The following is a 288,358-nucleotide window of genomic DNA, read 5'->3' as shown; positions in this document are numbered from 1 at the left end:
AATCCAAAGACAGTCTGCTCGGGTAATGTATGCAACGGTTGAATCACTATATTGTACACCTGAAATTATTTTAATACTGTATGTTAATTATACTGGAATCAAAATAAAAACTTAATTAAAAAAAAAAAACAAAGACTGCCTGCTGGCAGAATTCCTTCCTGCTTAGAGAAAGCCAGTCCTTGCTCTATTAAGGCCTTAACTGATTGGATGAGATTCACCCACATTATGGAGGACAATCTGCTTTACTCAAAGTCTCCCAATTTAAATGTTAATCTCATCCCAAAAGTACTTCCACAGAAACATCCAGAATAATGTTTGAGCAAATATTTGGGCACCATGGCCCAGCCAAGTTAAATTAACCATCACAAGTGGGAATTAAGAAAGCATGGTATTGGCACAAAGACAGACCAACAGGCCAATGGAAAATATCAGAAATTCCAGGAAAAAATCCCAAAAATATATAAACACTTGATAAATGAACAATGTGATACTGCAGAACATTAAAGAAAGGTTAGCTTTGCATCAAATGGTGCTAGAACAACTAGAAATCCATATGAAAAAAATAAACTTTGATCTTTACATCAGCCCATTCCCAAATATCAATACCAATTAGATAATAAATCTAAAAGAGAAAAGCAAAACAATAAATATTAAGAAGACAATCCAGGAGAATATCTTTCATGACTTCAAGGTAGAGAAAGATTTCTTAAACAGGACACAGTAGGCACTAGACATAGAAGAAAGGACTCGTAAATTTACCTATGTTAAAATAAGAACATTGTTTTATAAAAAGACATTATAATAGTGTGAAAAGCAAGCCACTGAGTGAAAGAAGGTGATTAATGTCAAAAAGTCTGTTACCAGCAAATGTAAAGAATTACCCCAAATCATATGGTATTTGTCTTTCCTGACTGACTTATTTCATTTAGCATTACACTCTCTAGCTCCATTCATGTTGCAAAAAAGAGAGTTAAACCAAGAAACAGACTCTTAACTATAGAGAACAAACAGATGGTTACCGGAGGGGAGGTTCATAGAGAGATGGGTGAAACAGGTAAAAGGGATTAAGGAGGGCACTTGTCATAATGAGCACTGGGTGATGTATGGAAGTCTTGACTCACTATATTGTACACCTGAAACTAATACAACATTGTATGTTAACTAACTGGAATTGAAATCGAAAACTTAATAAAATAAGTAAATATAAAAGGCAAAAAAAATTATCCCGAATCAATAAGAAAAAGGCAAAGGCCAAGTAGAAAAATAGGAATAAGACTAGAAGAGCAGGCAAAATAAGTGAAGGGAATTAAGAGGTACAAACTTCGGTTTGTAAAACAAACCAAAACCAAAACCAAACCCAAACAAACAAACCAAGAAAAAGAATCCCACGGGAGCTGAGATTGTGGTTACTGCTGAGGATGGGAGAGGGCCTCATTAAGAAGGGCCGCGCAGAGACTGACAGGGACTGGCAGAACTCTATTTCTTCCATTCATGCAATTACACAAGTGTTCACCACAGTTTGTTAAGCTGATATGTTTGTGTTTTACACAGTTTTCTCTATGATTACAAACTTTTTTTTGGAGATTTTATTTATTTATTAGAGACAGAGAGAGAGCACAAGCAGGAGGAGTGGCAGGCAGAGGGAGAGGGAGAAGCCGATTTCCCGCTGAGCTGGGAGCCCAATGTGGGACTCGATCCCAGGACCCTGGGATCATGACCTGAGTCAAAGGCAGATGCTTAACTGACTGAGCCACTCAGGTGCCCTATGTTTACAATCATTAACAACATAAAAGTTTATTTGTATTGCACCATAAAAAAAAAAAAAACACTCAATGGATGGGCTCAACAGCATATTATACACAACTGGAGAATTGGTACACCGGAAGAAAGATTTGAAAAAAATAAGTCAGAACACAGCACTGAGAACCAAAGACATGGCCTCTCAGAAAAGGGAAGTTAAGATAGAGATTAGAGGAGAAGGGACTAACTTACACATAATCAGCTTTCCAGGATGAGACAGTAGAGGAAAAGTTTAAGAAAGGATGTTCAAGCAGATAATGGCGTAGAGTTTTTCCAGAATTGATAAAAGGCACACATACTCAGATTCAGAAGCCCAATAAATCCCAAACAGAATAAATAAAAAGAAATCCAAACCCAGATATTTGATAGTAAAAGTGCAGATAGCTGGAAACAGAGAGGATTTTAAAACCAATGAAGAAGAAAATAGAGATTGGTTACCAAGGAACAACAGATCAACAGTGAACTTCGAGCAAAGGCAATCAGGAAGACTGGAATAACATGCTTCTTATGTTCGGAGCAAAATAACCATCAACGTGGAGTTGTATACCCAGTGCACTCATTTCCTAGGGCTGCTGTACAAATTAGCACAAACTGGGGGGCTGATTCTTTTCACAATTCTGGAGGTTCGAAGTCAAGGTGTCAACAGGGCCGTGTTCCCTCGAAAGCTCCAGGGATGAATCCGTCCTTGTCTTGTCCCAGTTTCTGGCACTTGCCAACCACCCTCAGAGTTCCTCGGCTGGTGGCTATGTCACTGCTTTGTCTGCCTCTGTCATTAAGGACTTCCCTGTGTCTATGTCCCTTTTCGCTCTTATAAGGACACTCTCGCTGCATTAGGACCCATACTAATCCAGTACGACCTCATCTTATCTTGATTACTTCTGCAAAGATCCCATTTCCAAATGAGGTCACATTCATAGGTACCAAGGATTAGGACTTGAACATATCTTTGGGGGGGGGGGGCACAGTTCAACTCACAGCACCTGATAAAACTATCTTCTAACACTGAGAGAGAAATTCAGAAATTTTCAGACCAAAAACTGAGAAAGTTTACCTTTACAGAAAGAAATTCTAAAGGAGGTATCTCCTACAGGAGTAGAATGGTTACAAATATAACAGTAGATATAAGAACAAATACTGAGGACATAAAATTTTTAAATATGTGGATAAATGAAATGTGGGATAGCCTCACAACAGATTATCTGGCAATTAAAAGGAATGAAGTACTAACACATCTACAGCATGGATAAACTTTGTAAACATGACATTAATTGAAAGAAGCCAGGCACGAAAGATCACACGTATGATTTCACTTCCATGAAATGTCCATAATAGGCAGTTAATGCTTGTCAGGAACTAGAAGGGAAGAATAAGGAGTGACTGCTAGTGGGAACGGGGTTTCTTTGGGGGATGATGAAAACATTGCACAATTCGATTACAGAGACGATTGCACAACTCTGTAAATATAGTAAAAGCTAAGGAAATAGGCATTTTAAATGAGTGAACTCTATAGTATATAAACTGTATCCTGATAAAGCTGTTTTTAAAAAAAGCAAAAGAGATAAAAAAAAAAATACTGCCAAACAACGGCATATAGAAGCTAGAGCTTCAGCCATCCCAAAAGCAAGATGGAGCAAAGGAAAGAAAACAAGTATGGCCATAAAAGAGATTTACTGAAAGGACCACAAAATGTCCTGGTACACTTCATTATCCAGAACTTTTCCAAGCTCTCACACAGTGAGAAAGGAAAATTGAGAAATGTAATTTATAACTGGGCAACCTATACCCCAAATTTCTCTGTTAGCAAAGAGAAGGGGTAAAGTGGATGTCGGGGAAGACGAACCGCAGTGTGTCCACATCTTCTTACCTTTGATGTGTTCTGGTGCCCTTACCTTTGAAGCCACCAACAGACAGCCATGAGAGGGAGATACCGCTAATCTGCTTTGACTGTACACTCATCTTGCCAGAGACAACTGAATCTGAGCTGTGTGAGAAAGTCCAGGGCCCACAGTTCACTTTCTGCTAAGGCTGTCACTCACAGCCATGTCTGTTTGAAACTTTCAACCTTGCATCACTGCAACTTGCAGGACACTTAGCCAATTTACAGTTCAGGCTATGAGCAAAGAATGTTCTCTCAGTACAGCACAGTCCCTCACGTCTGCCGGTAGACTGGCTACCTCCAGTCTGAGTTTATCCTTCTTCTTCCGCTCATTACTGAAAGCCTCACATGCCAACATCTCACTAGCGGTGCACAGACCTGCATCCTGAGGTTCTCAGGAGACAGTCAGCCCCGGTGTTCCCTCTGCTGCAGAACAGAGCAATCAGCTCTCCCACCTACAATGTCTGTGTGCCCAGTGCCAGAAGCCAGACTTCCTCCACTTTTAGATTCCATCTCTTATAGCACCCCACCTTCAGATTCAGTTAAGAATAGATTTGGAAGGTCATTTCAAAATATTTTGCCCTAGAAGATAACAACTTTACTTAAAAACAGAGCTTTAACTATACAAAGCAAAAGTTGGTGGAATTACGAGAAAAAAAGAACAGAGTCATAATCGTAATGGGAGGTTTTAACAGGCCTCTGCTGGAAAATAAGTCAAGCCAATACAGGAAGAGAAGGATATAGAATAATTAACAACGTAATAAATGATTTTGATTTAATGAATATAGTCACATAAATCCTTTTACTCAAAAATTACAGAATACATGTTCTTTTCAAAACCTGATCATTGAAAAGACCAATAAAATAGAAAAATCCCTGACAAGAATGATTAAGAAGGAAAAAAAGCAAGTGTAAAATAAGCAACACTGGGTTGGGAAAGAGGAAGGAACTTAATTACAAATATGATAGAAATAATGTTTAAATCCTAAGAAATTATGTACAACCTTACATCAAAAAAATTGAAATTTAGGTATAATGGGAAATTCTCCAGAAATAATATAAATCACCAAATGTGGCTCAAGAAGAAAATTAAAACCCTGAAAGGGATCTAGCACTCCCACTTCTGGGTATGTACCCAAAGGACACAAAAACAGGATATCGAAATGTTAAGTGCACCCCCCACCTTCATTGCAGCATTAGTCACCGTAGCCAAGATACGGAAACAACCAAATTGTCTGTGGATGAATGGATAAAGAAGATGTGGTATATATATATATGATGGAATATTGTACACAAGAAATTTTGTAAATGAGAAAGAAGGAAATCCTGCCATTTGCAACAACATGGATGGACTTTGAGGAAATTATACTAAATGACCTAAGTCTAAAAGAGATCTAATGCATAGCATAGTGAATATAGACAACCATATTTTATTATATCATCAAACTTGCTAAGAGAATAGATCTTAATTATTCCCAACACAGAAAAGAAATGATAATTATGTGCCATGATAGAGGTGTCAGTTATCACTATAATGGCATTCATTTTATATCAATGTACTAAATCAACATGTTGTATACCTTAGATTTATACAATGTCATATGTCAAATACACTTCAATAAAAAAAGCCTGAATGAGTTTCTCGCTATTAAAGACATTGAACTCATATTTAAAATTCAATCCACAAAATAAACTAAGTCCAGAAAGTTTTACTAGTGAGTTCCATTAGATTCATTTTATAGACTAGCAAAACCTCAAATATAAGACAGGAAAATAACAGTATAAAAAGAAAATTATAGCCAATTTACTCTTGAATATGCAGAGAAATATACAAAAAAAAAACCCACATCAATCCAGGAATAAATATTATAAACATTCAAATTCAGACATACATCCATGTGTGTGCCCATTCATGATAAAGGAGAAAAACAGAAAAATAATGTCAGCAAATGCAAAAAAATCATCTTAGAAAATTCGATGCTCTTTCATGATTTAAGAAAAAATTCCATAGTAAACTAGAAATAAAAACAAACTTCCTTAACATGGTAAAGTGCATTTCAAAAACCTATAGCAGCACCACAAACTACTCAAATAAACAAATCCTTGAAAACCAAAAAAAAAAAAAAAAAAAACAACCTATAGCAGCAAGTGTTGTCAATAGTGCAGCTGTAGGCTGTCCCTTCAAAGCCTGGAACAAGACAAAGGTGACTGGCTATTACATCTGTGGACTCAATGCTGTCATTTCTTCTATTTAACCTTGTCCTGGAGCTCCTGGCTGTCAAAATAACATAAGAAGAATAAATATAAGAATCCCAAAGGAAGTTTTTAAAAAAATCACAATTTGCCAATGATGATTTGCAGATGTCTCAAAGAGATTGACAGAACAAATATTGTAACAAATGAGAGTACTCAGCAGGTCGCCCAAGCTCTTCTACCCAAGAGCAGCAATCAATTAGAACATGAAATCCTACAAAGGACAGATTTTGCCTTAGCAACAAAATAGTCAGGTACCTGGGAATTAATGTAACAAAACATGTGTAAGGCCTTTACAGGTAAGAATTTCAAAAACTATCAAAAGAGAAAGGTTAAAATGAATGGAGAGAGAAAGCACATTCGTGTATGGGAAGACTCTCAAAAAGATGGCAGTTCTCTAAATCAGTCTATGAATTCACTGCAGTTTCAGCTAAAATTCCAAGGGATTATAGATATACAGTATAATGCCATTTATATAATTATCCTGTCTACATTTTTTCCCATGTTGCAAGTTTTGTGTCTCTGTCCTGTTTGTCTTTCCCTCCTCTGTTCTAACCAAAGGAGTTCTAGTACTTAGCCTTAGAATGATAGGATCTTACAAAATGCTGGTGGAAAAATCTTAATGAGATAAAAAGCAAACTTTGCCTCTTTCCCAATAGGTACAGAAAAGTATCATTAAATATCCTTACTCTTTCTTCTTTTTAACAAAGTATATACCTGTACTTCAGAAATTATCACTATGGCCTATGAAACTAATTTTGACCCCTAAGTATGGGATTATTTTAATTAAGGCAGAAAATGACCATTTCTACTTTCCTCTTCTCTTGCTTACATAGAATTTTTTTTAAAACAAAATCTTTAAGGTGCACCTGGGTGGCTCAGTTGGTTAAGCATCTGCTTTCAGTTCAGGTCATGATCCGGGGATCCTGGCATCGAGTCCCATGTCTGGCTCCCTGCTTCTCCCTCTTCCTCTGCCTCTCCCCCCGCTTGGGTTCTCTCTCTCTTTCTCTCTCAAATAACCAACAGTCTTTAAAAATAAAAAAATAAAATAAAATCTTTAAGTCCATGGAATTTCTCATCTACATAAAAAATGTAAATCTCATTTAAATTAGTGCTTGCATTTCTATAATGATTGGTGATGTTGAGCATCTTTTCATGTGCTTATTAGTCATTTGTATATCTTCCTTAGTGAAATGTTTATTCAAGTCCTTTGCTCTTTTTTTAATTGGTTTGCTTGGGGTTTTTTTGTTGTTGTTGTTGAGTTGTAGGAGTTCTCTATATATTCTGGATAGTAATCCCTTATTAGAAATGTGATTTACAATTATTTTCTGCCATTCTGTGGGTTGCCTTTTTATTTTATTGACAATGTTCTTTGATGCACAAAAGTTTTTAATTTTGATAGAGTCCAATTCATCTATTTTTTTGTTTCGTTCAGTTGCCTGTCCTCTAGTGTCATATCCAAGAAATCATTGCTAAATTCAATGTCATGAAGATTTTGTCCTATGTTTTCTCCTAAGACTTTTATAGCTTTGGCCCTTACATTTAGGTCTTTGATCCATTTTTAAGTTAATTTTTGTATATGGTATAAGATAAGGGACAAGCTTCATTCTTCAGCATGTGGACATCAAGTTTCCCCACCATCATTTGTTGACACCCTTGTCAAATCATATGCAAGTGTTTATTTCTGGGCTCTCTATTTTATTCCATTGGTCTATGTGTCTGTCTTTTATGCCAGTACCACACAGTTTTGATTATCGCTACTTTGTAATAGGTTTTGAAATCAAAAAGTGTGAGTACTCCAATTTTGTTCCTCTTTTTCAAGTTTGTTTTGGCTATTCATGGTACCTTGAGATTCCATTTGAATTTTAAGATGCATTTTTTTTAAATTTCTGCCAAAAGCATCATGGAGATTTTGATAAAGATCGTTTTGATTCTATATCTTGCTCTTTGGAAAGTATTGACACCTTAGCAATATTAAGTCTTCTAATCTATGAACATAGGATGTCTTTCCATTTATTTATGTCTTCTTTATTTTCTTTCAGCAATGTTTTATAATTTACATTGTACAAGTTTTTCACCTCCCTCTTAATTCCTGAGTATTTTATTCTTTTTGATGTTATTGTAAATGGAACTGTCTTAAATTCCTTTTAGAATTGTTCATTGTTGGTGTATAGGAATGCAACTGATTTTGCATGTTGATTTTGTATCCTCTTACTTTGTTGCATTTGTTTATTAGTTCTAATTGTTTTATATAAAATCTTTAGCATTTTCCACTATAAGATCATAAAATCTGGGAACAGAAATAATTTTACTTCTTCCTTTCCATGTCCTTTATTTTTTCTTCTTGCCTAATTGCTCTGGCTAGAACTTTCAGTAATAGTGGACATACTTGTCTTATTCCTGATCTTAGAGGAAAAGCTTCTATCTTCGCCCATTGAATATAATGTTAGCTAAGGGGTTTTCATATACGGGTTTTATTATGTTGAGACAGTTTCTTTCCATTCCTAGTTTTTTGAGTGTTTTATCATGAAAAAATATTGGATTTTGTCAAATGCTTTTTCTGCATCAATTAAGATGGTCATGTGTTTTTCTTTCCTCCATTCTGTTAATGTGGTATATTATACTGATCAAGTTAATCTGTTGAAACATCCTTGCATTACAGGCATAAATCCCATTTGATCATGGTGTATATTTCTTTCAATATGTGGCTAAATTCAATTTGTTAGTATTTTGTGAGGATTTTTGCATCAATGTTCATAAGGATATTGGTCTATAGTTTTCTTCATTCATTGTGTCTTTGTCAACTTTGTCATCAAAGAAATGCTGGCTTCAGAATAATTAGGAAGTGTTTTCTCCTTTACAATTTTTTGGGAAAGTTTGAGAAGGGTGGTATTAGTTCTTCATTAAATGTCTGGTAGAATTCACCAATAAAGCCATCAGATCCAAGCCTTTTCTCTGTTAGGAGGGTTTTGGTTACTGATATAATGTCCTTATGAGTTATAGGTCTACTCAGATGTTCTATTTCTTCATAATTCCATCTTGGTAGGTTCTGTGTTTCTAGGAATCTGTCCGTTTCACCTAGGTTATCCAATATTTTGACTTACCATTATTCATAGTACTCTCTTACAATCCTTGGCATTCATAATTCCAATTTCATTTCTGATTTTAGTAATTTAGTAATTTGAGTCTTTTTTTCCTTATTTAACCTTATAAGTTTATTTTCAAAGTGTGAATTTGCTTAAATTCCATTGCAACAGTGGGTGAGTGAATGTATCATATATTCCTTTCTTAATGTCCCAGTGCCCCCCACCCATCCTGTATGAACATTGGAAAAAAAGAATGATGCTCAGAAAAGAATAAGATCCCAAAAGCCAGTTTTTCTTAGAGACCCATTCAGAATATCCACACCAACCTCTGGAACTGAGACTATTCTCGGGCTTATATTTTTCTTTCTAGTTCTTTGAAAATTTGCCCACAATTCTGAGCCAGTTTCCACTGGGTAGAGGAAAAGCAAACACCTCTAATTCAGCACAGACTGGACAGCTGACCTGGGAAGAAAGTAACTTGCTTCCACAGGGCTCACTCTTCCCTCAGCATGGCCAGGGTCCTCTTCTTCTACCCTGGTGCATCCTCACACTGCAGTCTTCCTTTCTCTCCTCCAAGTACAAGTTACTCTGTCCCAGGCTGGGGCACTGCTTCAGGGACTGAATAATCCAATGAAGTTATCCAGGCTAAGACTCTAATGAGCCATAACAGCTTAATGGACTCTGTCTTCCATAAAACACTTGAATTTTAATTCAGTCTGAGCGCATTAAGCCAAAGGAGGAAATAATCAAGTTTCATTTGCCGTGGCAGTCTGGTGGAAGGAGAGGCTTGGGATGTGGGAAATACCTTCTTAGTAATGGCCATGATATTGAACAACACCTAAGAAACTGGAGGCACTGAAGAATCTTAGGGACATCAGTGGCCTGCAAGGGTCAGGGCTGGAAAGTGGGAGTAGAGAGGGATGATGGAGGCAAAGTCCAGGACAAATCACAAAATATTTCCAAAACTGCTTCATCTATCTGTTCACTCTCCCCTCAAGGATTTCAGAAGAGAGTCTCAACACCTATTATGCTCTTACATTGTCCCTACCTGGGAATCACTAATTCAGTTCTGACTTATGCGATGACCGACCTTCCTGGTTTGCCTGGGACTTTCTTAATTTTAGCACTGAAAGTCTTATTTCCCAGGAAACCGCTCAGTTCCAGGCAAACAGGGATGATTAGTCACCCTAGATCTGACAGACACCTTTGGGATGCCCATCAACACACCCCTGCCTTTCCAGAGGTCCACCTGTCTCCCTCACCCCTTCCCATCCTCATGGGTGGCACCCCAGTACAGGCTTTCGCACAGCTGATTGGACCAATTTTACCAAATATACAGGCCAACATAAACTGGGCCAGTCAAAGTCTGGTTCCCAGAAACTCTCATTGGAATTGAGAGAGAGCAACAACAATGGCAAGAAGTGGAAGAAGATTCATTAATACTATTTGAATATTTGCCGTGTGCCAGGTTCTGTTCTAAGTGTTCTGCATGTAGTAACTTACTTACTCCTCACACTGACCCTGTGAGTGAGTGCTACTGTTCTCATCATTTTGTTGGAAAAGTGAGGTAACATGCCCAAGTGATACAGTTAGTAAATGGCAGCCCTGAGTTTGAAATCCAGGCAGAGTGGTTCCAGAATTCTTTCACTCAAATATTTAATCTACCCAGCTTGACCCCTCTACTTGGTTTCCACGAGGGATATTCCTAGGAGAAGAGTCAAATTTGGGCTCAGCAGCCATGTTTTTCAATGTCTGAAGGAGCAGAGAAGGCCAATATATGTGAGGGAGGGAGACAGAGGGAAAAGGACCCTGTGCCCCAGGGGTAGGGTATCCCTAAAGCCTGACCACATCTAGACTCAGTTCCAGGCATTACCCAGGCTTGGGCACATTCCTGCCCCATGGCTCTGTGGAGCATCCCTGAACCCTTACATTTGTGGGGAAGCTGGTTGGACTTGGTTTCTGGTTCTGAAAACCAAGTAGTCCCAATCCAACAAGATTAAGAGTTGGTAAGGCATGGTAATTAAGAGCAGGCTAAAAATAAAACTAGCTGCACTTATATCCCAACTTCCCACTGCCTAGCTGAATGTCCCCGGACAAGTTTTATGACTGCTTGGAACTTCAGTTTGCCTTTACAGAGTGTAAAGCAGGAGCCCAATTCTACCTTTGCACTGATCCTTGAGAAGACTAAGTGAGATAAATTCTGCAGAAGAGATATTTGCCTCTTTATGAACCACATGGCAGGGCCTCCTTTCTCCCATCAGAAGTGGGAAGTTGTTTCTCTCTATCCTGGGCAGGAGATGGCAGGGAGAGACCAAGCCCTTCCTTGCAGCAGTCGCTGAGTGGGGGATTCACCTGGCGTTGGTCATGACCTCCGCCTGACATCCCTGAGGAGAGCATCCCTGGCAGCATGGGACCAGAGTTCTCTAATTTGAAGCCTGCAGGACTAGGAAAGCTGAATTTTTTGGCTCAAGTGGAAATGGAGGAAGGATTATGAGCTGGAGACAAAGCTGGGGCAAAGACCACCCCGTGCCCCTCCATACAACCCCAGTGAGCATTTTCCAGCCTGACTACAGGAACTTTCACTAGAAAGTTGTCTCTGGGATGCAGCAATAGGGTAGAGAAGACACACACACACACAATCTAGAGGCCAAGATGAAGGTAGAAGCCTTTAAAGTTAGATCCAACTTGGTTCTCAAAGTGTGTCCCTGGACCAGCAGCATCAATAGCTCCAGGAAATGTATTAGAAATACAAATTCTCAGGCTCCTACTCCAGACCTACTGGATTCAAAACCTGAGGGTGGGTATTCAGTACTCCCGTGTTCTAATAAGCCCTCCAGACAATTCTGATACAGGCTCAAGTCTGAAAAGCACTTATCCAAGGACAATGGCTTGTCAGAAAGGGGAAGAAACTCCCAGATCAAAGATTAAAACCAGATAAGATCTCTGACTGTGAGACCAGCCCAAAGCAAGTAGATGAGAGGCTGAGCCTGGCTGACCACAGCCTGTGACCCCTTATGCCCCATGCAATATCCAAACCAGCAGGAAGTGGGCAGCACTACAGCCTGCTGCTAGAGCGCCCCAGAGTCTGGATCCTGGACTTCACAGAAGTTAATGGCTACAGAGATGTGCAGAGGGCACTGCAGGGGTTGCTCAGGGGCTGGCCCTGGAACAGGAGCCTTACCATGCTTCTCCAGTCTTGTGTGCAATGTAGAGGCCCATGACAGCTGTGAGCACATTCCCATGCTCCCCTTCACCAACAGGTAGTTTTTGTTCTTAACAGCCATCCTGTTCTTACTCTACCATTGCACATCTGGTGTTCTGAGGCTGAATTCCAAGTCTTTCAGCCATAGGTGGCTGCACTAGAAGGCATTCCATTTAAAGCTAATTGGTTTAGTGGCCAGATACTAAATCCCGGCACAGAGTGCCTGTCTCAGCCTTGACTCCTTTGGGGGAGTTCCCCATGGGTATGTGAGTGTCTTTGAAGGCATAGGTGTGGGGGGTATTGGTAGCCAGGGAAATAGATCCAGTGGACACTGATATCTGCCTCCTCTGTATCCATCTTACCCTTCTTGATTAGGACACATTCAGATATCCACCATCCAGCCTCCCGTGATTCAAGGGAAGCTGACCTGCTCCCTAGTTCCAGGGGTAGAGTGCAAAGGTAATCCAACCACCCTCTTCAGTAAGCGACTTAGGAATATGGTTGGTCCTAGCCAAAGAGCCTCCATACCGCAAGGCATAGATGCATGGCCCAACCATAGGAGAAGGGCTGCTAGAGCTTTCTGAGCTAGTTTTCTTACCCTTAAGAAAGAGCCACTGTAATTCTTTCTCTCTTAGACCAAAAATGTCCCTCTCTCCTGATTAATCCCATCACCAAAGAAACATACTACTACTCCTCTCACCTTAAATTCTCTTGATTCCTTTTCCCTGCTAGTTATCCCCCATTTCTCTGCTCCCTTGGCAGCACAGCTCTTAGAATCACTCATACCAGCTATTGCTTCTCCCTTCCCTCTCACACCCACTCATTAGGGTTTCTCTCCCCACCACCCCACTCACACTGCCTTTGTTTTTTTTTTCTTTTTCATATAGGGATTCCGTGTGAGATTCTACATGTTTCTTTTCTTTCTTTTTTTTAATAATTTTTTATTGTTATGTTAATCACCATACCTTACATCATTAGTTTTTGATGTAGTGTTCCATGATTCATTGTTTGTGCATAACACCCAGTGCTCCACGCAGAATGTGCCCTCTTTAATACCCATCACCAGGCTAACCCATCCCCCCACCCCCTCCCCTCTAGAACCCACAGTTTGTTTTTCAGAGTCCATCGTCTCTAATGGTTCGTTTCCCCCTCCGACTTACTCCCCTTCGTTCTTCCCCTCCTATCTTCTTCTTCTTTTTTTTCTTAACATATATTGCATTATTTGTTTCAGAAGTACAGATCCGTGATTCATCAGTCTTGTACAATTCACAGTGCTCACCATAGCAGATACCCTCCCCAATGTCTATCACCCAGCCACCCAATCCCTCCCACCCCCCACCACTCCAGCAACCCTCAGTTTGTTTCCTGAGATTAAGAATTCCTCATATCAGTGAGGTCATATGATACACGTCTTTCTCTGATTGACTTATTTCACTCAGCATAACACCCTCCAGTTCTATCCACGTCGTTGCAAATGGCAAGATCTCGTTCCTTTTGATGGCTGCATAATATTCCATTGTCACACTGCCTTTGTTAATGTTATGACACCTGATGTGCTAAATCTGACCTCCGTCCCCCTCCTCCATGCCTGCTGGGTAGCACCAGACACAGCAGGTAAATCCCCTCTTTTCTACCTTCTCTTCACTGGCTTCCGGAACATTCTTCTTCCTCCTGAAAACTTCTCAACGAGGCCTAATTACCCTGTGGAGTCCCACATCCTGTCATCCCTTTCTCTTGCCTTCTTCTTATCACTTTCTAACACCCACATAATAGACTGACTTACCCCAGTTACTCCTATCTGCCTCCCCCTGCATGAGCTTCGTGGGCAAGCCATCTCCACCTGTTCTGTTCACTGATTTAACTGCAGCACCTAGAACAGTATCTTGCACACAGTAGGTACCCAATAAATATTTGTTGAATGAATGAGTGAATAAATGAATGAATGAATGAATCAGATGGTCTCTCTTCCTCTGGACACTGTGAGGTACATACACAAAGGCTGAAATGTGCTCCCAGCCTGACATTGGTTCCCACACAAAGAAGGCAGAGCCAAGAGAATGGCACAGGATGGATGTGGAGCTCAAGGATCTGAGCCTGATGCCTCAGCCTATCAGTCCCCTGTGCTGGGTAAGTTTCTTGACCAGACATTTTTGCTACTAACAGCTAATACACCTCTGTGACCGAGGGTTTAGATGGTTGTTTATGAAGACTTTAAGAAATCACCCCTCAGTGGTAAGAAGTTAAAGCAGTGATGGACAGCTCGTGGGGTGAGGGGAGTGGGCTGGTAGGGCTCAGATTTGCCCACCATATCAGTCTGCAGACCCCCAATTCATTACTCTTTCTGCTGACTAATCCCTTTGGCCACACTGCAAGTTCCATGTGGAATTTATTCTAATATCATCCCATGTAAACAATGGCTTCATTCGTTTTCATCCCAGTTAAAGTAAACTCCATGCTTGCAGTTCAAGAAGTATCAGCCATCAGAGGACGCAGCTCCCTCTTGAGCAAGGGCACAGGCAGGCGGGCAGGCACTTGGGGATATGGGCAAGTGTGTGAGGGTGCTATGAAAACATTAGGGTCTTCCTGAAAGCCTCACTGAGGCCTGTCTCCTCTTCATCCCACGTTACCTGCAGTGCTCTCTTCAGCATGCCTGTCCATCCTCAGCCTCTACAGTGCCTCTCCTCCACTCTGACAGAGGCCTCCTGGGCTTCCTCTGGCCCCCTGGCTCTCTCCCAACACATACCTTGCCGCAAGGTGGGTCTTCCCACGGTCACATGGCAACTGGTTTTTGGGAGGCTGCTCACTAACAGTTAAAGCACAACTCTGTGCTCAGAGACCTGACCCCCAGTTCTGGCTCCTTCATCTCCTCCTGGGTGACCCCAGATGAACCCAACACTTCTCTGAGTCTTGGTTTCTCTACTGTGAAAGGGGCATGAACCAAGATTTTGTCTGCAATCTATAAGCCCCTTGTCTGAGCAGGGCAGCCCCCAGAACCTGTTGAATTGTTCTGCTATCATTCCCTGCTCTGCAGCTTTCTGTGGCCTTCTACTGCTCCTGCTTCCAGTCTAAGCCCCTTCACCACCTTTGGGACACCCCTGATCTGGCCCTCCCTGCCACCCACATGTCCTCTACTTAATCCAGGCTGGAACCCTCCCAGAATGCTTATCCTACACTCTCTTCCTACCCAAACACCAACCATCTTTCCCCTTCCAGGGTTCTCCTCATGCTCTGCTTCCTCCAGGAAGCCCTCTCTGATAACCAGTTGAACCTGAGCTCTCCTTTCTCTTGGCCCCTGCACAGTTTTGGTCTATCTTCTCATATTTAGAACACTGTGTATGACAGAGTAACCTCTCCACTTACACTCCTCAGACTTTTGACCAGTCTCATGCTTGTAGCTTGCAGAAGTTTGCCAATAAGGCAGATCAGTGATGTAATCAAGTTATAGACCACATAACTGTGGCCTTGAGTAAGCTATTCAGCATCACTCAGTCTCAGGTTGGTTGTCAAGAGAAATGGGAATTAAAAAAATGTTCTTATGCCATGAGAGACTATGGACTCCGAAAAACAAACTGAGAGTTCTAGAGGGGAGGGAGGTGGGGGCTGGGTTAGCCTGGTGATGGGTATTAAAGCGGGCATGTCCTGTGTGGAGCACAGGGTGTTATGCACAAACAATGAATCATGGAACACTACATTAAAAACTAATGATGTAATGTATGGTGATTAACATAACAATAAAAAAATTTTTTAAAAGTGTTCTTATGTACAATGGAATATTACTCCACCATAAAAAAGAATGAGATCGTGCCATTTGCTACAACGTGGTTGGAACTAGAGGGTATTAGGCTAAGGGAAATAAGTCAAACAAAGACAAATACCATATGAGTTCACCTATATGTGGAATCTAAAAAACAAACAAACAAAAAAAATAAAAGCAGAAATAGACCCATAAATATAGGGAACAAACTGATGGTGGCCAGAAGAGAGGTGTGGGGAGGAGGGGTGTGGACAAAATGGATGAGGGGACATGGGAGGTACAGGCTTCCAGTTATGGAATGAATAAGTCACAGGGAATAAAGGTACAGCATAAGGAATATAGTCAACAATAATGTAATAGCATTCTATGGTGAAAGATGGCAGCCACACTTGTGGTGAGAATAGCATTGCCTATAGACTTGTCCAATCACTATGTTGTACACCTGAAACTAATGTAACATTGTGTGTCAACTATACTTCAATTTTTAAAAAAAGATGTGTTAATGGGGACACTATGAAGATTAAATGAGGGAACATATATAAGGCACCATAGTTTCTGGCACTTAATAGATGGAAACCAATATTTCTGTCACCATTGAAAGGGGCTTCTTTCCTCCCTTGCAAAAATCTACATTCCAAGTATTTTCCCTGGGCTTTACTAACCAGTTCTTTAGATAAGTTATAAAGTATTCCAATGTCTACAAAACTGCTTCCCTTTCTGAGAATTCTATGCAAGGATGTCAAAGAAGGGACATGAGTGCTCCTACCACCTCCATCCACCATGACATTCTCCTCTGCTGAGCCTAAGTCTTGCCTCAGAATCTTTCTTAGGAAAGTTATCAAAGCAGTCACCACTAACAAATCAGAATTGGCATATGTTGAACAATAAAGAATTTGACTGGTCTTTGCTCTTGGTTCCTGGGAGGTCACTTCTAAATCCTTGGGATTTCCTGAGTACCAGGAACATCTTGACTATTCATGGTGGGCCCTGATAGTTTATGCTGACTAGGCAACTCCTGGCGGCCCTGAGGTAGTTTCAGGATCGGGGTCAGCCACCGCAGAAAGACCAACCATGATCAGAGGGATGGGGCTTTGAGCTACATGATATCATGACCTTGAAGGTGTTGTGCTAAGCAAAATAAGTCAAAGAAAGAAAGACAAAAACTGTATGATTTCACTTATATGTGGAATCTAATGAAACAAACTAAACAATATGAAAACAAACTCATAGATACAGAGAACAGATTGACAGTTAACAGAAGGGAAAAGGATTAGAGGTGAGCAAAATGAGTGAAGGGGGTCAACTGTATGGTGATGGATGGTAACTAGACTTTTGGTGGTGATCACTTGGTAATGTATACAGATGTCAAATTATAATGTTGTACACTTGAAATTTATATAATGTTTTATACCAATTTTATTTCAATTTAAAAAAAAGAAAGGAAAAAAAGAGTAAGCAGGAGCTGTGTGTCTGTCCACCTTCACCAAAGTTCATTATGAATGCCTCTGGGGACCACCCCAACCAGTGGGAGACAAAAGCAGAAAATGTTCCAGCTCCTGATCTTCCAGTGAATAATCCTTGGAAGTGAACCCATTACATGCAGTGACAACCTCAAAATCCTATCTGATACTGGTTTTGTCTACTTCCCTGTCTCACTCTGCCCCATCTTCTATGTCCTGCTTCCCTTTGGGACCAGTTCCCAAATAAACTTACTGTACCCACGTACTTTCTCAGAGTCTGTTTGCAGAAGAACACAAACTACAGCTGAAGGCTGGTCTCTGCAGTGCTGTGCTCTGTAGTATTGTTGGAGAGGTCCAGAGCTCTCTGCCAGCCTTCAGGCTTCGAGAGTCTGGAGGGAAAGACAATGGTGGTGTGGCCTTCCCAGGGACAACAAAGGAATTCTGAGGACCTGTGGGTCTTTGAGTAGGTCACAAACACAGTGGGAGCTGCCTCAGTCCCTTCCAGCCTAATGCCAGGCTGGACAAGAGGACTCCACGGGAGCAGCCCAAGGAAGGGTACAGGGAGAGTAGACCCCAGTTAGACCCCAGGCAGGCTGCTCTGTCTTGAGCCCATTGGACACCACTCCTCACTAGACTTAATGACCTGGGGACCTTTGCCAGACCCATCTACAGGGCAGTCTCCAGCCCATGTCAGGGCTGTTTTCCTGTGTGTGTAGATCATAGTCTGTCCAAAAGTGCCTTCCAAGGTGTGAGGGGTGGACACCCACGCTGCTCAACATCAGCCAGGGTAATAGGGGTCTTTCCTGAGCCTTCCACCTGAGAGCATCCTATTTTATTTTTTTTTAAAGATTTTATTTATTTAATTGACAGAGAGAGAGAGAGAGACAGCGAGAGAGGGAACACAAGCAGGGGAAGTGGGAGAGGGAGAAGCAGGCCTCCCGCAGAGCAGGGAGCCCGATGCGGGGCCCGATCCCAGGACCCCGGGATCATGACCTGAGCCGAAGGCAGTCGCTTAACCAACTGAGCCACCCAGGCGCCCCGAGAGCATCCTATTTTAATTCAAAGAACCACCCTGCATGTACTGAGGTTCTGACTCACTCATTTACCTGAGAGGGCTCCAGAGGGAAAGACACCCTGGAGAAGAGTGCTGCGGGAGGAAGCACACCACCATCAGCTTCATTCTTGGGGCCTTCTCCAGGATTCACTGCCAGCCTCAGACCTGAAGAAAATGCCAACAGAGATTTTAGTGGTTAAGGGAGAGTGTGTGAGAGGACTGCTCTCTAGTCGCCCAAAAGAAGGTATGGAGTGGATGTCTCCCCAGACCCTGCCTCCCCAGCTACCCTGTGGGCTCCTGATAGACCAGTGGGTCACATCCTCTGACTTCAGAGCCCTTCAGGAAGCTTGGCACAGAGCAGGTGCTCCCAAAATGATGACAGCCGAACACCTCGAGACATTCACTCTCCTTTTTCACGAAATGAAATCCAAGTTTCTTCACATATGGTCTGCATCTCTCATCTTAGCCCTGAGTGAGCGCTGAGCACCACCCAGCCCACCCACCCCACCCCCCCAACACACACCCTCCAGAAGGATGCCCACCTTCAGCTCCCCCTTATCACTGTCCATCCTTAAAGGCCAGGCTTCTCTCGCTGCCGCCATCCCAGCAAGCACTTGTGTCTTGACCTTGTTCTTCCTCTGCCCTTGCAATGTGAAATAGATGGCTTATTCTGGGATCCAGGCCTTTTATAGAAACACATCCAATAGTAATGAGATGGGAGCCCTCATGGAATGTCAGCTCTAGCTCCTCCCTGTGGCAGATTTAATGCAAAAAAAAAAAAAACCCACAAAAATCATAATAGACAAAATTATCAAATTTCTCATTAGAAACAGGATCAATATTACTGAATTTTCTTCGTTAGATTCTAATATGATTTGGCACCAATCCTGTCTTTAAAATTTTGGCATTTGGGGGGCACCTGGGTGGCTCAGTCGGTTAAGCAACTGCCTTCAGCTCAGGTTGTGATCCCAGGGTCCTGGGATCAAGCCCCACCATCAGGCTTCCTGCTCAGCAGAGAGTCTGTTTCTCCCTCTCCCTCTGCCCCTCCCCCCAGCTTGTGCTCTCTCTCTCTCACTCTGTTTTCTTGCTCACTCTCTCTCAAATAGATAAAATCTTAAAAAAAAATTTGCCTTCATTTTCTTTTCTTAAATATAGCATTAAAATATTATATATCTTGATTACCGGGTTTTTTGGTGTCCTAAATTTTACAGCCATGGCAATGCCCTCATTCCCCTCACCCTAGTGCCAGCCTTGCTCCAAAGCAAGCTTTTCCCTATAACAGAAGGTGGCTCCAGATAAGCGTTTCCTGCTGAGTGGTATTCTGCAAATCAGCTGGAACCCAAAGTAATTAAGTCAGCCATGGGAGAACAGACAGGACCAGAGAGAAATGGAGAAGAGAGACCAAGACACAAAAGCAGAAAGAAGTAGAAAACACAAAAGATTAAAGAGAAGAGAAAGGACCAGGTCCAAGCCAGTGACTGTAGGATTTATGCAAATGACCTCTTCCGGCTGATGCAGGCTTCCTCCAGGGCTTGAAGATTTTCCCTTCAAAAAGCTAGTATTTGTAATTGGCAGACATAGCAGCAGGACTAAAGTGTGTAATTTAGTGGCTTCCAAAAACAAATCTACTTTTATCTTGAATTCTCTAAGAAGTTGATATAATTTCCACAGGGACCTAAAACACATATCAATTTACAAACGCATTTTTCACCCCACCCTTACATGGCAGCCCCTTAGCCCTTCACTGCTGGGTTATCTGTAAGAGCAAAAGCCATAGTGTAGAGAAAGATGGTCCTCCACACGCAGAGTGCCAGACATCCCACCTTGCACCTGTTGTCCCTCTGTAATTATGAATAGCACCCAAAAGGAGGCACATTGGCAGCTAAAAGGAGCCAGTTTCATTTAAAACCCACTGTTTTCACTAACAGCACGTGCCCTGTTTCCAAGTTGTAGGTTTGTGATAATCAATAGGACAGACTCTTCCAAAGTCTATGCTCCACAAGACTGGTACCAAATAACCTCCTTCTTGGCCAAGCCCATTTTCTTCAGTGGAACTAGAGTCAGAGCAGAGAATGGGACAAGAGCAGGCAGGAGAGGTGGGCAAGGGTCAGACATGGTGAGCCCTGATGGCCCTATTACTGAATGGGGTTTTTAATCCCAAGAGCAATGGACAGCTACTGAAGAACTATAAGCAAAGGGGTGATATCAGGAGATCCATATCCTTGGAGGATTGCAGGGAACTGAAATTGTCACCAGGTAGACCCCAAGGCCTGACATTTACTGCCCACCTGCTTGTACTCACCTCTGTCCCACATTTTCCCTTAAGCTCTGCTTTCCACCTTATCTCTTAACTCAGGCAAATGGAAAGCAAAACTGGCTCTGAGCAATAGTGATTGCCAAGACCTCCCTCCAGCTCAAACCATCCAGACAGTTTGAGTAACTCCTGACTCATGCCTGCACAGATCGACGATGGAGTGACCTCTAGAATGCCCCACAACTACCTTTACCTCATTATAATACTAAAATCTCTGCCCAAGGAGGAGCACAAGCCTTATTTACATAACATACTATGTGTGTATAGGCGTGTTTCCTTAACGTGCATGACAACCTTGTGCCCTCCTCCACAGATCATGACAGAAACCCCTTTTTAAATATTCATCCTGACCCTAAATAAAAGGAACTTATCCACCCTTGCCTAGGGAGTCATAGCTTTGGAAGTTATTCTTCATGAGCTCCTATTTGCTGCAAATTAACTTTCCTTTGTACAACAACTCACCTGGTCTAGTTTCTATCTATGACTCACCAAGAAGTGAGCTCACATTGGTTCTGTTACAAAATGGAGCAAAAGTATATGCAATCTGGAGTTAGAGGTGAGACTGATCAGACCTGGTTAGGATTGGCTCTGGGAGAGAAGAGGAGGAGAAGGAATGTCCAAATGACTCCCAGGTTCTGGGTGGAAGATGATACTTCTCATTGAAGGAGAAGCAGGTTTGGGGGCACCTCAAGCCAGGCATTTTGTCTTATGTGGTGGGCCAGATCCAAGATGTCTTTGAGAAATCTGTGGTAAGTGCCAGATGAGCAGCTGGATATTTCCATGTAAAGCTCAGAGGAGAGGGTTAAGCTAGAGATTAGAAGAAATGGAGAGCCATCTGCATATATACATGGTAAATTCACCATATAACAGCTCCCAGGCAGTGGGTTCACTTGAGGCCACAATCTCCAGTGGAGATTGGAGTGAGGCCATAATCAGTTCATTCCTTTGCCCAAAATACAGCAAGCCCGAGGTATTGTAGCCAATAAATTGCTTAGAAGTTAAAATATTTACTCACCAAAACAACCTTTTCAAACCCTCCATTCCCTTCTCTTTGCTCAGACCATTTATTCTTTCTGGGCTATGCTGACCACCATCTTGGCCACTCCCCTAACCATCCAGAGCCCTCCAGCCCCAGTTAATCTCCTTTTGTAAATTCCTTCAGTGGACTTCATTTCCAAAGTGCTCCTGGGAGATGCAGGAAGCTTTGGAGGCACTTCAGGCACTGGGGTGGGCAACTCCAGTTGATTACTCCTCACTACCTCCTGAGAGACCAGGGTTACCCCTGGATAACAGACAGGAAGTCAAGGAACCCTGCCCGTTGCACAGCCAGCAGGAGCAGAGCTCACACTGGAACCCAGCACCTCAGAAGAGATGGCACATGTGAGTCATGGGGGAAATGGCCTGGCATGGCCAGTGGCAATGACTAAAAAATGCCCAAATGTAGACTTTCAGCTTTGGCTTTGATTTCAAAAGAAATTTTTCCACTTTCATTTTCAAAGGGAATTTATTTTAGAATTCTTACTTGTAAAACTTGTGAGCACTTCATTCAGGTTACCAAAGATACTGGCACAAAAAAAAAAAAAGTCTGCTAAAGGTGTATCTGCTTAAAGCAGAAGCTGAAATTCATTGGAAATAATAGGGAGAAAATCTTATATTTAGAATTTACTTGAAAAATTAAACTAAAAATTATAAAAATAATATTATTTCACCATATCTTAAATAAAACCTGGTTTATAAGCATAGTGGCTCCTTACTTCTGTGGATTTTTTTTTACTTTATATTATAAAAAATTTCAAGCAAGAGAGGAAAGAGAATGGTAACAAAATTCCATATATCCATTACCTAGATTTAATACTTAATTTTATATATATTTAATATATTTTGGCTAAAGCACTTTAACAGGTATTGTGACATTTTGATGTGAGTTTTTTTTAAGATTTTATTTATTTATTTGACAAAGAGAGACACAGCAAGAGAGGGAACACAAGCAGAGGTAGTGGGAGAGGGAGAAGCAGGCTTCCTGCCAAGCAGGGAGCCTGATGCGGGGCTCGGTCCCAGGACCCTGGGATCATGACCTGAGCCGAAGGCAGATGCTTAGTGACTGAGACATCCAGGCACCCCTCAACGTGAATCTTTTTAAAATGACATTAACCTATATATACACAATGCCATCTTCACACCTTAGAAAATCAACAAATATTTCCTAATGTTATCTAATACCCAGACCACACTTAAATTTCCCCCAATAATCCCCCAAAACTGTCTTATGGTCGGTTTGTTCAAATATCCAGTCATATATACAATGGAATATTACACATCCATAAAAAGAATGAAATTTTGTCATTTGTGACAACATGGGTGGACCTAGAGAGTATTATGCTAAGTGAAGTAAGTCAGAATGAGAAAGAAATACCATATAATTTTGCTTATATATGGAACCAAAACAAACAAACAAGCAAAAACAAAAACAGAATCATAAATACAGAGAACAAAGTGGTGGTTGCCTGCCTGGGTGCAGGGGGGACAGTGATGGGTGAAATAGGTGAAGGGGATTAAGAGGCACAAACTTTCAGTTATAAAATAAATAAGTCAAAGAGTTGAAAAGTACAGCACACAGAATATAGTCGATAATATTGTAATACCATTGTGTGGTGACAGAAGGTGAGTACACTCATAGTGGTGAGCACTGCATAATGCAAAGAATTGTTGAATCACTATGTTGTACCTGAAACTAATAAAACATTGTGTGTCAACTATACTTCAATAATAAAAAAGAAAAGATCTAATCAAGAAGCACTCATTGTATGCAGCTGCTACAACTTCTACGTATCTTTTACTCTAAATATTGCATTGTCCAAAACAGTGGACACTGGCCACGTGTAACTATCTAAATTAATCAAAAATAAATAAATAATAATAATGAAGTGATATTGGGGGGAGGAGGCAAGATGGTGGAAGAGTAGGGGACATTGTTTCATCTTATCCCTTGAATTTAGCTGGATAACTATCAAACCATTCTGAATACCCACGAATTCAGCCTGAAATGTAAGAAAAAAATGTCTGGAACTCTACAAGTAGAAAAGTGACTGCTTTTGCAAGGTAAGAGGTGCAGAGACGTAACTCTAAGGGGAGATATCAGAAGATACATGGAATGAGGAGGAAGCCTCCATAAGCCAGCTACCAGAAAGTGATATAGCCCCAGAGGGCAAAATCAGAACTCTCAGAAATCTGATCCAGTGAGAGACATCCCTGTCTGGAAAGGGGCTCAGGGGATGAAAAGAGCAGAATTCTAGGTGGGTCAGTGTGGTCTCAGGATCCCAAGAGTCACAGAACTAACAGGGGTGCCTGAAGCAGTAGCGTGCCCAAGCCATGGAGTGGGGAAACTGGTTACAGTCAGCAAGCCCAGGAGGGGATTCTCAGCTCCAGTCACCATAAACCGAGAGCCCAGCAGATGGGGTGACCACTTTATGCCTGAGCACCCTGAAAAGGACTGGAACTCAAGGACCATCTGCCATCCCCCAGGAGGGGCGAAACAGGTGTGCCCACGACCAGGTAAGAGCTCTCAGGGCAGCAGCCCCAGACAGGACAATAGGGCGACACTCAGCAGTCCCCCAGGAATGGCAGAGCAGGTACATGCATGAGCCAGTGACTGATCTCAGCCCCAGAGCACTACAAAGGGCAGTAACACCAGACCCTTGGACTCCCCCCAAGAAGATTGCTGTGGGCACGAACCGCAGGAGTCTGTGGAATTTAGCAATGTGAAGACTGTTTGTCCCAGAGTGTTTACTGCAGAGGGGGAACTGCAATCTTTCGATCTTTCAGCTCTGGGGCTAGAGATCAGGGCATGGCCATTTTTATTCTGATCCTCCAGAGAGACACAGAAAGCCTTCCGAGAAAAAAAGCCACATAGAGGACCAGCTTACGCTGAGCCCAGCCTCCTGGCAAGGGGCCTTGCAACTCCACCCAGGCAAAGACACTTGAGAAGCAGCACAGCAGCCCCCTCCCCCAGAAGACCAACTAGAAGAACTGGTGAGCAACTAGTTTACAGATCCCAGAAGACTGTAAAACTCCAGCACCAGGGACAATAGTGTATAGAACTTGAGGTTTTGTCTCATGATTAGTTTATCTTTCAGTCTAAACTTTTCCATTTCTTTTTTTTTCTTTTTTCCTATTTCAACTAGTTTCTTATTTTATCAATTCTTTGTTTTGAAGCTCCTTTTTAACTTTTATTTTTTACATCTACATTTTATAAATATATCCTTCATTTTTGGCCTTTTTTCACTTCATTCAATTTTATTTTTGTACATACATATGTTTTGCTTTCTTTGCAATTTTGGGACTTAGTGTCTTCTAACACAAAGACTAAAATTCACTCAGCAACAAGTGGATCACCCTGCTTTGTCCACCCTGTGAAATTATTTTCTCTTCCCTCCCGTTTTTGTTTTGTTTTGTTTCGTTTTAGTTTGCTTTTCTATTTTGGTTTCTGACTGCTTTGGATTTGTCTAGGGTGTACTTTGCTTGGGTCGTGGTTGACATTTTTTATTCTTCTCACTCACTCACCCATTCTTCTCTGGGAAGAATGACTAGAAGGAGGAATTCATAACAAAAGAAAGAACCAAAAGTAATGTTCTCTACCACAGATCTAATCGATATGGATATAAGTAAGATGTCAGAGATGGAATTCAGGATAACAATTATAAAGTTAATAGCTGGACTTGAAAAAAGCATAAAAGACTCTAGAGAATTTCTTAGTGCAGAAATTAGATGTAATCAGGCCAAACTTAAAAATGCTATAACTGAGATGCAGTCTAAATTGGATGCTCTAACAGCTAGAGTGAGTGAGGCAAAAGAGAGAGTAGGCAACTTGGAGATGGCAGATGGAAAGGAAGGAAGTTGAGGAAAAGAGAGAAAAACAACTAATAACCCATGAAGAAAGACTTCGAGAAATTAATGATGCCATGAAATGTAACAATGTCAGAATTATTGGGGTGCCTGAGGGTGAAGAGAGAGAGGGGCCACAAAGTATATTTGAACAAATCATAGCTGAGAACTTCCCTAATCTGGGGAAAGAAACAAGCATTCGTGTCTAAGATGCCAAGAGGATCCTTCCCCAAATCAATAAAAATAGATCGACAGCCCAACATATAATAGTGAAGCTTGCAAATTTTAGAGAAAAAGAGAGAATTCTGAGAGTAGCATGACACAAGAGGCTCTTTACCTGCAGAGGGAGGAACATCAGACTAACCTCAGAACTATCCACAGAAACCTGGCAGGCCAGAAAGGGCTGGCATGATATATTCAGGGTACGAAATGAGAAGAACATGCAGCCAAGAATACTTTATCCAGCAAGGCTGTCATTCAGAATGGAAGAAGAGATAAAGAGCTTCCAGGACAGAAACTGAAAGAATATGTGACCACCAAGCCAGCCCTGCAAGAAATATTAAGGGGAATCCTGGAAGTGAAAAGAGACCCCAATAGTCACATAGATCAGAAAGTAACAGAGAATCTACAGCAACAGGGACTTTACACACAATACAATGGCACTAAATTCATATCTTTCAGTAGTTACTCTGAATTTAAATGGGCTGAATGCTTCAATCAAAAGACACAGGGCATCAGATTGAATAAAAAAGCAAGACCCATCCATATGCTGTCTACAAGAGACTCAATTTCGACCTAAAGTCACCTCCAGATTGAAAGTGAGGGGGTGAAAAACCATTTACCATGCTAATGAACCTCAAAAGAAAGCTAGGGTAACAATCCTCATCTCAGAAAAATTCGATTTTAAACCAAAGACTGTAGTAAGAAATGGAGGACACTATATCATAGTTAAAGGGTCTATCCAGCAAAAAGATCTAACAATTGTAAATATTTATGCCCCCAACATGGGAGCAGCCAAATATATAAACCAATTAATAACCAAAGTAAAGAAAGACATTGATAATAATACATTAATAGAATGGGACTTCAACACCCCACTCATAGCAATGGACAGTTCATCGAAGCAGATTATCAACAAAGAAACAAGGGCTTTGAATGACACACTGGACCAGTTGGACTTCACAGATATATACAGAACATTCCATATTAAAACAACAGAATACTCATTCTTCTTGAGTGCACATAGAACTTTCTTCAGAACAGATCACATACTGGGTCACAAATCAGGTCTCAACCAATACCAAAGACTAGGATTATTCCCTGCATATTTTCAGACCACAGTGCTTTGAAACTGGAACTCAATCACAAGAGGAAATTTGGAAGGAACTCAAACACTTGGAGGTTAAAGAGCATCCTGCTAAAGAATGAATGGATCAAACAGGAAATTATTAATGGAAACAAAAATTTATGGAAACTAATTAGAATGAAAACACAACTGTTTAAAACCTTTAGGATACAGCAAAGGCAGTCCTAAGAGAACAAGCCTCTCTCAAAAATTAGAAAAAAATCAAATACACAAGCTAACCTTACACCTAAAGGAACTGGAGAAAGAACAGCAAATAAAGCCTAAACCAAGCAGGAGAAGAGAAATAATAAAGATTAGAGCAGAAACCAATGAACTAGAAACCAGAAGAACAGTAGAACAGATAAAGAAAACTAGAAGCTGGTTCTTTGAAAGAATAAGATCGATAAACCTCTAGCAAGACTTAACCAAAAGAAAAGAGAAAGGACCCAAATTAATAAAATCATGAATGAAAAAGAAAAGACCACAACCAACACCAAGGAAACACAGACAAATTTAAGAACATATTATGAGCAGCTATATGCCAAAAAATTAGGCAGTCTGGAAGAAAAGGATGCATTCTTAGAAACTTAATAAACTACCAAAACTGAAATAGGAAGAAATAGAAAATCTGAACAGACCAATAACCAGCAAGGATCTTGAAGCAGTAATCAAAAACCTACCAAAAAACAAGTGTCCAAGGCCAGATGGCCTCCCAGGGGAATTCTACCAAACATTTAAAGAAGAAATAATACTTATTCTACTGAAGCTGTTTCAAAAAATAGAAATGGAAGGAAAACTTCCAAACTTGTTCTATGAGGACACCAGTACCCTGATCCCAAAACCAAAGACCCGATCAAAAAGGAGAATTACAGACCAATATCCCTGATGAATTTGGATGCCAAAATATTCACCAAGATACTAGCTAATAGGATCCAACAATACATTAGAAGGATTATTCACCATGGCCAAATGGGATTTATTCCTGGGATGCAAGGGTGGTTCAACATATGCAAATCAATTGATGTGATAGATCACATTAATAAAAGAAAAGACAAGAACCATATGATACTCTCAATTGATGAAGAAGCATTTGACAAAACACAACATCCTTTCCTGATTAAAACTTTTGAAAGTGTAAGAGGCGGAGCAAGATGGCAGAGGAGTAGGAGACCTGGATTTCGTCTGGTCTCAGGAATTCAGCCGAATAGGGATCAAACCATTCTGAACACCTACGAACTCAACAGAAGATCGAAGAAAAGAATAGCAACAACTCTCTGAACAGAAAAGTGACCACCTACTGGAAGGTAGGACGTGCAGAGAAGTGAATCCGAGGCGATATTTGGGAAGATAGACGGCGGGGGTGGGGGCCTCCGTTGGCCGCTTCTGGCGAGTGATAGAGCCGCGGAGCACAAAATCGGAACTTTTAGAAGTCGGCTCCACTGAGGGACGTCGCTCCAGTGGCTAAGCGGGGGGTGGAACCCTTGTAGGACAGTGTGGTCTCAGGACCCTTGGGGTCACAGAAAGACCGGGGGTGCCTGAGAGCGGCAGAACTCCCAGGTATCGGAGTGGGGAAGCCGGCTGCAGAGACGGAGCCAAGGCGCGGGCTCTCAGCTTGGGGTTGCCATAAACTGTGATCCGCGGCCCAGTTGGGCCACTGCTCCTCCAGCAGGGACCCAACAAGCGGCAGAGCTGGGGAGACTCCCCTTCCTCCCCCCCGGGAGGAGCGGCGCGGGAGCACACTACAGGGATCTGCTGGGTTTGGAGACTCCACACAGGGTCGGGTGCCAGAGATAACAATGCTCGGTCACAGGCCAGGTGAGCACGGAGTGCAGCCAGAGACCGGGGAGACGGGAGTGACTGCTTTTCTCTGGGGGTGCACTGAGGAGCGGGGTCCCAAGTTCTCAGATCCTCCGGGCGGAGATTGGGAGGCCACCATTTCACTCTGGTCATCCAAAACTGCACCGAGAGCTTGCAGGGAACAAAAGCTACTGAGAGCAAACCCGAGCAGATTGCTTAGCCCCAACCAACAAGGGCGGGGCAATTCCGCCTCCGGCAAAGACATTTGAGAACCACGGCAACAGGCCCCTCCCCCAGAAGATCAGCACAAACAGCCCCAAGCCAAGACCAAGTTTACCGATCAGGGAGAACGGGAGAACTCCAGCGCTAGGGGAATACTACACATAGAATTCATTGCTTTTTTTACCATGATTCATTAATTTTTCAAAGTTAATTTTTTAACTGTTTCTTTTTTATTTTTTCTTTTTCCCTTTTCAACCAACATCTTATCAATCCCTTTTTACAAAAACATTTTTTATTTTTCATTTTTAGAGTCATATTTTATCCCTTCATAATAGTTATCCTTATTTTTGGCATATATATATAAGTTGTCCTCTCTTTAAAATTTTAGATACAGTTTCTTCTAACAGATCAAAATATACCCTAATCACTAGTGTATGGCTCTGTTTTAGTCTCCTGCCTGATCACATTCTCTCCCTTTTTCTTTTTTCTTTTCTTTTTTTTAATCTTCTTCTTTCTTTTTTCAAACAACTTATCAATACCTTTTATAAAATCTTTTATAATTTTCATCTTTACAGTCATCTTCCATCCCTTCATTGTATCAACCCTTACTTTGTACATATATAAGTCTTTCTTCCTTTAAAATTTTAAGATGCACTTTCTTCTAACAGACCAAAATACGCCCCAAATCTAGTGTGTGGCAACGATCTATGCACTAGCCTGATCATATTTGATCATATTCTGTTTTTTTTTTGTTTTGATCTATTTTGTTTGTTTTTATCTTTTTCTTTTTCTTTTTTTCCTCTTTCTTTTTTCTTTCTTTCCCTTTCTTTTCCCCTGGTTTCAGGTCTTTTCTGATTTGTATGGAATATATTTGCTGGGGATGTTATTAACCTGTTAGCATTTTGTTCTCTCATTCATCTATTCTCCTCTGGACAAAATGACAAGACGAAAAAAATCACCTCAGCAAAAAGAACAAAAGGTAGTCCCATCTGCCAGGGACCTACTCAATATGGACATTAGTACAATGTCGGACCTAGAGTTCAGAATCATGACTTTAAAGATACTAGCTGGGCTTGAAAAAAGCGTGGAAGTTATTAGAGAAACCCTTTCTGGAGAAATAAAAGAACTAAAATCTAACCAAGTTGAAATCAAAAAGGCTATTAATGAGGTGCAATCAAAAATGGGGGCACTAACTGCTAGGATAAATGAGGCAGAAGAGAATCAGCGATATAGAAGACCAAATGATGGAAAATAAAGAGGCTGAGAAAAAGAGAGATAAACAACTACAGGATCACGAGGGCAGAATTCGAGAGATAAGCGATACGATAAGACGAAACAACATTAGAATAATTGGGAACCCAGAAGAAGAAGAAAGAGAGAGAGGGGCAGAAGGTATATTGGAGCAAATTATACCAAAGAACTTCCCTAACGTGGGCAAGGAAACAGGCATCAAAATCCAGGAGGCACAGAGAACCCCTCTCAAAATCAATAAAAATAGGTCAACACCCCAACATCTAATAGTAAAACTTGTGAGTCTCAGAGACAAAGAGAAAATCCTGAAGGCAGCTCGGGAGAAGAGATATGTAACCTACAATGGTAGAAATATTAGATTGGCAACAGACCTATCCACAGAGACGTGGCAGGCCAGAAAGGACTGGCATGATATCTGCAGAGCACTAAACGAGAAAAATATGCAGCCAAGAATACTATATCCAGCTAGGCTGTCATTGAAAATAGAAGGAGAGATAAAAAGCTTCCAGGACAAACAAAAACTAAAGGAATTTGCAAACACGAAACCAGCCCTACAAGAAATATTGAAAGGGGTCCTCTAAGCAAAGAGAGAGCCTAAAAGCAGCATAGATCAGAAAGGAACACAGACAATATATAGTAACAGTCACCTACAGGCAACACAATGGCACTAAAGTCATATCTTTCAAGAGTTACCCTGAATGTAAATGGGCTAAATGCCCCAGTGAAAAGACACAGGCTATCAGATTGGATTAAAAAACAAGACCCATTGATATGCTGTCTGCAAGAGACTCATTGTAGACCCAAAGACACCCCCACATTGAAAGTGAGGGGGTGGAAAACGATTTACCATGCTAATGGACACCAAAAGAAAGCTGGGGTGGCAATCCTTATATCAGACAAATTAGATTTTAAAACAAAGACTGTAATAAGAGTGGAAGAAGGGTAGTATATCCTACTTAAAGGATCTATCCAACAAGAAGATCTAACAATTGTAAATATCTATGCCCCTAACATGGGAGCAGCCAATTATATAAGGCAATTAATAACAAAAGCAAAGAAACACATTGACAACAATACAATAATAGTGGGGGACTTTAATACCCCCCCTGACTGAAATGGACAGATCATCTAAACAAAAGATCAACAAGGAAATAAAGACTTTAAATGAAACACTGGACTAAATGGACTACACAAACATGTTCAGAACATTCCATCCCAAAGCAACGGAATAACATTCTTCTCTAGTGCCCATGGAACATTCTCCAGAATTGATCACATCCTAGGTCACAAATCAGGTCTCACCAGTACCCAAAGACTGGGATCATTCCCTGCCTATTTTCAGACCACAATGCTTTGAAACTAGAACTCAATCACAAGAGGAAAGTTGGAAAGAACTCAAATACATGGAAGCGAAAGGGTATCCTACTAAAGAGTGAATGGGTCAACCAGGAAATTAAAGAAGAATTAAAAAAATTCATGGAAACCAATGAAAATGAAAACACAACTGTTCAAAATCTCTGGGATACAGCAAAGGCAGTCCTGAGAGGAAAGTCTATAGCAATACAAGCCTTTCTCAAGAAACAAGAAAGGTCTCAAATACACAACCTAACCCTACACCTAAAGGAGCTGGAGAAAAAACAGCAAATAAAGCCTAAACCCAGCAGGAGAAGAGAAATAATAAAGATCAGATCAGAAATCAATGAAATAGAAACCAAAAGAACAGAATTAACAAGATTGATAAACCCCTGGCCAGACTGATCAAAAAGAAAAGAGAAATGACCCAAATCAACAAAATCATGAATGAAAGAGGAGAGATCACAACCAACACCAAAGAAATAAAAACAATTATAAGAACATATTATGAGCAACTCTATGCCAGCAAATTAGATAACCTGGAAGAAATGGATGCATTCCTAGAGATATATCAACTACCAAAATTGAACCAGGAAGAAATAGAAAACCTGAACAGACCTATAACCACTAAGGAAATTGAAGCAGTCATCAAAAATCTCCCAAGAAACAAAAGCCCAGGGCCAGATGGCTTCCCAGGGGAATTCTACCAAACATTTCAAGAAGAATTAATACCTATTCTCCTGAAACTGTTCCAAAAAATAGAAATGGAAGGAAAACTTCCAAACTCATTTTATGAGGCCAGCATTACCTTGATCCCAAAACCAGACAAAGACCCCATCAAAAAGGAGAATTACAGACCAATATCCTTGATGAACATGGATGCAAAAATTCTCACCAAAATACTAGCCAATAGGATCCACCAGTACATTAAAAGGATTATTCACCACGAACAAGTGAGATTTATCCCTGAGCTGCAAGGTTGGTTCCACATCTGCAAATCAATCAACGTGATACAATATATTAATAAAAGAAAGAACAAGAATCATATGATCCTCTCAATAGATGCAGAAAAAGCATTTGACAAAGTCCAGCATCCTTTCTTGATCAAAACTCTTCAGAGTATAGGGATAGAGGGTACATACCTCAATATCATAAAAGCCACCTATGAAAAACCTACAGCGAATATCATTCTCAATGGGGAAAAGCTGAGAACTTTTCCCCTAAGGTCAGGAACGCGGCAGGGATGTCCACTCTCACCACTGCTATTCAACATAGTATTAGAAGTCCTAGCCACAACAATCAGACAACAAAAAGAAATCAAAGGCATCCAAATTGGCAAAGAGGAAGTCAAACTCTCACTCTTTGCATATGATATGAAACTGTATGTGGAAAACCCAAAAGAATCCACTCCAAAACTGCTAGAACTCATACAGGAATTCAGTCAAGTAGCAGGCTATAAAATCAATGCACAGAAATCAGTGGCATTCCTATACACCAACAACAAGACAGAAGAGAGACAAATCAAGGAGTCGATCCCATTTACAATTGCACCCAAAACCATAAGATACCAAGGAATAAATTTAACCAAAGAGCCAAAGGATCTGTACTCAGAAAACTAAAAAATACTCATGAAAGAAACTGAAGAAGACACAAAGAAATGGAAAAACGTTCCATGCTCATGGATTGGAAGAACAAACATTGTGAAGATGTCAGTGCTACCTAGAGCAATCTACACATTCAATGCAATCCCCATCAAAATACCATCCACTTTTTTCAAAGAGCTGGAACAAATAATCCTAAAATTTGTATGGAACCAGAAGAGACCCCGAATAGCCAGAGGAATATTGAAAAAGAAAAGCAAAGCTGGTGGCAACACAATTCCGGACTTCCAGCTCTATTACAAAGCTGTCATCATCAAGACAGTATGGTACTGGCACAAAAACAGACACATAGATCAATGGAACAGAATAGAGAGCCCAGAAATGGACCCTCAACTCTATGGTCAACTAATCTTTGAGAAAGCAGGAAAGAATGTCCAATGGAAAAAAGACAGTCTCTTCAACAAATGGTGTTGGGAAAATTGGACGGCCACATGCAGAAGAATGAAACTGGACCATTTCCTTACACCACACACAAAAATGGACTCCAAATGGTTGAAAGACCTAAACGTGAGACAGGAGTCCATCAAAATCCTAAAGGAGAACACAGGTAGCAACCTCTTTGACCTCAGCCGCAGCAACTTCTTCCTAGAAACATTGCCAAAGGCACGGGAAGCCAGGGCAAAAATGAACTATTGGGATTTCATCAAGATAAAAAGCTTTTGCACAGCAAAAGAAACAGTCCACAAAACCAAAAGACAACCGACAGAATGGGAGAAAATATTTGCAAATGACATATCAGATAAAGGGCTAGTATCCAAAATCTATAAAGAACTTATCAAACTCAACACCCAAAGATCAAATAATCCAATCAAGAAATGGGCAGAAGACATGAACAGACATTTTTCCAAAGAAGACATCCAAATGGCCAACAGACACATGAAAAAGTGCTCAACATCGCTCGGCATCAGGGAAATCCAAATCAAAACCTCAATGAGATACCACCTCACACCAGTCAGAATGGCTAAAATTAACAAGTCAGGAAACGACAGATGTTGGCGGGGATGTGAAGAAAGGGGAACCCTCCTATACTGTTGGTGGGAATGCAAGCTTGTGCAACCCCTCTGGAAAACAGTACGGTGGTTCCTCAAAAAGTTGAAAATAGAGCTACCATACGATCCAGCAATTGCACTACTGGGTATTTACCACAAAGATACAAATGTAGGGATCTGAAGGGGTACGTGCACCCCAATGTTTATAGCAGCAATGTCCACAATAGCCAAACTGTGGAAAGAGCCAAGATGTCCATCGATAGATGAATGGATAAAGAAGAAGTGGTATATATACACATTGGAATATTATGCAGCCATCAAAAGGAATGAGATCTTGCCATTTGCAACGACGTGGATGGAACTGGAGGTTGTTATGCTGAGTGAAATAAGTCAATCAGAGAAAGACATGTATCATATGACCTCACTGATATGAGGAATTCTTAATCTCAGGAAAGAAACTGAGTGTTGCTGGAATGGTGGTGGTGGGAGGGATGGGGTGACTGGGTGATAGACATTGGGGAGGGTATGTGCTATGGTGAGCGCTGTGAATTGTGCAAGACTGTTGAATCACAGATCTGTACTTCTGAAACAAATAATGCAACATATGTTAAGAAAAAAGAAAAAGAAGAAGATAGCAGGAGGGGAAGAATGAAGGGGAGTAAGGCAGAGAGGGAGACGAACCATGAGAGACGATGGACTCTGAAAAACAAACTGAGGGTTCTAGAGGGGAAGAGGGTGGGGAATGGGTTAGCCTGGTGATGGGTATTCAAGAGGGCACAATCTGCGTGGAGCACTGGGTGTTATGCACAAACAATGAATCATGGAACACTACAACAAAAACTAATGATGTGATATATGGTGATTAACATAACAATAAAAAATTTAAAAAAAACTAATGATATAATGTATGGTGATTAACATAACAATAAAAATTTTAAAAAAACTTTTGAAAGTGTAGGAATAGAGGGAACATACCTCAATATTACAAAATCCATCAGTGCAAAGCTCACAGCAAATATCATTCTCAATAGGGAAAAACTGAGAGCTTTTCCCCTAAGGTCAGGAACGGGACAGGGATGCCCATTCTCACCACTGTTGTTCAACATAGTACTAGAAGTCCTAGCATCAGCAATCAGATAACAAAAAGAAATAAAAGGCATTCAAATTGGCAAAGAAGTCAAACTCTCTCTCTCTCTTTGCAGATGACATGATACTTTATGTGGAAAATCCAAAAGATTCCAACCCAAAATTGCTAGAACTCATACAGGAATTCAGCAACATGGCAGGACACAAGATCAGTGCACAGAAATCAGTTGCATTTCTGTTCACTAACAATGTGACTGAAGAAAGAAATTAAGGAATCAATCCCACTTACAATTGCACCAAAAACCATAAGATACCTAGGAATAAACCTAACCCAAAGAGGCAAAGGATCTATACTCTAAAAACTACAGAACACTTATGAAAGAAATTGAGGAAGACACAAAGAGATGGAAAAACATTCCATGCTAATGGATTGGAAGAATAAATATTGCTAAAATATCTGTGCTACCCAGAGCAATCTACACATTCAGTGCAATCCCCATCAAAATACCATCGACATTTTTCACAGAGCTGGAACAAACAATCCTAAAATTTGTATGGAACCAGAAAAGACCCCGAATAGCCAGGGGACTGTTGAAAAAGAAAACCAAAGCTGGTGGCATCACAAAGCCTGACTTCAAGCTATATTACAAAGCTGTGATCCTCAAGACAGCATGGTACTGGCACAAAACAGACACATAGATCAATGGAACAGAATAGAGAACCCAGAAATGGACTCTCAACTCCATGGTCAATTAATATTCAACAAAGCAGGAAAAAATATCCAATGGAAAAAAAGATAGTCTCTTCAATAAATGGTGCTGGGAAAATTGGACAGCCACATGGAGAAGAGTGAAACTGGACAATTCTCTTACACCATACACAAAGATAAATTAAAAATGGATGAAAGACCTAAACGTGAGGCAGGAATCCATCAAAATCCTAAAGGAGAACATTGGCAGCAACGTCTTTGACCTCAGCCGCAGCAACTTCTTACAAGACACATTTCCAAAGGCAAGGAAAACAAAAGCAAAAATGAACTGCTGGGACTTCATTAAGATAAAAACCTTCTGCATAAGGAAGGAAACAGTCAACAGAACTAAAAGGCAACCTATGGAATGATAGAAGATATTTGCAAATGACATATCAGATAAAGGGCTAATATCAAAGATCTAAAAAGAACTTATCCAACTCAACACCCAAAAACCAAATAATCCAATCAAGAAATGGACAGAAGACATGAACAGACATTTCTCCAAAGAAGACATACAAATCGCCAACAGATGTATGAGAAAATGCTCCATATCACTTGGCATCAGGGAAATACTGATCAAAACCACAATGAGATACCACCTCACACCAGTCAGAATTGGCTAAAATTAACAAGTCAGGAAACAACAAATGTTGGGGAGGAGTGGAGAAAGGGGAACCTTCCTACACTATTGGTGGTAACGTGAGCTGGTACAGCCACTCTGAGAACCAGTATGGAGGTTCCTCAAGAAGTTAAAAATGAGCTACCCTATGGCCCAGCAATTGCACTACTAGGTGTTAACACCAAAGATACAAATGTAATGATCTGAAGGACCACCTGCACCCCAGTGTTCATAGCAGCAATATCCACAATAGCCAAACTGTGGAAAGAGCCTAGATGTCCATCAACAGATGAATGGATAAAGAAGATGTGGTTTATATATACAATGGCATATTACTCAGCCTTCGGAAAGGATGAATACCTGCCATTTACACTGATGTGAATGGAATTGGAGGGTATTATGTTAAGTGAAATAAGTCAATCAGAGAAAGACAATTATATGGTTTCACTCATATGTGGAATATAGGAAAAAGCACAGAGGATCATAGGGGAAGGGAGGGAAAATGGAATGGAAGTCATCAGAGAGGGAGACAAACCATGAGAGATACTTAACTATAGGAAACAAACTGAGGATTGCTGGAGGGGAGGTGGGGGAATAACTGGGTGATTGGCATTAAGGAGGGCACATGATGTGATGAGCACTGGTTGTTATACGCAACTGATGAATCATTGGACTCTACATCTGAAACTAATGATGTTCTATATGTTGGCTAATTGAATTTAAATTTTTAAAAATGAAGTGATATTAAAAATGCAGTTCCTCAGTCTCACTAACCACACTTCTAGTGCTTAACAATCACACCTATATGGTAGAACATTTCCATTATCACAGAAAATTCTACTCCACAGTGCTAATCTAGAACATTCCCCTTGCTTTGAGCACCCTCACTCTGTCTTCTTTTTATATTTAACATTGACCTGTTGAAGATATCTGGCCAGTTGTTATGTAGAATGCTCCACCTTCTGGACTCATCTGACTGCTTCTTCGTAGTGTCATTTAATTCATTCCTTTATCCTCTGCATTGCTTATAAACTCTAAGTTGGAGCTAAAGGTTTGATTAAATTTAATTATTAGAGCAAGAGAAAGCAGCAAGTGTTGTTTGGGGTGGAGAGGTGGTTTTTCCTTAAAATGCATGCTAGCGGAATTGTGGGATACTCGGGAGCTCTTGCCTTCACACTGAACTTGTCCAGTAAAATCATACACTACCCGGGCTTTATGGTTTTAATAGTCAAGTTGTTTATTTTTTTTAAAGATTTTTTAATTTATTCATTTGAGAAAGTGAGAGAGAGCACAAGCAGAGGGAGAGGCAGAGAAACAGGGAGAAGCAGACTCCCCACTGAGCTGGGAGCCTGACGTGGGACTTGATCCCAGGACCTTGAGATCATGACCTGAGCCAAAAGCAGATGCTTAACCATCTGAGCCACCCAGGTGCCTCTGTTCATTCTGTTGCACATAGTATTTTGACTGCTTTATAAAATTTTATACCTTCTACAAGATCCTAATTTGGCTCAGCGGTATGTTTGCCCTGTATCCATCCATCAGTGGAAGTCTGGGCAGTAAGAGACTCCACCACCAGGAGACAGGCTTCCCACAGCAGTGAGAGATGCTTGCATGAGGGCTAGGGTCACACACGATGAGCCCAGCAATAAGCGTTCTCATGTGATGGCAACTTAAAATGCCCTTTGCACCCTCAGATTTTTTTTTAAAATACCTCATTTAAGGAACTCTGGCAAACAAAAATAAAAAATTTTAAAATACTCATGTGTTTGGTTTCTTAAATTTCACATATGAGTGAAATCATATGGCATTTGTCTTTCTCTGACTTTTTTCACTTAGCATTATACTCTCTAGCTCCATCCATGTTGTTGCAAATGGCAAGATTTCATTCTTTTTTATGGCTGAGTAATATTCCACTCCACTCTTTACCCATTCATCAGTCAGTGGACATTTGGGCTCTATCCATAATTTGGCTATTGTAGATAATGCTGCTATAAACATCAGGGTGCATGTATCCCTTTGAATTAGTATTTTTATATTCTTTGGATAAATACCTAGTAGGGCAATTGCTGGATTGTAGGGTAGCAAAGAAACAAAACAAATTAGCATAGAAGAAAAAGAGAGAGAAGCAAACCATGAAAAAGACTCTTAACTGTAGAGAACAAACTGATGGTTACCAGAGGGGTGGTGGGTGGGGAGATGGGGGAAATAGATGATGGGGATTAAGTATGGCACTTGTTGTGATGAGCACCAGGTGTTTCTACATCTGAAACTAACATTACACTGTATGTTAACTAATTGGCATTTAAGTGAAAACTTAAAAAAATTTTAAGATAAACCATGGGAGGGATTTTTTTATTTGAATTCTTCACTCTAAAAATTTATTAAAATGACTTGAAAGGTAGAAATCATAAGAGAAAAGTCACATTAAGGCTTAAACCAGTGCAGGGGACTGACTGAATTGACTATGTTTCAGCCACACAAGGGAGTACTGAGCAGCTATAACTAGAAATGGGAAATATCTCTATGTACCGATAGGGAGAAGAAATAAGATGAAAGAAGTAAGCAAACAGAGCAGTGGTTATAATACAGTACCTTTTGTGTAAGAAAAGGGGGGAAGTAGACAGATACATAGAGAGATCATTTACTTATAGTATAATGAGAAACAATGGAAGGATAAACCAAAAACCAGTATTTTTAAATGGTTATCAAGGGAAAAAAAAAGAGTGAAGAGGATAGTAGCTATAAAGACAAGACTCCTGTGGATGTAATTTATTAAACACTTTTTATTTTGGACTGTAAATGTCTTACATAATTTTTTATAGTTTAGTCACAAAAGAAAAACAAACAATCCCTTAAAATCTGAAAGTACACCTAAATGAAGGAACCTAACTGCATATAAAGTATGTGGCATAACCACATAAAAAAAAGCAATTACTTGAAGTGGCTTTAAAACACGGCATTTTGACTACACATCCCAAGTAGGAGATATTCTAGGGATAATAAAAATGGAAATACATGATAAACTGCATTCAGTAGTCATGTGATTAGTATTGATATTTGTATTAAATGACTATGTTGCCATCATTAGGTACCATAATTTTCAGCATAAAAATGATACAGTATAAAATCAAGGAAGTTAACTAAAAATCCTCCAATCTTAAAAATCAATCAGGAATAGCATTATGAACTTATGTTGTGTTTTTCTCTTTAAAAATACATATGTCCTAGCTCTGTTCACTGAAAGGTCTAGAAGCAATGACCACAAAATAACAATGAGTAATACTTACAGCCAGGCTGGGCTCTCTAGATACCCTTTACCAGGGAAATGGCTAATTCCAGATGTAGGGTGAAAAATGTACAAAATGAGACTGAGTCATCTTGCACCAGAAAGCCAGGGAGCTATCAAAAACTGATGAAGTCATATTGAAGTGATACAGGATACACCGGCAGCATGTAGCAGCAGCTCAGTAATGAAGGAATTGATGAATTCATGGCTGCAAGACTCATCTGAGACAGGGGTGAAGACTGCAGGGTGGAGGTGAGACAAGGAGGAGTCCCAGCACCAGCAGGGTGGGCCTGGGTGGGCACAGCAGGGAGGGTTGGATGGAAACCCAGCCCTAACAGGCACAAGCTCTGAGCAAGGGACTGAACAAGAATGAGGATGCAAGAACCTTAGTATCTCAGGGGACCCCACCAACCCCAGACTCTAGGCAAGGAATAGCAGCAGGAACTGGAGAAACTATTTGAAAAAGAGAGCTCCCTCAACCCAGGAGGACCTGGGGTAAGTGGTGAAGGCCTGAGCACCAGACTCAACCTGCAGGAACACCAAGAGCAGGTTTGGTTCAAGACCTGCAGGACCTGGGCGCTTGGGTCACTCTGTTGGCCAAGCTTCTGCCTTCAGCTCAGGTCATGATCCCAGGGTCCTCAGATGGAGCCCTGCATGTGGCTCTGGGCTCAGTGGGAAGTCTGCTTCTTCATCTCCCTTTGCCCCTCCCACCCCGGGCTCTCTCCTTCTCAAATAAATAATTAAAATCTTAAAAAAAAAAAAAAGAAAGAAAGAACCACAGGACCAAATGCTTTTAAAAAGCAGGGGCCACCAGGGCAGCCAGGCCAGTTGGAGCCACTCCTGCACACACATTGTCTGAGTCCCTGTCTCTGCAGACCCATATTCCCCAGGGTCCCAAGTGTCTGCAGCACCCCTTCCTACCCCTCCTACCACCCCAGGGCCAGCTCCCCAGCAGCAGAGCCCACTGCCTCCAGCCCCAGCCTGGGCTCAGACCCTTCTGTTTGGGACCCATGCCAGACCCAGTGTCATTCCTTGACCTGGCAGGGCTCCTCCACCCAAGACCCCTTGAGGGATCCTCCTTGTCCCCCAGGACATCTGGATACTATGAGGAAGCTATAGTGGATGGAAGGACTCCCCCAGCAGGACGTTTTACTGAATTTCTGGAAGAGTCTTCTGCAGATGTCCCGGGAGCCCCAGGGCACCAGGTGCGCTCCCCTTGCGACCTATGCCCACAAGTGCCTGAGACTGTGGTTGGTGGTCTTTCCCGTTCTTTACTCTTCCAGAGCGTGAAAGCACCCGCCTTTATTCATCCAAACTGAGGGAGGGGCGCATTGCTTCTTTTTACTACGCAGCCATAAGTGGTTCTACTAGGCGTGTCCCGCCTCATCATCTGGGGTCTTTTGGGTCCTGCATGAGCATTTGTGTTGGCACCCAGGGCTAGCATGCAACTGCTGCTCCAGGGGTGCGGATATTTAGATGGAGGTGTTGCTGCAGAGCTCTCAGGAGAGCTTGACAGCCTCACTCTCCCATCCACCAGGTTTTCAGAGGGTGCATGACCCTCAGCCTCCTCACTGACACCTTTGTGGGACTTTTCAACTTTTGCTGATCTGCTGACTGTGCCCTCCTGGTGGTTTTAGCGTTCACGTCCATGAAGACAGAGAGGATGGCCAGTTCTCACGTATTGATCCTGCATTAAAAATCCTCATGTAGTGTGTGTTCATGGTTTTCTGCCCATCTTTCTTGATTTTTTGAATTGATTTTTATAGACTCATGGCACCTAAAGTGTTGTGAAAACTTTTTTCCATTTATGGGGTTTTTTTCATCAGTGGAATTTCTTGATTTCTTGATTTTTGTGTTATCTATTTCAGTGCTTTCAAATTATCTGTGGTGATAGATCAGTTGCTTTTTCTTTTTTTTTTTTCATTTCCTACAGTGGCAGACCAATAAAAAATAAAAGAGTTAATACAAATTTTAAAATGACATTCACAATCTAAGATAGATAGATGATAGATAGGTGATAGCTAGATAGATGATAGATAGATAGATGATAGACAGATAGATGATAGATAGATGATAGATAATAGAGTGGGTTTTTAAGTCAATACAATGAGACAGAATAGAATCATAAAAAATGGATGGCAGGAAAAGACTTTTATTAAAGAGAAAATAGAATTAAATTTTTAATTACAGATGAAGCCGATATAAAATATACTGTCAAAATTACATCAGTGTTTCTGAAAGCTGACTTCCAGTGTGTCTACTTGCCCAATCACAAACTAAAACCAGAGTTTACAAATGCCAGCAGTCTGAGATTTTCCACATACTACATTGAAAATAGCACAGATTATCTTATGTTTCCCCCCCTAGCATTAATGTTTCTTTCTTGTTTAAGAAATCTTTCAGGGGCGCCTCAGTCGGTTAAGTGTCTGCCTTCGGCTCAGGTCATGATCCCAGGGTCCTGGGATCCAGCCCCTCATCAAGCTCCTTGCTCAGCCTCCTTCTCCTTCTGCCTCTGCCCTTCCCCACTGCTCATGCTCACTCTCTCTACCTGAAAAATACATAAATAATCTTTAAAAAAAAAGAGAGAAATCTTTCACTATCTCAAGGTCATGAAGTTTTACTTTCTAAAATTTTTTATAGCTTTACCCTCCATATTTAGGTATTTAAGACATCTAGAAGAGATTATGTATTGTGCAAGGTAGAGATTCCATTTCATTTTTTTTCTCATGGATTTCCACTTGTCACTTTATTGAGTTTACAATTCATATTATCATAAATCAAAGGTCTATGAAAGTATGGGTCTGTATCTAAACTATATTTTGGGTCAATGGTCTATATTTCTTTTTTATTATTATGTTATGTTAATCATCATACATTACATCATTAGATTTTGATGTAGTGTTCCATGATTCATTATTTGCATATAACACCCAGTGCTCCATGCAGAACGTGCCCTCTTTAATACCCATCACCAGGCTAACCCATCCTTCCACCCTCCTCCCCTCCAGAACCGTCAGTTTGTTTTTCAGAGTCCATTGTCTCTTATGGTTCATCTCCCCCTCCAATTTCCCCCACTTCATTCTTCCCCTCCTGCTATCTTCCTCTTCTTCTTTTTTTTTTTTTAATGGTCTATATTTCTATTCTTGCACCAATAACATGCTGCCTCAATTACTATAGCTTTACAATAGGTCTTGGTATCTGGCAGCTGAAGTCCTCCTACCCTGTTCTTTTTAAATAGTGTCTTTGTTTGGCCTTTGCATTTCCACATATATTTTTAAGTGAATCTGACCAGTTCTCCCAAGAAGTTTATTGGAATTTTAATTACAATTGCATTAAATCTATAAATGCATTTGGAGAAAATGGCACATTTAATACTACTGACCGAGTCTTCCAATCCTGAACATAGTTTATCTCTTCATTCATTTAGGTCTTTTTTTTTTTTTTTAAGTAGGCTCCACACCCAGCGTGGAGCCCAATGTGGGACTTGAACTCATGACCCTGGGGAGATCAAGACCTGAGCTGAGATCAAGAGTCAGACACTTAACTGACAGAGCCAAATGTTATAATTTGAAAAGAAAAAAGAGATACAGGAGTCAATTTGAAAAGACTACACTGGCTTAAGATGGGACCATTTGAGCACCAAAAAGTGAAGCGATTGACATGGAATGAAACACAACAAATATACAAAAGTTCATGAGTTCATAAAACATTTTTAAAAACTCTTCAGTTGGGGAGCCTGGGTGGCTCAGTCCATTAAGCATCTGCCTTCAGCTCAGGTCATGATCCCAGAGTGCTGTGATTGAGCCCCACATCAGGCTCCCTGTTCAGCAGGGAGTCTACTTCTCCCTCTGCCTCTCCATTCCTGCCCCCGGCTTGTGCCGGGGTTGACACAACCTGTTGACCCCACTTGAACCTATGATCAATCTTATCATCATTAAAAAGACAACAAAAATTAGAGAAAGTCACTAATTATCAAAGGAATCAAATTAAAAGTGATGAAATATTATTTTTCAACTTTTTTCTAATCATTGCAGTGTGGTGACAAATACACACACATGCTGCTGGGTAGATTATAAATTGTGTAAACTTTCTGGCAGATAATTTGGCAACATGTATTAAAGACCCTTAAAAATGTGTTTCCTAGGCGGAGCAAGATGGTGGAGGAGTAGGAGACCTAGATTTCGTCTGGTCTCAGGAATTCAGCTGAATAGGGATCAAACCATTCTGAACACCTACGAACTCAACAGGAGATCGAACAGGAGAGGAGCAACAACTCTCTGAACAGAGAAGCGACCACTTACTGGAAGGTAGGGCTTGCGGAGAAGTGAATCCGAGGCGATATTCGGGAGGATAGACGGCGGGGGAGGGGCCTCCGCCGGCCGCTTCTGGCAAGTGATAGAACCGCGGAGCACAAAATCGGACCTTTTAGAAGTTGGCTCGGCGGAGGGAAGTCGCTGCAGTGGCTAAGCGGGGGGTGGAATCCTCCCGGGACAGTGTGGTCTCAGGACCCTTGGGGTCACAGAGAGACCGGGGTGCCTGAGTGCAGCAGAGCTCCCAGGTATCAGAGCAGGGAAGCCGGCTGCAGATACGGAGCAGAGTCGCGGGCTCTCAGCTCGGGGTTGCCATAAACTGTGATCTGCGGCCCAGTCGGGGCACGGCTCCCCCAGCAGGGACCCAACAAGCAGCAGATCCGGGGAGACTCCCCTTCCTTCCCGGGGAGGAGCGGTGCGGGAACGCACTGCAGGGATCTGCTGGGTTTGGAGACTCCGCGCGGGGTCGGGTGCCAGAGATAGCAACACTCGATCACAGGCCGGGTGAGCACGGAGTGCGGCCGGAGACCGGGGACACGGAAGTGACTGCTTTTCTCTGGGGGCACACTGAGGAGCGGGGCCCTGAGTTCTCAGCTCCTCCAAGTGGAGATTGGGAGGCCACCATTTCTGCCCTGGGCCTCCAAAGCTGTGCCGAGAGCTTGCAGGGAACAAAAGCTCCTGAGAGCAAACCGGAGCAGCTTCCTTAGCCCGGACCGACAAGGGCGGGGCAATTCCGCCTCCGGCAAAGACATTTGGAAACCACAGCAACAGGCCCCTCCCCCAGAAGATCAGCACAAACAGCCAGCAAGCCAAGACCAAGTTGATCGATCAAGGAGACTAGGAGAACTCCAGCACTAGGGGAATACTGCACATAGATTCATGGCTTTTTTTTTTTTTTTACCATGATTCATTATTTCATCAAAGTTAATTTTTGTTGACTGTTTTTTTTTATTTTTCTTTTTCCCTTTTTCAACCAACATCTTACAAATCCCTTTTTAAAAAAAAAAAAACATTTTTTATTTTTCATTTTTAGAGTCATATTTTATCCCTTCATAGTAGTTACCCTTATTTTTGGCATATATATATAAGTTGTTCTCTCTTTAAAATTTTGAGGTACAGTTTCTTCTAACAGATCAAAATATACCCTAAATCACTAGTGTATGGCTTTGTTCTAGTCTCCTGCCTGATCACATTCTCTCCCTTTTTCCTTTTTTTTTTTCTTAAATCTTCTTTCTTTTTTCAAACAACTTATCTTACCAAGTCCTTTTATAAAATCTTTTATAATTTTCATCTTTACAGTCATCTTCCATCCCTTCATTGTATCAACCCTTATTTTGTACATATATGTCTTTCTTCCTTTAAAATTTTAGGAGGCACTTTTTTCTAACAGACCAAAATACGCCCAAAATCTAGTGTGTGGCACTGATCTATGCACTAGCCTGATCATATTTGATCATATTCTGCCTTTTTTGTATTGTTTTGTTTTAGTTTTTATCTTTTTTTTCTTTTTTTTTTCTTTCTTTTTCTCTTTCTTTTTTCTTTCTTTCCCTTTCTTTTCCCCTAGTGTCAGGTCTTTTCTGATTTGTATACAGTATATTTGCTGGGGACGTTGTAAACCTGTTAGCATTTTGTTCTCTCATTCATCTATTCTCCTCTGGACAAAATGACAAGATGAAAGAAATCACCTCAGCAAAAAGAACAAGAGGTAGTACCGTCAGCCAGGGACCTACTCAATACGGATATTAGTACGATGTCGGACCTAGAGTTCAGAATCATGATTTTAAAGATACTAGCTGGGCTTGAAAAAAGCGTGGAAGTTATTAGAGAAACCCTTTCTGGAGAAATAAAAGAACTAAAATCTAACCAAATCGAAATCAAAAAGGCTATTGATGAGGTGCAATCAAAAATGGGGGCACTAAATGCTAGGATAAATGAGGCAGAAGAGAGAATCAGTGATATAGAAGACCAAATGATGGAAAATAAAGAGGCTGAGAAAAAGAGAGAGAAACAACTACAGGATCACGAGGGCAGAATTCGAGAGATAAGTGATATGATAAGACGAAACAACATTAGAATAACTGGGATCCCAGAAGAAGAGAGAGAGAGAGGGGCAGAAGGTATATTGGAGCAAATTATAGCAGAGAACTTCCCTAATGTGAGGAAGGAAACAGGCCTTAAAATCCAGGAGGCACAGAGAACCCCTCTCAAAATCAATAATAATAGGTCAACACCCCGACATCTAATAGTAAAACTTACGAGTCTCAGAGACAAAGAGAAAATCCTGAAAGCAGCTCGGGAGAAGAGATATGTAACCTACAATGGTAGAAACATTAGATTGGCAACAGACCTATCCACAGAGACCTGGCAGGCCAGAAAGGACTGGCAAGATATCTTCAGAGCACTAAACGAGAAAAATATGCAGCCAAGAATACTATATCCAGCTAGGCTATCATTGAAAATAGAAGGAGAGATAAAAAGCTTCCAGAACAAACAAAAACTAAAGGAATTTGCAAACACGAAACCAGCCCTCCAAGAAATATTGAGAGGGGTCCTCTAAGCAAAGAAAGAACCTAAAAGAAGCAAAGAGCAGAAACGAACACAGACAACAGACAGTTAACAGTCACCTTACAGGTAATACAATGACACTAAATTCATACCTTTCAATAGTTACCCTGAATGTAAATGGGCTAAATGCCCCAATCAAAAGACACAGGCTATCAGATTGGATTAAAAAACAAGACCCATCAATATGCTGTCTGCAAGAGACTCATTTTAGACCCAAAGACACCCCCAGATTGAAAGTGAGGGGGTGGAAAACCATTTACCATGCTAATGGACACCAAAAGAAAGCTGGGGTGGCAATCCTTATATCAGACAAACTAGATTTTAAAACAAAGACTGTAATAAGAGATGAGGAAGGACACTATATCCTACTTAAAGGGTCTATCCAACAAGAAGATCTAACAATTGTAAATATCTATGCCCCGAGCATGGGAGCAGCCAATTGTATAAGGCAATTAATAACAAAAGCAAAGAAACACATTGATAACAATACAATAATAGTGGGGGACTTTAACACCCCCCTGACTGAAATGGACAGATCATCTAAGCAAAAGATCAACAAGGAAATAAAGACTTTAAATGACACACTGGATCAAATGGACTTCACAGACATATTCAGAACATTCCATCCCAAAACAAAGGAATACACATTCTTCTCTAGTGCCCATGGAACATTCTCCAGAATTGATCACATCCTAGGTCACAAATCAGGTCTCAATCGGTACCAAAAGATTGGGATCATTCCCTGCATATTTTCAGACCACAATGCTTTGAAACTAGAACTCAACCACAAGAGGAAAGTCGGAAAGAACTCAAATACATGGAGGCTAAAGAGCATCCTACTAAAGAATGAATGGGTCAACCAAGAAATCAAAGAAGAATTAAAAAAATTCCTGGAAACCAATGAAAATGAAAACACAACTGTTCAAAATCTTTGGGATACAGCAAAGGCAGTCCTGAGAGGAAAGTATATAGCAATACAAGCCTTTCTCAAGAAACAAGAGAGGTCTCAAATACACAACCTAACCCTACACCTAAAGGAGCTGGAGAAAGAACAGCAAATAAAGCCTAAACCCAGCAGGAGAAGAGAAATCATAAAGATCAGAGCAGAAATCAATGAACTAGAAACCAAAAGAACAGTAGAACAGATCAACGAAACTAGGAGCTGGTTCTTTGAAAGAATTAACAAGATTGATAAACCCCTGGCCAGACTGATCAAAAAGAAAAGAGAAATGACCCAAATCAACAAAATCATGAATGAAAGAGGAGAGATCACAACCAACACCAAAGAAATACAAACAATTATAAGAACATATTATGAGCAACTCTATGCCAACAAATTAGATAACCTGGAAGAAATGGGTGCATTCCTAGAGATGTATCAACTACCAAAATTGAACCAGGAAGAAATAGAAAACCTGAACAGACCTATAACCACTAAGGAAATTGAAACAGTCATCAAAAATCTCCCAAGAAACAAAAGCCCAGGGCCAGATGGCTTCCCAGGGGAATTCTATCAGACATTTAAAGAAGAATTAATACCTGTTCTCCTGAAACTGTTCCAAAAAATAGAAATGGAAGGGAAACTTCCAAACTCATTCTATGAGGCCAGCATTACCTTGATCCCAAAACCAGACAAAGACCCCATCAAAAAGGAGAATTACAGACCAATATCCTTGATGAACATGGATGCAAAAATTCTCACCAAAATACTAGCCAATAGGATCCAACAGTACATTAAAAGGATTATTCACCAGGACCAAGTGGGATTTATTCCTGGGCTGCAAGGCTGGTTCAACATCCGCAAATCAATCAATGTGATACAATACATTAACAAAAGAAAGAACAAGAATCATATGATCCTCTCAATAGATGCAGAAAAAGCATTTGACAAAGTACAACATCCTTTCTTGATCAAAACTCTTCAGAGTATAGGGATAGAGGGTACATACCTCAATATCATAAAAGCCATCTATGAAAAACCTACAGCGAATATCATTCTCAATGGGGAAAGGCTGAGAGCTTTTCCCCTAAGGTCAGGAACGCGGCAGGGATGTCCACTCTCACCACTGCTATTCAACATAGTATTAGAAGTCCTAGCCACAGCAATCAGACAACAAAAAGAAATCAAAGGCATCCAAATCGGCAAAGAGGAAGTCAAACTCTCACTCTTTGCAGATGATATGATACTGTATGTGGAAAACCCAAAAGACTCCACCCCAAAACTGCTAGAACTCATACAGGAATTCAGTAAAGTAGCAGGATATAAAATCAATGCACAGAAATCAGTGGCATTCCTATACACCAACAACAAGACAGAAGAGAGACAAATCAAGGAGTCGATCCCATTTACAATTGCACCCAAAACCATTAGATACCTAGGAATAAATCTAACCAAAGAGGCAAAGGATCTGTACTCAGAAAACTATAAAATACTCATGAAAGAAATTGAAGAAGACACAAAGAAATGGAAAAACGTTCCATGCTCATGGATTGGGAGAATCAACATTGTGAAGATGTCAATGCTACCTAGAGCAATCTACACATCCAATGCAATCCCCATCAAAATACCATCCACTTTTTTCAAAGAAATGGAACAAATAATCCTAAAATTTGTATGGAACCAGAAGAGACCCAGAATAGCCAGAGGGATACTGAAAAAGAAAAGCAAAGCTGGCGGCATCACAATTCCGGACTTCCAGCTCTATTACAAAGCTGTCATCATCAAGACAGTATGGTACTGACACAAAAACAGACACATAGATCAATGGAACAGAATCGAGAGCCCAGAAATGGACCCTCAACTCTATGGTCAACTTATCTTTGACAAAGCAGGAAAGAATGTCCAATGGAAAAAAGACAGTCTCTTCAACAAATGGTGTTGGGAAAATTGGACAGCCACATGCAGAAGAATGAAACTGGACCATTTCCTTACACCACACACAAAAATAGACTCCAAATGGTTGAAAGACCTAAACGTGAGACAGGAGTCCATCAAAATCCTAAAGGAGAACACAGGTAGCAACCTTTTCGACCTTAGCCGCAGCAACTTCTTCCTAGAAACATCGCCAAAAGCACGGGAAGCCAGGGCAAAAATGAACTATTGGGATTTCATCAAGATAAAAAGCTTTTGCACAGCAAAAGAAACAGTCCACAAAACCAAAAGACAACAGACAGAATGGGAGAAAATATTTGCAAATGACATATCAGATAAAGGGCTAGTATCCAAAATCTATAAAGGACTTATCAAACTCAACACCCAAAGAACAAATAATCCAATCAAGAAATGGGCAGAAGCCATGAACAGACATTTCTCCAAAGAAGACATCCAAATGGCCAACAGGCACATGAAAAAGTGCTCAACATCGCTCAGCATCAGGGAAATCCAAATCAAAACCTCAATGAGATACCACCTCACACCCGTTAGAATGGCTAAAATTAACAAGTCAGGGAACGACAGATGTTGGCGGGGATGTGGAGAAAGGGGAACCCTCCTACACTGTTGGTGGGAATGCAAGCTGGTGCAACCCCTCTGGAAAACAGTATGGAGGTTCCTCAAACAGTTGAAATTAGAGCTACCGTTCGATCCAGCAATTGCACTACTGGGTATTTACCACAAAGACACAAATGTAGGGACCCGAAGGGGTACGTGTACCCCAATGTTTATAGCGGCAATGTCCACCATAGCCAAACTGTGGAAAGAGCCAAGATGCCCATCGACAGATGAATGGATAAAGAAGAAGTGGTATATATACACAATGGAATATTATGCAGCCATCAAAAGGAATGAGATCTTGCCATTTGCAACGACGTGGATGGAACTGGAGGGTGTTATGCTGAGTGAAATAAGTCAATCAGAGAAAGACATGTATCACATGACCTCACTGATATGAGGAATTCTTAATCTCAGGAAACAAACTGAGTGTTACTGGAGTGGTGGGGGGTGGGAGGGATGGGGTGGCTGGGTGATAGACATTGGGGAGGGTATGTGCTACGGTGAGCGCTGTGAATTGTGCAAGACTGTTGAATCACAGTTCTGTACTTCTGAAACAAATAACGCAACATATTTTAAGAAAAAAGAAAAAGAAGAAGATAACAGGAGAGGAAGAAAAGGGGAGTATGTCAGAGGGGGAGACGAACCATGAGAGATGATGGACTCTGAAAAACAAACTGAGGGTTCTAGAGGGGAGGGGGGTAGGGGGATGGGTTAGCCTGGTGATGGGTATTGAGGAGGGCACGTTCTGCATGGAGCACTGGGTGTTATGAACAAACAATGAATCATGGAACACTGCACCAAAAACTAATGATGTAATATATGGTGATTAACATAACAATAAAAAATAAAAAAATAAAAAAAAATGTGTTTCCTGGGCACCTCAGAGAAATGGCTGCTTCTATAACGGGGGCAGGAAATATTCAAGATGAGCCTGGAGCAAAGTGAAGAAGGGAAAAACAAAAAACCCACAATGATGGGGTTATGTCAAAGGGACACAAGAGTCAATTGAAAGAGATCCAAATGACCAAAGCTGGAACAATCTTAGCAACAAAATAAAGTAGCTTTGGATAGTAACCCAGAGTATAAAATCAATAGCCATGAGTCCATTCTGATATAAATGAACAATTGAATGCAAAAGTAATTAAATTAATGGGGCAAACAGACAAATCTCCCATGCATTCCAAATAACTTGTATTGTACTCCTCCCTCAAGGAGGTAGAGCATAATTCCCCATCTCTTTTTTCCTTAAGATTTTATTTACTCATTTGTTTGTTTGTTTGCTTATTTATTTATTTAAGAGAGAGAGAGCACACAAGATAAGGGGAGAGAAATAAGGGGAAGAGCAGAGGGGGAGAAGCAGAGGGAGAGGGGAAGAATCTCAAGGAGACTCCAAGCTGAGTGCAAAGCCCCTTGCACAGCTCCATCCCACAATCCTGAGATCATGACCTGAGCTGAAACCAAGAGTCTGTCACTTAACTGACTAGCCACCCAGGTGCCCCATAATTCCCCATCTCTTAAGCGCAGGTTTGTGCATAGTGACTTCCTTCCAGAGACCATGAAAAGAAGAGTGAAAAGAGAGTAACTTTACAGTGGAGAAACCTAACAAACACTACCTATAGACAGTTATCAGACATACAAAGGGTGTTTCAGATACACATGTAGCTGATATTCTCCATATTTCATTTTAATTGCAAAATAACAGATAGTATTAACCCATATTTGAAAGTAGAGATGTAGTGAAATACAGATAAATAGAGAAACCTCAAAGAATATGCACAAAATATTAACTGAAACTGTATTCCTTTGGAGCATTTTCTGATTTTTTTCTATAATGAGCAAGTTGAAATTTCCAGGAAGGAACTGGGTAGGCCAAAATGATCTAATGGGTCCACAACCCACATCCATTCTCATCAGTCAGCACGGGGACTTAATTGTCACTGTCTGTGTCATTTGGTTGTTCAAAACTTTTTAAATCACTTCTGTAAGAAAAATAGTATATTTATTTTTGAACTATTATAATGTTCAATTCTGTGTAAACTCTAATACATTCAAGATAAATGTTTATTTGTGAACAGTCTGTTCAACTTTCCAGAAAAACAGAGGGAATGGGGGACAATTGTACCTTCCTGCAGGAAGCCAGCAAGCCCATGTCCTTAGCTGATGTCCCCCTCCCCTCTCACCCCCTTTCTTTCCCCACACTCACCAGCCCTTACCTCTCTTTCCCAGGAAGAAAAGAAGTCAACTCAGAGAAGCCAGGGCATGAGCCAAGTGTGGACAATGCCCTGGAGTATAGCTCCTTCCCACCTGAAAAATTTGTGGAGCACCTGATGACTCCTAGCACTGGACTTGACCAACAGTTGTCATCTACCTGGCCTCTCCTCTGTGACAGGTACACTTCTGCATCCCTCTATCAGGAAACATACTGTAAAGGAAAAAAGATTACAGGGTATCCTTTCAATGGAATGCTGGCTAGTAGACCCTCCAGGAACTGTCTGATTCTATGAGGATGTGTGCCTTTCAGTTGTTTTTAGTGGGGCTGTTTGGCAAGCCTGTAGAGAGAGAAATTAACTTTTGGAGGGCTGATGGTGATGAAGATTTTTTTTGTCCATAGCAATGCAAGTGGATTGAATCCAGTGGAGAATATAATCTCTGTAAATCCAATTATCATTTGAACTAGGGCTCCCTTGTTCACTAGTAGTTAAATAAAATCTTCAATGTGTTTATATCTGTATGAGAGTCATAATATCAGCTCTTTGAAAATTATCCTGTAGTAGTTTCAGAGGTCCCATGAGATACCCAGTGGACTTACTGGACAGCCAAGTAAAACACATGCTGGAGAGGACATTTCCCAGGCTGCTGAGCTCTGACATAGCCCTTCTAGGACCCCAGAGTGAGTTCCGACCAGTAACAGAACTTTGGCTTTGCTCACCCTCTGCTTCTCTGGTTCTGTTTTAATCTTTACTGAATTTGTGTTTGTGTTTTTAGTTCTGGTCCTTGTATGACTGCTAAGTAATTCTCCATTCTTGGCAATGGTGGTTTAAAATTTGGTATTATGGTTTGACCATCTATCCCCTTTTTCATGAGAAACAACAGAAAATACAGCTTGTTAGTCTTTGTTTATTTGGGGCTCAAGTCCATTAAGAATTTAGTGCCCACTAGGGAGAATATCTCTTTGAGATCTAGGATTGGTCAAATTTTGTGTTTATTTTTGGCCTGTGGCTGAAACTGTGGAACTGAAGTCAAAATCTCTCAATGTATCTGTCCATCCCTGTGTCTATGAGCCTACTGTGAGAAAGGACTTGACCTCTTGGTGTATGAGTGTACAATACATTAGGATATTATGTCTCTTAAATCAAAAGATCCCTATTCTGATTAGTTTATAGAAAAAAAAAAAGCACTTATTAAATCTAATATTCCTAACCTGTAATACTTTCAAGTGTTAGGCTTTGAAAAAATAGCCATCATAAAAAAACTGCTAACTTAAAAAACGTTTTCTAAATCCACATACAGTAAATCACATTAGCTTAATAATTTTGGTTTTAAAGAAAGAGGTATGTCTTTTCTTCGATTCGTCATTGTCAAGTATAATGCAAGTACACATTTCTTTTGGTTTGCTTTATCATGAAGAAAATAGTTCATCTGAACTTCCCAAATAGTTTACTGATCAAAGATCAAAAAGCTAGCCTTACTCTTACATGGTACAATGAACACTGTAAATTGACGTTCTTCTAAATTGAATGGTTTTCAGACAAACTTACCATGTAGTGTATCTGACTGAGTAAATTTCCAATATCTTCAGATAACTTAAAACCCTAAACTAATGTTGAATGGAGCTAATTGATGAATAATCATGGGCTACCTAGGTAATTTCTAAGCTATGATACTAAAATATAATTACTAAGCATAACTTTGTTTATGTTATTTTGTTCTTATTTTTATATGCTACAGAAACACTATGTATTTAGTTCATGTTGATAAACCTATTCATATTTGCCACTTTAAGAGAAGGTAAAATGGATTCATGTGGCTGCAGAAATGTGTGCGTGTGTACTCAAACACATTGCTCATCTGCGTTCATGTTCATCTGCACACAGGCTGGCCAGAGATGGTTCTCAATTTTCCACCCACCTCCTGGATTTTTTCTAGATAAAAGAAGTTGGTTACTTTGGATAAAAGTTATCTTTAATATGGGTAGTTGATGCTATACACGAAGCAATAGTAACAAAGAAATACAACTGTGTATGTGCTTTTGTTCTGTGAGGCAGTAAAGAGCAGTTTCCTTCCCGAATGTAAAAGAGAACAGTGAAGGACAAAACTGAAAAAGTACATTTTATTTGTCCTGGTTTATAATACCTGAGTCTGAAATGAAACCATGAAATATGTTAAAGATTTGGCAAAACTCATTCATTGTTAATGGGTCTGCTGCCTTGGTTCGTGGATAAGGGCCTTTGTCTACCATGCGGAAGCAATTCTTCACTTGTGTGTAATCTGCCCCCATAGCGGATAGTTTGTGTCCTACCATAAAAATTGCTGTGCTTTATATTGACTTTATTACATCCCTGATTATCAAAAAACAAAATACACACAAAATCTCACTTGTGAAAGAGGTGCCAGTCTTCAAAATTATATCACCTTCTATGTTCACTTTACAATTTTCCTTTTTCTCTTTTTATTTATTTTTTAAAGTTTTTATTTTAATTCCAGTTAGTGAACATACAGTGTTATATAAGTTTCAGGTGTGCAATATAGTGATTCAACACTTGCATACATCACCCAGTGCTCATCACAGCAAATGCCCTCCTTAATCCCCATCACCTATTTCACCCATCCCCCACCCACCTCCCCACTGGTAACCATCGGAGTGTTTTCTTTCCTTTTTTTTTAAATATTTTATTTATTTATTTGAGAGAGAGAGAGAGAGAGCAGAAGTTGGGGGGAAGGGCAGAGGAAGAGAGAGAAGCAGGCTTCCTGCTGATCAGGGAGCCCAACACAGGGCTCTATTCCAGGATCCCAGGGTCACAACCTGAGCCCAAGGAAGATGCTTAACTGACTCAGCCACCCAGGTGCCCCCATCAGTGTGTTTTCTATAGTTAAGAGTCTGTTTCTTGGTTTGTCTCTCTCTCTCTCTCTTATTTTTTTCTGTCTGCTTGTTTGTTTTGTTTCTTAAATTCTACATATGAGTGAAATCATACAGTATTTGTCTTCCTCTGACTGACCTATTTTGCTTATTTTATAATCTAGCTCCATCCATGTCGTTGCAAATGGCAGCAATTTCATTCTTTTTTTATGGTTGAGTAATATTCTATCATATATATATACCATATCTTCTTTATCCATTCATCAGTCGACAGACACCTGGGCTGCTTCCATATTGTGGCTATTGTAAATAATGCTGCTATAAACGTAAGGGCGCATGTATCCCTTTGAATTAATGCACTTTTATTCTTTGGGTAAATACCCAGTAGTGCAATTGCTGGATCATAGGGTAGCTCTATTTTTAACTTTTTGAGGAAACTCCATACTGTTTTCCATAGTGGCTGCAACAGTTTGCATTCCCACCAACAGTGCGCAAGTGTTCCTTTTACTCCACATCCTTGCCAGTACTTACTATTTCTTGTGTTTTTTATTTTAGCCATTCTGACAGGTGTGAGGTAATATCTCGTTGTAGTTTTGATTTGTATTTCCCTGATGGCAAGTGATGCGGAGCATTTTTTCATGTGTCCTTTGGCCATCTCTATATCTTCTTTAGATAAATGTCTATTTATGTCTTCTGTCCATTTTTAAATGAATTATTTGTTTGGGGGTGTGTTGAGTTTGATAAATTCTTTATATATTTTGGATCCTAACCCTTTGTCAGATATGTCATTTGCAGATATCTTCTACCATTCCACAGGTTTTTTTAGTTCTGTTGACTGTTTCCTTCTTTATGAAGAAGCTTTTTATCTTGATGAAGTCCCAACAGTTCATTTTTGCTTTTGTTTTCCTTGCCTTTGGAGATGTGTCTTGCAAGAAGTTGCTGCGGTTAAGGTCAAAGAGGTTGCTGCCTGTGTTCTCCTCTAGGATTTTGTTGGATTCGTGCCTCACATTTAGGTCTTTCGTCCATTTTTTTTTTAAGATTTTATTTATTTATTTAATTGACACAGAGAGGGAGAGGGAGAGACAGCAAGAGAGGGAACACAAGCAGGGGGAGTGGGAGAGGGAGAAGCAGGCTTCCCGCTGAGCAGGGAGCCTGATGTGGGGCTCGATCCCAGGACCCTGGGATCATGACCTGAGCTGAAGGCAGACGCTTAACGACAGAACCACCCAGGTGCCCCTCTTTCATCCATTTTTAATTTATCTTTGTGTATGGTGTAAGAGAATGGTCCAGTTTCATTCTTCTGCATATGGCTGTCCAATTTTCCCAGCACCACTTACTGAAGAGACTGTCTTTTTTCCATTGGATATTTTTTCCTGCTTTGTTGAATATTAGTTGACCATAATTGTGGGTCCATGTCTGGGTTCTCTATTGTGCTCCATTGATCTCTGTGTCTGTTTTTGTGCCAATACCATACTGTTTTGATGACTACAGCTTTGTAATCTAACTTGAAGTCTGGAATCATGATGCCTCCAGCTTTGCTTTTCTTTTTTCAAGATTGCTTTGTCTGAATAGTCTGAAAGAGTCTTGTGGTTCCACACAAAATTTTAGGATTGTTCTAGTTCTCTGAAAAATGCTGTTGGCATTTTTTTTGGCAGCAAAGATTACTTTGGGTAGTATAGACATTGTAATAATATTCGTTCTTCCAATCCATGAGCATGGAATGTCGTTCCATTTCTTTGTGTTGTCTTCAGTTTCTTTCATCAGTGTTTTATAGTTTTCAGAGTACAAGTCTTTCACCTCTTTGGTTAGATTTATTCCTAAGTATCTTGTTGTTTTGGTGTGACTGTAAATGGGATTGTTCTCCTAATTTTTCTTTCTATTCCTTCATTATTGATGTATAGAAATGCAACAGATTTCTGCACATTGATTTGTATACTGCAACTTTACTGAATTCGTCTATCAGTTTTTTGGTGGAGTCTTTCAGGTTTTCTACAGATACTATCATGTCATTTTCAAATAATGAAAGTTTACTTCTTCCTTGCTGATTTGGATGCCTTCCATTTCTTTTTGTCATCTGACTGTTGTGGCTAGTACTTCTAATACTATGTTGAATAAAAGTGGTAAGAGTGGCATCCTCATCTTCTTCCTGTTCTTAGGGGAAAAGCTCTCAGTTTTTCCCCATTGAAGATGATGTTTGCTGTGGGTTTTTCATAGATGGTATTTGTCATATTGAGGTATGTTCCCTCCAGACCTACTTTATTGAGGGCTTTTATCATGAATGGGTATTGTACTTTGTCAAATGCTTTTTCTGCATCTATTGAGAGGATCATATAGTTTTACCCTTTCTTTTATTAATGTGATGTATCACATTGATTGATTTGTAAATATTGAACCAAGCTTGCAACCCTACAATTTCCTTTAGTACCAAATAGGTGAACAAGGATTGTTTCTGGAGACCCATGATATTTTCTTAATCAAGCACCCAAATATCCTCTGGCAACTCTTTTTTTTTTTTTTTTTTTTGACAGAGAGAGACACAGCGAGAAAGGGAACACAAGCAGGGGGAGTGGGAGAGGGAGAAGCAGGCTTCCCGCTGAGCAGGGAACCCGATGTGGGGCTCGATCCCAGCATCCTGGGATCATGACCTGAGCCGAAGGCAGATGCTTAACAACTGAGCCACCCAGGCGCCCAAGCTGACAACTCTTTTGATTTCTCTTAAGACCAGATCCTAAATACAGAAACAGTAAAAACAAAACTTTCAGCTATCTTCAGCTAAAACATTCTTTGGAACTTCCCAGAAAGCCCCTGGAAACTCACAAAGATTTGTTCCTTCACCTTATAAAACAAGGACGAGAGATGCTAAGTCATTATGTTTGTTTAATGGGTTCCATCTTCCTTCGTCAGAGCTGTATTGGGAGTGTTGTCACATCAGAAGAGGCCCTCAGCTTTCCCTAGGTTAAATTTGTCTCTGTAAATGTCATCGGTATGACTATTACAGATGCCGTAGGTTTTATGGGAACGCCCTGAAGGTTTGTCAGTGCCCTCACGCTGACATAGAGTATTTTACTCTCTTCCGTCTTTGTATTACTGGTTACTGTAAAAAATTAGCCACAGTTTTGTCACAGGTTGTTCTTAGTTAACTCTGTTTGCCTGGAAGCTCTGCTAATCAGCTGCAGGCCAGGCACTGTGTCCAGCACAGAAGGGCAGCCTCAGGTTCTCATGAAGAGACTGTACCAGCTGCTCCAACCACCAACACTTGAGTGAGTCACCTCTGGGGACAGATTGCTTAGCTGACCCTCGCCTGGACAAACTTCAGACCACACCAACAGACGGATCAGGATTTCTAGGACACTGTTCAGAGCAGAAGCTTTCTGAAAGCCAACAAGGAACGAGAATTAATTCAGATTGAACAAGGTCATTTTACTGTGATTATTTTTTGGAACGTTGTTGATGTTGCTTTAGTTATCTTTCATTTACAGATCTGTGAGGGAGGCCTTCCTCTTCCTTCTTAACCTACAGTTTAATAGACTTTGCTTTTGTCTATTGAAAAGAAACATTTTTTTTCCCAGAAATGACTAAAAGTCCTTGGATGCCTTTTCTCCCATGTACCTCCCTCCACAGAGGTGGCTATTCATCTGATTTTAATATATATTATCCCCATGCATTTTTGAACACTTTGTTATATATAGATATATATATAGATAGCCATTAGTAATGGATGGCATAGTTTTCAAGCTTTTAATCTTCATAAAATTGGAAGCATGTTGTAACTCTCCTCTGCAGTTTTCTCTTCTGGGAAGAAGGTGGTGAACATTGTTTTTGAGATTTGTCCATATTGATACATGTAGTTCTCACTCATTCATTTTTCCCATCATGTGAATATATTCTATCCATTTCTTGTTGGTGGACATTTAGGTTTTTGCCATTGTTTGTCTATACAAGTGGTGCTGCCCGAAACATTTTGTACAGATCTGATGATCTATTTACTGAGTAGAAGAATGTCCAGTGGAAAACTGGCACTGGTTTTAGCTGTTAAACAGCTCATAGCTGTGCATGAAAAGAAACATTTTTATCTGATTCCCACTGACCAGCCAGAATTCAGAAACTCTTACTTAGTTCTTTCAACTTTTCGTGGAAGTGTAGTTGTCATAGGTTCAATGAGAAACTGTCCTCCTTTTTACTGAAATATAATTGGACTGTGCATTTGGGATGCCATACCTGGGGATAATTCTCATTTAACCAGGTATGATGAGCCACTTTATGTACAGAATCAATGCCACCAAGCCCTCCCCAGAGAGCGTATCAGGTGCTGGTCTCACGGGTGGGAAATAAGGTGGCTTCCTGCAAGCCAGCAGCATTCCCCCATCTCAGGAACTTTGAAAAGAGAGGAAATCATCCAGTCACCTTTTATTGACAGCTTCTTGGGCTCCGTTTCCTAGCAAATAATAGAAATTTTTAAAAATCCAGGCTGAGGGCCCTTATGAAAACTTGCAGACCGATGCTAATTCCAAGGCCCTTGCTGTCACTCGATGCTGAATGAGTCCCTAGATTTGAAAGCAAACTCAAGGAGGCCTGTAAATTAACATTAATTTACTCACTGCACCTATGTAAATAATCAAGCCAAGCCTGATCAGACCCATTGGTTAGGGATCAAGAATAATTTCTGGAGATTATTATGACCCTGGGCAGGGGGTGGAGGCGGGGGGGGGTGGAGACTGTTCTTTAAAAAATGTGAAAGACTTTAAATAGGCAAAAGAATTACTGTGTGTCTCTTCGCTGGAAATCTGGACATGACTTAGTGGACCTTGGGGCTGTCTGATTCTATGGGGTGCATGCCTTTGACTCTCTAGGGCTGGGCTGTTTTGTAGCTGTGTAGAGACGGAGTGAGCTAATGTGGGCTGACAGAGATGCACATTAAGTATTGTCCAGGAGAAACTATAAATCTCTGTAAACCCAGTTCTCGTGTAAACTGCCTGTAGCAGCTCACTGGCTCCTCACTAATTAGTTAAATAAAATGTGTTGCATTTCTATTTGCATGAGACATATGTGGATATGTATGCATGGTTTTACTTTTTCTAAATATTCCGTAATACTTTGGGGGGCCTGGGAGGCTCAGTCAGTTAAGCATCTGACTTTGGCTCAGGTCATGATCTCAGAGTCCTGGGATTGAACCTCCAGTCCTGCTCCATGCTCAGCAGGGAGTCTGCTTCCCTCACCCACAGACCCTCCCCCTCCCCTGCTCATACTCACTTTCTCAATTTTTTTAAATAAATAAATAAATAAAATATTCTGTAATACTTCTTAATTCCCACAACCACTCTGTGAATTAAGTGTTGTCACCACAAACTGAAACCCAAGGCTGGGAAACAAACTGAGACCCAAGGCACCATTAAGGCTAGATGCCTTCAGTGCCAGAGCCCAGTTCTCAAGCACCCCCACGCCTGTTTGCAGGTGCCTGGATACAATTCAGACATCCATCTCGTCAGTGCCCTGCACTTTGTTCCCTCTGGAATCACCCTTTCCTCTGCTCCTGAGTGAAACAGCTCACTGTCCCTTCCCTACATATTTTGAAAATTTCAACTCCTGCCCCACTATCTCCTAGGGCTTCCTCTGGGCAGAGGGCTGGGGGAAGAGTGGTTTTTTTTGCCAAGCATGTCTGTCCTCTGCTCTCAGTGAGTGGCTGGCTCACTGCCACCTCCTCAGTCCCCTGTCTTCTTCCAGATTCCTCCATCTCTCCCCACCCTGCCCCTGATGGGGTCCTCACACCCACCTCCCTCACCCCCCACAGGCAGAGGCAAAATTACTTTACATGAAGAACAACTCACCTCTTTGGCTTCTGCTACCCAGGCTATGTAGGAGAGAGAGGGAGAATCATGTTTCAGAAGGAAACATGATCTTTAGGTTGTTGTTTTTTTTATCCCAACAAATGACCTTTTGACTCTGTTAGAGGAATTTTTTGTTTCCTGCTGGCCCGATCCTTTCCAACTTCAAACTATGGGCAACTTTTCTAATAGAAATTGTTTGCTTCCTATTACACAAAAATCGAATTCCCCGACAGAAGGTGATAATCTATCAGCATGGAATGCACCCAAACAACGTTGCCACCGGCCTGAAGATGCTTCCCAGAGAGGAAATTCTAGAATGTGCTGAGCAACTGCAATCTTTTGTTCAAAAAAGGACACATACACACAGCACACTATTTTGAAAGATTTTAAATGTAAATCTTGCCTATGGTCTCTCAAAAAAATTCTTGTGAACAAAATAGAGAAAGATTTTCAGCGCAAGGGGTGGGTGTCAAACTGGGGAAACCAACATTTCAAAAGAGAATATCTGAGCAAGCATGAGTCTATGTGGTGTGCCTCAGGGCTCTGCAGGAGGTGGCTCTGTAGAGTTCAGTGATTTTATTACAACTGATCATATCACTGGTCTCCTGTCCACCATTGGTCCACCACCCTGGGTCCTGGGCTTCACCAGAGTTAGGACACAGGCTGAGACGGAAGACAGCTGTAACAGATTCAGAGCCCACAGATCGCTGACAAGGCTCAGTCATTGGGTCAAATTAACCAGGCAAAATGCAACCAGAAATGCCAGTCTGCCTTTGAGTATTTAAAAACCACAGTCCCAAACAGGCAAAAATGAAACAGGTTGCCGGGTTGGGGTGATGGAATTGGTGCTCCTTTGCTCCAGTTTCTAGCAAACAATGCCGCTTGGCTTCTGCAATTAGCTGTGGTGGCCACAGGGCACCACAGGGTCCAAGCAGAGCATGGTGGAGCACCACACTCTGAGCATCCTGAGGCAGGACCCTGACCTGGATGGAGCCAGGGGACACAGAGGGCTCCTGCTGCAGGGGGGTCAGAGGAGGGAGCAGCTAAGCTCAGCCCACTACCTGAAGCACGACAAATGCCAGGACAGAGAGATGGACCAATGAGGGTGAGCTCAGAGGAGGTGGCCGACTCCTGGGGCTGGGCAATCAGGTCTAAAGGGGAGTGGGTGTCACTAGGAGAAGAGGGGGCCAGTCTCTGAGGGCACTTGGCCACAGCATGACAGAGAAAAGTGGGACAGCAGGAAAAGTCAGGGGGCTCAGCTATGCCACTGAGATAGTAGATTCAAGACAAGGAGTGGAGGAAAATGGGGTAGAGAGATGGTCAGGAGTCAGTTCCTAAAGGGTCTGGGTGAGGGAACGGGCTTGTGTGGGAAAACACAGGAGCTATGTGGTCAGGAATGAGTCTCTGAAAAATTCCTTCGGCAGCCCTGGTTCACTCCAGGGACGGACTGGGGGAGATGCCAGAGCGGCAGCGAGTGGCAGCGAGACCCACCAGAACACTGTGGCATGACTGCCGGAGGAGGTGACAGGACCTGAACCAGGAGGAAGGGGAGATGGGCAGGAAGACACTGATTCAGAACTCTTTGAGAGGCCAGTCAGAGAACTCAGTGGCAGACACGGGAACATGGAGCAATCGAGAACACTTCAAGTAACAAACCGTCGCCCCCCAGATGTGACGGGCTTATTTGTTTCACATGCCAAGACAGGAGATGGCAGGCAGGTTGGAATGAACACAGCTCTGGGATGCTATCCCTCCACCTTTCCATTCTGTCATCCTCAGTGAGTTGTTCTTTGCCCTTATGCATGTGGCCTCAGGCTCACAAGATAGCGGCTGTACCTACAGCTTTCCTTCTAGGCAGGGAAGAAGGCAAGAACCTTTCTGTTGAAAAGGCTTTGACTTTTTTTTTTTATGTTATGTTAATCACCATACATTACATCATTAGTTTTTGATGTAGTGTTCCATGATTCATGGTTTGTATATAACACCCAGTGCTCCATGCAGAGCATGCCCTCTGTAATATCCATCACCAGGCTAACCCATCCCCCCAACCCCCTCCCCTCTAGAACGCTCAGTTTGTTTCTCGAAGTCCATAGTCTCTCATGGTTCGTCTCCCCCTCCAATCTCCCCCCCTTCATTTTTCCCTTCCTACTATCTTCTTTTTTTTTTAACATATAATGTATTATTTGTTTCAGAGGTACAGGTCTGTAATTCAACAGTCTTACACAATTCACAGTGCTCACCCTAGCACATACCCTCCCCAATGTCTATCACCCAGCCACCCCATCCCTCCCACCCCCCACCACTCCAGCAACCCTCAGTTTATTTCCTGAGATTAAGAATCCCTCATATCAGTGAGATCATATGATACGTCTTTCTCTGATTGACTTATTTCGCTCAGCATAATACCTTCCAGTTCCATCCACGTCATTGCAAATGGGAAGATTTCATTCCTTTTGATGGCTGCATAATATTCCATTGTATATATATACCACTTTTTCTTTGTCCATTCATCTGTCGAAGGACATCTTGGCTCTTTCCATAGTTTGGCTATTGTGGACATTGCTGCTACAAACATCTGGGTGCACGTACCCCTTTGGATCCCTACATTTGTATCTTTGGGGTAAATACCCAGTAGTGCAATTGCTGGGTCGTATGGTAGCTCTATTTTCAACTTTTTGAGGAACCTCCATACTGTTTTCCAGAGTGGCTGCACCAGCTTGCATTCCCACCAACAGTGTAGGAGGGTTCCCCTTTCTCCGCATCCCCGCCAACATCTGTCGTTTCCTGACTTGTTAATTTTAGCCATTCTGACTGGTGTGAGGTGGTATCTCATTGAGGTTTTGATTTGGATTTCCCTGATGCTGAGTGATGTTGAGCACTTTTTCACGTGTCTGTTGGCCGTTTGGATGTCTTCTTTGGAAAAATGTCTGTTCATGTCTTCTGCCCATTTCTTGATTGGATCATTTGTTCTTTGGGTGTTGAGTTTGATAAGTTCTTTATAGATTTTGGATACTAGCCCTTTATCTGATATGTCATTTGCAAATATTTTCTCCCATTCTGTCGGTTGTCTTTTGGTTTTTGGACTGTTTCTTTTGCTGTGCAGAAGCTTTTTATCGTGATGAAGTCCCAATAGTTCATTTTTGCCCTTGCTTCCCTTAGAAAAGGCTTGGACTTTTTATTTGGGAAGGGATGCCCTCCTTGATCTCATTGGCCAGGACTGTGTCATAAAGCCACCTGTAACTGCAAGGAAGGCTGAGGGACTTTAGTGGAGTTCATTGGTACCCTGAAAACAATCAGCGTTTGGTTAGGGAGGAGAAACAGAGGAGTATTGGCTGGGTACCTAGCAGTGTCTGCCCCTGGGGAAGGTGGCAGGTGGGGGTGTCTAGGGGACACCACAGGTTTGACAAGCCCAGCTTAGAGGCATAAAGAGTTTGAGATGCCCGCTGGCCTCCAGAGAAGATGAGCAATTGGATACACCCACCTGAAGCTTCAGTGAGGACGCTCTCCTGAAGCCATAGATTTGTAGTCGCCAGCTCATGATGAAGGAGGACCTTCCCAGCCCATTCCATGACTCTGCTCTAGAGAAACCATGCATCCTCCAGAACGACCAAAGTAAGAATGGCAGTGTTGTATCAGGCTTCCAGAGGAAGCAATCTTGTCGCCTTGGTTCTAGGGTGGTTTCTGTGTATGAACCTTGGCCCACCATGAGCTTATCATCTCCTTGGGGAAGAGCTCGACTCCTTCCTGGTTGCCTCCAGCAGTTCACACAGAGCAGGGCACATCGAGGACATGAGATAAATGCTGGAGGCCGGCAGGCTGGGGGCCAGGACCTCTGCCACCCCAGGACTCAAACAAAGTGTTTCCTTGAGCAAGACTCAATGTCTCTCTTTGTCATTGAGTGTTGACCTTGGCTGTCTGGGACAGGGGATCTTCCCCCCCTCCTGCTGCAGCCGGGGTCCTCATCTATAATCAGGGTTGTCAGGAAGGCCGTTTCCTTGCTTGGTAATCATCCTCTCTAATCAAGCTAAGAAGGGCCCTTCCTCAGTGATTTGCTCTTCTGCAGCCTGAGCTGGGCCAGGGATGCCGCTGGGAGCAGCCTGCCCCGTCTGCCAACAGGCCTGCAGGGGCCCCTCCCAGGAGCCCGGCCTGAGAGCAGGCCAGGCAGGCTGTCTTGACTGCCTTGCCCCTCTCTGTCCTCATGGACCACAAACGGCTTCTGAAGGAGCTTTTCTTAAAGGAAGGTGTTTCTCCGCTCCTCAGCAGTCCTGCCTCGAAACCTCTTCCTCCCTCCTGATGTTGGTGGTCAGGCTGCCCTGAGGCCCTCCCTCTGCCTCCTCTACAAACTCCCCCAGGTGCCCTCACCCGTTCCCTGGCCCCAGTCACCACCTCAGTGCCCCTCAGCCTCAGCCTCTCTCCTGAGCTCCGGGCTCCCCAGCGAGAGCCTGAACCCCACAGGCCTCTTCAACTGGCCCCTCCTCTTGCCCATGCTTGCCTCCTCTTCCACTTGTGTGGGATGGAGCCTCCCTGCATCAACTCCTGGAGATGCCTGTCACCTCGACAGGCTCAGCAGAGACTCCTTCTCCCATGTGAAGCCCAGGTGCTAGCTCCTTTTTGTCTGCAGAGTCTTGACCACACAACCACGATAACCCCTATTGTGGTCCTTTCTTGCCCACGTTCCCCCAAACTGTGAGTGCATCAGGGAGAGGAACCACACCTGAATCTTCTCTGTAATCTCAGGGACTGTGTGGGAGATGGTTGGTGAATAAGTGAATGAGCAAGTGAATGAATGCTCAGGAGACTGGATCTGTACAGACTCAGATGTATCCTCAACCACACAGGCTGAGGAAGACAGCACACTGTCTATACCATTTCCTGTGGTGGGGCAAGTTCTGGGGTGAGGGGGTCAGATGACTATTCCTTCTGGAACACAGAGAAACAGCCTCACATGCGTTATGTTCCCTGGTCACACGCTGACCCTCTTGAGGTGAGTAAAGTAAGGGTTTCCCAAGACTTACACACACACACACACACACACACACACACACACAAACACCCACTTGTAGTCTCCATCCAGTCACATTCCCTGGTCTCATGGCCCCTTCTGGAAGACACCATAATGCAATGCACACTCACTGGTTTGAGCTCCTAGAACCCATTCCCCAACTCCTTGGAAGCCATGCCCAAATTTGCGTTCAGGTATCCACCCTCCTCCATTTGACCCAGCCCCACCTCCAGTTCAAGGCCTTGTAACTTTGGGGCCAATCAGAGGCCCCACCCCCAGCCACAGAAACTGACTCAGCCCTGCGGACTCAGGCCAATGAGACAAAGATTTGCTGAGGGGCTTCTGGGAAGGAAGACTCATGTCACTCTGCGGAGGTCTCTTCTGTACAGTGCAGTGCACAAACATCACACCTGAAACTGTTGGGAACCCTGTCCAAAGATGAAGCCAATACCTAGGGAAGAGGGTGCCCAAGAGCATCACAGAAGGCCTGAGCTTTAGCCCAAGTGCCCACCTACTTTAGATGCCAAGAATGCCCAGCCAAGGCTTGCTGAGCAAATGAACCCAAGGTTTGGTCACAATGTCCCAGTTCAGACCTGATGTTTAGGAGTGGGTGACACTAGAAGTGTGAATACTTAAATTCCCAGAGGCAGAACCACGGGTGTCAGGGTCAGGGGGACCAAAAGAAGCAATGCCAGTGTGGTCTCCAAATCCAACCAAGGATGAGGAACAAGAAGCCAGCCAGACCTGGCCAGTGTCTGAGTCGCTATGGAAGGGCTTGGGAGCTGGCAGGAGGGAGAGGAGACCAGGGGGAGTTCCCAGAGATGGGCTGGGGCCTTCTGAAATAGTGTGGTCGCTGTTTGTGCAAAGTCTGTGCCCTTGGGCAAGGAGAGGGAGGGACCATTAGCACTGACAAGGTATGTGCTGCTTGCCTCTCTCAGACAGACACAAACCTGGCAAGTTCCCAGCTCCTAGACACTCGGCCCAGCTCAGGCTTCAGGCCAACTGCCTACCCACTTGGGCAGGGGTACTGCACCCAGCTCCAGCAGCTATGAGCTGTTAGTGTGGGAAGAGTGGACGAACAAATGAAAAGCTAAAGCTTCCGAAACAGGGGTAATGGAATGAGCTCCGTGTGCCTCCCCATGCTCAAGGAAACCACGGCGGGCAGGGCCAACAGTATCGGCCACAGACAAGGCAGGGCCACAGCAGTGACTATCCTGCCACCTGAAGCAAAGCTCAGGGGTTTTACCCAAAAATAAAGCTGAGATTCTGACGTTCGTCTCCTTCACCGGCTTTTCACCACTATCCAGAGTTATGTAGAGAGAAGTCCCTTCCACTTGGAAGTCCAGCTGGTCCCTGGGCCCACAAGCACAGCTCTGAACCCGGGCCACCCCTGCATGTGTCACAGGCTTGCTCACAGCAGCCTAGCCCACTGAGGAGCTGAAGAACTGGGCTGCGTGCAGTGGGGACCTTCTTGCTGGAAAGCGAGGCAGGCGGCATAAGGAGGGAGAAGCTGGGCCATCTGGGCTTTTCTTTCCTGGCACCAGGCTCAGGCCTTCCCCCATGCACCTGAAGCCAACTGTGCAGGTTCAGAACCCTGTCCCACTACTCGCCAGCAAGCCACCAACCCTCCTTGGGCCTCAGTTTCCTCATCTGGGAAATGGAGTCCTGGCACCTGACCCCGGAATTCTCACACATATCAAATAATGTCACTTAGGGCGGCACCTAGCTGGCTCTTCAAGCACCTTCCCTGCCTGCCTCTCAGCCCCCATCTCCGGCACCCCACCAACCACCAGTCAAAAGGCCAGGGGGCAGGGGCTGAAGCTGTCAGTGGGGACGGAGGAACTCAAAAGGAGGTGGTGCGCACGCCGCAGCTGGTGGGGGAACTGCGAGAATGGAGCCTCTTGACCAGCAAAACTTGCCCTGGCAGAGGGTTTGGGGGGGGTGGACTGTCTCGGGAGAAAATCATTGATAATCACAGTGTCATCACATTGCAAACAGAAACGGAGCGAGGACAAACAAATGGACACAGGTTTTCTGAGTGTCTTTGTCAGTTTGTTTCATTTTGTTTGGAACACTAAGATTTATTTTCAAACAGCACACAGACGGTCTGCGGGGCAGGGTCAGGCCGGGCTGATGTCTGGGCCCTGAAGTCTCTGGAGAGACCCGACCCCACCCACAGCAGCTGCCAGGAAAAAGAGGACCCTTGCCCAGGCTGCTCGGCCGAAGCTTCAGGCGAGCATGGTGGCTCAGCAGCCCCCAGGCCCCGCCCTGCGGCCAGGCACACATGCAGGCGCAGTTGGGGGGGCGGCCAGGAACCTAACTAGGGGACACAGCAGCTTCAGGAACACTGGTGATTCCACTGGACTTGCCGAAAACAGGCTCTTTGGAAAACAACCTAATCTTTGGGAGAATACCTCTTGGCTTAGGTCTCTCCTCTCAATTTCCCTTTGCTTTTCAAAAGTTTAAAAACAAAATCAAAAAAAAAAAAAAAAAACACACATTTTTCGGGAAAAGGTGTTCTTCACACGCCCAGAGAGCCGCACCAGCCGCTGCCCTCACTGAACCCGCTCAGTGAAGTTCTCAGGGAAGACGCCCCGGCATTTCTCCAGCTCCTTGTGCTGGTTCCAGTCACTCTCCTTCACGCCCATAAGCCAGCCTTCATCCTGAGAGTGAAACGGAGCACCCAGGTCACATGGGGTTGGGGACAGAGGGCACTCAAACCCTGCAGCGCATGGGTCTCACTGGAGATCTGCTGGGAGGATGTCCCCTCCTTCTTCCTGATCATTTCCTCCAGTCTATCATACCCACCTGAAAGAATGCCTCCTCCAGGCAGCATTCCCTGCTACCCCAGACCCAACCCTGCCCAAGCTAGGAGCCAGGTGGCTTTAACTCTGGCATTTGGGTGAGTCCTCCTCTCTCTAGAAAGGCAGCCTGACCACTGCACTGATCTGAATGTGTCTAAACGCCCTTAATCCCAGGCCAAGGAGTTTCCCACTGTCTGGTACCCACAGAGCACATCAGCTGTCCTTCCAGACTTCTACCAACAATACCAGAAATTTCTGGTGGGCATTAACCAGTGAAAGTTTCTCAAGTGACTCAAGGCCACCCCATCAAGCCCTCCACCTCAAACCTGGCCTTTGCTTTCATATTGACCCCTCACAGGGACCACCTACCCAAGCCCTGACAAGTTCCCTAGCCCCAGACCCTGGGCCTGTAGGGTCCATCCATCCCTGCCCAGGGTGGAGGCCATCACTGACCATGCTAAGCCTGGGATCTCCCTAGGTCTTCATTATGTCATTGCCTGTCTGTCACGGAGCCTATGTATGTCCCCTCTGACCCATGTCCACCCACCTACACGACCCCCACTGTGGGCCGGGAGCCAGGATTCTGCTTCTTAAAATCCCACCCAGTCCAGAGCTGGCCCAGGGAGGACATGAGTGGAGACCCCGGGGGTTGAGGGGAATTGGCAGATTTAGCACTGGGCCCAGGAAATCCTTGTTACTCAAACCTCCCAGCCCTTGTGGCCTCAGTCAGTACCTGCTGCCCTCAAGTCCCAGCTCACTCAACACCCACAGTGAGGCTCCTGCTGAGAAGCCACAGCGACCCAAAGCAAGCAGCCTGTCTGAATTTAGGAGGGAGTCCCTGCTCTGTGCCAGCCCCAGTCTCCACCGGGAGCTTGCTCTGAGATTGACTAACAAGGAGGAGCCACAGCAGGCGAAGGGTCTGGGAGGCATCTGGCCTGGGAAACAGCTGGGGACAAAGCTGGGGCTGTTCAGGGGTCCTGCAGGAAACCACACACTGCCCCTGTGGGCAGGGGGCAAGACCAGCCTGGAGGAGGCAGCCCATCGTGGGGCTGCCGAGCGGGCACCTCACCAGCTCACTGCCGGGCAGGAGGGCTCAGTGAGAGGTGGCTCAGGGATCCTGTCCCAGGAAGGGAAGGAGACCTTGCGGAGTAGGGGAGGAGGAGGGGAGAAAGACACCTAGATGCAAAAAACTGAGAGAAAGGCAGAGCCAAGGAAGGAGGAAGCAAGAAGAAGGAAAGCTGACAGTCAGAAGAGATGGACAGAGGGGACACGGAGACGGGAGGGGGAGGCAGAGAGACCCAGGGAAATGTGACAGCACGGGAGAAGGGGCCAAAGGGAAGGGAGAGAGATAGGGGAGAGGCGAAGGGAGGGGAAAATAAGTAGCGGGCGAAGAGAAAAGGAAAGAGGAGGAGGAGGGGTGAGCCGCTGTGTGCTGGGCCTGTGGGTCTGCAGCTGGTCGGTCTCTGCTGCCCCCTGCTGGCCACTCCCGCCCCAGCCGGCCGGGGCCCTCACCTGCTCTTCTGGGTTCTGGAAGGGGATCACCAGCACCACGTCACCAGCCTTCAGCTGCAGCTCGTCCGTGTCAGTGGCCACGTAGTCGTGCTGGGCCTGTACCTGTAGAGGTTGGGCGAGAGCTCAACACCCCTTTCCTCCGAGGCCTTTGGTCGCACCTGCAAACTAGCGCGGTGCACCAGGCCTTGCGGTGGCTTCAGTGTGCCCTGGAAACATGGTGACCGGGAGCACGTAAAAGCAGCAGGACCAGGGCTCAAGACACCACCTCACCGACTGGGTAGCAGGGGTAGTGGGGGCAGGGGGACTTTGGGCACACCCACATAGCCTCCCAGCTCAGTGTCCTCATCTGTAAAAGGGCACTGTTGGGTCAGATGGAGGCTGTGGGGTCAGCGGGCCTGGGCTTACCTTGAACATGAACCCCGGGGGCAGGTCCAAGCGTCCCGCCCCGCTGCCACCCTCCACGGTGCCGTTCACAGTTGCTGAGAAGGTCTCTACCACCACCGCAGGGAGAGAGCTCTGGGGGGTGGGGCGGGGGGGGGGAGGAAGCACAGTCAGCACGTGGGGAGCTGGTCCCGGGAGGGCAGGGGCCACAGGGGCAAGGGAAGGGGAGGGTCTCTGTGACTGATGCCAGACTGGTCTGCCTCCGGGTTCCTCGACAGGAACTGTGACCTGGACCAGCACAGAGCAAGGAGCACAGGCAAGACATGGGGCTGGGGAGCCACGAGCGGGAGGGCAGGTGGACAGCAGGAAATCAAAGACAGGGCCTTGGTCCCTGTCATCTTACGGAGGCCGCTTCACTTGCTGCTGTCTCCCCGGGCTCTTGGGCTCCAGCCGCAGGGTGGGTCCCCCCCGCCACCTCCGAGGCCTCCGCTGGCTGCAACATAAATGCCGGCATGGGGTCAGACACAGGACACACGCTGTAACCAGGACAAGGAAAGGGGCCATGGAGGGCAGCACCCCAAGTGGTGTCTAGAGCTCGCCAGTGCCTCTGTGTGGTACAGGGAGCCCCCTGGAGGAAAGGCCAGGTCCCTGCCATGGGAAGCAGCTGGAGAAGGTGCTGGCAGCACAGAGATGCCAAGTGATGGGCCGCACAGGCCCCTGGATGCCACCAAGACCCTCCCTCACAGGCCCTGCCCTCTATGCCCCAAGACCTGGCCAAGCCTCAGCTTCTTCCCACCTGACTGGCCTGGTGGCTGAGCCAGCAGCAAGCACCTGTCCCAGCCCAAACAACTCAAGGGCAGGCCAAGCAGCCCTTGCCTGGTTCTGGACACCGGCTCCCCGAGGAGGGGGCAGCACCGTGCTGGGCACCATGGTGGGGGCCCGGCCAAGGCAGAGTGGACACTGCCCAGCCTCCGTCAGGCTGACCTGGGCCAACACTCACACTCAGCCACTTCCGAGCTCTGGGAGCAATCACTCAAGCTTCCTAGCCCCCACTTCCTCATCTGTAAAAGGAGGAAATGTCTAGGTTAGGGTGAAAATTAAATGAGAAAATCCTGGAAAGTGCCTGCTATAAATCAGTGGATGCTCTGACCACTCCTCCCTCCCTCTGCAGAAGGCCTGAGCTGGGAGGCTGGGGCTGGCGAGGAGGAGAAGGGCCCATCTGGCCTGAATCACTGCAAACAGGAGTGACAGGCCCCATCCTGGGCCCTCTTTGGCTCATGGCCCTGGCCTCACCCTCAGGCCCACAGCGGCCTTGTGGCCTTGTCCATCCTGTGCCCCCTCCTCCAGGCTCTTCCTCGCAGCTACACCCCCAGAGACTGGGGACAGGTGGGGGCTAGCAGGTGGACACTTACTTGGGCAGGCCCCGGCTCAGCCGTCTGGCTGGGCCAGGCCACAGCAAAGGTGCCCTCGGCAGTGCTGGGCTCCCTGGAAGGCAGGCTGCCAGCTGGACTCTCTGTGGGCTAGTGACGGGCCACCAGGGAGAACAGGTCAGGAGGGGTGGGAGACCAGGGAGGAGAAGGTGTTGGGCAAGGGCACGAGACAAGAGAAGAGAGTCGTGAGCAGCCCAGTGTTGGCAGAAGGGAGACTGGGTACCTGCGGCAGGCAGCCTGGCCCAACGGGGGCAGACATGGACCCCCTAAAGGGAAAACCACTCCCACCTCCTTGCTCCTAGCACTGCCAATGGGATGAGCAGGTGCAAATGAGCCGCACGCAGCTCAGCACCCACACAAATCCACTCATCAGGATGGCTGCCCGCACCAGGCTCTCTCCGGCCTCCTCCAGAGCAACGCTATCCGGAGCCTTCGAGCTCCTGGAGAATATACTACCAGCACTCCCACACCAGCTGCTCCTGCTCCTGCAGAAGCTGCATCGTGGTTACTGATGAAGTCCCATGCCCCCCCGAGCCTCATGCCCGGGCCACCCAGTGAGGATGACACCGGCCTAGCAGGACAGCTCACATAAGGACACCTGGCCTCACCCTGCTTCTCCTACGTCTCAAGCCACCCTCCTTCTCTCCCCTGTCCCAAAAGCTCCCTGATGCCGTTGCCCTGTAGGGCCCCCACAGACAGACAAGTCCTCAAGGACAAAGACCCGCCACCCCAAGGCCCCCCTCGCGGGCTTCAGCCCAGCATGAGGACACCACATCCATCCCAGGCGACCACTCACAGACCCTGACTACTAAGCCGAACCACAGAGGACCCTCTTCTCTGGCTAAACTGAGGAGCCCCTTCCCCACGGGGTCTGGCAGACGGGAAGCAGTGGGGCAGCTGGAAACAAGCAGTGATGGCCGGCTCCCTGTGCGCACGAGCACCGGCCCCTGCATGCCCGTGCATGCACCTGTGAACGGGCTAGGTGCAGGACCGGGCAGGGTGGGCCGGGCGCACACGGAGGAGCAGCTCCCCCCGGGGGTGGGCACAGAGCAAACACGGCTTACCTCCCAGAGGTCCCATGGAATTGACTAAGCGCAGCAGAGAGGGAGAAGGACAGAGTTAGTACAGAGGTTAGTGATGGGGGGTGGGCAAGCAGTCCCCAGTGACCCCCCACCCCAGGTCCAGCAGGCACAGGGCAGCATGGAGCCAGGCTCCAAGGTCTCCAGAGAGCCAAGTCCTGGACACCTGCCAGGGGGCTGAGACCCCAGGCCAGGCAGTGCCCAGACACGGAGCTGCTGCCAGGAGACGGGCAGGATGCTAACAGGGGCCATAAGTTACCAAGTGAGTGTTTATCTGACCCTCCTTTTGAGGGTCTTCCCCCTGACCTGTGTCTGCCCTTCCCGTCCTCATGTTCAGGGCTAGAGAAGGTGACAAGAGCTGGGGGCCAGGGGAAGGGCAGTGAGTGGGAGGAGAGCCTGTTGACCCTAGACCCCAAAGGCCTGGCTCAGATGGGCACACGTGGCCAGACCCGGTGCCCCAGAGACCCATGGGCCCACAGGTGCTGGTGGACTCAGACCAACCTGACCAGAGGGCGTGGGCGCCTTCACAGGGCTCGCCACAGGCTGGAGGGGGTCAAAGTCCAGGTCCAGCAGACTGGCCTGCTCCGAGAAAGGCCCCGGGGCCTCAAACTTGGCAGCGTGGCAGAGGAGGATGGCAGTTAGTAACAGGCTGGGAGAATTCCACAGGGTGCCCACGGCAGGCGCACATGCTCACGGACACGTCTGCCTCACACACAAAGGAGCACTGCCTGTGCGCAACCCTGGCATAAGCTCTTCACACACAAAGACAGCACCCGCCACCCACCTCAGACACCAGCAACAGACCCACCGGGCAACAGCCACCAGCCCAAAACCACCCCCGGCTCTGCCGTCAGTCTCCATCCTACAGGCTGAGACTGTCTCCCAGGGTCTGCTCCTCCTCTCTGCCCCCCGCGCCCACGGGCTCTCCCAGCGTCCCCAACCGCCCTCCCCCAGAAGCAGTACAGTCCACCACCCCGGGCTGGACAAGACCACACACACTCCCTCTAACTGAGAGGGCCCCTAGGACAGACACTGGCCTCCCTTCGCTGCCCCAGACAGACAGGTCACCTGTGGCGACACCCATCCACCAGCCAGCCCCACAGAGTGAGGACAGGGCTGAGCCAGTGCACACTGCCTAGGAGCCCAATCTTAAGTGCGCGTTCCCCAACACTGGGGGCACCTGTGCTCAACCTGCAGGTGCTACCCCCAGCCACCCCGAGATTCCCATTCAGTGGGCCTGAGTGCAGCCCAGGAATATGCTTGTAACAGGCATGGCCCCAGGATACTGTGTTCACACTGTGAGAAGCCAGCCCCATGGTAAGCTGGGCAGGATGATTAAGGCAGAGCTGCTCTTGAGGAGGATGGGCTGGGTCAGCACCAGCGCTCAGAGGACACACTGTCCTCTGAGGAGGCAGGGCCTGCTCAGTGGCACCTCCAGCTCATACACAGGGTTTCCCTTTGGGGGCCAGGGAGCACTTTGCCCGAGAGAAAAGGGCCCTGGCTTGGCCCTGGGTCCTCCTGCCCTACTTCATGCGGTGCTAGGAGGGCCATAGCCCCAACAGCCCAGGCCAGCCCAGCTTCCCATGTCTATTCGCTCTTGATTGCACCCAGTGCTGACAGGAGCACCCTCCCTACCTGTGTCCACCTGAGGTCTTCTAGCAAGAAGGACCCAAGGTTTGGGTCCCGGGGAGACGGTCTCCCCAGGAAGGCCTTTACAGCTGAGCTATGGCCCAGCAGGAGAGACCCAAGACTCTCAGTTCTGAGAACACAAGGCACCAGCTGTCCCACCGCTTGGAGGACTAGGCATCCAGTCTGGGCCAAGCCACAGACCTCAGAGGGCCCAGGCCAAGTGGTCTCACTTCCCCACCCCCAAAACCCTGCCCTAGGCTCACCCCCAGCCACTAACTTTCCTTAGGTTGGTCCCTGTCTAATGAGCCAGGGATGGGGCCGGGGCAGGGAGAGGGGTGGTCACTGCTCTGTCCCCATAACCCTGCCCTCTCTGAGCGAGGGAGTGCTCAAGATTCCATGAGTGCATGGCTTTTAGGTGCCCTCCCACCGGCTGGCAGCAGCAGTTCCCTCCGCCAGTAGCCCCAAACACCAGCCCCTTGTCAGAAGTCCATCAAGCCCTGACAGCTGCCCTCTCATGCTCCAAGGGGACAGCACCACCCGGCCAAAGGGCAGACCACGTCCTCCCGCCCTGCCGCCCAGCCAGCCAGCCTCCCCACTATGCAGGATCAGAACTGTCCTTTGGTGCAGGGACACAGGCTACTCACCTGAGCCCTGAAGAGCAGCCCTGTTAGCACAGCATCACGGACAGCCCACCCCAGCCCCGGGCAACAGCACCCACAGTGGATGCTTCCCACCCTCGGGGCAGAGACCTGGCCCCCTGGAGTGGGCAGATGGGGTGGCAAGGCAGGCATGCAGCAAGCATAAGCACGGAGAGGCCGACACGCTCGGTGCAGGCAGTCTGGCTGCAGGACAGACCTGTGGGTTTCTCACCTGTTAAATGGGGCAAGAACCCCTCCCGGAGCATAGTTGAAACCCAACAAGGCCGCGTCGGTCAGTGGCTGGCACCATTCCCTACTTAGTGTTTACTAGCGCTCTGCGTCCCCCTGTCTCCCTCATGTGCACCGCCAGGGTGGAGACATACTCCAGCTGGAGAGCGTTCCAGCAGCACACCACCCCAGACGTCGTGCCACTGGGTTTCCTCACCACTCAGGAGCACCCCTGGACCAGCCTTGGCCACCTGCTACAGAGAGGAGCTCCCCTGCCTCCCAGGGCCCACCAGCCACCCTGTAGTGAAATTTCCTAGTTCTAACTTGGAGTCTTCCTGCTGGGGCTTGAGGCCTACTTGCCCCAGGCCCCTCTTAGCAGAGACTACTGTCCTCAGGTCCCAACTGCCTCTCCCTCTGCACTTAGACCCTCTGGCCCTGCCCCTCCCCTCCAGGCCTCTGAGCTCAGGCAAAGGAGCCTTTAAGGGGCAGAGCCCAGAGGTCCTGGGCAGAGCAACTCTACGGCAGTGCTCCAGAGCAGGGGATGCCACAGGCTGGGATGAGCCAGCCTGCACCACAAGTGAGGCCCCTAGTGGGAAGGGCCCTGGCTGCAAGGCCTGGAGACGTGGCTTGGAGGGGTGAGCACAGTGTGGCCTCTGTGAGCTGATCTGACGGTGTGCAGCCCACTCCCGTGCCACCACAGGGACCTTCCTGCTCAGCCCTCCTTCTGCCCATCTATGGGCAGGGATGACATAGCTTCTTGGGGCACTAACAAGCAGCAGCCCTGCTCTGTGACCCAAGCACTGTCCCAGCGCAAAGCCAGTCAGCAGCTCTGGGAGCTCAAGTCTAGATGCCTTGGCCGGACATTCCAGGGTCTTCCCAACTATGTTCCCACTGCCTCCTCTTACTGCCCCACTGCAGCACTCTGCAGACACACTGAACTCCCAGAAGTCACCCCTCCTGGCCTATACACGTGCTGCTATCTCTGGCTAAAGCGAAGTGTCTGCTTGCAGCCACCTGGCAAATGTCACCTGCTCCAGGAAGCCTTCCCTGACTGGCGCGAGTCCTCCCCCACTTCCCGCTCTCCCCTTCGGTCATCGCATCAGTGGAGGTATGAGGCCACTACTAAGCTGACCGACTCCACGACAACCACCCACCCGTGTCCCTGCGTCTGGCCACAGGTACATACTCAGAGATGGATGAGGGAGGATGGATGGAGAGATGGATGAATGAGCAAGGGGGAGGAGGCTCTGGGCCAACCTCTGGGGCCAGATTCTGGCTCTTGAGGCAGAGGCGCAGAGCATGGGATGAAGGAAGAAGGCCATGCACACCCCAAGAGAGCAAGAGAGAGCTGGGCCGCGGTGGCCGCGGCTGACCTGGGAGGGGGTGGTCACGCTGATCTCAGGGACAAACGTGTCATCAAACAGGCTGAGGATCTGCTCCTGCTTGACCTCCTTGGACGGGGTGTGTTTGGGAGGCGGAGGGACTGGTGGCCCTTTCCGGAGCTGTGGGTCGGCGGGTGAGGGGCCGCACAGGGAGGCCCAGCGGAGCATGGGGGGCGGGGCAGACAGACAGACAGAGACAAAGCCACGGTTAGTCACACCCCGGGCTGTGGCCGCACCCAGGGAACTGAAGAAGATGAAGCAAGAGGAATCACTGCTGCCCAAGGCACAGGCACCAGGACCACAGGACCACCCCCAGAGGGAGACTGAGGCAGGAGGCCCAGAAATGCTGTGCAGAGAGAGAGAGGATGAGGGGAGGGGACAGAAGGGGGAGAAGTGGAAAGAGAAAGACAGAGAGGGGACAGAAAAGAAGAGGAGGAAAAGGGAGAGCATGCCAGCCGCCCAGGGGCCGCTGCAGAAGGTCTGGGCTGACCCCCAGCTGGGCGAGACACTGCAGAGAGAAGCCATAGCTGAGAAACAGCCTCCCTCCCAGCCTGGGCTCTCTGCCCTCCCGGGACCCTCCCTGCACCTCCCGCTGGAGGAACTCTGGCTCGCCTGGCACCTGTGGAGGCCAGCGCAGAGCCGGAGCCAGTGCCAGGCGGGGGGCCCGGGCCAGATGGCCACACGCCTGCCCACCTGAGGGGCCTCAGGCAGGTCAGGAAACCCCCCAAGCCTGGGTTTCCTCAGATGTCGAGGTGGGGTGGGCATCCACCTCCCAGAGTGGTTGTGAGGAGTTAATGTATGACAGTGTAGAAAATGCTAGCACGGTGTCAGCCCGGAGCAAGTGCTGTTCAAGTGTGGGCTCCCTTCACACTCTTAACATCGTTATCCTAATCAGCTGCGGGACGGGCGACGGCCCACCACCAAGAGGGCTGCTGCCAGGAACTGAAGGCCAGGGGAAGGCTGACAGCTCAGACAGAGCTGCAGGCCGGCTCCCAGGGACGTGGCAGAAACCTGGAGGAGCCGGCAGGGCTGCGGGCCGGGCTTCGGGGCCTTCCGGAAGCTCAGGGCCTGTCCCCTTGGCTACTTCATACTCCCCTCACTGCGCCCTTTCCCTTGCTGACCCTGGAAAGGTCCTGCATGGCCCCAGGCCAAAAGAGACACCGAGGAGGAGGCAAAGCAGCCACCTCCGCAGGTCTGGATGCCCCCGGGCTGAGAGCCCCGGAGCCTGAACCAAAAGGAAAGGAAGATGGAGGAAGTCAACAGTCCCAAGGGCCAGGGAGAAAGGGAAGGAGAGGGTGCTGCGGGGGCAGAGGGAGAGACACAGTCACAGGTGCCCCTGAGAGAAGGCAGGGTCACTGAGGGGAACCCAGGCCGGAGTTGGGGACGGAAGACTGGGAAGCAGGGGGACACAGGTAATGCAGGAGGAAGAGGAGGGCGGGGAGCGGACATAGTGCCTACCTGAGATGGGGACTTGGGGAGGGAGGCCCCGGCTGTGGCCGAGCTAGGCGGCTCAGGCTCGTGGTTGACTCTGATCTCTGGGGTGGCAGCAGGGGAGCCATCTGGCGGAGGCGAAGGGCTCTTGTTCCCTTTTGCAGGGGCGTTGTCACTGTGGAGGTAAGACCAGAGAGGAAGCCCGATGGAGGGAGGTCACCGCTTACAAGAGGGAATGTACGAACTCACAGGTGTGCATGGGATGGGATGTGTGCCCCAGGAATCCCTGTGTGAAAATGTGTGTCCATGTGTGTATGAGCGTGCGTCCATCAATGTGTGGAAAGGAGGGGGTGTGTGTGTCCACATAGGTTTGCTGCGAAAATGTGATGTCCGTGTGTGCATGAGTGGATGTCCCCGCTCTTGCATGTGAGAAATGCACGTGCATGTGTATCAGAATGCGGGGAAAAGAAGGGGCGTGGGCACAGGGCCTGCCTTGGAGACAGTGACACCCCCAGGCAGAACTCCAAGCTGGAGGTCTTTGATCCCCAGGGAAGCCACCCCACAGGCCGCTGCCAGGCTCTACCAGGGAGCCCAGCTCCACAACACAAGAAAGCCAAACATCCTAGAGGCAAATGAGTCTCATCCCACACGTCACGTCACGCAGCAGCCCCTGTGCCCAGGCTGGGCCCCACTCCTCAGCCAGCCCCCAAATGCCTCGGCCGGCCTCCCTGCCTGTCCACCCACTCACACCAAGACACCAACCACTGCCCCGTTCCCAGGGTCCCCACTCCCCATCCACACCGCAGTCACCAGCTCTACACCTTTGCTCCCACAGACCTTTTGGGGGAAGACAAAAAAAGCCAATCAGAGGCCACAGGGAGAGTGGCTGCTGGGGATGAAGAGGGGAGGTCTCCCAGCCAAATGGTTCAGTATAGAATAGAGAACAAGGGCAAACAGTGTGCATAACCAGCCACTTGGGTGCGAGGGGGCAGGAAATACATGTTTATGTATTTGTCCTTGCATCAGGAAACTCTAGAACGGCCCTGACGAAGACTAGCCACTGGCCACAGGCAGCTGTTTGAATTTATATTTAAATTAAGTGAAATTAAAAGTTCAGCTGCTCAGTCACACACACTGAGTCACACTCAGGCCACATTTCAAGTGCTCACCAGCCCCCTGAGGCGAATGTCAGACAGGGCAGCTCTGGAAGGCTACAAAGAAGCTAGCGACCACATCACCTGGGGCGGGGGGGGGGGGGGGGGGGGCGCTTAGATGATGGGACAGGCAACAGGCGTGTGAGGGACATCGTGGTCCCTCCTCATCTCCAGTGAATTTGTGTTTCACGGGAATGTATTTGCCTCCTTAAAGCATATATAGAAACATAGTATACACACACACACACACACACACAATTTTTAAAAACCAGCACTGTGCTACCAGAGCCCTTCCCCTGAGCCTGGCCAGGCCTCCTTTCTGGCTACATTCCCTCTGTTAGCCTCCTGGTCTGGGCCACGGCCAGGAGGACACGCTGCGGCACAGAGAGGAATACACTCAGCTGAGCTCAGGCCATCTGCCCCCCTCATTCCCACCCGACAGCCCCTGAGCCCTCTGCCCCCCACAACACACACAGGACACAGAGCAGCCCCGCCGCCCTGCCAGCCCCCTCCCACCAGCATCCCTACCCGCAGCATCACACACGGGAAGACGGGTTAGGGGTTAGTGGTATCCTCAGAGCAGGGCGCTAGGCGCATGCACGGGGGCCGGCCGGCCAGGGTGCTGGCCTCAGACACCCCCACAAGGCAGCACTCGGTGCTGGTACCTGTTCTTCTTTCTGAGCAGCCGGGAGAGCAGTTTAGTTTTCTTTCTGTGGGAACGGACGGGACGCGGAGGCCTTCATTTTGGGCATGAATCAGATCTGATTTGAGGCTGGCCTGTTCCCTTCCCTCGTCAGCAGCCCCTCTGCTCCGAGGAGTGCCAGAGGGCAAAGCCTCCCCTAATACTCAAAGGCCATGCAGAGGGCCTGACCTTGCCCTCAGAGCCCCATCGCCCAGTCCTGAGGACCCCACTGGCCTCGGCCCTGGGATGGAGCTGAAAAAATGAGCAAAAGGAGCAGGCCTGAAACTGGGCCTGATGAGCTGGGAAGACTGCCGGCCACCCACCCTGCCTGTGGCTCGGCACACAGGGCCTCTGGGGGCCCACACTGCCAGGAGGGAGCAGTGCGGGGCAGCTGGTTCGGCGTGGGGCCTTTATTCCCCACCCCCACCTGCCCCCTGTGGGCCCCTTTCTCTCAGCCACACATATTCAGTCTTATTTTCGGGGAGAAGAGGAGCAGCAACATTCACTGAATACCTTATCAGTCCTAGGTGTTTCCCCAGTTGCCCCGGGGCACAGATACACTCAGCAGTTTTACAGAGGGAAGTTAGGGCCGTCCATGCTCTCCACAGTGTGCTGCCACAGGTGTGTGCAAGCCAGGAAGGAAGGGAGATCCCAGACTCGCTATTGTTTCCCCTGAGCCACAGCCAGAGGGCAAGGCACGTCCCCCTCCCTCACGGTTTCCCCTCAGGAAGCAGGAATCTCCTTGCAGCTGGAGGGGCCCTGCCAGGCCAGGCCAGGCCAAAGACAAGAACCAGGATGCTTTCGTGGGTGTGCAGAATGCCACCTTCCAGGGACTCAGGCTTTCCCAGGAGCAGGAGAGGGGAAAGGTAGCGCCACCTCCCTGCTCCAGGAGGAAGGCTCACCTCCCAGGTGGCTCTGCCACTAGCACTGAATCATTTAGTTCCTGGGCCCCGGCTGCTCCAGCTCCCCTGGTGGGGGAGCCAGGCCCAGGCTCAGGTCATAGGCAGACTGCCCAGGAGTGCTCCTTCCCTGATGGGACACACCAGAGGAAACTGGGGTGCCCTACCCTGTTCCCCCGAGCACAGAGAGGCCAAACCCCCAGCAGCGGCGGGGCATGGGAGCCTCGCCCTGGCCTGGCAGGAATGTGGGACCCCGGGACCCTGCCCCAGACCACACCTCCCCCCAGCCACCTACAGCCAGAGGGCAGTGGGCGTCACACACCTGGGCTGGGCCTTGACTGTGAAGGTGTTGCTCCCGTGCTGCTTCTCCAGGCTGACCAGCACATCGTTGAGGTTCTGGTTGAGCTGCAGGACAATTGGCAAGTAGGTGGAGAGTGCCTCTGGGGCCACCAAACAGCCCCACTCTCCCCAGTAACATCCCTGCTTCTCCCCAGCCCCTAGCCCCTTCCTTGCACCCTTGTCCCCTACCAGGAATAAGCTTTCCTTACCACATGAGTGGGAACTGGGAACCGCACACCAAACCCAGAAAAACAAAGGGGAAAGATGGAGGAAATGGGCTACATTGCTAATCGTTATTGTTTCGGAGGACTATCTTTTCCCTTCTTTCTATTTGTAGAAATTTCCTAAAATGCCTCACACAGCTTATACTGTTTTTAAATTTTTTTAATTGTTTCTGCAAACTAACTGTTGATTCTAATTGTTAAGGGCATTTTGCCAAGATGTTTTCAGGCCACATTACGACTGCCAGAGATTTCACCAAAAGCACCAAGGTAAGACAAGAGGTTTATCTCATGTACATAGGACATTCTCATTACTGAGAAAATTTCCCTCTTTTGCCTTGGCCACCAGGAAGCTCAGAACTGAATTTTCTTCCTACTTTCCATAAATGTTTCCTTCCCCCTGAACACCTCTTTCTGTTTGTTTGGATTTTTTTTTTTAATTTTTCATTAAGTTGTCTCAAATCTTTAAAGGGAGGGAGGAAAAGAAAGGGAAGACCCAAAAGGCAGGAAACCATAGTCAGGGTGGTGACTCAGGGGAGGCCCCAAGCTGCTTTTCCTCCTCCCGCCCTGGGCCTGGAATCCACTACCATCACTTTGTTCCTCTGGGGCCAAGAGACAGAGGAGTTTCTCCAACTCTGCTTTGCAAGTTTAACTACCAGTAAAGTTAAAATTAAAATAACACAACATAGGAATTTGAGCTAATCAGACCCCTTCTTATACCAGATTCTGGCAGATAAAGTAGACATATTTCAATGTCTTAAGAAACATGAGAGAAAAATTGAGAAAATTCCAGTATTTTATTGATTATTTGCCTACGAACGGGGAAAGGGTGCCACGGGTCTCTGACCCGGAGCTCCCTGGGCCAACATTGACAGCTCCAGAGGGCCCGGCTCTGTCCAGGCAGGAGGACTGAACTGGGGGCAGAAAGGGGGCAGGGGCCGGGCCTATGGGTCCTGCTCACAGCCCCCCCAGCACTCCCACTGAGGCTAGACACTCTAGAATGGAGAGTTCCTGGAGGGCAGGGCAAGGTGGCGCCTCCCCAGGGCCCAGAGGCGGTACTGCGGTCACTCGCGTGTACCAAACCCCAAGCGGAAAGAGGGAGCTTGGCCGGCCCGTTGCATGCCTCTGCCCCGACCCTTGGCAGCAGAGCACGGCCCAAGGCCTGAGGCCCCCAGGGGTCACCAGGACCTACCTTACTCATCTCCTTGTGGAAGTTCTCCTCCAGGCCCGCAATGCTCTGAAACGTGTTCACATAGAAACCTACACGGCTGAAGGAGGGAGGGAGGGAAGGGAAAGGGCAAAGTGAACACACAGATCAGTGCAGATGGCCCAGGAGAGCCACACACGCACTGATACCCCTCCAACCCTCCCCAGAGACACAAACCGTGGGAGGGCCCGGGGCTCAGCCGACAGACACAGGAAGACACCTCGGGCAGCCTCGGGAGGGAGGCTAAGGCTCAGTCCCACTCACCTGTTCCACAGGGATGGCAGCTCTTCCTGCAGATCCACGTTCATCTCCTCAAACACTTTCTGGGCTTTGATGAGCTCCTCCTCTGCCTGAAGGGTGGGACTGGTCATTCTCCTCTGCTGGGCCTCTGTCCCAGCCAGCCCAGGCCAGGCCAAGCCCACCCCCCAAGACCTGCTCCCCCTAACCTCCCACCCAGTGCACTGGGACCAGGGCTCTGGGCAAGATGGGGGTGAACCAGATGAGGACACTCAGGGGGCCTTCCCCATGCAGCTTCTTGGCACCTGCAGCCAGGTCTGTAGGGTCTGCTCCAGGAAGGGGAAAGCAGAGCAGCCATGGCTGGAGGGAGAACCCCCCTATCAGACCCAGGTAGGCCAGGAGGGAGATAAGGGGTAAGCAGGGCACAACAAGAAGGCTCGAGACAAGGGGCCCAGGAGCTGGGGCCCAGGAAGGAGGCAGATGCAGACCCCAGACCCAGCAGGGCTCTGCCCACTTACATGAGAACCCCTCTCAGGCTAAGCATCAGCCTGCTGCCCAGCTCCCTCAGCCTTGCCCTTGCTGTCCCTGCTTGATATCCCTTTCTCAAAGTGGATCCTACTCAGCCTCAGCCACCTCTTTGTAGGACGTGGCAGCAGTATTTCCTATGCCTACACCTCTCTCCTCGGTGACCTGTCCCCACCAGCCGGAGGCCAGAGGCAGCAGCTCAGGCACATCCAGGAAAGACAGGGGAAAGACGGGGGAGAGGGTAGGGACAGGGGAGGGGGGCGCTAGGCTGCTGGGCAGGATGCCTGTGCTCACCCCCGAAGCCCTCACCCTACCCAGGAGCGAGGTGGCAGGCCCAGCGCCTTCCGGGCCTGCTCACACCCACCAGCAGGTGGTGCTAAGGCCCCATCCCACAACAGAAGACCATAGGGAACAGGGCAGCAGGCTGCGGCCGAGGCAAGGGTAGGGGTGAGTCACAGACCCTGGGCAGAGAAGGGGCTCTACTAGCTCATTTGGAGGGCGCTGCTGGAAACAGTGACTCAGGGGGGTTACTTGGATTCAGGGTCTGAGTCACAACCCAGGAACGTGGCAGGCCCCTCCCCGGAGAACACTTCCCACCAGCATCCTTACATTCTCAGGCCTTCTGGCAAAAGCCGCCAATTGGCCAGAACACCAAACTGCCACAAAGCACATGATTTCCCCAGCCCACCCAGCGGTCCTATCCAGCTTCAGGCACCAGGTCAGCCCCAGTGAGCCTGTACCTCTGCCAGCCCAGCCTCGGTGGTAGGGGTAGGGCTGGAGGAAAGAGGGGCCACCTCGCTCCTGACTACAATTACCTTCATGCTGTCAGAACTTGCTAGAATGAACATAAGCTCCATTCCTAACTTTCTAAAGTCTAATTTAAAAATTAAAAGTAGAGCAGGAAAAAAAAGAAAGAAAAGAAATGTCTGTTTGAACATGCATGCCTTGGGCAGCTCCTGGAGAGGATCAGATCCAGCAGGCCTTCCCTGCCTTACCCCACTGGGCATCCCAGTACCTGAGTGGAGGCCACTAACGTGAGTCTATACAACCCACAAAATGAGAGACTCTTACCACAGGTCTAACCATGAGTGCTGACACTGTCACACACCCAGCTGCCGAGGGTCTGGCTCAAGGCCCATGCTCGCCAGCTCCCATGCCCCCAGAGACCAGCTCAACATCAGCCACCACCCCTACGATGCTGGTCCTAACTCCTCAAAGAACATCCGTGACAATGATGGCGACAATGACACGCAGCTCGTTGCTGTAGGCCAAGCCCTAGTCACACGCCCAGCAATGCTGCAAAGAACAGGGTGGCTCTGTTTTAGTGTTCCTGGAACTCAGGGCCTGTGTCTGTTATTCCCTTTGGGTCCCATTCCTCATATTCTGGCTGTTTCAGAAACACTTGGGGTGGCAGGAAGTAGGGGGAAAGCTGTCCATCGTTGGGCAGGCTTTGCAGCCCCAGTGGCTCGGCTTGATGCTGATGGACACATAGAGCAGGCCGAAACAGTCCCACTTACCAGGCTGCAGGGCACCAGGGTCCTACAGGCAGGTTTGAGGGGACTGTGGCCGGTGCAGACAGCAGCTCAGAACGAGCCCACAGGCTATGTGGTGCTCGTCAGCTTGAGAGAGCACAGCTTCACCAGGCCACACTCCCTCCCCAAAGTCAAGTCAGCCAGCAGGGCAGTCCCAGGACCCCAGTGCCCCAGCTCACAGCCAGCCAGCTGCCAGGGGAACTCAGAAGGCTCTCCAGCTTCCAGCCAGGCATGAGGCAGGGTGGGGGCAGAAAGAGGATACACTCAAATAAAAACTGCATCCAAATGGGAAAGCCAATTTGGCCAAAAGGCCAAACATCTGCAGTCCAACAACCAAAAATGAGATCATGTGCCTTAGCCTCCCTAGTGGCTCCCCTGAGGTAGGGGTGTGGGGCCCTCCCAGCAGGATCCCCCACCCACACCCATCTCAGGAGCCCAAAAACAGCCATGGGCACTACCCCCAAGCCCCACAGTCTCTCAGGGGCAACAAAAAATTTCACCTGGTCTCCTGCCAAACCCACTTCAGGGAAAATTATGCAGAAACCCTGGCTCTGGGTCAGTGGCCCCATCCCCCTCCAACCAGAAGTCCTGAACTCTACAGGCAGGGCTGGTGCTCCAGCCTCTAGCTCCTCCCCACCTCCCACGGACCATCTCCCCCAGATTTGGGAGATCCAGGGTCACCCCGGCCTCACGGTGGGGCTGTCACCGACTCCAAAGTCAGCCCCATAACTTTGGCCTACAATAAATCAGGCAGCAAGTCAGGTAAGAAATTGGGCCATGAGCCCATGCTGAGCCCTGAGCTCTTCACATCACAGGCATTCAACATATGTGGGTTGAAGATGATGAAATGAGGAGTTGGCCCAGAAAAAATCGGGCAGCTGCCCAAAGAGAAACCCAACCTTGTGGGTCAGGGCTCCATCGCCCGCCCCCACCTCAGGACCATGAGGGGTTCTGGAGCCCTGTCAGTTTCACTGGAGAGAAAACCATAAGGCCACCTCTCCCAGAGTGTGTCTAGCGGTCCCCAGCCACACTGTGCTCACCCAGAACCCAGCCCGTCCCGAGGGCGGAGGGCTGAGAAGAGTGAAGTATTGCCAGGAAAACAGGATCAGTCAGGAGTTTTGTACAAAGAGCCTCCTCCGAGAAGCCCTCCAGAACCACTCTGGTGCCTAGTTTGCCCTTCATGAAACTCCCAAAGAGCAGACCCTTTAGGCCCCAGGTCTCAGCATCCCAGCCACACTTGAAGAGCCTTGCCGGGGCTCCCCGTCCAGGAGCACCATGAGGGCCCACAGGTCCCAGGGGTCCCTGTGAGCTGGGGATTTTGCATCTCTGGGCAGGTCTGTCTCTTCAGTAAATTCTGGGTAGCCTCACAGTTTCTGTGAGGCTTGAAGGAGAACACATGTCAGGACAGGAGCCCTCAGAGAGGACAAATGGCTCAGAGGCTTTCCTGCATTCCCAGAGGCTAGGATTTCACAGAGTCTCAGAACTACCAGAGACCCGGGCATGAAGCAACAGCCCGGGGCCCTCCCCAGGTTAACCAGAGCCCCAAGCCTCTCTCAGCCCCCACATTTGACCTCAGGTCTCATCTGAAGCAGGAGCTCTCTCAGCAGAGACATTTGTAAACGGCCCTGCCCCCCAACCCAGGAAAGGGACTAAGCCCTCCCCCGCCCTGGGCAGTGCAAGACAGGCGCCCAGCGCCAAGGACAGGACAACAGACCAGCAGGCGCGAGCACGTGCAAGGTTAGAAGCCAGTGTCACCTGATTTCGGAGCAGGTTAGTTTGAGCTACGAGATGAGCTTGCAGTTTGCCTTGGCACCACTGGGGGGCAGCTTTCTCAAGCAGCGAGACAGGCTGGGGGTGGGGAGGGGAGGTCAAGGCAAAGGAGAGTGGAGAAACAGGAGGGAGATGGGGAGAGAGAAACAAAGACACAGATATTAAACACCAAGTCCAAACGTCTCAAATGCAATGACAGACAAGCTGGCCACCCCTCCAGGGGGCCAGCCCCCCAGCAGGTAAAGGCCCCTTGAGGCTAAAAGAATTAAAGGGAGCCCTGGGCAAGGGGCAGGGAAAGGGGTGAACTCCAACTGCAAAGCAAAATGTGAGAGTCGTTAGCAGGGGCAGAGGGGCTCAGCAAGCTTGGTCCTGCCCCGGGGTGGGCTGGGGAGAGGGGAGCCACCCTCAGCCCCTCACTTGTGGACAGCGTGACCAGCTCAAGCCCTGTGCCCCGAGGCTTGCTCCAGCGGAGACAGGGTCACATCGGATCCCATGACAGAATTCCACTCAGAGCACGCCAGGTCGGGTGGGGCCGTCCCGGTGAAACCCAAGCCAGGCCTGTTCTCATCCTGGAAAGTGGCCTCAGAGCAGGGCGGAGGGCCCAGGGCCCAGGGCAAGCACCACAGAATAGGCAGGAAGTGGACCCTCACCCAGGTGGCCCACAGAGGCCTCTCCCTCACCTGCCATGATCCCAGCAGTATCCCTCACCCCGCTTACCACCTGGGACTAGTCACCAGCTGTAAACCCATCTGCAAGTGGGGTTGATGATTCCTGCCCCAGGGGAGCAGTGATACCAACAGGGCAAAAGGGTGCAGTGAGCACAGCACAAGAAGAAGTCCCCTCCAGGGGACTTGGGTACCCCCCGTTAGGCTCTCCCCCAACCCTGCCCTCCAGCCCTTACCTTGGCAATTTTGGCTTCATCCTTCTTTTTGGCAGTTTGAAGGGACTCGTAATGGTGCCGGGCACTGTCATAGTCCACCAGCTTCCGCCCTCGCTTGGCAATGCGTGACTGAGGACAGACGGAGGTGAGGGGGTTGCTGGGATGCTGACCCAGGCTGGGCTCAGAGAAACTGGGCTGTGGGCACTGGGAGCTGGATGAAGCCAAAGGGCCCAGGGCAGTCGACCCCAGGCTCAAGAAGTGCATCTAATGCATGCTTGAAACACTTCGTCCAACATTTCTGGGGGCAAAGAGCTCACCCCTTCAAGGCGACCCATGCCCTCAGGGGGTCCTTTCTTAAACAGAGGTCAAACCACTGTCTTTAATATTCAGCCATTTTTGCCAGTACAAACCAGCCAGTACTGTGTGCGACAAGCCTCTCCCTCCTGGACCCCAGGCTTCTCTACTGGTAGGCTACCACCATTGGCCTCCCTTGCCCACTCCCCATAAGGCATCTTGAGGAGCCTGGGGCATCCGCATTGGGTGGCCACGGGGGCCAGCATGGAGTCCAACCCCCAGGGGGTCAGGTCCAGCACAACAGTCACCACCTCGCCTCAACACCTCTGCCTCCATGTCTGAAGCACCTGGGGCCCACTGGCTGTAGTGGAGGGCACCTATCAGGCACCCATGCTCAGGCCTTACATCCCCTTAATATACCTTATACAACCTATAGTCACTCCACAGTGACGTGGCCACACAGACATACATGCACCATGGGGTCTCTTCCCCAAGTCCGGAGACCCAAAGCCCTCAGCTCAGAAAGGCCCAGGTCTAGGGGCTGGTGGGCTGGCCTCAGAGGGATCAGCCCTAGAGGGATGAATTGCCAGGTGAGGGAGATGCCAGCCTTCAGGGCAGAGTCACCTCAGTGCCTGAGCCAACCCAAGGCTGACCCCTTCCCCCCACCCTTCTATCCCCACTTCAACTCCCCCTGCACAGGCTACCCGGCCGGAGCAGGACAGATCTACAAAGAGTGCCTCTCACCTTGATGTCAGGGAACTGGCCCAGGTATGTGTCCATGGTCAGCAGCGCCTGGTCCACCAGCTTCTGATGGTAATCCAGCCAGAGGAGGTCATTGTTCTGAAGGAGGTGAGAGCTCATGAGTATACGGCCCCGGGGAGCTGGGCCACACCAAGTCCCCAGCTCTCTCCTCCCAGAGACCTGGGGTTCACAGCCCAGAGGCTTCTCAGAACCTCAGGTCCCTTGGCTGTAAAATGAGGGTAGTAACTCCTGCCCTCTAGCCTCTCCCAGGGCAAGTATAAGGGACAGATAAGCCCAGGGCTGGTAGGGTCAAGGAGGGTAGGTGACTTGCCCAAGGGCACACAGCATGTGAAAGCCCGAAAACCAGAAGGGCTTGTCCCAGAGGGCAAGGCAGGGCGGAATGGGTCTGAGGCTGAAACCAGAGGGCCCTCTGGGAAGGACCGAGGTCACCTGCCTCACGCTCACCTCAGCTATCTTGTTTGCTTCATCCCTGCCAGGCCAGTCAGGCTCGTACACCTCCTGCAGACATTCATTCAGTTTCTTGGAGGCCTCGTGCATGGCTGTGGGGCAGAAGGGCCGTGCTGCAGCCAGGGCCACGGAGGGACATGGGTGGGGGCAGGGGAGGGACAGGGAGGGGTCACCCTTGCCCCCACCTCCGAAGGCCCCACTGTCAGACTTACCGCTCCACCACAAACCCTGGTCCCCATCCCAGCTCTGCCCCCATCAGCTTCATGTGGCAAAGGCCCCTAAGTGTCCCATGAAGCCCACTACCCAGACCAGGTCTGCCCTGCCTGCCCCTCACCCTTGACTGAGGCCAGGTAGGTCCGGAGATCCTTCTGCAGTCGAGTGCCCTCAGTCTGCAAAGAGAAAGCCAAGGCCAGGATGAGGGCCCGGGGCACACGCTGTACCCGACCCTGTCCTTCCTGCACTCCCGTGTGGACAAACACAGGCTGCTCCTGACGGCCGCCCTAGATCCACTGTCCTCATCAGGGCAGGATTAGAGAAGACAAGACATGAGCAACAGCTCCTGGGCATGGCCTGGCCCAGAGCGCCCCTCGGAGCCGGCAGCTACTGTCTCTCTGGCTGCAAATGCATACTGAGCATCCAGTACTTCTCAGCACCATCCCTGCCTCAGGAGCCCTGTGAGCCATAGGGTATTCCTCCTGGTTTGTCAGCACCTGTCTCTTCTAGGCAGTCTTCTCAGCTCTGTAAAGAAGGCAGGAAAGTAGAGACCCCTCCACCCTAAACAAGGCACCGGGGGGCACAGGCTGAATGACACGCATGATGCAGCACACATGTACAAAGGGACTGGCGTACGTATCAGGCATGCCCCTGCACAACCACGGACCAAAGGACCAATAAGCACAGAACACGGGAGTGGAACACCCAGCACCTTGCCCCGAAAGCTTAGGCCAGCACACTCCCACTGCATGGTGCCAGGGACAGAGGATGGCCCTGGAAGGGCCAGGGTAAGTAGGCTGTGGAAGGTGGAAGGAAATGGCTTAGCCAGGATGCACAGAAGCGGGGGGTCATGCTCACGACTCTCAGGACACTGGCCCAGCCAAGAGGGAGGATGTAGGATGTAAGAGGAAAAGATTGACCAGGGGACTGGACCAGACAGTGAAGGCCCTGAGCTGGGGAGGCAGCCCCAGGGACTTGCTGAGACAGCAGGACCAGCAGAGAGGATGGACTCAGAGGCAAAACCTCCAGTTCCTCTGGATTATCAATGCCACACAAGGCAGGAGCAGGAAAACTGAGCCCCAGGTGAGAAGGGGTGAACAGGCTGAGGCAACAGGTGAGGTGAGCACCAACAGTGAGATGCTGGAGTTTCCAGAAACCACGTGCAAAAGGGTCTCAGAGAGCACACTGGCTTTGGGGTTAGGAAAACCCACCCAACTCTGGCCCTCACTAGACATATAGCCCTAAGCAAGTGACCAAACCTCTCTGAGCTTTGGTCTCTTCATCTGTCAGCTGGGATGAATGACCCCTGCCTGGCAGACCACCAGCTAGTGTGTGCTCAGGAAGAACAGCCTAAGTGGCCAGACGTCTAGCCTTGAAGGCCAGCTCCAAGAGATGGGCTTCATGCTGAGGATGGTGATGTGGGGCCGTGGGGGGACCTGAGGAGAGAGGGCTTCTGGAGGGCCAAGGATGGCAGTGCCAGAAGCTGGCTTCTTTGGGGGACGAGCACACTCCTGGCATCTCCCTGCCTTATGCTGCTCACATCTCGGCAACACCCTTGTTTTGTGTTCCCTTGCCCTGGTGGAGGGTTAGACAGACAGACCCACAAGCAGCCACAGTCCCACTCCTGGCCTGCCTGGCACCTCTGCAGGAGATGAAAAGTGGTCTCCACTCCAGCTGAGGGAAAGCAGGGACACAACCAGCCTTCTAGGTGCACCCCAGGCACCCTCAAACCTCTCCAACCCCCCCAAACAGGCTCTCCCTCCTCATAGCCAGGGCCTGCTCTTCCCCTCCCAGTGTGCTCAGAGCATCACGTACCACCTGTCCAGCAGGGCTGGCTCTTTCCCTGCATCCATCTCCATAGCATCACTGTCCCCATCTGACAAATGAGGGAGCTTGAGAGGTTCAGTGACTTGCCCAGTGCAACACAGACTGGTAGAACTGGTGAGAATCCCCACAGCCTGGGCACTCAGGCCCTCCAGGGAGCTGCCTGTTTATCATGACGGGTGTTTCCAGAAGACAATAGAGGTGTCATGCAGGGAGGGTTCCAAGGCAGTGCATAAGATGTACAATTAGAAAAAAACAAAGAAACAAGGGGTGGTGGGAAAAAAAAAAAAAAAAACCCTCTCCAAAATTCCTTCAATCCCCACAGACCACAGATAGCCTAGAGAACCCTGGCCACACGGAATTCTGAGGAACTTCAAAGATGGAGGCCTGCTGATTAAAGATTAAAGGCCAATCCACAGCATCCTAATCTCTCTGGAATTCCATCAGGGATCAGATGTGGGCCTTGTGCAACTGGGAATGGGGAAGGGCCCATCCCACTCTTGATGCTTTGGTGATGGAGATGAGGATTCAAACGTGTTCATGACTCGAGGCTACTGCATTCATCTGATGCCACAGAATCTTCCAGACTCAGTTTCTCTTCCTGCCAAGCCTCTGTCATCTCACTCCCCTCCCCACCATCCTGCGAGCGCCTGTCTACTCTGCACCCCGAGGAAGGAGTCTCCCAAGGGGCGGGTTGCTGTGCTTGCCTGGGCCTCAGGCAGTACCAGGGCCCCTTGTGCTTCCCGAACAAGGCCACGCTGTGAGCAGGCACACTGGGCACAGATGTGCAAAGGGCTACCCAGAGCTCTGCCTCACATGTGCCAACTGCAGCTGGGCCCCTAGGCCACACTCCCCAGTCAGTCCCCAGGATCAGGCACAGCCCTCCCCCATGCAGCTGCCTCCTGCAGGGCAGCGCCCAGTCAGGCCAGCACAGAACCTGTGTGTTTGCTCCCAAACTGGCTCCCTTGGCCCCCACATAGGGCACCTGAGAAACAACTCTCTGGAGGTTCCTAGGGCTTTAATACACTCCTTGAAGAGCAGCTGAGGGAAGAATGAAGTTCTGGAGCACAGTCCCTTCAGCCTGCTCTCCTGGCTCTGGACTCAGGAGTCTGGAAGGACACCACAACCCAGTACCAACACCTAGTGTAAATCCACAGGGGTAGCTTGGCCAGCACCCCACATCCCTGCTGCACCTTCCTGCAAAGTGTGCTCCCTGCCTCCCCTGACATCAGCCCCCATCAGTGGTCTGAAGGCCCAAGCCCTCATCTTCCCAGTGGGTCTAGGCGGCAGGGACATCCCTCCTGCAGGACTCCCCCTGGCCCCAGCTGACTTGTACCCCTCTGCAGTCCATTCCAAAGGATCTTCACGCAATAGCCAGGGATGCCCTCTTGGAGCAGAGCAGGCCCTAAGAACAAGAAGGAACACAACCTGCCCCACCTCAGCAACAGACAAGCAATAATGAGCCCTGGGGTGCAAGATACAGGTGGTCCCAGGGGGAAGAGCTTGGCCCACTCACCTCCCCCCTCCACTACCCCCCAGCTCAGGTTCAACTCAGGCCTTCCTGGGAGCTATCCTGGGTCCTCTGAGTGGGCCAAGCTGTTTCTCAGTGCAGGGACAGAGGGCAGAAGTGCCAAGACAGGTGCTGAGTGGGCCCAGGAAGGGCTATGAAACCTGTCCCTTGTGATAGCCGGCGACAGCAAGGTGACGTACTCCCTCACCTAGGGCACCTGTAGGAAGGGGTAGGAGATTTGCTTCCTTGAAGCCCATATCCCCTGCCAGCCTAGTCCCCGACTAGCATGGGGCCCACTGCGCTTGGTGTTCAAAGATAAAGAGCAGGAGAACACTCAGCTTCCAGACTTCACACACTCAGCCTCCACCCCACCTTTCCCAGGGTCGCCCAAGCCCAGGGCTCCAGCCACCCCCACACACCCATCAAATCCAGAACCACCTGGCTGCCTTAACCCCCAAGAGAGGGTTACCCAAGTCTTAAATGAGACCTCAAATCTACCCCTTCTTACTTGGCCCCTGAAAAACCAGCCACCCCACCTAACCTGAAGGCAGACAGAGCCCCAGCTCAAGTGCCCACCCCATGTCCACCTCCAGGGAGCCACCAGCACTGACTATCTTCAGCACTGGCCTCACTGCCTGTCCCCTCTGCCCAAGGATCACTGAGTGACTCCTTGTCCAGAGCCAGGGCCCAGAGGGGGTGATTCTGAGGGACAAAAGTGGACAGTAACGCTCTGGCCCCAGCACTGGGGCCAGGCCACAGGGAACTTCAGCTCCCAGACGTGTACTTTGCTCGCCTTCCGCCAAACAGCCCAGCTGATGGGGCAGCCCCATCACCCCCACCCAGCTCAGGAGCTGCCCTAATCTTTCTCCCCAGCCCAGCCAGTCGTCCTCAGGACTGTGGCTCGGCTCCAGAGAGCCGACCTGAGAGTAGACAGATCTGGACACCACACACTGTGTGTCCTTGGAAAAGTCACTTAACCCCACTGAGCTTCAAGTACCTCCTCTATAAAATGAAGAGACTATCAGCATCCACCTCAGGAACGCAAGGTTCAGGTCTGTAAAACACAAGCAGTACCTAGTCTAGAGTAGGGACTCTAGAAACAGTGATTCCCTAAAAGACTTTCAGAGCATCCCATAACCTGAGGAAACCAGCTGAGTAGGGGACGTACCCCAGGGGCTTTCAGCAGAAAGAGTCAGAAGCAAAGACTTCAGTCTTCTTGTCCAAGCCTCCATTTTGCAAAACTGACACCCAGGGAGCAGGGGCTCTCCCAGGGCCACAGGGGCAGTAGATGGCTCTGACATGGCACATACCTGGGCCTTGAAACATCTCCCATTCATGGCCTGGGGGACAAGCAGCCATGAGGACTCCCATCCCTGCCCCAAGGAGCCTCTCCACTGAGCTCCTCTGGCAGGCGAAAGTGGACTTGGCCCTGGAGACTTTCCCAGCTGCTCTCCGCACCCCTCTCTTCAATCATGCATCCGCCCAACCCCAGGCACTCTCCCATCATGTCCCCAGGCCCTCTCCCATCATGTCCCCTACCCCCTGGCCCTCTCCCAGAATGCTCCCTGGGCCTCTCCCAGCTTGCCCCCTGGCCCTTTCCCAGCATGCTCCCCAGCCCTCTGCCAGCATGCCCCCCACTCTCACCCAGCATGCCCCCTACTCTCCCAGCATGCCCCTCAGGCCTCTCCTAGCATACCTCCCACTCTCTCCCAGCATGCCCCCCACTCTCACCCAGCATGCCCCCTACTCTCCCAGCATGGCCCATGGGCCTCTCCTAGCATACCCTCCTCCCTCTCCCAGCATGCTCCCCAGCTCCCAGCTCCTGGCCAGTGGACTGTCAAAGTTCTCCAAAGAAAGCCCCCTCCCCCAGGTTTAATTCCAGCTGCAGAGGTATTGGTGGGCACCTTCAGTGCTTTCAGAGGGCTCAGGCATAAACGAGGAGTAGGGAGAGGCCTGGTCCTTCCCAGCCCCAAGTCTGGGCCTATTTGGCCCCTTTCCGAGCACAGCTTAGACCATGACCCCACCCCCCATGCCCATTCCCATTCCTTGTGGCCCCTGCTGGCCTCCATCCCCATCTGTTCTCACTGGGGGCTGGCCTGCAGAAGGCACAGGGCCATGGCCCAGCTCTCCCTCACTTCCTGCCACCAGGCCCTTCCCAGAGAGGGGAGAACCACCAGGGTAATCTCATTCCTCCCTTCTATATCTTCAGATACAGCCACAGAAATGGCTAATTCTAGGGGCACCTGGGTGGTCCAGTAGGTTAAGCGTCTGACTCTTAATCTCAGCTCAGGTCTTGATCGCAGGGTCACAGAAAAAAAAAGTGGCCAATTTTAGACTTAGCAGATTTATGTGAGGGAAAAGGTTTCAGGGACATCCCAGTTAAGGTATTCAGGGTCCTTCAGTCAGGAAGTCCTTCCTTGTATCTAACCACTGCCCCCAGGCTGCCAATCTGATTAAGTCCCTTCTGTCACTGGTCTCTGAACTGTCTAAAGGAACTTGGTAAGGGTGCCATTGCAATCTTTGGAACCAAACAAGTATGGATCTAAATCCACTCCCAAAGCAGGATGGCCTTAGGCAAATTACCCAACTTCTCTAGGCTCAACTTCTTCATCTATAAAAGGGGAACGATGATACTGGATTCCTTATAGGGCTATTGGGAGGCATCCATAGGCCATGCTCAGCAGGTGCTCAAATCAGATTCTGTCTGCTCTGCTCCCACAGTAAACTCTGCAAACGCCACTCTCCTCACAAGAAGCTTCTTTAGCTCCCACTTGCCTTGACATTTGAGGTTTTCCAGAGTCTGGCCAAAATCTATTGCCCACTCCCCCATAACCCCTACCGCCCCCCCCAACCTGCCCCAGGCCTTCATATGCCTTATCAAAGACCTAATGATACCCCCAGCCCTCCCTCCTATTGCCCTTGGTCCATGCCCAGAGCCAGTGCTCCCTCTTCAAGGAAGTCTTCCGTGACTTTGCCAGCCCACACTGGCCCCTTCTCCCAGCTCTCTAACTCCACAAACTCAGCTCTTGACATTTTTTACCTGGCAGCCTCACTTCCACTTTGCACAAGCTCCCTAAGGCCAAAGGCCACCCACACTCACCAGCTGCTTGTTGAAATTCTGGACACACTGTTCAAACTGCTCATCCTTTGTCTCATCCGCCTTTCCCAGTTTCTGGAGGACCTGCCAAGGCAGCGGGAGAAGGGAAGCATTACCATGAGAAAGAGGGTGGCCAAACCAAGAGTGCCCAATCACCAATACCACAGATGGCTTCCCACCCCAGCCGGCGTCCTGGGGGCCCACAGCCAGCATCACGCAGCCCAGGGCACTGGGACCATCAGAAGGTTTCGTGGCTGCTGTGATCCCCAAAAGCAACCCTGAGTCCACCAAGTCTTGAGACCTCCTCATCCTGTACAGGCCAACCGGAGGAGCTTAGGTCAGGCTTGCTGGAGTGATTGAAACCAGGAGGAGGGGGATACCCTCAAAGACAGCTTGAGGGGTCAGGCACCCCTCCTTGCTGATCTCACACTGCACCCCTGGGGGCTCCACCCCAACCCTGGTGGCTAAAAAGTGAGCTGAGCACAAGAGGGCCCAGGTAAGGGCAGCCCCACCGACCCACATGACTCCATTTCCTGGACCCAAGACTCAGGAATACCAGAGGGAGGAGCAGAGCAGCCCTGAGCAGGAGGTAACCACCCCAGGACACGGAAGGCAGCGAGCGGCGGCCAGGGGTCAGGCTCTTCATGTCACTGGGAGCCAGCACGCAATCTGACTAGATTTTCAGATGTGACCTGCTCCCTTCTCTACAGCCCAGAGGGCCAAGCTGGGCCCACTCCTGGCACTCACACTCACACACACACACAGGTTCACAGCTACCTGCTCTACCCCCAACTAGACATCTCAGAGGCAGACTCTCCCCCTGATGAGTCACAACTGTGATTTCTCAGCTGTGTGGGGAGAGTGGGAGGGGAGGGCAGAGGTGGGGAGAGGGCTGGGTAGCGGCAGAGAGACCCAGGGCCAGAAGAGGGGAAAGACTTGGAAAAGGGAGCTGGATCAGGAGCCTGAGAGGAAGTATGATGGGAGGGTGGAGGCGAGGAAGGGCAAGGGCAACAGGGGAGGGGAGGGCAGGCAAAGAGAAAGAGGAGAGATAGGGTGCAGAAAGGGGAAGCTGGGGCGCCTGGGTGGCTCAGTCGTCGAGCCTCTGCCTTCAGCTCAGGCCTTGATCCCCGGGTCCTGGGATGGAGCCGGACATCAGGCTCCTTGCTCAGCGGGGAGCCTGCTTCTCCCTCTCCCACTCCCCCTGCTTGTGTTCCTACTTTCTCTCTCTGTCAAATAAATAAATAAAATCTTTAAAAAAAAAAAGAAAGAAAGAAAGAAAGGGGAAGCTGAGGCAGTGGTGGGGTGGGTTTGCCGGAAGAGAGGTAGGCAGAGACCAAGATGGAGAGAGAGTCCCACTTCTGCGTCCTAAGCACCTCCTTAGGACGCAGAAGGACAGCACTGAGATGTTCAGCAGAGGCAGTGGCCAAAGCCCAACAAGAAGGAGAAGGAAAGAGCACCTGGGTGGCTCACTCGGTTAAACATCTGCCTTCGGCTCAGATCGTGATCCCGGGATCCTGGGATTGAGCCCCGCATCGGGTTCCCTGCTCACTGGGGAGTCTGCTTCTCTCTCTGCCTCTGCCTCTCCCCCATGCTCATGCTCTCTCTCTCTCTCTCTCTCTCAAATAAATAAATAAAATCTAAAAAAAAAAAAAACAAAAAGGAATAAGAAAGGTGGCAGTGGGTGGGGGTGGCAGGCGGAGGGAAAATCGGCAGCCTGAACCGAGGGATGCCCTGTCCCAGAACAGAGAGCCCGGACCCTTCCCAGCCCTGACTGGTCCTAGGATGGCCTAGGCTGCCTGCTGCACCATCTCCAGCAGGTTCGGGGGCCACAGCCAGGCCCGTCGGCTCTCAGACCTTCTCTCAGCGTGTTCATTTAGCCACCTCACCAAGTGCCGGCTCTGTGCACAGCCATGGACCCCTCTGCTGGGGTAGCAGACCTCAATTGGACATGGATCCAGACAGAGGGAAGCACACGGCACTGCAGGAGCCTGGGGCGGAGAGCCCATACAGCCTGGGCAATCAGGGAAGACTTCCTAGGGGAAGGGGCAGCTCAATAGCTGGGAGAGCATGCAGCAAAGGCGAGGAGACCAGAGAGATGTGAGGTGCGTTACCAGGGAATTTCAAATAGCTTGAGGGGACCATAAGTCACAGAGGATGGTGAGGGAAGATATACGCAGCAGGAGGAGCAGGGGTAGGCATGGGAGAGGAGCCCGCCAACAACTTTGCGCTGCAATGGTCACAGCACAGTTTATTGGGCAAGTGCAGCCGCAGGCCAAGGGTTGAGACTGAGGTGAGAGGCAAAAAGCAAAACAAAACCACCATGAGCAAGAAAATCAGCACTTCCTGCCAGCCACGGGCTCCCCCCTCACCTCCCCCTTGGCAACCATACCCAGCTGGTCCCGTGGAAACAGGGTGGAGCTGTGGAGGCACCTGGCCCACTCTGCATGGAGCTTGAGTGGGTGACTCACCCCACTATCAGACGCCAGCCCCTTGGCCCCATCACCTCCAAAGACAGAAATGGAACACCAGGTGGAAAAGAACTTCCAGAAGTCAACAGAGGCCACTGGAGTGGGCAAGAGGCTCCCAGGAAGCAGGATCAAGGCCTGGTCGGCCCTCAAGACAGGAGGACTGGGAAGTGGCCCCGTCCACCCCCTTCCTCTCTTCTCCCTGAGGAGATGTACGCAGTCAGCAAAAGGTCCCTAATCCCAGTCCTGCCACCAGAGCACCCGAGGGCTCCAAGCCCCCAGATCTGCACCCAGACACGCACACCTGGCCCCGGTTCCCCAACCGGGTGATGTGCTCCACCAGGGAGATCGTCAGGCCAGCCACAGCGAGCCAGGCCCAGCAGTGAGAAGACACTGGGAAAGGGGACTTTCTCTCTGAGCCTCAAGGGCATTGTCTGGTCACCCACCTGAAGGGCAGCTTCACGGGGGTGTCATCTGAGTCTTGGCTCAGATGACACCCCCGTGAAGCTGCCCCTGCCCTCTCTCTCCCCGACACACCCCAGAGCACTTAGGGCCGGGGACCTACTCTCCTCACTACTCCGTAATGTGCCCATGCGTCTGCCTCTGGCTCTGCCCCAGCCATATGAAAAGTGTGAGGTCACAGACGGTGTCCAGCCTTTTTCCATGTTCCCAGCTCCTGCAGAGGGCTGGGGACAGGCCCGACACACCGCTTGCTCTTGGTGGCTGCTGGCTAATCTAAGCTGTGAGTTGTGAGGACAGAATCAAGACCTTGAACAAAACATCCCATCTCTCAGACGAAGGATCCTCTTCTGCAAAATGGAAAGGTTGTGCACAGAAGGTACCCAGTCTGACACATGGCCAGAAAGCTCACCGTGAAAGGTCACCCTTAAAACTAGGGTTAGAGCAGGCGCCTGGGTGGCTCAGTCGTTAAGCATCTGCCTTCAGCTCAGGTCATGATCCCGGGGTCCTGGGATCGAGTCCCACATCGGGCTCCCTGCTCCACGGGAAGCCTGCTTCTCTCTCTCTCCCACTCCCCCTGCTTGTGTTCCCTCTCTCGCTGTCTCTCTCTCTCTCTGTTGAAAAATAAATAAAATCTTAAAAAAAAAAAAAAAAAAAACTAGGGTTAGAGCTAGCACTCACATTAATCTGAGGTCTGGTCTTGGGTGACATGGGCCTGAAGAGGCAGTGTGCAGGGGAGTGACCAGCACAGGAAAGTAGGCCAGGATCCCGGCTCCGCATGACCTCAGGCTAACTGCTTAACCTCTCCACACCTCAAACGGTAACCACCGGTAACCACCGTGTGGCCAAGGCTTGAGAAAATGTGCGGGAGTGCGTGCTGGCCTTGGCCTCGTTAATCCTCACTGTACCCACCCCCATTCTATAGATGACAGAAGGAGGGCACACAGTCTGGGTCCCCGACCTCAAGGCACTGCTGGAATGGCTACTAGGGGGAGAAACAAGCTGGGCGTGCCTGCCTCAAAGAGGCACCAGGACAAAATTCAGTCCAGTAAGATCCCACAACCTCCCGCTACTAGCTTCCTTTTGTCCACCCTATGTAACTGGAACCCCTGCCTGATCAGCTGCTGGCGAGCCCCAGACCATGATCAATCCCCTCCCCACCACCTGAAAGCTATTCAGCCATGCTGCCATCTGTCCCCATCCCCAGGAGAGGCCCCAAGCCTGCACTCTTCAGCCCCCACCAGTGCCTTCACCCTAGGACACACACGCATGCACTCAGCCCTCTACTCAGCAAGAGGGAAGCTGTGGCCATGGCCATGGGCCTCAGCGGCACCGGTGCTCCACCCCTTCAATACACGGTTAGTGGGGCTTCCTTGTGCCAAGCTCACACACAGACCACTGAGAGCAGCAGGGGGACTCTGGGTGTCCAGAGGAGCCGGCTCCCCGGGGGGCTCAGAGAATGCAGGACAGCCAAGGTGGTTTCAAAGGATAAGCAGGAGTCAGGTGGGCAGGAGGGCCTGGTGGCCGAGAGGCAGGATTCCCACTGTCTGTCCAGGGTTATGTAGGGGGAGGGCCCCAGGCACTCTGGTGTCACACACACTTACACACTTGTCACACATGTCTCCCTTTGTAAGAAACACAGAGAGCCTCTCTGACAATGGGACAGAGGACAGGTGCACAGGCCCTGCCACACCTTGGTGTTAGCCCAGGGGGAAGGAGTAGGGACGGTTCAGCAGCCCAGCGGCCAGCAGTCCAGAAAGCCTCGTCGGTGCCACCCCTTCTCAACACGTCCTCAGCCCAGCCAGATAGCAGTGGTGCCCATCTGCCTCAGAAGGGACAGTCCGGGGCAGGGCAGGGCCGGGCAGCTGGTGGCAGAAACAAACCCGCTTCTGACAGCATCCACACTTCAGCCTCACTGAGCCTGGGCCGTGACCCGGGGCCAGCAGCCCCTCCCTGAGCAGGGTAGGAGACTCACCAGGGCTCAGGGGGAGCTTCAGAGGAGGGAGGTGCCCCTTCCCCAGCCTCTCTGCTGTGACCTTTCTCACAGCCCAGAGCATCCCACTCCCACGGCCCATATGGGGAGTCCTGCCAAACCCTCACCTCTCCTCCTCCCAGCCAGCAAATGACCCCTGGGACAAGGCGCCTGTGTCTCTGCAGTCACACTTGCATGACCACCAACCCCAGAGGAACAGGAAGGTCCCTGGGGGCCAGGCTTGTTTGAACTAGGAGCAGTTGATCACTTACTACTCACGGAGCACTGAACAAAGCACTTTACAGTCACCAAGCACTCCCTCTTACAGGTGAGCGTCTTCACCTGCATGTGACAGATGGCAGGTGAGTACAGATAAATCAGGACACATAGCCTAAGGTCTTACACTCAGGAGTAAGCTCTGAGCTTCTCTGCCACTCCCAGACCCCAAAACTGGAGGAGGGGCACCCAGTAGGCCTTACCGGGCACAAGGCACTCCAGCCCAGCAGATACAGTGTGGATAAGCATGTCTGCAGGCACTCACCCAATGGGCTGACAGTGGGTGGCCCTGCTTGGAGCCCTGAACTCAGGGCAATCCCCTCCCAGGGGCTCTAACCTCTCCTTCCTCCAGAGAGGGACCGGGTTCTCCTGCATTGAGGGGACACACACTCACATCTGAATGGCATGGCACAGGGCAGGAGTGCTTTCTAGGACCCAAGGCTGGGGAACAGAGCCAAGTCCAGGGGCCCAGGAGGGAAGCCCAAGGGAGGCAGGGCCCATGTTCCCAGTCAGCCCTGGTCCCCAGGCTCTGGGCCAGACAGGAAAGCTAAGGGCTCCTCCAGCAACTATAGCACCCCTTGACATGGCTGCTGCAGAGGCATCTCACACAGCCAGCCAAGATGGGGACCCACTCACACCACACCCCGAGCATTCCCAGAACCCCAACCCCCCCCCACACACACACACTCACACACACAAGCGGTGGGGAGGGGCCTCATCCAGCTCCCCTCCAAGGACCCACCGCGCAGCTGCTGAGACCCCCATCAGACCTTCACCTTTCTCATCATCTCCTCCCGGCACCTGCCTGGCCGCTGCCTCTGACAGGGTTGGTGGCGAAGTGAGCTGTACCCGGGGGGCTGGGCGTTGCCACCTCACTGTTTCCTCCCAGGAGAGCTTGCGGTCCGGGGGACCACAGCAACAGGATGCACGTCCTCGAACCTCACACACACCTCCCAGACAGGCAGGACAGGCAGACCGACAGACAGATGGGCAGGCAGGTTTTCCCACAGATCACTCAGCACACACAGCTGGGCCCTCTTCTGAGGGAGACACCCCAAGAGGCGAAAGGCCAGAGCTGCCCCCTCCCCCAGGCAGACATGCCAGTCTGGCATATTCTGCCCCCTCTGCCCACGGGCTCTGGGTTTCTGGCTCCCTCCCTGTCACCCTGGGGCTTTCTCTCTGTGATCAGCTCTGGCTGCCTCCTTCTCCTCCATCTCTGCCACACAGAGCAGGGGTGGGCCATGTTAGGGAGCTCTGTGGGCACTGAAGAGCCGGGCCCCTGTTCCCCCTGTTCCTATGCTGCAGGGCCCCTCGACCCACGGCATGGGCCCTGACACTAGTGGCCTGAGCCTGTTCCCATGCTCCTCTCAGACCCTCTGGCAACCCAGGGGCTGGGCAGGACCCCCCAGCAGCACCCGCAAGAGAGCACAAGAAAGAAGAGAGGTAGGCTCCCAAGCCCACCACCCTCTGATACGTTGCCTCTGCCCCTAGAATCAGCCGTTTCTCCAAGGGGCCCTGGGTGTCTTCAGGGGGAGGTGTGTTCATTGCTACTGGGTAGCCTTGCTCCTGAGTATCTCATTTAATCTTGAGGCCATGTCCTAAGCTACATATTCTTAGCCCTACTTTAGAGATAAGAAAAGTAAGGCTGAGACATTAAGTAATTCGGCCACATGGCTAAGAAGGAGCAAAGCCAGGACACTGTGGCTTTGCGGTGGCTGTGAACATGTGGCTCAGATCTCACCTGCTGTGGCAAATGAGCTAGTCCATCACTGTGTCCCAGCTGAGGCCACACTGCCCATGGGCTGCTCTGGCCAGTGACTGAGTGGTGGCAGTGGCAGAGGCAATGGGCTCCAACAGGTAAGTCTGGCCTGAGGATACCCCACCAGCCTTGCTGAACCCTGCTGTGCTGCAGGCTGAGCCCCTTCCCCAGGATCATCGTCCCCTGGCCCCTTCTTCTACAGTGGGCCCCTGGCACTCTCACTTAACGAGAAAGAAGAGGGAGGCAAGAGTGCGGAGGTAGCCTGTTGCCTGGCCAAGGCTAGACCCAGGGCTCCTGACTCCTGGTCCTTTCTACTGGGTGCCCCTCCAGGGCTGTGGCTCTTACCCCTGGGCACAAGGAAGTGGCTGCATCTTCTCATCTAGCATGCAGCCCCAGCAAAGTCTGCCCCTCCTCCTGGAGAGCCCGGTGAACTCACTCACAGAGCAGTCAGGCGGCTCTGCCTTCAGAGCAGGCAGCCGTGCTTCCCCCAAAGGCTGGGGGTCTCCCAGGGATCAGCCTGCCACGGTGAGCGGCCCCAGAGCTGCTGCTGTGCTTTTGGGTTGTGCCATGGGGAGAGGGGAAGAATGAGGGGCCTGACCTGTCTGGGAAGGAGTGTGGCCCCACTCCAGCCCCGCTGCGGCTGGCAGTAGGGAGAAACCACTGAGGCTCCTACCTAGGAGCAGAGCCCAGGGTCCCAGAAAGTGAGTCCAGAAGACACAGCGGAGTGTCCCTGGCCAATAAAACTCCTTAGCCTTCCCGCAGCACCAGGATGGCCGCACATCAGGCTTTCCCTTACAGCTTCCCAAAGGCTCCAAGACTTTTGAAGAAAGATAAATGTTGAAACACAAGCCTTGGGCAAGAGCCAGGAACAGCATTCCATCCTCGGGAGGCAAGAATGCTCCCCAGCACCGAGGCCCCCCACGCGGCAACCGTCTGCACACTCCCAGGCTCCCATGCGCAGGCCGCAGGCACACCCAATACTCTCATGTTCACGTGCTGCTGCTCACCCACATGTCTATGCACACACACTCACACACACTTCCTCGTGGGGCTCCTGCCCACGGCCCTTCAGTAGCCCCCAGTCATGGTAGGAAGGCGGCAGGAACCACAAGGAGCCTGCAGAGCCAGGCGAGAAGCAGAGCAGAGACCAGGAGATGCTGAGCAAGGAGAAGCCAGAATGAGGAAGGGGAAATGGAGAGAAAACCAGAGAAAGGGAAACCAACAGTAGCTCAGAGCACATGCAAGCTGGGATCCAGGCCAGGCAAGGGCCTAGCAGCCCCAGGCAGGTGGGTCTCAGGGAGGAGAGAGAACCTCCAGACTCCAGCTCCAAACACACACACACACTCATGCACACATGCACACACACACACTTCTGCCCCCAGAAAACAAGCCTGGCCAAGGGGCCCTGGTCCCTTCTCTTGTTCTTACTGCATCCCCATTCTAGGACCTCCATTTCCCCAGACTGACTGTGAGGTGGTGGCAAGAGAGGCTGGCTCTAAAGACTGGCATCTGACATCCTGCCTTCCTCCTAAGGGAAAAGTGCTGCCAGCTCACCTCCCTCTCTGGAGCGGTCCCCTCACTGTCAGATCGAAGCCCAGCTGGGCTCCCCCTCCTCCTGAGCTCCACGAAGATCACACTGCAAGGCATGACCCTGGGGAGCCGGGTCCGAGGACACACCTCGAGGGGGCCCACCACCTCTGACACCCCCTTCCAGCTAGGCTCACATCAGCAGGACTTCCTGAGGTGAGCACTGCTGTCTCATTTTACAGATGAAGAAACTGAGGCTCAGGGAGGTCACTCAGCTGATGAGTGGCAGAGCCAGGCCCCCAAACCTGATGGACTCCAAAGCCCAAACTCAACTTGTAATTCTCAAGTGGGGAGTACACAGATGCCCAGCCGTCACAGGAGGTATGTTTAGAGTTTACTACAAAAGATTCATTTTGCTGCGACTCCATCTTGCTGCATTCCAAAGATTCAGCTGCTAAAGAAAGCACATTTGAAGGGGCGTCTGGGTGGCTCAGTTGGTTAAGCATCTGACCCTTGATTTCGGCTTAGATCCTGATCTCAGGGTTGTGGGATTGAGCTCTGCGCTGGGCATGGAGCCTGCTTAGGATTCTCTCTCTCCCTTTCCCTCTGTCCCCAACTCTCTCTCTCCCTCTCTAAAAACAAAAAAGCACTTTTGTGACATAACCAACACAGATAGATTGTGTAGCAGAATGCAAAGTTTGCAAAAATTTTTGCCATGAAATACAAAACTAGAAAAACATTTCCATATTCCTACTGGCCAACTGAGGCGGGGCTGGGCACACCCCCGCCCCTCCCCCAACCCAGGAAGCTCCTCACCTCACCCCCACTTGGTGATCTGTTTTTTTAACAAGTCCTTGTGTTCTGGAAGTCACTGTTCCCTGACACCAGTCCCCAAAGACTCATCATATTTTTCTGTGGGCCCCCAGTAAGAATGGCTAACTGGCTGAGGAAGCCAACTGGCCTTGCTTGGGAGACGGTCACTCTAAAATTACCTCCTTCCTCTTTTAGCGATTTTCCCTTTCCTTTACGAAACACTGGTGAGAGTGAAGAGCAATGTTTGGTTTTCTTTTTTACATCCTTAACTGGATATGTAAAAACTTGGCCACCACAGATATCAGCCCTACCACGTCTTGAAATGTGACTGGTTGGTCAAAAGCCAGGGCACGGAGAGCTCTATGGCCCTCATCAGTTGTCAGTCCGTCAGTCCCAGGGCTGGAAGCCTAACCCCTGAGACAGGTGGGGGGCCCAGGGGCCGCTCTTCCTCCATTCCCACCTCTCCAGGTGGAAGGGAAGGCTCCCTCCCCAGGGGACTGCAGATGAAAGCCCCCCCTTCCCCCTCTCCCCTGCCCTCCCAGGGGGCCTGAAATTCCAGCCTGTTCAGCAGATAAGCATGTGGCCGGTGGCCAGGCTAGGGCCACCCAGAGCCCAGGGGAAGCTAGAGTGGGCTGGGGAGGCCGGAACAGTCCCAAACAGAGGCACAGGGGAGCAGAGGCAGCAGGGCCAACGTCAGGATGGGGAAGGGGTTAGGGAGAGCCAGAAGGGCCCAGCTGAGCTGGGGTGGGTGAACTGGAAGCCACAAAACAGCAGCAGTCACTCATCCAAAGGCATCCAAAAGGCTTACAGGTGTTCTCCAAATCCATGAGAAGAGATGAGGAGACTGAGGCCCAAAGCCCGTGATCTCAGGGCCAAGTCAGCCGAAAGGAGATTTAGGCTAAAAGAAGCACTGGAGACCTGAGGGAGTGCTGGAGGGGCCCAGGCTGGGGACAGGTGCCCCTCCCCTCAGGGACCACCCACCAAGCTGAGCCCCTCCCTAGTCAACAGCAGAACCAGCCTTCCACGTGAGTAGGAGGTCTTCTGGAAGGGCCAGAACCACCCAGAGGGAGGTAGGCCTCCCCCTTCCACAATCAGAAACCACCCAACTGTCCAGACCTCCCCAAAGAGCCCTCCACTCCTCCCATCCACACTCCAGGGGGAGAAAGGAACTTTTTACCAACTTTCCAGAAAAGCCAAAGCTGCTCCCTCCTCGGGAGCTCCCACTTGATTTTGCCCCTCACATGCTGTCCACAGTAAGGAGTCCCTACCCCTGGACTCCGGGATGTGGCCCCCTGGGCTGGGAGAGCTGTGATGGGGGCTCATCTTGGACACCCTCCTCCAGCCTGCCTGGCTCTGTTCTTCAGGGAGCAAAGCAAGATCCCTGGGCCAACACTCTGAAGAGGAAGCATGACTGGTGGTAATACAAGTCTCTAAACAAAAATATGGCAGTGCACAGAAAGAGTGAGGCAAGGGAGGTGCTGTTCTTAGGAAGTAGCTCAGGGAAGTGACAGCTGAGACCTGATGAAGGAGAAAGAGCTTGCCAAACAGAAGACAAGCAAGTGCAAAGACCCTGAGGTTGGAAGAGCAAGGTCAATGCAAAGGGAAAGTAAGAGGGTGGGTGAAGGTGGAAGAAGTCCTAAAACGCCAGGTGCTGAGCACTTCACCTGATTCATCTATCAATCTCCCCAAATCCTCAAAAAAGAATACTAGTATTATCCCCATTTTGCAGATGAAGAAACTGAGGCACTGCTTTAAAATCTCCCCAGGGTTATTACACAGCCAACCAGCAGGGCGGCTGGAATCCAAACCCCAAGCCTGGTTCCAAAGGCCACGTGCTCTCACTACTGCACAAACTGCCCTAACAGCCAGGGCCAGACCACAGGGCCTTAGCTGGACGCCCCTGGAAGACTCTGGCTTTGAAGCTCTGCATGGAATAGGAAGCCCTGGGGAGCTCTGACCTGACCCTCAGTGTTAGAACACCCAGGCTACGTGTGGGGAGACTCAAGAGCAGGGTGAAGCAGGGAGCCCATTTAAAGGGTGTCTGCAATGGCCCTGGTAGAGCTAAAGGTGGTTTGGCAAAGGCAGGAAATGGTGAGAAGTGGCTGAATATGGGGTGACAGAGAGAAGCAAAGGAGACTCCAGGATTTGAGCAACAAGAGGGAAGGAGCAGCCATCACCCAAGACAGGGACAGCTGAGGGTTGTGGTGAGTCTGAGGTGCCCAGAGATGTCGGGGAGGGAGGTGGGAACACAACAGCCAGGGCCCCAGGGCGGCCAGGGCAGACCCCACTATCGGGCTCCTGAACTCCCCATTCCCTGCCCACTTCCCCCTCAGTCACTCCTGCTCTGGGACGTCCAGCTCAGAGTGTCTGGTCATGACAGCTGCTAAGGGAAGAGGGGAGAGGGTGGAGCGTCTCCTGCTCAGGACCTCCTCTGCTATGAGAGGCCCCACAGCAGAAGATTCAGGGAGCAGGCCCAGGCTGTGCAACCCTGGGCAGGGAGTACCCCTTTCTGAGCCCTGAGCCTCATCAGTAAAGCAGAGCCAAGACCTCTCCCTCAAGAGGAGGATTAAGGGTGAAGAACGGTTGAGTAGGTAAGAGGACCCAGCACCCAGTGGTGGCTGATTTCCTTTCTGTTCCTTTACTCCTATCTGGATCTGGGATTCTTTCTACCCAAGCCAGAAAGTTCAGGCAGCCTCTCCCACCTAGTCCCCACCCTGCCCCACCTTCCCCCACCCCACCGCCCTCCCCGCCCAGCCCATACACGCCTTCCCTGGTGCCTACCACCAAGCGCACCTGCTCCCTGTGACTCACTCGGGCTTACGCACTCGTGGTGGACGGCAAACACCAATCCACCTCCCCTCAGCAGCCTCCTCAGCCCCACGGCTCTGCAGGGACCCTACATGCCACCCCCTTACCCTGACCCCCTTTGGTAGTAAGAGGGTAAAATGGTAGATTCTGTGGAAACCAAACAGCAGCTATGACCAGCAGCAGCCACTATTAGTAGCCCTGGTGCGCCTGGACACTCCTGGCATGGACCTGGGATACAGCCCACTCCACAAAGAGGCCCAGAGAAGGCTCACAGCCACGGCATGAGTGACACAGGGCCTCCTGTCATACTGGGTGGGGCCTGCAGAGGGCAGGAACAACCCCACCCTAGGCCCAACACCCCACACCACCTGTTCAGAGATGTCAGCACAACCACCCCCAGAGCCACCACCCACCCCATCTGTCCCCTCCATGCATGTGTGGGTGCTATTCTCAGCCCCAGGCTCCAGGACTTGGGCCATTGACAGAGAGGTGGACTCTGCCCCTCCAGTGCACCGCCTCCCACAGACCCCTCATCAGCTGCTTCCTCAGCTCAGTGGGGGAACAGCCTGCGTGGAAGAGCAACAAAGCATGGGCCCAGCCCACAGCTCAGCAGGGTACAAAGCCAGGGCCAGGGGAAGAGAGGGTCAAGTACCCACCTGCACTGGGACCGAGAAAGTTCAGCCCTGGGCGCCCACAAGCTCCCCAAGGAGACCCTGCTTCCTTAATGATGCCAGCCCATGCTGGCCTTTCAAATGACCTCTTCCAGGCAGGCTTCCCTGACTCCACCCCAGCCACAGGGGCAGATGCCCTTAGCCCTTTGCATATGTCTGTTTCTATTAGGGAAGTTCGACCTAAATATGCAAACAGGTCATTCATTTATTTCACCAGTTGGAATCCTCCATGTCCACATCTGTGAAGTTGTAACTATTAAACAGTATTTAAAGGAGATAAGATATGTGATATTTTTTTCCAAACACATTATTGCTACTATTTTGGTTATTGTTACTTTTGTTATTCAAAGGAGCAACGCCCACAATCACCTTTAAATAGCTCCCACCCAGTCCAGCCCACCAAAGTGCAGACAACCCACACATGGCCCAGCAGTCAGTGGGGAGGGGGGCCTCACCCCGGCCCCTGTACTCACTCCCAGGCTGTCATCTGCCCCAAAGCCGGGCTCAAGACTTCCCTGCCTCGGCCCTGGACTGTCCACAAGTCCGCGGTACCTGTGAGGGCCCCGCAGGGACCCCCAGCTCCACAGATGGGCAATCAACAGGTGAGGGCTGGCTAGTTCAGTGCGCCCCAGCAGACGAGGACTAGTTCCACTGCATTTCACTAGTGGAGGCAGGGGTAGATTTGGGAAGGGACTGGACGAGTAATCCGGTAGAGAGTGAAGGCTGGGGTCAGGAAAGCAAGTGGGACCATCCACAGACTGGGGGACGTCACGTGGCTGCCCCTGCCCCTGGGAGATGGAATGAATATTCAGGGGCCAGGACAGGCTTTTGCAGGCTTCCTTCTGCTGATCCTGCATCCTGTTTTTCTGCGCTTCTGGGGGGAGGTTAGAGCAATGGGTGGGCAAGGGGCAGACAGGGGGAAGGCACCACCCCCCAAGCCCCGGCAGACACAGGAGGTTGGTGCACAGGAACAGAGGGCTGATGGCCTCGCTGGCGCCGGGGACAGCTCAGGGGGATGACGTGGGGCCCACAGAGACCTGGGCATGCCATAACTTCTCAGGTCTCAGAGTCCTACCTCTATAACCAAAGAAGGGAAGTGAGGACCAGGTGACCGTGAAAGGCCTGTCCAACCCGGCTTCCCAGGGCTCATGCAGACCATCAGCCTTGGAGCCCCTGTCTCACCAACTAAGGAGGGGCCCCAGGGATCTCACCTATATCCCTCCACTCAACACATCCATGTTCCCACCAAGGCTCCAGAAGGGCTGAGACAGGACAGGGAGGGATGGCAAAGACCCCCCAGAATCACAGCAAACACCAGAACACCCTCTATGCCTGCTGGAGAGAGATTCACGCCCACCTGTCCCTCCCTCCCCTGGGGCCCTCCTTACCAGGAGAAACACAATTCAACACGAAGGGGAAGTTGAACAGCCAGACAGAGTTACCAATCCTTTAAAAAAAATTTTTTTTTTTTTTTAAATCATGGGAACGGGCCAGAAGAGGCACACAGGAAAGATCACAGTGGGGCAGGACCTGGAGATGGACACCCGATCCCAGATTCTGAAGGTCGGCCCCTGGCCACCCCAAGCTACAGCTCTGGACACTTCTGGATCATCTATAAGCTGAAAGGGATTCTGTTGCCTACAGGGAGAGGAAATCAGAGTGGTAGAGCTGAAACGGTGAGAAGTAAAGGGGGGGATCCATGTTGTCACCCAGCGCCCCACCCCCGCCCCCATGAGGTCCTCTCCAAGCAATGCCTCCTTCCTTCCTCCTTGAAGGCCTCAGGCCCACCATCTAGATTCCAAGCTGGGCCTGGACTCCTGCACCACCGATGGGCCAAGGTTGGCCTAGACTTGGCCAAGATGGCCCAACAAGACATACACAAAGTGCCAAGGCACAGTCGAACTCCCCACACCCACCTAAGGCACCTCAGCCAGGCCCACCCCAGAGTAGAGCTGGCTCCATGAGCTGGCACCCCAACTTTCTGTCCTTGGTGTGAAATGGAGACACCATTCTCCCACTTAATCCTCACAAAGAGGAAAATTGAAGCTCAGAGAGGATAAGTAACTTGCCCAAGTTCAAGGGCTTGAGAGGAACAGAGCCGGGATTTGAACCCGAGCCTTCGACCTTGCCACACTACATAACATGCTTTGCAAAACTTTTACCATTGCTTCTGCGCTGAAGCCTCATACTCCAACTCACTTAGCATTAAGTGTCTACTGTGTGCAGGTGCCAGGGTCACAGACTCACCATGGGACCAGCCTCCACCCTCAAAGACTCTGGGTCTAGTGGGGAGGATGGTTACCCCGTTCTACGGAGGAGCAAACCAAAGCAGGAAGGGTTAAGTAGCTGGTGCAAGTCCCAGATAAAAGAGAAGGAGAACAGGAGCTAGAAAATGGGTCTCAGGATGTGCTAAGAGCACTTGACTCCTAGAGGCTTCTCTCTCTACCGCATTGCTCAGGAGCAGCACCGCGCTGGCTGCAGAATGTGGTGGCGGCCTCCCCAGCTCTCTTGGGTTGCACAACGGGCAGGGTGACCTGTGAGTGCAGTGGCACAAAGCAGGAATGCAGGCACCAGGTTCTGTCCTGCTGCTGACCATGGGTTTCCCACGGTGCTAACTCAGCTCTGCCTCAAGGTAGCTTCTGCAGTGCCCTGGGCCAGCAGTGCCAGGATCAGATATGAGGATGCAGCCCCACCAGTCCACCGGATCCAAGGCAGGGCCTCCCCCAACGTCCTCAGGAAGGGCCCGGGGCCGCCTTGGTCGTGGCCTCCTCCAGACCCACAGTCCACTCAGCCAGGTAGGCTATACAGTCAGCTTGGGGAAGGTGGTGATATTCTAGCTCAGCCAAGCCCACTGCCATGACAGACTGCTAGACTGTCCTTGTGGGGCGGGGAGGGGATGCAAATTAATAACCCCCGGGCTTAGTTTATATTTCAGAAAAACAACATATTTGGGTTCTGTCCCAGGTTCAGTAAATTCATCCAATTAATTGTGGATTTTGTTTCTCATTTTAGATCAGGACTCAGCTCCCACCCCCAGCCATTAGCGCATCCTTAAGTGTCCCCTGCCCCAGGATCCCCCAGTCTTTCTTCGTGGGAGATAGGAGCTATGGTGCCTGTGCTCAGCTCCTTCTCTACCTCCGGGCTTCCCGAGGAGTGCAGATCAGGCCAGCTCTGTCCAAATCTGACCCTCTAGGGTCCCTTGATTCCTGGGGGCAGTCTTCCTCGTGGAGCTGGTTGGTGGATGCCAAGCTATGAGGAAACCCCTGACTCAGGGAAGGGCCAGCTCTGCAGCTTCACCTTCTCCTCTGATGTGCCAGCCTCCTGGGGCACACACACACACACACACACACACACACCACACACACACACACACACACACACACACACACACACACACACCACACACACACACACACACACACACACACACACACACACACACACACACACACACACACACACACACACACAGGCATGCATATTTGCACTTCAATAGTCTCCCCCTAGGGGAGCCTTGCTGACCTGGCTGGCTCTGTAGGTAGAGCTCTTGACTTCAAGCCCCTTAGGTGTGGAGATTACTTTAAAAAAAAAAAAAATAGTCTCTCCCTAGCCCTGGATTCAGGGATGGGAGGGGCAGCACCTGGGAAAGGCCAACCTAGGGCCAAGTCTGATGGCTGGAAGGGAGGAAATCCCAGGGTTTCCCTGAGCCTCAGTGCTCTCATCTGCCAAATGGAACCATAATCCAGTCCTGCCTACCTCACAGATCAGCAAGACAATGAATCAAATCAAAAAAGGTGGGTGTGAGAGTTCTTCATAAATTACACAATGCCGCAGAGATAAGAAGACTGTGTCCCCCCCCCCCCCCCGAACCCTCTAAAGCCAGCTGGACCCAGCAGAGACACAGCTCTGCCACAAGCAGAGTTCACCTTATCTCACTGATAAGAGGATCTCATGTTTCTCAGTTCCCAGATGGGCATGCTGGGGTTCAGAGGCCCAGCCAGGGCTCAAGCCAGGTCTCTCAAGCCTGTGCTCTTCTGCTGCACATCAGAGTAAATGAATGATGGGAGACCCCTCACCTCTGTCCCCTGCTCCATGCCCCGCATCTGGTCCCTGAAAGCACAACCCACCTGGAACCATGTGTCCTTCCCCGACCTCATTCAAAGGGGCTCTGGCTCAGGGGGCTCTGACTTCCCTCCTGGAGGAGATGATACCACCCCCTCCCAATTTAGCTTTTTCAGTCAGTACAGGAAAAAAGAGGGAAAAAAGGTACACCGCAGCTCAATTTCAAGAATCCTGTCATATACAAAACAAACAGCTCAAAACACAAAAGCCAGAATGGTCCACACCTGTGGGTTCTCAGGGGCTTCCTCAAGATGCTCCCGGGGAAAAAACCCGTGTGTCAGCACCCACCAGGGACCAGGCATTGATCACATCACTTCCTCCTGGGCCCTCTCCACAAGCCCGTGGGGGCAGGAACTCTTGTTCCCATGTACAGAGGAGGAAAGAGAAGCACAGCTTGCCCTGGACCGCAGAAGAAGCAAGTGGTCACTGGGGCCACACTCCATCCTCCCACACACACCTCTTAACCCCTGTTCGATCTGTCCTCTGTCCTTGCCCAACTACCAATGTTCTGGGGCCCCGGGTTAGCACCTGGATCCACACACCACCTAGACCGGGCCCCGAGATAGTTAACATGTCCTGGCAGAGTGGATGCCATCCCAGAGCAGAGACCAGGGGCACCATGGCAGATGGGGGTGGGAGTGGGGGTCCCTTTGAGGGGCCTCTCCCGGCCCAGGTCTCCTGAGCCTGGTCTTTCCCCAGTGCCCAATGGCGGGCCCAGGCTCATCCAGGGCTCAGGCATGTTGGCGACAGTCCTGGGGAGAGGCTGAGCTGACCAAAGGGTCCAAAGAAAGTAGCAGCAGCTGTTGGGAAAGAGGCCAGTCTGACAAAGGCTCTACCGTCACCCGATCCCCCTTCCGGCCCCACGGCCTCTGATGGCTCCTCCAGCCTCAGGCCTGAGTGGAAACCCCAACGTGCCTCACCAGCCAGCACTGCCCCCGAACCTCCATCCGTACAACATTACCAACATTACTGTTCCTGTTGTCCACGCCTCTCCCAGCAGTCTGCACTTACAGCCAGAGGCCCCCACCCGCTGGCATGACCCCTCCTCCCCTGAGGACCCTCCTCTTCTGAGGACCCTCCCCTGCTCTGACCCAGGAGCTAGGGGACCCCCATGGCCATCTGACCAGTGGCCTGGCCACGAAGGACAGAGCACACAGGGGTGCCTGGAAGAGGGGTGAACTGATGCACTGATGGCCCCTCCCAGCTGTTAGGCTCTCCAAGCCTAGTGGTGTCACACTCCCCCCCCCCCCCCCCCCCGCCAGTGTGACCTTGGGGGTCTCAAAACAAAGAAGCAGTACACATGCGGGGTGGTGACTATAGGATGTTGTGCCTTTCTAGCAAGCCTGGGGAACAGACATCACCCAGCCCCTGTGATCCCAGCCCTGACAGGGTAGACTCCAGGATGGCAGCCCGACCCCAGACCCCCTTGTGCCTTCCTGGGCACACCTGGATCCTAACTTGGCCAAGCCTGAGGTCATTCCCTCAGGGGACTCAGGACTGACCCCCTCACCCCAGGTGGGCCTCCTTTTCCTCAGAAAGCCAGGCGCTCCCTCGGCCCTAGACAGTGACACACCGGGTTCTTGGCTAAGCCCAGACTGGAAGACAGACAAATAGACAAATGGCTCAGGCAACACGTGAGGAAGAAAGATGAGCAGGCTGAGGCACATAGGGGTCTGGGGTCCCTCCCGGCCCTCCAGGGCCTGCTCTCCCCCACCTATCCTTTCGGTCTTTGGCCTCATCCGACCACCCTCACTCACACACATTCCAGCCACCCTGGACAGTCTGCCAAAAACATCCCTGCCCACCTCCCAACCCACCTCCTCTGACTTTCAAACCCAGCTCAGGTGCCTCCTCCGAGGAGACTTCCTTGATTGCCCAGGCTGGATGAGAAGCTCTTCAGCACCAGCACCCTTGCCTTGATCTCTCCCCAGTGCTGTGACGGGCCTCGGGAGCTCCTTGAGGACAGGGGCAGCACCTCAGCATCCTGGCCCACAGTGGGCAAGCCACAGACAAGGGAATGACTGCCAGAATAAATAAGGTCATCCCAACCTGAGAGAATTAATTCAATGTTAATTGAGGCATCTGAAACAAGGAGCCAGCAGGGACATTCCTAAGAAGGCGCCCTGGGATCTCCGGGGACAGGGAGGCCTGCAGGGGCCTGGGAGGCCTCGGAGCCCTGGCCCCGCACCAGCCAGTATGCGTGCCTCCCTGTGGTGATTGTTGCTGCCCACTCACTCCTCAGCCCAGGGGGCTCAGCCCAGAGCCTCTGTGGCCCTCACCCTGCAGAGGCGGGCATGTCTGCCGCTCACCACCCTTAGGCGGAGGCAGCGGTGGGGGGCTGGCCCGTGGCCCCAGGCTTGGGCACAGCATGGGAGGCACAAATGCCCACCCCCAGGGCACCACGGCTCTCTGTGCCCTGAGGCCACTGTCTATAGCCAAGCTCCAACTCCCATTCTTGGCCCACGCTGGGGCCCCAATCCCACCCCATCTGCTGGGCGGCAGGGTTGAAGGTGAGGTCCAGGAAGCAGAGGGAACAAGACCTGCAGAGAACACAGTGGAAATGGGTCCGAGGGCAGCCTCTCACCGGCCCTAACAGTGAAGTCATGGTCCAGCAAACCACAAAGACCCCCAGGTCAGCAATCCCTGGCATTTCTGTCACCCAAAGCTGTCTCAGGTTGGAAGAAGACTCTGGCAGAGGGCTCAGGCCAAGCCCTCTCTGGCATCTGGCCTAAAGCCAGGCAGGGCTCCCCAGCAAGGCCCCAGCCCACTCCTGAGAACCTCAGTTTCTGGGCCCAAGCACTGCAGCCCCTGGCTCAGGTGAGCTCCACCACAGTCCTGGGCCCTTTTACTGTGGGAGATGGTATTTGCAGTGATGCCTGAGTCCCTCCGAATGGCCTGTGGAGAAGGGGAGGGGCCCCCCTCCATCCAAGCCCTCAGCTCTTACTATGACCTCCTCTGCTCTCTGAAGGTCTGAAATCCTACAGCCCCAGCTGCCCTACCCCACGCACCCTGTACCCCAAAACCCAGGGGATCTCCCAGGCCTCTGCCAGGCCTGCCTGAAGAATCCACGCATCCCTGTGAGCACACACGGCGCGCTGGGCTGGGAGAAGCCACAGCCACCGCAGGAAGCAGCACCCACCCTCAGGGAGCAGATATTCTAGGAGGCTGGCCCCAGGCTACCATGGGCCAGACTCAAGTCTGGACCCAGGAGAGCTGCCTTCCCACTCCACCCAGCCAGTCCACAGGGATGGGCAGCAAGCTCCCCCAGGGCAGTGGGTCCCAGACTTTTAGCTTCCACTCCAGGAAAAGATTTATGTGTGTGTGTGTGTGTGTGTGTGTGTGTGTGTGTGTGTGTGGTCAGTTGCATGACTATTTCTTCCCCAAGAACCCCAAGAACATTAAAAAATAACAAGTATTAACATCATTTCATAAAAGAAACACTGTTGCAACAACATAAACAAAAGTAGACAGACTCTCAGAATAAAGAGGGTTTCTTTATACTGGATGAACTGGATGCAGCTTTTATATTTGGGAAAACACATACACTCACACACACACCACATTGCCTCCTTTGTCCTCATTTTCTGCAGAAACTCTTGTGTTAGACTGCATTAGGAAAGCTCAGGCCGTCCCCTCACCCCAGAGCCCACCACACATCTCAAAAGGGTAAAGGTCATACTCAGGTGAGGATCCAGTGGGGGACAAGGGCCCTCAAATCTCCCTTAATGGGGGAGGAAGAAGGTCTTGGGGACCCAAATCTGTCAAATGATCCCCCTAATAGACAAGGCCTTCTTGATCAGGAGAGGTCAGGAAGAGTCACTAGAAATTCATATCTCATTTGCACGGCTCCACCAGCGACGTGGTAAGCCAGACAGTTGACCGGGAAAGCCCATGGGCAAGTCACACCACTGCTCAGGCTCAGTTTCTTCATCTGCTCAATGGGAATCATCATGACCTCACCTGGTTGCAGTGGGATGAGAATTTTTACCAAGTACCTGGCACTCAGCAGGTACACAATAAACCACTGCTGTTAAGTTAATATTTGACAAAGGCTTCCCTTGGAGCAAGAAGAGCCTGCCTTTCCCTTTTCAACTGCCCAGCATGGACCCCTGTCAGCCCTCAGCATGGAACCAGCTTTGCTGCCCAGTCCACAAGTGGGTGGCCTCTTTGGGAGATAGCAGTCTCTTTGGGGAGGCCCCAAGAGCCCCAGGTACCAGCCAGTTCCCATGAGAGGGCCCCTTCCCCGGCACAAGACCAGCTCCTCTAGGAAATGAGGAGCCCTGCCCTTCGCTTCTGTCCACTTAATCTGCACAGCATGCTACGTGGCATATGTCATCTATATCAGGTGAGGAAACAGGCTCAGAGAGGTGAACAAGACTTACCCAAAGGCAGCAAGGCCTGGGGGGAACATTGTAAACTCAGCTTTCTAAAAAGTCTTATGAGTGCCTGCCCCCAAGTCTGGGCCATCTTCAGTGCCTCCCTCTTCCTCTTTCAGGGTCCCCCTGCCTTCGTCTTCCCATCCTACATCCAGAGCCCCTGCCCAGCCTCCGAAGCTGCCCAGGCCTGTCCTCTGTCAGTGCCCTGCTGAGTGGTTTTAGCATTGGCATCCTTTTCTTTGTACCTTTAATCCCAAAAGGAGACTTGCCAAAGAGGCTTTAGAAAAACACAACATACCAGAGTGACATCCAACAGAAAGCCTTCCTTCCCCAGGTGCCCTCTTACCTGGAGACCAGAAGCTTCTGCTCAGCCTCTCCCTGGCCAATCCCATGAACTGTGTGAGCGCCCACGTTCACAGCCCCACCTGAGTCTTCAGCAGGGGTACTAGGGATGCTCAGGAAAGGCTGAGCCCATTCATCAGACTCCGCTGGGGAAAAGTGAAGGGCCACCTCCTGCTTCACTACCTGCCAGCACACTTGCTTGCTTCTCTACCATCTCCCCGCCCCACCCTTCCGCCCTCCCTGATGGCTCAGCTCCCTGAGGGTAGGGCATGGTTTTGTTCAGCCCTGTATCCCCTGTCCCTAGAAGAATGCCAAGCACCTAGTAGGTGCTTGATGTTCATTTCATGAATCAAAGAATAAATAAGCAACCCCCCTTACTTTACTGAGGGCCAAAATGAGGAAGCCCAGGGAGAGAGAAGGGAAACTTACCCAGAGCCACTGAGTTTATGCGTAAGGTGAGTTAAGATTCACTCCAGAAGTATCTGATTCCCTCCCCTGCTGTAGGCTGCCCCTCTACACACACACACACACACACACCACCACCACCACCACCACCACTCAGGCACTGGGGCATCATAAGCCCTGATCAGCTAAGGGCTCAGCAGGGATTAGCTGTCTATAGAGGCCTGAAATGGACACTCGCAGGGAAGCAGGCATAGGCAGGGACGGCGGGCTCCTGGGTCGCTTCATTGTACTGCCCTGCCCCACAGAGCAGGCATTTAGTGAGCACTTGCCATGTGCTGGGCCCTGTCCAAGGCCTTACTCTCCAAAATGAATATGTGCAGAGGAACCATTATTGCCCCATTTTATACATGAAGGTCCAGCAACTTGCCCAAGGTCCTAGCTAGACAGGGAAACTGAGGACTGCCTCAGAAACTGAGGACTGCCTGCCTGCCAAGCCCATGAATGTTGTCTCTCCCACGTGCCCCTGTAGTCTCTTCTGTGGTAAGAAAGAGGCCTAATGCTGAGGGTAGGACCCAGGGATTCTAGAACCTGATGGAAACAGAACCATGCAAGTCCTGGCCTTGGGTTAAGGCAGGAGGGAGGGACAGAAGCATTCTCTTCATGTTGTCCAAGTCACACAGCTTGTAAGGGACAAGATGGATCAAGATTGCCTAGTCCAGGGGCAGGAACCTGAAATCGGAGGTGGAAAGAGGGCACCTGACAGGGTCATCTGCGAAGAAGGGAGGAGAAGCGTTCAAACCTTGGCTTCTCTGAGAATCCAAGAGATACACAGATTTCCCCACAAGACTTGATCAAATCTGGCCCACATCTACCACCCAGCCACCCCCTCACCACTCCCAACACACCGTGCCTCTTCTCTTTAAGTGAACTAGTGGCCTCCTGTGCTCACTCTCACCCCACACCTTGGCCCACATGGACCCTCCCAGAACACCTTCTCCAGGCCCCATGTAGCCCAGGAAGCACACCCTTCTCCACAGGCCCCTGGGTAAAATAGCCTTTGCCTCACTCTGAGTCCCGGCATGAGCCAGCAGACTCTCCTGAGTGGCGACTCCTCTCCCCCCAGGGCACACTGGAGCTCGGGGAATTCTGGAGGCCATGTTTCCAACCTCTCCATGCCCATATTCCTTAGCCAAATGTCCCCTGAGTCCCCACAGACACCCTACCAGAAATGATGGCTGGCTCAGAAGCCTCCCCTCCAACGGGCAAGGTGAACCACCAATCACCTGCACCGATAATTCAGGTTCAGGGAGAAGCTGCTCTGAGGGTAGAGAGGGGCAAGAGCCTTGTGCCAGCTCAGAGGAAAGAGACACAGAGCAGGGAGATAGAGAGAGGCTGGGGGAAAGGGGACACTGGGTGGGGTGTGGGCACAGACAGGAGAGGGGCAGGAAGAGTCCTCAGATACCCAGGGACAGACAGAGGGACACCAAGATGACGACAGAGAAATGCAGAATGTGGGGGGAGGGGAGTAACTTTTGGCTGGGGCCTGGGGAAGCAGGGAGGTGAGAGGAGCCCGGTGCCTCACAGGCCCTCCCGCAGACCCAGATGGGCCCCCCTCCCAGGCCACCTGCTCTTCCGTGTGGCGTGGCTCCTCTTAAGGCTGTCATGAGGGTAAGGATTGGTTGTACAGGCCTGGCTCCAGCTGAGGCCCATACGGCTACTTTGTTAGGAGACCTTGACCACCAGATGAGCATGGTGCCATCATGGCCATGTGTCAGGGTCCTATAAATAACTGCCATTGCACCTTCCCTCTGGGGAGTATCTACTCCAACTTGCCAGCCCTGGGCCCTGCCCCCTCCCAGCTGGGCCTCCCCACTCCCAGCAGGCTCAGGGCCTGCCACCGGGGACAGAAGGAGTGCACACTCCCACCTCCCGCCAGAGCCTTCTTCCTTGTGCTCATCATCAGCCCAGCTCTGGCCTCCCTCCATGAGGACTCCTAAGCAGTGGGCCTCAGGGGCAGGGGCCAGCGGGCCAGATTCCACCCCCACCCCAGCTGTCCCTTCTCCCCCACCTACCCCTCCCCCAAGGGGCCCAGCCAGCCAACCTCTAATCCTCTGTCATCTGACCCAGGTTCCACCCTACATTGGCTCTGCCCAGCCACCCTACTGAGGCCCAAAAATGGATAAAGTCATTCACAGAGGGTCCAACAAGCCAAACGCAATAGGAAGATGACCTCATGACGCCCCCGAGCCCAAGCTCCAGGCACACACTCTGTACCCCAGCACTCTGGGGGCAGCCAGGGGCTAGGAGGCGAGGAGTGCAGTGCCATGCTCAGACCCTGGTGACCCTTCCAATATACTCTTATGCCTCTTCATGGCCAGAGGCTCCAGGACCTTTACAGCAGGAAGCTCCACAGCAGTCACAGCCACGCACACCCCGCTCCCCACTGCACCCCGGGCTCGGCCCAGGGCCAGACACATAGCACATGTCCAAGGCAGGGTTTGCTGAACGGGGGAAAGCAGAGGAGAACACAGTACAAATCAGCCCACCCACAGGCCTGCGCCAGAGCTCCCAAGCAAGCCCCCAGATGCCCTTGTTTGTCCATAAACAGTCACTCTGCACCTGCTGGGGCCAGGTAAATGCCTGGGTACACACACAGAACTGCCCTCCCCTCAGGGGAAGCACCCAGACCAGTGATGCCTGGGTCAAAGGAGGAGGAGATGGGTAATGCCAAGCCAAGACCCATGGAGAGACACACTAAGCTGGGGGCACAGGAGAGCTGGCTCCACAGGCACCAGAGGGCAAGCTTTCCTTGACCACACTGTCACTCTCTGAGTCCTGGTGGATATTTGGGCTGAGAGGGGAAACTGGGAAAAGAAGAAAAGAAGAGATGAGGCCCTTCTACCTATGGGGATAGTATCCAGGCCCTGCACCAAAGCTACCACTTGTCCCTGGTCAGGAAATGCCCTCCTATGGCAACACAACTGGAATTGCCCCCATTACTGATTGAATCGGCTGAGGCGAGATGGGAGCAGGGGTGCCTGTGAGACCACTGGCAATGTGAATTAGACGGGGTCCTGAACACCACCAGAAGGTGCTGGGGAGGCAGCCATTGACCCATGCGGCAACAGACTCTGAACCACAGGAAGGCAAAGGGGAGAGGCTGGTGTGGGTTGAGGCATCAGCCTTCCCCAGAAGGGGGTACTGCTGCAGGGCCAACAAGGGAGGGAACTGAAGGAAGGCTACTCTCCGACTTCCGATGGGGGAGGGTCTCCTAACCAGTGCCCAGTGTCGGAGGGGAAGAGAGCAGCAGTACCACTAAACAACTCCAGTCCCCTGCAGCCCAGGCTTGGGAAGGGCCAGCCCTTGGCCAAGGCCAGCGTCCATGGCCGACCAGCTGTCAGCCAACTGCCCATGCCACAGAACAGGAGCTGAAGCGGGAGGGGAGGCAGCTCAGTGGGGTCAGTGATGACGTACTGCCACTTACAAGGAGGGGACACAGCTCATGCCTACTGCCCCTGAAATTAGTGAAAGATGCTGATGCAGAGACAAGGCAGCCAGGGCAAAGGGGACACCCAAAGAGCAAAGGGGAGCCAGAGAAGAGTAGGACATCAGTGGAGTGGGGGGAGGGAACTCATCTCAGCTAACCTTCTGCTTCCCATTCATCTTCCTCGGCCCCTGAGGAGCAGGAAGTCGGCTTAGCCCAGAGCCGCCGGCTCCAGGCACCTAGATGGATTACCCAGTCCTGGGCCGGAGGGGGGTGGGGGGAGGAAGCAAGGGCAGCAGCATCTGCCCCCCTCCACCACCACCAGCGCTTATTGAAGTCTTCCCAGCCCCCAGCCAGCTATCTGTGGTGCTCTAATCCCTCCTCCCGCCAGGGCAGGAGTGGGTGGGGGCGGTGGGAAGGGTGTACAGCTGCTGCGGCCCGCCAGCTCTGGAGCTTGGCTGAGGGCCCTAACCTCCACGCACACCCACCCATCTCCTTAGCTTGAGACTACAAGGATGAGCAGCGGGACTCTTGGGGAGGCGCTTGAGGAAGCTCTAGCTCCTGCCCCCCCCCCATCACGTGGCCGCATCCTTAGGGAACCCGCAGGTCTCAGCTGCAAAAGTCATTGTTTATAAACAGCCACAGACTGGCTGGAGGAGGCCGGCCTGTCCCCGAGTTCCCACTCTTGGCTGAGCGTCGGGTGGGAGAGAAGGCAGACTCCGCTGGGGGGCACTGGGGGACCACCCTGGCTGGAGCAGATTCTGCAATCCTAGATTTCAGAGTCCGAGGCGGCAGGGGAAGTGGCGTCAGCAGCTGGCGTGATCCAATTCAATGAACCAGAGGTGGCTTGGGATAGAAAGCCGAACGGGTGCGGACCCCCGCCCCCCAATACTGCATTTCCTGCACTGTCAGGGTGCCACGGGAAGCCCTGGCTCCATCCCCTTCGCCTGCTGCCAGTTGCTCTGGGCACTGAGGGGTCAGATTTCCTGCGGCGCCCTCCACGCCCCCGGTGTGGCCCCAGCTCCTTCGGGCCAGCTCCCCACCCAGGTGGTGGGCTCCCAAAGCCGGAGCCACCACTCCCTCCCCAGCCGCCGGAAACGCGAAGCCCAGGCTCGGACGAAGGCACCTCCCCGAGGGGCGCGCAGTGCTGTGCTCCCCGGGGGCCGGGCCGGAGGGTCCAGGCCTCGGGCACCTCTCAGGAAAGGAAACCCGATCCTTCCTTCGGCCAGCGGGGACAGAAGGTGGAGAGGCGGCTGGGGAGGAGGGAACGGCGGGCTCAGGAAGCGCCCAGGGGCCTGGAGCTACAGCGCTGGCACCCAAGGGCTGAGGGGCAGCCTCGGGATGTCGGGATTCCCGGAGCAGAGCGGCCCTGGGACACAAGGGGTAGACTCCCTCCCCCCAGCGCCGGCCCCGCCCGCGTGGCCCGAGTGGGGCTGGGGGGCTGGGGGAGCCACCTCGCCTCCCAGCCTCCGGGCCCTCGGCCTCCAGGGCGGGATTTACTGGACCTCGCGCCCCGAGAAGAGCGTGGGCCGCCTCTTCCCTGCAGACAGACGGAGAAGATACAAAGCTGGGGGTGGGGGGAGCGGGGGGAGCCGCGGGGGGGGGGGGTGAGGAGACAGCTGCGCCCTCTTCTGCCCCCGCTGGGGGTGGGGAGACAGAAGACGCGGAGCAGAGAGGAGCCCAGAACGCTGGGGGCCGCAGCCTATGGACTCCCGAAGGCCCTCGGCAGCGGTCGTCCGGAGGTGACAACGCCGGATCCCGGGTGAGGACCAGCCCCTGGGCGGGGGGGAGGGGGGGCAGGTGGCCCGCACCGCGCGGAGGCCGGGCATCGGGCTTGCTCACCTTCTCCTGCGCGCGCGTGAGCTTCTTCTGCACGTTGCTGGCGATCTTCCCTGCCGTCACCCCCTTGCTGCCCATCTCGGCCATCGCGGCTCAGGCCCGGCCCGGTGGCGGGAGCCGATCTCCCAGCCCCCAGCCCCTAGCCGCGCGTCCGGCCCCGGCTCCGGCTCCACGCCGCGCGCTAGACAGCCAAGCCGACTGACGGAGGCGGAGCGTGCGCCCGGCGAGCGAGCGAGCTGCCGAGCGACGCGGGGACCCAGGGAGGGACGGACCGAGGGAGGGGCAGGGAGGAGGGGCCGGGCCTCGGGCGGCGGTCAGTGGCCCCCGCCCGCCCCCTCCGGACTAGACTCTGCCTTTTAAAGGGCCATTGCGGGCACCGTAACGCTTGGCTAAGAAGGAGCGAGCGGTGCGCGCGGGTGCCGGGAGCTGCGGCGAGTGGGACTCCTGGGACGTTCCTATGACACCGCCCCGGGGCGGAGACTAAGACGCCAGTCCTCCCGGGAGAGGAGGCCAGTTTGAGACGGGTGCGTTCAAACACTGGGGTTTAAGTGCTGCGATTGGTGCGTGCCCCTGGAATCGGAGAGCCCCGGCTGCGAGCGCACGGCAGGAGCCCACTCTCCTGCCTGGGGCTTGGCTCTGGCCTCACGCTGGACGTTCCGCCTCCTCCTGGCCTATAGCCTCACCGGTTTCCACCTGAGTTCTCTGGGGCCCCTGGGACAACTTCACATCTCTGTCCCTGGCACCTAGATACATGCCAACCAGGCGCTCCATCTTCCCATTTGCTGATTATTATTATTATTATTATTATTATTATAACAACAATTTAACATTACTGAGCTCTTACTGTGTGCCTGGCACTCTGCTAAGTGCCTCCATGACAGCCCTAGGAGGTGGGTGCTATTATCATTCCCATTTTACAAATGGGGCACAGACAGGCCTGAAACCAAACCTCTTGATTCTGCATTCCAGGGTCTCAACCACTACACTGTGGACTGTCTTCTCTTCCGTGCTGGGAAAAAAAAAAAATGATTGATGATAATTATTCAAAGAGAAGATAAGGTTATTGCTAACCAGCTTTGCCAACAAATCAATGACACATTCGAAATTTATAAATATGTATTGAATCTACTGATCCCACTCACACCCCTCCCCCAAATCATGTCAGAGGCTATGAAGGATGCCACAGCCCTTTGCTGTCCTGGAGGCCAGGGACAGCCCTGGAAGATTTCTCAGGGACTGTTGGTGGAGCTGAGTGGAGAAAGGAGTGCTGAAGGCCCTGCTGAGGAGAATGGACAGAAGCCAGGGCAGGGGGTCTCTGGGAGGCTCCTGGGAGGAGCAGGAAAGGCTTTGCAGACCATACACCAAGACCCCTCCCCATACAAATGGAGAAACTGAGGCCCAGGAGTAAAAGGTTCTGGCTTCCCTCTCCCTGGAAGGCCTCCTGAACTCTGGCTACTCTTCCTGGTTCTTCCCATTACTGCTCAATGCCCATAGGAGATGATCTTAACCAGTCCTCCCTCCTGGCCTATTATTACTCCTATTTTGCAGAAAGATAGACTGAGCCTTGCTGAAGGTCACAAGAGATAAGCAGATATCCAAATCCAGGTCTTCCTGCACTAAAACCCTCAGCTGAGACACTGAAATGCTTCCCAGAATAAACACCAAGCACTGAACGAATGGAAAGCATTTTGTCAAAATTATTATTATAAACTCATGACCAATTCGTGAGTTACAAAAACAAAACCTAAACAACCGGGCCTGAGTTGCTAAAGCAACTTTCTTCTAAAAGCTTAATGTGCTTTCACCTCATGGTCTCTTTTCCCAATTTTATGGTTATCATTTTCCTAACCATTCCCTAAGAGTGATTTCTCCCAACATTCCTCTGAAGAAAGGAGGAAATGAGCAGAAGTCAAACTGTATTCCAGTTGGATCCCAGGGAACAGTGGGAGATTCTGCTTCGCTGGACTTTGGTGTTTCAAAATATCACTTGACAAAAAAATTAGAAGCAACTTAGATGGTTATCAGCAGGTTAGAATCAGCTATCTTGCACAGCGACCGAAGGGGCCATTAGGGGTCATTCTAAACAACCATTACAGAGATGTAGCAACATAAAAATAATGCTTACGGTATAATTGTAAGTGAAAAGGAGAAGACCAAAAATTGTACATGCACTATCTTTGCAACCACCAAAAATAAATACAAGTGCTCATGATCCAAGACTCAAAAGGACCATACACAAAAGAAATAGATGTGTTTAATGTTAAAGCATTATGGCTGATTTTTTTCCTCTTAATTTCCTAAATATTCTGTAATATGCTATATGGCCTTCATAACTAAACACATATACACAGCTCTATCTTTAAACAAGGTAATTCTTAATGTGATCTCTAGATTAGAAAAGCTTTTTTAAATGCAAAAGCATTGGAAGATATTTTGAAATAAACAATGCTAGCTTGAGGATACACAAAAATTTCAATTTTTTAAACTTCAAAAAATACTGTTAACATATAAGGTTAAAAGTTAGTTACAAGTCCAAGAGGGTAGGAATGCGGGAGATTTTTACTTTCTTCTTTATGATTTGTTATAATTGCTAATTTTTTTACCATGATAGCCCATTGTTTTCACTATCACATGCACACACAAAAAAAATAAAGGTATTTCTATGAAAAGAAATTTGACATAAAAAAATCAAAGTGTTAGAAACTGGGGAAATACTTTTGAAAATAAAATAGAACTCTCACAATTCACAAGAAAAACACTAAGATCCCAGTATAACTGGGCAAATGGTACAAATGGACAATTCACAAAACTGGAGATTCAAATGATCAATAAACAGGTTTTAAAAGTTCAGTCTTGGGGCACCTGGGTGGCTCAGGTCATGATACTGGGGTCCTGGGATCGAGACCCTGAATCAGCCTCCCTCCTTCTCCCTCTCCCTCTACCATTTCCCCGACTTGTGTTCGTGCTCCCTCTCTCTCTCATAAATAAAATCTTTAAAAAAAAATAAAAGTTCAGTCTTGGGGTGCCTGGCTGACTCAGTGAGAGGACCATGTGACTCTTGATCTCAGGGTCATGAGTTCAAGCCCCACATTGGGTATAAAGATTACTTAAAAAAAAAAAAAATCTTTAAAAGCCCAGTCTTACCAGAAAACTACAAAAGCATTCATTAAATCAATGAAATATATCATTCCTGCCTCTACTTTCATCAAATCAGTGAACAGTTTTTTAAATTACATTACTTATAACCAGAGAGATAGACACTTAACAACCAGAGACAGACACTCACAAGCACTGCTTCTGAGAGTATAACAGATAATGGAATTTCTGGAAAGCGGTCTTGCAATATGTATGAAGACTCATCAAAATGCCTACATTCTTCAATCTTAGAATTTCAAGTCTAGGAAATAATTTAAAATTTTAGCAAAGCTTTAATCACACAGATTTCTGTCATCTTAACTATAATAATGCAAAACTGAAAACATGAGTGTTAGCTATTTATTGCCATTGTTTGCTGTTATTGTTCATGTTAGTTCAGTCCCTCAGTCTCCAAACATTTCTGAGCACCTATTAAGTACCGGTCCTGAGCTGGGCTCTGCAGAAACAGCGGTGGGTTCCGTGGGGTCCCTTTCCCAGGAGTGCACCACATCTGGGAAAGGATGGGGTCTGGGAAGGGTCAGGGAGGCTCTTTGAGGGAGGGATGTTGAAGACCTGAAGTGGGCATTGACAGGAGAACAGGAAGGGAACCTGGTGCCTAGTGGAGCCTCAAATATCAAGGCAAGAATAAATGGACAGACAAGCAAATATGCAACGTGTTCTGGGCCTGCCTTTCCTTCTACCCCTTCAGGGCCCAGGTCTCCCCCGCTGTGTCCCTCCAGCTCTGCACAGAAGACCCTGAGGGCCTAGCTGTCCAGCCCACTTCCAGACCTCTGCACAAGGGCCTATTACCACGTGCAATTAACTATAGTATAGCAATGCATGAAATATTTGCCAAAACAATGCTTATGAAGTTTTTTGTGATGGGAAAATGGGTCGTTAATGTGTTGTTAACAGAATAATGCAGGATATTAACTTGTATATGAATATAGTGTCGGCTGCTATCCAAATGTGGATGGTATCTCTGGGTGGAGCAATTCAGGGTGAGTTTTTTTCCTCACTTTTTTATTTTCCAAATTTTGTGCCAACACTGTTTTTGTGATCAGAAAGAAATGCTATTAAAAATACGAAATGAGGGGTGCCTGGGTGGCTCAGTTGGTTAAGCCACTGCCTTCGGCTCGGGTCATGATCCTGGAGTCCCAGGATCGAGTCCCACATTGGGCTCCCTGCTGAGCGGGGAGTCTGCTTCTCCCTCTGACCCTCTTCCCTCTCGTGCTGTCTCTCATTCTCTCTCTCTCAAATAAATAGATAAAATCTTAAAAAAAAAAAATACGAAATGAAATGAGGAAGCTATCCCCTGGGGTGCTGGTTGGGAAACCACAATATGGCAGCGCAGAAAGAGTAAGCATTAAGGCAGACCATGTGTGCTGTGCCTGCCGACCTGCACGGCTGAACTGTGAGGTCTGTGGAAAGGATTTTCCAAATCACGAAGAACTCACACAAGCAAAGGGCAGTCCTCCTTTCCCTCAGAGAGAAAATAACACTGCCCCCATGTTTTCCTTCTGTTCTTCAAGAATTGAATAAGAAGCTCTCATAATCATCATCATCAGTCCATCTTATGAAGCAAGATTTTTTATTTATATTCTTGTGACTGTCAGAAGAATCCTGTGTTCGATAGCAGTAAGACTTCTTGCCATCATTATATAACGATGAGGACTCAGAGAAGACAGGGTGGGTTTACCCAAAGCCACAGGGCAAGTGTAGGTCCAAGGCTGAGCTCACTCAGCACCTGGCCATCTCCAATGACTGGAATGGGCCAGCTTCCTACCTCCCTCCCGGGACAGCAGGCTTCATCTCCTAGAGAGATGGAGAATCCAGGAGAATCTACAGGCAGAACCAGAAGGGGATTTGTCTTTCCAGAAGCATTATTTCAGGGCAACCTATGTGTGATCTATGTCCAAGAAGGGCCCCCTGACAGATTATCCTCACTCCCTCTCACTTGTAAAAGGCTACCAGGATATTGTAGGAGGATCAGACAGATCTGGAGTCAGAAGTCAGTTCCTCCACTGACCACTTTTCCAACCTTGTCTATATTATTTAAACAGTTCAAGCTTCATCTGTAATATAGGGGTGAATCTTTTTACGTAATTGTGAAAATGATGAACATTATACATAAAGCCCCTGGAGTATCAGCAGTGACCATGTAAATGATGGCTGAATACAATGGATAGCAGATGCCATCAATTTGGTCTGCTCAGCTAATTGACCTACTTTCTTTATAGACTCATTCCTTGTTTGGTGTGGTTTGGTGCAGCCCTGTCCCTTGTGCCATTATGTGTAGGTACCCCAGGAGAGCCATTCCCCCAAGTTGTAACAGCTGGCTCAGAGATGAGGCAGAGCCAATCAGAACCTTCCCTGGGCATGAAGGAATATACGCCTGTAGGACAGGAAACTTCCTCTTTTCAGGAGAGTTGCTAAGCTGGGAGGATGTGAGTCTAGAGTCCCCGGGGGCCAGCTTGCCCACCATGTGGACGATCCTGCCTAGACGATGACATCAACAAGAGTTGGAGAGATGGGGACAGAGAGAGAAACAGAGCCAGAGAGACAGATGTAACAATATTGTTTGAGAACTTGTTTCCAATCAGGCTTGAGTCCTGCCCACCCCTCACCTGCCACAGTCTAGCTATGACAACCAATACATCTTTTTTTCTTCCTGAGGCCAATTGGAAGTCACTTACAATCAAAAGAGTCAGGGCTAATGTATGTTCTCATAATAATGCCCTTCTGAGAGACAACCCTAATGACTCCCTGATGTATCATCAAGTGAGGGTTTCTCCGCAGTGCCTCTCCCTGAACTGTCTGAATTAATATAAACCAAAAGAGGTTGGGGCAGTGGATTGCAACTGATAGTAGACATAAACCAGGAGTGTTCTGGGCAAATCAGGATATATGAGTACCTAGTGAAGGGATAGGGGTCAAGACTAAAGGTGGAAAAGAAGGCTGAAGACATGCAGCTCACAATCTCTGTTCAAGCTGGTGTCAAGCACTGACATCTATCCACTTTCCCAGGCCTGTGCAGCCATAATCTAGGAGATCGTTGCAGAAATGGAAGGGCGACCATCCAGAGGACCTTCTGACAGGCGACTTGTCCCAGGCTTTTTGCCTCCTGGTTTTCAAACCTACCACTCCAGATGTTTAGCTCCAGCCTTGATCTGATTTAACCAGATGCTGCAGGAAGAGTCTGGGGAGCAGGCCAGTCACTGGGCCACCAATTGGCTCCGGGATATTTCCAAGGCTTCTGGGAAACAAGGTTTCCAGTAGGAACCACTTACTCCCTTTTGCCACCAGCAAATGAAGTCTCCAAGAGCAAAGCAAAATTTTTAAGATAATCAACCTCCATATCTTTAAACTTTTGTTGTCATGTATGTGGTATACAGCTAAAAGGTAGTAGAGCAAGAAAACAGCAACATCATAGGCTTCAGAGCCAGAAGGCCCAGGCTCTGTCACTGTTAGTCATGTGACCTTGGGCCAGTCACTGCCTATAGCTTCTAAGTGAAGCAATAATACACACCTGGCAAGGCTGCTGTTGAGAATTAGAGGTGACATAGGCCCCGAGGCCCTGAGCTTAGTGGCCTTGATAAATGGTAGTTACTATCATGACACACTGTCCTAAAGGCCAGGAACTGTGTCTCTCAGTTAATCTGGCCTATGGACCTCTTTGTGGGGAGACACAGCAGGCTGACCTTTTCCAGCTTTACCAATGGGCAAATAGAAATGCAGAACAGCAAACAGCCCTTTGCCCAGTGCTCCTTCAATAAATCACTGCTGACTTCCTTTGGAAATAAGATTCCAGCCTTTGGAAATGCTCACTGGAAATTTACCAGCATTGCCTTTGTATTATCTATGAAAAAAAAAAAGCTTTCCCAAACAGAGCAGGGACAAAATGGTACATGTATGTTTTCAGGCATTTCTAGAGTTTAATTTATGTACAAGCAAACTAACAAGCTATGGGACTCTTAAGAGGACTGGATGGTCCCTTGAAACTGAGCTTCACATACAAGGGACCAGGAGCTCTCTAGGAAAGCCATTTCAGGGTGTGTAACAAAAGTCTTGCAAGCACTGGCATCCTGAGAACACAGAACACAGGTTTAAGTACGGTGACATTCCTCACAACAAGCAAAACAGTAAGAAGTGGGAAGCAGCCTAAATGTCCAAGCATGGGCTCGTTAGGTAAGTAAATTTCTAAATTTTGGCTTATCTATATTTTGAAGATTAAGCTCCCACTAAAAAGTGATAAATAGGACTTCTTCAACATTTAAAAAGTCTGCTCTTTCAAGGAGACCATTATAAGGTCATCCAGTTGGATAAAAACTACCCAGGATGCATACAAGCAAAGGACTTGTATCGAGAATATATGAACAACTGTTGTACCTCAGTAACAAGAAGGTGAACAACCTGTTTTAAGAAACAACAACAAAAAGGCAGGCAAATGATTTGAAGAGACCCTTCATCAAAGATGGCAAAACGCACATGAGAAGATGCTGAAATTCATTAGTCTTTAGGGAAATGTAAATTAAAACCACGATGAGCTAACACTAAACACACACACACACACACACACACACACACACACACACACACACACACACACACGAATGGCTAAAATTTAAGATGGACAACACCAAATGTTGGTGAGGATGTGGAGCAAATACAACTCCATCCAGAACCACTTCTCCCCTTATACCAGATTCTTCCTTCTTTCTTTATGATGAATTTTTCTCTTCTCATCTTTTTCTCCTACCTCTTCTACTCAAGTTCATCATATATACCTGAAACATAATTGTGGTCCAGCTGAGTGTTTTGCTCCCTGAGCATCCTTGTGGCTGCAAGCAAACACCTGGGTAGAGTGGGGCTGCCTGATTCATGTCACCCTTGTCCACACAGCCCCCAGGTGTGCTGGGGCTTTGAATGTACCCTTCCTAAAGACTCGTACGCACCTGCTGCCATGCCCAGCACCCCCCATGTCTTCACCTGGGTACCTAGCATCCCCTCCTCACCCTTCAGACCCAGCTCACATGTCATCTCCTCTTGCGAGCCTTCTTCACCCATCTAACTCAGGCAGGGCTAAGTGACCCTCCTCTGCATTTCTCTGTGCCTGCCTTTCTCCTATACCTGGCATCTCCCAAAAGTCAATCTGTGATTGTAGAGGGAAAACACTTTAGGACCCAGTTCTTAATTCTGACAGAGAGTGGATATGCATCCATTGTGTTCCTCCTGGCCTGATGGTGACCAGAGTAGAAGGTGAAGGTTATGCTTCTTCACGGGGAAGAATCATTTCTTTCTCAGACAATGAGCTGAGAAATGACAGCCAGGATCCTACACAGAACTGTGGTAGCCTTTGAGTGGAGGTCATGCTCCATTTGAGAACACAGCCCCCAACTGACACTCCTAGGGAGCAGGCTCTGGGTCTAGTTAGGTCTGACTCCCAACTACCTCCATGAAGCACAGACCAGACACTCGGCAAATCCATGCTAGAATGCTGCCACTGCCCCGGGTTCTGGGCATGGTCCACCCAAGGTCAGCAAAGGCACTCAGCACCAAAGTGGGGGAGACCTACCTGGAGCTGGTGGGCAAGCTGCATTCAATCAAAGTCTCCTGCCTTTCTGTCTTCACATATGTCCCACCCTTATCACTTCCTCTCTCTCTTTAACTTACACTTGCTGCATTCAGCATGCTGAATTTGCTTATGGTTTTATAAGTCACTGGCCATGCTTCATTCACTTATTTCCTGCTGACCCGCATTGCTTCTAAAGCCAGTTTCTATCACCCCAGCCTAGTTCCTGGCCCCCGGGAGCTGGTAGAAGCAGCGAGGGTATGGCTGAGCTCTGACTGGTGGGCCTGCGGGTGTTGGGTGCAGCAGGGCAGACAGTGAGGCACATTCACAGAGTGCAGGTGGCCAGCATCACTCTTGCCATGAAATCATGTTTCTCGCATTTTATATTTTACGGAGTAGGACACAGAACATAATAATAGTTTTTGTTCATTCTAAGTAAACATCTGACAATGTCCAATTCAATGGCTTCTGCCTCCAAAACACAATGCTTCCTTAAATAAAAAATGGCTGAATATATGCACATTCATAGGTAGTAGGGACAGAGCTCAATCCACAGTCTGAGCTGTGCAAGAACTGACTTCCTTTACTCTTCTCTCTCAGAGCCTTATTTCACCATTCCTGCCCCCATTCTCATTCCTCCAGACTTAGAAAGCTCTGGTCCTCACATTTGTCTTCTGGCCACTTCTACACCAGAGTGTGCGTTTCCCTTCTCTCTCTAGCCTGGGTCCACTGTGTCACCCACAAGGCTGCATCCCAGGTCTGGTCCAGAGCTTGAGAGAAACATCCTACATCCCTCATGACTGAAGTTTTAAGATACCTCTCAGGCAGGTGGGCAGACATAGGAATCTTTTTGTCTGTCCCTCCATGTTGGGGCCATAGGTAACCTTCTGAGGCTTCCTTAGCCTACTACCCAGACAGGACAGCAGAGTTTCCCCTGCCTTGTACATGACTGCTGGGAGTACTCTGGGAAAAGTATAGTCTGCTCTCAGATTCTTCCAGACCTGACTGGGATTTCTGTCACCCTCCCTGTCCCTGGGGATTGCTCTGGGCAGCAGGGCCAGGGTCTCTCTCAGAACCCAGCACAGCTAATTTGTGTTCACTTTCCCTCTGACTCTCCACAATCCCACCCTACGAGTAGCTTTCTGGTCTGATAGGAGGAAGACTTGCTCGAGGCTAACTCATAAGGCGCTGCCCCCAGTATACTGGCTTATGAATAGGTCCTGGCTTTCAAATGTCAGAAACCAAAAATTTGACCCATCCCTTGAAGCAATGAAAGCAGAGAGCTCATCTGTTTGAACCAGGAAAGGCTGGGGCAGCAGAAATGCCGAGTGGCTAAGCAGTGGTTAGCATTCCCAATACTATCCTGTGTATATCATATATAGTTTATGCAAACTATGCATATATATGTATATATATATAAAGTTTATGTAAACCCCACCATAAACATGAAGCAGGGAGGTGTTTTTTACAGCCTAATTAGACCCCAACACAGCCTGCCTGTAAGTATGGAAACAAAGGCTGCTGGAAGAGATGTCTGCCCCCAGGCAGTGAAATCTCCAGACCAGCGATCAGCCAGCACTGAGCCGGCTGGCCCCAGACACTGGGGACACACACAGCAGAGAATAAAGCAGGTCCCTGCCTGCAAGGAGTCCTCAGTCTGGAAGGGTACAGACAATACTCTATGAATTACCCATAGTAGATGATAATCTGTAACATAATAAAGTGTTGCCTGTTGCCCAAAATTCTACAAGTGGGGGGGAAAAGACGTGAACAAGGTAGATATTTTGAATTGATTGACTTTTACAGACACACAAATGTAGACACCTTTGGAGGAAAGCAACTGCCTTGTGTGGGACCTATGCCTGAGGTCTTCACCTACTGCAGTAGCAACCCCCTGGAGAGGGGGAGGTCCTTGCAGTGAACACCTTGACATACCCATTCTAAAATTCTGATGCTGGTGCAAGTCATCTACAGAAATTAAGACATTCCCAAGCCATGACCAAGCTCTTGGCTCAGCCTCTCTGAGAATCCTATGAGGTAGCCCCAGAGCTGGACCCACCCTGCCCCAGGGTCCAGGCGGGGACAGTTTGGCAGCCAGGAGGAAGCTGTGTTCCAGAGACTCTTGGAGGGGCCCTGGCTTGGGCTCTGAAACCATTATAGCCACATTGTGTCTACACAGCCCTCGTTAACTTTGTCCCTCCAGACTGCCTCCCTCTGAATCCTCTTCCCCGCGCCCATAGCCTGTCCTCCTTCAGGCCTCCCACCTCTCACCTGCCTTGCCCTCCTGACTGGACCCTGGCCTTTCCCCTCCCACTCGCCCTTTTTCTAAAATGTTATTCTGACAATGCCATTCTCTTGCCCTTCGCTGCCTCCTGAGATTCTAGAATAAATTCCGAATACTTTATATTAATGCACAGGCTCTTGGTGGTCCAGCTCCCACCTGCCTCTGTACCTTCCTCTCCCTGAACTCCTAGTCTCAACCCCAACCCTTACCTGCCAACCCTCCCCTACAGACCTCGGCACAAGCTGTTCCCTGCATCTGACCCACATCCTCCCCTTTGCCTCACTGTTTCCAGCTCAACGCTAAACCCAGTGCAAGAATCCCGCCATCCAGGAAGCCTCCTCGGGTCGACTAGGTGGCCCAGCGCCCTTGCTCTGTGATCTTGCAGCACTTACTCTGCTTTATCGTCTGTCTCTCCAAGGAGAGGTCAGTGCCCGCAGTATCTGATGCAGAATGCGCTCAAATGCATGGGAGAAACTGAGAAGGAGAATGAGAGAGAGCAAGAGCTGTTTTATCACTCGTACCTTTTTCGACTAGATGGACCCCTCCTCTGGGACAAGCTTCACCAACCATCAGGGTCTCTTCAGGGCAGGCAGGCAGCATCTGCACACAGGAGGACTCAAACTCAGCCTCTCCACCTCTGTGATTCTCAAACTGGGATTGTGGGCTCTGGAGGGGAGCAAAGTATACTGAGGTGCGCAAAGCAGTCTATATCCTTTATTATAATTTCTTTTTCTGGAAAAGTCTTTATTTTACTCCCATTTTTTCTATACTTTTAACCTTGAAATAATAGCAAGTTCGCAGGAAGTTGCAAGATAATAGAGAGCCCATGTACCCTTCACCCAGTTTCCCCCAGAGCTAACATCTCACATAACTGTAATATAATATAAAACCAGACCCTGACATTGGTACAACACATGTGTGTAGCTCTTTGTCATTTTGTCACATGTGTAGATTAATATAAATCACCACCATGGCCACACGTGTGGGTCTATTTCTGGGTTCTCTATTTTGTTCCATTGATCTATGTGTCTATCTCTTCACCAATACCACATAGTCTTAATAACAGTAGCTATATAGTTAGTCTTAAAAACAGATAAAGTGGGGTGCCTGGGTGGCTCAGTTGGTTAAGCGACTGCCTTCAGCTCAGGTCATGATCCCAGGGTCCTGGGATCGAGTCCCACATCGGGCTCCTCCTGGCCTGCAGGGACCCTGCTTCTGCCTCTGCCTCTGCCTGCCCCTCCCCCTGCTTGTGCTCTCTCTCTCTCTCTCTCTTTCTTTCTCTCAAATAAATAAATAAAATCTTTAAAAAAAACAGATAAAGTGGTTCCTCCCCCTTTATTCTTCTTTTTCAAAGTTATTTTAGCTATTATTATATAATATATATAAAGAAATTTATACTATATCACATAATATACTATAATATATAGTATAATATTAGCTATTATCATATAATAGCATATATAAAGAAATTTATGCTATAATATTATATGCTATACTATATATCATATACTATAATATATAGTATAATATACCAAAGAATTTGACTAGCATCTGTCCTTTGTTCCTAGAAGAGAGAGTAAATCCTTGGAATTTCCAAAGTAATAGAAGTGTCTGTTATTCATGAGCCCCTTGGATCTCATCTGAGTTTATGCTAAGAGATAAAATGACTCTGGATAAAGACTGGTCGCCAAAAAGACTAATCATATGATCAGAGTCCTGGGGCTTTGGGTCAAATGATATCAGCCCAAACTCTGCCCACAGAGGAAGCAGGGGGAACCAGAGATTGAGTTCATTCACGTGGCCAGTGAGTCAATATATGACACCCCAATAAAAACTGTGGATACTGAAGCTCAATGGAGCTTCCTGAACGGTGAACACATCGATGTGCCAAGAGAGTGACATGCCTTGATTCCACAGGCAGACAGCATAGAGGCTCTGCATTCCTTCCCAGACTGTGTCCTGTGTTTCTTTTTCATTTGACTGTCCCTAATTTGTATAATAAAACTATAATCATAAGCATAGTACTTTCCTGAGTTCTGGGAGTCATTCTAGTGCATCAGTGAACCTGAGGAGGCTATGGGAACCCCCCAATTTGTAGCCAGTTGATGAGAAGTGTAAGTGTCCTGGGACCCCACTTGTGGCTGGCATCTGAAGAGAGAGCACTCTTGCTGGGGACAATGACCTTTAATTTGTGGGGTCCAAATCTGCATAGCTAGTCTCAGAATTGTATTATAGTACCTCCACTGGTGTAGAATAGTTGGAATTGAAATGGAATAGCAATTCTCATTCTTTTGTCTTTTCACATAAATTTTAGGATAATCTTGTTTATATCTACAAAATTTCTTGCTGTGATTTTGATAGGAATTGCACTGTATGTCAACTTGGGGAGAACTGACATCTTTTCAATGTTGAGTCTTCCAACCCATGCCCACTGCAATGTCTCTCCATTTATTTAGATCTTCTTTGACTTCTTTCATCAGGATTTTCTATGTAGAAAATCATGTCAGTTGCAAATAGGGATAGTTTTATTTCTACCTTTCTCATCTGTATGCCTTTAACTTCCTTTTCTTGATTTTATTGCCCTAGCTAGATCTTCCAGTACTGTGTTGAACAGCAGTAGTGAGAGTGGAGATCCTTGCCTTGTTCCCAGTGTTAGGGGAAAAGCACTCAGTCTTTACCATTAAGTATGATGTTGGTTGTAGGTTTTCTTAAGATGTTCTTTTTTTTTAAGATTTTATTTATTTTTTTGAGAGAGAGAGAATGAGAGAGAGAGAGCATGAGATGGGGGAGGGTCAGAGGGAGTAAACAGATTCCCTGCTGAGCAGGGAGCCCAATGTGGGACTCGATCCTGGGACTCCAGGATCATGACCTGAGCTGAAGGCAGTTGCTTAACCCACTGAGCCACCCAGGCACCCCAAGATGTTCTTTATCAAATTGAGAAAACTCCCTCTATTCCTAGTTATCTGAGTTTTTATCATAACAGGTATTGAATTTTGTGAAATGATTTTTCTGCATCAATTGATATTATATAATTTTTCTTCTTTAGACTGTTAATGTTATAGATTACATTGACTGATTTTTTAATATTGAGCCAGACCTGCATCCCTGGAATAAATCCCACTTGGTCATGGTGTATAATTCTTTTTATATATTGCTAAATTCTATTTGCTAATATTTTGTTAAGAATTTTTGCATCTACATTCATGTCACATACGATAATCTAAACATCTAACATCAGTATATTCAGAATGAATCATTCAGGGATGTATTTATTTGCAAGTTAAGTCAGTAAACACTGGCTTAAACACATGAGAATATTTTTCCTCTGTAATAAGACACCTGGAGAAAGGCAGTCTAGGGCAGATGCAACTGTTCAAGGGCATTGTCAAGGGCATAGTTTTCCTTCCGTCTTCTTTTCTTTTCTTTTTTTTTCTTCCACCTTCTGACTAAGATACTGTAGTTAGTTTATGGGACATTTATGCTCACAGCAGCAAGATGGCTACTGCACTTCCAGTTCTAGTCAGGGAAAATGGAGGAGCAAAGAGTAAAAGACTGAAGCCACATGCCCTCCAAGTGTGTCCCTTGTTCAGAGGTTATCCAGGAGCCTCACCCCATGAGAGACTTGCTTCATCCCATTGGTCAGAATTGGGTCATCTGCCATGCTTCGCAACAAGAGAATTTGGAAACATGAACATTAAAGCTGGCACTGTGCTAGGGGCACCTGGGTGGCTCAGTCAGTTAAGCATCCAACTTTGGGCTCAGGTCATGATCTCAGGGTCATGAGATCAAGCCCTACCTCAGGCTCTGCGCTCAGCACAGAGTCTGCTAGAGATTCTCTCTCTCTCCCTCTCCCTCCACCCCTACCCCCATTTACGCTCTCTCTAAATAAATAAATAGATAAATAAATAAACAAAATTAAAAAAAAAAAGGTGTCACCGTGCTGTAATCAGTGTGCTGATAGAAGGTAGGCAGAACAGGCAAACACCAGTGTTGGCACCTGGATTATCTGCATAACCATCTTATAACTGAGTGCTGTCCGCCATATCAGTCTAGAATCTCTGGAATCTGTTTCCATTTAGAATCATACTGGCACCAAGTAAATTACTGCATCTTAACAGTAAATAGAAGAAAAAAACTCAAGCAGATTTCATATGTCAATGTTGGCATCAAGTTAAGAGAAGACCAAACAATGTCATAGTGCCCCATGAAATGTTTGACAATAATTTGAGGGGAGAGAGTGGTTGGAGAATTGAGTTTTCTCATAGTATTACGTTCTGTGGGCATGCTGCACGTGAAAATTAAGACAGCCGCCACAGCTGGCATCCAGCTGGTCACGCTGGAGAGCACGACTTATTTTTCATGAGGGAAGATCCTTTATTATGTTCAATTTATGTTGTTATTTTGATTTTTGGGGGGGGTTTACAGGGCTTTTCCAACTTTCCCTAATGGAAATTTTCAAACATAAAGAAATATAGAAAGAATAACACAACCACCCCAGATTTCAAGCTATAGTACAAAGCTGTAGTAATCAAAAGAGTATGGTACTGGCCCAAAAATAGACACATAGATCAACAGAACAAGATAGAGAGCCTAAAAATAAATCCTCATTTATATGGAGGCAAGAATACACAATGGGGGAAAGACAGTCTCTTCAACAAATGGTGCTGGGAAAACTGGTCAGCTATATGTAAAAGAATGAAACTGGACCATTTTCTTACACCACACACAAAAGGAAACTAAAAATGGATTAAAGACCTAAATGTGAGGTCTGAAACCATAGAACTCCTGAAAGAAAACATAGGCAAAATAATCTCTTAGACAACCGCCTTAGCAACTTTTTTCTGGACCTGTCTCCTCAGGCAAGGGAAACAAAAGCAAAAAAAGCTTTTGCACACTGGGACTCCTGGTGGCTCAGTTGGTTAAGCATCTGCCTTCAACTCAGGTCATGATCCTGGGGTCCTGGGATTGAGTCCCGCATTGGGCTCCTTGCTCAGCAGGGAGCCTGCTTCTCCCTCTGTCTGCTGCTCCCCCCGCTTGTGCATGCTCTCTCTCTCACTCTGACAAATAAGTAAAATCTTAAAAAAAAAAAGCTTTTTCACAGAAAAGGGAACCATTAACAGAATGAAAAGGCAGCCTACTCAAAGGGAAAAGATATTGCAAATGATATAGCCAATAAGGGGTTAATATCCAAAATGCATAAAGAAATCCTATAACTCAACACAAAACACACACACACACACACACACACACACACACACACACAACTAATTCTATTTAAAATGGGAGAGGACCTGAATAGATATTTTCCAAAGAAGAAATCCAGATGGCCAATAGACACATGAAAAGATATGCAACATCACTCACCATCAGAGAAATGCAAATCATAACCACATTGAGATATAACCTCACACCTGTCACAATGCTAGTATCAGAAAGACAAGAAATAACAAGTGTTGGTAAGAATGTAGAGAAAGAACCCTGGTGTAGTGTTGGTGGGAATGTAAATTAGTGCAGCCACTGTGGAAAACAGTATAAGTTTCCCTCAAAAAACTAAAAATAATTAATTCCACTGCTGGGTACTTACCCAAAGAAAATGAAGACACACTAATTTGCACAGACTGAAAAGATGCACCCCTATGTTTATTGCAGCAGCATTTATAAAAGCCAAGATATGGAAGGAACGTAAGTGTCCATGGCAGATGAATGGATAAAGACGTGGTATACATACACAATGGAATATTACTCAGGCATAACAAATAATGGAATCTTGTCATTCAAGACAATATGGATGGACCCTGAGTTTATTATGCTAAGTGAAATAAGTCAGACAGAGAAAGACAGACACCGTATGATTTCACTTACAGGTGGAGTCTAAAGTCTAAAAAATAAATCAAACACACACACACACAGTGTCATAAAAAGAGAAAACAAACTGGTGGTTGACAGAGGGAGGGAATAGAGGAATGGGGAAAATAAGTAAAGGGGATTAAAAGGTACAAACTTCCAGTTGTAAAATAAATAAGTCCCAGAGATAAAAAAAATACAGCATAAGGAATACAGTCAATAATATTGTAATAACTTTGTATGGTGCCAGATGGTGGCTACCCTTATTGCATAATGTATACAGTTGCCAAATCACTATGTTGTACACCTGAAACTAAAATAATGTGTCTTAACTATATTTTGACTTTTAAAAATGTGTTTCATTAGCATTAATCTTACATTTATCCATACATACTAGAATTTCTTTTGAAAAAAATAACCAAACATTCATATACCCATCACCTCAATGCAACAGTTGTGAACATTTGGCCACATATTACATATGTAGTAAAATACTACATATACATGATATACATATAACATATATATAATATATATGACTTTCTTACATATATGTATAATATACATAATTTCTGTATTATATATAATGTATACACAATTTATATGTTATATATAATTTAAATAAATATATAATATATATATGACCTGTTTGAAGTGTAGCTGCTTCAAACAGGTCATATATATATTATATATATCAGTACATATTGTATATTATTTATATATATTTATATATTGTGTATTATATTATATATTTATATAAATATATATATTTAATATATATTATATATATCAGTACACATCTCATAAATTATACGACCATTATCATACCTAAGAAATTTAAAAATAATACATCTATATCATCTTATATCCAATCCATATTAAATTTAATTTAATTCTACCAGTTTTACCAGTTTAATTTTACCCTTATTGGGTTTTTTTTTTCTTTTCTTCATTTTTTTTGAAACAGAAGTCAATTAAGTTTCACATGTTTCATTTATTCCTGGGACATTTTAGTCCATCTCAAACAGTCTTCCCTTTGTGGGTTGGGAGTATGATATTACCTGTTTGAAGAAACCAGGTCAGCTGTCCTATAGATTGTCCCATATTCTGAACTGTGTTTCCTCGAGGTTTGTTTGACTTGTTTCCCTGGACTTACTATCAACTAGTCTAACCACTCTTCAGCAGGCTCACTTGACCCCTGAGGCTATGTACCTCACACCATATCACAACAGGAAGTGCCTGATGTCGGCTCATGTCATTATTGGTGATACTTCATTTCCTCACTTGGCTAAGGTGGTGACAGCTTACTTCTTCCATTGTGAAGCTATGCTTTTGCTTTGCAATCAGCAGATGAGCTGAGAAATGTCAGTGTGGCACCATACAAATACCCTAATCTTAACACACTTTCAACTAAATGGTTTTAGCATCTATTGATGAGCCATTCCAAAGTCAATTATTTCACTGGGGATTGCAAAATAATTGTTCATTCTAACATTCCCTCTACACGTTCTGCTGAAAAGATAGTCTGAATGCTTAATTCTTTCTCTCTATTTCCAGGATAAGGAATTGGTATAATAGTCATCTAGGGTAATAAGTAAGGTGGGGTTTTCCTCTTCCTCTTTCTCTTTCTTTTTAAACATTACTATGGACTCATGGGTTTTTACTTATTGAGGGCTTTCAATCACTTCAGTCCTTTTTTTTTTTTTTGATACTCAAATTGTCCCAAATTTGGCCAGTGGGAGGCCCATCTAGCTGGCCCCTTGTTCTTTTGCTATGTCCCTATTAGTCTTTTTTTTTTAAGATTTTATTTATTTATTTGAGAGAGAGAAAGTGAGAGAAAAAGCACAAGCAGAGGGGGAGGGGCAGAAGGAGAGGGAGAAGCAGGCTCCCTGCTGAGTAGGGGGCTCAATGCGATGTGGGGCTAGATCCCAGGACCCTGGGATCATGACCTGAGTGAAAGCAGATGCTTAACTAACTGAGCCACCCAGGCACCCCTCTCCTTATTAGTCTTTAAAGAGATGTCAGTCAGGGTTCTCCAGAGAAACAGAACCAATAATTTATAATATTATTATAATTATTATAGTTATTTATATATTTATGTATTATAATGTGTGAATATATTATTATGTATTAATTTAATAGGTAATTATATATTTGTGTATAAATGTATTTAAGTATTATATATTTGTTATATAATTATAATTATAATATAATTCACACAATTGGACAAACAAGTTTGAAATCTGTAGGGTAGGCCAGCAGGCCGGAAACTCAGGCAGGATTTTTATGTTATAGTCAAGCAGAATGTCTTCTGCTCCAGGAAACCTCTATTTTTGCTCATAAGGCTTTCAACTGATGGGATGAAGCCACCTCACATTATCAAGGGTAAACTCCTCTACTTAAAATCAGTTGATTGTAGATGTTAACCACATCCATTAAACACCTTCACAACAACCTCTAGATTAGTGTTTGACCAAACAACTGGGCACCATAACCTGCCTAAGCTGACACATAAAATTTACCATTATGATATAAGTGTCGAAAGCTTACCTTGTATTTTCTCTCTCTGTTCCTAGAATCAGCCATTTCTCCAAAAGTTCTAATTTCTTTCAGTGGAAAATGGTAGGAAAAACCAAAATCTGGGTGTTAAGTTTGCCCATTGCTCCTGAGATATGATTGCTCATTGGACCTTTTCATGGATGGAGCTAGAAAATTCACATTTTAAAAAATTCAGATATTTCAAATTCAAATTTAATACTGCAAATATTACATATCCCCCTCAACTTCTTTGATCTTATATTTATATCCCTTTTCCCTTAAGCTGAAAATCTTGGTTTTAATTAGTACATTTACTTATTCACTTTCCCCTACACCATGCATCAGATAAGTCCAAAATTACGTTACTAATATTACCTGGAGGACTAAAACTCTTAAACAAAGTTTAAGATTTTTTTCAATTCTTTTAAAGTATAGGCATGCTGAACAAAAAAACAAAAACCAAAAACAACAGTAGAGCATTATGCTTCCCAGTCGTATTGTAAGTTATTCATTTTCAGTAAAACGTGAACATCCTTCATGTTAAATTAATGTTATTTTGAATCTTACTGGTTTTGTCATTTTGTTTATGTATGGTTTCTTTTCTTTAAGATTTTATTTATTTATTTATTTATTTGAGAGAGAGAGAACAAGCACGAGGGGGAAGCAGCGGCAGAGGGAGAGAGAGTAGCAGGCTCCACACTGAGCAGGGAGCCCTGAGAGACTCGATCCCAGGACCCTGAAATCATGACCTGAACCTAAGGCCAAAGCTTAACTAACTGAGCCACCCAGACGCCCTGTTTTTATATGGTTTCTAAATTTTCTTTGGTTTTATAGTAGTATAAGAGCCATAAGCATAAGGAGTTTATGCTTAATTTTATATTTGTACCTAGGTAAGAAACATTATAATCAAAACGATTTAGGTCATAGTTTCAAGTAAAGATCTCAAAACAAACCCAATTATAGGCTCTTGTTTCCTGAGCAGCAAGAAAACGTACAAAGTTAGTAAAAAAGAAAACACAACAAAAATTTACATATTCAGTTTTTTTATTTTTCTACAATGAGTGACCTCTTTATAATTAGCCTAGATCGTTCTCACAAACTAAAAAATAATAATTAAAAAGACAAAACTACTTTAAAAATGTAATTTAAGCCCACACTTGGGGTAAGGGAGAATTTCTTCCTTTAAGAGATGGCAGACACTGCTATAAGCCCAGACTTGGCTGTTAGAAAAAGTGGAAAACACAGACAAGCTCAAGAAAAAGATTGCATTTGGAGCTAATAATAAATAGGTGCCACCCTAGAAGGAAGAGGCAGGCGAAAGGAGTCCAAGACACCCTGATTCATTCTTTTATAAGGGCCCGTGCTGCCCTCTCTTCCCCAGCAGGCTAGATCAGCGTGGCTGGGGCCCTCTCCGAGGCCTGGGTCTGCCTGCCGGGTTGATATTGTCACAGGTAGTAACCCACAACTTTCTCACTCTTGCCTCAGTTGACCCAGCACGGGGGATGCTTCAAACCAGCATTTCTGTTCCTGTTGTCTACAAATGCACCTATACCTATATGCACATAATCATACCTATTGTTGTTTTTAACCTTTTGCCTTCCACCCTATTGTTCCTCCCTGGACTCCATACACTGATTTCATGCAGCTAGACCATAATAGCTGGAGGGGCCCTCAGACACCATCCTGTCCAGTTAGGCTCATTAAGGAGCCTGGCAGCCAAAGTCCAGAGAGAGGGATGGACTAACCAATGGCCACACTTTCTAGTGAGACAAACCTCTGGACCCATCCCAAATCCTACACTTGACTTTCTCTCTTGTGTACTCTAGGCATTATCCTGATAAGCTCACAAAATGCCTCTATCCCACAATTCCATCAGAAAGGGGAGAGCAGGAGCACCACAAACTGGGGCAGACTGCAGTTGGCTAAACCAGTAGGATTTCTCCCCTGTCTCTTGCCACCTCCCTTAAGAGCTTGGGAAATTTAAATACTTTACCGGCCTCCCCTGAAACCAAGTAGACATTTGACATAGCTCTGGGAAATGAGACTTAAGTGAAAATTTTCTAGGATTGGGAAAGGTTTCTGCTTTTCTTGATTAAAAGGAAATTGCAGCTCTTCCTCCTTCATGCTGCCTTGAACACAAATGAAATGTCTGGAGCCCCAGCAGCTATTTTGGGATCACAAGACAACAAGCAAGAGATTTGCCCATAAGCTTGTACTGATGCCATGAGTTACTGAACCAATGCAAGCAGTTACATAATTTGGAGAATCTTTTTATGTGACTAGGCCTCTATAGAGAGTATTTTCCATTTCTTGTAGCAAAAACATTCTTGTGAGAGTGTGTGTGTGTGTGTTTATTTAAATATTTTATGCAGAAAGCACAAGTTACAGTGATATTTATGTGAATCACAATTGGTAAAAACATTTAAATATTATTTTAATCAGAATACCTTTTATGTCTTATTTTTATTTATTTACTTTTTAATTTTGAAGTGTACTGACATACAATATTATATTAGTTTCAGGTGTGCAACATAGTGATTCAACATTTTAGATACATTGTGAAGGGATTACCATGACAAATCTAGCTGCCATCTGTCACCATACAAAGTTGTTACCTATTATCAAGTACATTCCTTATGCTGTACTTTGTATTCCCAAATCTAATTTATGTTATAACTGGAAGTTTGTATCTTTTAATCCCCTTCTTCTATTTTGCCCTTCCCCCCAACCCCAGAAAGTATTCGTAACTGATACATACGTGTACCACTTAGAAACAAGTTAATTCAACAGACAGGTATTGAGCACTTACATGAACCCCAATCTAAGGACCCAGACATAAATAAGACATTGCCCCTGGTCTCAAGGAATTCCCAGCGCCTGGATTATATTTGCGTTCTTCATATAATTCTGTAAGATAAATATCATTGTCCCATTTGGCAGATGGGATAAATGGAAGCTCAGAGAGGTGAAAGAATTTGCTCAAGATCCCCCAGTAGTTAGAATTGACTCCTGACGCATATAGGGCAATCAACCCATGAGCAGGCCAGCAACCAAAGACAGGAGCCAAATCAACCAGAAACTTTCTCAGACTTCCTCCCCTCAGGTGTCTTCTTCTTTGAACTGGGAACTTGGAGAAGTTCCTTCAGTGAGGGGTGGAAGGGGTGGGTGCAGAGAGGAGGGAGGAGGAAGAGGGAGGTGGGGAGAGGGGAAGGCAGGAAAGGGGAGGGGGAGGGAAAGGGAGAGGGGAGCACGTTGACAGGAGCAGGAGCAGTGCCAAGGCCCCATCCCTGCCCACTGGCCCCGGGGAGAGGGAGTTAGAGCTGGACCTACAGCAGTAACCGGAGAGGCAGAAGCTCTAGTGACATGACAGGAAGCAAGCAGAGCTCTGGGGACCCACAGTGAGCCCCTCCTCAGTCTATAAGAATGTGGGCAAATCACTGCTCCCTGGAACCAAAACCACTCCATCTGGGATTCAAATAACAGGAACTAACTGAGGTCAACTCAAGCAACCAGGGAGATGTTTGACAGGGACACAGATGGAAACTGAGGGCCTTCCTGTCCCCATGCTATGGAGTGTGATTGCCCCTGCCTCCTTGTTGCCCCACAACACTCACTGAGCAGATACTTGGAGGAGGAAAGGCTTCTGAGAATAAGGGTTCCCAGTACCCTAGGCTCTGACCCCCCATAAAGTCAAGCTCTTTTATTCCCTGCACTTACCCCATGATCTATGCTGACTTTTCTGGAAACCGGGATTTTAAATAAGCTTAAAAAGCAAACAAGAAATAAAACCAAAACCTCTGTTCTGCTTTTTAAAAATTCCTTTTTCCCCTTTTCATTTTGAGCAGGAGGAACCAAAAAAGACTAGGGGCGGATGCCAAGGGAAGGTGGAAGGAGAGAAAGGGAAGTCTAGGTACTGACTGGGAGGCCCGTCATCTTTGTCCCCATCCTTGGAGCTTGCTGGGGGCCAGCCCCACTGAAGTCAGCTCCACCAAGCCTGTAGGGTCCTCACTGCCCATGCCCACCACGGGGCCAGGCCCAGAGCAGACAATTTGCTACCCCCAAAGTGATAACAACAGCCACCCATTTGAGCATGTGTTCCAAGCGGGCACTGTGCAGTGCTTTTCATGCGTTAGCCACTTCAGCCCTCACATCAACCCTGTAATGAGGAAACTGAGGTTCAAAGTGGTTGAATGACTTGCCCCACATCTCTCAGATAGCCAGTGCTAGAGCAGGCTCTACATCTAACTCCAAAGCCTGTGTTTTGGATCCCATGCCAGACGGGGGTCCCAGGGCTGATTCCAGCCCGTACATGTTTTGCTTGACTTGCACAATTGGAGCCTGCCCAATGTTTGTTGTTGTTTTTTTTTTTAATATTTTATTTATTTGACAGAGAGAGACAGAGCAAAAGAGGGAACACAGCAGAGGGAGTGGGAGAGAGGGAAGCAGGCTTCTAGCTGAGCAGGGAGCCTGATGTGGGGCTCAATCCCAGGACCCTGGGATCATGACCTGAGCCAAAGGCAGATGCTTAACAACTGAGACACCCAGGTGCCCCTGCCCAATGTTTTTAATTTGATTAGTTGTTGACATTGAACAATTGGGAGAGTTTACATAAAAGCTCACATTTCTGGATTCTCTAGAAAAATCGGGATATCAGGTCCCATTGGGCGCACATTTCCTCTTGGCAATAATTGGCTAAGTTGACCCCTTTATATCAGATTCTGCTCCCTACTTTTCCCCCAGTCCTCGCTACTCCCTATTGCACCTCCAGCACCAGAAGCAAGTGTCAAAGGCTAGTGATCATCCTCCTCCCTGTCTGCTCTACTCATTGTACCCACATGGTCCTGTACACAACAGAGTTTGGAAGCCTGCACTAAGTTACACTGTTTTATGGATGGATGGATGGATGGATGGATGGATGGATGGATAGATGGATGGACAGATGGAAGGATAGGAAGGGTTCAGAGCACCTCAGCTGCCTGTCCAGGAAGTATTTATGGACAATGGCCCAGCATACTGTCAGCCAGCTTACCAACTCCAGGGTATGTGTCCTAACAATTCAGCCTGGCTACTTATCCCCTTGCCGCTGAAACCCAAGCATTGAGTCCCTAGTACCATGAGATGATTCAGCCCTACTCTCAGAGCATCACTCTGTCAAAGCCTGAGGCAGGCAGGCCCTGGAGAAGCCCTCACCTATAAGAAGGGCAGGCATTCACATGTTCATCCCCACTGCACGGGCCCGCAAATGGTGTCGTGAGAATGCAGTGAGGTGAGGTGGGCAAGGCCTGGCTCCTACTTGTGCCCAGTATAACCTGGCCATAATAAGAGGTGGGAAGTCAGGAAATGGTGAGGCTGGTTAGACAGGCCATGGAGCAGATGCCCCATTGGCCCCAATGCTGGCAGGAGTTGAAATGGGAGAAGCAGAGCTTCAGTGAACAGAGAGGGCTCAGGGTTGGGGAACAGGGAAAGATGTAGAGAGGATGGAATGTGCAGTGGAGAAGAAGTGGTGTGAGGAATAAATGAGGAAGGAAGAGCAAAGGCCTGAAAATGGCCATGAGAGAAGCTGAGAGTCTGCTGCCCCCATCTCCCCCCTGAAGATGGAATGGGACAAAGGAAAGAGTGACCAAGTGAACCATATGGTCTAGTGACCATTCCCATCCATTATGAGAAGGAAAGGATGGAAGTTTACACAAGGGCTTATGATATAGGCACATCTTGATTATGGAACAGGAACTCCAGGTGGTGGGAGAGAGAAGGAATGGGGTGGGGAGGATAGGCAGAGAGGTGCCTTGCAGGGTTGGACACTGCTCAGGCAGTTGGATGGGGTGTGGGAGGCAAAGGGTTGAGGGGAGATCTCTCCTGCAGGGGAGATAGGCATAACTAGCTCCAAGGATGAGCCTGGAAGCACTCCTGGTCCAACAGCCATGAGAGTGTTGGCGACGTTGGAAAGCCTCAAACCCATGTCTCCCAAATGCCAGGTCACCCACGAGGTCTAATTTAGAGCGGAAGTTGGTCATGAGGCTCATGGCAATTTTCCCTTCAGTCTTTGAAGTCACTGACACACTATCTCTTCCTGGGGAATCCGACTGAAGCTGCTCTCCATCTAGAGAGACAGGAAGCAGTTTGGGGAGGGACTTGCCCCTCCAATCAATGGCCAAAGCATGTTATTCTCTCAGAGCTCCTGCAGGACTGAGGTCTGGCGTCCACAGTGTCACTGCCCGGGAGAGCTGGAAGAGATGGAGTGGCCTCAGGAAGCTAGTGGACATTCTGTGCAGAGGTGGGTGGTCTCAGTCAGGCAGGCTCAGAGACCACCTGACAGCACCCAGTCCCAAGGACTGGAGGAGGGAAATCTAAGACATCTTATATCAAACCCTGACCCAAACAGCCTGACACCATAAGGGCATTTATCATCAGCTATGACAAGGTGCCTGGAAGTACCACAGACCCCAGGGCGTGCTGATTCAGCAGCCTGACCCTGTCATATGTGACCAGGTTTGCCCTATTTTTCTGCTCTGTGTTTCTTACTATTGGCTTCTTCCTCAGGCTGCTCCTCTCACTGTGACACAAAAAGAGGTACCATCTTCTTTGGTAAAATGCACATGATGAAATTTACCATTAGCAGCATTTAGTATATTCACAGTGTTGGGCAGTCTCCACTCCTGTCTATTTCCAGAACATTTTCATCACCCAGGAAGGAGCCCTCATAACCAGTGAGCGATAACTCACCATCCCATGCATTCATGTTGTAGCATGCATCAGTATTTCATTCCTTTTTATGACTGAATAATCTTCCAGAACTGCTAGATTTTCAGCAGCCTCTCCCCCAAGACTTCTCAGGTCTCATTGGACAGAACCGGATCACAAGCCCAATTCTGAGCCCATCACTGGCAAGGGCAAAGGGGTCACCCTTAAGTAATGACTGTCTTCACTGCACATCGGATCACCTGGGCACCTTCAAAAAACCATGAGCTTAGGGACCTACCCCAAGAGATTTGTATTTAATTGGTCTGGGGCACTGGCATGGGCACTGGGATTTTTTTTTTAAATTGGTTGTTGCCATCATTAATGAAGAGAAGATGATGAAAAAATGACTAAGTCAGGAGAAGGTGAAGAGAGCCAATGATGGGGCCCCAGGAGTGAGGAGATGTCAAAGGGAGGACAAACCACACACTTCCTAGTTTCCGACTCGAGCAGCTGGACCTGCTGTGGGCCAATGTGGCAGAAGAGGTCCCCACCCCTGCTTATGCATGAGTTTAGGGGCTGGGTTTCCCTGTTTTGTTGCATACCAGACCCCCTCAGGACTCCTGAGGGTGGGGTGCCCTGGCATCTGCATTCTGCTGCACCTCCCCACTCAGCAGTTCTGGGGGTACAAAAGGTTGAGAAGCACTGGCTTAGGCATTAACCCTTCTGTTGGAACACATCCTCCATTTCTTGGACTTTGCCCTGCACTCGGAGGCTCTTGAGGAGTTCCAACCAGGAACTGGCAGAGGACTGGAGGAGGGCTGGTTCCCACCGGAGAGCCAGTCCAGTGCGACCCTGGCCTCAGTCCCACTGGAGATTACTTAACCTCCTCTCTCTCCCTGTGTGGCCTCCCCACCCTCTCCCCGATAGTAGAATGCTCCTCCGTGCTGCCAGCTTCCGTCCTGCCTAAACAAGCAACTCTTCCAGGGTAAAGAAGACTCAAGGGACGACTATAGTCGTCCCCTTGCTGCCTGCACCCTTTGACCCCACATGTCCTCCCTTCATCCACCTGGGCGGGCCTCTTCCCAGCTGCTCTCCCCACTCTGGAGAAGAGCCATCCAACCTGGGACATTAGGGGATTAAAGATGGCTATTCTGGAGCTTAATTTTAGAGGACAGTCTGGAAGAAAACAAACTACCAATAGTGGATTGTTGGTGTTGTGGCATTTTCAACCTGATTGTCAGTGGGACCTAAGAAAGCGCCACATTCGCCTCATATTATAACGTGATCAGCGTGCTAAATTCTCTTATTCATTTTAACCATTGCCAAAATAATGCTCCTGGTGAGGCAGGTAGAAGGTTGTACTATCTGCCAACAAGAACAGTTTTGTCTCTTCCTTTCCAGTACTTTCGCATTTTATTTCCTCTTTGGGTCACAGGAACGTGTATTACAAGAGGTACAAAAGTGGAAGGGCAGTCTCTCTCCTTCCTATCCCCTTATCACGCAGGTCCCCTCCCTGGGAAGTAGCCACTGTGGCCAGTTTCTTGTGGGCCCTTCAGAGATAGTTCATGCGTGTACAAACACCTACATGTGTTCTTCCCCTCCACCCCACAAAAGGAGACTTCCAGGTATTTATAGTTGGGTAACAAAACACTCCAAACTTAACAGCATAAAATAACAACCACTGTAAAAAGCCACAGATTCCGGGTGAGGAATTTTACAGGGTTCTGGGGAAACGGTTTTCCTCTGCTCCAACCATGTCTAGGATCTCAACTGGAAAGCCCCAAACGGCTGCGAGCTGGAATTGCTTGGAAGTTTCTTCCCTCACACGTCTGGTCGCCGTGCACAGTCAGGACTGCTGACCACGTATCCCCTATGTGGTCTCTCTGGGTGGCCTGGGCTTCCTCACAGCATAGAGGCCTCAGGCTCCAAAAGTAAATGTTAGATTAAGGAAGGCAGAAGAAGCTGCATAACCCTTTATGACAGAAATCACATAGAATCACTATGGTCAAAATGGTCACAAAGCTCTGCCCTATTTCAAAAAGTGGGGCACAGATTTCACCTTTTAATGGGAGGAGTATTAGAGCACCTGTGGCTATGTGTTTAAACCACCAGAGGTATAATACTATCACATTACAATTCATGTCGTTTTGGGTTTGTTTTGGGTTTTGGGGGGTTTTTTTGTTTGTTTTTTTGTTTTGCTTAATATATCTTGGTGAGTTTTATATACACATTTATCAGAAGCTCATGTAAGGCTTCCTTATTCTTCTTTATAGCTACACAGTGGTCCATTATAAGAATGTAACATACTTCATTCTTACCAATATGGTAGGTGAAAAAGTTCTTCATTCTAGTTTATTTTTTTTATTTTTAGTTATAAGAAAATACACATGATATAAAATTTACCATCTTAAGCATCTGTAGTTGTACAGTTCGATAGGTGTTAAGTACATTCACACTGTTGTACAACAGATCCCTAGAACTCTTTTCCTTTGCAAAACCGAAACTCGGTACCCATAGGAACTACTCCCCATTCCCTCCTCTGCCAGCCCCTGGCAACCACCCTTCTACTTTCTGTCTCTGCGAATTTGTCTACTTTAGGTACTTCATAAAGTGAAATCATACAGTATTTGTCTTTTTGTAACTATTTCACTTAGCATAATGTACTCAGTGTACAGCATCCATGTTGTAGATTGTGTCAGAATTTCTGTTCTTTTTAACACTGTGTGTATATACCACATTTTGTTTATCCAGTCATCCATGGACAACTGAGTTGCTTCCAACTTTTGGCTATTGTGAATAATGCTACTATAAAGATGGATGTACAAATATCTCTGCTTTAAATTCTTTTGGATATATATCCTGACATGAAAATGCTGGATGAAATGGTAAGTCTATTTTTCAAAGTTTTGGGGAAACCACCCTACCATGGTTTCAGCTGCTGTATCATCTTACATTCCCACCAACAGTGCACAAGGGCTCCAATTTCACATCCTCACCAACACTTGTTATTCTCTGTTTGCTTTTTTATACAGTAGCCATCTAATCAGTATGAGATGATATCTCACTGTGGTTTTGATTTGCCTTTCTCTAATGATTTAGTGATGTTGAGCACCTTTTCATGAACTTATTGGCCATTTGTATATCTCCTTTGGAGAAATGTCTATGCAAGTCCTTTACCCAATTTTTTTAAAGGTTTATTTATTTATTTTAGAGAGAGACAGAGGGAGCACAGGAGGGGCAGAAGGACAGGGAAAGAAAGTCTCGAGCAGATTCCACGTTGAGCACAGGGCCTGACTCAGGGTTTGATCTCATTATCCTGAGATCACGATCTGAGAAAAAACCAAGAGTCCGATGCTTAACTGACTGTGCCACCCAGGCACCCCAAATATGACTCATTTTTTTTTAAAGATTTATTTATTTATTTGACGGGGCGGGACAGAGCAAGAGAGAGAATCTCAAGCAGACTCCCTGCTGAGTGCATAGTCTGAGTCAGGGGGCTCGATCTCAAGACCAAGAGATCATAACCTGAGCTGAAATCAAGGGTAGGACACATCTGACTAAGCCACCCAAGGACCCCTGGTGCCGATTTTTTAAATTAGGTTGTTTGTTTTGTTTTTGTGAGTTGTAGGAGTTAAACATATGTATATTTTTTAATGTTTTATATGTATATATATTCTGGATGTTAACCCTTTATCAGATATATGATTTGCAAATATTTTCCCCTATTCTTTAGGTCACCTTTTCACTCTGTTGATTATGTCCTTTGATTCACAAAAGTTTTTAAGGTTGATGTGATCCAATTCATCTGTTTTTACTTTTGTTGACTGTGTTCTTGGTGTATATTAAGATCTCATTGCAAAATCCAATGTCAAGAGGCTTTTTTCCCTATGCTTTCTTCTAAATTTTAGCTCTTACATTTAGGTTTTTATTGATTTTGAGTTAATTTTGGTGTATAGTGTAAGATATGAACCCAGCATCATTCTTTTGCATGTGGAAATCCAGTTTTCCCAACACCTTTGTTTAAAAGTTTATCTTTTTCCCTATTCAACAGTCTTGGCACCATTTATGCAAGGGTATACTTCTAGGCTTTCTATTCTATTCTACTGATCTATATGTGTGTCTTTGTGCCAGTACCACATTGTTTTGATTACTGTAGTTTTACAGTAAGTTTTAAAATCAAGACATGTGAGTCTTCTAACTTTGTTCTTTTTCAAGATTGTTTTGGCTACTCAGGGTCCCTTGAGATTCCATGTGAATTTTAGTATGCAATTTTCTATTTCTGCAAAAACCATTTTTAGGATGTTGATAGGGACTGCATTAAATCTGTAAATGACTTTGGGTAATAGTGATATCTTAATAATATTAAGTTTTCCAGTCCATGACCAAGGGCTTTTACTTTATGTGTTTATTTATCTGTGTCTTCTTTAATTCTTCCAGCAATTTTTTGCAGCTTTCAGGGTACAAGTATTTTTTAATGCTATTGTAAATGGAATTGTTTTCTTAATTTCCTTTTTAGATTATTCATTAGTATATAGAAATGCAACTGGGTTTTGTATGTTGATTTTGTATCCTGCAACTTTGCTGAATTTATTAGTTCCAACCAGGACTTTTTAATGGAATATTTTAAGGTTTTCTACCCAAAAGAACAAACAAAACAAAAACTTACTTCTCCTGTGTGTCTCTTCTACTCTTAATTTGCTACTACCACACTACCTCACTTCTGACACCAGATATGTGTTTTCCACACACCAACCAATCCTGCAACAGCAGCTGTGTGTCTGTCCCACAATTTAGCTCAATTCTGACACCATCTACCTTAGCATTTCATCTCTTTTATTGCTATTGTAAGTCATTTCTCCCATTATAACTTTTGATTGTTGTTTATATATATGTAGTTTATTGTGCTCTGTATATTAATTAATTAATTAATTAATACCAAACTTATTGAATTCTCTATCATGTGTTATAATTTTGCAATAAATTATCTTGAGTTTCCCTGGTAATCAACAATAATGTTTACAAGTAAAGATAATATTACTTTTTTCCCATTTTTAGAGATCTTATTTCATTTTCCAGTTCAATTATGTTAGCTGATATTTCCAGAACAATGTTAAATAATATTACTGATAAGGGGAAGCCTCTCTTCTTCTTAGCCATAGCAGGAACATTTTTAGTGCATCCCCTTCTTGGTGGCACTATGTACATATTTTATCATGTTAAGTAGGAGTTCATCTACTCTTAGTTCATTAAATTATTCTATTAATAATATTGAATTTTATCAAATACCCTTCCAGCATCTACAGGAAATATCTTATAGTCTTCTGAACTTTGGATTTATTAACACATATTATATTTATTAAACAAACCCCATTTGGTTATGGCTTCCATTTTTTTAAGTATGCTTTCTTTTCTATGTAGTAATTTTAGGTAGTTAGGTGAATAAAAGTTCATAATTGTTATATCATTATGAACTTTTTTATTCCTTGTAACATTTGTTTTGCCTTATATTCCATTTTTTTCTGATGGTAATATCATTAGACATTCTTCCTTTTTTTGTCAGCATATATTCACCATATCTTCTACCCCTTCATTTCAATGTCTCTGTCATTTTGTTTTAGCTATCTCTCTTAGAAACAGTATGAAACTACATTTTGGAGACTTCTTTTCCTCCTGATTTGTTGTTTTTTTTTCATAAGTCAATTTAACCTACTCACATTTATTATGATTACTGACATGTGCAGGCCTGCGGTTGCCCTCTTATTTTGTGTTTGTGTTGACCATGCTTTCTATTTTTCCCCACTTTTTTTCCTTTTTGTCAATGGATTGGGTCTTCTTGATTTAATTTCTGATGTTCAAGTGCTTACTTTTAAATTTTAACTTCCATATATGATCATTATTTTTTTTCATTTCTTGGCTCATATGAGTATAGTGCCTCTCATGAGCAGCCACTACACACCTCATAGAACTTGCTCCACTCATACTTCCTTCCTCCCCCTCTCTCCCCACCTACAATTGCACGTTTTAGGGTTTCAATTCCAGGCGGCAAAGTTGTTGGGTTTTTTTCAGTTAACACTTATTTAGACATCAACAATTTTTACTGATTTCTGTATTCATCACTGCTACTTGAATCCTATAGCTTTCTCTTGGATTTATTTTCATTGTGTTGGAGTACATCCTCTTGCAGGAAAAACTGAAGGTAATTTATTTAGTCATCCTTGGATGCCTGAAATTGTCTTTATATATTTTACCCTCAGATTTGAATAATAGCTAAGCTGGTTCAAATCATTTTTTCTTGGATCACTGAAGATACTCCAGCGTGCAGTGTTGTAGTTGAATCTGACATTTATCTGCTTTCCTTTATGAGTAATCTGTTTTCCTTTTCTCTATCTTTCATGTTCCAAATTTCACCATGGCATATCTATTCATCATATTAAGATTTCTGTTCTGCTTGTCATGTGGTGGACGCTTTCAGGATGAGGACTTTTGTTTTTCATCAATTTGACAAATTTCCTTCTGTACTTATTTCAGTCTTCCTCACTTTTATTCTCTATTTCTCTTTCTGGAACCTCTATTTGATGGATAATGAAACTTTTGAATCTACTCTTCATATACCTTGACTTGTATTTCATGCCTTCTCTTTTTTTGCAGTATATTGTAAAAGAATTCCTCAATTTGATCTTCCAGCTCACTTATATGCTATTGTTCATCTATGTCCAACCTGTTCATAGCCTATTTATTGAGGATGCCTTTGAGAATTTTATTTTTTTTTATTTCTGAGATCTCAGACTTTAATAATTCTCTGAGGATATTTATGCTCATTCTAAATGTTTAACCTGTCTGCTCTGCTAGTTCTGCTTCTTTGGGAGCCAGTGTTTCTGTTTATTGTACTCTGTGCCTATGTCATCGTAGTGGTTTTTCTCAGTGTCCAGTGGCTCTTGGTTGTGAACTCATCTTGGATTTGAGATTCTTTGTTACCCACTCTATGGGTGATGTCTCCAGTCATTCTGTGGGAGAGATGATAGAAGGTAAGAAACAAACTGATAAACAAACTGATAAACTGATATCTGTTCTTCCTAGGTGTTGCCTTGCCTCTCCAGCTTGAGTGCCCACATTTGCATGATGGAGGCAGGTATCTCTGACATTGATGTTTGGCTAAGGGGAGAAGATGGGGTGGGAGGAGTAAGTAGCTGGTTGTCTTGATTGTTCTTACTGCCCATTACCCCATCAGTTACCACCACCCCCACATCCACTGTCTTCAAGCTTGAAGCACCTTCAAAGCCACCCCCACCTTTCATAGCAGTCTCTCCTGCACATGTTTTAGACCCTGCTTTCATTCTTCCAACTCCACCATCTTTTTTGCTTTCATCAATTCCTCACAATTTCAATTCCACTGAGGCTGCCCCTTCTTGTTGGCCATAACATGTATGGATTATATAAATTTCTTTTTTCTGGTGTTTCTAAAGATTTGGGATAGGAAAAAGTGGCTTGAGTTTAACCTACCATTTTGAACTAATTTTTTTTATTTTATTATGTTATGTTAGTCATCATACATTACATCATTAGTTTTTGATGTAGTGTTCCATGATTCATTGTTTGTGTATAACACACAGTGTTCCATTTAATATGTGCTCTCCTTAATACCCATCACCAGGCTAACCAATCCTCCCCCCGCCAAAACCCTCAGTTTACTTCTCAGAGTCCATAGTCTCTCATGGTTCATCTCCCCCTCTGATTTCCACCCCCTTCATTTTTCCCTTCCTACTATCTTCTTCTTTTTTTTAACATATAATGTATTATTTGTTTCAGAGGTACAGATCTGTGATTCAACAGTCTTGCACAATTCACAGCGCTCACCATAGCACATAGCCTCCCCAATGTCCATCAGCCAGCCACCCATCCCTCCTACCCCCCACCACTCCAGCAACCCTGTTTCTTTCCTGAGATTAAGAATTCCTCATATCAGTGAGGTCATGTGATACATGTCTTTCTCTGATTGACTTATTTCACTCAGCATAATACCCCCCAGTTCCATCCACGTCGTTGCAAATGGCAAGATTTCATTCCTTTTGATGGCTGCATAATATTCCATTGTATGTATATACCACATCTTCTTTATCCATTCATCTGTTGATGGACATCTTTGAACTAATTTCTAAACAGAGTGTTTAAATGCTCCGAGCAACCCTGAACTAAGTGTTAATTATTACTCTCATTTTGCAGATGAGAAAACAATTTCAGAAAAAGATATATAATTTCCTCAAGATTTCACAGCTGGCAAAGAGTAGTATAAGCTAAGCCCAGAGCTGAACCAACTTCCCAAGCTGGCAAATTGAATGTAACAGAGACCAGTCTCATGAGTATTTCACTGTGTGCACAAGAGGTCCCACCTCTGGATCTCATTTGAGAACCACTGCTGCATGCCATGTCTCTGAAACTCTCCCACCCACCACAGTCCCAAATTCTTGAATCTCATATCAATGATTCATTAATTCACTATTTACTGAGTACAGCCTCTGTTACAAACACTTCAAGGACAAAACAGACATGGTCTTTACTCTCATGGGCTTTCCTGTCTACTAAGCAATCACTCATGTTATAAGTGGAGATGCCAAAACCCATAAGGAAAAGGACTTGCTCAAAATAAGTCAGAGGCAGAGCTTGCATTAGAACACAGAATTTCCTTATTTCCAGACCGGTATTCCCTTTTTCTCTGTCCTTTTTTTAAATTTATTTTTATTATTATGTTCAATTAGCTAGCATACAGTACATCACTAGTTTTTTAACAATTCATTCGTTGGGTATAAAACCCAGTGCTCATCACCTCCATCTTTTTATAAAAAGTAATACATGGATACTTTGGGAAACTAGAAAATAGAAGTGAACAATGGAGGAAGTAAAAATCACTCACAATCCCACTTTGCAAAGGTCTAAGACTAACATTTTGGCATTTATACTTTTAGACATCTTTCTTTGCATACATGATTTTTTTTAAACTGACAATATTTGTAAGGTCTTAGAACATATGTTTTATCTTTCAAAAATAGAATCATACTATATATTTCTCCTTGAAAATATACTGTGAAAACATCCCCATGTCAATAAATGCCACACTGTCAGTCGTAATCACTGTACAATACTCTATTGTATTACACGTTATGTAATCAATATCCTATTGTTGTAAATTAAGGCCAATTTCCAATTTTTTGTGATGATACATCAATCTTCCAATAATATTCTCTGATTTCATAATACCAACCTTCAAGACAGACACACTGTGATCGATACTAGCTTTACCGTCTGTGTGAACTTGGGACAAATTTTAACCGCTTTGGTTCTCAGTTTCCTCACCTGCAAAATGAGATAAATGACATATATTGCACATAGTATTTACCATTATTAAATGAGATAAGGTACATAAAAGGTACGGCTTTTGGTTCATTGTAGGTGCTAAATTAACAGCTGTTGTGTGATGGTGATGATTAGATTTGCCACTTTATCTCCAAGAGTCCTGCCTAGTGTAAATGAGAACCCAAGGTCCACTTCAAGCATTCCCCCAAAGGAATTAGCTTATTTGAGCGTCCCGCCCAAAGGATGTTACAAATTGAGCCAGCTCAAGGCTAAGGAGAATCCGCTGTCACTAGCTTTCCTCTGCCACCATCCCCTGGCCAGTCCCAGCTCCAAGGAGCAGCTGGACTGGTGGATTTCTGGGAGTGGGCAGCCTGGGCGCTGCAGGGAAGTGGGCAGTCAGACGCCTCCATTACAGAATGAGAAAGGCACACCAGGACCAGGATCTTACAATAGCTAGTTCAAGCCTTAAACATACTCTCTGAGGAATTCTACACAGAACACACAGGAAGTCCTATTGGCTGCCCTCAAAGAGCCCATATTGAAGATCAGGATGGATGGGAGCCCACTCAATCAGCAGACATCCTTATTCTACAGGAAAAGTTCCTTTTCCTTTTTGTCTTTCATTGCTTTCACTTCCTGTTCCTCCTTGGTGTAAAAAGTAGGATCGTGGGAGAGAATGTAAAGAGGGAGACAAGGAGGAGAAGAAGAGGAGCCAAAGGAACATGAGGAGTCTGTCCACCTGAGGGTAAGGCAGGGGCCGGAGGCTCCTGAGACAGCCCTGAGCTCAGAACGTACCCACGGGCACCCTCTCTCATTCCTACTGAGAACTACATGTTTGAAACGTGGTTCTAAGTGATTAGCCACTAATATTAATTGCTAATATTTATGGAGTGCTACTCAAATGCCAGGATGCTGTCAAACTCATTTAATTCTCACTATGAGAATAAATATCATAATTTATTATGTTTGGCTGATGATTTAACTGAACCAGTGAGAGAGAATCTGAAGTCGTGTTGACTTCTAAGTTGTTAGGACATAAATATTTAAGTTGTTTGGACAGAACTACTTAATAAATGGAATTATTAAGTGCTTCTTTTGACCTAGGAGGAGCTGTGAAAAAATTTCTGAGACACTGAAGGCACCAAGAACCAAGAAAGTTTGGGAAGCTCTGCTATAGCATAAATTCCTACAATTCATTTGCTGCCTCAACGGATAGGCAGGATTGTTTTTTTCAATACATAATCCCAAATTGCCTTCCAGAAGGTTCTCATTTATAATTTAACCAACAAACTATGAAAGTGAAAGACGGTTTAAAAGTAACATTGATGTAGAGACTCTAAATATCTGATTTCTTCCTGCCAGGAGACTGTCCTGGACAAAGAATCCAAAGACTTTCTTGGGCTTACCATTTATGCATTTTTATTTTTTTTAATGTGTGGAATTTAAGAATTTGTTTAAAAAAATTAGGAATACTTGCACCAATATGCCAACAATTATTTATCTCTGGGTGATAAATTTCCAATAATTACTACTTTCTTCTTTAGAACTTTCTGTATTATCTGATTTTTTTACAACGATTATATACAACTATTTTAATTTTTTAAAAAATTTTTAAAAAGCTCTGAATATTTTTGATTAAATTTGTACCTTAATTCCATTAATAAGAACTAAGGACATGGTACTAAAATATCTACTGCCTGTCATCCTCCTTTTGAGAAATGAAACCCCTGGCCATAAAAATAGTCTTTGTCTGCAATTGGAAGGGAAAGAATTTTAAAAGAAAAATAAAAGAAAAAGCAGAAGGAAAACTGTCTGTTAGCAAGTCTAAATTCAGACAAATGTCTGAGGGGCTGAAAGATGGAGATAGTCCAGTCCCAGCTCCCCCAAGTTCCCAAACCCTCCATGGGCCAAGGAGGGAGCTGGTGACTTTGTGCGAGGTGCTGATTTTAGATGTGGCTGCAGATTAATTTTAGAAGGTCCTGACATTCAAACTGAGTCATCCTGGCCTGATTGGAACTAACCCGGCAAGCCCATTTCAAGCTGGCTGTCTTCTCAAGTGTCCCAGACCTCTGGGGCTCTGCCAGCTCCTGGAATTGGAGGCCTCATTCGCATCAGCAAGTGGCATGTGACCAACAAGGAGGACCTGGGTCACTAACTGAAAGTAGCAAGAACACCTCAAAACACACAGAGAGTCCTGGCAGCTCTATTCAATGGGCAACTCAAAGATAACTAGTATGATCACACCTGGAAAACTGACCCAAGCCTTTCCAGTATACCAGCAGTCATAAAGCACCTACTATATACAAACATGGTGGAGCAATGATATCCAAACCCAATCATCCCTATTCACTTGGGAGCTTATTAAAGGGGTAGGCAAGATTGTTTTTTTCAATACATATTGATAAATGGAACTATTACGTGCTTCTTTTGGCCTAGGACGGAAAAGGGGAATAGGAGAAGAGTAGTTCCCCAGAGGAAACTGGGGTGGTTGTTATGCAAAAGGTGAATGAGCGCTGTGTAGGCAAAAAATAGTAAATATTACTCTTGGTCTGCTATGCCAGGAGTTTATCAACCTGACCAGCTTCTGCATTAAAGAATCCAATCAGCATCATGTAACAGACATCAGTTGCTTTTCTGCCTCTCCTGCTCCCATTCCTCTAAAAACAGCACCTCTTTCCTTGGAGGATTTTCCCCTCCCCTTATCAGTGTAGTCTGACCCACCTCCCAGCCACAGTAATGGGTTCACAGGTGAGCACCTGACTCAAGCTGGGATAATCAGAGCCCTTCCCAGGGACTTTCTGAACTGGGAATAAGAAGGAAAGCCCACTCCTCTCAAGTGCCAAATACATGAGGAGGCAATTCTGGAAGTTTCTAGGGCCATGCTCTAGAAAAAAGCCAGTGTGCCATAGAAGAGAGTGAAGGCAATGCTAAAAGAGAGCAGAAGCCATGAAGGAGAGGATGTCGTTGTAGCCCTGCATCCCTGGATTCATCAGCCCAGCTACTACTCAAGTTTGGGTTGGGTTTTTGTCACTTGCAACCAGAGTTATAACTAAAATTCATGTCATATATTATTTTATCCACAAAGGGGGTAACTGGGCTAAAAAATGTTGGGGCCAGAGTTCTCCCTCATATAGCCCAGCTTTTCAAGCTGCACTGACCTATTCATCAGCCAAATTCAGGTTTCATCATTCCAGAAATTCAATTAGAGGGCTGTGGTAAAATCAAGATATGCTTCCTGGAGGAGAGGAATTTAAGGCTGGATTTTGAAGAAAGAGAGACCCACTCAAAGCAGTGCTGCAGGCTGAAGATCTCTTTATTATAGGAAAAGTTGTAAAAATTCATGACTCCATGGGAAGATCTTCAGAGGCACATATACTGTATTCTCACTACTCTTAGCAGCATGCCATGGTTCAGGAAGGGATCAGGTTCCCTGTGGCTGCACGTCCTGGAGAAAAATGAGCTGGCCCCTCAGTTGTGCTACCCTGCTTAGCTCATAAGCTTAGCAGAATGAACTTGACTCACATTGCGGCTGGGGATTAAAGCTGAGGGGCTCCAGGAGGCCTGTCGAGCATGGCTGAGTTGGAAGTGTGTCCAATTGACATACCTCTTAAAGCCTGAAGAATGGAGCTGATGCATCCTGACAACTTGAAAGGAACCCTGCCCCCATGGTCTATACAACACTAGCAAGTTAATCTTCATCACAATAACTTTGCCTGGCATCCTGGACTCAGCTCACTTCCAACATGGGTTACAGGATTCTTTGCCTATTTTTAATTGGGTTATTTGTCTTTTTATTATTGAGTTGTAAGAGTTATTTTTATATTCTAGATACAAGTTTCTTGTTAAATATATGACTTACAAATATTTCTTCTCATTCTGTGGGTTGGCTTTTACTTTTGTTTTTTTAAGATTTTATTTATTTATTTGAGAGAAAGAGAGAGGGAAAGAGCACCAGCAGGGGGAGCAGCAGAGGGAGAGGGAGAAGCAGGCTTCCCGCTGAGCAGGGAGCCTGATGTGGGGCTCGATCCCGGGACCCTGGGATCATGATCTGAGCCAAAGGCAGCCATTTAACCATCTGAGCCACCCAGGTGCCCCTACTTTTTTTTTAAATCGTCTCTACACTCAACATGGGGCTCAAACTCCCACAACCCTGAGATCAAGAGTCACATACTTTACCAACTGAGCCAACCAGGTGTCCCAGCTTTTACTTTCTCGACGGTGCTCTTTGAAGCGCAGAAGTGTTTAATTTTGATGTTTAATTTATTTACTTTTTATTTTGTTTTGTGTGGCTTTTGATGTCATATTTAAGAAACCATTATCAAATCCAAAGTCCTAAATGTTACTTTATGCTGTCTCCTAAAATTTTTATAGCTTTCACTTTTCCATTAGGTCTTTAATCCATTTTGAGTTAACTTTTACATGTGGTACGAGGTAGGGGTCCAATTTCTTTCATTTGCGTGCAAATATCCAGTTGTCTTAGCACATTTGTGGAAAGGACTAGTCTTTGCCCATTGAATTAGTTTGATACCTTTGACAATAATCAACTAACTGTAAATGTGAGACTCTCATCTATTCCATTGATCTATATGTCTCTCCTTATGCCCATAGCACACTGTCCTGATTACTATAGCTTTGTGGTAAGTTTTGAAATTGGGAAATGTGAGTTGTCTGACATTGTTTTTCCTTTAAAGATTATTTTGGCTATTCTGGGTCCCTTGGGCTTCCACAGGAGTTTTAGGATCAGCTTGTTACTTTCTATGAAAAATCCAACTCAAAATCTGATAAAGACTGTGTTGAATCTGTAGATCTATTTGGGGAGTATTGTCTTCTGATCCATGAACATGGGATGTGTTTCCATTTAAGTTTTATGTAATTTCTTTCAATGATATTTTGTGGTTTTCCATGTGCAAGTCTTACACTCCTTTTGTTAAATTTATTCCAGAGTATTATATTCCTCTTAATGCTGTTGTAAGTAGAATTGTTTTCTTAATTTTGTTTTTGTATTTTTCATTCCTAATGTATGGAAATACACCTGGTTTGGTTTTTAGTTCTTGTTTTTGTATATTGTGTTGGTATCCTGCAACCTTGATGAACTCATATATTAGCTCTAACAGGTTTTTTTTGTGGATTCCTTAGAATTTGCTTTTTATAAGGTTATGTCATCTGTGAACAGAGAAACTTTTATTTTTTCCTTTCTGGTCTGGATTCCATTTATTTCCTTTTCTTGCCTAATTTCCCTGGCTAGAATCTCCATTACAATATTGAAAGAAATAGTGAAAGCCAACATCCGTGTCTTCTTCCTGATCCTATCCTGATGCATCCAATCTTTCACTGTTAAGTATGATGTTAGCTGTAGATTTGGGTTTGTTTGTTTGTTTGTTTGTTTGTTTGTTTGTTTGTTTTGTAGCTGTCTTTACTAAGTTGAGGAAGTTCCAAGTTCCCTTCTACTCCTAGTTTGTTGAATGCCTTATAATGAAAGGGGGTTGGATTTTGTTGAATGGTTTTTCTGCTGTCTAATCTATTGACAGCTGATAAATAAACATGTCGTTGTTATTTTCAGTCTATTAATATGATGTATTACATTAATTATTTTTTGGATGTTAAACCAATCTTGCATTCTGGGACAAATCTCACTTGGTCAAAGTGTATAAATATTTTCATGTGTTGCTCAATTTGGTTTGCTAGTATTTTGTTGAAGAATTTTGCATTTATAATCATAAGAGATAATGTCTGTAGTTTCCTTTTTTTGTGATGTCCTTGTCTTCTTTTAATATCAGAATAATAATGACTTTATAGGGGCACTTGGGTGGCTCACTCAGTTAAGCATCTGACTCTTGATTTTGGCTGAGGTCATGATCTCAGGGTTGTGAGATCAAGCCCTGCATGGGTCTCCATACTGGGCATAGAGCCTGCTTAAGATTCTCTCTCTCCCTCACCCTCTTCCCCCTCCCCTGCCCTCTCTCCCTCTATAAAGAATATATATATTGACTTTATAGAATGTTTTATTCCTTTCTATTCCAGTTTTTGGAAGGGCTTGTAAATAATTGATATTAATTCTCCTTTAAATGTTTGATGGGATTTACCAATAAAGCCATCTGGGCCTGGGTTTTTCTGTATGAATAGTTTAGGATTTTTTATTACAAATTCAGTCTCTTTTCTTGTTTTAAGTCTATTTAGACTTTCTATTTCTTTTTGAGTCAGTTTTGGTGGTTTGTATCTTTCCAAAAATTTATCCATTTCATCTGTTATCTAATTTATTAACATACAATTGTTCATAATATTCCTCTACAGTCCTTTTTATTTCTGTCAGTAATAATATCCCCTATTTCATTTATGAATTTAGTTATTTGAATTTTCTCTCTTTTTTCTTGACCAAAGTAGGTAGGTTTGTCCATTTTGATGACCTTTCTAAAGGACTAACTTTTGGTTGTATTGATTTTTCTCTATTATTTTTTCTGTTCCCTGCATCATTTATATTCACTCTGTTCTTTATTAATCACCTTCCTTTGCTTGCTTTAAGTTTAGTTTGTTCTTTTTCTAGTGTCTTAAAGTGGAAGGTTAGTTTATTTTAGATCTTGTTTTTTTTTTAACATAGGTGTTTACAGCTATAAATTTCCCCCTAAGCTCTGCTTTAGCTGCATCTTAAAAGTTTGGTATGTTGTATCTTCATTTATCTCAAAGCATTTTCTAATTTCACTTGGGATTTCTTCTTAGATCCATTGGGTATTTAGAAGTTGTATTGTTAATTTCTACATATTTGTGAGTTTCTCAAATTTCTTTCAGTTATTGATTTGCAATTGTATACCATTGTGGTGAGAGAATGTACTTTGTATTATTTCAGTCTTTAAAAATTTATTTTGATTTGTTTTATGGCCTAACATTTGGTCTATTCTTCAGAATGTTGCATGTGCACTTGAAAAGAATGTACATTCTAATGTTGTTGGGTGGGAAGTTCTATTGATGTCTGTTAGTTCTACTTGGTTTATAATGATATTCAGGCCTTTTATTTGTTGATTTTTTGCATTGTCCTATCCGTTACTGAGTATGGCATATGAAGCCTCCCAATTATTACTGTTGAATTGTCTATTTCTTCCTTCAATTATGTCTTGTTTTATGTATTTTGTGGCTTTGCTGTTAATTGTATATGTGTTTATAATTGTTACATCTTACTGATGAGTTGACTCTTTTATCATTATAAAATGACCCTCCTTATCTCTAGTAATATTTTTAAAGTATATTTTGTCCAGTGAATAGCCACTCCATATTTCTTATCTTTGCTGTTTTCATCACATATCTTTTTTCCATTCCTTTACTCTTTTTTTAAGATATTATTTATTTATTTGACAGAGAGAGAGACATCGAGAGCAGGAACACAAGCAGCGGGAGTGGGAGAGGGAGAAGCAGGCTTCCCACTGAGCAGGGAGCCCGATGCAGGGCTCGATCCCAGGACCCCAGGATCATGACCTGAGCCAAAGGCAGATGCTTAACAACTGAGCCACCCAGGCGCCCCTCCTTTACTCTTTTTTTTTTAAGATTTATTTATTTATTTGAGAGAGAGATTTATTTATTTGAGAGAGAGATTTATTTATTTATTTGAGAGCATGAGTGAGGGGAGGGGCAAAGGGAGAGTGAAAGAGAGAGAATCTCAGACTCCACACTGAGCACAGAGCCCTACACGGGGCTTATTTCACAACCCTGAAATCATGACCTAAGCCAAAACCAAGAGTCGGATGCTTAACCAACTGAGCCACCCAGGCACCCCATCCATTCTTTTACTTTTAATCAATTTGTATCTTTGGATCTAAAGCATGTCTCCTGTAGACAACATATAGTTGACTCTTGTGTTTTGTTTTGTTTTGTTTTGTTTTGTTTGATCCAGCCTGAAAATCTCTGCCTTTTGATTGGATTGCTTAATTCATTTACATTTAATGTGATCACTAATGTGGTTGGAATTATGCCTGCCCTTTTATTTTTTGTTTTCTATATTTCTTATATATTTTTGTTCCTCTATTCTTCTGCTACTACCTTCTTTTGTATTAAATAGATATTTCCTACTGTATCATTTCTATTTTCTTAATGTTTCTTTTAATATATACACTCCAAGTTCTTTCTCAGTGGTTACTCAGGTGATTACAATTAGCATGTTAATTTATATCAATCTAGTTCAGATTAATACCAAGTTAGTTTCAATAGTATATAAAACTTTGCTCCTATAAAGCTCCATTCCCTTCCCTCTGTTTTGTGGCTTTATCTTCATATAAGTTATATCTTTATACATTTTGGGGCCATTGACACAGATTTTTAATTGGTGCTTTATGCATTTGTCCTGTAAGTCAGATTAGAAAAGACATTTATACTCTCTTCTATATGTACCTATTAGTTACTTTACCAGTGATTTTTATTTCTTCATACAGATTCAAGTTGCTGTCTGGTGTTTCTTTTATTTCATCCCAAAGGACCCCCATTAATATATCTTGTAAGGCAGATTTCCTAGTGATGAATTCTCTCAGTGTTTGTTTATATGGTAATATCTTAATTTCTTCATCTTTGAAGGACAGCTTTGCTGGATATAGAATCTTTGTTTCACAGGGTTTTTTTTTCTTTCACAACTTCGAATATATCATTCCACAGTTTCCTGGCCCCCATTGTTTCTAATGAGAAATCAGCTTCAAATCTTATTGAGGATCACTTGTACATGATGAGTCATTTCTCTCTTATTGCTTTCAAGATTTTCTTTTCTTTCTTTGTCTTTTGACAGGTTGATTATGATGTTTATAGGTGTGGGTCTCTTTGAATTCACCATACTTGAAGTTTGTTGACGACTTGGAAGTTTGTTGAGCACTCATAAACCTAGATCTATATTATTTATATATACTTGATGTAAAATATGAAATGATTTTTTTCACCAAATTTGGGAGTTTTCATCCAATATATCTTCAAGTTTTTTTTCTGCCTTTTCCTCTCGCCTCTCCTGCTGAGATTCCCATTATGCATATGTTGGTATGTTTGATGGTTGGTATGTTGGTATGTTTGACTCTGGGAATATGTTAATATTTCCTCATTCTTGTTTCTTTCTGCTTCTCAGACTGGATAATCTCAATTGAGTTATTGTCAAATTCATTGACTTTTTTCTTCTGTCTGCTCAAATATAGTGTTGAGCACTTCTGGTGAAGATTTCATTTTAGTTATTGCATTTTTCAACTGCAGAATTTATATATATACATGACCATGTCATATTAAAAGAAAATAAGAGAATGATGATGGCACAACAAATATAGAACACCAATAAAGAGGTGGAAATTATTATATGTTTTCTTTTAGTATGACATCTTTTCTAATTCTTTGAACATATTTAAAATAGCTAATTTAAAGTCTTTGACTAGTAAGTCCAACATCTGGACTTCCTCGGGGACAGTTTTATTGATCATTTTCTTCTTCCTGTGACTAGGTTATGCTTTCTTATTTCTTTCCATGTCTCACAATTTTTTGTTGAAACCTGAATATTTCAAATAATATGCTATGGCAATTCTGAAAATCAGATTCTCTCTCTCCCCAGAGTTTGTTGTTTTTGTTTTTTGTTGTAGTTGGTTTTTGTTTTGTTTTAGTGCTTTTTTTGAACTAATCTTGCATAGTAAGTATTCTTTGTCATATATGGACACTGAAGTTTCTGTTAAGTTAGTTTGGTGATCAGTTAATGGTTGGAGAGAAATTTCCTTAAAGGCCTGGAACCAATAAGTTCCCCAGCCTTTGCAGGGAAGGGCTCTGTATGTGTTGGGCATGCCTTCATACTCAGCCAGGCAGTTTACAACTCAGCCAGGCAATTGTACAAGTCAACTCTTAAAGCTTTAGCTTCCTGCTTACAGAGCTTCAAGATCAGCCAGAGGTGAGAGCTTAGAGCCTTTTCAAGTCTTTCTTGAGTGTGCATACAGCCCTTAATATGCTCACAGCCCTACACATAAGCTTGGCCTTCTCTTCTAGATTCCCAGGAGTATTTTAGAGCTTTTCAATATCCCATGGACATTGCATTCCCCAGATTTTCCTCTTAAACCTCTTGATTAGTCTATTATTTGACCCAACTATAATCAATTGCCTGTAATTTTTTTTAAGATTTATTTATTTATTTGAGAGAGAGAGCAGGTGCAAGTGGGGGGAGAGGCAGAGGGAGAAGGAGAGAGAGAATCCCAAGCGGCTTCCCTGTTGATGCAGGGTTCAATCCCACAACCCATGAGATCATGACCTGAGCCAAAATAATGAGTCTGGTGTTTAACCCACTGAGCTACCCAGATGCCCTGCCTGTAATTGTTTTTTAAAAATTCTCCATGGGAAAAGGCTTTTCACACAGTGTGTGCTCAGAGTCCAGTCAAATACAGACAGCCTAGTAAATGAGGTCTTCCAAGGAACCACCAGCATGTCAAATTATTACAGTTTTCTGGTAATGGGACTTTGGAAGTGCTCCATGCCAGTTTTGCTCTGTTAGGTGGCTGCCAGGCTGCTGATTTTCACTGCAAATGTGGACTGTTATTTTTTCAAGGCTATCCTGGGGATGGGATTAGGGCAGAATAAAATGCCACAAAGCTTACCATTCTCACCAAGATTCAGGCATTTGTCTTAAATAAAAGCTCCCCAAATTTCTGCAAGCTTGTAGTTAATTTCCAGAGTTCTTAAGAAGCTGATTCTCACCATTTTTCATCAATTTTTTCATTGTTTTTATAGAGAGAAATGTCAGAGGTCTTTTTTTTAAAGATTTTATTTATTTATTTGACAGAGAAAGAGCACAGGTAGGCAGAGTGGCAGGCAGAGGGAGAGGGAGAAGCAGACTCCCCACTGAGCAGAGAGCCTGATGTGGGGCTTGATCCCAGGACCCTGGGATCATGACCTGAGCTGAAGGCAGACGCTTAACGACTGAGCCACCCAGGTGTCCCGTCAGAGGTCTTTATTTCACCATTTTAACCGACATCCACTTCATATTTTACATTCAATTCCACGATATAGCCAAGTGTTTTTTTCCAAGTGTCTTAATATAACATTATCTGATTTTAAATTATTTAACATGGAATGAAATCAACTCTCTAGAAAGATACACTGAGTAGTCTATTCTGGGACTTCACACCCACCAGCATACTGCTAAGAAGTATAGCACATTATAACGTTCTAATTATGTGTTGTCTGCTGTACCAGACTGTAACCTCCCTGGGTACAGAACAAAGTAGCCTTCATTTCTGTCAATGATGCTTGGCACAAGAACTTGAAATAAGGTGGTTATAAATGTGGAGACAAGGGGCACCTGGGTGGCTCAGTCGATTAGCATCCAACTCTTGATTTTGGCTCAGGTCATGATCTTAGGATTGTGAAATCGATCCCTGCACTGGGCTCTGTGCTCAGCATCCATGCTGCTTGGGATTCTCTCTCTCCCTCTCCCTCTGCCCCTGCTCCTGCTTACTCATGTGCACTCTCTCTTCTCTCTCTCTTTCTCATTCTCTCTCTCTCTCAAATAAATAAAATCTTTTTTTAAAGAAATAAATAAAAATGAAAATAAATGTGGAGCCAAAATTAATAGTCCATGTTCCTATTTATCTGAAGATCCCAACATTGGGCAGGATAGCCCAATAACCTCTGGGGGAAATGCCCTGTTAACCCCAAAAGACTGAGTTCAATACTTACTTCAAGGTCTGACATAAACCTTGGTCATTCCCAAACTGTATTTTCTCTGCCATGGGCTCTAAAAACTTTCCTGGTGGGAATTACCATCTTGAAATTCTAGGTTAGAAGCCTCTGATGCCCACAAAAGAGAGACATTTCTTCCAAAATGAATAAAATCAAGTAGTATATGTAATGTTATATATTGCTATATATAATTATAATATATAGGACATATATTATATATACATATACTATTCAGCAACATACATACATATACATACAGAACTCTTTTACTAGTCATTTCAAATGCATGACTAAATAACCACAATCTCTTGGCCACTGTCCTGGACACTTGATATTTAAGGATACTCAGCCAGAGGAGCGGTCTTCTTATCTGTCTGGTGGAAGCCAGGCTTTGCCTCCCACTGTGTGGCTGGAGGAAGCCAAGCCCTCTCCCTCCTCTCTCCCTGGTAGCCAGGGAAGGTTACACCACTCAGGTTCAGCTGACTGGGTGCTTCTGCCAGAGTCACTGAGCCAGCGAGATCATCTATTCCAGCAGAGGAGCTGAGGATCCAGGGAGGGTGCCACCATCTCCAGATGGCTTCTGGGACAAAGCCTGGGCAGTGATCAGGCCACTCTTTTTTCCTGCCCACTCTGCCGCTGCCTTCCCAGTCTGCCTCAGTAATCCACAGTGCTCTCCAAACACACCCCTGCTCTGCTTCAGCAGCCAGAATCAAGTGCACTACATTCCCCTCTTGGACCTTTGGCCATTCCCCATTTTTATTATTAACAGTCTTGTACATTTCCTTAACAATTAAGAACCAAGAATCCACTGGCATAGGATTTGTGATCCTGAGTCTAAGCAGTAGCATTTCAAGCCTTACAGAAGGTGGGCTTATGACTAGTTTCTCTTGATGAACTCCAATGCACACATGTATTCTCTGGATCCCAAAAGCTTTTTCACGACCCTCAGGTGCTGGAGTAATCCCTACATGTACGATTCCTCCCGATCCCCCTCCTCAGCTCAGGTCTTGAAGTCAGCCTCACAGGGGCCTCACAGACACAACCACACTTGTGCACACCTGACACTCTTTGTGCTGCTACGGTGGTAGGACCCTGGGGGCTCCTCAGGGGAACCATGCTGCTTTCTCAGATACATTAAGAAGCGTCTCCCTCGATCAGGGGGCAGAGCATGATGGCGGAGGAGTAGGAGACCTAGATTTCATCTGGTCTCAGGAATTCAGATGAATAGGGATCAAACCATTCTGAACACCTACGAACTCAACAGGAGATCGAAGAGGAGAGTAGCAACAACTCTCTGAACAGAGAAGCGACCACTTACTGGAAGGTAGGACATGCGGAGAAGTGAATCCGAGGTGATATTCGGGAGGATAGATGGCGGGGGAGGGGCCTCCGCCGGCCACTTCTGGCAATTGATAGAGCCATGGAGCACAAAATCGGACCTTTTAGAAGTTGGCTCTGCTGAGGGACGTCGCTGCAGTGGCTAAGCGGGGGGTGGAATCCTCCCGGGACAGTGTGGTCTCAGGACCCTGGGGGTCACAGAAAGACCGGGGGTGCCTGAGTGCGCCAGAGCTCCCAGGTATCGGAGCGGGGAAGCCGGCTGCAGAGACAGAGCTGAGGCGCGGGCTCTCAGCTCAGGGTTGCCATAAACTGTGATCAGCGGCCCAGTCGGGCCACTGCTCCTGCAGCAGGGAACCAACAAGCGGCAGAGCTGGGGAGACTCCCCTTTCTCCCCGGGGAGGAGCGGCGCGGGAACGCACCGCAGGGATCTGCTGGGTTCGGAGACTCCACACGGGGTCGGGTGCCAGAGATAACAATGCTCGGTCACAGGCCGGGTGAGCACGGAGTGCGGCCGGAGACCAGGGAGACGGGAGTGACTGCTTTTCTCTGGGGGCGCACTAAGGAGTGGGGCCCCGAGTTCTCAGCTCCTCCAGGTGGAGATTGGGAGGCCACCATTTTCGCCCTGGTCCTCCAAAGCTGTACCGAGAGCTTGCAGGGAACAAAAGCTCCTGAGAGCAAACCCGAGCAGCTTGCTTAGCCCGGACGGACAAGGGCGGGGCAATTCAGCCTCGGGCAAAGACATTTGGAAACCACAGCAACAGGCCCCTCCCCCAGAAGATCAGCATGAACAGCCATCAAGCCAAGACCAAGATTACCGATCAAGGAGAACGGGAGAACTCCAGCGCTAGGGGAATACTGCACATAGAATTCATGGCTTCTTTTTTCCATGATTCATTAGTTCATCAAAGTTAATTTTTTTTAACTGTTTTTTTTATTTTTCTTTTTCCCTTTTTCAACCAAAATCTTATCAATCCCTTTTTAAAAAAAACATTTTTTATTTTTCATTTTTAGAGTCATATTTTATCCCTTCATAGTAGTTACCCTTATTTTTGGCATATATATATAAGTTGATCTCTCTTTAAAATTTTGAGATACAGTTTCTTCTAACAGATCAAAACATACCCTAAATCACTAGTGCATGGCTTTGTTCTAGTCTCCTGCCTGATCACATTCTCTCCCTTTTTTCTTTTTTTTCTTAAATCTTCTTCTTTCTTTTTTCAAACAACTTCTTATCTTATCAATTCCTTTTATGAAATCTTTTATAATTTTCATCTTTACAGTCTTCTTCCATCCACATTGTATCAACCCTTATTTTGTACATATATGTCTTTCTTCCTTTAAAATTTTAGGAGACACTTTTTTCTAACAGACCAAAATATGCCCAAAATCTAGTGTGTGGCACTGATCTATGCACTAGCCTGATCATATTTGATCATATTCTGCTTTTTTTGTATTGTTCTGTTTTTGTTTTTATCTTTTTTTTCTTTTTTTTTTCTCTTTCTTTTTTCTTTCTTTCCCTTTCTTGTCCCCTGGTTTCAGGTCTTTTCTGATTTGTATACAGTATATTTGCTGGGGACGTTGTAAACCTGTTAGCATTTTGTTCTCTCATTCATCTATTCTCCTCTGGACAAAATGACAAGACGAAAAAATTCACCTCAGCAAAAAGAACAAGAGGTAGTACCGTCAGCCAGGGACCTACTCAATACGGACATTAGTACGATGTTGGACCTAGAGTTCAGAATCATGACTTTAAAGATACTAGCTGGGCTTGAAAAAAGCGTGGAAGTTATTAGAGAAACCCTTTCTGGAGAAATAAAAGAACTAAAATCTAACCAAGTCAAATTCAAAAAGGCTATTGATGAGGTGCAATCAAAAATGGGGGCACAAACTGCTAGGATAAATGAGGCAGAAGAGATAATCAGTGATATAGAAGACCAAATGAAGGAAAATAAAGAGGCTGAGAAAAAGATAAACAACTACAGGATCACGAGGGCAGAATTCGAGAGATAAGTGATACAATAAGATGAAACAACATTAGAATAATTGGAATCCCAGAAGAAGAAGAAAGAGAGAGAGGGGCAGAAGGTATATTGGAGCAAATAATAGCAGAGAACTTCCCTAATGTGAGGAAGGAAACAGGCATCAAAATCCAGGAGGCACAGAGAACCCCTCTCAAAATCAATAATAATAGGTCAACACCGCGACATCTAATAGTAAAACTTACTAGTCTCAGAGACAAAGAGAAAATCCTGAAAGCAGCTCGGGAGATGAGATATATAACCTACAATGGTAAAAATATTAGATTGGCAACAGACATATCCACAGAAACCTGGCAGGCCAGAAAGGACTGGCAAGATATCTTCAGAGCACTAAACGAGAAAAATATGCAGCAAAGAATACTATATCCAGCTAGGCTCTCATTGAAAATAGAAGGAGAGATAAAAAGCTTCCAGGACAAACAAAAACTAAAGGAATTTGCAAACACGAAACCAGCCCTCCAAGAAATATGGAAAGGGGTCCTCTAAGCAAAGAGAGAGCCTAAAAGCAGCATAGATCAGAAAGGAACACAGACAATATACAGTAACAGTCACCTACAGGTAATACAATGGCACTAAATTCATACCTTTCAATAGTTACCCTGAATGTAAATGGGCTAAATGCCCCAATCAAAAGACACAGGCTATCAGATTGGAATAAAAAACAAGGCCCATCAATATGCTGTCTGCAAGAGACTCATTTTAGACCCAAAGACACCCCCACATTGAATGTGAGGGGGTGGAAAACCATTTACCATGCTAATGGACACCAAAAGAAAGCTGCGGTGGCCATCCTTATATCAGACAAATTTGATTTTAAAACAAAGACTGTAATAAGAGATGAAGAAGGACACTATATCCTACTTAAAGGGTCTATCCAACAAGAAGATCTAACAATTGTAAATATCTATGCCCCTAACATGGGAGCAGCCAATTTTATAAGGCAATTAATAACAAAAGCGAAGAAACACATTGACAACAATACAATAATAGTGGGGGACTTTAAACCCCCCTGACTGAAATGGACAGATCATCTAAGCAAAAGATCAACAAGGAAATAAAGACTTTAAATGACACACTGGACCAAATGGACTTCACAGACATATTCAGAACATTCCATCCCAAAGCAACGGAATACACATTCTTCTCTAGTGCCCAAGGAACATTCTCCAGAATTGATCACATCCTAGGTCACATATCAGGTCTCAACCGGTACCAAAAGATTGGGATTATTCCCTGCATATTTTCAGACCACAATGCTTTGAAACTAGAACTCAATCACAAGAGGAAAGTCGGAAAGAACTCAAATACATGGATGCTAAAGAGCACCCTACTAAAGAATGTATGGGTCAACCAGGAAATTAAAGAAGAATTAAAAAAATTCATGGAAACCCATGAAAATGAAATCACAACTGTTCAAAATCTTTGGGATACAGCAAAGGCCGTCCTGAGAGGAAAGTATATAGCAATACAAGCCTTTCTGAAGAAACAAGAAAGGTCTCAAATACACAACCTAACCCTACACCTAAAGGAGCTGGAGAAAGAACAGCAAATAAAGCCTAAACCCAGCAGGAGAAGAGAAATAATCGAGATCAGAGCAGAAATCAATGAAATAGAAATGAAAAGCACAGTAGAACAGATCAATGACACTAGGAGCTGGTTCTTTGAAAGAATTAACAAGATTGATAAACCCCTGGCCAGACTGATCAAAAAGAAAAGAGAAATGACCCAGATCAACAAAATCATGAATGAAAGAGGAGAGATCACAACCAACACCAAAGAAATACAAACAATTATAAGAACATATTATGAGCAACTCTATGCCAGCAAATTAGATAACCTGGAAGAAATGGGTGCATTCCTAGAGATGTATCAACTACCAAAATTGAACCAGGAAGAAATAGAAAACCTGAACAGACCTATAACCACTAAGGAAATTGAAGCAGTCATCAAAAATCTCCCAACAAACAAAAGCCCAGGGCCAGATGGCTTCCCAGGGGAATTCTATCAGACATTTAAAGAAGAATTAATACCTATTCTCCTGAAACTGTTCCAAAAAATAGAAATGGAAGGGAAACTTCCAAACTCATTTTATGAGGCCACCATTACCTTGATCCCAAAACCAAAGACCCCATCAAAAAGGAGAATTCCAGACCAATATCCTTGATGAACATGGATGCAAAAATTCTCACCAAAATACTAGCCAATAGGATCCAACAGTACATTAAAAGGATTATTCACCATGACCAAGTGGGTTTTATCCCTGGGCTGCAAGGCTGGTTCAACATCTGCAAATCAATCAACGTGATACAATACATTAACAAAAGAAAGAACAAGAATCATATGATCCTCTCAATAGATGCAGAAAAAGCATTTGACAAAGTCCAGCATCCTTTCTTGATCAAAACTCTTCAGAGTATAGGGATAGAGGGTACATCCCTCAATATCATAAAAGCCATCTATGAAAAACCTACAGCGAATATCATTCTCAATGGGGAAAAGCTGAGAGCTTTTCCCCTAAGGTCAGGAACGCGGCAGGGATGTCCACTCTCACCACTGCTATTCAACATAGTATTAGAAGTCCTAGCCACAGCAATCAGACAACAAAAAGAAATCAAAGGCATCCAAATCGGCAAAGAGGAAGTCAAACTCTCACTCTTTGCAGATGATATCATACTGTATGTGGAAAACCCAAAAGACTCCACTCCAAAACTGCTAGAACTCATACAGGAATTCAGTAAAGTAGCAGGCTATAAAATCAATGCACAGAAATCAGTGGCATTCCTATACACCAACAACAAGACAGAAGAGAGACAAATCAAGGAGTCGATCCCATTTACAACTGCACCCAAAACCATAAGATACCTAGGAATAAATTTAACCAAAGAGCCAAAGGATCTGTACTCAGAAAACTATAAAATACTCATGAAAGAAATTGAAGAAGACACAAAGAAATGGAAAAACTTTCCCTGCTCATGGATTGGAAGAACAAACATTGTGAAGATGTCAATGCTACCTAGAGCAATCTACACATTCAATGCAATCCCCATCAAAATACCATCCACTTTTTTCAAAGAGCTGGAACAAATAATCCTAAAATTTGTATGGAACCAGAAGAGACCCCGAATAGCCAGAGGAATATTGAAAAAGAAAAGCAAAGCTGGCGGCATCACAATTCCGGACTTCCAGCTCTATTACAAAGCTGTCATCATCAAGACAGTATGGTACTGGCACAAAAACAGACACATCGATCAATGGAACAGAATAGAGAGCCCAGAAATGGACCCTCAGCTCTATGGTCAACTCATCTTCGACAAAGCAGGAAAGAATGTCCAGTGGAAAAAAGACAGTCTCTTCAACAAATGGTGTTGGGAAAGTTGGACAGCCCCATGCAGAAGAATGAAACTGGACCATTTCCTTACACCACACACAAAAATAGACTCCAAATGGTTGAAAGACCTAAACGTGAGACAGGAGTCCATCAAAATCCTAAAGGAGAACACAGGCAGCAGCCTCTTCGACCTCAGCCGCAGCAACTTCTTCCTAGAAACATCGCCAAAGGCACGGGAAGCCAGAGCAAAAATGAACTATTGGGATTTCATCAAGATAAAAAGCTTTTGCACAGCAAAAGAAACAGTCCACAAAACCAAAAGACAACCGACAGAATGGGAGAAAATATTTGCCAATAACATATCAGATAAAGGGCTAGTATCCACAATCTATAAAGAACTTATCAAACTCAACACCCAAAGAACAAATAATCCAATCAAGAAATGGGCAGAAGACATGAACAGACATTTTTCCAAAGAAGACATCCAAATGGCCAACAGACACATGAAAAAGTGCTCAACATCGCTCGGCATCAGGGAAATCCAAATCAAAACCTCAATGAGATACCACCTCACACCCGTCAGAATGGCTAAAATTAACAAGTCAGGAAACGACAGATGTCGGCGGGGATGCAGAGAAAGGGGAACCCTCCTACACTGTTGGTGTGAATGCAAGCTGGTGCAACCACTCTGGAAAACAGTATGGAGGTTCCTCAAACAGTTGAAAATAGAGCTACCATACGAACCAGCAATTGCACTACTGGGTATTTATCCCAAAGATACAAATGTAGGGACCCGAAGGGGTACGTGCACCCCAATGTTTATAGCAGCAATGTCCACAATAGCCAAACTGTGGAAAGAGCCAAGATGTCCATCGACAGATGAGTGGATAAAGAAGAGGTGGTATATATACACAATGGAATATTATGCAGCCATCAAAAGGAATGAGATCTTGCCATTTGCAATGACGTGGATGGAACTGGAGGGTGTTAGGCTGAGTGAAATAAGTCAATCAGAGAAAGACATGTATCATATGACCTCACTGATATGAGGAATTCTTAATCTCAGGAAACAAACTGGGTGTTGCTGGAGTGGTGGGGGGTGGGAGGGATGGGGTGGCTGGGTGATAGACATTGGGGAGGGTATGTGCTACGGTGAGCGCTGTGAATTGTGCAAGACTGTTGAATCACAGATCTGTACTTCTGAAACAAAAAAGAAAAAGAAGAAGATAGCAGGAGAGGAAGAATGAAGGGGAGTAAGTCAGAGGGGGAGACGAACCATGAGAGATGATGGACTCTGAAAAACAAACTGAGGGTTCTAGAGGGGAGGAGGGTAGGGGGATGGGTTAGTCTGGTGATGGGTATTAAAGAGGGCACATTCTGCATGGAGCACTGGGTGTTATCCACAAACAATGAATCATGGAACACTACATCAAAAACTAATGATGTAATATATGGTGATTAACATAACAGTAAAAAATTTTTAAAAAAAAAGAAGAAGAAGCGTCTCCCTCTGGGCTGGCCAGGGGATTCCCCAAAGAGATGATGGGGAAAATGAGCTCCTTCATGGTCCTGCCCCCACTGCCCACTAGGGTCTAGGTCAAGGGCAGGTCAACCCAGCGAAGCCTGGGAAGGGAGGCCCTGGAGTTGAGTCCTTCAAGGCCTTACTTGGAATTTGGAGGGGTTCCCAAGGGCTTCTCCTATGGATGGAGGTCAGAAGGCTTTGGTCTCTGGGGAGGGAGGTAAGGAACAGAGGCCAGGAGAGCTCTGGTCACCAAGATCCCAGGTAAAGGTCACTGCTTCTGCATGGCTAGCTTCTGTGTTTCCAAATAGTGGCTTTTCTATTTCATTCTCAGCTTTTTTTCTTAATACAAAGTCCAAGCCACATTCCCCCCGCTGCCCCGTGCCATCATGCCTAATTATGCAGATCACTAATGAAGATACTCACTGCCAAGAAATTGTGTAACAGCTTCTCCAGCCACTACTGTGACTGATTCCAAACACACAGTGAACTCTGCCAAGAAGACCAAGCACTGCAACGCAAACCTCCGGTGCTCGTGAGAGCTGTATTAGTGCAAGCACATTGAGCTTGCAGGGCTGGAGTGAGGGGCCCTCCGGAAGACAAGGTAGCATGGTCACAACGACACATTATAGAAATCGTATACAAAACCCCAAAACAGAAGAACAGGAAAGAACCACAAGGCACTCAAACATATTTCATGAATTAATATGATTTTCTTTATGAGTTCAATACTGAAATACTTACCTATTGTGCTGCTAAGGTGGTGGGCTCTGGGGCCCTCGGTGGGGGCTATATTTACACTCCAGCAAGTAAGAGTAAGGATCCAGGTTACCTGCCATACAGTCTCTAAGGGGCAAGGGTATTTTCCCGCCTTCTAGAAGAGGGCCTATAGATGCATCATTCTCTATCCATCAGCCAAGGAGTGATGGATAAAAAAAATTTTTTTTCAAAATACGAAATTTTATATTTATTGAAATCCCAAGCAGTTTGCTGGGAAAATAGAGGTTTCATAAATAATGATATTAAAGGAAGAACCCACAAAGAATCATTACGAGAAATGGCCAACACTCCTTAGGTACCACAAATACATTAGTCAGAATGTATACTGCTACTGGAGATGAAATAAACTGAACCACTTTAAAATTATTTCTGACCAGGTTAAAATTATACTGATTTAATAAGCCTAATTCACCTGGGACACAACACTGACTCTGGAATGGGGCTGCCAAGGGACCCAGCTCAGCTGGGCCCAGACTCCTGACCACAGGCAATGGGGGATAATCAAGGTGTGTTGTTTGCAGCTGTTAAATTTTGACTTAATTTGTAATGCAGCAATGGATAACTAAGACAGAGATCCTCCCTATCATGACCGTCATGCAAAAAAACAAAAAAAAAACTTTCTTTTTAATTCTTTCCATTCTCAAATTAATATACACTTTTTAAGAAAATTTTAGGAGGAAAGACAAATTAAAATCACCACATTTGTCACCATGCAACTGCCATCATATTAATCATTTGATTCTATTTCTTTTTATTTTTTTTCTACTTGAAGGTATCAACATTCAGTATATATTACTTAAAACTTTGGTGTTTGTTATTAACATTCATCTTTATTAATTTTATTCTAAATGCAATTATGAGGTGTTCTGAATCTGAGACAGCGTTCTCATGAATGATCTTACAGTAAATAACAAACCTGTGGCCCCTCCTTGCTCCAGCCAGGTGCCACGAGGAAAGCCCAATTCCAGGCCTCCCACCGAGGGCTGAAATGTACCCCCAGCTTAGAGAGGTAACCTCTTTAGAGCTGTCTCACTATCTTCACATTGTAAATTAACTTCTAAGGCTTGCTTTTAGCCCAGTATTATGGACAGACTGCTTGCCTACCCTCTAAATTCCTGTGTTAAAGTCCTACCTCACAATGTGATGATATTTGGAGATGGGGCCTTGGGAAGGTGGTTAGGGCCAGATGAGCTTGCTCAAGTGAGGCCCCATGATGACATTAGTGCCTGTATAAAAAGAGACACCCCGAGCTTGCTCACTCGCTCTGTCCTGGGAGGACATGCAAGATGGTGGCCATCTGCAAGGAGGAAGGGAGCCCTCACCAGAGACTGAATCAGCCAGCACCTGGATCTGTGACTCCCAGCCTCCAGGACTGTGAGAAATACATTTCTGTTTAAACTACCCAGACTGTGGTATTCTGTTGCAACACCCTGAGCCCCCTAAGACAACCAAATTCCAAGTTTCAGCAAAATTTTGTTCAGAAAGCCTATAGAAACACAAAAATATTTTCTCTACACCCCACAATATTATAAAATAATGCTACTTTTCTTACAAGCCCATACCACTATTGAGAAACTGGGTCTTCAAGATTTCATACACTTCTTTGGTATTGATCACAGAAAGACAAACATAAGCAATGAAATTGTTAACCAAATTTCAACTACAGTTCTGGCTTACTAATCTATATAGGTAAACTACATAGAAACATACTGCTTTTTTTTTTTTATTTGCATAATCACATGTGAGGTACATATCTCTGGTTTCCACCTCGATCTCAAAATATCTTCCCTGGTTTCCCTACTGAATAATCAGTATTGAAAAATAAATAAACAAAGCCAGGTCTTCCCCCTGGCCATGCATTATAATAACCTAGGAAGGTTTTTAGACAAGCAGCCCTGAGTCGCTCTCTGGAGGGCACAAGACACTTGCAAAAAAGAAATTATAAGCATCACCAGGAACAAAAATAGCCTTGTTCTCACTGGCCTCTTCTGCCCCTTCACAGCCACAGAAATGCATTCAGGGGGGAGGCTCACAGATGGGTGGTGGAGCCTGCAGGGCTCTGGGCCTTGAGCCCTACGTTTGGACAGAGAGAGCCCAGGGCTAGAGAGCAGGGAGGCTGCCCTGAGGTGGCACATGGGCACAGAATTAGAATCACTCGCACTTGGGTGACTTGCTAAGTGTCCCTTGGGAAGAAGCAGGGCCAAAGAGAAGGTTCTTGGACTTTTGGGGAGACCTCTTTCAGAGTGAAAAGAGTAGGCAGACCCCTAGCGGAGGGCTGTAGGGCAGAGCTGCATGAACAGCACCTTGCCCAGCGTGGCTCCAAAATTCTGTAACAGAACCAAGGCATCTGCCCTGGAGCCCCATCCGTTCCTCGTTCAAGATCCCATCCCCCTATGATTCCAATAGCACCCAGAGGAGCCAGCACCCCAGTCCCTCCAGGGCCTCTGAGAACGCACCTCACCTCCCCTTACCCCTCTCCACACATTCTGCAGGAAGTCCCTGGAAGCCACCTGACAATGTACAAGACTGCATTGTCCAAGGTCAAGGTGCTCTGTGTTGATTGTTTGAAGCAGAAGTGAAGGAAAGGAAGAGATGCCAATGGGTTTCTACCCCTTATAGTTAGGTTGCCTTTCTGTTCTCGGCCTGATGGCCCTGTAGTTAGTTCTCTTGTTGCAGGATTTTTAAATGCTTTTTTTTTAAGATTTTATTTATTTATTTTACAGAGAGAGAGAGTTAGAAGAGCAGAAACACAAGCAGGGAGAGTGAGAGAGGGAGAAGCAGACTCCCCGCTGAGCAGGGAGCCCAATGCGGGGCTCGATCCCAGGACCCTGGGACCATGACCTGAGCCGAAGGCAGACCCTTAATGACTGAGCCACCCAGGTGCCCCTAAATACTTTAAATATTTAAAAAATACCAATACCTGGGCACTGCCCCAAACCAACCAGTCTCCAGGGAGTATCTCTCAGGCTCTGGATATTAATTACATGTACTCCCATGACAAGTACCTTTATCCAGACTCCATTCCCTAACCTTGCATTGCAGAGATGCCAAACATTCAGCCAGCAAGGATTTGTGGAACTTCTGCTGGGTGCCCAGCCCACGGGGACTTGGAGCCGTGCTAAGAAATGTTGAGAGAACATACCCATCACTGGCTTGAAGATGCTTCCATCTACAGGTGTTCAAAGTATAGTCCAGGCAGGCTGGAAATCCCACGAGACCTTTATGGGAATGCAAGAGGTCAAAATTGTTTTATCAGCATTTGCACTGAAAGCCACAAACATTGGTGGGTAAAGGTGTAGGGTCTTTGCACGACTCACGCAGTGGTTCCAAACTGTAGTCATTTTCTTCTCCACCACACACACTCGCAAATTCTTAAAAGTGCCCATTCTCCTTAAGATTGTCCTTGATGAAACAGTAAAATATATTAATTGTATTAAATTCAAGTTGGCATAGAACCCTTGTAATGCACAAGCAAGGGTGACAGTTGTCCCAAGGAAAGCACCTATGGGATTGTGTGCCTCGCAAGTCGATCTGGCCGCCTTTTTTGCATAGAATACCATTTTTACTTGAGAGAATGAAATTTCATTTTACTTGAAAGAATGACAAACAAACAATGGTTATTCAGACTTGAATATTTGACAGACATTTCTTGGAAAATGAACAAAGTGAGTCTGTCATTTCAAGGGAAACAATGACAGTATTTGTTGCCAATAATAAAATCTGAGCATTCAAGGAAAAATTAGAATTTTGCAAAATTATAACTGCCATCCTAAGCTTGACAGCCTCCAAATATGTGAAGACTTTTTTGATGCGATCAGTGGCCGTGTTACCAAATTTGATTTTTTGATATTGTATGACGGTGAAAAGGGTCAACAGTGGGGAAACACTGCATAGGTCCGTGAATCTTCCCCAGGACTCATGCGTGACCGTGCATGCCTGGGTAAGAGATCCATTCACAAAGCAAGTTAGATCAATGGTTTAAGGGCAAACAGAGGATAAATGGTTTCAGATTCCACGTGGAAATTAACCTTTAAGAAACCACTACATGTCACATTTGGGCACAGTAACAAGGAAGCAGATCTACAACTACCTGAAAAGGCTATGAAAGAAAATCCACCCCCTTCTCCAGTGGCACATTTTCCCAACACTGAACCAGAACAGCCCACCGCACCGTATTGCCTGCAGAGGCAGCTGGGAGAATCCAGCTGTTTCCCATTAAAGCCAGATGTTAAAGAGACTTGCAAAAACTGTAAAAAAAAAAAAGGCACTAAATTTATTTTTGAGACCTGCAGTTATTTTTCACAAAATGTGTTCTTTTATGTTTATATGCAATGGCTTTATTTTTTAATTAATTAATAAATATTTACAGCTTGCTCAGGTTCAAACGGGAAAAATATGGGTAGATATAGTCCACACAAACAAAAGCTCCTTGGGGTCCTGAAACATTCTGAAGATTGAAAAGGAACCTGAAACCAAAAAGTTTGAGACCTGCAGCTTTAATGCAAACTGAAGTCCATGAGGCGAGAGGTGAAGCCCGGCTGCGCCCTCATGGGCGTCCTGACGCACGACAGGCACTTGGTTCATTCATTCCCGGGCTTAGGTGTTGGCATGCTGCCCACTGCTGCACATCCATTCATGACTAGACACCCTGGGGGCTCCAGGCCCAAGTGGGGAAAATCGTTTTAAAGGGTTTAAAGTGGAAGAGTAGAAGCAGCTCTGAAGAGCAGAAAGGGTCTAGGAAATTGGAGTCTAAAGACTCCCACAGAGGTGGGTAGAATGTTCATTCCATTGTCAGGTTGCTGGAAAAGCCAAAGAGGGAGAGAATTATTTGTATTAACCTAGTTAACCCCTTTTCTGATCAGGTTTTTCCTAGAAGGTCTGGGGCTAGCAGTCATGTACACCTTAGTAAGACATACTGAGGTGAACTATAGCTTTTCCTCCCTGAGATCAGCTGCACTGGCTGAGTGAAACTTCTGCTCCATGGGCACATGGGGAGAAGGGGTAGATCGTCTCGCAGCCTGCAGCCTCTGAGTGGGGAGCAGAGGACACGTTTGAAGCAGCTAAGGATACTGAGGGCCGGAGAATAAAAGCACTCGTTGAAGGGATTAATATTTCTAAACTTTCTCTTTTAATTTCTAATATGCTAAATACTATAAATATGATCAATAGGAGCTAAAGCTCTTTAGGGTCTTTTATAACTTTTAAGAGTTGAATGAGCTCCTGAGACCAAACAGTTGGAGGACCACTCCTCCACGGTGGTGGCCGGGCACCCCTAGGTCTCACTTGAGTGCCATGATTACTCATCAGCTTCATAGCGAGCATCCGGAGGGGAGGACTTCTGTTCCCAGCAGTCAGTCCTCCATCTGCCCTGAAATTCTATCACGGGCCGGGCCACGAACACATGGATGCAGGAAAGCTTGTTTGTGAGCACCCTGCTGGTCGGCCCATCCTACATGGAGGGCAAGAGTGAACTGCGGCACGTTTCCAAAGACGTTAGGGCTGGGCTGCAAAAAAAAAGGGAGACCCCAGCTGCTCTGTGTCCCCAGAGCTATCTCTTTTTTTTTTCAACAATTTTTTAAATTTTTTATTGTTATGTTAATCACCATACATTACATCATTAGATTTTGATGTAGTGTTCCATGATTCATTGTTTGTGGATAACACCCAGTGCTCCATGCAGAATGTGCCCTCCTTAATACCCATCACCAGGCCAACCCATCCCCCTACCCTCCTCCCCTCTAGAACCCTCAGTTTGTTTTTCAGAGTCCATCATCTCTCATGGTTCGTCTCCCCCTCTGACTTACTCCCCTTCATTCTTCCTCTCCTGCTATCTTCTTCTTTTTCTTTTTTGTTTCAGAAGTACAGATCTGTGATTCAACAGTCTTGCACAATTCACAGCGCTCACCGTAGCACATACCCTCCCCAATGTCTATCACCCAGCCACCCCATCCCTCCCACCCCCCACCACTCCAGCAACACCCAGTTTGTTTCCTGAGATTAAGAATTCCTCATATCAGTGAGGTCATATGATACATGTCTTTCTCTGATTGACTTATTTCACTCAGCCTAACACCCTCCAGTTCCATCCACGTCATTGCAAATGGCAAGATCTCATTCCTTTTGATGGCTGCATAATATTCCATTGTGTATATATACCACCTCTTCTTTATCCACTCATCTGTCGATGGACATCTTGGCTCTTTCCACAGTTTGGCTATTGTGGACATTGCTGCTATAAACATTGGGGTGCACGTACCCCTTCGGGTCCCTACATTTGTATCTTTGGGATAAATACCCAGTAGTGCAATTGCTGGTTCGTATGGTAGCTCTATTTTCAACTGTTTGAGGAACCTCCATACTGTTTTCCAGAGTGGTTGCACCAGCTTGCATTCACACCAACAGTGTAGGAGGGTTCCCCTTTCTCTGCATCCCCGCCGACATCTGTCGTTTCCTGACTTGTTAATTTTAGCCATTCTGACGGGTGTGAGGTGGTATCTCATTGAGGTTTTGATTTGGATTTCCCTGATGCCGAGCGATGTTGAGCACTTTTTCATGTGTCTGTTGGCCATTTGGATGTCTTCTTTGGAAAAATGTCTGTTCATGTCTTCTGCCCATTTCTTGATTGGATTATTTGTTCTTTGGGTGTTGAGTTTGATAAGTTCTTTATAGATTGTGGATACTAGCCCTTTATCTGATATGTTATTGGCAAATATTTTCTCCCATTCTGTCGGTTGTCTTTTGGTTTTGTGGACTGTTTCTTTTGCTGTGCAAAAGCTTTTTATCTTGATGAAATCCCAATAGTTCATTTTTGCTCTGGCTTCCCGTGCCTTTGGCGATGTTTCTAGGAAGAAGTTGCTGCGGCTGAGGTCGAAGAGGCTGCTGCCTGTGTTCTCCTTTAGGATTTTGATGGACTCCTGTCTCACGTTTAGGTCTTTCAACCATTTGGAGTCTATTTTTGTGTGTGGTGTAAGGAAATGGTCCAGTTTCATTCTTCTGCATGGGGCTGTCCAACTTTCCCAACACCATTTGTTGAAGAGACTGTCTTTTTTCCACTGGACATTCTTTCCTGCTTTGTCGAAGATGAGTTGACCATAGAGCTGAGGGTCCATTTCTGGGCTCTCTATTCTGTTCCATTGATCGATGTGTCTGTTTTTGTGCCAGTACCATACTGTCTTGATGATGACAGCTTTGTAATAGAGCTGGAAGTCCGGAATTGTGATGCCGCCAGCTTTGCTTTTCTTTTTCAATATTCCTCTGGCTATTCGGGGTCTCTTCTGGTTCCATACAAATTTTAGGATTATTTGTTCCAGCTCTTTGAAAAAAGTGGATGGTATTTTGATGGGGATTGCATTGAATGTGTAGATTGCTCTAGGTAGCATTGACATCTTCACAATGTTTGTTCTTCCAATCCATGAGCAGGGAAAGTTTTTCCATTTCTTTGTGTCTTCTTCAATTTCTTTCATGAGTATTTTATAGTTTTCTGAGTACAGATCCTTTGGCTCTTTGGTTAAATTTATTCCTAGGTATCTTATGGTTTTGGGTGCAGTTGTAAATGGGATCGACTCCTTGATTTGTCTCTCTTCTGTCTTGTTGTTGGTGTATAGGAATGCCACTGATTTCTGTGCATTGATTTTATAGCCTGCTACTTTACTGAATTCCTGTATGAGTTCTAGCAGTTTTGGAGTGGAGTCTTTTGGGTTTTCCACATACAGTATGATATCATCTGCAAAGAGTGAGAGTTTGACTTCCTCTTTGCCGATTTGGATGCCTTTGATTTCTTTTTGTTGTCTGATTGCTGTGGCTAGGACTTCTAATACTATGTTGAATAGCAGTGGTGAGAGTGGACATCCCTGCCGCGTTCCTGACCTTAGGGGAAAAGCTCTCAGCTTTTCCCCATTGAGAATGATATTCGCTGTAGGTTTTTCATAGATGGCTTTTATGATATTGAGGGATGTACCCTCTATCCCTATACTCTGAAGAGTTTTGATCAAGAAAGGATGCTGGACTTTGTCAAATGCTTTTTCTGCATCTATTGAGAGGATCATATGATTCTTGTTCTTTCTTTTGTTAATGTATTGTATCACGTTGATTGATTTGCAGATGTTGAACCAGCCTTGCAGCCCAGGGATAAAACCCACTTGGTCATGGTGAATAATCCTTTTAATGTACTGTTGGATCCTATTGGCTAGTATTTTGGTGAGAATTTTTGCATCCATGTTCATCAAGGATATTGGTCTGGAATTCTCCTTTTTGATGGGGTCTTTGGTTTTGGGATCAAGGTAATGGTGGCCTCATAAAATGAGTTTGGAAGTTTCCCTTCCATTTCTATTTTTTGGAACAGTTTCAGGAGAATAGGTATTAATTCTTCTTTAAATGTCTGATAGAATTCCCCTGGGAAGCCATCTGGCCCTGGGCTTTTGTTTGTTGGGAGATTTTTGATGACTGCTTCAATTTCCTTAGTGGTTATAGGTCTGTTCAGGTTTTCTATTTCTTCCTGGTTCAATTTTGGTAGTTGATACATCTCTAGGAATGCACCCATTTCTTCCAGGTTATCTAATTTGCTGGCATAGAGTTGCTCATAATATGTTCTTATAATTGTTTGTATTTCTTTGGTGTTGGTTGTGATCTCTCCTCTTTCATTCATGATTTTGTTGATCTGGGTCATTTCTCTTTTCTTTTTGATCAGTCTGGCCAGGGGTTTATCAATCTTGTTAATTCTTTCAAAGAACCAGCTCCTAGTGTCATTGATCTGTTCTACTGTGCTTTTCATTTCTATTTCATTGATTTCTGCTCTGATCTCGATTATTTCTCTTCTCCTGCTGGGTTTAGGCTTTATTTGCTGTTCTTTCTCCAGCTCCTTTAGGTGTAGGGTTAGGTTGTGTATTTGAGACCTTTCTTGTTTCTTCAGAAAGGCTTGTATTGCTATATACTTTCCTCTCAGGACGGCCTTTGCTGTATCCCAAAGATTTTGAACAGTTGTGATTTCATTTTCATGGGTTTCCATGAATTTTTTTAATTCTTCTTTAATTTCCTGGTTGACCCATACATTCTTTAGTAGGGTGCTCTTTAGCATCCATGTATTTGAGTTCTTTCCGACTTTCCTCTTGTGATTGAGTTCTAGTTTCAAAGCATTGTGGTCTGAAAATATGCAGGGAATAATCCCAATCTTTTGGTACCGGTTGAGACCTGATATGTGACCTAGGATGTGATCAATTCTGGAGAATGTTCCTTGGGCACTAGAGAAGAATGTGTATTCCGTTGCTTTGGGATGGAATGTTCTGAATATGTCTGTGAAGTCCATTTGGTCCAGTGTGTCATTTAAAGTCTTTATTTCCTTGTTGATCTTTTGCTTAGATGATCTGTCCATTTCAGTCAGGGGGGTTTAAAGTCCCCCACTATTATTGTATTGTTGTCAATGTGTTTCTTCGCTTTTGTTATTAATTGCCTTATAAAATTGGCTGCTCCCATGTTAGGGGCATAGATATTTACAATTGTTAGATCTTCTTGTTGGATAGACCCTTTAAGTAGGATATAGTGTCCTTCTTCATCTCTTATTACAGTCTTTGTTTTAAAATCAAATTTGTCTGATATAAGGATGGCCACCGCAGCTTTCTTTTGGTGTCCATTAGCATGGTAAATGGTTTTCCACCCCCTCACATTCAATGTGGGGGTGTCTTTGGGTCTAAAATGAGTCTCTTGCAGACAGCATATTGATGGGCCTTGTTTTTTATTCCAATCTGATAGCCTGTGTCTTTTGATTGGGGCATTTAGCCCATTTACATTCAGGGTAACTATTGAAAGGTATGAATTTAGTGCCATTGTATTACCTGTAGGTGACTGTTACTGTATATTGTCTGTGTTCCTTTCTGATCTATGCTGCTTTTAGGCTCTCTCTTTGCTTAGAGGACCCCTTTCCATATTTCTTGGAGGGCTGGTTTCGTGTTTGCAAATTCCTTTAGTTTTGTTTTGTTTGTTCTGGAAGCTTTTTATCTCTCCTTCAATTTTCAATGAGAGCCTAGCTGGATATAGTATTCTTGGTTGCATATTTTTCTCGTTTAGTGCTCTGAAGATCTCATGCCAGTCCTTTCTGGCCTGCCACGTCTCTGTGGATAGGTCTGTTGCCAATCTAATATTTTTACCATTGTAGGTTACATATCTCTTCTCCCGAGCTGCTTTCAGGATTTTCTCTTTGTCTCTGAGACTCGTAAGTTTTACTATTAGATGTCAGGGTGTTGACCTATTTTTATTGATTTTGAGAGGGGTTCTCTGTGCCTCCTGGATTTTGATGCCTGTTTCCTTCCTCACATTAGGGAAGTTCTCTGCTATTATTTACTCCAATATACCTTCTGCCCCTCTCTCTCTTTCTTCTTCTTCTGGGATTCCAATTATTCTAATGTTGTTTCATCTTATCGTAACGCTTATCTCTCGAATTCTGCCCTCGTGATCCTGTAGTTGTTTCTTCTCTTTTTCTCAGCTTCTTTATTTTCCATCATTTGGTCTTCTATATCGCTGATTCTCTCTTCTGCCTCATTTATCCTAGCATTTAGTGCCCCCATTTTTTATTGCACCTCATTAATAACCTTTTTGATTTTGACTTGGTTAGATTTTAGTTCTTTTATTTCTCCAGAAAGGGTTTCTCTAATAACTTCCACGCTTTTTTCAAGCCCAGCTAGTATCTTTAAAGTCATGATTCTGAACTCTAGGTCCGACATCATACTAATGTCCGTATTGAGTAGGTCCCCAGGGCTATTTCTTAAAGGACCCCGGAAACAATCCTGCTTCCAGAGCACGGGAGACTCTGCTCAAACAGTATATACCTAGAGACTCAGGCCTGCATCCTTACAGGGCATCTCCCTGGAGAATACCAGCGTAGAGAGGAGACCACCAAAGGCAGGCTGGGGCATTGAAGCATGAGGACCAGGTGCCCCAGGGCACTGAAAGCCCAGTGAGGCTTTCAGTGAGCTGGGCACGCAGGCCGTCCAGACTGTGTACTCTGGGGACCAGACACCACCAAGGCCCCTCCCCACCTCTGAGCTGATATTACCAAATATCAATGCCTGATTAGTCTGGATTAATTCCTGGCAGTTTTATAATACCTGGGTGCTGGATTGAGTGTATCTATGTGTTCTTTTCTTTATTTTGAGAACAGTTTGAGTGTGTGTGTCAAGCTGGTCTGCATTCAAGTGTCAAGAGGGCTAAAAACCAAGCTTGGCCTCACGGCGTGCAATCAAGAGGGACTGTCCAAAGCAGCTTGAAGGGTGTGGACAGAAACTCAGAGGTCCTTCCAGAGGCCAGTGAACATGCAAGAAGCAACCTAGAGAAGGTTCCTGACCTCCCAAGGGTCTGCCTGTCCTCCAGCAAGGACCAGCCTTCTGTGACAGACAGCCTTCTTGGCCAGGGCAGTGCTTAGGATAGTGGCCCCAAGAAGCTTCCACTCAAGCTGGGGTCTACATGCTCTAAATGGAAGTTTTCCTTCCCGACAAACAAACTGCAGCTCTTCCCTGCCCCTCATGTGCAGGCCAGCACAAGCTGGGTCTGGAACAGTGGGCTCTCAGCCCAGCTCTGTGCCCTGCCTTCTCCCCCATCCTCTTCACAAAGAAACGTGGTGACAAGCCCCCTCTCCAGAGCTCCCACTCCCTGCTTCCTTTAAGCAGGAGCAGTGTTTAGCCTGCCATGTTGACCACCAGCCCCCCACCCCAGTTCTCTGCTTTGGAAGAAGACATTTCCTCAGTGCTCTGCCCCAGCCACCATTTCTCTGAGAATCACCCTTTCAGGTGCTTTTCTGGAATCCTGGGACAGCTGAGCCACTTCCTGCGCCTGGAACTCTCAATGGGCTGTGCCTCTGCGTTCAGGCCTCCTGAGCTTAGGCCAAGGCCAGGCTGCCGCCATTTCTGTGCTATCCACCATGCACAGAGCTCCTGCCTGCAAGGCCCCAGGGGCTGTGTCTTTCGTAAATCCACCTTTTGGTTGGGGTGGGGCAGGGGGTGGTCAGGCACAATCCTGTCCTCGGGAGCACCCAGCCTAATCCATGGCCAAGCCTAAAATTTCTCTCAAAGCACATGAGGGAGGGCTGAATCTTTAAACTGGCTTCCTAATGTATTCATTTTTGGCAAGTAGATCTCACTGGGGATTATTCAAGTTCTTAAGCCAAGTACATTTTCCTTTCTTAAAAAGTAATAAGACCAAGAACAGCATCAGGGTTGTGTCGGAGAATGTCCTTGTCTTTAGGGGATGCATGTTGAAGTGTTCAGAGTAGAAGTCCCATGTTGGCAACTGACTATTGTGTGGTACACACACACACACAAACACACACAGTGTAAAAAAGGGACCAGGCAGGCCTGGCCACATGTTAACAAGTAGTGAATCTTGGTGAGACAGAAATGAGTGTTCACTGTACAATTCTTTCAACTTTTCTACAGGCTTGAAATTTTTCAAAATTAAGTTTGTAGGGAAAAAAACGAAACCCTCAAAAGTAATCCCACAGTCCCAGGGTCATCTCTGTTGACCTCCTGTCAATAGAAGTGTGGCTTAGGGTCTGTCCTCCAGCGTCTTCTTGGGCTCACCCACCTTCTGGAGCCTTCTGGAGCCTTCTAGCGCTGCAAATTGTGAGAAATCAAAATGCATGTTCTGAGACAGGGGACTCCAAGTCCCCTCAGCCTCCAGCTTTCCAGATGCAATAACTCTCTTGGTGGCTTCCTGGCTGCCTGAAAGTGCTCTCCTGGCATGACTGGAGTGTCCCTGATTCCAGGAACAACAAGAGCCTAGAAAGGGACTGAGCGCAGACAGCAGTTAATCCAGCCTTCGCCTCGGCCGGTCAGGCCACCAGCTCCACCTAGTGGTGAGACTGGGCCAGCGCCTCCCCTGAGGGCCTGGCACACACCCGAGGCCTCCCTTCCCCCGGGGTCCTGCTCAGCAGTTTGAGAGGCAGAACGCTGCAGACAAAGAACATGGGCTTTGGAAGCAGACAGCTTGCGGAGGTGCCCAATAAATATCTGTTGACTGCATGGACAACTTGGATTCAAATCTAGACCCTCGACCTACTGTCAGTATAATTTTTGAGCAAGCTATTTAATATCCCTGAGCCTCTCTTTTCTTATCTGAAAAGTGGGGATAATAAACGCAATACAGGTGGCGGTGGTGAAGACTAAGAGGAATATGGAAGCCCTGGAAAAGGCAGTCATTCTTCAGTCGTGATTGTCCAAATTAAGTGCAGCCAGAGAAGCCCCCAGACAGTTAAGGAGAAAGTTTTGTGCAGGGTCCCTGGGGACAGAGACAGGGGAGACATGAGCCTGGTGTCTGTGCCCCATCTGCAAAGTCTCGGGGTGAGGGGCCAAAAGAGGCTCAAAGTGGGGGAGAGGAGCCTTCTCTCCATGTCCACACTGATCCTGGCCGAGCTCTGCACAAAGAGACAGCAGGAATGCAGGGTGGGGCTCAAAGCTCAGGCAGCCAAAAGAGGTGGCATCTGAGGCAGATGGGGCTTGCTGTGCAGGCCAGCAGCCACCTGGAGCTTGGCAGCATCCAGAGGGCAGGGGACCTAAACTGAGGTTGGAGAGAACAATAACCCCAGAGAACTGGAGACGGAAGAGAGGGGCAGACGCTCTTAGTCATAGGGTCTCCAAGTGGTGAAGTGTGGGGAGCCATCCAATAGACCCAGTTCCCACCCAGAGGCTGAGGAGGTCTACAGCAATCAGTTCCATGTGGTTTTGCCAGTGACTTGCACGAACATAGGGACTGTGGTTGCCAAGATTGTGACCCACACAACGCCAGCCAAACCATTCAAAATTTCACTTAACAAAACCAGGATATAAAAGTGATCCAATCAGCGAAACAGACTAAAACCAACAAACATCAAATCTGGCAGGGACAGAACTGGGGGGAGGACCCCTGGTAAAAGGTGGTTCCTGTGGGAGGACAGACAGGGCTACATCTTTCTCAGCCTCCCAGAGGACCGACGGGGATGGGGTACCGAGAAGACTAACCACATCCTGGCTGGATCAGTGGGTGTACAACACTCCAAACAAGGGAGGTATCAGCCAACCTGACCTCAGGGTTGGCCACTTCCCAGGTTTCCCCTGGGTCCTGGGCCCAGCTCTGAGGACCACGCTTTAAGAAGGGCAGGAATATGTCAGATGGAACACATCCAAAGGAAGAAGGAAGGGGGCATGGTGGCTTAAGGGGCTAAAAGCCACAGCACGTGTCATGGCGAAGAGAAGACCTGGAGAAGAAAAGACATTGTGGAGACACAAGCGACAACATCACACACGTTGAATGAGGGGCTGCCATGTGGAAAGGAGAGGATCCACTCTGGGACACACACCTGGCCTGGGTAAGGAAGGGTTGGTGCACAGTGAAGGAGCTGGTTTCCCTGCACAGCCACGGCTCATGGGAAGGAGGCAGTCAAGCCATGTGCCTACACTCAGGAGGGCCAGAACAGGGAGGGGAGCCCAAGCATCCCTCTGCGTCTTCCCGTTCTACTATGGCATCATTCTGTGAATCTTGGATGTTTAGTCTAACTTATCTTAAGACTCATATTCCTAGGCAATCTTTCCATTTGAGCATAAATTGCTCTTAACTTGTTAAACCCAAAGCAGGGTGATCAAGGAAATAATGAGAATTCAAGGCATGCTCCATATGACTCTTCAAGAATTAATCTAAATAGCAGGAGACTACATCAAAATAAAAAGTTTCTGCACAGCAAAGGAAACAATCAACAACACTAAAAGACAAAAAAAAAAAAAAAAAACTAAAAGACAGCCTACTGAATGGTAGGAGATAATTGCAAATGACATATCTGATAAAGGGTTAGTATCCAAAATCTATACAGAACTTATAAAACTCAACACCAAAATAAACAAATTAAAAAATCGGCAGAAGACATGAACAGACATTTCTCTGAAGAAAACATACAAATGACCAACAGACACATGAAAAGATGCTCAACATCAGTCGTTATCAGGGAAATGCAAATCAAAACCACAATGAGATATCACCTCACACCTGTCAAAATGACTAAAATCAAAAGTTCAAGAAACAACCAGTGTTGGTGAGGACGCGGAGAAAAATGAATCTTCCTGCACTCTTGGTGGGAGTGCAGACTAGTTCAGCCACTGTGGAAAACAATATGGAGCTTCCTCAAAAAATTAAAAATAGAACTACCTATGATCCAGTAATTGCAACTACTGGGTATTTACCCAAAAAAATATAAAAACACTAATTCAAAGGGATACATGCACCCCTGTGCTTATTGCAGCATTATCTACAATAACAAAACTATGGAAGCCACCCAAGTGTCCATCAACTGATGAGTGGATAAAGAAGATGTGGCACACACACACACACACACACACACACACACACACAATGGAACATTACTCAGCCATAAAGAAGAATGAAATCTTGCCATTTGCAATAACATGGATGGAACTAGACAGTATAATGCTAAGCAAAACAAGTCAGTCAGAGAAAGACAAATACCATATGATTTCACTCACATGTGGAATTTAAGAAACCAAACAAATGAGCAAAGGAAAAAAAGAGAGAGAGAGACGAACCAAGAAACAGACTTTTTTTTCAGGAGGGTAGGGGCAGAGGGAGAGGGAGAGAGAGAATCTTAAGCAGGCTTCATACCCAGCATGGAGCCCAATGCCAGGCTCGATCTCACGACCCTGAGATCATGACCTGAGCCGAAATCAAAAGTCAGATATTTAACCGACTGAGCCACCCAGGTGCCCCAAAGCAGATTCTTAACTATACAGAACACACTGATGATTACCAGAGGGAAGGTGGGGAAGGGGTGGGTAGAGTAGGTGATGGGGATTAAGGAGTGCACTTGTCATGTTGGAAAAAATAATACTAAAACTGTTGGTGCTGCTGGTCTGTTGAACCCCTTGAGTAAACATGTCTCCACTGTGGAGTGTTAAATAAATATTTAATGAATAAAGTAAGAAATAAAGTTTAAAAAAAAAGGAAAAAATATGGAGAAATAAGAACTCTCATACATTACTGATGAGAGTGCAAAATGGTACAGCCACTCGAAAACAGTTTGGTAGTTTCTTATAAAGTTAAAATTGTAATTACCATATGATCCTGGAATCCCGCTTTTAAGCATTCATTTAAGGGGAATTAAACTTCTGTTAACACACACACACACACACACACACACACACTATATATATGCACGTGTGGCAGGAAGCCTAGAAAGGTGTTTCCCATCTATAGTCAAATACATCTGGACATATCCCACTTTTAAAGATTCATGAATCCTACTAATATGCTAACATTAAGTTCCTGAGAAGTACTGCAGTAAAGAAATCTGAGTGTTCCCCAAATGTATTTGATCACCGATAATTCTGATACATTAACAAGGTTATACAGACAGCCTGTGAAATGAGCGTTCTAGCTGCTAACACACTGGGAAGCCTTAGCCCATACAACAGACAGTGGTCTTTATAGGCTGGATGTGACCTTATGATTTCCTCACTAGAATTCTGGTCAAGGTGGGTCAGGAACCAACTTACCATCTTCATCTGTGTCACTGCTTCAAGTCTCTGAGAACAGAGAATAAGCTATTTATTAATCACCTGCCCCAAACCATGTAGAATCTCATTTACCCCTCCCACCCATTCTGTGTATATATTATTATCCGTGCGCCACAGAGGAAGAAACAGTGGCTCGGGAGGACTGGTAACTTGCCAGGAAGCAGTGGAGCAAATACACACACATACAATAAATAAACTATAACATAAATATATTAAATATATTAAAGTATGTAATATATAATATATATATATAATAAACATGTAGTTGTGTGTCCAGTATGGCCACCACTGACCACAGGAGACTGTTGAGCACTTGAATTGGGGCCAGTCCACATTGATATAAACATTACTAATGTGGTATTTTACAAATTTTTTCAACAAAAAATTTTTTCACAAAAAATTGTAAAATATGGGCACCTGGGTGGCTCAGTGGGTTAAGTGTCTGCCTTCAGCTCAGGTCATGATCCCAGGGTCCTGGGATCAAACCCTGTCTGGGGTTCCCAGCTCAGTGGGGAGTCTGCTTCTCCCTCTGTCTCCCCCATGTGCATGCGTGCTCTCTCTGGGGGGGGATCAATCAATCAATCAATAAAATCTTTAAAAAATTGTAAAATACCAAATTAGTAATGTTTATATCAATGACATGTTGAAAAGATAATATTTTGGGTATATTGGGTTAAATAAAACACATTATTAAAATTAACTTTGCATTTCTTTGTACTTTTTTAGTGTGGTTGTAGAAAATTTAAAATTGCCCTATAAGTTGTACCAAAACATCTACTTAACTTCTTTCATTTGTACCATTCCTTCAAATAAAGTAAATGGTACCAAACAAAAAAATTTTAAATTGCATACATGGCTCACATTTTCCTTCTATCGGACAGCACCATTCTGGAGTTTTATACACCTCTTCTTCCTTGTGACCTGCGGCCTAGTAGGTGCTTCATAATATTTGCCATTTTTGAGACAAATGTTGATTGATGTCTTGATTTCTTGAAAATACACTTGATCCAGTCTCCTTGGCCTCAGCCTCAGAAGAGTGAACTGCAAGTGGGAAAGAGACCCCACAGACCATGCTGTGTGTGGTGTGCCACAAGACTGAGAACACTGGTGATAAAATTTTTAAAAGAAAGACACACACACACACATACACACAGGATCAGCCTCCCCTGGGAGAAGACTGTGATGTCAGAGCCCTTTAAGAAGCCAAAATGAGAACCACACCCACCTGAGCCCTCATCTGACGTTTCTTCCCAAACACAGCAAATACACCAATCAGGGAGCCCTAGTGATGGGGAAACGGCCACTCCATAGCTGGAGCTGAAGACAAGGACTAGGTGGTCATGGTTTATACACTATGACACCCTTCCCCTCTCCCCAACCTCTCCAGTGACTCGTGACCAGAGGCTTGCTGCCAACTTGAGACATTGCCTGGTAGGGAAGGAGTCTGGTCTGTCCAGTGCTTGCTCTTAGAAACCGGGGTGGGGAACCACAGAAAGGAGCAATGGTGGGAGAGACGGGGGGCACTAACTTGGAGTGTATTATACATAATAGAGAAATTGTCTGGCCTTTGCCCCTAGTCCCTGGGAGGCAGCCCCTAAACCTTTGGAATTTCCCAAGCATTATTCACGCCTGATGGTTTACACTAACAAGGTGACTCAAGAAGGAGGCCGGTCACCTCAGAAAGACCAAGCATGTGGTTACAGGGTTAGGACTTTGAGCAACGTGATATCAGGCTGACCTTGGAGGGAAGAGCGGTAGGAGATGGAGTCACATGGGCCCAATTCAATCAATCATGATTACATAATAAAATCCCAATAAAAACTCTGACACCAGAGCTCAGGTGAACTTCCTCTGTTAGCAATGCTCTGCATATGGTCACACTTCAATGTGCTAGGAAGAAAATATGTCCCTGTGGGCAACTCCCCCGAATGCATCTCTCCCTTTGACAGGTTCTGACTAGCATCCCTGTGTCCTAATAAAACTGTAATTGGAAGTACAGCACTTTCTTGAGCACTTTCTGTGAGTCTTCTGGTAAATTATTGAACATGAGAGGGTAGTGAATGCCCCCAAATTTGTAGCCAGCTGATCAGAAGTGAGGGTGGCCTGGGGACCCTTGAACTTGTGGCTGGTGTCTAAAGTATGGGCAGTCTTGTGAAGGACAGTGCCTTTAACCTGTGAAGTTTGGCCCATCTCTGGGTGGCTGGCTGAGACACAGGGACAGAAGACCCGAGGAACATCAGGGCCATGCAGGAAAGCCAAGGTGCCGTGTCATCAGGAGCAGCATGTCAACTGGGGCTCTGGTAGAGACAGGATGTGCAGGGAGGGGAAGGGAGGAGAGAAGCAGACTCAGAAAGAGTCATGATAATATGAACCTTATTCCTGTGGCCAGGCAGCCGCAGAGGAAGCTCCGAGAGGTCAACACTGCCACCAGAGGGGAGCCGACGGGGAGGTGAGGGGAGGTGGGGTCACTTCACAAGTCCTGCAGTGTGTCAGCAGGGAGCCCGGGACTCAAGCCCAGGCAGCCCACACACCATGCCGTGCGCTTCCAATGCCACCTGGCCTTCATCTCGGCCACTTGTGCCCTTTTCCCATCTGGGCCATGACTTTGTAATGGCTCAGTCTCTAAGGATCAACCCTAATGGGACACGCGGTTCCTGTCCTCAGAGCCAGCACACTAATGTGCAGCTCAAAACTCAGACTGTGTCCCATTCCCCAAGGCAGGCAGTGCTGAGTGGTTGCCCTGGGAGGCCTGCTTCATTAAGCCCCGTGGGAGGAACCATGCCCTTACCCTTTCCTGAGTCCCAGCTATGTGCCAGGTGCTTCGATTTCATGACCTACCGAATCCCCACCCAGCAAAATAGTCGTGCCATCCCTCTTGTCTATGTGAAGGCCTCAAGGTCCCTAAGTGCTTGCCAAGGTCAAGCGCCAGACAGACCCAAGGTCTAGCCAGACCCAAACCCCAATGTGTCTGCATCAAAGCTCAGAGGTGTCTCCGGCATCCTACTGCTCATCTCAGGAGCTTCAAGGCAGGGGGAAGAAGGCAAGCGTTTGGGGAACCCTCACCTGGCAGCAGTGTTTGGGACAAGAGTGAGACGGAACTTTGGGACCCAACAGATGCCCACCTGCTGCCAAGATGGATCACATTCATGACACCCTGTCCCCAGGCCTCCTTTGAAGCAGGGCTAGCTGGGAGTCATTTGCTCAGGGAGCCCCATGCTGCTTTTCTGGAATAACCTATTTATGGAAATTGTTTCCACACCCTGGAGGAGGGTGTTATTTATCTCTTTCTGTCTCTACCAAAAACCAAAACACTTTGTTTTCTTTTTAAAAACTTAGTTTTAAGAGAAATATGTTCTGGCCATATTTTCTGTCATACAGAAGGCACTTTCAAACATCCTTGGGGGTCTCTGGGGCTTGTCTTAACATCCTGTTCCAGGAGCAGCCCACTTGCTCTTGCCTCTCCGATCCCACTAGGGCTCTGGGGGATCCAGGAGGGCCTCTGCAAGCAACACTGTAATCCTAAATTTTCACTGAGGCTGTAATTTAAAATCCGTATGGGTGGTAATATTAACACAACCACCTACCACATGTCTGACATTTAAAAACCCACGCTGGGTACCTGGGGAGTACTCGTGGTTTTACCACACCCGCAAATGCAGACCTATCCTGGCAGCCAGCATTTACTCATGACAGCAGGCTCGCTCTCTACAGGGTTTTCCACTCCCGCTGCCCTGCCCATCCGACGGCCAAAGCAGGACCAGCTCCTCGGCAGACAGCTTAGGGATGAAACAAGTCAACAAAGTTCTAGAGAAGGTTTTTTATTATCCAAAAGCTAAATTAGAGCCTTTAGAGAAAACAAAGCATTTGTCAGTGACTAAAATCTTCTGCCTCTTCTATATGTCACCCTGAGAGATGCATACAATGGGACTTTTGGCCATTGCCATTGTGTGTGACACCACTGACCTTAGAACCCATCATGATTATTCTTATTCAAGGCCTCACTTCCTGCACTTGTGTTTGTTCCAAAATGTGCCCCTTATGGAGAACCCAGCCATCCTTCTTGCTCTTATGCTCCAGGAGCTTATACAGGACATACTGGATTGAGAAGGAGGAATACAAGGAAGGGGGCCCTCCTGCTGTGAAGGCAGGAGACATGTCCTGAGCACAGAATTAGAACTGAACGCACCCCCCCAAAGCCAACTGCCCTGAAGGGCTACACTTTCAGGGATAAATAAAAATTCTCCCAGTCGCAAAATGACAAAGATTGTCCAGACTGTCTCATAATTTTCCCATAAGAATAACATAGCCACAGGGGTGCCATCATGCCTTGTCCAGGAACCCCACTGCTGAGAAATAAGAAAATAGCTGCCCTAAGCTGTTTAATACCCTGGATGTGTCTGGCAAATGCAAATGTAAAGCTCCTTTGGAGGAACACCCTCATCTGGGTTGCATGTGCGTTACAGATGAGGCACCACCAATAGGGATGCGTAATCCAAAACCGTGAAGCAGGTGAGGAAACTAGCCATGGTGAGCAAGAGTCAAAGGAAACCGTGAGCCACTGAACTGGACTCCTAAGAACTCCAGATAATAGGACAAGGTGATCTGATTATAAAATAATTATCTTTACATTTATTTTTTTAAAAGATTTTATTTGACAGAGAGAAAGAGAGAGCAAGAGCACGGGGGAACAGCAGAGGGAGAAGTGCCTATCTTTACATTTATTAAAGAATAAAAGAAGGAATCAAAGCATGACAAAAGAGCAACATATTATTAAAATATGTTGTCAGGGGGCACCTGGGTGGCTCAGTCAGTTACATCTGCCTTCAGCTCAGGTCATGATCTCAGGGTCCTGGGATCAAGCCCTCAGTCTCCTTGTCAGTGGGGAGCCTGCTTCTCCCTCTCCCTCTGCCACTCCCCCCATTTGTGCTCTCTCTCTCTCAAATAAATAAAATCTTAAAAAATAATATTACCAGGTATGCAAGAAAATGAACTAAACTGTTTACAGAATGGTTATTGAACTGGAACACTCAACGGGTGTGTTCAGTAGCAGGTAAAACAGCTGAAAGAACAATGGTAAGCTGAAAAATAAGTCTGAAGAGATCCCCAAGAATCCCAATCAGGAGAGACAGAGATGGAAATTCTGAAAGAAAAGATAAGAGGCGTGGAAGGCAGAATGAGAAGAGCCAACTAACAGTAGAAATTCCTGAAGGAGAGTACAGAGAGAATAGGAAAGAGAAAATTTTCTAAAAAAATAATGGCTGAGAATTTTCCAGATTTGATGAAGGACACAAATCTTCTGGTTCAGGGGATTATAACAGCTGTATATAAGATCAATAAAAATAATGAAATTAGGGGCGCCTGGGTGGCTCAGATGGTTGAGCGTCTGCCTTCGGCTCAGGTCATGATCCTGGGGTCCTGGGATCGAGCCCTGCATCGGGCTCCTGGCTCAGCAGGGAGCCTGCTTCTCCCTCTCCCCTTGCCTCTCCCCCTGCTCATGCTCTCTCTCTCTCTGTATCTCTGTGTCTCAAATGAATAAATAAAATCTTAAATAAATAAATAAATAAATAAATAAAAATAATGAAATTGGAGGACTCAAAGGCCAAGGCCAAGGACAGTTGGACAGAAAAGATAAATTGCCTAAAAATAAGAACAGACTGACTTCAGACTTCTCAACAGCACTAACCGAAGCCTAACAACAACAGAATAATATCTCCAAAGTGTTGAGAGAGAATAATCACCAATGCAGAGTTTCAGACTCAATTAAATTATTCATGGAGGAGGGTGGCCTCTAGATCTAGCCACAAATACATAGGAAAAAGAGAGGATGGATGAACATGCTAAATGATACCAAAAGAATGAGATCACCAACATTCAGATTGGGGGGGGTGGCTTTCACAGAACAAATGACTTGGTTTCTTCAACAAATTGCAAGGGAATTTGAGGAAGAAAGAAAAAGAGGAAGAGGAGAACCCTAAAAAAAGACTTAAGAGACAAATCAGCCGATCTCAACAAATGGACCTTATTTGAATTGATTCAACCATGTTAAAAATTATATTCATGAGACACCTGGAAGTTTGAACACCAACTGGATATTTCATAATAATAACGAATCACTGTTAACTTTTTAGGTGTTATTATGGTACTATGGCTATCTGTTTTAAATAATCTTTATGTTTGAGAGATGTGCATTGAACTATTAACACATGTAATGATATGAAGTATAGTGTTTGCTTCAAAATAATCTAGTAAGTGGAGAGAAACATAAAACCAGATTGGCTGTGAGTTGATGATTTTGAGGCTGATACAAGGGAGCTCATTATATGTGTGGCTGCTTGAAATTTTTCACAATAAAAATATAATAGTAGTAATAATAAAATAAATCATTAGTTGAAAAAGCATCTTTCAAGTATATGAATAAATATGTTACACCATATTAATATGATGAAATATTATGGAGAGTTAAAATTAAAGAAACAGCGACATGTAACAACATGAGTACATAACATAATGTTGAGAGAATAAAGCAGGCTGTGGAGTATGACACTATTTATACAAAATTTGAAAACAAAAAAATGAGCATGAAACAAGACATTTCCAGACAAAACTGAGTTTACTACCAATAGATTTGTTTTATTTTGTTTTATGTGGAATTTTCTTAGATTTTTTTCCAGTCTTATTGAGATACAACTGATAGCATTGTATAAGTTTAAGGTGTGCAGCATAACAATTTGACTTATATATATTGTGAAATGACTACCATAATAGGTTGACTTAACATCCTCATCTCTTATAGATACAAAAAAAAAAAAAAGATGTTTTCTCCTTGTGATGAGGACTCTTAGGATCTACTCTCTTAACAATTTTTGAATATACCAGAGGGCAGTGTTAACCGCAGTCATCATGTTGACTGACATCCCTAGGTTACCACTAACAGATTTTTATTGCTACAACTTCTAAATTATGTACTTCAGGAAGAAAGGAATTAAAACCAGAAGGAGGATCTGAGATGCAAGAAATAAATGGATGGCAGAGAGACAGGTAAATATGTGGGTAAATCTAAATGAGTGTTTATGCCATAAAACCATAATTATAATAGTAAGTAATATGGAGGGTAGAAAAGGTGAACCTAAGAGACAAGGCAGGAGAGATATATAAGACAGAGCAGGGGGCAGGGGTGCCCGGGTGGCTCAGTCAGTTAAATGCCTGGCTTCAGCTCAGGTCATGATCCCAGGGTCTAGGATGGAGCCCCACACTGGGCTCCCTGTTCAGTGGGGAGCCTGCTTCTCCCTCTCTCTTTGCCTACCCCTCCTCCTGCTTGTGCCCACGTTCTCTCCCTCCCTCTCTCTCTCTGTCAAATAAATAAAATCTTAAAAAATAATAAAATAAAAATTAAAAAGAGTAGGAAAAGAGTATGTCATTGCCAAGCCAGTGGGGAGGGGAAAGGGAAAGAAAACCCAATCAAATCAGAAAGAAGTCAGGAAAGGAGAATCAAAGACAGAGAGAGAGAAGTTAAAAAGAAAGTGCAAAATAAAATGTAAGATAAATCCAAATGTATCAGTGGTAACAAAACGTTAAGAGTTAAATGACAGAGATCAACAAATGAGATTTTTTTCAATCCAGCTACGTTCTGTTTACAAGAGATACATCTGGGACATAAGAACACAGCAAGATTGAAAATAAAAGAACTGGGGTAGGAGATAAAATGGGAATAGAAATGCCAGGCAAATAAATAAAGCTGCAGTAGCTAAAGAAATGACAGATGAAAATGGACTTTGAGGCAAAAGTACCTGGTGGGGATCAGTAATAATGACAATGGTAATGACAAATGGGATAGCTCACCAGGAAGATAAAACAACACTTTACTTGGATGCACCTAATAACATGAGCTAAGAATATATTAAGCAAAAACTGATAAAGCCACAATTATAGTGGGAATTTTTAATATGGCATTTTCAATAATTGGCAGGCAAACATTAGTAAGCAGACAGATGTTCTCGACAACACAACACCAAGCCTGGCCTAATAAACATATGTTGAGCTCTGCACTCAACAGCACACATGCAACATTTTCTAACCCTGTATGAGACAACGATGCAAGTCTCAACATCATGCAGATCAAAATACAATCAAATTAGCAATTTAAATCAAAAGAAGGTCACAGAGGGCCACCGGGGTGGCTCAGTCAGTGGAGCATGTGACTCTTGATCTCAGGGTTGTGAGTTCAAGCCTGTGTTGGGATTACTTTAGAGATTACTTTAAAAAATCTTAAGGAGCACCTGGGTGGCTCAGTCAGTTGGGCATCTGCCTTCAGCTCAGGTCACAATCCCAGGGTCCTGGTATCAAGCCCCACATCGAGCTCCCTGCTCAGCGGGAGTCTGCTTCTCCCTCTCCTCCCTGCTCATGCTCTCTTCTCACTGTCTCTGTCTGTCTCTCTCTCAAATAAATAAATAAAATCTTAAAAAGAAAAAGAAAAAAAAGAAGGTCATAGAATTAGAAGACATGACAACAGGTGGGGCTCTAAATGGCCCCCTTTCCACGCTGGGCAGATTCGTATGGCCCATTCCAGGCAACAGCCCTGACCCTTGTCTAAAAAAGTAAGGAAGCCCTAGCACAGACTTCTATGCTTGCCACTTTGTCCAGTGTGGGTCTGTCCTGTCCCTGGTGTCAACTGGGGCCAGTCCCTGTGGGTTCCTGAAGGCCCCAAGGAGGAACATCACAAGGTCTCCCCGGATAGCAGCTATGACTGAGGCAACAGGACTCTATCTCTTTCAGCTGAGGCAGCAGGTGGCAAGTACCCTGCATTCACACTCAGGCAACCCCAGCCTGGGGTTATCTCCTCACTCCAGGCTGAGTGAGCCACTCAGCGGGAGCCTGCCCCTCATTGCCTGCAGGCTGCGGGGTGCGGCACTGGTGAGAGTCCCCGCACAAGCCTGGGCACACAGGAGGGCAACTAGATCCACCAAGAGTGGGGACAACAGAGTTGGGCAGGGGTTTTAGTCTGCCCAAGGGGAGAGCTTGGATGGGCCATGGGACCCAGACAGAAGTGGACCCTGGATGCCCCATGGCTGGGGGACAGTCGTAAGAAGCCACTTGGAGGAAAGGCACTGCCTGCTTCTTGGAGGTACACTTGGAGGTTCCTCATTTAGAAAAACTCCAAAGGAGGGAGAGTGAGCTTTGCAGGTCCTCTCAGGCCAAAGAGCCTGAAGCCAGATCTCCTGTGGACATCAGAAGCCACCCTTCCCCTTCCTGCCACCTCCTCTTCCTCTGCCAGCTCCAAACCCAGAGGAGGGGGGGAGGGGGCACGGCAGAAAAGAGACACCAGCCTGTCCCTCCCTCCATGGGCTTCCCTGAACCACCCAGAGCTGAGGGGGCTGGGGACTTGTCTGTGACTGAGGTTCAGAGATGTTTTATTTCTACAGGACTGGATATCTTCATTATTAAATGAGAGGGTTATGATGGCTAAGAGTAACTGGAAACTTTTCCAGCAGTGACTTTGGGTCAAAGTGCCTGTCACAGGCCAAGCCAGTCAAACACCTGATTGAAGAGGAACCCGGGGTGGGGAGGGGGTCGCCTACAGATCCTGCAGCCCAGGGCCTTGACCTTCCTGGTGTCTGACTATTGAGCTGTAGCTTAGTGTGGAGGACGGCCAGTGTCCCTCCAGTCATTCTGCGCCGTTGGCCCTGCTACCTTGACAGAGCAGCTTTGAGCTGATTCTCACCACGCACCCGGCACCTTCATCAGCTCTCAGACCCGCCGGGCTCGGACCCCTTTCACAGGACCAGCACATTTTTAGAAATGGAGTTTGGGGGCACCTGGGTGGCTCAGTTGGTTAAGGTCCTGGGATCGAGCCCTGCATCACGTCGGGCTCCCTGCTCAGTGGGGAGCCTGCTTCTCCCTCTCCCTCTGCCTGCTGCTCCCCCTCTTGTGCTCACTCGCTCTCTCCATCAAATAAATGAAATCGGAAGAAAGAAAGAAAGAAAGAAAGAGAGAGAGAGAGAGAGAAGGAAGGAAGGAAGGAAGGAAGGAAGGAAGGAAGGAAGGAAGGAAGGACGGAAGGAAGGAAGGAAGGAAGAAAAGAAGAAAAGAAAGAAAGAAAGAAAGAAAGAAAGAAAGAAAGAAAGAAAGAAAGAAAGAAAGAAAGAAAGAAAGAAAGAAAGAAAGAAAGAAAGAAAGAAAAAAAGAAAGAAAGAAAGAAAAAGAAAGAAAGAAAGAAAGAAAGAAAGAAAGAAAGAAAGAAAGAAAGAAAGAAAGAAAAAGAAAGAAAGAAAGAAAGAAAGAAAAGAAAAAAAAAGAAAAGAAAAGGAAGGGAAGGGACAAGAAAAGAAAAGAAATGGAGTTTGCAGTCTGAGAACCCTGAGGCAGGGAACAGACTGCAGGGCCCACCACTCTGCTGGTTCACACCCAGGATTCTGTCCCGGTCCCAGCTTGGCTGCGGTGCCCGCCCTGCTCCTCCCTTCGTCACTCGTGTCTCTAGATCTGTCCTCAACTCTGAAGGCCAGCTGACCCAAGTTGACAGGTCCCCAGAATCCTAACACAGCAGCTATCCGGTAGCTAAATCGATCATTGCTAACAATTACTGGGGGGAAAAAAAGGTGTAGCTCCCTGAAGAACCTAATTTATAGTCAGTTTGGCTGGTTAGTGAATAGTAATGAAAAAGAAATGAATCATGAGGTAATTAATCAATCCAGTTGTTGGCTTTCGAAGACACGTTTTATTGTGGAAATGCACCCACACACATACACAAAGCCGGGAGAATGTCATGAATCCTCCATGTACCCTTCACCCAGCTCCAACAGTTCTCAGCACTGGGCTGATCTCAGTTCACTTTGCCCTCCCCACACCCCCCACAACCCCCACACATCACCCACCCCCCACAGCAGCATTATTTTAAAGCAAATCCAAGATGTCATAGCAGCTCATCCACAAATATGGCCCATTGGTATCTCTAATTGATGTCTCCAAGAGATAAGATCTCTCTCTTTTTAATGTAATAACTACTACTAGCACACTAAAAAAAAAACAGTAATTCCTTAATATCATTCAAATACACAGTCAGTGTCCAAATTTCCCTAATTATCTCTTAAATGTCTCTTTACGAGCGGTTTATTTAAATCTGGATTCAAACCATGTCCAGCATCACGTGTGGTCAATACGTCTCTTAATTCTCTCGTAATCTGCAACAGCTTCCTTCCTCTTTTTCTTTTTCCTTGTCACTTATTTGCTGGAAAAAATGGAATTATTTGTCAGGTAGATTTCACCATATTCTGGATTCTGCTGACTGCATCTGCATGGAGTTGTTTTGTTTTGGGGTTTGGGGGTTGTGGTTTTTTTTTTTAAAGCTCTTGTGTATTTTATGATTTTTCCATTTAGGGGTGCCTGGGTGGCTCAGATGGTTAAGCGTCTGCCCTTGGCTCAGGTCATGAACCCAGGGTCCTGGGATGGAGCCCCACATCAGACTTCCAGTTCAGCAGGGAGTCTGCTTCTCCTTCTCCCTCTGCCTCTCCCCCTGCTTGTGCTGTCTCTCTCTTTCTCAAATGAATAAAATCTTTAAAAAACATAATAATTTTTCCATTTAAAGACCACTTTTTTTTTTCATTTCAAAACCATTTTTTTATTTGAGTATAGTCGACACAGTGTTACCTTAGTTTCAGGTGTACAACACGGTGATTCCCCCACTTGATACATTACGTTACACTCACCACACATGTAGCTCGCATCCATCACCATACAACCCATTACAATACCACTGACTGTGTGCCCTGTGCTGGGCCTTACTCCAGTGACTTACTCATCCCATAACTGGAAGCCTGGGCCTCTCTCTCTCCCCTTCACCCATTTTGCCCACACCCTGCCCACTTCCCTCGGGCATCCATCAGTTTGTTCTCTATATTTACAGGTCTGACTCTGCTTTTTGTTGTCATTTGGTTTTTGTTTATAGATTCCACTTATAAGGGAAATCATATGGTATCTGTCCTGGAGTTTTAACATGTCCCTCTATAACTTGTGTTTCCTATAAACTGGTAGTTGATCTACAGACCTCTCCGGTACAATTTCCATTTCTTCGGTAAGAACACCATAGTTGTGCCAGGTGCTTCTTGTTGTGTCACATCAGGAGGCTCCTAAGGTCTGTCTGTCCCTCTCCCCAGGGAGACGGGACCGCAGGCTCGAGTGTTACCATCACCTTCACCACATGCCCATCGCCGGGCGCGGCCCCGCTTCACCAGAGGGGTCGCCTTGCAGAATAAAAGTCACTTTAAGTTGCTGCGTTCGTCTCAATACTTTTTAATTTCAGTCACAAACAGAATAAAATTGTAGCTAGCTTATAAAAGTCCATGAACCTCAAAGCAATCCAACATCTTGTCAGTCACTATAACACAATTTCGTATTTAACTGTACATATTTTTACTGTGCTCAGACTAGAGTTATTCTGTCTTCACACGCAGATTTAACGCTGTTACATACTTTAACAAGGATGGTATGTGAAATGGCTATTATTTCTGTTTTATTTAAGGGTTATTTTGCAGCATGACTAAAGTGCGGGGGGAGATGCATGGTATGTATTAGTAGGGAGGTGATTTGGGGTAAGGATTATGTGAAAAGATTTGTGGGATTGAGAAGAAGCGGTTTCAAGCATGACTATGCAGGGAGAATGTTACAAAATGGTGTTCTTTCTTATTAGTGATCAGCAAGTAGCGTGAAAGGCAACAGAGCTTGGTGTGAGTGAACAATCCTGAGGCCCAAGGCGTCCGGTTGGAGCCTTACATAAGCACCAACAGCTGGATCACATTTCCGGTTCAGATATTTAAAATAACACCATGAAGATCAAAATATTATTTTATCTATAGCATGTCCACTTTTATGTTTATTTTTCCTTGAAATAAAAATGTTCTAAAGTTACATGGCTTTCCACAATGCTTGTCTAATTCATTTTTCTCAACTGAGGCAATGAAATTCCACACAGATTTTCTTATACATCTTCTTAGTGTTTATACTCGGTTAGAAAACCCAATATTTCTGGATTTCACAGGAGTTCTATTTTTTATTGATAATTTCTTTCAAACAAAAGCTAATCTTCAACTTCTTTAGGAGTTACTAGAAAAGGAAGCGCCAGTTTGGAGAGAAAAATAAGAATATGGTTCTTTTAATTTTGAGCCCTTCGGCAGGATCTAAATCTCAGGTGCTCAGGATAAAATGTTGACTCTGGTGCTTTCTTTCCATACTCACAGTACTACAGAGACATTTGTAATGTTCCCTCTTCAAATTGGAAACAGTAAGTTGCATTTGCCTCCTGACATAGAGTCCTGGTACAGTATTACAGAACATATATTCAAGCACGGAATTTATAAGTAAACAAACATTTCCTTGCATAAATGCATAGGAGACTATTGAATATCAAGTATAGCACAAGGGTAAGACCGCAGAGGAGACACCAGGATTCAGTGCCCCTCATTTTTAAACAGTCGTTTCTCCAAAGAAAAAGCAACACTGGTTTGCAAAAGTCAAATAATCTTTTCAAATTACTCTGCATAAAGATGTACAAGTCTCCCAGAACATGGGGGGCCAGTTTATTACAAAGACAGCCTCTAAAAGGGACGGCTTCCCTCCTCCACCATCATCAGTAACATTGGAACACCCAGTTTGTGTCAGGAGGCTGGCTGGGTTTAAAAATCCAGGCTCACTTTCTGTTAACAAAACGCACGTGGATGGGCCCCCCTGGCATCAGCAGCCCATGGGTTTTTGCAGGAACGGCTTTAGTCCAAGAGGATGTTTTGATCTCAAAATGTTGAAGCAACTAAGAAGAGAAAGAGAGAGGGGGGATTCAAAATGGGGACAACAGAGGCCTCGCAGTGCTCTGAATGCCCCTCATCTTCCTGCGGTAGCCATGGGTTGCAGGGAACCCAGGAAGTGGGCACGGTGCAGGACACCAATCGCTGGTCAGGGGGATGCAGGGGATGCTGCAGGTCTGAAAGCAGCACTAGGTCCTGCACAGGAGCCCGGCCTGTCCACTGAGCAACTGGGAAGTTCATGTGACAAAGATATGCAGACACAATATTCAAATGACTTCCATTTTCTCAGCCATTTCAAAACTCCAACTCCTCTGCTTCCTCTTCAGGTCGAGGTAGAGAAGTAATCAAAGGAGCAAAGAGAACAGAGGGACAAGTTTTCCCTCCGGCTGGGAACCTGAGGTGACATAGCACAGCACAGCACACTGCTGTTGGCAGGTGAATCACCCAAACAGGCTTCAGTGATTGATGTCCTCAGTTTAAATATTCTCGATCTGTACCTTTGATTCCATTTCTCATTTCTGCGGTTCAAAAGGAGAACCAGCTCTACCATTCAGGGTCAAACTGGAAAGTACCTCAATAGTGAGTTTTAGGGGCGCTGGGTGGCTCAGTCAGTTAAGCGTCTGCCTTCAGCTCAGGTCCTGATCTCAGGGTCCTGGGATCAAGCCCCGAGTCTAACTCCCTGCTCAGCAGGAGAGTCTGCTTCTCTTTCTGCCCCTGCCCCCACTTGTGCTCTCTCTCTCTCTCTCTCAAATAAATAAAACCTTTAAAAACACACACACAGTGAGTTTTAAAGAGCACCAAAATATCCAACAGCTTAAAGCAATAACCTCTGCCACCAACTGGCCCTGGCCTGATGTTCAAGGTCAGGTTGGCTTAGGGAACTGAAGGCAACCTGCTCTAAAGACCCGTGTCATGGGCACCTGGGTGGCTCAGTCGTTAAGTGTCTGCCTTCGGCTCAAGTCGTGATCCCAGAGTCCTGGGATCGAGCCCCGCATCAGGCTCCCTGCTCAGCGGGAAGCCTGCTTCTCCCTCTCCCACTCCCTCTGCTTGTGTTCCCTCTCTCGCTGTATCTCTCTCTGTCAAATAAATAAATAAAATCTTAAAAAAAAAAAAAGACCCATGTCAGAGCACACATGTGTTCCTGGTGGGGGTGGAAGGGCCGTGCTCACCAGCACACTAGCTGCTGGCCCCTACTCTGCTGCCCACTGGGTCCAGAATAAAGTCCAGCCTAATGAAGTGTCAGTTTTGGAGAACATATAATGTCACATGGGATCCAAGCTGCCCACCCCCACCCTGCCCCGACTCCCTCTCCAGCCTCGTCCCCCAAGCAAAGCAGCAGGACCCACTGATGGGTCCTCAGGTGGGCTGAGGCTCCAGGGGAGGTCAGGCAGGGGGAAGGGGCAGGGCTGACTGGGGACATATGTTGGACCCCCTCCGTTGTCACATTTCAAGAGCCAAGCTGAATGACCCGTATTTCCGCAGCTCCAACACGTTATAGCATCAAGATAGCTTCAGCAAAACATCTAACCTCTGACCTTCAGTTCTGACTCCACAGAACTGTTTGCACACCCCACATGGCAGGAGAACTCACGTGTAGGTCTCCTCACTTCAAGGCCAACGTGCCACATGGCCTTCATCCCTTTCTGAGTGGGCAACACTACGCTCGCTAAAAAAAAAATCCAAACTACACAGAAAACGTACAAGCAAAAAACAAAGCCCCTCTTGCGCCTCAAGTTCCAACTCCCAAAGAGCTAAAATGTATTTCCTAAAAGTTCTCTGTGTGATACAAATACCCTGTTCCCATTTGACAGTGCTCCATTAATGTCCTTTCCCTTCCCGAAGCCAAAGGCATGTGCCCTGTCCTACTGGGGGAGACTCCATTTATTTGGTTAAGGAAAGCCCGTCCGTTACTACTGTGCTAAGAGATTTTCTTCATTAATGTGTGTGGAATGCTATCAATTCTTTCTGGGGGTGGTCATATATTTTTCCTCCTTCAATTAGCTACTGTGGTAAATGATATCAACAGATGTCCCTGAGGTGGGCCATCCTTGCATTCCTGAATACACCTGATGTGCTGGGGATGCACTTCTGTTTCCTATGCTGCTGGATTTGGTTTACCAATTTCTCATTTAGGATATTTTCCATCTTTGTTAATAAATCAGATTGGCCGGTAGTTTTCCTTTCCCGTATTATCCTCTCCAGGTTTTGAATATTGGGGCTATGCAAGTCTCATAAAAATGAGACTTCCTTTTTCTAGTCTCTGTTTGTATAAGGTGATGATTACCCATTCATGAAGGTTTGATAAAACTTGCAATGAAACTGTCTAGGTCTGGAACATTTGGGAGGCAAATCTTCTTACCACCAACTCCATGTATTCAGTATCTGAGGTCTATTGTCCTTTGAGTCAATTTGGGCAACCTACGTTTTCTAGTACATTGTGTATTTTATCTAAATCTTCAAATGTATTCGCAAAAAAAAAGCCATTTGTGGTATTTTCTTGATTTAAAAAAATCAACGACTGCATTTTTAGCCATGTCCCCTTTCTCATTCCTAGCATGGCTCATTTGTGCCTTCTCTCTCTTTTTTTTTTCCTTGACAATTACAAAAAATGATGCTCCGTTTCTCTATTTGCACAAGTAGAAATGAGGACTCAAGGAAAAACTGCAGCAGGTACATTTGTATGTTAATAGCACCAAACAAACAAAACCCCACCACTGCCACCAAACACCCCGTTTCTGACCCCCTTCCAACGGGAGCACCGGGCAGGGCTGGCCTCTGTGCCCTCAGCTGCCATCTTGCTCTTGTGGTGTCCCCTCTGGTTCTTCAGGCAGCCAGAACGGGGGGGAGTGGTAAGCTCCACAGCCAACTTTCCGTAGGAAGCGGCCTATGCCTGTCCCGGATGCGGCTGCAGAATCTATGGAGCCAATGTTATGGAGCATGAGACCTTCCTGAACACCCAAGAGCAGACACTCAGAGCAGGTGCATGGACAACAGCCGCTTCCACTTCTCTGGCCCAGACTGTGTCCTCACACACCCAAGAAGTAGGTATTTGGCCCATTTCGTGCATAAGGGAATAGGCTCCGCATGGTTGAGAAACCTGCCTGGAGTGTCGGAACTGCAAACAGTAGAGCTGGGATTTGAGTCCGCTTGCCCCGGAAATGCCATCCACGCCGCACCGAGCTGCCTCTCACGTCAGACGCCACCGGGATGGGCCAGTGTCCGCAGGGCCCACACCGTCCCCAGGAATGGCTGCACTGGTAGCAACACCACTGAGCCTGGCCAGCAGCCACCGCATCTCAACTGAGGGGGGGATGACCATTTGACACACTGGTCACCAGGCTTCCTCCCACCTGAGCCGCCCAGCTTGAGAGGCGTTCTGCTCCCACGCCTCCTGCTGCGTGCTCTCCGGCTGGGCAGAAGCCCCCTCAACTTCCCAGCTCTCAGAGCTGTCCCCAAGTGCTGACTGTCCAGAATCCCTCTCCACCCCTCCCAGGCTGGCCAGGCTTCCATAGCGCCTCACGCTCTCTCAGGCCATCTGTCATCGAGGTCCTAACCTCTCAGTGTCCTGCTGTAAGCTGCAGGAGAGCACCCCCAGGACATGGAGAGAAATGGAGGAAGGAGTCAAGACACCTGGATTGTGCCATGCACCTACCACTCTGTGACCATGGCAAGTGGCTCCAGCTCTCTGAGCCTCAGTTGCCTCCTCAATAAAATGGGGATCCTGGGTCACCAGGTAATCTCTACATTCTTCCAATGCAATGTCAATGGCAGTAGCTCCCAAACCTTGGGCCAAGGTCTTCCACGGCTAAGATATGTTAACAGTAGTCTTCCTAAACTTGCAGGGAAACCTGATGAGTAGAATTTTCTCTACTAAAGTGTTTTCTTTTATAAAATTTCCTTCAAACATGATTTAACTTATGCTACAGCACAAACTGAAATACAGTATAGGCAGAAAAGCATCATTTTAATAGTAAGAGATTAAATATAACAAAACCAAGCCTTCCTGCTGTTTCACAACCTAAACAAGTGTGAGAACCACTGCACGGCCTAAGTGGCTGGTTCACACGTCTCTCAGAGTGCAGCCCAGCAATCACTGGCATCAGAACCCCCGGGCAGCTCCATCCCAGACCCACCAAATTCCTATCTCTGTGGTGGCCCAGGAACCTGCATTCTAAGGATCCTCCTAATGCCTTTGCTGTTCCAAAACGTTCGAAGACCACTGGTTTGACACCTTCCCGTTAACTTCTGTTGAGAGCTCCACATGTGATGAAGAGCTGAGCTCTTGGAACCCTGTAGACCCACCACAGCATGCACACCTCCCAGTCCTCAGGCCTCCAAGAGCCCTAACTGCTGCTCCACGGTTCCAAGGAGAAAAGAGGCTCAGTGGGTGGTCAGGGGACCCAAGGGAGTGGCATTTTAAAATATAAAAGGGATTTAACACGAAGCTAGTGCATTTGAGTTCTCCAAATCACATCTCCTTTCCCACCTAAGTCTTGGTCTGGTGGAGCCCAGGAAACGAGGTTGAGGCAGAAGGCCGACGTCTGGCCCCCACACGCCTACCTGGATCAAGAGGAGGTGGATCTCCAGCTCTGCGATTCTCTGTCCAATGCAGCTCCGAACCCCGTACCCAAAGGGGATGGACCCAAAGTTGTCAACTCGGTCCAGGCTTCCCTTCCGCAGCCAGCGCTCCGGCCGGAACTCCCTGGGCCGAGGGAAGTTCTCATCCGCATAGGACGTGGCATAGTGGCAGAGGGCCAGCTGGGTCTGAGGACACCATTTGCAACAGAAAAGGAATAAAGAATAGGATCAGGCAAAAGCAGAGCAGAGGCAAGAACCCAGTTGGCCAGTCCCTCCCGAGGTGCTTCTGGCCAGAAGGAGCCACGTAAGGGCCCCCACGGACAGCAGTCCTCCTTCAGTGGATGCCCACCTCTCATGCCACTGCAGCCACTGAGGAGATTCAAGTCCTTCAAACCTCCCCCCTCACCCCGACAACTGCTGTGTCCACCATACCTGAGGGAGGGAGGAGCTACAGAAACATCTGGCTTTGCTTTTGCCAGGGCAATGAGCACCTCCTTGCTTCTAAAGCCCCATCTTCATTATAAAATACATGCAGTAGGAAAGGAACCTATTGATATTTGCTTGGGCTCAAGGACTTCCTAACATACCAACAGATTTCCCACTCAGCCACCATGGCAGAGCCCAAGTCCCCACACCCTGGCAACCAAACTCACGCCTTTGGGAATCAGGTACCCTCCAACGACCAGGTCTTCCTGGGTGACTCGGCCGTTCCCTGGCAGCACTGGAAACAGCCTGGAAAAGAAGCAGGAATGGGGTGGTCACTTTTAAAGTACTTTGCTAAACTTTCAAAAATCTGGTCATTTTGCCATTTTCATTTTTCTAAAACGTAACACGTGGTCCAGTTTCAACTAAGAAATCTCATAAGGATCTTCATGGCTCCTTAGCTTTGGCCAGGGAGTATTCTAAGGTATGGGAAAACAGGTCCCCTAGTCAAAAATGTTTATGAAACACAAAGCAGAGTTTTGAACGTGCTACTGTGTTCCCAGAAGGGATAATCCCAAGTCCGGGAAATTTATGTGCGCATGTGACTCCCTTTATCAAGGAACAGTCCACAGGACTCAGGGGCCCTGGAAACACATGTTGAGAAATGCTCTACTTCAGCTTGTGGACTGTCTCCGAGAAGCAATTCAGAGAAAACGCTGAATAAAACTGCAATCGACAAATACCAGTAAACACATAGCTAGCTTTTTTTCCCCTGAGGTTAAACAACATGCTGTGGATTGAGGATGCACCACAACTTGAAACACCATTATCAAGTTTAAAACAATTATTGTAGAGTACACCATGTTGCCACTTCTACTCTTCTACATGGCAGTTCCTCAACAGAATCCTTGAACCTCAAAGGAGGAAGAAATTTCACTGGCCACCTGATCCTACCTCCCACCCAAACCCACCCAAGGCCACCCATATCCCTCACATCCAGGCTTTTCCGAGTGTTGTTAAAGCCCTGTCCAGGAGCGAATAAGTCCATTTGGTGTCGCCAATCCAACTAGCATATCCACACGAGAACCACAGTAAACAGGTTTGGTAATTAACCAAACATCCCAAAATATTTTCCTGATCAATCTATCTTGTTCTGCTTTACTTTCAGAGGAACAGGAACCATGGAGTACTGATCCAGGAGCATGCTGGGGAGCTTGGTGAACCAAATGACTAAAACAGGTACGATGTCATGGGGTGATGGCTCCAAAAAGCTTTATGAAGAACAACTAATATTTCAGACCCTAAAACAGAACAGCCTGTCTGCTATTCTGACAAGGGCAAAGAGGAAACAGATAGTTATAACTATTTCCTTCCTAAACATTTCGGCCACTGAAGGTTGTTGGCCCATTTGTTTTGGACCCGGTTTTTAAGTCCAAAGCATAAATCATAGTGATAAAGAATCAGAGACTTAAAAGACAGTTTTAGACATGAATTTTGGTGAGCCTTTTACCTCAGCGTTTCCTTCAGCAGAGCTCTGACCAGTGGGACTTTGGGGACGTCAGCTGCAGTTGGGACATGCCTTTCCCCCAAATTCTTAACGATCTCCCGGTACACGGTCTGCTGCACTTCCGGGTGCCACGCGAGAAGGTACACTGCCCAGGATAAGGTGAAGGACGTCTAATAAAGAAACCGGCAGGCACAGGCACGTGGGTGAGTAACACCAGGATTTAAGCAGCAGGCAACGTCGGCCAGGAAGTCACGTGAGCATAAGCACATGTGCAAAGTCATGTCCGTTCAACTCTATCTGAGCACGTTAGGGCTTAGCAAAGCAAAAGCTGATTTTCCCTAAATCATGCCAGAAAAAAAAAAACCAAGTATTTTTGGAAAGTAGCATCAGCTATGTGATTCAATTGCTCTTTCAATGAAGGGGTGCAGAAATTATTTTTGAACCTTTTTGGAACACATAAGAGCAATTCTCTTCGATGGCGTCTAAGAGGACCTAAGGATGCTGGTCAAGCCTGGAAGTGGTGCCGGGAACTTTCTGTGACCTTCTTTGCAAGGACCATCTGGTTTTTTGCTAGAAACAGAGCCTGCCGGTCAGCCCGGGAACTGTTCAGTCTGGCACTGCGCAGGCCCACGATGGCTGGGCGGGGCCTGCTCTGGCCGCCTCAAGGGGCTGGAGGCGGTATTTGTCCTCCACTGTTTCCATGCTTTTCTCAAGTAAAGCAACCTATAAGGATTTAATAGATCATTTATGCAAAACAGTACCATTTTTTTATACCATGTCTGACTGAAGAATTACATTTCTGGTTATTTAAAATAATTATATCTTATTCTCCCAGGTTCCAAGACTCTCACTACATTTTCCCTATTACCTATGTGACTGTATTTCACTCTCATAAACAAGGAAAGTCCACAGTATAAATGCCTTTTCTTTTACCTAAAAAAAAATCTAAAGTCAGTAGACCATACTGCTATCATTTCCCTGTCATAGATATTATCTGTTTTTAGAGGGCAAGCTCTCCTATAATATATATAATGTTCAAGTTCTTCCTTATAAATGATAAGGAAAAAATTTAGAAATTTCTATTAAAATCACATTTCTGTGGAAAAACCAAATGCAGTATATCCATACAATGGAATACTACAGGCGTACCTTGGAGATATTGTGGGTTGGGTTCCAGACCACCACAATAAAACGAGTATCACAATAAAGCAAGTCAAATGAATAGTTTGCTTTCCTAGTGCAAATAAAAGCTATGTTTACATTACACTGTAACCTATTAAGTATCCAATAGCATTATGTCTAAAACAACAATGTACACACTTTAATTTAAAAATACTTTGTTGCTAAAAAATGCTAACCATCACCTGAGCTTTCAGCAAGTCCTAATCACCCACTGAGCACAGACCAGTGATTCTATTTTTATATGTTATTATAACAAATATAATATATACTTATATATTATATATTATAACAAATATAATGTGTATTATATATTGTTATAGCAAATATAATAATAATGAAAATGTTTGAAATATCATGAGAATTAGCAAAATGTGACATGGAGACACAAAGGGAGCAGATGCTGTTGTAAAAATAGAGCCAATAGACGTGCTCAGTGCAGGGTGGCCACAAACCTTCAATTTGTAAAATAAAAACGACACACTAATCTGCGAAGCACAGTAAAGCGAGGGATGCCTGTACTCCATAATAAAAAAGAATAAACTACTTTGATATGCAACTACATCGGTGAATCCTGAAATCATTTGCTGACTGAATGAAGCTGGATGCAAAATACACACTGAATGATTCCATTCCTATAAATTGCTAGAAAAGTGCGAACTGATGCTCAGCATCAGAAAGCAGATCATCGGTTGCCTGGGGCAGAGAGAGATGGACTGAAATGGGAGTAGGGAAATTCCAGGGGTGGTAGAAATGTTCAGGATCTTGATGGTGGTGGTAGTTTCATAAATGATCGCATGTGTGCTTACCCTGTATCTGCCAACAAGTTATATCAAACTGTACGGTTTAAAAGGATGCAGTTTCTTTTGCTTAAATTATACTGCAATAAAGTTTTTTAAGTAATATTTTAGAAAATGAATATGAATTGTAAGAACGCTTCTGCTGATGTGGCCTCCAGGGGCCTCTGGTAGGAATGGTCCTTTCTGCCCTCCACCTCATGTGATGCTCTTAGTTACCACCAGGGGCCGGGAGGGACAACGCACCCAAATCCGCTTAGAGGCAAGGCCAACCACTCACTCATCCTTTCCCCATTCAAGCAAACCCGCACCACCCACCACATTCACATGACTGATTAGAATTTTCATTGATCACATTGATTTTATTGGTTAGCTTGATACATGTTTTTGTTTTATTGTTGTAGAAGATCCATAAGAATAAGGAGTTTTTACTAAGTTTTTTGCTTTTACATGTTTATGTGACATTATCATAAAAACAATGTCAGCCCTGGGGGAGGGGGTTCTCCCTTTAAACAGAAGGTCTGTGCCTTATTCAAGTTCAGGAAGCACTCCTGTAAAGGAAAAGCTTTGAGGTCATGAGTTGTTTAGTTTTGAAAGGCTTTGGAAAGAGTAAAGCACCAGGCAAATCTTAATTATTTCACTCAACTAACTTTTCCTCTACCAAATACTAAAAGCCCAGCCCTGCTTTTTCCTGTTTCACTACTTCTTTTTAGCAAATTTTAAAATTTCTCTGTACATATATCCATATGAATATCATTTTTCACACATGAATAAATGTATCCTATTACACATATGTTTTAGGAGGAAACTTGGCTCCTATCCCCCCACAGCCCTCCATCCCCCAGGCAGGTAACCCATGTTAACAACCCATTGTGCACCCTCCATACTTCCTCCACACTCATAAAATCACATACAGGTACGGACATGCACACAGACGGGCAGGGGCTGGGCCACTGTTTGTTTTACCAACAGGAGCACGGCATACACAGGTTCTGCGCCTTCATTTCTCACTTAACAACAGGGGATGCAATTCCCACCCAGTCCATTGACAGTGCTTTGTTTCATTCGGATATTCATCCTTCCTTGGTCATAGTAGATTATTCATCTGCTACAATAAATCTATTCATCAGGATCTTACTTAAGACTGATAGACATGGGGCGCCTGGGTGGCTCAGTTGGTTAAGCGTCTGCCTTCAGCTCAGGTCATGATCCCAGGGTCCTGGGATTGAGTCCCACTTTGGGCTCTTTGCTCAGTGGAGAGTCTGCCTCTCCCTCTCCATCTGCCTCTCCCCCCAGCTCATGCGCTCTCTCACTCTCTCTCTCTCTGACAAATAAATAAATAAAATCTTAAAAAAAAAAAAAAGACTGATAGACACACATATTCATAAGTCGAACTGTTTATTAAACTTTTCTTTCTTTATGCTCTCATTAGCAGGTTTGGGTTTAAAAGTGACGGTGGCTTTATAAAATGAATTAGGGAGTCCTCCATGACCTGCAACACTTTAAATGATAATAAGGTTTCTAACATCTGTGCCTTCTTCATTTTTGATATTATGAAGCAATGGACCAATGCTTGCAAATCGGGAATGATTTTTTAACTTTAAAACACATTGTTACTTTGTGTGCATGATAACTGAATGGGGGTTGCATTTTTTGCAGAATTATGTTTTTACGTTTTAAAATACATGTATATTATTTAAAAGTTAGAGTTTCCTCCTGGAGATGTTCAGCAGCGAAGCAGATGTTCAGTTAGCACCAACACATATGCACATATAAGATTACTTGGAAAGGCCCCCAGCTTCAGCTGTGCTTTGCTTATCAAGAAGAGAGCAAGGCCAAGATGCTCACCGTGTCGACGCCAGCCAGCAGCATCTCTGTGATGTTGGCGTAGATCTCCTCCAGCGTCAGCTCCTGGCTGAGGAAGAGGCATGTGAGCAGCCCCCCACTCACGCTCTCCCCACGGTCCATGTGGCACTGTATGTCCCTCAGCTTGTTGTCAACGTGGATTTGGCCTGTTTGAAAAGAGTTATTTCTTTTGAAATAAGTTTTGGTTGAGAGTAATCTCTTCATCCTCCCAATAACTTAATCTGTGGCCGGTTCCAAAGCTAAATGAAACCCAGGTCGATTTACTGTCAACCTGGGAAGCTCATCCACATGCTTGTTTGTATAAATGAATGAAAAGTTAAAGACAGGGGCACCTGGGTGGCTCAGTCGGTTAGACATCTGCCTTCGGCTCAGGTCACGAGCCCAGGGTCCTGGGATCAAGTCCCATGTCAGGCTCCCTGCTCTGCGGGAAGCCTGCTTCTCCCTCTCCGACCCCCATTCATGCTCTCTCTCGCTATCTCTTTCTTTCTCTCAAATAAATAAATAAAATCTTGAAAAAAAAGTTAAAGACAAGCTAAGCATCTCTTCCTCTCTAAAAATAATGCAGAAGATATTTGCAAATGTTTGCTTTACTCATCAAAAAGCCAAGAAAGCTTTGGAGTAACAAAACTACAGATCCCTTCTTTTTTTTTTTTCCTACTATGTTTCCAGAAGACGGAATGGCGTGAGCATAAAGGCCATGTTACATAAAAAGATAGTGGCACTTTCAATCCATAAGAACTTACATATTCAAATGAATGTTGGCCTTCAAAAGACACTATGGGACACATCTTTCAACGTTAGTGTTGTTCTAAAACCATTGTTCTAACAAACATTTTGCAAATCATTTTTTTTTTGGAAATTCTTGGTTAGCTATGTAGGGAAACAAATGTCGCTTTGCTGGGTTTGAACACAGTACTGTTTCCTCATTTGTTTTGCCAGAGGAATTTGTCTCTTTCCAAAAAGCTGCAAATGAGAATGTTCGAGTGAAAGTGCACAGGCCCAAAACGCTGTCTGCATCTCAAGCACTGACAGAATTATTGGACCAAAGTCATCATCTCCCTTAGACAACATTTACTTGCATAAATCACCGTTAGCATGTTTGTCACAATAAAAAGAATTAAAAAATGAGAAATCGGTCGTGTTGCTCATAGTGGCAACCCACATGCATCTCGTCATTTGAGAAGCTGAGCCAAATCCCGGGTCCAAGTAAAAACATGCAACTGCATCAGGCCACCCTCCGGAACGTCACCCCTCCGGCAGCATGAGCATCAGATGCACCACGAGCCGCGCAGTTGTGTCAACTGGTGAGACAACAGGTGCCCCTCATTCTTCTCTTACTGAATTTGAAGAGTCCGTCCCAGGACCTGCAGAACTCCCGCCAGGGTTTCGGAATGAAGGGGCGCAGCCACCTGGGGATGGCGCCCGCGTACATGGAGGTCTTGAACGTGCTGAACATGAGCCCCAGAGCCTCGATGTAGTCCACGGTGGGCTGTGGGACGCTGGTCTCCAGGCAGCCCAGGCGGCTCTCATAAAGGATGGTGGCCACCCCTGCACAGGAGACAGAGTTTAAAACCCTCTTCTTCTCCATTACTCACAGTATCAACATGCAATATCTAGCCATAAAAGTAAGTTGCAAAAGCAATCGAGGCACCTTCCTCCAGCAAGGTTCTGTTTTATCACCAGAGATTTTCTCTACTAGGTCCTGAGCTACAGGGCTCTAAGTATTCAATGCTGATGGAAAACAGGTCAGCAGGTCATTCCTTCTGCCTGGCAGGGCTCAACCGCATCACACCCCCTCCCTCCCTCCCTTCCCAAGGGTTTGTTCAAGACCCAGGATGCAAAGTCCTAACCTTTTGGTCACTTGCCCAATGTTGGGGAATTGAAAGGTGGCTCCTCTGGGCCATGAAGTGGGGAGCCCCAGAGAGCCTCAGGAGCAGAGGAAACAGCTTCAGTGAATCAGGAAAAAGCAGGATTTTCCGCTGTGTTTACAACTCATCTCTCTGTTGATTTCGTTACTTTGTTCAGGGAGCATTAATATAACTTTAAAAAGTTAACTTAAAATTTAAATTTGAAATAAGGTAAACTCACTTTTAAAAAAGGAGAAGCCTGAAAGAAGGTCCTTGGGAAAAAGCAAAGTACAAAACAAGATGTTTGGTTCACTACTGTTTTGTTTTGTTTTGTTTTTCAAGTAAAAGGTAGGGACACCTGTCGGCTCAGTCGGTTAAGCCTCTGCCTTCGGCTCAGGTCATGATCCCAGGGTCCTGGGATGGAGCCCCACATCGGGCTCCCCGCTCAGCGGGGAGCCTGCTTCTCCCTCTGCCTGCCACTCCCCCTGCTTGTGCTCTGTCTCTCTCTCCTCCTCTGACCAAAAAAGAATATTTACATGTATCCCTTAAAGAAACTGGTGACCTCCCTGGGTCAGGAGAGAGGGAGAGGGCGGGGACTTTTCAATGACTACCTTTGGGGTTTGATTTTGACTTTAGGACATGGATGGGAATGTCCTACCCATCCCACATGAATTTTAAAAGCTAGAATGACTGTGGTAGAGGCCCTCTAAACTTCTGTTTGCTACAAACTGTGCTAAAGCAAAATGTGCAGGAATTAGGAGCATGATTCTTGAGTTAAAAAGACCTGGATTTGAAACTAAGTTTCTGCCACTAAAAATGGAGGCAGGTTTTCAGTTTCCCCACTTGTAAACCAGTGGTGGTGGTACACCCGGCTAAGTTAGCACTGTGAGGGCTACGGGTGTGTATATGCGGGGCTCAGCACAGTGCCTGCTGGGGACACAGGGCATGCCCAGTGGATGAGAACTATCATTTTGGGCAAATGTCCTGTCTTCCATCTACCTCCTGACTTCGCCTCACCTTCCATTGAATATTTGAAGAAAAGGTCATTGACATTGGTCACAGTTTCTCCATCTTCTGCCTGGCTCTTGAGGATGTAGATTCTTTTAATTAAATCAGCAATAACTTGGTTGATTTCTCCTGAAAAAATGGCCACATCTCTTGGTTTCAGAATTCTTTGTCTCAATACACGTCTCATCTTGAGCCACTGTTCACCCTCCCTAGAAAAGTAAAGTGAGTTTCAAATAATCTTACTTCCATTGACATTCTGGAAAAGAACTCAGGGAACCTCTGAGAGTTTCCCCAGCAATAAAAAAGCCAACAAGGTCTGCCGATCCAAATGGAATTAAGATACTGTGTAGGGAGAGGAGAGTAATTTCAGCCTTGCTGTCTGTTCCCCTTGAAGCAAACTTTAAGGGGAAAAACTGCCCCTGGGAATCATCTTTATGAAAGTAATATGATTTCCTTTGAAAAACCTTGCAAAACTGTTATAATAATGAGACACGAGGCTGTTGTGATTAGCAAAAGAGAAAAAGGTTTATGTGTATGAACTCCTGAACCCTGAGTTCTGAACTGAGCTCCTGGGCGGAGAGTGGATAGTGGATGCCAAGCCGCAGGTGATGGTGCAGAGAGCAAAGAGCTTTTGCAGCATTTGGCCACTCCCCTCCGGGGCTGGACCAATGGGGAGGAGGTGTTTGATTATTTCCCTCAGAGCAGAAGTTGAGGGACTCTGGTGATATCCAGTCCCAGCTTTTATTTACCTCATCTGAGAATCCTATGGTTGTATTTCTCCCCAGTTCATGCATAGAGTATATATATATAATACATATATATTATCACAATAAATAAAATCACAATAAAATTTCTAAACCAAAGGGATTTGGACCAGGGGATACACAGATGCTCTGTGTTCTCCTTCCTGCCTAGGACTGTGCTGATTAGCTCTTAGGGGCACAGAGGTGTCGGTGAGCCTTGTTTACAAGTAATAATCATAGCCTGTTATGAGACGGGAACAGCATCACATAGCGATCCATGCAGGAAGGATCTTAGCCCCTGTTCAGTACCTCCTAAAGCAGCTGCTTGCCTCCTTCCCTGCCCACAGATCAGCTCTGTGATCCCCCCCTCCCTTGGTTGTCACTGAGAGGACACCTACAGCCTCCGAGCACTGCTTGAGAAACAATTCCTCCCCTCTCCCAAGCTAGTGTGACCCGCACTAATCTCTTCCCAGAGGAGAAGGGACAAGGCCCTCAGCACCAGTATTTAGGAGATCATGCAAAGAGGCTATTTTGACACTACTCCACTGGGAGTTGTACAGTTTACTAAAGACTGGTTTTCAGAGCCCAGCCTCCAGGCAGGGGTCCCCCGACGATGGTCCCCCCAGGCCACATACTCACGCTGAGATGAGCCCGGTGGATCTCCCTCGTAAGTGTCGGTACTCCTGCCAGGACCCCATGTCGGCTCTCTGGGGCGCGGCCCCCTCTGCCCGGAGCACCTGAGCCACCATGTCTCGGTCTGCAATAGATACTACAGACTGAAGACCAAAGTGAGACTTGAAGATTTTTCCATATTCCTGTGTGTGCTTCTGCTGCAATACCATGGAGAAACCAAAAAAGGAAAAAATACAGATATGATATACCTTTGACATAAACATTTCTATGTGTTAGGGGAGAGAAAATTGGGGCAGAGGAAAGCTCTACATTATACAGAGCTGAATCAGAGTTGTAACTTTACATATTCCTGAGATAAATGTAATTTCACGTCATTAACCATATTCACATAAGTTTTCTTATTCTTTAGAGCTATGTTTTTAACAATACTTAGCTGTGTGGAGCAACAGGAGAGAAATATCATTATGGATGGGAATGAACTGCAGAGCCTTCAATGGCCTGAGCCAAAAAGACTGTGCCAGCCCCTGACCCAGACCCTCAGCAGCTCTGCCACCCTGTTCTGCAGAGAGAGCGCCCTCTGCAGGCAATCTGTAATGAACCTGTAAAAATGGATCCCTGCAAGAAAATGAAAGGGCATCCAGATTTGAAAGAGAGAAGTAAAGCTACCTTTAATCAGAGATGACATGATCTCCCATACAGAAAATTCTAAGGAATCCACTAGAAAACTATCTGAACTAATAAGTTCAGCAAGCTTGCATGATATAAGATCAATATGCAAAAGTCAGTTGTATTTCCATACACTAGCAATGAACAATCCAAAAAGAAAAGTAAGAAAACAATTCCATTTATAATAGCATCAAAAACAATAAAATGCTTAGGAATAAATTTAACAAAAAAAGTGCAAAACTTCTACTTTGAAAGCCATAAGAGATCATTGAAAGAAATTAAAGGAGACCTAAATAAATGGAAAGCTATCCCATGTTCATGGGTTGAAGGCTTAATATTATTAAGATGGGAATACTCCCCAGATTGACCCATAGATTCAACATAATCTCTATCAGAATTTCTGTTGACCTCTTTGTAGAAAATTGACAAGCTTAAAATGGAAATGCAAGGGACCAAGAATAGCAAAACAACCCTGAAAAAAAAGAAGAGCAAAGTTGAAGGCTTCCTTTTTCTCTATTTCAAACTTGCTACAAAAGCAACAGTAATGAAGACAATGTAGTACTGACATGAGGATAGACATCTAAACCACTGGAGTAGAATTGAGAATTCAGAAATAAACCCGTACATCTCTGGTCAATTGATTTTCAACAAGGGTGCCAGTGCCAAGACAATTAAATAGGGGAAGAATAGTCTCTTCAACAAATGGTGCTGGGACAAATGGGTATCTACAGGCAAAGAATGAACTTATACCCTTCTCTCATACCAGATATAAATATTACCTCAAAAGGGCTCAAGTCCTAAAAGTAAGAGCCAAAACCATAAAATTCTTAGAAGAAAAGATAGGGGTAAATCTTCATGACCTTGAATTTGGCAATGGTGTCTTAAGATATAATACCAAAACCACAAACAACAAAAGAAAAAGTAGATAATTGGACTTCATCAAAATTTAAAACTTTGGTGTTTCAAAGGACACTATAAAGAAAGTAAAGGGTAATCCCCAGAATTGAGAAAATATTTGCAAAGCACATATCTGATAAGGGACTTGTATGTAAAACATATAAAGAACTATGACAACTCAATAAAACAATGAACCAATTAAAGACTGGGCAATTATTTGAATGGACATTTCTCCAAAGAAGATATACAAATGGATAATAAGCAGATGAAAAGAAGCTCGACATCATTAGTCATCAGGGAAATGCAAATCATAGTCACAATGAGATGCCACTTCACACCCACTAGAATGGTTGTAATCAAAAGGATAGGTAATCACAAGCCCTGGCAAGAATGTGGAGGAATCACAACCTCTTACATTTGCTGGCTGGAATGTACATACTGCAGCCACTTTGATAAACAGTCTGGCAGATTCTCAAAAGGTTAAATTCGAGTTACTATTTGACCCTGAAATTCCACTCCTAGATATATATCCAAAGAAATGAGAACATATGTCTATACAAAAATAAACTTATACTGAACGTTCATAGCTGCATTTTTCACAATTAGGAAAAAGGTGGAAACAATCCACATGTCTGTCAACTGATGAATGGACAAGCAAAATGTAGAATGTCCCTTACACTGGAATATTATTTGCCCATAAAAAGAAATGAGGCACTGGTACCCACCACAACATAGATGAACCTTGAAAATGTGATGCTCAGTGAAAGAAACCAGACACAAAAGACCACATGTTATGATTCCAGTTATATGAAATGTCCAGAATAGGCCAGTCTACAAAGACAAAAAGTAAATTAGTGGTTGCTTATGGCTGGGGGGGATGGAGAGTTGGGGAGTGACAGCTAAATGAAACAATATGGGGTTTCTTTTTAAAGTTATGAAGATGTTCTGGGGTGCCTGGGTGTCTCAGTCATTAAGCATCTGCCTTCAGCTCAGGTCATGATCCCGGGGTCCTGGGATCGAGGCCCTCATCAGGCTCCCTGCTCGGCGGGAAGACTGCTTCTCCCTCCTCCACTCCCCCTGCTTGTGTTCCCTCTCTCGCTGTCTCTCTCTCTGTGTCAAATAAATAAATAAAATCTTTAAAAAAATGAATAAATAATAAAAAATAAATAAAGTTATGAAATGTTCTAAGGTTAAGTGGGGTGACTGTCATATGGTATGTGATAATAGCTCTAGTACCAAAAAACAAAGAGAAATCACAATAAATGTAAATGGGTTAAATAAATAAATAAATGAGAGAGAGAGAAAGTACCCTTCAGCCTGGCTCAGCATGGCAGAGCCAGGTCTGAGCATATGGGGGAAATGACTGTCTCTCTTTGGTATCTGTCAACATTTCTCATCACCCCAATTCTCAACCTCAAAAATAGCAGGCCAGAGAGTCCATTGTCTCTCCATTCTTCCTTCTACTCCTCAGGTAGAAGATACTCACTTCCTTATCAACCTGGGTGAAGTCCTCCCACCCAGAGATAAAAACACTCAGCCTCAACTGGAAGGTGTTCCTCTGGGTCTCTGAATGGGAGCCATGGATGAGATGACTGTTAATAGCCAACTACTGGGAAATGGGTCACTCTCCAGGCAAATCCAGCTACTGAACAGGCACCATCAGCACTAAGGAGCAACTGACCAGGCACAAGAAAGAACAAGATGGATGACCCAGATAGTGTACAGCACTTTTTTGCTAGTGGACCACAGAACAGTACAGTCAGTCCTGGTACTTAGAATTTGCATAGACATTAAGAGCACAGACCCTGGAGTTTAAATCTTAGCTCAGTGTGTACTAGCTAGGCAACCTTACCCACTGCACTTCAGTTTCCTCACCTGTGAAATGGACAAATAACAGAACTTCTCTCACGTGTAGGACTAGAACTGTGCCTGGCACGTGAAAAAAGTTCTAGAAGTGTTCATTATTAGTATTTACATGTTATGATTATAGCTTACAAAGCCCCTCCACAGCCCTAATCTCATTTGATCACATAATAACTTGTGAGATGGATGAGGATTGTCAGACTCCTGCACAGACAAAGAAAATGAGGTCCAGAGAGAATAAGTGATTAGCCAAGACTCCACACGTGCACGTAGAGGCCAGCATTTGAACACAGGGCCCTCCTGCTCTGTCACATCTGAAACAGCCTCTAGCAACACAGGCTAGGATGTTGCTCTGTCACTAATTAGCTGCGTGACCTCGGGCAAGTCACTCAACCAACACTTGGGTCTTTTCCACCTGTACAGGAAAGACTTGAACCATACAGATGACTGGCAAGCTAACACTGTGTGATCACAAGTCTAATAAAGTATACTGGACGTAATGGTAACAGAGTAACTGTCTTCCTCCTACAAGGGCCTCAGGAGCAACCTGGAGAGCAGGGCAGAGGTTTTTACTTCTAGTAAAACTTCTAGCTTATTCAGTCTAGAGCAACCTGCAGTGGGGTAACCCAAGGCCATAAAGCACTCCCTGGGGTCCTCAGAGGGGTTGCAGGAGGATTCCTGCTCTTGTAAATGAGTGCTATTTGGAGAATAAAGGAAAAGGGGAGCCCAGAAGGACAACGGAGCTGGGAACAGTTGGGGCCTGTCTACTGTGTTTTGAGAAAGCACAGGTGAGTCAGTTCCGTGACTGTCCTCTGGCAGGTGTGTGCCACCACTCAGGACCATCACGGTGATAGGTGTAGTCTGAGGCTTGGGCAGGAGGGCTGCGTGTAGGGTGATGGCAGGAAGCAGGGCAGATGCAGGGAAAATGCCCCTCTGAACTGAGACACTTTCTGGTGGTGGAGAGGTGGCTCTCTAGGCCGCTCCTGCTAGAGATGCAGGTTTTAACAGCAGTCAGCTTCTCAAAGAAACCTGTGCTGTGGAACCAACTGTGGGCTTATGCTGTAAGGATAAAAGCAGATGGCAACAGAAGGGGATAAAAGTAAAAAAAAATAAATAAACAAATTAAAATTAAAAAAAAGAAAAATATCAAACTGTACTGACTTGTCCACAATCAATAACAAAACGTGTTTTTCCCCATTTGAAAACTATCACACCCTGATATCTTATGTCCAGATTCCACAGGGAAAAGAAAGAAAATCCTTTTTGACCCCTAGAAGCATGTCAGGCGAAAACTGTGTAGGGTTGGTGTGGGGATGGAGAGGAGGGTCTGGAATTTCAAATTAAACCTTCTCCTGAGTTCTGTTTTTTCTCCCAATGAGGTTTCTGCTTCTCCAGCCCAATCAGGGCTTCTGCATCAGGTATGTTTCTTGGTTGAGGGAACGAACGAATGACCATGACCGCAGACCAGGTGGGTGGTCACGGAAGGCTTCCTCGGAGAAGTGCTTTGAAGGATGGTTTTGAACAAAAGTAAGTGGGACGGGGGTGGGGGGAGGGTGTTCTTGGAAGCGGTTAGAAGGCCCAGATCCCAGAAAGAAGTGTGCGCTGGGGTGGGAGTCCTGAGGAAATGAAGAAGTCAAGTAAGGAAGCAGCTGCAAGAGCGAGAGGAAAGGAGATCCCATGGCCCTTGCAGGTGGAGGGTCCCACCTTGCAATGAAAGGCGCAATTTGGGATGGGGAAAAGAAGGGCAAAACTCAGGGTCGAGATGAGAAACTGTAGGCTGACGTGTCCCAAAACTCCCACAGGTTGTTGGAACGACTGGGTTCTAACTAGGTCCCTGCCCGAGTCCTGGCTTGCAGCCGAGGTTCATTTACATTCGTGTGGCGGCCTCATCATTTGGAGGCTAAGCAACCTGTGGCCTCCGAACCTCAGATGTTTGGAGGAGGGGGCGTGTTTGTTTTCCATTTATAAAACACAAGCAAAAAGGACCAGAAAGGGACGCAACATGACCTCGGCCGGCCGTGTAGACACGGTGCTCTGGAGAGCTCAGAGCAGCTCGCAGCGCTCCCGGGCCGGGCCCCCGACGCCCCCGCGAGAGAAGGAGCTCTTCTGGGGCCCCCTCGGGGCCATCCCGGGACTGAACCGCAACTCCCTCCGCTGGGCTCCGCAAGCCTCCTCCCGCGGGGGTCCACCCTGAGCGGGACCTCCTACCTGGGGACAGCTCCCCGGCACCCCTCCTCGGGCTCATTCCCCAGAGCCCTCTCCCCGGCTCACCCAGCCCGGAGACCCCGCCCTGGCGCCCTTCCTTGAAGCCCCTTTCTTGGCGCCCCCTGCCCGGCGTCCCCTCCCCGGCATCCGCTGCCCGGTGCCTCCTTCTTGGGGTCCCTCCCGGGCGACCCTCCTTAACGTCCCCTTCCCGGCCGGGCTTGGCGCCCCCTCCCCGGCGTCCCCCTCCCGGTGCCCCCTCCCTGGAGTTCCTTCGGGCACCCTCCGCGGCGCCTCCTTCCGGACGCCCTCCGGCGAGCGCGAGGCCTCCGCGCTCAGAGGAACAGTCCCCTGGCCCGCTCCCCTCCCGGCCGGGCGCGCGCTGCTACCTGGATCTCGTGGATGCGGCTGAAGCCGTCCTTCCAGAAGAACTCCACCAGGTTGGCGAGGGTGCGGGGCCCCGGCATGGCGGCGAGGCTGCGGGGCCCTTCGGCCCGGCCCCCGGCCCGCGGCGCTCCCGGCCTCCCCACTCCTTTGTCCTCGGCCCGCGTCCCCGCCGGCAGCCGGGCGCCCTCGGGCCGGGAGGGCCGCGAAACCCCGGCGCTCAGGAACCCGCCTCGCCCGGCCGCCGGACTCACTCGGGCGTTCAGGATTCGCGCCAGGAGAGCCATTGCAGCCATTTGGGTTGGTTGGTTGGTCGAAGCAATTGTTTTGTTTGGGGAGATGCTGCCCTTTGGGGTTGGTTGCTCTTTGCTTCAATGTGTTCGAGCAGCGCTTCTTTGAACTCATACCGCCTGGGCATCAGTTTACACAGACCATTATTAAAGGCTCCCTCCCCTAAGGCTGGAAAAAAAAGAGGCTGCAAGAGAATGAGGCGGTTAGCTTTTCTTCACATCACATTAATTCACCACTTAAGCGTTGTTCGAAACCACAAAATTTTAAGTTCAACCCCACTTCTGACCATGGCCCAAAAAAAAAGAAAAAGAAAAAGAAAAGTCTACTGGAATTTTCAAAAGTATTTTCTTCCTTAAAACTTACTGTGGAGGGGCGCCTGGGTGGCTCAGTCGTTAAGCGTCTGCCTTCGGCTCAGGTTATGATCCCAGGGTCCTGGGATCGAGTCCCGCATCGGGCTCTCTGCTCCGCGGGAAGCCTGCTTCTCCCTCTCCCACTCCCCCTGCTTGTGTTCCCTCTCTCGCTGTGTGTCTCTCTCTCTGTCAAATAAAGAAATAAAATCTTTTAAAAAAAATTACTATTGAGAGTACACCCAAAAAATTTAATTCACTATATATGTTTTAGAAACTGCTCTTCATGATTTCAAGCTATACAGTTATAATTCAACATGCAAAAATGTTAGATGATTTGTGCATGTAGTTCGTGATATTGTAAAATGGCCACATTATTATTTTACCACAAGTTTCCATAAGGATAATTTTGCAGTCTCCGTTTGGCTTTCATGAGTCTGCTGGATTTTATGCCGGCTCACCACTGCAAGTAGTGAGGAAGTGTGGTGCTTGAACATTGGCTTGCGTATTTGGCAAGTTTCTGGTGTCTCTCAAGGATCACAAGGATTGGTCCTGTTAAATGCAACGCTTAGAGAAAGGAACACACCTACACGGGAAAGTGAGAAGAGAGAGGATCTTGCCAGAATAGGTTCAGAGCCCAGTGCCTTGTTGGCAGAGAGGAAGTCGGCCACTGAGGGAGGGACTTGGCATGGGAAGAGCAAGAAGTGTGTCATCTGGTTTCAGGAAGGGAGCTCAGATTCTGAATGAGCAGTTCAACAACTTACCTTGAAAACTGAGAACATTGCTTAAAGATTTCTACAGTTTGCACTCGTGCAGCTGAAGGAGAAAAAACACACATGCACACACAAACTACAAACACCAAGTATTGTTATTAAACAAAACTAGATATATTTTTTGATTAATAGTTTATGCCTTTACAGCTCTGTTAAATCTACACTGGGCTTATAATAATTGTAAGTATGTAAGTGAAGCAAAGATGGCCACAGTTATTCAATTTCTAGAACTTACTAAGAAGTACTCAGCAACTCTTATTTATAAAGCATTGTAGCTGCAAGGGATTCAAAGAGTAAGCCATTGAACCTGCCTGTGAGGGCTCATAACCTGTAAGAGGAATACAACAGGCACACAAATCCAAGCGGGATTACCATCAGTGTCATAAAGCTGGTACAGAATATGACTGGATTTTGTGGGAAGGAGTGATCACACCTACTTGAAGGGCTGGTGCAGAAGAAAGACCTCCCAAGAGAAGTCACATTTTCGGCAAGGTTTGAAGACCGGGCTCAATTTCAGTAATCAGAAGTGGGGCAGCCATTGTTCGGGGAGAGCATGAAGAACGGCACAATGACTTTGTTTTGAGAGACTTTTTTTAAGTATTTCTGAGGGTTACTGGTCCTCCAGAACAAAGATTTCATTAAAGGGACCTTACGTAGAAAAAGGCAATTCAGTCCATTCTAGACAAGAAACTGTTAAATATAGATTTATATATAAAGTGATTTGGGGAGCCTCGGTGGCTCAGTCGGTTAAGCGTCTGCCTTGGGCTCAGGTCATGATCCCGGGGTCCTGGGATCGAGTCCTGCATCGGGCTCCCTGCTTCTCCCCCCACTCATGCTCGCTCTCTCACTCTCAAATAAATAAAATGTGTTTAAAAAAATAAAGTGATTTAAAACATGGCTACATCTTTATTAGGGCTAACTAAGAAAAAGCCTGTGGTTGAAGACAGGAAGGTAGAGGGGAGTAAAAGAATACAGAAAAAGACAAGAAGAAAGATTTGATCATGTGCAGAAACAGGTCTTCAGGGAGCACTCTTGCTCGCCTATGTCTTAGGATGTCATCTCTGGTGATGTCTAAAGCTTGTTCCATAATTGTGGATACAGATAAAGTTATCAGTTCTTCATATTTGCCTCAAGCCCTAAAGAAACTGAGCCAAAGGCTATTTTAGAATCTCAGTACAGTGGTATAAATTATCAATCTGAAATTCTGCAATAGAATAGTATATTGTTTTCTTTTTTTTCCTGTTTGCTTATTACAGTTTTGTAGCTCATTATTATTATTAGTGGAAAATGTATATAACACCAGAAATAGAATAAATCGTTCTGATTGGGAGACTTTCTTTCACTCTAACCTAAATAAATAAATAAATAAAAATTATAAAGTAACTATTACTTTGGTCTTTGTGCAGTTTTTTTTCAGTGAATATTGCTTTTATAATAAAAAATAGTTTATTTGAAATAAATGATTCTCATAGTTATGGGGAAGTTTAATGGGAGAAAATAAAGGGTGGAATGTTATAAGAATCTGAAATGCAAGTAAAAAAGGACTGAAAAAAATTTTTTTCCAAATAGGAAAATACTGTTCATGTGCTTGTTCCTTTCTGCCCCAGTGAGCAAGAGAAACAAAAATGAGACTCTGATTTCAAGTAGACAGGACAGCACTCTCTGTCCTCGTCTGACCTGAAACCAGGAGATTTTGCACAGCTGGTTTCCCTCAACAAAACCAGCTTATTGGCAGTACATAGGGAAACAATGAGGTGCCCTTACCCCAAGAGGAAAAAAAGGGAAATAAAGTTGCCCTTTAGAAGTTGGATGAATAAACTCTACACAAATTAACTATCTATCTGTGGAAGTAAAACCAAGATATATAGTCTTTAAAATCTCCCAGAACTCAAATCAAGGTGACCTCAGATGAATCTCTAGGATGCAAAACTGGAATGTGGGGGCTGGTAGGTAGGCAAAGCTTAATGACGTGTATTCATGGAATAGAATAGGGATGATCAAACAATCTCAGAAAAGAGAACTAGTGTACAAGACGTTCTAGGAAGCAAGGCTTTCCATTCCCAAACCCAAACTTGCCGGTCACGGTGAGGCAGGAATAATTTGCCAAGCTTCATATGGTCTAGGGCAATATCTCTCCCCCATGCTGGCTTCCCGTGCTCTGATTCCTTGCCCCTGATGGGTTTCATTTTCCATCTTTAGAATTAATGATGCCTCTAAAAAAAACTAATGGTAGATCTTGCTACTTCCCCACACCCGTCAATTAAAAGACAAAACAGAAAGAAAATGAAATGAAGATATTCTGGAAGACAGAACTGAGAGATCTCAAATCTTCTTTCTGTGAGTAAGCTGGGGCTCTTTAAGCCGCTGCTGACACGTAGCCCCAACCATCCCCGTCAGTTGAGGCAAAGAGAAAAACTTCCCTCTTCCTCAAAGGTATGTGGGAATTCTCCAGTGGGGTTCGTTAGCCAGCAAAGCTCTAGAAACAGTTGTCTAGCTGCCAAAATACCTTTAACTTCTGGGGCAGAGAACGAACAAAGGCTAACTGATGTTCTGGGCATGGGCAGGGGGTGCCCAGTGGTAGACCACTAGGCGTGGGAGGCAGCCTCCTGCCACCCTTGGCCTTCCCTTCCCCACGTGCCCATGTTCAAGAGGAACAAAGGGATAACCTGGAAACCTCAGCGTGTTCGGCGGCGGGGCATGGGCTCCTGGGACCGGCATGCCCACAGGAAACTGGAAGAGAAGCAGACCTCTGGTTGACTCTCAACTCAGGGACGCCTTGGGTCTGTCACTGCATTATTGTTATTTTATGTCTAATCCTTTTTAAGGATCCACAGTTCTCCCTAGACTGAGAATCAGTATTTCCCCACAAAATCACCCTAAGTTCATGGAGGCCTGAGGCCCTTGCCAGGCCAATGAGAAGAGTGCACAGGCTTCCACTATCCATGAAAGTCTTCTCAGCATATAAAGCAGGCTCAGGCACTGAAATACACCCTGATGAAAGCAGGCCATAGCAAGGCGTTCTGTGCAAGACAGACCTACTCAGAATCAAACTGTCCTCCCTTCACCAGTGGAAGGAACAGTGTTAATAATAACTGTAACTTACTGAGCATTTACTATATGCCAGGTATTACACAGAGATCCTCATGCAGCTTCTCAATTCTCATAAAAATCTCCATTTTATACATGAAAAAACAGACACAGATGTTCAATAAGCCCATGGCCACCCAGCAGTAAGCAGTGCAATCAGGATTCAACCAGGCCTTGGGCTCCAAGCCCATAAATTTAGCCAAGCACTGTACATTCTCAGCTAAGCTTCCACACAACAGCATCAGAGGGCAAAGCAGGAGCAGTAAATGGTCTCTGAAAAATACCCTAGCATGTGGGAAGCAATATTGTATGGAAAAAACAGTTCTGTAGACATCTAATGTCCCAGATCTTAGACCCAGATCTGAGTTTTGACCAAGCCTGTACCTTACTACTTGACTTTGGAGAATTCAACCAAACCTCTTAGCTCCACGTCAGATATGTCTATCTCATTTATTAGGTAAGAACAAAGGATGGTCTGAAGAAATATCTGAATTCTAAACTGAGATCTTAATATATCTCAGAAAACCTTCTTTAAGATGAGAAATTTGTCAGGGTGCAGTAGAGTTTATTATTAGTGAAGATCCACAATGGAAATCTTTTAAAGGAAAACAAAAATTCCAGATAAGAAACTGGAAGAAGAAAAGCAAAAAGTAAAAGATCATTTGTTTGCACCCAGCACATTGCTTTCCCAGCAAGCACTTTTACCCGGGGACTCTACAGCCTCAGGAGAAGAGACAGAGACAGTGGACAGGACCCGCCTCAAATGGCACTGATGTTGCCGATGTTCAGCAACTGCCGCTGACAAAAAAGTAGAGAGGCCACACCCAAAACTTGCCTCAGTCTCAGGCTAGGAGGGCCTGGTGGGTCATAGGCTAATTACGTGAATGGGTGATTCCCAAAGTCACTGGTAAGGTGGAGAAAATCCACTCTTAGCCACTGAACCCTCACCGTCTCCCTTCTCTTCCTGGGCCCACTTCTTGCTGGCCACTCCCAGGCAAAGGAGGAAAGTACCAAGAGCCTTTGGAGACCACTGACCAGGTTCAAATCCTTGGTTTTCCAGCAACTTAATCAACCTCTCTGAGCCCCAGTGTTTTCATCTGAAAAATGGAGACGATAATAATTGGGTGCCTGGTAAAGAGCATCCGTAAGAAAATCCATAATCTCATATTTAATGAAGAAAGACTAAAGTTTTCTCCCTAATATCAAAAACAAGGATATCTGTTCTAGCCATTTTTATTCAGCATTGTACTAGAGGTTCTAGCCAGGGCAATTAGATAAGGAAAAGAAAAAGAAAAAAAAAAGAAAGGAACCCATATTAGAAAGGAAGAAGTAAAACCATGTGTTTGCAAATTGTAAGGAATCCATACATACACATATTTAAGCTAATACCAATCCATACACACCAAATATTTAAGCTAATAAATGAGTTCAGCAAAATTGCAGGACTCAAGGTCAATGTACAAAATTGGTTGTACCTCTACACGCTAGCAATGAACAATCCAAAGATAAAATTAAGAAAACAATTCCACTTAAAATAGCATCAGAAAGATTAAAATATTTAAGAATAAATTTAACAAAAGAAGTACAAGACTTGGACACTAAAAACTATAAAATATCATTGAAAGAAATTTTAAAAGCAGTCAGTGGAAAGTCATCCATATACATGAGTTGAGAGACCTGACTTAATATCATTAAGATGGCAATATACCTCCAAATGATCTACTGATTCAGTGTAATCCCTAACAAAATTGTAGCTGCCTTTTTTTACAGAAACTGACAACCAGATCCTAAAATTGGTATAGAAATGCAAGGGGCCCAGAATAGCCAAAACAATCTTGAAAAAGAAGAACAAAGTTGGAGGAGTCATATTTCCTCATTTCAAAACTTATTATATAATCAAGATTATTACATAATCAAGGTGATTCAGTGCTGGCATACTGATAGACACTTCCTCAATGAGATAGAATTGAGTGCCCAGAAATAAACCCATAAAACTATGGGCAATTTATTTTCAACAAGTGTGCCAATACAATTACATGGGGAAAGAATTCTTTTCAACAGATGGTGCTGGGACAACTGGATGTTCACATGCAAAAGAATGAAGTTTGACTCCTACCTCATGCCATTTGCAAAAAGCAACTCAAATATAGGCCAATGATTTAAATGTAATGAGCCAAAACTATAAAACCCTTAAAAGGAAACATAGGTGTAAATGTTTATGACCTTTGATTAGGCAATGGTTTCTTTTTTACTTATTTTTTTTAAAGATTTCTATTTTCTTGACAGAGAGAGAGAACACAAGCAGGGGGAGTGGGACAGGGAGAAGCAGGCTTCCTGCTGAGCAGGGAGCCTGATGCAGGGCTTGATCCCAGGATTCTGGGATCATGAACTGAGCCCAAGGCAGACGCTTAACAACTGAGCCACCCAGGCACCCCTAGGCAATGCTTTCTTAGATATGACAGCTAAAGCACAGACAACAAAAGAAAAATAAGGGACAACTGGCTGTCTCAGTTGGTAGAGCATGTGACGCTTGATCTCAGGGTGGTGAGTTCAAGATCCACGCTGGGTTGTAGAGTCTACTTAAAAAAAAAAAGTAAGTTGCAGTTCATCAAAATTTAAAATCCTTGTGCTTCAAAGAAAGTGAAGGAAAGTGAAATGGCAACCCAGATTTCCAGTTTCTGGTCTGACATATAAGGAGCTTGGAAGTCATCACTCTTGTACTAACAACAAGAAACTGAAAACTAAGTTTCTTAGATCCAAGGGAGAACAGAGGTCACAGGGCAAGCTGCTACCCCATACATTGATGAGAGCAGAGAATCACAACATATGAAAGATGAAGCCCAAGAGCAGAAGCTCTGCAGGAAGCAGAACCAGAGTAGGGAAACTGAAACTGTAATTGATGAATTGCTGGAGGCTCAGTGTGGGCAAGTTTGAGACTAAAACACCAGATGTCCACTCTTATGGAAGGTTTCAAACTTTTGTGAGTTTTACCTCCAGGAGCCCCACCAGGTTCTGACAATAAAGATCAGAGAAAAATACTGCCATACTTCCAGAATTGGGAGGGGTGTTGAGGGAAGTCATTGAGATGTGACTACCAGTCAACCTACAAGTGCAACTGGGCACTTGGAGGTTCCCCACCCCTCCCCTGTCCTTTGGAATGTGTGTTCCACTTGTTTTCCCTATTTCCAGAAGCTGCCCCAAGGATACAACCTTGAGATAGAAATGTGGTGTTGGGACTATCTGGATGGTATGCATGACTGCACCCATTAAGGCATCTATATAAACTTTGAGATTCTGGTGGAGTAAGTGCAGTATTTTGCAGCTGTGGAGTATTTTGCAGCTGCCTAAGACAAGCCCCATAAGTAGATTTCCTTGCATATGAAACCTGCCACCTACCAATCTGGAGGGCTCTGCCTCTCGCTTTGGTCTCTCCCTTCTCTCCAGGTACCAGGGGCTGGTTTCAGATTTCACTCAGTATGCTCCCAAAGAAGTTGCAAACTAGCAAGGGGAAATACATTGGAACACTCTGTTTTTAATAAGACCAGCTTTCAAGAAAAGCTATTTTACGAGAGCCTAACTGACTGAGGGTTTACCGGAGCCTAGCCAACCTGTAGGAAGCAGAGTACTCAACAGCAGCCCACTCTGGCCTTCCTGTCCTGCCAAAGGGGGCAGTGGATCTGAGAAGCACTTGAGCAGGTCACAGCATAGGCTCACTAAAAGACTGAGCCCTAATCATGAGCTGAGAGAATGTTTCCCTTCCCACACATCTTACTGGGACATCACTAGGGCTCTTGTGCAATAAAGGGAGGCAAAACCAAAAAAAACAGAGGAGTTTAGCCTCTGACACAACTACAACAAACAGTAAACACAGTCTAGCTCCTAGACAGGTAAAGCCTCACACTAACGGCATCTTTACCTAAGTTCCTTTTAACCACTACATCATGTCAGGCTTTCAACAGAAAATTATAAGGAAATCCTAAAAGACAAAAAACACTTTGAAGAGACAGAGCAAACATCAGAACCAGACTCAGGTATGGCAGAGATGTGGGAATTATCAGACTATGAATTTAAAATAACTATGATTAATATGCTAAGGGCTGTTATGGAAAAAAGTAGACAACATGAAAGAATAGATGGGCAATGTAAACAGAGAGATGGAGACTGTAAGAAAGAATTGGAAGTTAATGCTAGAAATCAAAAACACTGTAAAGAAATGAAAAATGCCAGGCTTATCAACAGACTGATCATAGCCCAAGAAAGAATCAGTGAGCTTGCAGAAATGTCAATAGACACTTCTAAAACAGAAATACAAAGAGAAATATGAATGACAAAATGAACAGAATATCTAAGAACTGTGAGGCAATTTTAAAAGGTGTAACATACACATAAAGGAAATACAAGAAAAATAATAAAGGAAAGAAGAAATATTTAAAGTAATAATGACTGAGAATTTTCCAAAATTAATGACAACTAATTAGTTTTCCAAATTAATGACCAAACTACTGATCTAGAGGCTCAGAAAACACCAAACAAGATAAATACCAAAAAAATCTTTATCTAGACATGTCTTATTCAAACTGTTAAAAATCAAAGACAAAGAGAAAATCTTGAAAGAGACAGGGAAAAATACCTTACCTGTAGAGGAGAAAGGATACAAATTATACCAGACATCTCTTCAGAAACCATGGAAGCAAAAGGAGAGTGGTGTGAAAAATTTAAGGCATTAAAAAAAGAAAAGAAAACCCCCCAATCTAGAATTCTGTACTATTAAAAATTATTTTTAAAAAGTGAAAGAGGGGTGCCTGGCTAGCTCAGTCAGAGAAGCATGGGTCCTGAGTTATCAGGACCCATGAGTTTGAGCCCCACATTGGGTGTAGAAATTAAATAAAAATTTTAAATAGAGTGAGAGGGACGCCTGGGTGGCTCAGTTGGTGAAGCATCTGCCTTCAGCTCAGGTCATGATACCAGGGTCCTGGGATCGAGTCCCACATCGGGTTCCTTGCTCAGCGAGGAGCCTGCTCCTCCCTGTGCCTGCCACTCCCCCTGCTTCTGCTCTGTCTCTCTCTCTCTCTGTCTCAAATAAAGATAAAATCTTAACAAAAAAGGAATAAGTGAAGTAAAGTAAAATATTTTATTTGTAGTATTCCTAATTGATACAATAGATAAGTTTGTTCAAAAAAATAGCAACAAAATATCCAGTGATGACAGTCTATAGAGAAGTGAAATAAATGACAGCAATGTTGTAAGGGGCAGGAGGAAGGATTTAGGAATCCTCAATTATAAAGTACTTGCACTACCTGTGAATTGGTATAATGTTAATTGAAAAAAGACTTGAATCTGTTGTAAATGTATATTGCAAATTCAAATGCAACCATTACAAAAAGTAAACAAAGAAATATAATTGATATGCTAAGAAAGGGGAGAAAGTGGAACCCTATAAAAATGCTCAATTAAAACCAGGGAAGGTAGAAAGAGTGGAACAACTACAACAACAAAAAAGAAAAACAACAAAAAAGAAACAAAGAACAGGGCAAGGAATAGAAAATGGTAACAGATTTGGTAAGACAGTAATCCAACCATATCTATAATCACTTAAACATCAATGGTCTAACACATCAGTTAAAAGGCAGAAACATCAGAGCGGATAAAAAGCCAGGCCCAACTGTATGCTGTCCACAAAAAGAAAACTCACTTTAAATATAGATAGATTTGAAAGAAAGGGGATGGAAAAATTTGAGCGTTGAGAGAGAGAGAAGGAGAGAAAGCTGGAGTAATTATACTCATTTCATACAAAACCATTCAGGAGTGCCTGGGTGGTGCAGTTGGTTAAGCATCCAACTCCTGGTTTTGGGTCAGGTCGTGATCTAACGTGGTGGGAACAAACCCCATGTCAGGCTTCACACTCAGCACAGAGTCTGCTGGAGATTCTCTCTCCCTCTCCCTTTGCCCCTCACATTCATGTGCTCACTCGCTCTCTCTCAAATAAATAAATAAATCTTTTAAAAAAACAGTTCAGAGCAAGGAAATATTATCAGGAATAAAGAAGGGCATTACATAACAATAAAGGGACCAATTTTCCAAGAAGACAATGATCCTTACTGTGTATGTACCTAACAACACAGCATCAAAATACATGAAGCAAAAACTGATAGAACTGCAAAGAGCAACAGATGAGTTGACTATTATAGTTGGAGAGTTCAATACCCCCCTATTAGTAATTGACAGATCCAGCAGGCAGAAAATCAGTAGGGACGTAGTTGAACTGAACAGCACCACCAATCAAACTGCATCTAATTGACATCTATAGATGACTACATTTAACAAGAGCAGAATATATATTTTTCTCAAGCTTATACAGAATATCTACCAATATAGACATATTCTGGGCTGTAAAACACACCTTAACAAATTCAAAAGAACGGAAATCATACCAAGTATGCCATCAGACCACAACAGAATTAAATTAGAAATCAGTACCAGAAAAATACCTATAAAACCCCAAAATACTTGGAAATTAAACAACATGCCTCTAAATAATTCATGAACCAAAGTAGTCTCAAGATAAATTTCAAACTAAATGAAAATAAACATGCAGCTCATCAAAAGTTGTGGGAGGAATGCAATGAAAGTAGTGCTTAGAAGGAAATGTATAGCATTGAATTCACATATTAGAAAAGAAAGAAGATTTAAAATCAATACTCTAAGTTTCCACCTCAGGAAACTAGAAAGGAAGAACACATTAAATCCAAAATAAGCAAAAGAAAATAAATAATAAAAATTAGAGCAGAGGGGTGCCTGGCTGGCTCAGTTGGTAGAGCATCTGACTCTTCATCTCAGGGTTGTGAGTCTGAGTCCCACATTGGATGTAGAGATTACTTAAAAAAAAATTAGAGCAAAAATTAATGCAATTGAAAATAGGAAATTGAGAAAATAAACAAAACCAAGAGCTTTGGAAAGATCAATAAAAATGATAAACCTCTAGTCATGTTGACCAATAAGCAGAAAGAAGAGATAAATTACTAATATCAGAAATAAAAGAGGAGCCATGAACATCAAAAGGATAATAAAGGAGTATCATGAACAATTCTATGCCTATAAACTTGATAACCTGGATGAAATGGACCAATTCCTTGAAACACACAGTCTACCAAACACACAAGGAGAAATAGATAATCTAAAGAGGATATATATCCATGAAATAAATTGAATCAATAATAACCTTCAAACATAAAAAGCACCAGGCTCAGATGGATTCACTGCTGAATTCTACCAAACATTAAGGAAGAAATTATACCAATTTCTTATAATCTCTTCTAAAAAATAGAAACAGAGGGAATACTTTCTAACTCATTCTATGGGACCAGTATTACCCTAATATAAAAAAACAGAAAAAGTCATTATGAGAAAGGAAAACTACAAACCAATATCTTTCATGAACACAGAGGCAAAAATTCTTAACAAAATATTAATAAATTGATTCCAACCATGTATAAAAAGAAGTATATATCACAATCAAGTGGGAATGATTCCAGGTATATAAGGCTGGTTCAAGATTTGAAAATTAATTAATGTAATCCATCACATCAATATGCTAAATAAGAAAAATCATGATTATATCAATAGGAACATAAAAGCATTTGACAAAATTCAGCACCCATTCATGATAAAAACTCTCAACACTGGAATAGAGGGAAAATTCTTCAGTTTGATAAAAGACATCCACAGCTAACATACTTAATGGTAAGAAACTGAATGTTTTCCTGCTAAGATCAGGAATAAGGGAAAGATGTCTGTTCTCACCACTTCTGTCCAACATCATACTTGAAGTCCATGCTAATGCAATATGGTAAGAAAAGGAAATAAAAGGCATACAGGTTAGGAAGGATAAAACCATCTTTGTTTGCAGATGACATGATTATCCATGTAGAAAATCCCAAAGGATCAACCAAAAAACTCCTGGAATGAATAAGCAATTACAGTAAGGTTGCAAGATACAAGATTAATATGTAAGTCAGTTGTTTTCTTACATACTAGCAATGAACAGTTGGAAATTGAAATTAAAAACTCAATACCATTTACATTAGCAAATGAAATATTAAGTATACGTCTAATAAAATATGTGTAAGATCTATATGAAGAATACTACAAAACTCTGATGAAAGAAATCAAAGTTCTAAATAAATGGAGAGATAGACCATTACATGGTTAGGAAGACCCAATATTTTCAATATGCCAGTTCTTCCCAATTTGATCTATAGATTCAGTTCCAATCAAAATCCTAGCAAGTTATTTTGTGGCTATCAACAAATTGATCCTAAAGGTTATTTGGAGATGCAAAAGACCTAGAATAGCCAACAAAATACTAAAGAACAAAGTTGGAGGACTGACACTACCCAACTTCAAGATCTACATAAAGCTACAATACAAGACAGTGTGATATTGGTGAAAAAATAAACAAGTATTTTGATGAAACAGAATAGAGAGCCCAGAAATAGATCTTCACAATATCCACTGACCTTTGACAAAGGAGCAAAAGGCAATACGATGGAGAAAGTCTTTCAACAAATGGTGCTGAAGCATAAGAACAAGAAATTATTAATAAAATTTTTAAAAAGACCCCTCCACCTGGAAATTAAATAATCTTCTATTAAACTCCTTGAGCGGGGCACCTGGGTGGCTCAGTCTGTTAAGCATCTGCCCTCAGCTCAGGTCATGATCCCAGGGTCCTGGGATCAAGCCCCATGTCGGGCTCCCTGCTGCTCTGCCTACTTGTGCTCCCTCTTGCTGTCAAATAAATAAATAAAATCTTTTTAAAAAAATTCTTCAGCAAAGGGGAAAATACAAACCAAAATTATGAAATTTCTAAAAAATTTTATCATGAAAACTGATAGTATAATCCATTAAATTCATTTAAAGTAATGATCAGAAGAAAATTTGTAGTCTTGAACATTTTTAAAATTTTTTATTGTTATGTTAATCACCATATATTACATCGTTAGTTTTTGATGTAGTGTTCCATGATTCATTGTTTGTGTATAACACTCAGTGCTCCATGCAGAACGTGCCTTCTTTAATACCCATCACCAGGCTAACCCATCCTCCCACCCCCCTCCCCTATAGAACCCTCAGTTTGTTTTTCAGAGTCCATAGTCTCTCATGGTTCATCTCTCCCTCCGATTTCTCCCCCTTCATTCTTCCCCTCCTGCTATCTTCTTCTCCTTCTTTTTTTTTACATATAGTGTAGTATTTGTTTCAGAGGTACAGGTCTGTGATTCAACAGTCTTGCACAATTCACAGCGCTCACCATAGCACATACCTTACCCAATGTCTATCACCCAGCCACCCCATCCCTCCCACCCCCCACCACTCCAGCAACACCCAGTTTGTTTCCTGAGATTAAGAATTCCTCATATCAGTGAGGTCATATGATACATGTCTCTCTCTGATTGACTTATTTCACTCAGCATAACACCCTCCAGTTCCATCCACATCATTGCAAATGGCAAGATCTCATTCCTTTTGATGGCTGCATAATATTCCACTGTATATATACCACATCTTCTTTATCCATTCATCTGTCGATGGACATCTTGGCACTTTCCACAGTTTAGCTATTGTGGATATTGCTGCTATAAACATCAGGGTGCACATAACCCCTTCGGATCCCTACATTTGTATCTTTGGGGTAAATACCCAGTAGTGCAATTGCTGGATCGTATGGTAGCTCTATTTTCAACTGTTTGAGGAACCTCCATACTGTTTTCCAAAGTGGCTGCACCAGCTTGCATTCCCAACAGTGTAGGAGGGTTCCCCTTTCTCTGCATACCTGCCAACATCTGTCATTTCCTGACTTGTTAATTTTAGCCATTCTGACTGGTGTGAGGTGATATCTCATTGAGGTTTTGATTGGGATTTCCCTGATGCCGAGCGATGTTGGGCACTTTTTCATGTGTCTGTTGGCCATTTGGATGTCTTCTTTGGAAAAATGTCTGTTCATGTCTTCTGCCCATTTCTTGATTGGATCATTTGTTCTTTGGGTGTTGAGTTTAAGAAGTTCTTTATAGATTTTGGATACTCGCCGTTTATCTGATATGTCATTTGCAAATATCTTCTCCCATTCTGTCGGTTGTCTTCCGGTTTTGTGGACTGTTTCTTTTACTGTGCAAAAGCTTTTTATCTTGATGAAGTCCCAATAGTTCATTTTTGCTTTTGTTTTCCTTGCCTTTAGCGATGTTTCTAGGAAGAAGTTGCTGCCACTGAGGTCGAAGAGGTGTCTGCCTGTGTTCTCCTTTAGGATTTGGATGGACTCCTGTCTCACGTTTAGGTCTTTCAACCATTTGGAGTCTATTTTTGTGTGTGGTGTAAGGAAATGGTCCAGTTTCATTCTTCTGCATGTGGCTGTCCAACTTTCCCAGCACCATTTGTTGAAGAGACTGTCTTTTTTCCACTGGACATTCTTTCCTGCTTTGTCAAAAATTAGTTGACCATAGCGTTGAGGGTCCATTTCTGGGCTCTCTATTCTGTTCCATTGATCGATGTGTCTGTTTTTGTGCCAGTACCATACTGTCTTGATGATGACAGCTTTGTAATAGAGCTGGAAGTCCGGAATTGTGATGCTGCCAGCTTTGCTTTTCTTTTTCAACATTCCTCTGGCTATTCGGGGTCTTTTCTGGTTCCATATAAATTTTAGGATTATTTGTTCCATTTCTTTGAAAAAAGTGGATGGTATTTTGATGGGGATTGCATTGAATGTGTAGCTTGCTCTAGGTAGCATTGACATCTTCACAATGTTTGTTCTTCCAATCCATGAGCATGGAACATTTTTCCCTTTCTTTGTGTCTTCCTCAATTTTTTTCAAGAGTATTTTATAGTTTTCTGAGTACAGATCCTTTGCCTCTTTGGTTAGATTTATTCCTAGATATCTTATGGTTTGGGGTGCAGTTATAAATGGGATCGACTCCTTAATTTCTCTTTCTTCTCTCTTGTTGTGGGTGTATAGGAATGCCACTGATTTCTGCGCATTGATTTTATATCCTACCATATTACTGAATTCCTGTATGAGTTCTAGCAGTTTTGGGGTGGAGTATTTTGGGTTTCCACATAAAATATCATATTATCTGCAAAGAGTGAGAGTTTGACTTCTTCTTTGCCAATTTGTATGCCTTTTATTTCTTTTTGTTGTCTGATTACTGTAGCTAGGACTTCTAATACTCTGTTGAATAGCAGTGGTGAGAGTGGACATCCCAGCCGCGTTCCTGACCTTAGGGGGGATGCTCTCAGTTTTTCCCCATTGAGAATGATATTCACTGTGTGTTTTTCATAGATGGCTTTCTTTTTTTTTTTAATATTTTTTATTTATTTATTTGAGAAAGAAAACGAGAGAGAGAGAGAGCATGAGAGGGGGTGGGTAAGAGGGAGAAGCAGAATCCCCGCTGAGCAGGGAGCCCAATGCGGGACTCGATCCCGGGACTCCAGAACCATGACCCGAGCTGAAGGGAGTCGCTTAACCAAATGAGCCACCCAGGCGCCCCATAGATGGCTTTTATGATATTGAGGCATGTACCTTCTATCCCTATACTCTGAAGAGTTTTGATCAAGAAAGGATGCTGGACTTTGTCAAATGCTTTTTCTGCATCTATTGAGAAGATCATATAGTTCTTGTTCTTTCTTTTATTAATGTATTGTACCACGTTGACTGATTTGCAGATGTTGAACCAAACTTGCAGCCCAGGGATAAATCCCACTTGGTCATGGTGAATAATCCTTTTAATGTACTGGTTGGATCCTATTGGCTAGTATTTTGGTGAGAATTTTTGCATCCATGTTCATCAAGGATATTGGTCTGGAATTCTCCTTTTTGATGGGGTCTTTGTCTGATTTTGGGATCCAGGTAATGGTGGCCTCATAAAACGAGTTTGGAAGTTTTCCTTCCATTTCTATTTTTTAGAACAGTTTCAGAAGAATAGCTATTAATTCTTCTTTAAATGTCTGATAGAATTCCCCTGGGAAGCCATCTGGCCCTGGGCTTTTTTTGGGTGGGTGAGATTTTTGATGACTGCTTCAATTTCCTTAGTGGTTATAGGTCTGTTCAGGTTTTCTATTTCTTCCTGGTTCAGTTTTGGTAGTTGATACATCTCTAGGAATGCATCCATTTCTTCTAGATTATCTAATTTGCTGGCATAGAGTTGCTCATAATAGGTTCTTATAATTGTTTGTATTTCTTTAGTGTTGGTTGTGATCTCTCCTCTTTCACTCATGATTTTATTTATTTGTGTCCTTTCTCTTTTCTTTTTGATAAGTCTGGGTAAGGGTTTATCAATCTTGTTAATTCTTTCAAAGAACAAGCTCCTACTTTCGTTGATCTGTTCTGCTCTTCTCTTGGTTTCTATTTCATTGATTTCTGCTCTGATCTTGATTATTTCTCTTCTGCTGGGTTTAGGCTTTATTTGCTGTTCTTTCTTCAGCTCCTTTAGGTATAGGATTAGATTCTGTATTTGAGATGTTTCTTGTTTCTTGAGAAAGGATTGTATTGCTATATACCTTCCTCTTAGGACTGCCTTTGCTGCATCCGAAAGATTTTGAACAGTTGTGTTTTCATTTTCATGGGTTTCCATGAATTTTTTTAATTCTTCTTTAATTTCCTGGTTGACCCATTCATTCTTCAGTAGGATGCTCTTTAGCCTCCATGTATTTGAGTTCTTTCCGACTTTCCTCTTGTGATCGAGTTCTAGTTTCAAAGCACTGTGGTCTGAAAATACACCAGGAATGATCCCAATCTTTTGGTACCAGTTGAGACCTGATTTGTGACCTAGGATGAGATCTATTCTGGAGAATGTTCCATGGGCACTAGAGAATAATGTGTATTCTGTTGCTTTGGGATGGAATGTTCTGAATATATCTGTGAAGTCCATTTGGTCCAGTGTCATTTAAAGTCTTTATTTCCTTGTCGATCTTTTGCTTAGATGATCTGTCCATTTCAGTGAGGGGGGTGTTAACGTCCCCTACTATTATTGTATTGTTGTCGATGTATTTCTTTGCTCTTGTTTTAATTGCCCTATATAATTGGCTACTCCCATGTTCGGGGCATAGATATTTACAATTGTTAGGTCTTCTTGTTGGATAGACCCTTTAGGTAGGATATAGTGTCCTTCCTCACCTCTTCTACTGGCTTTGGTTTAAAATCTAATTTGCCTGATGTAAGGATTGCCACCCCAGCTTTCTTTTGGTGTCCATTAGCATGGTAAATGGTTTCCCACTCCCTCACTTTCAATCTGGGGGTGTCTTTGGGTCTAAAATGAGTGTCTTGCAGAGAGCTTATCGATGGGTCTTGTTTTTTTTATCCAGTCTGATAGCCTGTGTCTTTTGATTGGGGCATTTAGCCCATTTACATTCAGGGTAACTATTGAAAGGTATGAATTTAGTGCCATTGAATTGCCTGTAAAGTGACTGTTACTGTATATTGTCTGTGTTCCTTTCTGGTCTATGTTGCTTTTAGGCTCTCTCTTTGCTTAGAGGGCCCCTTTCCATATTTCTTGTAGGGCTGGTTTCGTGTTTGCAAATTCCTTTAGTTTTTGTTTGTCCTGGAAGTTTTTATCTGTCCTTCTATTTTCAGTGACAGTCTAGCTGGATGTAGTTTTCTTGGCTGCATGTTTTTCTCATTTAGTCCTCTGAATAGATCATGCCAGTCCTTTCTGGCCTGCCAGGTGTCTGTGGATAGGTCTGTTCCAATCTAGTGTTTCTACAATTGTAGGTTACAGATCTCTTCTCCCGAGCTGCTTTCAGGTTTTTCTCTTTGTCTCTGAGACTCGTATTTTTACTATTAGATGTCAGGGTGTTGACCTAGTTTTTATTGATTTTGAGAGGGGTTCTCTATGCCTCCTGGATTTTGATGCCTGTTTCCTTCCCCAAATTAGGGAAGTTCTCTGCTGTAATTTGCTCCAATATGCCTTCTGCCCCTCTCTCTCTTTCTTCTTCTTCTGGGATCCCAATTATTCTAATAGTTGTTTTGTCTTATGGTATCACTTATCTCTTGAATTCTGCCCTCATGATCCAGTAGTTGTTTATCTCTCTTTTTCTCAGCTTCCTTATTTTCCAACATTTGGTCTTCTATATCACTAATTCTCTCTTCTGCATTTATCCTAGCAGGTAGAGCCTCATTTTTTATTGCACCTCAGTAATAGCCTTTTTGATTTCGACTTGGTTAGATTTTAGTTCTTTTATTTCTCCAGAAAGGGTTTCTCTAATAACTTCCATGCTTTTTTCAAGCCCAGCTAGTATCTTTAAAATCATCATTCTAAACTCTAGTTCCAACATCGTACTAATGTCTGTATTGAGTAGGTCCCTGGCAGTCGGTACTGCCTCTTGTTCTTTTTGTTAAGCTGACTTTTTCCATCTTGTCATTTTGTCCAGAGGAGAATAGATGAATGAGAGAACAAAATGCTAATAGGGTACACAGGGAGCCTACTTCTCCCTCTCCTATTCCCCCTGCTTGTGTTCCCTCTCTCGCTGTGTCTCTCTCTGTCAAATAAATAAATAAAATCTTAAAAAAAATACTAATAGGGTACCAACGTCCCCTATCAGAAAAGACCTGAAACCGGGGGAAAAGAAAGGGAAAGAAAAAAAAGAAAAAGATAAAGATAAAAAGAAACAAAAACAGAACAAAACAAAAAAAAACGGAATATGATCAAATATGATCAGGCTGGTGCATAGATCAGTGCCACACACTATATTTTGGGTGTATTTTGGTCTGTTAGAAGAAACTGCCTCCCAAAATTTTAAAGAAAGAACAACTTATATATGTACAAAAATAAGGGTTAATATGATGAAAGGATGGAATATGACTGTAAAGATGAAAATTATACAAGATTTTATAAAAGGAATTGATGATAAGAAGTTGGTTGAAAAAAGAAAGTAGAGGATTTTAACAAAAAAGGGGAGAGAATGTGATCAGGCAGGAGACTAGAACAAAGCCATACACTAGAGATTTAGGGTATATATTGATCTGTTAGAAGATACTGTATTTCAAAATTTTAAAAGAGAGAACAACATATATATATATATATATATGCCAAAAATAAGGTAACTACTATGAAGGGATAGAATATGACTCTAAAAATGAAAAATAAAAAATGTTTTTTAAAGAAATTGATAAGATGTTGTTTGAAAAAGGGAAAAAGAAAAATTCAAAAAAGACAGTTAAAAAAAATAACTTTGTAAGCCTAAGGAATCATGGGAAAAAAGCCATGAATTCTATGTGCAGTGTTCCCCTAGCACTGGAGTTCTGCCGTTCTCATTGATCGGTAAACTTGGTCTTGGCTGGCTGTTCTTGCTGATCTTCTGGGGGAGGGGCCTGTTGCCTTGGTTCCCAAATGTCTTTGCCGGAGGCGGAATTGCCCCGCCCTTGTCAGTCCGGGCTAAGGAACCTGTTCGGGTTTGCTCTCAGGAGCTTTTGTTCCCTGCAAGCTTTCCATACAGCTTTGGAGGAAAAGAGTGAAAATGGCGGCCTCCAATCTCTGCCCTGGAGGAGCTGAGAACTTGGAGCCCCGCTCCTCAGTGTGCCCCCAGAGAAAAGCAGTCAGTCACTCCCGTCTCCCTGGTCTCTGGCCGCACTCCATGCTCACCCAGCCTGTGACCAAGTGTTTCTATCTCTGGCACCCGACTCGGTGTGGAGTCTCCAAACCCAGCAGATCCCTGTGGTGTGCTCCCATGCTGCTCCTCCCGGGGGAGGAAGGGGAGTCTCCCCGGATCTGCCGCTTTTTTGAGTCCCTGCTGGAAGAGCAGTGGCCCGACTCTCACTGATCATGGTTTATGGCAACCCCGAGCTGAAAGCCCACGCCTCGGCTCCATCTCTGCAGCTGGCTTCCCTGCTCCCATACCTGGGAGTTCTGCCTCAGTCAGGCACCCCCAGTCTTTCTGTGACCCCAAGGGTCCTGAGACCACACTGTCCCGCGAGGGTTCCACCCCCCACTTAGCCACTGGAGCGACGTCCCTCAGCGGGGCCGACTTCTAAAAGTTCCGATTTTGTGCTCCGCTGCTCTATCACTTGCCAGAAGTGGCCGATGGAGGCCCCCTCCCCCGCCATCTATCCTCCCGAATATCGCCTCGGATTCACTTCTCCACACATCCTACCTTCCAGAAAGTGGTTGCTTTTCTGTTCAGAGAGTTGTTGCTATTCCTTTCTTCGATCTCCTGTTGAGTTCGTAGGTGTTCAGAATGGTTTGATCCCTATCCAGCTAAATTCGTGGGACCAGAAGAAATCCAGGTCTCCTACTTCTCCGCCATCTTCAGCCTTGAACATTTTATCAAAAAAATGAAAGAACTTAAGTTCTCAGCTCAAAGAGAAATTAATAAGGCAAAGAACCAAGAAACAATAGATCCAATTAGTAAAACAAAAATCCTGGTTTCTTGGGGAAAAAAATAACAAAACAGACAAACTGCTACTTACATTTACTCAAGAAAAAAAAGAAAGTACAAATATACAAAATAAATATTAAATGGGGAAATAACCATTGAAACAGAAGATATTTTTAAAATCCTAAAGGACCATTTTTCAGGCCTCTATGAAAATATTGAAAACCTATATGAAGTGGATAACTTCCTATGAAAATACAGTTCATCAAAGCTGACCCCAATAGATGTAGACAGTTTAAACAGACTAATTTCCCTAGAAGTAGTAAAAATTATCAAGGCACTTCCACATTAAAAAAGAACCAAGTCCTCAAGGTTTCACAGGGTTATTCTACCAAATCTTCAAGACTAGAAAGTCACAGTGCTTTACAAAGTTTTCCAGAGGACTGAAAATGAAGGAACATTTCTTAACTCTTTTTATAAAAGAGGAACACTACCAAAACCTGATTAAGACAGTAAAAAAGGATTATAAATATCATTCATGAATATCCATGAAAACATTCTAAATAAAATACTAGTGAATAGAAATCCAAGATGACATTAAGAAAATGATACAACATAACCAAGTGGGATTTATTCCAGGAATACAAGGTTGATTACATATTAATAAATAAACACACCATATTTTTAGATCTAAGGAGAAAAATCACATTTATTTCCACAGATGCTGAAAAAAGTCTTTGACAAAATTCATCACCCAAAATTCATTAAAAACACTCAAGAAAATAGAAACTGGTGGATACTTTCTTAATATGTAAATAGACTCGTGTACGTGTGTAGACACACGCACACACACACACACAGACACACACACACACACAACTTCTGTACTACAACCAGCGTTTCATTTAATGGGGAGGCACTAGGAACTTCCCACTAAGGTCAGGAACAAAGCAAGTTTTCCCACCATCTCCACTGCTATTCAACATTATACTGGCGATACTAGCCAATAAGACAAGAGACTCAATTACAGACAAGAGATTTGTTAAAGAAAAGTAGAACTAGCTCTATTTTGGAGATGATTTGAATGTACATGGAAACCCCTAGGGAATCAGTGATAATACTACTTCAATAAATTAGCAGGCTATCAAATTAGCATATAGAAATCAATAGTCTTCCAGGTGCCTGGGTGGCTCAGTCGTTAAGCATCTGCCTTCGGCTCAGGTCATGATCTCAGGGTCCTGGAATCAAGCTCCACTTTGGGCTCCTTGCTCAGCGGGGAGTCTGCTTCCCCCCTCTCCATCTGCCTCTCCCCCCAGCTCATGCGCTCTCTCATTCTCTCTCTCTGGCAAATAAATAAATAAAAATCTTAAAAAATCAATAGCCTTCAACTTAAACAAACAATAAGCAGTAAGAATATATAATACAGAAAATCCCACTTACATGATAAGAAAATAAATTACTTAGTAGTAAATATAGTAAGAAATATTTTAAAACTACACGAGGAAAATTTTAAAAATATAAAAGTAGACTTGAACAAATGGGAAAACATTTCTTGTTCTTGAATATAATGACTCAGTATTGTAAAAATGTCAGGTTTCCCTAAATTAGTTTATAAATTTAATGCAATCCCAAGAAAGACACTAACAAGTTTTTTTAAATGGAACTACACAAGTTGATGTTAAATTTCATATGGAAAAATAAACATTCAAGAATATTCAAGAATAGCAAGGAAAACACTAAAAGGAAATGATATAAGGTGACTAGCCCTATAAATCATTAAAGCATGCTATAAAATTTCTATAATTAGAAAAGTGTGGGGCTAACACATGAATAGACAGGCAAGTCTATCATAGTTTATCATGTCTAGCATGGAAAAACCAGAAATAATTTCAAATACATATGAAACTTTAGTGTATGATAAAGGTAGCAACTCAAATCACTAGGGCAAAATGGACTTTTTAACAAATGATGTTGTAACAAATGGTTAGCCATTTGGGAAAAAGATAAGATTGAACTTTACCCCAAACCATATTCAAGAATAAACTCCAAATGATCAGGATCTAAATGTAAACTGAATCCGTGTAAGTATTAGGAGAAAACTAGAAGAATTTCTCTTTAGCCTGGGGAAAGGCTTTCTAACTATGATTCAAAATCCAGATTCACTAAATGCACTATAAGATTGATAAATTTGATTAAAACAAAAAACTGTGGTTTTGCATGGCAAATATCACCATAAACAAAGTCATAAGACCATCAACACCCTGGGAGAAAATATTTGCAACATATATTACAGAGCTAGGACCAGTATGCCACTATATAAACAACTTAAAAATTGAAGGGAAAGAAGGAGGGGGAAAAAAAAGAAGAAAAACTGGCAGAAGATGGCAAAGGGCAATTTAAAATTTATATGTGAAAATGAAAAGATTTTCAACCTCACTCATAAGAGAAAAGCAAATTAAAGCTACACTAAAATACCATTTCTCACCTATCACACTGGCAAAATTTTAAAATTATAATACATTCTGATGACGAGGCAGTGGATAAACAAGCATCTCATACATTGCTGGAGGGAATGTGAATTCGTACAACCATCATAAAGAGTGATTTGGGAGTAACCAGCAAAACTACAGTTGCCTTTACCTTTTGAATTAGTGATCCCAATTCTAGGAATTTTTCCTGAAGATATACTTCCAACAATAAGAAAATATATTGCCCAGTGTTTATTACTGAAGCATTGTTTGCAGTTGCAGAATATTTTCAGTAATCTAAATGTCAAATATAAGACTGTTATTCTGAAAGATGGGAGGGCCAGCAGATTTGATGCCTGGTGCGGACCCACTTGCTGGCTTGCAGGTGTCCCCTTCTTCTCTGTATGCTCACATCACCTTTCCCCTGTGCAAGCTCATGGAGAGAAGGAGAGAGCACTTGCATTTCTTGCTCTTCTTACAAGGGCACTGATCCCGTTATGGGGACTCTACCCACACCTAAATCTAATCACCTCCGAAAAGCCCCACCTTCTAACAGCATCACAGTGGGGGTTAGGACTTCAACACGGGGGTTACATGTTGAGAGGACACAAACATTCAGTCCATAGAAACAGTGGTTAAATGAACATTGCCCCTTCACAAAATAGACTACCGTCAGTTGTTTAAAAAAAAAAAAAACAAAGAGGAACATCTCCATGAATTGATAGGATTTTCCAAAATTTATTAAGTTAAAAAAAAAAAAAGCAAGGGTGACTGCCTAGCTAGGTCAATAGAGCATGTGACTCTTGATCTCCGGGTTGTGACTTCAAGCCTCACATTGGGTGTAGAGATTACTTAAATAAAAATTTTAAAAAGCAAAATGCAAAGGATGATCTACAGTATACTACCTATTGTGTAAGAAAGAAGAAATAATAATAAAGAAGGAAAAATAACAAAATATACATGTATTTACTCATTTGAGGAGAAGGAAACACATGCAAGATAAACTATAAGCTTAGATGGATGGCTATTAGGCATGTCAGGAAATGGAAAAGACAAAGGAAATTAGGGGGCGTGGGGAGTGAAAAAGACACTTCTCTGATGTTATTCTTGGTAAAGTCCAGACTTTTGGAGTCATGTTAGTGTTTCACAAATCAAAAAAGGAAAATAAGTAAAATCTACAAGGAGGGAGAAAATTTAATACAAATTGAAATTTAACACAACTAATAAAAAAACTCCAAATGAGCCAAACTGTGTATCCAATGAATAACATAACCACGCTGAAGGGGGATTAGGGAAAGAATCCAAATTATGTTTGAACACAGTATTAGGATGTACACCCTCAGGCTAAAACCCCAAATATCCCTGAACAAACACTGAACTCTAATTAATAGGCTTCTCTTCTACAGAGGCAAAAATTAACATCTCTGAAACTATGTACTTTCTAGGACTGAGAAAATAGGAAAATAAATTGTGTAAGATGGGAATCAGTTTTCTCACTGTCCGAGAAGGGAGTTGTATATATGAAAGATAAACCCTGTGTGTTGAGCTGGAATTATAGGTATCAATGTGAATTCATGGGGAGATATGTAGGTAGGAGGAAGGAAGAAGGAAGGAAGGAAGGAAGGAAGGAAGGAAGGAAGGAAGGAAGGAAGGAAGGAAGGAAGGAAGGAAGAAGGAAGGAAGGAAGGAAGGAAGGAAGGAAGGAAGGAAGGAAGGAAGGAAGGAGGGAGGGAGGTAAGAATGAGGGAGGGAGGGAGGAAGGAAAGGGGAGAGATAGATATTAGATAATACTGAAATGGATATAGATGTATAAGGGTGTGTATATGTGTGTATATACACTCATATAATGCTACTTTTTTGTCAACATGTTGACATAGAAGATATAAAAACCCATGTCGGACTTCTAGAGATTAAAACTACAATGTCTAAAATGAAAAATCTACTTTAGGAGCACCTGGGTGGCTCAGTCATTAAGCGTCTGCCTTTGGCTCAGGTCATGATCCCAGGGTCCTGGGATCAAGCCCTGCATCCGGCTCCCTGCTCCTCAGGAAGCCTGCTTCTCCCTCTCCCACTTCCCTTGCTGGTGTTCCCTCTCTCACTGTGTCTCTCTCTGTCAAATAAATAAATAAAATCTTTTAAAAAAAAATCTTTCTTTTGCTGGCTTTGTTTTATTTGCTCTTTCTTTTCTAGTTTCTTAAAGTGGAAGCTGAGTTCATTGACTTAAGATCTTTCTTCATTTCTATTATAGTTTAATGCTATACATTTCCCTCTAAGAACTGGATTGACTGCATGTCCCAAATTGATATGCTGGGTTCTGTTCTATGTACTTTTATGTCATGGTCAGCCAGGTGTAGCTACAAGAGAAGACACAGGAGAGGTTCAGAAAAACAAGTTTATTTTACTCACAGGTCCTAGAAACACAAGGCATGGCACACCATGTCACATGGGGCCAACTGGGGAAGGCTCAGGGTGGTCAGCGGGCAGATAGCAGGAGTTCGGTGGGGGGAGGCTGGGGCTAGAACCTTTACTGGAGTGTTTGTAGGACAGGTGAGGCAAGGCAGGATAAACACTTTAGGGTTGGTTGGCTAATTTGAATAATTTCAGCGGGCTCTAAACTAGAGGGATGGTCCCTAGTTGCCCGTACCTGGCTTTGGAATGATTAATATTACCTCTTAGGGTATCTGGGCCAGGTAGAGGAGGGATGGCTCTGGATTGGTTAGTTTGCTGATCAAAGACATGCTCCTGGCTGGACCCTTTGCCATCTCAAGAACTGGCTAGCCATAGGAGAGGCAGTCTCTTCCCAGCCAGAAAGGTTAAGATACCAAACATTGTAATATGCAGAAATAAAAATATATAAACAACATGGTTTTCATTTTCATGCAGTTCAAAAATACTAAATTCCCTTTTGAGGTTTTTAATTTAGAATTGCACTACTTGGTTTTCAAATATTTGGGGGTTTCCCAGAGATCTTTCTTTTATTGATTTTTAATTTAATTCCATTGTGATCACAAAACATAGTCAGTATGACTTGAATCCTTTTGAATTTATTGGGACCTGCTATATGGCCCAGAATGGAATCTGTCTTAGCAAATGATCTGTCTGAACTTGGAAAGAATGTGTATTCTGCTGTTAGTGGATGGTATTCTAGAATGTCAGTTAGGTCAAGTTGATGGATAGGGTTGTCTTCTGTGTCTTAACCAATTTTTGGTCTTTTTACTCTACCGATTATTGAGAGAAAGATATTAAAATCTCTGAATTGTAAATTTGTCTTATTCCTTCTTGCAGGTCTACCAACTTTTGCTTCATGTATTTTTAAACTGTTATCTGGGACATAAATATTTAGAGTTATTCCCTCTTTATGAATTGATCTCTTTATAAAATAACATCATTATAAAATGATGCTCTTTACCTGGGGTAATAGTCTATGATCTGAAATCTACTTCACCCAATATTAGTATAGCTACTCCAGCTTTCTTTTAACCTATTCGCATCCTAATATTTCATCTTGTAGGCAGCATAATTTGGTTCTTGTTCTCAGAATTTGACAATCTCTGCCTCTTAATTGAGGGTGTTCAGACCATTTCCTATTTATTATAGATTTTTTCCATCTACCTCTTATTTCCTTTTTCACCTTTTTTAGGGTTCAGTATTTTTCATGATTCCATCTCCTATGTTGGCTTATTAGCCATAATTCTTTGCTGTGCTATTTTAGTGGTTGCTTCAGAAGTTGTTTTAACTTACCACAGACTACTTCCAAGTAATATTGTTCCACTTTATATATAATACAAGAACTTTACAATAGTATACTTCCACCCTCTTGGCTTTTTTGCTATTGTTATACAATTTATTTTTATAAACTCCACAATACAACATTGTTGCTTTAAAGTTATTTTTTACTGTGGTGAAATATATATAACATAAAACTTACCATTCTACTCACTTTTTTTTTTAAAGATTTTACTTATTTGAGAGAGAGAGAATGAGTGGTGAGGAGGGGCAGAGAAGAGGGAGAAGTAGATTCCCCACTGAGCAGGGAGCCCGATGCGGGGCTTGATCCTAGGACCCTGAGATCATGACCTGAGCTGAAGGCAAATGCTTAACTGACTGAGCCACCCCAGAGCCCCTGAACCACTTTTAAGTGCACAGTTCAGTGGCATTAATTATAGTCACCTTGTTGCACAATAATGACCACTATCTCTCCAGAACTCTGCAATAAATTCTTTACAAAAAGAGATGTAAAGAATAAGAAAATCGGGCGCCTGGGTGGCTCAGTCGTTAAGCATCTGCCTTCGGCTCAGGTCGCGATCCCAGGGTCCAGGGATGGAGCCCCAGGACAGGTTGGCTCCCCGCTCCGCGGGAAGCCTGCTTCTCCCTCTCCCACTCCCTCTGCTTGTGTTCCTGCTCTCGTTGTGTCTCTCTCTGTCAAATAAATAAATAAAATCTTTAAGAATAAGAAAATCTTTTCTATTCACCAATGTCGTTTGCAGTGCTCTTCCTTCTTTTGCATAGATACAGATTTCAAACTAGGATTATTTTCCTTTCTTTGAAAGAACTTCCTTAAACACGACTTGTACTACAGGTTTGCTAGTGATGAATTCTTTCTGCTGCCATCTTTATCTGTGTTCCCTGTACATAACATGTACTCTCTCTGGCTCCTTTTTAAGATTTTCTTTTTATCATTGGTTTTAAGCAATTTGATTTTGATGTACCCTGGGTGTTGTTTCCCTTGTATTTCCTGTGCTTGGAGTTTATTTTTGTTTCTTGTTACTGAGGGCTTACAGTTTGCATCAAGTTTAGAAAAATCTCAGGCATTGTATCTCCAACCCTTTTTTCTGTCTTCCCTTCCTCCCTTTTCTGCTTCCAGGATTCCGAATAGATGTACCTGAAGTCGCCCCACGGCTCACGGAATGCTCTGCTCATTTTATTTCAGTCTTTTTTCTGTGTTTCATTTTGGACATTTAAGTTGTGTTTTCAAGTTCACTAATCTCTCCTCCCACAATATCTGATCTCCAATAACCACTGTTTTAGCTGTCAGTTGCTGTTGGGAGAGGCTGAGAATTTTTTAAACCATCTAGAAATGGCTCCTTTTTAAAACAGTTCTGTCCTCCGTTTGCATTTTACTACTTAAGCAGCAAGAAGAAATCAGGTGGCACCTTGAACACTGCTTGCAAACCTTGCAAACCTAGATCACAAAGCTCATTAGAACGTTCTGCTCTCCGCAGAACCAGACAATAGCGCCACTAAGTTTTCTGCCACTGTGTGAGAGATCCCCCTTCCGCTAGTTTCCGATACCGTGTCCCTCACTTCCTTTTGAGCACTCACTGGCATAGCCCAGATTTCTACTAAATAGTCTGTTGAAGGCAGTTCAGGTGCGCTCTCCTCCAAATCCCCGCAGTCTCCGCCCACTTCCTAGTTTCAAAGCCACACCCACTACTCCCAGGTATTGGTTAGAGCAGCATCCCGCCCTCAGTACCACCCTTGGTATTGGTTCTGTTGCCGTGTTAACTATATGCAGCCAGGACCACTATTCATCTCCAGAACCTAGCAATCAATTCTACTTTAAAAAAAAAAAAAAAAAAGGACATGTAAATAGGAAGGTTTTTTAATTTAAAATTCAGTGGCTTAAAATGACATTTACAATCTCATTGTTTCTGTGCCTCTGGAATCCAGGAGTCCAGGGCCTCAGCTGGGTCCTCTGGCTCAAGGTTTTTCACAGGCTGTAATCAGGGCTAGGTCAGGGCGGCAGCCAGCGCAAGGCTCAACTGGGGGATGACCCGTTTCCAAGCTCACTCATGGGGCCGTTGGCAGGATTCAGTCCCTTCAGGGTTGTTGGGCAAGCCACCTGCCGCGTGGGATTCTCCAGAGGGCAGCTTGCTTGCTCAAAGCAAGCAAATGAGGAGTGTCAGAGAAGAGTACGGAACAATATAGAAGTCAAAGTCTTTTGTAATCCGATCTTGGAAGGGAGAGCCACCTCTTTTGATAGATTTTATCCACTAGAAGCAAGTCTGTACTTCTAGCTCACCTTTAAGGGAGGAGATTATACCAGGGCCTGAATGCCAAAGGTGGGATAATGGGAAGCCATTTCAGACGCTGCCCAAGACACCCATAAAGTATAGATTTTTCATTTTAGACATTGTAATTTTAATCTCTGGAAGTCTGACACGGGTTTTTATATCTTCTATGTCAACATGTTGAATTTTTCTGGCTTTGTGGGCATCTGAAACACAGCTACAACTTTTAATGGCCTGTGTACTAATTGTATCATCTGGGCTATTTCTGGGTCCATTTTATTTCCCTTTTCATTATGGGTTGTATTTTACTGGCTCTTTGCTTGCCTGGTAATTTTTTTTTTCTTTTTTAAGAGAGAAAGCATGCATGAGCAGACAGGGGGGGAGGTGGGGGGAGGGGCAGAGGGAGACGGAGAGATTCTTAAGTAGACTCCACACCCGGGCGCCTGGGTGGCTCAGTTGGTTAAGCGACTGCCTTCAGCTCAGGTCATGATCCTGGAGTCCCGGGATCGAGTTCCGCATCAAGCTCCCTGCTTAGCGGAGAGTCTGCTTCTCCCTGGGACCCTCTTCCCTCTCGTGCTCTCTCTCATTCTCTCTCTCTCAAATAAATAAATAAAATCTTTAAAAAAAAAAAAAAAAGTAGACTCCACACCCAGCACGGAGCCTGATATAGGTCTCGATCTCACGACCCTGAGATCATGACCTGAGCCAAAATCGGGAGTTGGATGCTTCATCAACTGAGCCACCCAGTCTCCCCAACTGCCTGGTAATTTCTGATTGGAAGTCAGACATGAGGAATTTTACCTTATTGGTTGCTGGATATTTCTGTGTTGCAGCAATTAGCTTTGTTCTGGGACACAGTAAGTTATGGGCAGTTGGATCCTTTTGGGTGGTGCTTTTAACCTTTGTTAGACAGGACTGAGGCAGCGGTACTTTAGTTCTCACTTCACACACTGCTGAGGCAGAACCTTGCTGCATGTTCTACCAGATGCCCTGTGAATTAGAAGGTTTCTCGCTCTGGCTGACAGGAACAGAAACAACCAGGCCCTGGGTGGGCTCCCCCAATCCTCTCCAGTGGCTCCTTCTACGCCCGGCTGACCAGTGCTCGTTGTGAGACTCAGGGGACCCTAAGCAAATCTCTGCAGTTCTTTGTGCAGCTCTCCTCTTTGGTACTTTATCCTGCCGATCCCACTTGCCGTGGGTGTGAGGGCTCGCTCAGAGCAAAGGCAGGAGGAAGGGGTAGTGGGGTGGATGGTTACCAGTAGGTGATTCACTCAATAAGCAGGCAGGGGTCATAGGGCTCCTTTTAAGTCTACAAATTTTAAATTTTAAAAAAGTGTTTAAAGATTTTTTTTTTTTAATCCTCTCTTAAGTCTATAAACTCTTTTCAGAACCCAATTTGGGGGCGCCTGGGTGGTTCAGTCGGTTAAGCGTCTGCCTTCGGCTCAGGTCATGATCCCGGGGTCCTGGGATCAAGTCTCGCATCGGGCTCCCTGCTCAGCGCGGAGTCTGCTTCTCCCTCTCTCTCTCCCCCTGCTTGTGTGCACGCTCCGTGCCCTCTCAAATAAAATCTTTAAAAGAAAAAAAAGAACCCAATTCAGAGTCACTGGGCACCTACTATACACCAGCTCCTAAGGTACAGACCAGAACTCAGATTAATAGGGTACAAATATAAAAAATGAAGAAAACCAACACCATACAGGACATAGCACAGTAGAGGCAAAAAATGGAACATGGAAGATCTATCTGTGTCTGGCCTTGTCACGGGTAAACAAAGGGGGTATCTGCGAGTCTTGTCCATGTCATATGTGGAAGGGTGGTTCTCTGCAGTTAGCAGTTTTCCAGAACACAAAAGATGGAGGATTTAACAGTCCCCATTTTCCAGGATCACAGGGCTTGGGTGAAAGTCCACATTATCAGTAGACAGGTTACAGAACAAGAAAACGGTGAGCACCAAAGCAGGAATTTGAAAATACAAGTTATTTGATACTGTTTGAGTATCTCAAGCATATAGGTGTGACAGGAGGTAAGAATCTGGAAATAACACCGGTTGTGATCAAGTCTGAGACATTTCTGTGCCAGCCCCACAGGGTGAGTAATGAGCAGGTCTACGGGCCTCAGCGCGTACATGCCTGAGCACAGGCCTCAGCTCTGGCTGCTTGGGGCCATTTCTGGGGTTTGCACAGACAGAGTGGCTAGCTGCTGGCCAGACTATGAGTGTTTGTCCCCAAAAGTCAGCTCAGAGAAGTGGCATTCGGGCAAGGTGGCTCTTGCTTCAAAGCACTCCTGACCAAAGAGGTATTGTCTTCCCAGGCCTGGTCTGCAGTTGCTTCACAGAACAGCCATACAGGCGTGTCTGCTGACACAGGAAAACAGAATGCTGAGCCGCGGGGGGCAGGGACTCCAAATTTAGAGGTCTTATGTATTTAGCACAGACTTTCAACACTCCCCAGGTGTGAGCGCTGTGGCCTATTAGGAGAAGCCTCCTCCTCAAAATAACAAGTTTTTCTTCGTGACCTATGTGTATGCCTTGTGTGTCTCTTTTTTATGAAACAATCCTGCCTTTTTTGTCTTTCCCTCTTTTCTTTCATACCAGGAACAAGAGAGAAAAAGACATTTCTCAGAATAAAAGAACTAGCTATCAAAGACCCAAGGGCAACACACTGCTATCTGAAGAGGAACCCAGCCTCCCAACAGTATCAAAAATGAATCTGGGGGAGAAATAAGAGGTCACTCTCTGAGAGAAGCCCCAACTGTAGGAGCTGTGTGTGTGGTGACTTCCTGGACGTGTGATGGCCTTCAGGTGACCTAGAAGACCTGCACACAGGGGTGCCTCGCACGGAAGGCACAGGGGCTAAACGGTGAACAGGCAGCTCTAGCCCATCCTTCTCTCTGGGCCCTGGCTGTGTCCGTGCCTCAACACCAAGCAGCAAGTCTTCTTTATCTTGGGGTGTGTCTCCCCAGTAGAGCTCCTCGGTGCCTGCTACAAAAGGGGCCTCGATGGAGGTTTGTCACCTAGACGTAGCCCATGCCTGTAACAAGGCAGAACACCTGTAATCAAGAGTGGTCAAATGCTCCATTTCTGTTTACTCAGAACATTAAGATAAATACATCTGAAATATTACAAATATTTATATACAGGAATGACCACTGCCCATGACTGAAAAGAGGTCTGGAAAAAAACCCCAAAAACAGAATCTCCCAACTTTTTTTAAGCCCTGGACGACCCATGAAGACAGAACTGAGTTCTTGATGCATTTTCAACACAGTTAACAAGCGTTGCATCTACATCAGTTTGGCCAATGCTGGAGGAAAGAATGAGGATGTGGAAAATCCCTATCCAGTGTTGGTGCCGAGCACCCAGCCTTCACCCACATGACCCTACAGGCGTCATTTCCTGAAGCGCTTGAAAAGCGGGTGCACGTGCTTCGTGGAAGCCTTGCTCCGAGCCGAGTGGTACTCCATGTACACAGTGTCATCAGCCCCAGACATGGAGCTCATGGTGCCAAAGCGCCGAGATACCTGCAGGGGCACCCAGCCCATGGTTAGTTTCCAAGGGAAAAAATACTCCTTTTGTAACATTTATGATCATAATAAGTTTTATAAACTTTTTAAGTTTAATAAATACTAATTTATGAACATTTATTGACCACTTACTGTGTCTCAGGCATTGTCTGAAGCAGTTTACATGTATTTACATGTGTTAACTCATCCAATCCTCACAATTATTACAATTCCCATCTTACAGATGAGGAAACTGAAGCACAGAGAGATTAAGTAACTTGTCCAAGATCACACAGCTCTTAAAGCGCTGGGACTTGAACCCAGGCAGCTGGCTTCAGATTCCCTATTCTTTTTTTTTCTTTCAGATTCCCTATTCTTAGCCATAAAGCTACTGCGCCTCTCTTAATGACAATTTATAAACAGAATTTTTCAACAACGAGGGCAGCAGTCCCACAACACCTCGAGACTCCACCATTAGGCTCTGAATCAAGTGGAAATTCAGAAAGCCCTGGGCTTGAATCTTGGCTCTACCTCTCACTGGGTGACTCTGGACAAATACTGAATGTCTGAGCCTCAATGAACTCATCTGTAAAATGGGGACAGCCTCATCTGTCTTGACATAAGTGGTGTGAACAGAAACCACACAGGCAAGGGCCTGACCCAGACCGTGGCATACTACTTGCACCAGATTACAAGCCAAGTATGCAGACAGGCACCGAGCAATGCCCTCAACAACCTGACCTTAGGTGGCTCACTGGTTGGTGGGAATGGCCTTAGTACACAGAGGCAAGAAATTTCCCTGAAGCATCCATCCATGGAGAGTGCCCAGAGGGGGATCCAGCCCCCACATTTGGAGGCAGAATGGCCTCAGGCTGGAGGGAGAGCAGCACCTCCCCAGGGGACCCTGCTTTTCTTTCCTTGTCCCAACCATTGCTCACCTTTTGGCTCTAATATCAATTTAATTTGTTTTCAAGTACCTGACAAAACTGTAGTTTTCTCTGGAAGGGCTGGTAAGAACTCCCCATAATGTTACTTTCATTAATTATACCATATTATATTGGCCTAGCACATGGCAGTGAATATTCACTAAGTATCTGTAGAATAAATGGAAAGTTCACTATTTTCAGAAAACTCTAAATGTTTCAAGATAATAGTCAAACTACCATGTGAGCTGATCCTCAGACCCACCCTACAGGCTGGAAGGCCCAGCTCTATTACTGAAGAAGGAGCCAGAGCTGAAGTGACCTGCCTGAGGCCCCAGACGGTGAGCCCAGGCACAAGAGCCCCTCCCACAGCCACCCTGCTGTAAGCCTGGGGCCGCCTGTGCCATCCCGGGCCCCACTGGCAAGGCGCTACCAAAACCCGAACCAGACGTGGGGTGAATGGCGTGGGGGGCCAGCTACAGTGGCCGTGGACTTGGCCACGGGAAACAATATGTAAGGAAGGAAGGAGGTACACCAAAGGGCTAATGGGGGCTGTTTCTGTTACTCTCTTCTCTGCGGCCCCCTGGGCTTTCCAAGTCGTCACAGACGTCACACGTCTAAGACGTCACCCAGGTGCGCACACATACACACACACACAACTAAGTACACATGCGCACACAAGACTTCTGTCCTTTGGGAGGACGGACACCTGCAGCCTCGCCCACCCACTCACCTGGCTGGATCTGGAGGCAAACTCCCCTGCCACCACCTCCTCCTCGGCATCCAGGTCGGTGGCCGCCAGGACTTTCTGTAAGAGCTGCTGCTGCTCTTCCCTCGTGGAAAATGCCAGCTCTTCGTCCTCCAGGCCAGCAAGCTTTGTGATCACCTGCAGAGCCCAACGCCACAGGCCCCATGTCCCCTTCTGTTTGCCCGCCCCCAGGCCCAGCTGAGCAGGCGCCCAACCTCGGAGAGCTCCTCCCCAGCATTCCAGAGACCAGCTTGGGAGCCCCCTGCAATGCGGGGCTCAACTAGTGACTGCAGGGCAGGAGAGGTGAAGGGGATTCCAGAGAAAGCTACTCCCCCAACAGCAGATACAGGATCGCTTACAGAAGATCACTGGGGGCCTCGGCGGCTCTAAAATGTCCCTTCTGGCAGTTTTCCAGCCTGCACCAGATAAAGGAAGGGACCAAAGACAGACATGGCCTGCTGCCCGAGGGCAGGGTCTTCAGCCTCCCGGGCCCGCCAGGGCTTCCAGTGAGAGGGAACACTTAGAAACGAGATCCTGTCCAGGTGGATTTACAAGATTTTTTCTAAGAGAGAGGTTTGGTTTTCCTTTCTTTGGGGGTAACTTACTACACAGCCTACCTATCCCTGAGGAAAGCCTGGGCTGATGGTGTAGAGAAATCTTTTTGTCCCCCTTTAATTCTTCCCATCGTTTTAATTGAAAGAGAAGTCCCAGAAGTAGGGACGTGGCTGAGCCCTTCAAGTGGCCACAGACCCGGAGCACAGATACCGGGCACTTCTGCCCTGGCCCGACCACCCCTCTGGGAACCCCGGGGTCAGGGTTCTGGGAACTCTGATCTGGCTGCTCTCAGCGGGCAGTGCTGAAGGCAAGGCCAGGAAGGCGAAGACTGCTCCGCCCAACACAGACCATCGCACGCCCACGTGCCTTTCTGCCCAGCTCTCCTTTCGAAGAACCCAGAACACTCCCTCATGTGGTGCTTGTCTCCTCCTTGACCCTCCCAGGGATCAGGAGGTATGAATGCTGCCATCATTTACAGACACATAAACAGGCCATCGTGCAAATCCTTCAAAATACGGTCAAGTATCCTGTCCTCCAGCTCAGCATGAGAAGTCTGAAACTGTCACTGCTTCTGGCTAAGGAAGGAGGGGCTGGACAGCCCTGACCTCTTGTCTGCAGCTAATAAAGGGAACTCACCAACTTGTAACAAGACGCGATCAAAAGCATCTGAAAAGGCAGCCTGTAGTCTTTTGTAAACCAAGAACCTGGGAACCTGCATGTTCTAGGGACATCCTTTCAGTTCTCTGCTCCAGCACCCCCATCCACTCCCACAAATAAAAATCTTTGGGGGCACGAAAGCCTGACCTGAACAGGAAAGAGAGCAAACGCGCCAGCTGACGGAGGTCAGCCACAGCTTCGGCAGCCCCAGAACTGTCCGACTGCCCGTCCGTGGCATGCGGACAGCTCTGGCGTGAGGCCCGCTGAGGCCCAGGCTCGCAGCTGACTAAAGGAAGGGCTCCCCCCGGGGGGGTGCCCCATCACAGCCTTCCTCGCTCACATTACAAATCAGGTCTGTGGGCAACGGGAAGTCCTAAGGCTTGGGCTTGACTGCCATTGCTGGCGTAGGAAAGTAACTCAAGGGGCTCAGAGTAGCACAGCGATGGCCACAGCTCCAGGGCATCTCAAGTCCTGCGAGGCTAGCACATTTTCCCACCGACAACTAACACTCTTTTGGCAAGACAACTATAAAATGTAAACAAGTACAGAACCCAAGCCCCTTGCTTCAGAGGCCCCATTCTTCGACCAGTCACTGTGGGAAGCCAGGTGCTGCACAATATTTTCCCTCAAAGTCCCCGGCAATTCATGCCGAGAGGAAGGGAATCTGAGGCAGGGCTTCCAATGCCCTAAAGTTCTGTGCCTGTCTGAGCTCTGTCTCACACTGGGGCCCACAGCAGTTCCTACTTCTCTTAGAGGCATGGGTACCGAAAAAGCCCTGGTTCTATTCTGACCGGAGATCAATGAATACATACCTTAAAGCTATAACCCTGATCTACCAAAAACCTCTGCCGCTTGGTGGAGTAAGCCATTTCCTGTGTGTCCTGGGACACCAACGAGTAGAAGAAGGCATTGTACTCCTCGGCAACCATCCCTTAAGAGAGGAAAGGAGAAAGGACAACATTAGCTGTTACAGTGCCAGGAACCGAGGGTCCAGGGCTCAAAAGTAAGTATAGCTGACCCCTGAACAACACGAGAGTTAGGGGTACCGACCCCCCGCACAGCTGAAAATCCACATGTACCTCTGACTCCCCCAGCACTTAACTACTCATAGCCTACTGCGGACTGGAAGGCTTACCAATAACATGAACAGCTGACTAACACCTATTCTGTATGTTATATGTGTTACATAGTATTTTTAACATAAAGTAAGATAGAGAAAACATTATTAAGAAAATTGTAAAGAAGAGAAAATACACTTACAGTACTGAACTACAGTTATCAAAAAAATCCCTCACAGTTCAAACCCGTGCTAGTTAAGGGCCAGCTTTGCAGTCAGGGGGCTAATGGCCCCGACTCTGCTCAGGCACTTCATCAAAATTAAAAACATTTGTTTTTTGTTTTTTGTTTTTTTAAAGATTTTTTATTTATTTGAGAGAGAGAGAATGAGAGATAGAGAGCACGAGAGGGAAGAGGGTCAGAGGGAGAAGCAGACTCCCCGCCGAGCAGGGAGCCCGATGCGGGACTCGATCCTGGGACTCCAGGATCATGACCTGAGCCGAAGGCAGTCGCTTAACCAACTGAGCCACCCAGGCGCCCTGTTTTTTGTTTTTTTTCTAAGGTTTATTTATTTATTTGACAGCGAGAAACACAAGGGGAACACAAGCAGGGTGAGTGGGAGAGGCAGAAGCAGGCTTCCTGGCCGAGCAGGGAGTCCAATGTAGGGCTTGATCCCAGGACCCTGGGATCACGACCCGAGCCCAAGGAAGACGCCTAATGACTGAGCCACCCAGGCACCCAAAACGTTTGTGCTTTAAAGGACACCCCCCCACGAAAGTAAAAAGACAACCCACAGAATGGGAAAAGATATTTACAAAGCATGTATCTGATAAGGGATTTGTATCTGGACTATATAAATAACTATTACAAATCAATAATGAAAAGACAAATGACCCAATTATTAAAAGGGCAAAGAATCTGAACAGACATTTCTCCAAAAAAAATCTACAAATGGCCAACATCCCATGAAAAGCGCTCGACATCATTAGTCATCAGGGAAATGCAAACCAAAATCACAGTGAGGTACCACCTGGCACTCCCTAGGATGGCCAGAATCAAAAAAGATAATTACAGCAATTGTCAAGGATGTAGAGAAACTGGATTCCTCATACACTGCTGGTAATAGTGTAAAATGGTGCGGCCATTTTGGAAGATAGTCTGGCAGCTAATTAAAATGTTAAACAGAGTTACCATAGCTGACCCAACAATCTCCTTCTAGATATATACCCAACAGAATTGAAAGCATATGTCCACACAAAATTTGCACATGAATTTCACAGCAGCAGTATTCCTAAGAACCGAAAAGTGGAAACAACCAAGTGTCCATCAACAGAAGAACGAATAAACAAGATGTGGCATGTCTGCTCAATGGAGGATCATTCGGCAATAAAAAGAAGGAAGTACCGGGGCGCCTGGGTGGTTCAGCTGGTTAAGCGTCTGCCTTCAGCTCAGGTCATGATCCCAGTGTCCTGGGATCAAGCCCCGCATCGGGCTCCCTGCTCCGCGGGGAGTCTGCTTCTCCCTCTCCTCCCCGCTTGTGCTCTCTTCACTATCTCTCTCTCTCTCAAATAAATAAATAAAACCTTAAAAAAAAGAAGGAAGTACTACTACATGCTACTATGGAGGACCCTTTTGAAAACACGCTAGTCAAAGAAGGCAGCCGCAGAGGGCCCAGACTGCATGATTCTGTATGTATGCAATGTCCAGAACGGGCACGTTTATCGAGGTAAAACTAAGAGTCGTGACTGCCTGCAGTTGGGGCTAGGAGGCAAGGAGAAAGGAGTGACTGCCAGTGGGAAAGGGTTTCTTTTCTGGAGTGATGAGAATATTCTAAACATAGCCTATGGTGACGGTGACACACTTTGCAATTATATTAAAAACCACTGTGGGCACCCGGGTGGCTCAGTCGGTTAAGGGTTCAATTTGGCTCAGGGTCATGATCTGGGGGTGATGAGAGCGAGCCCCAAATCGGGCTCCGCACTGGGTGTGGAGCCTGCTTAAGATTCTCTCTCCCTCTCCCTCTGCCCCTCCCCACCCCACTGTGCACACACGTGTGCTCTAAAAAAAAACAAAAAGAAAAACCACTGAATTGTACTCTTCCAATGGACCAACTACATGGTACATGAATTCTACCTCAATAAAGTTACCAAAAAAAAAAAAAAGGTTCAGAGAGAAAACCTAGGACAGAACTCTCACAGAAACTGGGCCAGAGACACTGCAGCCTATAAAAGCTGATCCTTCCGGACAATCTGAAGATTTTTGCTTCACAGCTCAATTGTCAGCAGGTTCCGTGTCTGTGTACTGCCTCTGAATTCAACTATTTCTTAGTCTTATGAGAGCTCAGAGATGTAAGAAAGCAGCCGAATACCTTACGTCAAATAGTATTTTTTTAAAAAAACAAAATTCTACTCAAATTCAAACTGGTTTTCAAGTTAGATTTCTTTTTTGGAAGGTGGTGAGTAAGGCTTAAGTTACGAATTACGTTCACATCTGCTAGGCAGATTCTATTCCTGTCAGCTTATAAAAGCTGCCATTTATCCAGCAGCCTCCTATGCTGTTACATAAGGCTTACTCCTCACAACAGCCCTGCAAGACAGGATGTACTCCCACTCTGGATGGAAAAGCAAGACTCAGAGGGGCAAACTACCTGCCCAAGGTCCCAAGGTCGGCCTGGTGCCCACATGCATGCTCTTTCTACTAATGTGCCCTGCCTCCATATTAAATACAGTTAGCTCCCTCCTACACATATTCTAACACGGTACGATTCCAACCTACACCCACCAACCCTGTTTCCGGACACCCTAGCAGTCCAGCTGTCTCCTAAGAAAGGAAAAGCGAACACCCCGAGGACAAGGCCTGTGTCCCTGTCTTAGGGCCTCCCTGGTCCCAGGAGGAGGGGTGCCACCATCTCTAAGTAGCAGCGCCAGTGCCTGTCACGCCCACTGTTGGGGTCTGGGCCCTTCGACCACAGTTACGAGGCACAGACTCCGACCTCCTGCATCCTCATGCACTGAGCATGCGACAGCCCAGCCGCAAGCTGCCGCCCAGGACGGGGCTCTTCCCAGGTGCTGTGTGAGGCAGCTAGCCGCGGCTGCCCGAGCTGCTCCTACCACGCCCTCCCCTTACTCCGGACTCAAGGTCCAGGCTCCAGGTCCTAGACATCACTGGTGGCCCAGCTCTGCTTTCTCCTGCTACGTATACACCATGCACACCGCACTCCTGGTTCCTCTTAACAATCTACCATCACAAGCACTCAGCTGAGCGGATATCCATGTGAACCAGGCAGCTGCCAGGGAAAATATGCACACAGTAACCCCAAGGCATGGAGATAATACGAGCCAGGCAGACCTTGGTCCTGGCTCTGGGATCCCTCCCTGCAGAGTCTACTAGGCCCAGGGGCACGACCTCGCCACTGTGAACACACAGGCAGCTTCCCAACCAACGTGGTTCAAAAGGAAAGACTTCCGGGCGCCTAGGTGGCTCAATTGGTTAGGCAACTGCCTTCGGCCCAGGTCATGATCCTGGAGTCCCGGGATCGAGTCCTGCATCGGGCTCCCTGCTCGGCAGCGAGTCTGCTTCTCCCTCTGACCCTCCCCCTTCTCATGTGCTCTCTTTCTCTCAAATAAATAAATAAAATCTTTAAAAAAAAAAAAAAAAAGGAAAGACTTCCTGGAGCAGAAGGGGTAAGACCACCTTTACCTTTTTTGGCTCGGAGCACTCGCCCCAGCCTCTGGGCCTCTTGCCGCCGGGAGCCACCATGAGATGAGATCTGAATGAGAACATTTGCTTCTGGCAGATCAAACGATGTGTCGCCCACCTACAGAAATGAAACAACCGTGAGTCTAGGAAGGTTTTTTATTTGGGACAGAAAGAAAAAAAAAAAAAAATCAATTGGCCCTGAACTTAAATAAGCTCTCTAGATAATTGAGAAAGATAATCACCATCCTCTTCTCTCTGTACCAGATGCAGGCAGGCCTCTAGGACCTACTGTGAATTCTCTGGAGAGCTGTCCTCAAGAAGCCGTCAGGACCCACAGTGCCCACCCGTTGTCTCAGCGACACTGCCAGTACGGGCTACTGGGGCCCAGCGATGAGCGGGTCCTATCAACAGACGCTCTCTGTAAATGATCCCTCTTCTTTTTTTGCTACAGAAACATGTCTTAACAAAATCATTCACACTCTCAACTGGAGGCCACTGAAACCACCGGCACGTGCGGGACACATGACCTAGTAGGGGCCACTGTCCACACTGGGCTGGATCTGGCTCTGGGTAACGGCCTCTGCTTGAGGGTTCCAACCACTGAGGTTCCCAAGCACACATCAAAGTTTGGCACTTACTGACCCAGCCATGATCACTTTATTAGTAAATCTCATTTATTTTGAGCTTTGGGTCTGTTCTAATCTGAATGACTGCTCTACACTGTTGGGCCACAGCTTCTAAGAGCTTCACCCAGCTGGGCCTTCATGAGTTTGCATCGTGCTTACCTTGACTACCCACCATCGAGGCACACGAGGAGCCTGGAGAAAGGCCGCCTGAAGCCCACAGCAATCTCTAACTTCACAAAGAGAACCTCATCTGAATGCCTACTTTGGCCACAATAAGTAATGAAAATTTCCCCCTTAGATAAATAAAATATAATTTAAAATTCCCATATCCCCAAAAGAAGCAGGAAAAATCTCAGTCAAGCAAAGAGACTTTATAGATCATCCACAGTACATTAAACCCTGCATCTGCTCCTTCTGCTACCCAACAGGAAGCATTCTGTCCCCAGACACAGAAACATGGGAATGAAAACTGACACGTCACATCCCTTCAACAAACATGAATTCACTATCTAGACATCCCCTAGTGCCCCCCTACCCCAGGGGGTGCTGGTACCTCACCACCACCCTGCATGCCACACAGACCTTGGATATGAAGATGGTGTTGATTTTGGGGTTGTGCTTGAAATTCTGGAGAATCTGCATCCTCTCTCCTTGGGATGTAGGACCATAGATATAGGGTCTAAAGAAGAATGAAGCTGCATTAGGAAGGCCACAGAATCACCCCCTCAATTATCCTGAAAGCACATTAGAGGGAAAGGGAGCTCCTGCAAGGTTTCTCTCTTCCAGGAAGCCCTCCATCATGCAAGAATATCAGGAGAAGGCCCATAAAAATGAGTGGCTACAGACCCTCCGCCAACATTCTGATCACCACTCTCTTCAGGATTCCCTCCTTTACTTTTTCCTTTTTTCTTTGTTTATGCTTTTTCCTGAGTCAGCATCCCTCAATCTAAGCTTCATGTCGACACAAGTAGTGCTAGCACAGAATCCAGGTGGGACTGTGGGCTAGTGAGGACGTTGCTGGTGATTCCTGAGAAGCTCTTTCTAGGTGCAGGGCCGTAGCTGGGATGCTAGCCCAGTCATCCTTGCCTTCCTGGCCCCTGGTCCATAGAGTCTGACCCCGGCTCCACAAGAGTGCTCACTCAGCCTGCCACTCCTGATGCCAACTTGCTCCCACCTTTGGAGCCCAGCTCAAAGATGGTGCCCCACCAAAGCAGCACAACTCTAGCCCCTGATCCCTGGGCTGAGGGTGACCGGGCGCCCTTTTCTATTTGCTCTGACCTCTGAGTCTGACCACCTGCTCCTCTGTCTCACCTGGTTCCTGGCCCTGGGGCCACAGAACCAGACCTTTAGATCCTAAGGAGTTCCTGAGAGCTTCCAGAGAGGAAGAGAAAAAAACAAACAAACCGAGCACCTTCTGCACTCCGGCTTGGAGTAGAGAAGCCGCCTGGCGGCAGCTCCAACTTTTCAATTCTTACTTGTTCAGCCTAATGGCATATTCCTTCAGGGCAAACACGTTGTCAGCAAAGACAATAATCTTGTCATTCCTCCTTTCATGAAACTTGATCAGAAACTGGCAGGCTCTGAATTTGTTGGGGTTCATGGTGTACAGCAAGATTCGTTTCTTGGTTTTAATTGCCACATACTCCCGGTAAAACTCAGGAGACATTGGGCACCAAACCTGTGACACAGTAAGAACCACGGGTCAGTTTGCAAGTTGAAATATCACGTGATTAGAAACTTTCGAAGACCATTCACTTAGCAGTACTAGCTTTAAAATAAATCAAAAAGGGGTGCCTGGGTGGCTGAGTCGGTTAAGCGTTAGACTCTTGATTCCGGCTCAAGTTGTGCGATCGAGCCCCATGTCAGGCTCCAAGCTGGGCATGGAGTCTGCTTAAGATTCCCTCTCCCTCTCCCTCTGCCCCTCCCCATCTACTCCTTTCTAAAAAATTAAAAAAAAAATTATATATATCTATATCTATATCTATATCTATATCTATATATATAAACCAAATCAAGTACCCAATGGTGAACCAGGACATTCTTATATTTCTCTAACACATAGATTCTTAAATGTTATCGATATCCAGGGAATTACTTTTACACCAGCTCCAAGTAAGGGAAATCAGGTTCTCAACCAGTGGTCCAAGTAATCCCTCCTGTTTAGACCACCCCTTCACACACAAGTCCACACACAGCACCGCTATGGAGAACCACACACACAAACTTCCCAGCTCTGTTGTTGAGTCAGCCTAGCAATGACGTCCTAGGAGTAATGAACACACCTAGCACCTAGATCCTGGTTTGTAAATTTCATTCTCTACTAAAAGGGCACCCTGGAGAAATGGCTGATTCCAGGGCCAGGGTGGGTAGGGAAAGTACCAGCTGAGTCTAAAATATCTTCTGTGCCAGAAAGCAAGGAAGTGCTCAAAGAATGATGGGGACATGTCAAACGGATACAGAAGCCAGCTGGATGGGGGTCCCATTGGTTGCATCGGAGACAATTTGATCATTCGGATAAGAATGACAATAACACTGTTGAGGGCCTCCTCTGTGCAGGGCCCTGTGCACGGGCTGCAGGCAAGATAAAGGAAGCTCAGACAAATATACTGAAGTGCCATGGGTTTTAAAGGTCTCAAGCCTGTGAACACACAAAAAGGACCCTCTGGAAACTTTGTACTGAACAGGCCATAAAGCCTATCCTGACAGGCGTGGAATTCTGTGACCAGTGCCACTTCTGTGTGATCATCACAGACCCTTTCTTCACGCTGCAACCGACATGGAATTAGCTGCCTTCGTTACATGCCGAAACAGGGCTGAGCTCAAATTCCTAGGTTTTGCTGCTGCTGTTGCCACTGTATTTTCTGGTTGCTCTCAGGCCACGTCCTGTCCGTGTCCACATTGGAATTTCTCATTCTTTACCGAAAAAGCAATTCTTTTTTCACAGTAAAATCTTTAAAATTATGCATTTCAAAGAACACGAATGGTCCATAAACATACGAAACAATACTCAACGTCATTAGTAAACAGGAAAACACATATTGAGATCATAAAGGAATACCATTTTCATACTTACTACGTCAGCAAAAATTAAACAAAAATAAAACTATTATGTATTGGAGAAGATGTGGAAAAACCTCGCTCACCCTTGATGAGAAGGTCAACTGACACAAAACAGTTTTCTAGGATGCAACTAGTAAAGTGAACATCCACATAGTCTTTGACCCAGAAATGTTATTCCTAGGTGTATCTGCCAGAACAGTGGACTTCACAGTTGAAGTGAAACTAACATTTTTTTACATCACAAACTAAACATTCATATGCACGAACGGTTTTATTAAATAACATATACCCTTAATGTGAACAACACTGCTTTAGAAAAAATTACCCAAGGCCCCAAAAAACAGGTATAAAAATATTTGCAGCAACACTGTCATAACAGGAAAAAAAAAAAAAAAAACTAAGCTCCAAATTTACAGAAACAAAATAAATCAGTGGCTCTCTAGGGCTGGGAGCAGAAGCAAGGATTCATGGCAAATGGGCGTGAGGGAAATCTGTGGCGGCAGGAAGTTCAATTCTAAAACTGGAGTGTGAGGATGGCTACAGAACTCTTTACACTTACTAAGATCAAAGGATTTCTAAATCATAGTATTTACTTACAACAGGTGAATGTTAAGAAACATGAAGTTATACCTCGATAAAGCTAATAAAAAGACAACTTAGCAACCTAAATGTCTGTCAACATTAGAGATTTTATTTTAACTTGCTATGTAATATTCCATTCTATATCAAACTGTAGTGTATTTGTACAATGGAATACTACAGAGCAATTCAAAAAAATGAACTACAGCTACTTGCATCATCAAAAAAGTAATACAGGGCGCCTGGGTGGCTCAGCCGTTAAGTGTCTGCCTTCGGCTCAGGTCATGATCTCAGGGTCCTGGGATCGAGCCCCACATCGGGCTCCCTGCTCAGCGGGAAGCCTGCTTCTCCCTCTCCCACTCCCCCTGCTTGTGCTCTCTCTCTCGCTGTGTCTCTCTCTGTCAAATAAATAAATAAAATCTTAAAAAAAAAAATTAAAAAAAAAATAAAAAAATAAAAAAGTAATACATTCTGCAAGAAACAAAAGCACTAAGAGACATATATAACCAGGTTCTATTTATATACATATACTTTTTTTTCCTAAGATTTTATTTATTTATTTGAGAGAAAGAGTAAGCAAGCACAAGCAGGGGAGGAGTAGAGGGAGAGGGAGAAGCAGACTCCCCACTAAGTAGGGAGCCCGATGTGGGGCTCCACACCAGGACTCCAGAATCATGACGTGAGCCAAAGGCAGACGCTTAACTGACTGAGCCACCCAGGCGTCCCTAAAGACTTTTTTTAAAGGCAAAGCTAAACAAAAGAGGTGAAGGAAATATACACAGAAGATAAAATAATAAAGGGAAGCAAGAGAGTGACAAACCCAAGTTCCACAACAGTGGATACCCTGGCAGGGGGGAGGAGAGAAGCAACGGGAGAGGAATAGGGGGCCTCAGAGATTTCTGCAACACTCTACTTTGTAAAATGGGTGCTGATTATGAAGATGCAACTACAGGGCAGGCAAGTTTTCAGCAGAGCAAGTCCACTTGCACAGGTTCTTCACACTCACCTTTACCCGAGAGGCCCCCTTCTGCCCTTTCACCCCAGCCAGTGAGTGACAGTCACTTCAAGGTGCCAGAAAGGATTTTTGTTGTTGTTCCTTGTAAGGAGACTTACCTTTGAACATGTACTTTTAAGCATTTACCCATGCAGGTATTCACTGCAGAATGAGATCAGGACAATGTGTTTCCCAGTATGTTCAGAAATAAAATGATCTAGGCCACAGGTGCCTTCTGGGGGCATCAAATCCAAGAGGCTTGGACACTGGGGTGGCCTGGATGGTTGCCTACGCAGGACCACCCAAGAATCCCTCAAGGGTGAGGGTGGGTGGGAAGAGCCTGAGGTGCTCCCTCCCAGAGGAGAGGAGCATGGATTTTGGAGTCAAACCAGCCTGGATTAGCATCCCGACTTGCGCACTTACTGATTGTGTGCCCCTGGAACGTTGATTCTGCGGAGTGGGAAGAACACTGCCCACCACACGGGGGTGGGGGGCCTGAGGCAACAGGATGAGGTGGCGGCACTTTTGCGTAAGTTCTGACCTGTGCATTTGCCCGTGGGGGGGTGACCTGATCCCTTTCCCCTGAACCTTGGGGGGAGTCCCTCCCTTGGAGACAGTGCTGGGAAGAAGCCGGCTACCTCAGCACACTGGACTTTGGCTATGTAGCCGTTGTTCTGCAGCTCCATCCAGTTGGCTTCGTAGAGCTTGGGCCCAATCAGAAAATTTAAATCGACGATTTTGTCATCTTCCCGGACGAGGGTTGCAGTCAAACCCAGCTTGCAGTGGGCCTGCACGATGGTGAGCACCCGTCGGAACATCTTGGCTAGGGAGACAATCAGTGCATTCACACCGTCACTTTTTTAAATGCTCAAGGACTACACACAGCCTTGTGACTTCACACTGGCCTGGGACACTATGGAGGCTAACCCCCTGAATCACAGGAATCTGGCTCTAGACAAGAGTGACTGGGCAAGAACACTTAATCACCACTTTCAGACCTGTCCAAAAGAGGGAAGAAAAAGAGAACAAAAGGGAGAAATGGCTTTAGGGAGGCTCCAAGCTAGGGAACCCTAGGATCCTTCCTTGCAACAGCTAAGCTACCAGCAGGAGCCCAAATGGCAATTTGAAACATAACCTACAACACTTAAAATACCATTGAGTTCTAAACAATGCAAGGAATTTGCTTGCCCCGAAACTTATATCCAGGTTACAGGAATACGGATGGGTAATTGGGGGATCAGAGGATAGCAGATGGATCTGCCCGGCTTCCCACCATCTTCCCAGAAACCAAGGGGACAAAAGGGAGACATGAAACCCCAGGCACACCCTGACCCTGGAAAGTCCCTTCTCCACACTTTTCCAATTAGATTCATCTGGTCAACCAGCAACCCTGTCTTTCTCTCTTTGGAATGTTATAATTCTTTCTGATTTATCAAATTAAATAAACACATAAATGGGTATGAGACATTAATTTCAAAACACCCAACAGTGGTTTCCATGGGCTCATCTTTTAAAAATCCTAATACTCTGAAAGAAGGTTAAAATGTTTGAGTCATGCTTATCTTCTAATATAATTAAAGGTAACGCTAGTAATACTGCAGAACCAGACGTTAACAATCTGAGGAAGGAGGTGTCACACTGCACCAGAACATAAGCCAAAAACCTAAGAAGAGCAAAACAGCAGAGTACTGTCTAACCCCCAAGTACCAGGACTTCCAAGCCTAACGTGGTTTGCACATACACTTGGAAGACGAAGACCAGAAGCACGGTTATGTCCGAGGACTGTGCCGCTCCAGAAAAGGGTAGCCAAGGACCCCAGACCAGGCTCCTCATGTCAGAAGGGCATGGGAGCCAAGGCAATGGAGACACCAACCTAATGCAGGAGCCAGGAAGGCTGCACCAGATAGCCCAGAGATTCTATCAACCCAAGGGAAGCATGAGTCTCAACCCCGCCTGGACACTCTGCAGCCAGAAAGGCCTTCCTGTGGCATCTGCCCTGCAAACAGGTCACGTCCCACTACCACATTCTCTAACAGCCCTATGGCTGTCAGGAGGAAGAACTCACATACGATACAGTGCATGGCTTGACAAATTTTTACACAGGTATGTGCCTGTGGAATCACCCAGGTCAAGATAAGTGCTCTTAGCACTTGGAAGTCTCTCCTCTGACCCCTCCTGTCAATACCAGCACTCTCCCTCAACAGAACCACGACTAACCGACTTCAGTCACCCAAACTTTCTATAAATACAATCACAATACACACTTTGTGGGTATGACTTATTTCACTGTACGTTATGTCACAGTTGTCATTTGACATTTATTTGTGTGATTTTTTTGTCCCTCCCACTTCAGCTCCAGTCCAAGCACAGTGCCTGATATTCAGTGGGTTCTTAATAAATACTTGCTAAAATAATGAAGTTGGCACAGTGTCCTGCATGCAGTAAGCACTTAATATATGCAAGTCCTGCAGTGCAAATTTCTTATTAATATAGTGACCCAATAGGACCCTTCTTGGAAGATGTATAAAACACCACAGCAACCTTTACCTTTTGAGATAGATCTCAAAGATTTATCATTCTACCTAATCCAACGTGGCAGATGTTTAACAATCAAGAAACTTACTGTGATTTACTAGAATTCCCTTATTTAACATTGGCTCTCTGGCCCAGTGAGTGTGGCCAGGCCAAGGGGCTCACAAGACTGAATTCAGAATTCTTTATGGCTGTTTGGTTTTACTCTCTTACCCAGCCAGAGACAAACTGACCCAGTGAACTAGGGAAGAGACACACATAGACACCCATGGTGAGCATGAAATTTTGTGGGGGTACACCTCTGTATCCTCATCACCAGGAAACCGATCCCAAGCCTGCCAGCCGCCCTCTAGGACCTGGGACACAGGCTAAAGAGGAACATCAACATAAACTAAATACACACACAAGGAGAAAGCCTCAAGTTTTCCCAAGCTTCAAACATAGCCTCCAACTAAACCACCACATGGCAATTCCAAATTCATCTGTAGGATGTGATTCTCTAGGTCACCAATTTCTAATCCAATCAGACGCAATACCCCCTGCTCCCTAATTTTTTTTTTCTTTTAGTTTTTAAATTAGCACACAGCAAAACTGGTGGGTGGGTGGGACTGGTTCTATAAATTTTAACACATGTATAGATTCATGTAACCACTCCCATAATCAGGGTACGGACCAATGCATTACCCCAAACACTCCCTTGTGCTCCCCCTGTACTGTCACACCCTCCTTAACCCCTGGCACCCACTGATCTGCTCTCCATCACTATCCTTTTGGTCTTTTGAAAGGCACCATACACTATATAACCTTCTGAGATGGGCTGATTTCACTCAGCACGTACCTCTGGAGATTTATTTAAGCTGTTGCATGCAGCAACCGTGTGTTCCGTTTCATGGCTGAGTAGTGTTCCAGGGGAGGGATGGACCTGTTTGTCTATCTGGTCACCCACTGCCGGGCACTTCAGTTGCTTCCAGGTTTTGGAGACTCTGACTAGAGCCGCTATAAACATTCAGGAGCACCTTTTTGTGTGAACCTGAGTTTTCATTCTCTAGGATGAATGTGCCCAGGGGTGGGCCTGCTGAGTCATATGGCAATTTTCTAGGAAACTGCCCAACTTTTCCACAGTGACCGTACATTTTGCGATTCCCCTGGTGACACATGCTAGCTGCTCTGCCCTCTCGTCAGTACTCATTACTGTCACTAGTTTCCATTGTAGCCACTGTGATGGGTGTATAGCGGCATCTCATCTCCTGGTATTAATTTGCATTTCCCTCAGGGCTAATGATGTGAAACATCTCTTCCGATGCTTCTTGGCATCTGTACATTCTCTTCGGTGAAATGTCTATTCTTGTCTTTTGCCCATTTACTAACATCTTTGCCACTACCAGAATGTCCAACTGGCAATCAAATGAATGTGTTTAAAGCCTAACCTTCCCTCTATGGCTTTCAACATCTCAATTAATGGCCACTCCTTCCTTCCAATTACTAAAGCCAAAAACTTACAGTCATCCTTCATTTCTCTTTCTCTCAGATCCCACATCCAGCCAGTCAGCTTCATCCTCACAATACATCCAGAAGTAGATTACCTTTATTCTTACTCTTGCTGGTACCCACCCCACCGCTTCTACCCTTGCCTCCTCCAGTCTACTCTCAGCACCGCAGCGAGGGTGGTATTTTTATAGCCATAAATCAGATCATGTCACCCTCTGCTCAGATCCCTCAAATGGCTTCCCACCCACTCACAGTACAAGCCAAAGGCCATACAGTGACCTATGAGGTCCTACGGCATTTGGCCCACACTCTATCCTGCCTGCCCCTCTCTGACCTTGGCTTTGACTGTTCTCGTCTGTGTCCCTCCCACCACACGGGCACCTTGCTGTGCCAAGTACTCTCCCACATCAGGGCTAACACCCTGTTCCTTCAACCTGAAAGACCCCTGATACCTACCTGGCTTGCTGTGAACATCTCTAGGTATATTCAGACATCCAGGAGTGCTGGAGGGGTTCTCATTGCACCAAAAAGAAAGAACGCTAGGGCCACTTTGGCCATATTTCAAACATGAAAATGCCTCTGATTTCATTTCATTCAGAGAAATCTCAAATTTACACTTCTTAATTTATCAGGGCTCCCCCTTCATTTGTTTTATCAAAAAAGATTTGCCTAGACTACTACTCCGCAATAAAAGGGAAGACGTTATCAATACATGTTATAATATCGATATATCATGCGAAGTAAAAGCAGGCACATATAAGAAAATATGTATTATATGATTCTGTTAATAGGATGTTTCCAGAAAAGACAAATCTACAGAGACAGGAAGCACTTCAGTGGCCCCTGGGGCTGGGGGTGAAAGCACTGACTATGAATGAGTATGAGGGAGAGGTTCTAAAACTGGATCATGGCGATAGCTGCACAAGTTCACAAATTAACTAAAAATCTTGAATTGTACACTTAAAATGGGTGGATTTTATCAGTGGATATTATATCAATATAGCTATTCTGTAAAAAAAAAAAGATTGCTTGCAACACTTGGAGAAGTAGGGCTTCTATAATATATTAAGAATTAATACTTTGGGCTTCAAATAAAACAAACACCACTACGGCAAGGACTTCAGTGCTCCTGGTCCAGTTTTCATGGCACCACAAACCAGTGGGTTAAGGGTAAGCTGAGCTGCAACAGTAAGATGGAGGAAGGAGGGAAATACCATTTTCTGAATGACTATGCTGGGCCCATGATTAAGGAAGCTGTGAAGGGATACACCCATCCACCACCCACCCTCATCCCCACCCCCACATGCTTATGACTTACTTTAAACCTCTACCCAGCAAGCCTTTCTACCAAGATGAATGTACTACACAGCAGTCCTTCCCTCAACCCAACAAGTGGAAATCAATTTCTGTCTCTGAAATGAGAGGGCAACTCAGCTCTCAGCCTGCTTACCTGGTATGGTATGGACTTCATCCAGGATCATGAGGCCCCACTCCTGAGTTTTGAGCCACTCCATGACTCGCTCAGCCTCCCAGGACCTTTTGGTGGTGTGGCCCAGCATGGAGTAGGTGCTAATGGCAATGGAGCAGCCTATGGGCTTGTCCTTGGCGTCGGAGGTGAAGCGGCAGATCTGGCTGTCGTCGATGGTGGACCACATCTTGAACTGGGCTTTCCACTGTTCCACAGACACAGCTGAGTTGCCCAGCACCAGACAGCGCTTTCTCACAGTGCATGCAGCTGTCACGCCAACCAGGGACTTCCCAGCACCTGTGCAAAACCAAAGGGCAATGAAAACCGAGGCCAGGTTGCAATGGACACAGACAGAATGACTCATCAACACACGAATCTGGGCGAATCCTCACAGCTGATGTTGTGAGGCACTTATTGCTCCAGAGCCTCTGTTTTCTTCTTTATAAAAAGGAGACATGCTCAGCTCATGCCAAACACGAGAATTAAAAGAGACAAGGCCCAGTCCCTCCTGTAGCATTTTCCATGAATTCTGTTCAAACGCTGAAATCTCCAAACAAACCAGAGGTGAGAGACACTCCCATTGTTTGCCATTTTGAATGTGAGAAAATGAAAGCTGAGGACAACTTGCCCAAGCCATGGGGAGGTGGCGCTGCTGGGGCACACGGACCACAGAGAGGGCTCAGTACAAGGCAGCTGCGCTGAGAGCTCAGGATTATGGGAAAGACAGACAGACCCTACTGGCACAGACAGAAGCAAAATTCCAGGGCTTCCAAGTTACTATCACCCACCATTTGAAGATCAAGATAAAAATCAAGCTCTTCCTTTTAAACAGCAATTCCTCTTTTACCAGGCATGTGCATCAAAATCACCCAGGGTGATTTAAAAAAAAAAAAAAGAACTTGAAGGCACAGGCCTCTCCCCTGGAGATTCTAACCTCCTTAAGTCTGAAGTAGGGCCCCCAGGTGAATCTGTTGTGACCTGTGGCCAAGAATGCTGGTTCAGGACCTGACATGACTTAGGACAAATGACATCAGACAGGTGCCAAGGGGGCTGTACGGCCCTTTCTTGGACGTGTACACTGTAATAAGCCATCCAGGAATAAACACACGAAGTTTCTGTGCTAGGAAGTCCCCAAATACACACAACTCACAAGACTGATTGCAAAGAACAAGACCCTAACCCCAGTGTGTAAAATAGCACCTTCCCCTCCTCACTGTCTAACCACTCACCCTGCCTCTTCTCCAGTGCCCAGGATCTGACACTTGGCTTAGTTGATCTGTTTACCCTCTGTCTCTCTACCATCAAAACAAGCTCCGTAAGGTCAGAAGTGTTGTTCTATCTACCAATGCAACTCCAGTGCTGAGCTCAAAGCCCTACCACTCAAATATTTGTTAAGTCATGAATTAGGGAATCATCTGAACTTCGCTGCTCCCAGGTGTAATTTAGAGAAAGGTACACAAAAGAGAGTGAGGGGAAGCTGTCAGACCAAGACAGAAAAGCCTGACCCACCTTCTTCACTCAAGTGTCACTTACCACAAGGAAGAACAATGACCCCAGAACGGGCACGTCCGTTCCCAAACATCTTCCGCAAGCTCTTCTCCTGATAAGGTCTAAGGACAGCTGTGGGTTTCAGGTCAATGTTGATATCCGGGTTAACAGAATCATTCCGGAAGTCATATTCTGCCAACAAAGGGTACTCCAGGTGGATGCAACGTTTCTGGAGTTCCTCAATCATTTCCTGGGGAGTGAGCATGAAAGAGGTTTTATAATCTTAAGTCCAAAGCATGCTCATAAACTGTACATAATCCAAGGGGCCATTTCCTACATCTCCCTAGGACTTGTGAAGACTGACACACCAGCCTGAGGAATAGGACACGCAGGACTAACTCCATTAGGAGGAACGATGCTACAGCCCAGACACCAAAAAGGAGAAAGCAATACAGGAACAGACGGGGACCCCCTCTCCCACAGACTGCAGAGTCCACACAGGGCTGGGCCAGCTTAGGCAGGGTGCATGCACTAACCTGCTTGACTTCAAAAGACACTGTCTGGGTCTCTTCTTCTTCTTCCTCATCCTTGTCCATTTGTTCATAAAAGTCAAACAGGTCCGTGGGGATGTCAGATTTACCCTGTGGATCTGTCACCCGGGAAGTAGAAGGCCCACCACTGCCTTCAGCAGTCTTGGCAATCTGTAAGAGAAAGGCGGGATCTGGACCTCTATACGACGAGCCCTCCTGCTACCAGACGAGAGCCAAAGTTGCAAGGGGAACTGCAGCTGTAAGAAGACTGTAGGGTCCCAAGGTTGCAAATGCTGAACTAATAGCCCCTGCGAGAGCTGACATCCCAAATGCTCCCACCCCCAAGGGTGACCCAGGAGGCCACCTACAGCAGACTTGCTGGTGAAAGTCTCTGTGATGAGCTCTGTAGCCTCCCCCTCGGAGTTCCGCAGGCGGCATTCCCGGATCACTGGATCCTGGAGAAGATGCTGGATGACATCAGGGTGGGAACTTTCAACGAAGTACCTGCAAGAGGGGATGAAGGAGGGGACTACTGACTGGCACACCATTTCCAGAAGGTTCTGTAGCTCATTTAATCAGATGGTCTGGAAAGAGTGGCTTTGTACCTCTCTCCGCTCTTACTCTCACACAGCCTTGGCCAAATCTGAGCTATGAGCTACTGGCCAAGATACAGCAAATGAGGAGCAAAACGCTGCTTTAAAGTCAAATAAGGAGGGGTCTGAGTCCCAGCTCCACTGCCAGGGGGCACACAGTGGCCAGCGAATGAATCTCCAGTCTGGGTCACTTCACTTTGTTTATTCCTTTTATCTCCTTACCCAGCAGAGTAGGTGCTAGCACAGACAGTCCACAGACGTGAGCTCCTTGCCCCCTTCTCTGCACAGGGTGAAAGTGCCTCGGGCCGGCCTGTCACAGAATCCCTTACCTGTTGTGCTTCAGGACCAGCTTGACTTTTCCATAGCTGACAGTACACAACTGCAAGGAGTGACATCAAACAGGCACGATTAGCAACACGCGGCTCACTCAGGACACATTCATTACTGGGGACGTCTTACTACTTACCAAGTGAAGAGCTCATTTTACTTTAGGAAAGCCCAACATGCAATCCTAAAGAGGTTAGGTCTGCCTAAATTGAGCTTTTTCTTATTAATCTCTACTTTTGAGAGTAAAACCTTGCTCTTGCCTGGCTCTGATACACATCCCTTGATTTATAAAATGCTATGTAAAATCTTTCTTTTATTTTCCCTTCCCCTTTCCTCTCCATTCCCACAGGCCCCATCCTAACCCAACGGTTCGTCCAGCCACACCAGCATTATTACAGCTCCCAGCACAAAGCTGGCACAGAGTAAGGGTTCCGTAATGGCTGCCTAAATTAAATGGAAAGCCTCCCGGCCTCCTCACCAATGGTCCTATTTCCGCAACTAGAGTCTAAGTTTCTTGATGGAAGAGAATACAGCTAAAATCTTCCAAGTGCCCAACAATCTTTAGGATGGAACGCAGCAGAGGTTGTGTGGTGGCCATGGAAATTCACCACTCTGATCTCGGGCTGTGGCCTGCCCCTGCTGCTGCCCTCTGAATCTACCACTGTACTGTACCAACACCTACATTCCTGCAGACAGCTGCCGGCCAAGACTGAGCACAGCTAGCGTGCTGATGCAGGGTTCATTCCAGCAAGGTGCAGGACTTCTCCCTGGACACCTTTCCACATCACAAGAAGCGAGAACTCTCACCAGGGCTCCTGTCAGCTTCTCTGAGATTGGATGCTTTACTGTACTGGATGCCTGTGGCACTCACCTGCCACTCCAGATTTGGGGGTCTGAATCCAACTCCCTTTAGATCAGTCAAGGGCAAGAAACTCACTGTCCATCTCTTCTGAATGGCATTCACCTATCTCTCAGGACAAACCCAAGCATGTTCAACTGCTCTTCATATGGAACCCTAGCCACCTCAACACTTGGAAGTTCTTTTTGACATTCCCAAACAGAAATTGTTGACTACTGGTCCCATGCAGGTATTCGGCCCTAAACAGTTTACCAGTTATATTAGTCTACTCAGCTGCCATACAGAACACCAGAGACTGGGAGATTTAACAACAGAAACATTTCTACAAGTCCACAATCAAGTAGCCAGTGATTAGTTTCTAATTAAGGCTCTCTTCCTGGCTACCTTTTCACCATGTGCTCCTATGACCTCTTCCTTGTGCACACACAAAGGGAAAGAGAGCATGTAAGCTTTCTGGCTGACTCTTCTTAAAAGAATGCTAATCCTACTGGATCAGGGCCCCAGTCTTGTGACCTCATTTAACCTTAATTATTTCCTCATTCCAAATACAATCACATTAGGGGTTACGGCTTCAGCGTTATGAATTTTGGAGGGGATACAATTCAGTCCAAAACACCATTCCCTTTTGGCTGCATTCCCAAATAACCCTGGCCAAAAGGGCTGAATTAGTATTCCCAGTGCACTAGTAACCATTGTCTCAGAGCAACTCATGGGACATGTGGCCTCAGCAAGAACACCATGCTGGATCCAGAAGAGTAGGAGCTCGGGTAATCAGTTATGCGGGCTCCCCACATGAGATCTGAATGGCATTTTCATGACTGCCACAGGCTGAGAGCGTGTAGCATCTGTCTCCACTATTACTACATTAACAAGGAAGGCAAAAGAGCTGGCCTTAGCCCCCACTTGCCTTAATAAACTGAATAATTCCATCAGGGACTCCCGTTTTGCTGAGCTTCCTGAGGTACTCAGTGATGTCACTGGTTTGCAACCCAACACTGACAGCTGCATACAGGGAGTAGGCAGTTAGTTTGTACTCATGCACATGGGTTGGTCGGCACACTGGCTCTGCGATGGCCACCAGGAAGTCTTGAGCATATTTGTAAACTGGAGAGAAGGCTTCTAAGAAGATGTGGCCATCAGGAGCCTAAGAAACACCAAATGGACACAACAGACAAAGAAATTAATGAGCTGTAAAGACTATTAGACTCTTTCCCAGATCATTATCCAGAAAAGAGAAGCTGCCCAAAAAGTCTTTAACACCCGGGATGTTTTTGTAAGCACTCCTTCCGCCAACTGTGAGACCTGTTACTTTAATCAGATACAAGGAATGGAGAGACAAGGACAGGTTTCCAAAGTCAGGAGCTGCCTCCCACTATTCTTCACAGGGAAAGCCCACCTTATTGGCTATCCTCAAGGTACCTTTTGGCCAGGTTTCAAACGAATGTAGAGTATTAATTACTTCAAGCTGAGCAAAAGAGCTGCCTAGCAAATACATAACTTCCATTAATTTTTTAAATGGAGAATTAAAATAATACATAGTAAATGGCATTTATTCGATAAATAAAAAAGTATTTCCACGCAGGCGGTAGAAATGGAGGGAAGGTGAGTAAGAGGAAGGGCTTAGAGATGACGGCAGCCCAAGTCTAGCCAGCACTTGTGCCACACCTGCTCATTCCTATCTTGGGCTGCTCAAACAGTATGTATGAAAGCTCTCTCCTGGCCAGCAATGGAGAGTAGTACCCTGCATTTCTATTTTGGGTCCACAAAGTCTCGGTCCTGCCCTAGCTGAGGGTATGCTTACCACCCAGAGAGGCCTCGAGGTGTGGTCGTCCTTCAGCGGCATCTGCAGCCTGTAGTCCTTGGCTCCATATTCATCCACTTTGGTGCCGGACTCATCCACCTGCTTCCCGGCCGCCGAGGGGACCGCTTCCTGAGAGTCGTTCCCAGGGACGTCGTCTTCATCTTCTTCTTCATCCTCGTAGTGCCGCTTCTTGGACTTCTTCTTATCTGCAGATACGGATACACAAGTGAGCCCAGCAGGAGGAACCTAGGGCTCCCTCCTAGCGGCATTTCGAGGAAGCCTGGCAGCAGCCGTATTTCCCAAACGCCACACACTCCTAGCCAAGAGCCACCTGCGTGCCTCTGGCATGCACTCCCTCAAATGCTTCCCACCCGTCCCACGACACAGGGCGCCCAAAGGTCAAGGATCGCCCCTGGTCCAGCGGCCTGTCGCGACAGCATGTACAAGGCCGCGCGCGAGACACTGTGGGATCGGCAGCCGCTGAGAAACCCGGAGCAGCTACGACACGGGACGATGGGGACGGCGAACGCAGGCAGGCCCCGGCGCGCCCGCGCCACGTCTCACCGCGGTCCCCCCGGTCTCTTTTGCCCATGGCAGCTACAGCACCAAAAAGCCGGTGCCACGGGTCCCCGCGGCGGCTCCTCCCAGGGGGACTTCCGCTTCACACCGGAAACTTTCGGCAAACACACAGGAAGTCCCGCCTCTGAGCTCCGGGTCGCAGGGTGGGCGAGCAGACCTTGGGACTGCGTTTTTTCCGTGGTGTGCTCTTGCCGGAGCCCGTTTTTCGCTCCTATTCCTTCCTGTAGTCAGTCAATGAAGTAT

At 45.8% G+C, this 288,358-nt stretch overlaps 3 protein-coding genes and 1 long non-coding RNA gene across 22 annotated transcripts; 1 reads left to right on the top strand and 3 right to left on the bottom strand.

Moving 5' to 3' along the window:
• Positions 1–68,372: 68,372 nt before the first annotated feature.
• On the bottom strand, positions 68,373–132,577 carry BIN1 (bridging integrator 1). Of its 16 annotated transcripts, none has more exons than XM_027588465.2 (19): positions 132,448–132,577; positions 96,423–96,503; positions 90,110–90,164; positions 89,773–89,867; positions 89,311–89,406; positions 88,294–88,401; positions 87,378–87,470; positions 83,593–83,678; positions 83,314–83,389; positions 81,884–81,966; positions 78,854–79,001; positions 77,387–77,515; positions 74,020–74,127; positions 73,504–73,527; positions 72,422–72,529; positions 71,413–71,502; positions 71,034–71,144; positions 70,629–70,730; positions 68,373–68,975 (listed from the first exon to the last, which is right to left on the bottom strand). In XM_027588465.2, exons 1-19 carry the CDS (start codon positions 132,469–132,471, stop codon positions 68,868–68,870), a joined length of 1,725 nt encoding a protein of 574 aa, XP_027444266.1. In that variant the 5' UTR covers positions 132,472–132,577; the 3' UTR covers positions 68,373–68,867. The 16 variants fall into 16 exon arrangements, with proteins under 16 accessions (XP_027444266.1, XP_027444264.1, XP_027444267.1 ...); XM_027588463.2 differs by lacking the exon at positions 132,448–132,577 and adding an exon at positions 123,741–124,141; XM_027588466.2 differs by lacking the exon at positions 132,448–132,577 and adding an exon at positions 102,368–102,417.
• On the top strand, positions 123,556–216,804 carry LOC113919426. The gene is made up of 3 exons (XR_003518998.1): positions 123,556–123,660; positions 216,302–216,372; positions 216,664–216,804. It is a non-coding gene; the product is annotated as an uncharacterized LOC113919426 (long non-coding RNA).
• Positions 207,261–231,412, bottom strand: LOC113919425 (cytochrome P450 27C1). 4 transcript variants are annotated; one of them, XM_027588481.2, is made up of 10 exons: positions 231,380–231,412; positions 230,731–231,200; positions 224,720–224,910; positions 223,347–223,546; positions 221,821–222,030; positions 220,465–220,628; positions 216,644–216,810; positions 215,364–215,442; positions 214,693–214,896; positions 207,950–210,137 (listed from the first exon to the last, which is right to left on the bottom strand). In XM_027588481.2, the coding sequence occupies exons 2-10, from the start codon at positions 231,019–231,021 to the stop codon at positions 210,021–210,023; spliced, it is 1,623 nt and encodes a 540-aa protein (XP_027444282.1). In that variant the 5' UTR covers positions 231,022–231,200; positions 231,380–231,412; the 3' UTR covers positions 207,950–210,020. The 4 variants fall into 4 exon arrangements, with proteins under 4 accessions (XP_027444285.1, XP_027444282.1, XP_027444283.1 ...); XM_027588484.1 differs by lacking the exons at positions 207,950–210,137; positions 231,380–231,412 and adding an exon at positions 207,261–207,566 and having other exon boundaries at positions 230,731–230,884; XM_027588482.2 differs by lacking the exon at positions 231,380–231,412 and having other exon boundaries at positions 230,731–231,210.
• A 31,704-nt stretch (positions 231,413–263,116) lies between these two features.
• On the bottom strand, positions 263,117–288,128 carry ERCC3 (ERCC excision repair 3, TFIIH core complex helicase subunit). Its single transcript, XM_027590513.1, has 15 exons — positions 288,101–288,128; positions 287,537–287,742; positions 286,643–286,879; positions 284,879–284,928; positions 284,325–284,460; positions 283,963–284,127; positions 283,472–283,676; positions 281,921–282,235; positions 277,089–277,273; positions 273,293–273,495; positions 272,400–272,496; positions 271,192–271,309; positions 267,249–267,367; positions 265,210–265,362; positions 263,117–263,571 (listed from the first exon to the last, which is right to left on the bottom strand). The coding sequence occupies exons 1-15, from the start codon at positions 288,126–288,128 to the stop codon at positions 263,440–263,442; spliced, it is 2,349 nt and encodes a 782-aa protein (XP_027446314.1). The 3' UTR covers positions 263,117–263,439.
• Between the last annotated feature and the right edge of the window lie 230 nt (positions 288,129–288,358).

This window comes from Zalophus californianus, chromosome 3, assembly GCF_009762305.2.
Source record: "Zalophus californianus isolate mZalCal1 chromosome 3, mZalCal1.pri.v2, whole genome shotgun sequence".
Classification (NCBI taxonomy): Eukaryota; Metazoa; Chordata; class Mammalia; order Carnivora; family Otariidae; genus Zalophus; species Zalophus californianus.
Note: the sequence above shows the minus strand (reverse complement) of the source record. Positions and strands in the feature narration are given on the sequence as shown.

What these genes read in the sequence shown, in the direction of transcription:
- BIN1 (XM_027588463.2), bottom strand. Translation starts at nt 123,824, where the DNA reads ATGGCCGAGATGGGCAGCAAGGGGGTGACGGCAGGGAAGATCGCCAGC. An exon ending in TCACGCGCGCGCAGGAGAAG is followed by an intron (nt 96,504 to 123,740) that starts GTGAGCAAGCCC and finishes CTGCCTTGGCAG; the next exon opens with GTCCTCCAGAAACTGGGAAA. An exon ending in CTGCCATCCCTGTGGAACAG is followed by an intron (nt 83,390 to 83,592) that starts GTGAGTGGGACT and finishes TCCCTCCTTCAG; the next exon opens with CCGTGTAGGTTTCTATGTGA.
- LOC113919425 (XM_027588481.2), bottom strand. Translation starts at nt 231,021, where the DNA reads ATGGCTGCAATGGCTCTCCTGGCGCGAATCCTGAACGCCCGAGTGAGT. An exon ending in TCCACCGGGCTCATCTCAGC is followed by an intron (nt 223,547 to 224,719) that starts GTGAGTATGTGG and finishes TTACTTTTCTAG; the next exon opens with GGAGGGTGAACAGTGGCTCA. An exon ending in GGTACCTGATTCCCAAAGGC is followed by an intron (nt 214,897 to 215,363) that starts GTGAGTTTGGTT and finishes TGGTGTCCTCAG; the next exon opens with ACCCAGCTGGCCCTCTGCCA.
- ERCC3 (XM_027590513.1), bottom strand. Translation starts at nt 288,128, where the DNA reads ATGGGCAAAAGAGACCGGGGGGACCGCG. An exon ending in AAGAGACCGGGGGGACCGCG is followed by an intron (nt 287,743 to 288,100) that starts GTGAGACGTGGC and finishes CCGTATCTGCAG; the next exon opens with ATAAGAAGAAGTCCAAGAAG. An exon ending in ACACCATCTTCATATCCAAG is followed by an intron (nt 271,310 to 272,399) that starts GTCTGTGTGGCA and finishes TCATTTCTGTAG; the next exon opens with GTGGGCGACACATCGTTTGA.